Here is a 260,904-nt window from a genome sequence, read left to right on the forward strand (position 1 = left end):
GTCCGGCTGCTCTGAGCACCTCTGCAGCCACCCTCCCGGAGAGGGACTGCCTCTTGTGGAGTGCAGGAAGCCAAGCCAACATCAGATCTCTCTAATCTGAGTAAATCTGCTCGCTCCTTTGAAGCCAAAGTGCTTTGTGAGGCTGTTCTTGGAAGTTAAGGTGATCATTCAGCCTCCCAGACTTTGCCTACACCTAAATGTGTCAGTATTAAAAAAGGCGGTGAGGGGTGACCCGTAAAAAATGGGTTCCAGAAATGAGGCCTTGGTTTTTTCCCGGAGATGTGAAGGATCTGCTTTGCTTTTGTGGGGAAAAGTAAGCAATAGTTTGAGCATTGTAAAAACTGGTACTCTTAGGTCAAGACATGCCATACCTATGGATTATTTCATTAAACTAATAGTTTCTAACTTTATCTTTAGGGTTTATTAAAGCTTGGGTGGACCGTTACCAGCAGTAAACTTCCATTGAGCAACTTCTACACGTAAGACAGGGCTGGGAATTAAGTACAGTCCTCCTTCACTATCCGCAGGAGAGTGCTTCCGGGATGCCCCACAGATACCAAACATCTGTGATGCTCAAGTCCCTTAATAAAATGGCATGGTATTTGCATATAACTTCCCAAATACATTGTCATCTCTAGATTACATATAATACCTGATACAATGTAAATTATATAAATAGTTATATATACAATGTAAATGGTAATGTAAATAGTTGCTGGTGTGAGGCAAATTCAAATTTTGCTTTTTGGAACCTTGTGGAATATTTTGACCCCCCAGATATTTTTGATCTGTGGTTGGTTGAATCTGCGAATGTGGGATACAGAGGGCTGACTGGATAACAAAGTTTGTGGAGATACTTGCTCCACACACAAGCTCATTACACCACACGTGATGAGAGGTGTCAAGGCAAAGTCTGCTCTGGGACTTCCCTGGTGGCGCAGTGGTTAAGAATCTGCCTGCCAATGCAGGGGACACGGGTTCGACCCCTTGTCCAGAAATATCGCACACACCGTGGAGCAGCTAAGCCCGTGTGCTACAACTACTGAAGCCTGTGCACCCAGAGCCCGTGCCTGGCAACAAGAGGAGCAGCCACGATGAGAAGCCCACGCACAGCAGAGTAGCCCCCGCTTGCCACAACTAGAGAAAGCGCGCATGCAGCATGAAGACCCGGTGCAGCCAATAAACAGATTTTTCTTTTTTTTAAAAAAGGCAAAGTCTGCTCTAAATAATGACAGGAAAGAGAAAGACCATAACCACCAGCTTGGTCCCAGTTTCCTTGTGAATGCAAGATGACATCAAAGATGACGAGTTGGACTACAGCAACTTCAAATGGCTGCAGTGCCGTGAATGACAGAGTTCAAAGTCCAAGCTAGACCCGTGTCTGGAAATGAATGCGGATATAAGATTGAGATCCCGTGGGAAGAACCATTATCCACTGATAAGACTCCAAGCCCCTAATCTCAAGCAGCACCTGCAGACTTCTTCATCTCAACTTTAAAGAAAGTTAAGATAGTGTTTGCTAAGATAACTCGCTTTTATGATGGGTGTAAATTAGCTGAATGTGTTCGTTAGGGGACATGGTAAGTATCTTGAGTACAGTTCAGTTTAGGAAACCTAGGGTTTGGCCACGGCCCCCCTGCACTCCCGAAAACGAAGGTCAGGAGAATAATTCCACTTGAAAATAGCAGTTGGTCAATCTCTGGTGCATAAAGGTTTTCAGTTTATTTCCCTCTGGATCTTGGAATTGATGTTTTCATCTCTACTCATCTCTCTGAAATATGCCTCTTTCTACAAAAGTTATTGGTTGTCCTACTTTCGCTTGAAATCTCATACTAAACAGGTGGTAACACTGGGATGAAGCTGCAGGCCGAGCTTTGGATCTCTATGTGGAATAACTGTTGCAAGATTGTTTCATAAAACTGAACATGATCCAGTGACCTGCCTGGTGATCACTGGGCAAACGGCAGGTCACAAGGTTTATGGACCCGATAAGTTTTTACCGTTCCCTTTTCAAATTCTAAAAATGGCAATAATTTTTTATGCAGATACCAAAATGTGGCATCCCAGATGAGGCGGGGATATGGGCTGCTGGGATTTAACTCTGTCCATGCCAAAGTCTCTCAGAATCCCCACCACTCCTCCCTCCAGTCAATAACCACGGTCTTCCAAGGCACAGGCCAGCTGTGGTGACCCTACCTCCATTTGTGTTCGTTTTCACGTCATTTGATCCTCACTATAATAAAGTGTGTATATCACTGTTTTACATATGAGAAAACTGAGGCTCTAGAGAGGTTAAGCCTGTTTATAACCAGAGCTGGGACAAGAATCCAGGTGTTCTGGCCCCTGGCCCAGGTTTCTGAAATAATCAATAGCCTGGCTTGAGGCAATAGTGTTATTTTACATATTAATTTAAAGTCCACTTCACAGTGCCTCTTTAACAGATTAAATCAAACACACACACACACACACACACACACACACACACACACACACACGCCTACCTGCATTTTAAACACTTGGAACATAACTGCTAGGAATAAAACAGCATGTTAGATTTTTACTTTAGTTTTAATGGACATTTTGCTCAAAAGCACAGAACAGTAAACATTTCGGTGGCTCAATGTTAGGGTTACAAACAATATCCTTAAGTCAGTTACAGTATCCCATGTCAGTACTTCACATTAAGTGCGGGTTGTTAATAACAACAAAATCAGTGCTGTGCTTGAATGGAGCACAAACAAGCATTTTAATTTAATTACACTTTAAACCTAGCACCCTTAAAATAAATACTGTAAGTATGAGGGTATCATGGGGGATCCAGTTCACCATCCAGTTCACCAACAGTGCAAACGAACAGCAGCATTTTCAAAGCTGAAATTAAATTGTGTAAACACATACCCACCCGCTACAGTGAACACACACTTCTGTTGTGCCCTCCCCACCCAGGGCGGAAAAGAGCCCCTGCTGAGTCTCTTTCACATTCCGAGTTGCAAAAGCTGCCCTGACTTCTAGGCCACAGGCTGGGAAGACTTCAGTGCAGGACAAGGAGATCAACGTGTTTGACCAGAAGGACCAGTTCTTTTTCAGACGGGCCAACTGCTAACACTTCCAGCCACCTCCAGAGCTTCTCTGCCCAAGGGTGCCCGTGGTCACAGGCCTACCCCTGACTTCAGTGGGGGCATCTGAGAGCAGAGCTCCTCGCAGCACGAGGACTGGCAGCCTACACTGCCCACAGCTGACACTGCTTTGCAAACGAGCGTCTAGGCCAACTCAGGATAATTAAAAACATCTGTGATTCTTAACCAGTTGTGACCAAATGGTTGTTAAGTAGGGAATGTCTACATGTTAAGTCTTCCTCTTCCTAATATTTTCAAACATTAATGATTATTCCTTTCCAGTTTGGTTTTTACATCGTTCACAAAGTCATGTTTTCTTTCTCGTGAGCACTCCATCTTGACACTGAACCTTGGAGCTTCAGGTCTGTCTTTTAACAAGTACAGCCAGATATAAAAAGAAACACCGAGAAGCAGACTCAGTGGCCACATACTTGCTTATAGTGTTAAGATAATGGCTAGATATTTGTTTCTAAATCATTCAGCATTTACCAACTGTCCAGACCAAAGACCATTTCCAAGCAGGAAAGTTGTGGTTCCAACTTCTCCCCTGACCCACGTGCAACAAGACTTCCTCTGCTCCCACATGCTTGCGGAGGGACTCGCTGGCTCGGCCATCACCGGCGCCGAATGGGCTTGTAGACGCAAAATGCCATAAGGATCATGGTCACCAGCAGGATGCTTAAAATGGTTCCCATCAACACTGCAAAAGGAAAACAGGTTATCGCCAAACGGCAGCTTCAGGTTCTGTAAGTCATCCATGGACAGTGATCTGCCAAATGCCCCCCGGTGCTGGGCGCTGTGCCAGGTGTGGGGGGGCAGCCGCAACAGACCCTCTCTGGGGAGGTCCCCCTGCACGTGGGGAAAGTAAGTGCGGGCGTGACACACAGCTTTTAAGTGCCACAGGGAAGACGGTTATGTGAGAGTCGTGGGGGAGGGGCAATGGAGGAAGCAAGTGAGGAGGGGACACACAACTGGGACCTTAACGGGAGGAAGGAGCCGGCAGCGTGGAGATGTGCAGGCCCGAGGATCGGCAAATGAAAGCCCCTGAAGCCAGAACAAGCCAGAAAGCCAATGAACAGGAAGGAGGCAAGTGTGGCTGGGAGGAAGGAGTGAAGGAAGACAGGTGGAGAGTGAAGCCAGAAGAAGGCCGGAGCCAGTTCATGCAGGGCCTTGTAGACCATGCAGGAAACATGGATTTTATTCTAAGTTTAAGAGAGGGTTGCCGGCAGAGTGACATGATCTGATTTAGTTGGAAAAAAAGATCCCTCTGGCTGCTGTGTGGAGAACCATCCCATCAGAGGGGGACAAGAGTACAAGCAGGGAGCCCAACTATGTGTTTAAAAAGTTCACAAAGACTGGAGATTCAATAAGAACAACTTATTTCAGTCTCCTGAGGAGCCTTGACAAGGGCCTTCTGATCAAAGCAGCAATTAAACAACTGCTCAAATCTATTATGTTGTTGAGAGTAAATTTCACATCAGAAATTTCCAAGTTGCTTAGGTGAGAAATGGGACCTACAGCTGATAGATAACTCAAACTGACCCCCTGCTATAAGCCCAGATATAAGGACCTGCGATTTAAACCAGCATACCCAGCAACCTGCCAGAAACCATCTGCAACCCCGTTTGTGTGACTATCTCAGAAATCGTGGCGGGGGGGGGCTTCAACATGAAGTTACCTTAACAAGCGAATGTACATGTATGTGCTGGTAAGTATATGGGCCCATCTAGGGTTCCAGCTGGGGCCTAACCATGGTTCTTCTCCAGTCTGGTCACTGTTCCTCTTAAAAAAAAAAAACCCCAAGATCTGACCATGATTTTATTTAAATCAGTAATTTGAGGGTATTTGTGACTCCCTTATCTACTCCCCACCTCCCACTTAACCCAGTTATTATTTAAAAACTGAGGATACAGAAAGATCACCTTTTTCTGGTGAGGGAGGGGGAGGAAGGATAAAGAAGGTGGCAAAGACAGTGGGTCATAACTCTAAGAGGCCAGAGGGAATTTTAAAGGTCTCTGTTAAACAAAACCTATGACTTACAAGAGCTGGATGTCGTTATCTCAAAATAGCCCTTGTTAGCAAAATACCTGCGCTAATTTTTTTAAGATTTTTTTGATGTGAACCATTTTAAAAGTCTTTACTAAATTCGTTACAATATTTCTTCTGTTTTATGTTTTGGTTTTTTGGCCTCCAGGCATGCAGGATCTTGGCTCCCTGACCAGGATTTAAACCTGCAACCCCTCCATTGGAAGGCAAAGTCTTAACCACTGGACCCCCAAGAAAGTCCCTGCCCCTAATTTTTAAGGTTCTGAAGTCCATGAGTTTCTAAGGCTCTGACTACAAATGGACCTAAAGTTGTCTTCTTCCACTTAAACAATTTGGGGGGGGGGGGGGTTCGGAAAGGCTCTAAAAAAACAAAACCAAAACCTTCCAAAGCAGGAATGCAGGGGACTAGAATTGGAGAATGGAAATCTTCCTAAAATTTTTTTAAAAAGAGCTTAAAACCATGAGCTGTTAGGTTTACGATACCCATTGGAAGAGCCACACTTTGGGGCCTTGATGAATCTTCCCCTCTTTCCTCCCTCCCCTGAGCTGCCTGAATGGCAGGTCCTGGCAAAACCTTAAGACTACTTCGGTCCTTCCTTAGGATCACTTCCCCTCTTGGAGCCTCATTTTCTACCCTGTAACATGGGTAGAAATGAAACCCATTTCACAAGTCAGTTTCTCAAGGCCTAAATACGAATGTCATTTGAATGGCGAATTTCAAGTGAAATGTTTTTGTAGTGTTTTGGAACTATTGTGATACTGCTTTTTTTTTTTTTAGCTTGAGTTAACTCTTGTCACATGAAATCTATTGTTTTATATATAATAATTAAAGTGGCCAGCATATTCTAAAAGAATCTGAAAACCTTAGCACTGGAAGCGTTCCAAAAGACATTTGATCCAGCTTCCCACTGAATGTGAACATTTTTTCTACAATATTCCTGGCAGTTCCAACTCTTATTTGGAATACTTCTGTGCATTTGTTTGTCAACCAACCAAAATACTGGAAAATTAGAATAACATATCCACATCATTATTGTTTTTACTGTCAACTGTATCTTATTCAAATAAATCTCATTTTACATCTCAAAAGATTTTTCATATTTTATATGAAAAGCGCTCAGCACAGTGCCAGACAGATAATAAGCACATGATAAATGAAAGCTGTTATCACCAAATGCAGCACAGCACAGTGGTCAAGAACGCAGGGTTTGGGGTTAGACTGTCTGGGTTCCCATCTACACTTACAGGCTATGAAACCTTACAGAAGTTACACAATCTCTCTGTGTCTGTTTCCTCTTCTATAAAAATGGAGATAAAAATACCCACTGTACATAACTGTCTAGGGCAGTGTTTCTCAAACACAGCTGTGGTAAGGACTAGTTTTTGTAACTTTTAGCCTGTCCCAGGCCACTACCCAGCCCTACTATGCATGACTAATTAGCAGCTCACTCTACCTAGAAAGCATTCCATTTAGGGACCTAGAGGTGGTTTCCACTTGCTTGGATGTTGCAACAATGTCAAACTTAAATTTCTAAATAATCTCAAGTGCTGTAAGACATCTCTTTGCAGATAACAAAGTTTGCAGACTTCACTGCTCTGCCACCACACTTTGAATAGTACTGTTCTACAGCGGGGGTGGGGGGGCGCGGATTTTGTCCCCCGTGGACATCTGGCAAGTGTCAGGAGACATTCTGATTTATCTGCACGCACTGCAAGTGGGGTGTGCTACTAGCTTCTAGTGGGTGAAGCTGGGGACGCTGCTCAGCATCTTACAGTGCTCAGAATAGTGTGTACTCAGAACACTATGTTCCCCACCCCCAACCAAGAATTATCTGGTCCAACATCAGCAGTACCCAGGGTTGAGAAATCCTATTCTAAAGGATTAAGCTGGATAATGTATGGAAACCACTCAGCAGAGGGCTAGGTAAGTGGTAAGTAGTCAATACATGACAGACAATGAGTTCACAGAGAATCAAGGTAATCCAGAAACAATACTATGTGGCAGCTCTGCAGATACACAGAGGTACCAATGAAGTCCAGCGCAAAGAAGGATTTTGGCAAAGCAAGAGGCAGAGTTACCTTGAAGTTTGCCAAGCTTTAAGCTCCAGGGCCCCTTCCAAAGCCATGTTCTCCCATACGTACGTATGTATATGTGTATATATGTGTGCATGTTGATGACATCCTCCCAAAAAGTATGTTTCAAGCCCTACGAAACCCAGGTCCTCCTACTGGCCTCCACCACTTCCTAGCTGTGTAACCTTGGACAACTACCTTCACCTCTCTGAGTTTCATTTTCTTATCTGTAAACAGGGCTGAAAACCGTATCTTCTCATTAAGTAACAGTGAGGCTCAAATAAAATCATGTATACAAAGTGCACAGTACAACACGGTATACAAGAAGTGCTATAACAAGTATCAGTTATCACTATGACTATTAGTTCCACTAGGAAAGAAGGGGTGGGGTATATATCATGCGCCGTGTTGCCTAGCTTGGGCCCACACAGCCACAGAGGAGGGGATCCAGATTGTGACCGGGGCCTCCGGACTCCCGGGTCATTCATGCGACCAGCCCCTATCAAGCCCACTGTGGACCAGGCCTTCCGCTGAGCCGCAAGGCTTCGGAGAGAGGGTCGCACCTGCACCCCCTAGCCTCACACGGCCCCCGCCGTCCGCCCCGCGCGCGCCAGGCTCCTGCCGCCCGGAGCGACGAAAGCGCAGATCCGACCCCGCCGCCCGCTAGTCCGCGGCTGCTCACCCAGGTTCTGCCCACGCAGCACCGCATACGGCCGGCTCCGCTCCGGCGGCTCCACGGGGCTCGGGGCCTCCGCCAGTCCCAGCAAGAGGCTGCACAGTCCGAAGCAAAGCCACCGCCACACTGGACGCCGCATCTTCCCCGGCCAGCAGTGGAGGACAATTCGCTTCCGCCGGAAGCCCCGTCCCAGTTACCTCCCACGCACCGCCTTCTGTCGTACCGGGCGCGCGTTGTTGCCAAGGTAACTGTACGCCCGGGCCAGAGTTCGGGCCCTCACCAAGTTTCCTCCGGGATCCTCGTTCCTCCAGGACCAACGTTTCCGCCCGGACCAATTTTCAGGGAGATCACCGTTCCGTTGTGGCAACGTCCACTTCGATCACAGTTCCGCCCTGACCAACGTTCCTCATCCTTTGAGTTGCTGGTTGGCCTCTTTCCAGAGCGGTTTCTTAGGTCCGTTTTGGACGTATCGAAGGTATTTTACAAATGCGTGTATTTTCTTAGTAAATCTTCACCACAGGCCTGAGAAATAGAGACTATATTCCTGTTTTACAAATGCCACCTTCACAGGGATTCTTTACCTGGACATATTTTTCTGAAATTGCAGCCCTTCCTCTCCCTCAGTATACACACTCCCTACTCATTTGCTTCTTTCATCCCCTCTTAACGTCTCCCCATTTACCCTATACATTTAACCTACATTTTGCTATTTTGTGGTGTTGACTGAAAAAAAAAAAAAAGCACAGTGTGAGAGCTGTGACTTAAGTTTTATTTGGGGCAAAATGAGGACGATAGCTCAGGAGACAGCACCTCAGATAGCTCTAGGGAACTGCTCTGGAAGCGGGGGGGAGGGGATGGGCAGGTTGCTATATATGTAATTTTAGTGACAGGGACACGTGCAATAAAGCACACATTTTTGGCAGAAGGTTGCTGCTAGTCACAAGAAGCAGATGTCTCCATCAATGATTTTAATGCTTTTCTAGATTTGAGAAAATGCAAGAAATTGAGCTCATAAAGTCTTGTCCTGAAAAATATCTAACTACCTGAAGGCCTGTTCTGCCAGTTTTTCCCAGAGCACAGAGTGCCTCATTCCTGATCTCTTCCCTGAACTCCTTTCAGGGTGTGTTGAAGGTCAGTGACTGCAGTGGCACCAGACTTCATCCTTGTAGAGGCAGATGGCAAGTGACAATTTTTAGTTGGCACTGAGTACCTGCTATCCTCCTAGAATGTAAGATCCATGGGAGCAGAGACTTGTTCCTGCTCACTGTTGTTCCAAAGCCTGGAAGAATAGCATATTATATTCCATGAATGTTGGCTGAATAAATGAGGAAATAGCTTAGTTAAGTGTTTGAGCCAATGCTGCACAGAAGGAGTGTCAGAGCTAGACCTTGACCCAGGTAGTGTTCTGAATCTTTTACCATTTGGTGAGATGATGAAACCAACAGAAGAAAGGAGGTCTGAGGCAATTGCAGAGATAGAAATGAAGTCTGATGACACTGAGCATTTAACCTCAGACACCTGGTCTAGACTTTGCAGTTACTTAAGCCAATAACTTCCTTCCTTCCTCCCTTCCTTCCTTCCTCCCTTCCTTCTTTCCTTCCTTCCTTCCTTCCTTTTCTTCTCCTTCTCTTTCTCCTTCTTCTTTTTTTTTGCTTTAGCTTATTTGTTGAGTCAGGTGACTGTGATTTTTCACCCAAAAGGATCCTGACATGGTAGACCTGCAGAAACCTGAGCTGAACAAGAAGTATCCCAACTATTTGAGCAGAGTGACTGTCTCAATTGTCGGCCTGTCCTTTCAGCTGAAGTAGGACCCAGCCATCTTCACTCTCACCTCCTCCCTCTCATGTCCTTAGTTCATTTCAGGGCATGTTGACATGAAACAAGAATCCACATATGACTTCTATGTCCTTTTAGACCATTTTTCTTACTTGAGCACTTGAGATTACATTTTCAAAATGTTAAAATCCAAGCAGAAATAGAGTGTCAAATAATGACAAGAGGCTAACTTCCAAGAAAGTTATATATTTAAAATACAGCTACAAAATGTATATTTTCACCTATATTTAGATCAGGGAAGCAGCTGTCCAAATGGTACAGCTGTACCATTTGTCCTTTTTTTCTTTTTTGGCTGTGTTGGGTCTTCATTGCTGCACAGGGGCCTTCTCTAGGGGCCCCTTACATGCAGGGGCTACTCTTCGTTTCGGTGCGCGGGTTTCTCATTGCAGTGGCTTCTCTTGTTGCAGAGCATGGGCTCTAGGCAGGCGGGCTTCAGTAGTTGTGGCTCACGGGCTCTAGAGCGCAAGCTCAGTAGTGTCGCATGGGCGTAATTGCTGTGGGGCATGTGGGATCTTCCCAGACCAGGGATCGAAACTTTGTCCCCTGCATTGGCAGGTGGTTTCTTAACCACTGCACTACCAGGGAAGTCCCATATTTGTCCTTTTTGTTCTTTTTTTTTTTTTTTTAGATCTATAGGAAATTAAAATAACATAATTGCATAATTAAAAAATTCAATATGAGGGCCAAATGATAAATTTGAGAAAACTTCTTAGAATGAAGATCAGCAAAAACAAGTGAGGGGAAGTAAAAGGGAAAGGCTAAGAGAGATGGGTGATCATGGCTAGGAAATTGATGACATTCCTAAGAAAGGGAGCAGAGAACACTCAGAGAGGCAGACAAATCCAGAGAAAAAGATGACAATTTCCCAGATCTGAAGAAAGTCACAAGTCTTGAAATTGGCAGGACCTACCAGAAAAGGTCAGAGCCTGAAAACAGCCTGGAGAATTTCAGATCACCAAGTAGGGACAAAGAGAGGGCCGCCAAACTTTAGACTGAAAAAAACATCAGATTATTTACTAAGAGAGTCAGATTGACCTCAGCACTATTAGCAGCAATGCTAAAGGCTAGAGCATTGCCTCTTAACTCCATGGCACCCGCACACCTCTGGGGATCTTGTTCACATTCAGATTCTGGGATGGGTTCACATTTCCACTTTCTAGCAAGCTCCTTGGTGATGTTGATGTCACTGCTCTGCGAACCATACATTTTTTTGTTTGTTTTTGTTTTAGCCGGACTGTGGACCACAATTTGAGTGGTCAGGGTCTTGATGGGATGTCTAGCATCTAAAAGAGGTAACAATGTCCTTAGTGGAGGATTATGTCCAATCGGCCTTTCCTTCCACCTCATTCCCTGGGTGACACCTGAGCTGCCCTCAGTTACCTCGAGTTGCCAGATGTAGATGTAATAAAAACACAGAACATGCAGTTACGTCTGTGTCTGCCCATCCTCCTGGGACCCTGAGAGTCTGTCCTTTTTGTTCTTAATCAAGGTTACCTTTTTCCTTTTCCTCAAACAGAACCATGTTTATGCTCTTGTGTCCTGAGACGGGGTGAAATTTGCCTTCATCAACATTCTAATTTTAAAACCAACTTGGCAACTTTTGCCCTCCATCAATTTGAGTACATCTACTTTGAGCACTTTGAAAGTCGCATCTTTTGTTTGTTTGTTTGTTTGATGACACCAAGTCACCATTCTATTCCAGAGAACTGTGTCACTGGTCAGGGGGTTTTCTGTGTAAAGGAACCTTTTCTTTTGCATAAATGACCTATCAAAGTTTGTGTTAAGACTCGGGAACTAACTCCTACAACCAGTAAACCATTTAGAATTTGTCACTAAACAATTACTTTCCATCAACAGGGAACAAACATTCTCCTCTCCCCCTAGCTCCAGACAACCACTAATCTATGTTCTGTGTCTATGGATTTGCCTAATCTGAACATTCATGTAAATGGAATCATATGATATGTTATTTTTTTTAAACTGGCTTCTCTCCCTTAGACACATGAAGGAGACATGCTTACATCTGCCGGGATCAACTCGGCGACTCGAGGTGAGTGACGGGTGCCGCAAGCTTGAAGAACACACAGACACAGACTGAAGAGAAAAGTGGGACCGGGGGACTCAAGACCTCTAGGATCAAGAGCCCTGCTGACTCATCCCAGGTTGCTTTTATTGAGTTCGTGGGCTAACATTCTCAGGTTACACTCATAAACAATCAAAGGCCTCACATGACTGGGGCAATGATCCTTGTTTGCCTCCTGGGTCCGAGCTGAGCAGGTGTGGATTTGAGCTGGGCCTGGAGAGCAAAACAGCCCTGGGGGCAGGAGACCTCTCTCAGATATTGGGGGTCTGTGCCCCACCCCTGTTGGCCCCTCTGCGACTGTGCCTGTCTTAGGTTGTTCCTCCCTTGAGGAATCTTACCCGTCTCTGGCTAACCAGTCATCCTCCAGGGCCAAACACGGTGATATAAGGAAGGTTCTATGCACCACCCCTGTTGGCCCCTCTGCGGCTGTGCCTGTCTTAGGTTGTTCCTCCTCTGAGGAATCTTACCCGTCTTTGGCTAACCAGCCATCCCTCAGGACCAAACAGGGTGATATTAGTCTCCACGCCCCGCACCCTCAGCTCCTCCACTGCTCAAGAATCCCATCGCTCGGCCCACATCAAAAAGGTTCCCGAATGTCTTCCCACATACATCCACCCAGAGGCCTGTACAGAATTATTCATCACAGCATCACTCTGAGTAACCACCATGGGGAAATGACACAGGGTACATAAGACACAAAGGAAATATAAACTTATTGTGCTTATATGTACCATGTTATATACTGAGACATCAATTCAAAATAAACTCTTGCTTCTCCTAATGACATTGATAAATTCAAATACTATTCAGACATAATATTCAGCCAGACACAAAAGAGTTCATATTTGTGCTTCCTTTTATTTGATGTTGAAAGCAGAGAGATCTAAAATATAATGGTCACAGTCAGAATGGTGGGTTCCTATTGGGGGTTGCTGATTGGGAAATAGCAAAAAAACAGTGCTGTCTAGGTGTTTCAGAAATTCTATGTATTGATTCGAATGTCGACAATACACACATTTATACTTATGAGAAGTCATCAAGCTGTATACTTAATATCTGTGCACCATATGATATGTAAAGCAGTCATCAAATGAGAAAAAATACCAAGAATATTTTTCTCACAAAGCAAACTTCTGGCCCTGGTGTCTTCCTGTGAACTCTTCCAAATATTTAAGATAGAAATAATGACAATCTTGAACACACTGTTACCATACCCACACTGTTTTTATCAGATGAGGAGAATTTTGATACCATCTTAGCAATAGACATTACAGGAAAGGGAAATTATAGCCCAAACTCTTCTTTTTTTACATATATAAATTTATTTATTTATTTCATTTATATATTGGCTGCATTGAGTCTTCATTGCTGCACACGGGCTTTCTCTAGTTGCTGCTAGCAGGGGGTACTCTTCATTGTGGTGCAAGGGCTCCTTGTAGTGGCTTCTCTTGTGGAGCACGGGCTTTAGACGTGTGGGCGTCAGTAGTTGCGGCACACGGGCTCAGTAGTTGTGGCTCACAGGCTCTAGGGCACACGGGCTTAGTTGCTCCACGGCATGTGGAATCTTCCCAGAGCAGGGCTCGAACCTGTGTCCCCTGCATTGGCAGGCGGATTCTTAACCACTGCGCCACCTAGGAAGTCCAGCCCAAACTCTTCTGGATGGCGATGCCAAAATCCAGTACCAGTCTCTAGCAGTCTAGATTCAGAGATTTTTAGAAAGGAAAGAAACTGGGACTTCACGACAGGATTTCCATCAGGATCACTGGCTATTTGGGTGCTGCACAGGAGAGTGGAGAGAAGGGACAATGCCATTGGGTTAGTGGAATGAACATTTGGTGACCAAGTTAGGAGGGCCTGGGGCATCCTCAGCGATGGTCCTGGGTGGGGTCTCTAGGGCGGGGCTATGGAGGGGTCACTCTAGGAGAGTCTAGGGACTCTGTCCTCTGCTACTGCAGTGTCTAGGAACATATGAGAAGCTTGTAGGACCTAGATTCTGGTGAGGAAGGAGAAGCAGAAAAGGTGTGCACTCAGAACCAATGCAGCCAGGGGCCCTCTCCAGCCAGGCTGTAGTCCAGGCTACTCAGACAGTTGCTCACAACAGCAGTCAGTGAGACACTGAGGGTCACAGACATAATTCATTAAATTACCAATGCACCAGCCTGGCCTCCTCCTTCCCCAGTTAATTTGCATGAACTGCTCATCCAGGAATGGTCTGTTGAAGGAGAGTTACCTCTTGGTGGAGACATCATGTGACAGTTGGTTTGGAATGTCCTGAGTTCTGAGCCAGCTTGAGGGCCAAACAGACCACTGGTCATTCAGGGTGGTCAACTGGTCATCAGGAAGGCTCAGTGTGAGACAGCTGACAGTGTGAAGATACTGGGGGAGGATGGACACATGGTTGTACGTCCCCTTGTCTTTCAGAGGGGCTTCTTTTGGAGAAATCTGTCATGTTTGGGGTCAGGGATTGAAACCTAGAGGTGGGAGGCTAGGTCAGGGTTTGAGCCCTTCTTTTGCCTCAGAATCTCCTCCAGGGCATCTACTCTCTCCCGCAGAAACCCTGGGGCAGGGTATTTTGATAAAGAGAGGGAGAGGAGCCCTTGGTTTGTGTATAGGGCCTGATCTAGAAGCCTTAGGGGCTCAGGGATCTCTGTCCTCAAAGAACCAGCTACCCTCCCACCCTAATTCCATCGTGCATTGTGTGACTCTGGATAAGACACTTAAAATCTCTAAATTTCAGTGCTGTGAACTACAGAATGTGGGTTTTTCAACCCCTGCACTGCCCTTTCCACAGGACTGACCTGGGAATCACAGGAGATGATAACAGATACTCTCTGTGAGCTATAAAGTGCCCTTCCCACGTAAGGGATGAAAAGTAAACATCCACCCTTCCCTGTCCTATATCCATCCAAGTCCTCATTCTGGAAGCAACCCTACCTAGTTTCTAACTTATTCTTCCAGACATTTAATGATGAAACACTTATAGAGGATTTTCTGAAGTACTCTTTCTTTTTTAAGAAAAAAAAATATTTATTTATTTTATCTGCGCCAGGTCTTAGTTGCGGCATGCAGGCGGGATCTCGTTCCCTGACCAGGGATCGAACCCAGGCGCCCTGCATTGGGAGTGCGGAGTCTTACCCACTGGATCACCAGGGAAGTCCCCAAAGTACTCTTTCTTAATTCTTCCTTGTATTTAATCATTTTAAGCCTCATACCATGATACTATAGGCTCTATTTAAGGACAGTGCATAGAGCAGAGGCACAGAGGAGTACATCACCTTCCTCAGTTCATGCAGCTCTAGTGGGATTTGAACCCAGGTGATCCAGGCACCAGCACCCATGCTCCCAGTCTATACCGTGCTGTCTTCCTCCACTGCCTCATCTAAATAAAGGTATCTCTTGGGTGTTGTTTTTTTTTTTTTAAATGAAATCTTTTTTTTTTTTCTTCCCACTTAATGTAACTTTGTTTATTTATTTATTTTTTGTGGCACATGGGCTTAGTTGCTCCGCGGCATGTGGGATCTTCCTGGAGCAGGGATTGAACCCGTGTCCCCTGCATTGGTAGGCGGATTCTCAACCACTGCGCCACCTAGGAAGCCCTCTCTTGGGTGTTTTAAGTGCACACCAAACTGTAAGATCTTCCTAAAGCCCAACTTTGATTCAGGAGGCTCTGCTAGGCAGCTGGTGAATAATGGGATCAAAGGCTTGAACTGTGAATAAGTTATCACTAATTTTCCTGTGCTCTTCTGCTAGCAAGATGTCAGCAGCTGTCTTTGTTGTGAATGCATTTCCCAGAATCTGGCCTGATGGATACAAAAAGAAAATTTGATCCTCATTTAAGAAGACATGCACCTCACCCCCAGCAGTGGGTCAGAAAAGTGGGCATCCTGCCACACCCCAAAGTGTACCCTACAAATGAGCCAGTTGAAGGTACTTTGGAAATTAAATCATTAAGTAGATTGAAAAATAATGATTGAAGTTTATTCAGTGTACTACATGTAAGAGAATACTATAGAAATGCTAAGCCACAGTCTTCTTTTTTCCATGTGTGAAAATTTAAATATACTAAGTCAGTCATTTGTGCTATGACTAGAGAACTAAAGATGTATTTACAACTCAGGGTTTTTTGACATTTGGGGGGCGGCTGTATTGGGTCTTTGTTGCTACATATGGGCTTTTTCTCTAGTTGTGGAGAACAGGGGCTACTCTTCATTGCAGTGTGCAGGCTTCTCATTGCTGTGGCTTCTCTTGTTGCCAAGCACAGGCTCTAGGCCCATGGGTTTCAGTAGTTGCAGCACGTGGGCTCAGTAGTTGTGGCATGCAGGCTCAGTAGTTGTGGCTTGTGGGCTCTAGAGCACAGGCTCAGTAGTTGTGGCACACGAGCTTAGTTGCTTCGCAGCATGTGAGATCTTCCCAGACCAGGGATCAAACCTGTGTTCCCTGAAGTGGCAGGTGGATTCTTAACCAGTGCATCACTAGGGAAGTCCCTGGTTTACATTTAATAGTAAACAAAGTCTTAGCTAATGTTTGCGTATTAGCTAATTGCTGAACACTAGCAGAAGTAGGTCTCTCCATAAAACAGTGCAGCCAGATTATTTTTTTTAATTAATAGATTTTAGTATTTAGGACAGTTTTATATTAACATAGAAAATGAGCAGATAATAAAGAAGGTTCTCACATATTCCCTTCCCCCACCCCAGTTTCTCCTGTTATCAACATCTTATATTAGTGTGGTATATTTGTTACTATTAATGAACCAATATTGATATATTATTATTAACTGAAGTCTGTGGTTTACATGAAGGTTTACTCTTTGGCTTATATGTTTCTCTAGGTTTTGACAAATATATAATGTCTTGTATTCACCATTACAGTGTCGTACAGAATAGTTTCACTGCCCCTGTGCTTCACCTGTTAATCCCTCTCCCCTTTCCCCGGAAAACCTGGCAATCACTTATCTTTTTACTATCTTTAAATTTTTGCCTTTTCCAGAATAGTTGGAATCACAGAGCATGTGGATTTCTCAGTCTGACTTCTTTCACTTTGTAATAGACATTTAAGTTTCTTCCATGTTTTTCCATGGCTTGATAGCTCTTTTTTTTTAATCATTGGATAATAATTCATTCCGTGTTTGTACCAAAATTTTTTAAAAATGAAAAACGTATTCACCTATTGAAGGATATCTTGTCTCCTTCCATTTTTTAGCAATCATGGATAAAGCTGCCATAAAATTTCCTGTGCAGGTTTTTGTGTGCATATAAGTTTTCACCTTAACTGGATAAGTACCTAAGAGCATGATTTATGGAGTATGTGGTAAAAGCATGTTTTGCTTTATAAGAATTTGGTAGACTTCACCAATGAAATCATCAGGGTTAGGGTTAGGGTTAGGGTTTTCCTGACGTTTTCTTATTTGGGGAGATAACTCATTATTAATTTAATTTATTTGGTAGATATAGGTTTATTCAGATTGTCTATTTCTCCTTGTGTGACTTTTGGTAGTTTGTGTCTTTCAAGGAGTTAGTGCAGTCCTTTTAAGCTATCAAATTTGTGGGCATAGAGTTGTTCAAAATATTCCTTTGTTAACCTTTAAATGTTTGTAGGATCAGTAGTGATGACTCCCTTTCATTTCTTTTTATTATTATTATTATTATTTATTTTGTCTTCATTTATTTTTGGCTGCGCTGGGTCTTCATTGCTGCATGCAGGCTTTCTCTAGTTGTGGTGAACAGGGGCTACTCTTTGCTGCAGTGTGAGGATTTCTCATTGTGGTGGCTTCTCTTGTTGCAGATCATGGGCTCTAGGCATGTGGGCTTCAGTAGTTGCAGCACGTGGTCTCAGTAGTTGCGGCCTGCAGGCTCTAGAGCACAGGCTCAGTAGTTGTGGTGCACAGGCTTAGTTGCTCCTAGGCATGTGGGATCTTCCCAGCCCAGGGCTCAAACCCATGTCCCCTGCATTGGCAGGCAGATTCTTAACCACTGTGCCAACCAGGGAAGCCCTTTCATTTCTGATATTAGTAATTTGTGTCTTCTTTTTTCTTTTTTCTTTTTCACGGGTAGCCTGGCTAGAGGTTCATCAATTTTATCGTTCTTTGCAAAGAGACAGCTTTGGTTTCGTTGATTTTCTTTTTTGATTTTTTGTTTCCAATTTCAGTGATTTCTGCAATAATTTTTATTATTTATTTTCTCTTGCTTACTCTATAGTACATTTCTTTGTCTTGCTTTCTAAGATGGAAGCTTAATGATTAGTTTTATATCTTTTTTTCCAATATGTTGCATTTAATTCTATAAATTTCCCTCTTAGCAGTCTTTCCATAGTTTTTGACAAACTGTATTTATATTTCATTTGGTTCAAAATATTTTAAAATTTTCTCTTGAGACTTTTTTTTTTGACCGATGTTTTATTTAGAAGTGTATTGTTCAATCTGAAAGTACTTTCCTACTGTATTTTTTGCTGTGATGTCTAGTTTAATTCCATAATCAATTTCCTGACTTTGCACATGTCTCCCTTCAGCTTTTTGAACATCTCAAGACCGTGTGTAGTAAGTCTGCCATATTGTATTCCCTGAGGATGGTTTTTGTCAAGTTCTTTTTTTTTTTTTTTTTTGACAAATACTTTGTTTCTTTTAATGCCTTATAATTTTTTTGTTGAATACTGGACATTTGAACCTTATAATGTGCTATCTATGGAAAGCTGATTCTTCCTCTTCCACAGTGTTTGCTGTTTTGTGTGTGTGTGTGTGTGTGTGTGTTTAAATTGTTATAGGGTGTTTCTGTGCTGGAAGCACTCTGCAGTATAAGCTTAAGGTTTTCTCAGGTCTTTTCTGAGGCTGTGTCTTTCTCTGGGCATGTGCAGTCACTTTCCAAATCCCCCCATACATGTGATGACTTCTGAATATCCTAATCTTTAAATATCTGACTCCCCCAAAGAGGGATAAGAAAAAATGAAAGAGAAAAAAAAAGATGGTTTCCCTTTAAATACCCTGGAAGCCACTCAGCTGATGGAGTTTGAAACAATAATGGCCTGCCTTTATGTCTGCGCCTCCCTTACAGAAAGCAGTAATCCACAGTCAGAACACAGGTCCTCAACATTTAGAGTGCGAGGTTCTTATTGCCCATTGCAGCTCCCACAAGCTGATCTAGGAATGCTGGTACGGCTGCCTGCCATGGGGGTCATGTTAGAGGATGAATTCCTTAGAAAACTCTTCCACAGCTGTCTGACTAGTATGAGGATGAATATACGTGAATGGTACAGAGTAGGAAGACTGGAAGCAAAAATATCATCTGTTAATTGTGGGGTTTTTTAAATAAATAAATTTATTTATTTATTTATTTATTTATTTATTTATTGGCTGCGTTGGGTCTTCGTTGCTGCACATGGTCTTTCTCTAGTTGCGGCAAGCGGGGCCACTCTTCATTGTGGTTCGCGGGCTCCTCATTGCTGTGGCTTCTCTTGTTGCGGAGCACGGGCTCTAGGCGCGGAGCACGGGCTCTAGGCGCAGAGCACGGGCTCTAGCACGAGCTCAGTAGTTGCGGCACATGGGCTCAACAGTTGTGGCTCACGGGCTTTAGAGCACAGGCTCAGTAGTTGTGGCGCACGGGCTTAGTTTCTCCGTGGCATGTGGGATCTTCCTGGACCAGGGCTTGAACCCATGTCGCCTGCATTGACAGGTGGATTCTTCACCACCGCACCACCTAGGAAGTCCCAATTGTGGTTATTTTTAAATAGTAGGATATCAGTATTTTCAAAAGTTCTATAACTGATTGTATTTATGACAAAATATTAATGAATGAATATAATAGAATATTTTGTCTGGAGTTAAATCCAGTCCCCCAATACAAGTTTGCTTTCCATCACTTGCAAAATTCCACACAACAGATAATAAATGTGGTAGCAGCATTTGTGAATCCATGGAGGCTGAAATGGTTTTTGGAAGATGTTAAAAATATAGCAGCGATTTCACTGGACTTCAAAATGGGCAGGTTGGATGATGGGACTCTGCCATTGAATCATAGCATGAAGTTCACTACTATTTGTAGACTGAATATTTCACAATGATACAGGTTGCCTTCAGCTGAAAAGCCAAGGGCTCTGTCTCTCATTTCTTTTCTGTTCCTCTCCTTTGCCTTCCTTTGTCCACTGTGGCAGATGGCCCCGCAGCTGCTCAGTCCATGCTTGTTTTACCAACCACATCCATGCAGCCTATCTCCTTGCCCAAGTCAACCAAGCCTCCCTGAGTACTTCCTGAGCAACACCACCAATGACTGACAGTTACTCTGTGTCCCTGCCCAGATCCCCCTGAGGGCCTATTGGAAGAGCTCCCTCAAGACGGAGCAGAGGAAGAAACCCCATCTAATGCCAAGGTAAGATCGCTTGTCTTTGAGATCAATATGTTGCTTTGTTCGTTTATTTCATGTTCCGTCGAATTCATGTGAAAATCTGACGGTGAAGATGATATATGGTGTATAACAATTTCCATGCTGGGGAGAGTGTCACTTGGGAGTCTTTTACCAACTGACACGTGATTCAAGAGGGCATTCAAAAATGGTGGCGTCAATTACAAAATCCTACAGTAGCATGCATTTCTACCAGCAGCAATTTCTCCTCCTTGGACAAGAATTATGTAATTGCCAACTAAAATGGACTTTAGCGTCACATTTTCCAGGAAAAGCCAGTGCCTTTTGGCATGGGTAGGTTTAGTCTATTTTGCTTTGGGGTTCCTTTGACTCAAACTGCTGTTTCCCATTTGGTTTCCTAAACTCACCAAGAGAACAGAAGACCTATGCAGGCAGTATACAACATGATCTGACCCTCATAGCATCTTTTCTGTATTTGCAGGTGGCTTCAAGAACCAGTGAAAAGGGTACGTGTTTTAGAATCACTCGCTGAGGAAAAATCTAGAAGAAAAGGGATGTGGGGCTTTCTTGCTGGTTTTGGTCTGGAAAGTCACCCTATTTCCAGCTTCCTGCCAGGGGTGAGGATGAAGGGTGTGGGGTAAGGACCAATCTTCCAGGTAAAGAACTATGGCCACGGCCTGCAGCCCCTGGAAGCAGCTGTGTTCCCTTTAGGTGGTGTGTTTATGTGCCCGTGGGGCTTTAGGGGTGTCTGTGTGGGTCTGCGTGATGTGGTTGTGAATGTGTGGGCAATGCGTATGGTTGAAAATACATGTTTCCTATTTATGGAATCTAGAAAAATGGCACTGATGAACCTAGTGGCATGGTAGGAACAAAGATGCAGATGTAGAGAATGGACTTGAGGATGCCGGGGGGAGGGGAAGCTGGGACGTAGTGAGAGACATATACACACTACCAAATGTAAAATAGATGCCTAGTGGGAAACTAATACAGAGCACAGGGAGATCAGCTTGATGCTTTGTGAAGACTTAAAAGGGTGGGATAGGGAGGTTGGGAGGGAGGCTCAAGAGGGAGGGGATACGGGGATATAGGTATACATGTGGCTCTTTCACTTTGTTGTACAGCAGAAACTGGCACAATAGTGTAAAGCAATTATACTCCAATAAAGATGAAAAGAAACCAAACAAACATGTTTTCCCAGTAGATAACGTCCCACTTGCACATCACAACTGCCAGCGTCACCTTCCTCAAAGAAAGTCCCATCGCCACTGCTTTACGTACTTTACGTACATTATCTTGTACCACGCACCCCCTGCTCCCCACAGCTGTGCCTGGGCAGTGATTTACCATCCCCATGCCTCTGGGAGAGAAACTGAGATGACTGACCCAAGCTCAGGACGACCTACGTGGAAGAGCCAATCTGTGAACCCAGGCTCATGGCTGATGCTCTAGACCACTGACCTGCACCTGTCACTCAGCCACGGGGTCATTCATCTCAGGGCAAGAGCTTCCCAGCATCCGTGTACATCTACAGAGGTCCCAGACACTGCACAGCATTAGGAGGTGGCCTCAGTGGTCACAGAACCCAGGGCAGCTATAGGTGCATTTAAAGCCAACTTTGGCACAGTCATGAGTGTGAGCGCACGTCGGGAGCCATGTGCTCCTGGTCAGCTCACAGATTCTGAGGTGTGAGACTCCATGTGCACAGTGCAGGTTGGGGCTTCCCTGGTAGCGCAGTGGTTAAGAATCCGCCTGCCAAGGCAGGGGACACGGGTTCTATCCCTGGTTCAGGAAGATCCCACATGCCGCAGAGCAACTAAGCCTGCGCGCCACAACTGCTGAGCCTGCGCTCTAGAGCCTGTGAGCCACAACTACTGAAGCCCTAGAGCCCATGCTCCACAACAAGAGGCACGAACACCGCAAGGAAGAGTAGCCCTCGCTCTCCCCAACTAGAGAAGAGCCCACGCACAGCAACAAAGGCCCAATGCAGCCAAAAAGAAATCAAGAAATAACATTTTAAAAACCGGGAAAAAAAAGACAATGCACGTTGATAGCTGTCAGTGCCAGGGTCACCCCTCAGCCTCTGGCCCAAGGTATATGAGAACCAGGGAGCGTGTGTTCAGTGTGTTCAGTGATATGATCACCACAAGCCGTGTAACTGTCAGCTTGTGTGAGCCGCATCCTTCCGAACAGTGACACAGAAGAACTCAACATGTGGCTTTGTTATTAGCTTGGACCCTGCTTCTCGTTTCTTTCCTGCTCCTCTTCCTTTGCCTTCCTTCATCCACCAAGGAGGGGGGCCCCTCGTGCTCAGTTCTTGCTTGTTGTATATGTATACATGTGGCTCTCTCACTTTGTTGTACAGCAGAAACTGGCACAAGAGCGTAATGGTCACTGCCGTCGACTCTGGCCCCGGGGTCACATCAAGCACACCTCCCTGAGTGATCCCTGAGCAGCATCACCAGTGACTGACAGCCACCCTGTGTCCTTCCAGGTCCCCCCGAATGCCTGATGGAGGAGCTGCCCAGGGACAGTGCAGAGGAAGAGAGTCCATCTAATGCCAAGGTACGCTCACCTGTCTTCGTCTGAGATAGACGCGCTGCTTTCTTGGTTTCTTTCTTTCTTTTTTAATTCACTTGAATTCACGTATGAAAATCTGAGCATGTGCATTGGAGGTGGGATTTATAGTTTCCTGGTCCGAGAGCACTGAGTCTCTCCCCACTGACGCCTGATTCAAGCGGTCATTCACAAATGCAGCATCAGCTTACAGATCGCACGGGGACCTTTCCTCATCAGAAATGTTTCCTCAGTGGACTCAGAGTTTTGCAACAGGCGACCAGTATGGACTTGAAAGATTCATGGTGCGGGAAAAGCTGGTGCCTTTTTCACCAGTGTCTTCTGCACTATCTTTTGGGACCTTTGACTGGACAGGTTCCCATCTGTTTTTCTAAAGTCACCGATGGGACAAAAGACCCATGTCAACAATACACAGCGTGATCTGATACTCACAAGTGTTTTCTTTTCTGTAATTGCAGGGGGCCTCAGGAGTCACTGAAAATGGTAGGTACTCTGGAATCACTCATTTGCTTGGGGTGGAGGCGGTTATGCAGATGATAAGAAAGCTGGGCTTTGTTTGCTGGCTTTCATCTGGGGAGCCACCCTGATTCTGAATTCCTGCTGGGAATGAGGGCTGAGGATGTGATGAAAGAAGCTGATTTCCCAGGCAAAGAACCGTGGCCATTTTTCAACAAGCGGTTTCATTGCCTTTAAGTGGTGAGAGATTATGTGCATGGCAGTGGGCTGTTGTCTGTGTGATCTAGGTGGTGTGATTCTGAGTGTGCGTGTGTGCATGTGTGTGTCTGTGTGTTTCCCTAGATGGATGTCCCTGCCAACAAGGCAAGGGCCAGTGTCAACTTCTAAATGAAAAATCCCATCACTACTGTTTCATGTGATTATATGTGTTTCAAAATGTATCAAATTGTACGTTTAAAATGTGTGCCATTTATTGTGTAGAAGGTACACCTCAATAAGCTCAGGGATAAAAATCCCATCACCAACCAGGAAAAGGTCCAGAGTTCCAAGCAGACAAAAGTGTTTCAGAATCACTATCATTGGGTCAATAACAACTTCTATTAATAATTTTCGGGACTTCCCTGATATCCCAGTGGTTAAGAATCTACCTGCCACGGGCTTCCTAGGTGGTGCAGTGGTTGGGAATCTGCCTGCCAATGGAGAGGACATGAGTTCGATCCCTGCTCCAGGAAGATCCCACATGCCGCGGAACAACTAAGCCCGTGTGCCAAAAAAAAAAAAAAAGAATCTACCTGCCAGTGGCGGGAACATGGGTTCAATCCCTGGTCTGGGCAGATCCCACATGCCATGGAGCAACTAAGCCCTCGGGCCACAATTACTGAGCCTGCGAACCATAACTACTGAGCCCATGTGCTGCAACTACTGAAGCCCGTGCGCCTAGAGTCCATGCTCCACAACAAGAGAAGCCACCACACTGAGAAGCCCATGCACTGCAACAAAGAGTAGCCCCTGCTTGCCACAACTAGAGAGAAAGCCCGTGTGCAGCAACAAAGACCCAATGCAGGCAAAAAAAAAAAAAAAATTTCACCTCCATCAACCCCTTTATATTCAGTTTGACCAGGTGATGAATGAAAAGCAGGCATCATTGTCCTTATTTCACATAAGAGAAAACGGAGGCTGGAGAAGGTGGATGAATTACAAGGAGTCGCAGAGCCTGCGGGTTGGGAACTGGGTGAGGCAGTCTGGATCCTTTGATCCAGAGCCTATGCACTTTCTCCCATATGTCTACTGCCTGGGAGAGACTGAACTTCGCCGCTGAGTTTGGCATCAGTTATGATTTGAATCCTTGTTCCTGAGCCTCCTTGTGTGAGATGCTTACTGGAGCTGAGATGCAGTAACCCCAGCCCTGGCACCCTCAGATACTTCAGCATTAAAGGGATATTTTCCCCAATGATGCTTCATTCCTGCTCCTTCCCTCCTTCCCCAAACCTTTGGATTACAGGAAGGCTCAGCATTAAACCTCCCCCATCTCGACTAGGGTGCTGGGGCAGGGTTCCTTCCTTTTGCAGGAGCCCCGGGGAGAACCCACATGTCACTTCAGATTCTGGAGGAATCTGAGAAAGGAGGAGCCTCCAGGAATAGATTCAGCCCAACATTTGCCAATTAAGGTCTCATATTTTGCTGCAGAAAATGTTGCCAAGGATAGGAAATGCCATTCTGATGTGGAAAATCAGTCTTGCATCGCTTATGCCAGCCCTGGTTTCTGTGTGCTGGGCACAAAACACTGTAGAGCTCTCCTTCAGGGACTGAGCATCAGGGTGGCCGCTGGGCTCCCTTCCTGGGAGGATGATGGGGAGGTTATGCGTTACAAGGTAGGGAAAGGGGAACGCAGCAGTGGGACAGGAACATCACTACTCACGTCCCTGTCAATCCTGCCAGAGGAAACAGGGTCTGGGTTTCTTCTGCAGCCTTAGCAAGTAACAAGTCAAGTGAGTTGTTTCAAGTCAATATAAATAGAAAACAAGACAAAGTAGGGTTTGAATTTCCTTTTAGATCATGAATCTTGTGTGGAATAGATTATACTTTAATAGAATCTGATAGGTCCTGTAGGTGTCAATATTTTCCCCTACAAAACAAAAAGATGAAACTGCTAGACCGAAAAATGTTGCTGGTCAGATCAGCAGTGGAAAGACTAGTAAACTACTCTTCAAGGAACAAGCAGGGGACCGGTGGTCACATCTTCCTCATCTTTGGATTCTAGAGCTGCATCGCCCAGTGTGGTAGCCACCAGCCAGATGTGCCTGTTCATATTTAAATTAATTAAAATAAATAAAATTAAGCATTTGTTACTTCATCACACTAGACACATTTCAAGTGCCCAGGAGCCCTATGTTTCCTTATACAAATGAACTTATTTACAAAACAGAAACAGACTCACAGACTTAGAGAACAAATCTATGGTTAACAGCGGGGAAGGGTAAAGGGAAGGAGTAAATTGGGAGTTTGTGATTGACATGTACCCACCACTATATTGAAAACGGATAACCAACAAGGACCTACTGTATAGCACAGGGAACTCTGCTCAATATTATGTGGCAGCCTGGCTGGTAGGGGAGTTTGGGGAAGAATGCTTACCTGTATATATATATGGATGAGTTGCTTTGCTGTGCATCTGAAACTATCACAACATTGTTAATCAGCTGTACTCCAATATAAAATAAAAAGTTTTAAAAAATTTTAAAAACTAGGACTCCCCTGGTGGCGCAGTGGTTAAGAATCCACCTGCCAATGCAGGGGACAGTGGTTCGATCCCTGGTCCGGGAAGATCCCACATGCCCCAGGGCAGCTAAGCCCGTGCTCCACAACCACTGAGCCCATGTGCCTAGAGCCAATGCTCCGCAGCACAAGAAGCCACCGCAATGAGAAGCCCGTGAACTGCAATGAAGAGTAACCCCCACTGGCCACAGCTAGGGAAAGCCCGTGTGCAGCAATGAAGACCCAATGCAGCGAAATAAATCAATAAATAAATTTTTAAAATAAGAAAAAGAGAAAAAAAAAAACGCTATAGACTTGGAAGGAAAAAAAAAAAGAGCCCTATGTTTCCAACATAGAATATTTCCATCTTCACAGAATGTTCTCTTAGCCAGCTCTGAGCCTGGCTCACGGTCTGTTCACTGAAGTCATTTAATCCAAATTGCATCTACAACAGTTGGAATTTGAGGGTTATCCCTTTGCAGGCTGGAGCTAGAAGGATCCGGTGGGAATGGGGAAGTGAGACGTTGAAGGGGGATCCTCTCTCTCATTTCAAGGTTTGCAACTGTGATCAATGTCTTGGTGAAGGGCTTTAGCTCCAGGGAGCCCAGGGAAGGTCTGAGAACCCAGAGGAAAGAGCTGGGTGATGCTGAGTGAGCCGGCATGGCCTCCACTGGGGGAGAAGGAGTGAGTGAGCCACTATCTCTTATAAGCCTATTGCTCACGTTTGTGTCTCTAAAGATTGGATTGTTGACCGAAGATATGATTCAAGTAGTGAGGATGAAGACTTCCCAGGTAGGGAACCACTCAGGTAGGATTCAAGGGGAGAAGGATCTGGGGAGAAGCTGCTAGGTTATACCTGCTGCTTTGGAGACTGAGGGGGAAGGGTGTAAAATCAGAGAGAAAAAGGAAATGTGTGTTCTTCTCATGTTTTCATGACATAAGAATAAGAGCTCTCTTGCTTTGGGGGCTTTGGGGGTACTGTTTGCAGTTATCTTTGCTTGCTCTGATATGTAAAGCTTATCCTTCCCCCAAGACCTGCTGTCTTCTGCTTCGGCCGCTGCCAAACATCAAAGCCTTTGGTTGTGTTGGGTTGGCATCTCTTGGGAATTGAGCACTAGCGTTCTGGGGTTGGGTTTTGGTGTTGACTTACAACGCAGGCTATCTGGTGGGACACGAGTCTCTTACGAACACTTGAACCTGGACACAGAGTCCTTCATGTGTGACCCAGGTGCCGGGTGAGAAGCAGACGGCCTCCCTCTACCTGTTCAGGTCCTGTGGCAGCATCTTCATGTCCTGTCCTCAGGTTTACTCCTGGTTTCAGGGCGCTCCCAGGGGTGGGGAAGTTAGAGGGGGCAGCGGGGGCCCAAGTTCTCACCTGTGCTTTCTTTCCCCAAGGCCACTCCATCACCATCACTGCCCTTGTGCATACAGAAGCCTGTGTTACAGATTCTGAAGATTAAGCTACAGAGAGCAGCAATCTGCATGTAATTTATTTCCCACTTACGTCTCTCTCTTTTTTTTATTCTGTTTATTTCCTACCCATAGACTCCTCTTTGTAGCTCTTCCCCATTCCCTCTTTGTATGATTCTTATCCTGAAGGACCTGGTCTCATCCAGGCAGTTGAGGTCCCGGGACCTTCAATGGCTATACAATCTCTCTCCAGCCCTCCTCCCCCACTTTCTTAGCATCGTCCTGGCTCCTGACACCCTGTCTGCCCCACTGAGCTGTGTTGAGCACCCCTGAGTGGCCTGGCATAGAGGTGGGCTGGGCGTCAGAAGAGCTGGGTACCCCTCCTACGGGGGGTTCTCCTGCACTGGATGGCTCTGGACACGCACAGTTGTTTTCTGCCTTTCAGCTATCAAGATTACACAGTTTAAAAAAAATGGTTATTCCATCAGGAATCTGATTCCAAAAATCCTCTTGTCCTGGATTCAAGAGAACGAATCAAGAAAGTAAAAAGAGATGAAAAAGAACAAGAAGAGGAAATGTGAGTGTAGAGAGGGTATGAGGAAGCACCGAAGGCAAATAAGTGCACTTCAGGAAAACCAGAAACCAGAGGAGTGCTCTGGGGTGGCCGCTGCTGCACGTGATAATGCAGAGGAGATAAGTGATGGTTCATATCAGTGCCAGCGAGTGAAGGAGGAACCGACAACAAATCCCAGGGAATGGAATCCCAATCCTTACAAGGCCCTAAAGAGAGGGCTCTAGGTGCCTATAGGGCCACCATATGCATGACTCCGGGAGGTGCAGGTCACTTTGTGTTCTTTGTGGAAAGCATCCCTGGAGTGGTTCAACGTCTTAGGTCCCACAGGATCCAATCCTGCCCTCCCAACCCTCTCAAGGTGAACGAAGAGCACCTCAGCTGATCAGTGTGATGAGACTGTGGGATGCCCTTGACCTCCCCCATTCCAGGCCTCCTGGGAAAAGGACAAGGAGGACAGAGGCACAAGGGCTTCTTCTCATGCAAGCAGACAGCTCACCTGGCCCAGCACTGCTGCATCCCTGTGGGCACGAGGTAGCCCTGGCACCAAGAAGGGGACACTGCAGGATCAAGCCCAGTTGGGAGTCTCCCATCGCCTGCAGACCCCTCAGCCTCTGTGGGGCCCTGTGGAGGGCCTGGGTCCACTCATGGCACTGTTTCTCGGGCTGAGCTTCTGTCGATTTTTCATGTGCAAATAAAAATTAAACAAAACACCAAAATGTCAAGGCAATTCAATGCAATGCTACCTTGGGGGTATGTTAAGGAGTTAGGATTCTGAGTTACTTACATTTCTTTTATTTTCCAATTTTGTCAATAAAGAAAACTATAATTTGTGTTCTATTTTCAAAGGCAGTATCTTCTGTGACCTTTTCTTACTGGAGTAGACTGAGGCTTTAACATTTATGGTTTTATTATTAAAGCATAATAATTTTCTCTTAATTGAGAGGTAAAGTTTGGCTGGGGTTATTCAGGAAAAATGCTTATTAGGGAAGAAGGTGCATTCCAGGTCTCTGCCCATTTCTACGGTGTGGGTCTCATGATGGGTCATATTGAGTGTGGTCTGGGAGAAGCAGATTCACACTCCCACCTGTGTCATCAGACCTCCTGCTCCTCACAGGACACAGGAGGGTGGGACTCGGCCTTTTGATCCTGGAGTTACTTAGAATATTTTTCCCAGTTGGAGCTTTGCACAGAGAGAATGTTGCCCACCTTCCCCTGGGTCAGTGGTAAAGCTTTCCTTGCCCTCTATCATTGGTACCTCCGGACGTTAAAAGTCTGCTATGTTTCATTGGACCCCGTGTTTCAAGATCTCACTCAGTGGGGGTCAAATTCCCACCTCCTGTCCCTGAACGTGTGTCCTGGGACCCAAGACTGAGGTGTGGAGCTGGTCAGCTCCAACCCCCAGGCTCTGCTCAAGGTTGTGCCAATAGCACTTGATAATTAACACTCCACATTTAGCTCTTGCACGTATCTGGGTCCTGGTATCTCCCCAACTTGACTGAAAGTGCATCTTTTAGTAATTTAGCCATAGATCATGTGTCTCCAGTATTCATGTGTCTCTGGGAAATACGAGCTCCTCAATGTCACTGGAAATAGGAAATAGGGATCTCAAATCTCTTCTTAAACAATAGCTGAGTATTGCATTTGAAAGTTCTTGGTTAGGGCTTCCCTGGAGGCGCAGTGGTTAAGAATCTGCCTGCCAATGCAGGGGACACGGGTTCTAGCCCTGATCCGGGAAGACCCCACATGCCATGGAGCAACTAAGCCCGTGCACCACAACTACTGGGCCTGTGCCCTAGAGCCCGAGAGCCGGAACTACTGAGCCTCCTTGCTACAACTACTGAAGCCTGAGTGCCTAGAGCCCGTGCTCCACAGCAAGAGAAGCCACTACAATGAGAAGCTCTCACACCACAAAGAAGAGTAGCCCCTGCTTGCTGCAACTAGAGGAAGCCTGCACATAGCAATGAAGACCCAACACAGCCAAAAATAAATAAATAAATAAGTTAAAGTTATTTTTAAAAAGTTCTTTGTTATACTTTTTGCATTTGAAAGTTCTTAGAGTTTTGAAATTCTAAATAATATCTGCAGACCTGAAGGAAAACTTTTTTCACTCTGTGGTGGAAGCTCACAATTTTGGAAATGAGTATCAAAAAATGACCCCCCCAAATTTTATCTTTCAATTGACCAGTGGTGCAGTAAGGAAAGTATAGGAGGGCACAGCAATGGGGAAGCCAATGGCAGGAAGGTAGAGGGAGAAGGAGTGATAATTACATCCAACTTGACAACAGTAGCCTTTATTTTTATTTTTTATTTATTTATTTTTTTGCCACACTGTACAGCTTGTGGGATCATAGTTCCCCGACCAGGGATTGAACCTGGGCCCTTGGCAGTGAGAGTGCAGAGTCCTAACCACTGGACCGCCAGGGAATTTCCAACAGTAGCCTTTAGACAACAGCACTCGATGTCTATAGCACCTAAGGGTCATTGTTAACCTGGAGACGCTCAGGTGCAGTGAAATGTTAGAAAAAAACCTCCATGACTTCATAATGGTGAAAATGTTTGTTTAAGAATATAAATTGTAGGACTTCCCTGGTGGAGCAGTGGTTAAGAATCCGCCTGCCAATGCAGGGGACATGGGTGTGATCCCTGGTCTGGGAAGATTCCACACGCCTCGGAGCAACTAAGCCCATGCACCACAACTACTGAGCCTGAGCTCTAGAGCCCACAAACCACAATTATTGAGCCCACGTGCCAAAACTACTGAAGCCTGTGAGCCGAGAGCTGGTGGTCTGCAACAAAGAGAAGCCACTGCAATGAGAAGCCTGCAAACTGCAAAGAGTAGCCCCACTTGCCACAAGTAGAGAAAGCCCACGCGCAACGAAGATCCAGCAGCCAAATAAATAAATAAATAAATAAATAATTTTTTAAAAGAATGTAAATTGTAGAGACTTCCTATAAGAAGCCTGGAGAGGCTTTAGTTCTTGAGTGTTAGCTGAAGCATATTTAACATGTTTCGTTAATGAAGTGATCATAAAGGGCTCTAGCCATTTCCCAGCTGCCCGCTAGGTGGCGCGATGTCAAAGTCTATAAAAGGATCCCCATCTTCCCTGTTCCCATCCAGGCTTCCTGCCTCCTAGGTTCTATTTTCTGAAATGCCCACTAGAAAGCAGGGACCCATCCAGTCCTGTGACTGCTCAGTGTTGTAAACATCTCTGTCTCTTGATAACTAGGATATCCTATCTGCTCCTCACAAGATGATTAAACATCACAGCAGTTTAAATTCACAGGCAACTGCTCCACCTTCCTTCTTCCTGGAGACCTTGAACCCTGAATGAGATGGCCAAACTCCTCTGCACCCAATGCCCAGATCAGCTGTTCCTTCCTCTAGGAACCGTTCCTTTCGTCCCAAGACAAAACATTGCTTTACGTTGCTCTCGCAGGACAATTTATAAACATTTCTAATAGGTCTTAAAAATGCTTTAATGAGACCCACGGAGACAGGCTGGGACCTGGGACCCTTTGCCGCAGCGCTGCAATGCTTGCACCTGGACACACCTCTCCTTCAGCAACAAAATACAAAGAAACTGTACGGGACTAAAAATAACTGCGTGCATGCTGCAGTTGGGGCAAATTCTGGACCCAGAAGATACAAAGAGACCAAAAAACTCAACTGCTACTTCTGCAGAGCCCGGAGCAAAAGCAAAAGCCAGGGGGTTGGCAGCAAAAACGGGGTACTGCTGCGCATGACCCCTGCACACACCACCACCTAAGGGGTGGGCAAAACACCTAAGCCACCCCTCGGGCCCCACCCCTGGACACACCCCTACCCTCACCCCACATAAGGAACATGCTTGCCCCCTCCCTCGGGGAGTGAGCCAGCGAGGGAAACTGTTGTTTGTTCTTGATCCCCCCCCCCCCCCCGCTGCAGCAGGGACCCCAGTGACGCCTGGCCTGAATTTCTTGTCTGGTCTCTAGTCAATTTCTATTGCTTGGGGAAAGCCAAGGTCCCTGGTCGTAGCAAAACTTAGTAGATAGCTGAGGCTGTGGCCTTGATTTTGGATATGAAATACAAAGATATCCAGCAGAAAGTAGACAGCAGACAATTACTGTTGGATTGAGAAACAACTTTATTTAATACTTTGAAATCAGTCTGACCTCCTTTATATGTTCTCCTGATTTTCATTCTCCCTACATTTTCTCTAGGTTCTCTAGGTATTGTGTAAAAGAGAATAAGAACTCAGCCAGCCTCATACCTCCAGACCCTGAGTAAAGAACCCAGGTTAGCTGGAACGGACTTCTGACTTACAAAACTGTGTGATAATAAATGGCTATTGCTTTAAGCTGAAAAAAAAAATTATGCTTTAATAGTGTACGTTTATTCATTGACTAAGAGTGTGGTATTTATCCACTCATGTTTATTTTATAACCCAGACAGATGTACTGTTTCTTACCTTGTCCATAATTTAATTCATTGAAGACGCCCAGAGAAGTCAAGGCTTGTTTTCAAAGCTTGACCATGGTGTAAAAATTTAATAAACGGAAACCTCAATTAAATAGAATTGGGAGATCAGAGGGGGAGCTCTCGTGCCCTGTAACCTTAGTCAAGCCCAATAGGAAGAAGAAAGACTCTTCTTCTTTCCTGTCAAGGACTCAGCCAATGAAAAGCCGTGAACTCTACTAGAGCCTTCCCAACTTCCTTTTCCCGTCTATAAAAGCATTCTCCTTCCCTTGACGTTTGCAGACTTACTTATATGAAGCTCACCATGGCAGCCGACCCTGAATTGTAATTCTCTGCTGATCCCAAATAAACCCATCTTTGCTGGAGAAATACCTGGTGGTCTATTTGTTTTGTCAGCAGTTTTAGAATACATAAATGCCAAGGTTTTTCTGGTGTAGAAAGTATGCGTTTTGGCCAATTAGTTTCTATTTATTGTCTTCTCTGATGCTTATTTTATTTTATTTTTTAATTGTATTTATTTATTTGGTTGTGCCGGGTCTTACTATTGGCAGCCTGGCTCCTTAATTGGGGCATGCGTGTGGGATCTAGTTCCCTGACCAGGGGTGGAACCCAGGTCCCCTGCATTGGGAGCACCGAGGCTTAACCACTGCGCCATTAGGGAAGTCCCTGATGCTCATTTTTTAAAATCTGATTTTTTTTCTAAAGATGAGTTTATCTTTAAAACACATGTGGGGTTTTGTTGTACCTAGAGATTTGACTGTGGGATGAACTTTTAAAAACGGAAATAATAAGTGCACCATTTTAAAAATCATGAAACTGTAGCAAGCAAACTTGACTGTACATCAAACGAAGAAAAAGGAAACTCATGAGTTGTGGTACAAAAATAAGAAGGGGAAATATTAATATTCTATGTGAATTATTTGTGATTTTCTGAAAAGTAAAGACCACAACTATCCTTCTTGTATATTTTCACACATTTCCAAACTTGAAATGAATAAAAGAAAGCAAATACAAAACACATCAAATGCCAACATTGAGAAATAGTGGTTACATTTGACTTTTAGGTTCATTCTTCCAATAGACTAGAAATGCTCAGGGTTCACACTTTTTTTAAATTAATTAATTTATTGGCTGCTTTGGGTCTTCATTGCTGCATGTGGGCTTTCTCTAGTTGTGGTCAACTGGGGCTACTCTTTGTTGCAGTGCTCTGGCTTCTCACTGTGGTGGCTTCTCTTATTGCAGGGCACGGGCTCTAGGCGCACGGGCTTCAGTATGTGTGGCGCACGGGCTTAGTTGTTCCTCAGCATGTGGGATCTTCCAGGACCAGGGATTGAACCCATGTCCCCTGCGTTGGCAGGCAGATTCCTAACCACTGCGCCACCAGGGAAGTCCCACGTTCACACTTTTGTTAGCCACCAACAGATTCAAAATTCACACACTCTACTAGGATTGACAAGGGGTGGACAACTGCCGAGACCAGCTCGGCGACTCGAGGTGAGTGACGAGTGCCGCAAGCTTGAAGAAGACACAGACACAGACTGAAGAGAAAAGTGGGACCCGGGGGCTCAAGACCTCTCGGATCAAGAGCCCTGCTGATTCATCCCAGGTTGCTTTTATTGAGTTCGTGGGCTAACATTCTCAGGTTACACCCATAAACAATCAAAGGCCTCACATGACTGAGGCAATTATCTTTGTTTGCTTCCTGGGTCCGAGTTGAGCAGGTGTGGATTTGAGCTGGGCCTGGAGAGCAAAACAGCCCTGGGGGCAGGAGACCTCTCTCAGATATTGGGGGTCTGTGCCCCACCCCTGTTGGCCCCTCTGCGACTGTGCCTGTCTTAGGTTGTTCCTCCCTTGAGGAATCTTACCCGTCTCTGGCTAACCAGTCATCCTCCAGGGCTAAACAGGGTGATATAAGGAAGGCTCTATACACCACCCCTGTTGGCCCCTCTGCGGCTGTGCCTGTCTTAGGTTGTTCCTCCTCTGAGGAATCTTACCTGTCTTTGGCTAACCATCCGTCCTTCAGGGCCAAACAGGGTGATATTAGTCTCCACGCCCCGCACCCTCAGCTCCTCCACTGCTCAAGCAGGACATTCTGAATCCCATCGCTCGGCCCACATACGTTAACATTTTCAAGGTTTCAGAAAGGTTCCCGAATGTCTTCCCACAGACAACTGTGTGAAATAGTTGATCAATAATAATTTTTATGTGAGTGTGAATGATAGTCTTGGGTGAAACACACAGGATATGATTTATTGCAACTTTAGAGGTCTTATTTCTATGACACTCTCTAGCAAAAGTGTTTGAAAGGAAAGGCTATTGTCCAGTTTCAGGTGGTCTTAGGACACTGTCTGGTTTGTTTAACAAATTTTTGAAAATACATCTTTGAAATCATGGAGAAAAATGTTTTGGGAGAAATGATCATGTCCACAGAGTGAGTTATTAGAAAACACTTCTCAAAACACATTACCTTTTTGATCTAAATATAAGAAGAGGTTTGTTCCTTTTGCAACAATGGAGTCTGTGACTAATTCCATATGGTATAGATATCAGTTCTTTAATATTTAGTTAAAAGAGACCAAAAGGAATCCCCATTTTTCCTAAAGAGACCCCATAGACATGGTTTTAAGAGTGAATTTTTTCAACCTCAGCAGTATTGACATTTGGGGCAAGATAATTCTTGTTGTGAGGAGCTATAGGGTATCTTGCAGAATGTTTGGCAACATCCCTGGTCTTTACTCATCAAATGCCAGTAGCACCCTTCCCCAGTGTTGACAGCCTTAAATGTATCCAGACAGTCCCAAATGTCCCCTGGGGACCAAATCCTCTCTGGTTGAGAACCACTGGAAGACAGCATAATCTGTGTTCCAGAGAACTAGGAAGTACTCTCTATAGAGGTACAATATTCTATTCTATGCCTTATAATTGAAGAAAAATATGGGATTAAAAAGGCATGACAGGGCTTCCCTGGTGGTGCATTGGTTAAGAATCCACCTGCCAATACAGGGGACACAGGTTCAATCCCTGCTCCAGGAAGATCCCACATGCCGCGGAACAGCTAAGTCCGCATGTCACAACCATTGAGCCTGTGCTTTAGAGCCCGTGAGCCACAACTATTGAGCCCATGTGCTGCAACTACTGAAGCCCACGCACCTAGAGCCTCTGCTCCGCAACAAGAGAAGCCATGGCAATGAGAAGCCCGCGCACCACAACAAAGAGTAGTCCCCCACTCACCGCAACCAAAGAAAGCCCGTTCACAGCAAAAAAGACCCAACACAGCCAATAAAATAAACAAATAAATAAATTTATATAAAAAAAAAGAATCCGCCTGCCAGTGCAGGGGACACGGGTTCAATCTCTGGTCCAGGAAGATCCCATATGCCGTGGAGCAACTAAGCCTATGCACCACAACCACTGAGCCCATGTGCTGCAATTACTGAAGCCCGGGTGCCTAGAGCCCAAGCTCTGCAACAAGGGAAGCCACCACAATGAGAAGAACCGCTCCCCACAACTAGAGAAAGCCCTCACACGCAGCAACGAAGACCCAATGCAGCCAAAAAAGAAAAAAATAAAATAAATAAAAAGGCATGACAGGGTGTGAATAAGGTAGGAAGAAAGAAACTCCAATAAAAGACCCAGCACCAGAGCTGAACTCACTGTGTAAACACCTGGAGGCCAGGATTTAAGGGGAGGTGATGTGAGCCCTAAATAAATTGATTTGATTTTTTTCACATTCGAAAGAGGGTGGCTAGCAAACAGCAAGATGGAAACTCTCTGCAGTGATAATGAAACCATCACTGACTGAGTACCAGCTCTGTGCCTGAAATATGCATGCAAACGTTGTCAGACATTAACTGTGTTTAGGAGACCTGGGCCTACACGTGATTTTCGATACCCCGCCTGAAGAAGTGCATTATTTCATTATTTTCATAAATGAAAGTATAGCCTGGGATATGTACCCGGAACAGACTGTCCCATATACATGTCTGTGATGGAAATGACATATGTCTGTGCTGCCCGATATGGAGGCAGTGAGTCCCATGTGGCTCTTGAGTGCTTGAAATACGACCACATTTCTCGTGCCACCTGTAGAAAATCGAATATTTTGCATATATTGAAGTAAAAATCTATTATTTACATTTCCTTTACCATTTTCATTTTCCTGATGTGTTTATTAGAAAATTCAAAATTACATGTGTGCCTGGCATGATATATTTTTAATGGGTGCCAATCTAGAACATGGAAAATGATGCCTCCTTCAACTTAAACTTAACCCTACTCTGGGGCAATGTCCCAGCCAGGCAGGACCTGCAGGTGGAGCTGGAGACCCTGATAACGTTCCGCTATACTTCTTCCAGCTCAGCCCAAAGCCCAGAGAGGATTCTAGACTTTCATTCTGACTCCCACGTTTCAGATCTTCCTAGGTTGGACCCTGTGCCCTTTCTTTTGTGTGCTCACTGCTTAACACTAGAACTGACATTGAATTAGGACACATTAACTATTTCCACATTAAGAATGAAGGGCTTTCGGGAACCAGTGACATTTAAATTGCAGAAGATCCCACAAACCTGTTCAGCGGCTCTCCCTCCAGGAAGCTGTCAAGGAAGAGCTTCAAGAAGCAAGCACAAGCCCTGTCTGCCTAGCCTTTCTTGAGAAACCCTTTGTGGTATAATGAAAAATACATTCATCCTTTGTCCCTGGTTCCTGGCACAGGGTTCCTAAAGCCCTTGGGATTTCCTGAACGCCTTTGGACCACACCTGTGTTGATACTAATGAGGTGATGGGAGTGGGGTGTCCTTACAAAGCATCAGGATGGAGCTGGTCGCCAGAAAGACCAAAGAGACGATTCAAGGACCTGGAACTTTGGCCACCTGCTGGCCATCTTGGGAGGGGGCGCTGAAGATTGGGTTATAAAACCTCTTGAAAGAGATTCAGGGAGCTTCCAGGTTGATGAGTACATTGATGTTCTGAGGTGACTTGCCCGCAGAAGGCACAGAAGCTCTCCACCATCCCCTTACCTACCTTGTCCCATGTGTCTCTTCCATTTGGCTTTTCCTGACTTGTAGCCTTTAGCATAAACTGGTACATGAAGGTAAAGTGCTTTCCTGAGTCCTGTGAGTCATTCTAGTGAATGACCAAACCCGAGGAGGGGGTCGTGGGAACACCTGAATTTGTGGTCACCCAGGCAGAAGTGTGAGGAGCTTGAATATCTCATTTGTGACTGGCATCTGAAGTGGGGGCCGTCTTGTGGGACTGAGCCCTTAAATCTATGGCGTCTGACACTAGCTCGAGGTAATTAGTATAGAATTGAAAGGAACCGTGTGTACCTGGTTGGAGAATTTGGAGAATTAGTCGTGGTTGATGTCAGAAAATACCACGTACCCGTGTCCTTGAAACATGGACACATCTGCATTCTTCACTACACCAATTTACTGCAAAAGGACCCTGATGGGGAGGTCCTCTATACTCTGTGATTTCTAGGAAGAATGGCACAAGGCTCAGTTGGCAGTGGGAGAAGTTGGTTTCCGAGATTACGGATTTGAAACCGTAGCTGAGAGCTATTCTCCTAGATGACCCCAAGGATGCTGAAATTCCCAGGTAAGACCCTGTTCCCACTGCCCCCTTGCTCACTGAGGACTCCAAGATAATTGACATCACCATTGGTTCTCCATTAAAGGTGGGAATGCTTTGAATTTTGGCATTTTCCTATGTCTATACTCCTCAGTCCTGCGTGCAGAGTAGAATCACCTGGTGATCTGTGATAAAGCCTGATGGGTGAGTCCTGCCCTAGGCGTGAGCCACAAGGCAGGGTTGGTCATGAGTATAGATTGGTTTCCTCTGAGTCAACCATTATTTGAAGGAGTGACCCAATCATAAAGTTTTCTCTACGCAATGCTGCTGTTACCAAACCAAACTTGGGTCTGCTCACCTGTGCACAGTAAAGTCAATCTACTGACACTGGGTTGTGTTGAAGGAAAGTGCAATGTTTACTGCAGGATGTGCAGCAAGGGATTCAGGTAGCTAGTGCTCAAGAGACCCAAATTCCCTGATGGCTTTCAGGGAAGGGTTTTTAAAGACAAGGTAAGCGGGGGAGGTCGTGGAGGGTATGATCAGCTCGTGGACATTCTTCTGATTGGTTGGTGGTGAGTTCATTGGGAGTCAACATCACCAACCTTCTGGTTCCAATCAGGCTGGGGTCTACGTGTTTGTAGGCAGCATACACTTAACTCCTTCCACCTGGTGGGGGTTTCAGCACCTGCAAAACAGTTCAAAGGCTATGGCTCGGAATATTGTCTATAGCCCTTAAAGAGGAGCTAAAGGTCCGTGACTTTGTTTAATGGCTAAACTAGTATGATTTTGTCTTGCTTGACTGTTTTTCTCTGCTTCTGCATTTTTTTTTAATGCAAAAATTCAGGTTTTATTTTTACTTATTCTTACATTGGTGGGAGCTGATGTCAGGAACTGAAAGCAGGCAATTTTTGTTTTCTACCTCTTAGCTGAACAATAATACACACAGTGTGGCATTTTCATTAGGCGAGGCTTGCTTCTTTACATTTCACACTAGAATACAACATTACTGTTTTCTTGAATAAAATGACCCGGTTGCTGAGGAAACCATCTTTGGAAGAAGTGTTTAAGCATATTTTATTTAAATAAATACTCCAGTAGGAAATGGAGAATTCACTGCCTTTACTTAGAAGAACGCTGAGTAAGTAGTTATATGTCAAGTTTATCTGCATAGTTCATCAACATTTCCTTATTGGAAACATCAATATTTCCACATCACAGTTCCTAAAAAGATGTTAAAGTCTCAGAATTCTGTATCTCCTTTGGCTTGCCTCTCTCTTGATTCTACCCAGGCTTTATTAATGGTTCGCTTCATGCCATCATCTCCATCTTCATAAATTTTCTGTAATCATTAATCCCTCACTAGGATCTGTTTCAGTGTCACAGGAGGGCTTCTCTTTCTCTTTGCATTCTTTCTCAACCTGAGTCAGGTAGTCCCACCGTGTGTTTTCTTTCTTCCTACATAAGATAAGAATTGTATCAATATTGATCTTTTTTTGAATTGCCTTCCCCAGAGATGGGTTTCAAGAGATTGTTCACAATCATGGAGTAACTCTTCCCATTTAGATTCTTCACCAAAAGATCAAATGACCTCTCTGTGAAATGTACCTGCACATTCTCAGTGGGGACTTGATGAATTCCAGTTAAGGTTATGTAGATTTTAACAAACTTATCTGACTGATCCCATCCATAATTACTGATTTTTACTGTATATCCTGTTGTAATAGGAGCAACCACAGCAGCTGGCTTTTCATTTTCCAGAAGTTCTGCTTTCCTCTGTGATTTCTGCTGCATCTTATTCTTGATTTCTGTCTCAATCTTGGATTTTTCAGCTGTCAGGGCATCACGTACTCTTTCTAGTTACTTTTTCCAGCAGCACCTTTATCTCTTCTAGATCTTTCTGTAGCTCTTCCACAGCTGAAGCCATGGTCATGCTGCATCAGGAAACGCCTCAGTTGCAGAGGTGCAGGGGCGAGGACAGGAAACGCCCCACCGAGCGCGCTTACCCTGTGCGCAGAACGCACCAGCACCTCTGCTTCTGCATTTTATTAGTTTTCTGATTAAATGTATTCTTTGAAACTCGGGTAAGGCCTGGGAGGCCAAAATGTTTTTACAAACAAGAGGCAGGTGGAGGATATGGTGGGTGCGGGGAGTGGTCTGTCCTGGGACGGCCCCACAGGGTCCTCTTCCATCACACTTCCCCACCTCCTCTTAATTTCTGCCTTAGTTCAAGGTCTTCCTGCCATGGTCAAGCCTCAAGTTGAATCTCTTTCATAGAGGGAAACCGCCTATTTCTATTCTTGAATTCCTCACAAAATATGTAACATAATATCGTCATTTTCCTTAGATTTGTGGGGGAAAAAATATACTACTAATGTGTGTCGAACTGATTTGAGATAGGATGTGGGCACATAATATTTCAATATTATATTGTCCCATATATCTTCTTTTGCTTATTTTCCCCATTCAAAAATGTTTACTGATTAACAAGTTAACTACCATGAGACAAGGTATGTGTTAATAGGGGTCATTAATTGGGTCATATGTTGGGAGTTCAGGAAAGATTTCTGCAGAAAATTTTATTGAGTGTGGAAAGAGCAAAAATAAACCCACTTACATGCAAAAGGGAAGACTTCCCTGGTGGCGCAGTGGTTAAGAATCCGTCTGCCAAACAGGGGACATGGGTTCAAGCCCTGGTCCAGGAAGAGCCCAGATGCCGCAGAGTAACTAAGCCCATGGGCCACAACTACTGAGCACGTGCTCTAGAGCCTGCAAGCCACAACTACTGAACCTATGTGCCACAACTACTGAAGCCTGCATACCTATAGTCCATGCTCCACAACAAAAGAAGCCACCTCAATGAGAAACCCATGCACTACAACGAAGAGTAGCCCCAACTCGCCACAACTAGAGAAAGACCTTGGAGTCAATGAAGACCCTACACAGACAAAAATCAATCAATCAATCAATCAATTAATCAATCTTTAAATACAACAACCAAAAAACCGCACCAGATGTGGCCAAACACTTGCAATTCTAGAACACTGAATGCAGGCTCACAACTCCATGACTTTGAGTCAACTGTCCTTCTCCCCCATGTTGTCAACTTTCAATGCTCAAATCTCTACATATCCATTCTCAGAAGTATGAACCCCAGACCAGCAGAATCGGCATCATCTGGGAACTTCTTTGAAATAAAAATTCTGAGCAACTACCCCAGACTTACCTGAGTCTGGTCCTCTGGTGGTGGGACTCAGCAGTCTGTGTCTCAATAAACCTGCCAACATAACTCTGAGCAAATATGGAAGTTCTGGGGAGTTAACACCCCAGGGGGCAAGACTTGACCCATGGAAAGACAGGAACCAGTGAGGGCATACTCCTCTCCCCTCTTCACCTCTCAGGTGGATAATTTTGAGGCACAGTTCTACATTGCTCCTCAGAGGGTCCCCAGTGGGATTAAACCTTAGCTGCCCACAGTGGTGATCAATTTCATGATTTCTTGGTTTGGTTTTCTCTCCTTCTCAATCCCCCACACCTATCCCTTGGGATCATTTCCTAAAACAAGTCTCACGCAAATCCTTGTCTCAGGCTCTGCATTTGGAGGAACACAAATGAAGAGAAATCCCATCTTTATGTATCTTCCTCCTTCCTTAAACCTAGCCCACACCCTTCCTAACCACTAGCTCTTCCCCCAAACCCACAGAAACATGCTTGACTGGGTGGCATTTTGAGAAACCATAAAACCAACACACAGTTAACTCCAAGTTCCATTTTTAAATCCTTTTATTTTGTTCTTTCTTTTTTTGGCCAAGTTGCATGGCTTGCCGGAGCCTAATTACCTGACCAGGGATCGAAACTGGGTCCTCAGCAGTTAAAGTCCAGAGTCCCAACCACTGGACCCCCAGGGAATTCCCTTGTTTTAAATCTTGAAAGCTGCTGAACTCCCCTAAATTTCATGCAAATGAATAATGAAAATGAATAAAAACTAATATGTAAGGTTTATGGAGCAAAGTGGTGGCTACCAGTGGGGAGAAGGAAGGAGGGAGGGGTGAGATAGGAGTAGGGGATTAAGAGATACAAACTACTGTGTATAAAATAAATAAGCTACAAGGATATATTGTACAGCACAGGGAATAGAGCCAGTATTTTATAATAACTTTAAATGGAGTATAACCTGTAAAAATATTGCAAGACTATGTTGCATACCTGAAACTGACACAGTATTATAAATCAATTATACTTCGAAAAATCTGTAAACTAAGATGTAAGATCTGATTGTTTATTGTTTGAATAACTTTTGTATTGCCTCGAAGCTCATTATCTGTCATTATAAACATAGGGCAAATATTTGGAATCTTTTATTGTTGACTTCACTTTGTGCAATTGCCACTGCTCTTTAAACTGTTATAGGACTATTTAAGGACCAGGCACTACCAAACTGAAAATATGGAGATTTTTAGAGTTTAAGTAATTTAAAATGTGATTCTTTGCCAGTTGGAAAGTTTAAATTGAAATGTATCACGATTGAGGTTTTTTTTTCCCCCACCCCAAATGGTATTTAAGGCATTAAACACCCTTCACCCCACTACTTCCTCCAGCTAGCAGCCTGTCTTTCTCTTCCTTTTCATGACAAGGTTCTTGAAAGGGTTATCTACACTCCTGGTCTCCATCCTCCTCACCCAACTTACTCCTGAATCCCTGCCCCTAAAATCTGGCTTCTCTCCCCTACATTTCACCCGCCATGATCACCAGTAGCCTCTTGTGTGCTCCTCAGACCTATATTCCTGAACTTATCAGAAGCATTAGGCAACATGGACAACTTTTCTAAGCTCTGTGGCTTAAACAGCTACCCTTCTAGACCTCCTCCCTTCCCATTCCTTTTTGTATCTTCCTCCCTTTATTAATAGTACCCTCCATCTGTTACCCAGGTACCCAGGCCATCCTCATAGCCATCCTGTCTTCTCCCTCACCTCCTACCTGTAGTCACCAAGCCCTGTCCACCCTTCCTCCAAAGTAGACCTAGAATCCCACCCTTTCTCCTACCTCCACTGCTTCCAGCCAAGTCCAGGTCACCTTCCCTCTCACCTGGACCACAGTCCTGACGCGTTTCCCTATATCTACCCTTGCTCCCTTCGATAGATCCTCCCCACAGAAGCAGCCAGACCAATCTTTCCAGTATGGTAACTTCACCTCTGGTTGCTCCTCTGATTTGCCACTCCCCTCAGGACAAGGTTAGCATGGATTCACCTGACATTTGACCCAGTGTATCACTGTCTCTTTTCTAGAACAATGTTTCCATTTGTGCATGGAAACATACTCCCGATTTTTCTTCTACCTCCCTGACTGCTCCTCCTCATTCTTGTTTGCTGGATGCTTGCATCTCGCCAATCACTTAACACTATTAAATGTTTCAGGGCTCAGTTGTTTGTCCTTTTCTCATCTTGCTCTATACTCCCTCCCTTGGTGATCTCATCCAGCCTCATGGCTTTAAATAGGTCTATGCTTATAATACCCAGATACCCAGACTTCCTCCCTGAAATCCAGACTCACATATGCAACTCCCTACCCCACTTGGATCTCTAATAGATACTCAAGTTTGCTTACAAATCTCTAATAGATACTCAAGTTTGCTTCCAAAATCGAGCTCCTGATCTTCACACCTACACCAAGAGCTTCCCCAGTCTTTCCCTTCTCAGTTAAGGACAATTCCATCCTTCCAGTTGCTAAGCCTTAGAGTGGTCCTTGACTCTAATCTTTCTCTCACATCACACTCTATCCATTAGCAAGACTTGTTTATATTCAAAATATAGCCAGTGAAATTATATGATGTCTGGAACTCACCTTCAAATAATACAGGAGGGGAGAGGTGGATGGGGATATCACTGAAACAAGATTGTCTATAGCTTGGGACTTCCCTGGCAGTCCAGTGGTTAGGACTCTGCACTTCCATTGCAGGGAAGCATGGGTTCAATCCCTGGTTGGGGAACTAAGATCCTGCATGCCTCTCTGTCAACAAAAATAAAAATGGTCAGAAGACCTGAATAAAAGTTTAAAAAAATTGTCTATAGGTTGATAATTGTTGAAGATAGAGGATGGTACATGGAGGTTCACTATATTATTCTATTTTTTGTTCATGTTTGAAATTTTCCATAGTAAGAAAATGAAATCATACTTTCACTGCTACCATTCCTATCCAAGCTGCCACATCACTTGCTTGCACTGTTGCAGGAGCTTTTTTTTTAATTTTGTAAGAATTTTTATTGAGATATAATTGACATACAATAAACTGCATATATTTAAAGTGTACAATTTGATTTTTTTTCTTATTAGTAATGTATATATGGCAATCCCAATCTCCCAATTCATCCCACTGCAGCAGCTTCTTAACAGAATTCCTGCTTCTGCTCTCACCTCCACTCCTACCTTCTGCTTTTAGTCTAATCTTCCCACCAGCAGCCAATGTGATCCTGTTAAAATGAAAGTCCAACCATGCCCCTCTTCTGCCTGGAACTCCCCAGTGGCTCCCCATTTCAATCAGAATAAAAGCCAAAGTCTTAGTAATCTTCAAGATCCTACACAATTTGCCCCCCACCCTGTACTCAAACCTCATCTCCTCCCCCCTTGATCATTCTACTCCTGTCACACTGCTATTCCTCAATCCCACCAGGCACACTACCACCACAGGGCCTTTGCACTTGCTGTTCCTTCTCCCACTCTTTTTTTTTAAATATTTATTTATTTATTTTTGGCTGAGCTGGGTCTTAGCTGCGCCACATGGGATCTTTCATTGTGGCACGTGGACATCTTAGTTGCAGCATGCAGACTCTTAGTTGCAGCATGCATGCAGTATCTAGTTCCCTGACCAGGGATCGAACTCAGGCCCTCTGCACTGGGAACGTGGAGTCTTACACACTGGACCACCAGGGAAGTCCCACCTTCTCCCAATCTCCCCTCCGACTTACATACAGCTCACTCTTCCCCTCCTTTATGTCTTTGCTCAAATGTTTCCTTTTCAGACCTTCCCTAACCACCTTATTTGAGACTGAACTCCTAAACATGGTCACCTCTCACCCCCTACACGTAGTCAGTACCTTTTAACCTCTTTCCCTGCTTTATTTTTCTGATTAGCACTTATCACATCTTAATTACTATAATTTTACTTATCTATCCTGTTTATTATCTGTCTCTACCATTACAGTGTAAGCCCTCTGCAGTCTGAGAATTTTGCCTATTCATTGCTGTATTCCCAGGACACCTGACTGACACATAGTAGGCACTCAACCAATGTTTGTGAATGAATGAATGAATGAATGAATGAATGGCATTCCGAGATTCAACCCCTTCCCCCCTGTCCAAGCACAGCTCTCTCCTCTTCCCTCCCTGCCCTCCATGCCAAGGCAGATCTGACAGCTGAGTCCTGACACAACCAGGATAATTCACAATTCTCAGCCTCATTCCATGTTGTGTCCTCTGTCTCCTGGCCAAATCCTCAGTCTTTTAAGACTCATCTCAAGCAGGTGTCCACTGATGCCACAGGGGACCCCAAAGAAACTCTTCCACCTGAATTTCCACCAGGTTTCTGTGCCCTCTTTTCTTCATAGCACACATGACACTGGACTCTCCTGTCCCCTCTGTCTTCCCCACTGCTCTGGGAGCCCCTGGGACAAGAATCACACCTTGTTTTTTCTTAGCACAATGTCTGGCATCCAGTGGGAACTCACTAGATATACAGTGAACAAATAATAATACTTGCATTTACTTAATGCTTTCTCTGCTAAACGTTCTCATGCTTAATCCACACAACCTATGGTGTAGGTATTATTCTTAAATTCATTTTAAGGATTATTTATGTGCAGGTCAGAGAGGTTAAGAGTCTGGCAAAGGGCAGACTGCAATTCCAGAGTTTGCTCTGTGGGACCCTAGAATTCCCACTGTGCAGCGCAACCTCGAGCGAGTCCCTGCTCTTTGTGAGCCTGTTTGGATGACAAGGTGGGGGGATGGGATTGGTGGGTACCATCCAACTCCCATTCCCTGGGGGAGTTGCCTCTCCCAGTGCCATTTTCAAGCCAATTTCAGTTTCCAAGTTGTAAAATGGAAACTAAGAGTTGAGAAACAGAAACCAAAGCTGAAAGGGTGATGAAAGCCACACCTGTTAAGGTAGCCCCAGACCTTCCAGGCTTAACTCAGTGTCCCTTGGTGCCCCAGCCACAGTGAATGGCCTCCAAGAAGAGGAGCCCCAGGTCAGCCAGACATCCCTGGTTTCCTCTCCACTCTGGTCCTTTATCCAACTGGGTGCTGCAGGTCAGCTGAGGAGGAGTCCCCTTAAAGAAGGGTGTGTGTGCCAAGAGCTGGGTAGATGTGTGGCTATATATGTTGCCACCAGGGGTACTCTCAAGACAGAGATGGCAATGCCCAGGGAGCTGTTTAACACCCGTGCTTCTAAGCTGAACTCCTTCGTAGATCATTGTCTGCATCCCAACCGGCAGTGGAAAAAAGAGGTGCTGAAGACTGTGCAGACCGTGGAGCAGTTCCTGAGGGAGCAGCGCTTCCAGGTGGAGCATGGGCTGGCCCAGGAGGTGCGGGTGCAGAAGGTGGTCAAGGTGAGACTGGTCCTCTCCATCCCTAGGCCAGGGCTGGGCAAAACGCAGCTTGTGGGTCTGCGACCCTGAGGACGCTGGAGACCTCTGGCCTCGTTATCCCTTAATAAGTATTATCTCTAATTTATGTACTCTTTGAGGTGTGTACTATTCTTTTCCCATTTTACAGAAGAGCAGAGTGGAAACTCAGTGACTTAAGATCCATAACCACCAAATGCAATGCAAGGTCTCTGCTTGGATCTCTGATGGACCATCTGTAAAATATAATTTGGGAACAATTAGGGAAATTTCAACATGGCCAGAATATTAGATAATATATATAAGGAAATTTTTTTAGGATTTTTGTTGTTATGGTTAGCTTTTGGTGGGTTTGTTTGTTTGTTTGTTTTGGCCTCGCCGCATGGCATGTGGGATCTTAGTTCCCAACCAGGGATGGAACCCATGCTCCCTGCGTTGAAAGTGCAGAGTCTTAATCACTGGACCACCAGGGAAGTCCCAGGAATTGTTTTTTTCAGGTGTAATAGTTTTGTGGTTATGCAGGAAAATGTTTGCTTTTGCTGGACGCAAATGCTAAAGTATTTAGGGCCAATGATCCTTAGCGTCTGTAATTTACTTTAAAGTGGATTAGTTGAAGCAAATATGGCAAAGAGTTTAGACTTGTTGAATCTGACCAGGTGGATGTATAAGTGTTCGCTATATCCTCTTTCTATTTTTCTGTTTAAAATTTTTGATAATGGAAAGTTTTTTTAATGGAAGCTCAGAGAGATAAGGCCACTTGCCCAAGGTCACACAGCTAGTGGTGAAGGTGGAATTTCAGCCAGGATCTAGCTTACTTCAGTCCGGGCTGCCCCTACCGAGTTTCTTTCCTCCCCGTGAAGCCCTTCCTGCGGCTGCCTCATGACGTTTCCTGTCCTAGCTAGGAGAAAAATTCAAGAGGCTCAACACTCGAAAGGTGTGACGAGAAAAACAGCTTTTGAGGAAAACAATGTTGTTTTTCTGAGTTGCTGCCTAGGCATTTTACAGTATGATGACCCTACTAACACCAAAAGTTCAGAGTCTGGACTTTATTTATTTCTTAAAATATTTATTTATTTGCCTGCGCTGGGTCTTAGTGAACTCTTAGTTGTGGCATGTATATGGTATCTAGTTCCCTGACCAGGGATTGAACCCGGGCCCCCTGCATTGGGAGCGTGGAGTCTTACCCACTGGGCCACCAGGGAACTTCCTGTGCTCCCCTTTCTAATGTCATGAAATTATTCAGATCCCCCACCATTCTCCAACCACCACCCTGGAGAAGATGACTGTTCTCTTGGTCTTAGCCACTGGACCACCAGGAAAGTTTCAAGAGTCTGGGCTTTTGGATAAGTTTAGGGTACCCCCACAAGTTCCTGCTTTGCCTTTCCTGGTGGAACCTTTTAAAATAAACACTTAGTGGCCTTCCCTGGTGGTCCAGTGGTTAAGACTCTGAGCTTCCACTGCAGGGAGCATTGAGTAGAGTTCTCTGCGCTATACAGCAGGTTCTCATTAGTTATCTATTTTTGTAAGTAATAAATCTTATGTATTACTTCCTTTGTATGGGTGTACTGAAACTGCACCTTTCCTCCGAATGACCCCGTGGGTTTCGTTTCCCTACAGAGGGAGCTTGGATGCTGAGGGAGCTACCTGCCCACCCCGTGCAGGTGGCTTGTGCTCCCTCATCCATCAAGTCAAAATCTACATATTCCTTTTTTTTTAATGTAGTTTATTCTTTTATTTATTTATTTATTGGCTGTGTTGTGTCTTTGTCGCTGCGCACGGGCTTCCTTTAATTGCAGAGGGCGGGGGCTACTCTTCGTTGCAGTGCCCTTTTCAGTGCGGTTGCTTCCCTTGTTGCGGAGCATGGGCTTTAGGCCCGCAGATTTCAGTAGTTGAGGCTCCCGGGCTCTAGAGCGCAGGCTCAGTAGTTGTGGCGCACGGGCATAGTTGCTCCACGGTTTGCGGGATCTCCCTGGACCAGCAATCAAACCCGTGTTCCCTGCATTGGAAGGCGGATTCTTAACCACTGTGCCACCAGGGAAGTCCCAAAATCTACATACTCTTAATTCAATACACCAGCTCCAGCTTCCCAACACGGAAGGCCGTGGAGGAGACTCTTGGCTTCTTCCCTTACCAGCTGTGTGACCTTAGATTTACCATCGTCTCTCTCAAACCCTCAGTCTTCCCATCTGTAATCGGGATGACATCACCATCGCCACCATCATCATCATCTGTCCCTCTTCGAGCAAATGGGGTGATGTAGCTAAATGACTAATCAATGCTCAAAAACAAAAGCGTCATTATCAAATCTTTCCCAAGCGTGGGGCAAGTCCGGGCAACAGAAGGATGCCTCAAAGATGAGTTTTGATGGCAGGAAGTGGTATTAACACAGCCCTCAAATCCTGTCTGCACACTATAGCCCCTTCTCCAAACTTGAAACCAATAAATAATAGAGATACCCAAAGACCAGTGGCCAAGAAGAAATGAACATTTTATTTGCACGTTAAACCCTCCCCCAACCCCTGAAAATCCGGTGAGCTGTGGCTGGTCCATATGAGTGAATGCTTGTCCTTGGGTTTGAATAGGTTTGGACTGAAGCAAGTCATGAAGCCTGTTCGAAAATGCTCTTCCGTCTCTGCCTGTATCTTACCGCTGGGAAAGGTAGAAGGGCAGCGCAGGCACAGGCTTCAGGAGCATGTGCCCCTCACCCGCACACAGGGTGCCATCCTCAACCCTCTCACGTGGGGCGGAAACGCTGAGTCTAAATGCAGGTGGAAAAAAAATGGAAAAGGAAAAGGAAAAAAAAGATGGTGGACTCCTGGACAGAAGCAGGGTCTGGCACGTAGACTTGGGTCACGGGGAATAAAGAGGTAGAAGAACCACACCTTGTGTTCTGACCCTCTATCTGACTGTGACTATCACTCCTGGCTATGAATCCATGGCAAGTTGATTAACCCCCAACCGCCTCCCTTTTCTCATCTGTACAGTGGGGATAATTATACTAGTCTCTCCATTCAATTAGTGGGAGTGAGGATTAAAAGATACTGTGTGTATAAAGGGCTTTCAGTGGTGCCAGGCACGGCAAGGCCTCAGTTGGTGGCTGCTGGGTCATAATCAATGTTCAATGACTCCACTCCCCAGCAGACGTAGCCGGCCTGAGGTCTGATGCACCCCTGGCAATTCCACCTCCTGACCTGGAGTGAGAAAGACAGAAGGCCAGAGAGTTGGGAGGCTTTATATGGCAGAGGCAACAGGGCTGGAGAGCAAGTCTAGAATCTCAGAACATCAAAAAGACCCCTTCAAAATCATCCAGCTCAGGCTCCTTCAATTCAGATGGGGAAGCTGAACCCCAGGCAACAGAAGAAATGATCTAAGTCAACTAGAGAAAGAAAAGGAAGGGAGTTACATTGCTGACTTCCTGTGTACCCAGCACCACGGCAAGCCCTTGGCACACATTATTTTATCGAATCCTCCCAATCGCCCAGTGACTCACGTGCTGTCATTATTCTGAGATTACAGATGAGGGACAGGGTTCAGAGGGAACACACAGCTGAGAAACAGGGGCGAGAGGTGAGGTCAAGATCAGGCTGCCCCATTCCCCAGCCAGTGGCTCTTATCCACCAGGCAATCCTGTGCCCCCCTTTTAATTTTTATTTTATTTTATTTTAAAAAATTTTATTTATGTGTTTAGGCTGTACCGGGTCTTAGTTGTGGCATGTGGAATGTTTATTGCGGCATACATGCAGTCTCTAGCTCCCCAGCCAAGGATGGAACCCGGGCCCCCTGCATTGGGAGCGTGGAGTCTTACCCACTGGACAACCAGGCAATCCTGTGCCCCCCTTTTTAATGTCATGAAATTATTCAGACCTCCCCCCGCACCCCCCCGAATCCTCCAATCATGACCCTGTGGTGGATGACAGTTCTCTTGGGGTGGGATCACTCTGCAGATAAGTCTGGGTCTTGGAAGTGAGGCAGTGAAGTAAATAAGAAACGAGGGCTGTACAGCCAGGCTCCCTGGGTTCAGAGGGCCCACTGTGTGACCCTGGGTGCGCGGCTTGCCTCCCGACATCTCCGCTTTCTCCCCTGTAAAGAAGGGATGTAAAACACTCCCCACCCATCCGTGATGGGGGTGGTGAGCATTGCACAGGATCATCCATGGAAAGAGCCTCAGGGATTGCCTGGTCCGGGCAGTGGCGTCGGGGTCACAGGACTCTGTGTTCCGTAGGTGGGCTCCTTCGGGAATGGCACGGTGCTCAGTAACTACGCAGAGGTGGAGATGGTGATGTTCTTGAGGCATTTCTGCAGCTTCCAGGAGGAGGCCAGGTACCACCACTACATTCTGAGTCTGCTCCTCAACAACTGTCAGGACCTGCTGGACCTCCAGCTCCAGGACCTGAGGCTGGTCCAGGGAGTCCCCTCTGCTGTCACCTTCACCATCCAGACCTGGGAGACTGCAGAGCCTGTCACTGTCACCATCATGCTGGCCTACAGCTCCCCGGGTAAGAGGAAGCCCATCCGACTCACACGCCCCTGTGGCACTCGCAGCTCCCTCACCTCTCCTTCGTGGCCACATGCAGACCCGTGCCTTCACCCACTCAACCCACATCCTGTGCTGGGTGCTGGGTGGCCGCAGTGCCTGGGACTGACTCAACTCTGTCCTGTGGTTCAACTTGGGAAACAGATTTATCAAAGAATCAGGCAGATAAATATATGATTGGAGAGGAAGTGAGAGCCGTGGAAGGGAAGGAGTTAGAGCAACCCAGGGGGATTCTGGAACACTTACCAGGAGGCAGTGGCCTGTCATTGTCTGGGCTTTCCCGGAAGCAGACCCTGAGACAGAGGGCTAAGGATAAACAGTCCCAGAAATGCTGGTAGGGAAGCAGGGGAGTGAGACGGAAGGGGAGGAGCATATTGAACTAGTCACCATGGTGAGCAGCTGGGCTTGTGCCCCTGGAGAGCTCTGGTAAAAGGGCAGAGCACATCTCCCAAGTGGGTTGTCGAGTGTTTCATCCACCAGCTTCCCATCAGCCATTGGCTGAGACCTGCTTCCCAGGAGCACGGACTGGTACTAGTAACAGCATCAGCTACAAGCCCAGATGATACAGCTTTCATCTGGTGAGCCAGCTCCTCTTAACTAGGGTGGCTGCTGGGAATTGCTCTGCAGAGAAAGTGTCAGACATGGGATCCCATCTGAGCCAGAAAGAGACAACGGAAGGCGTTAGTGGTGGCGATGCATGCCCCACCCTTCAGCAAGGAACGGGTCCTCCCCTACGGTGATGGACGCTTCAGATAAATCTCTGAGAGAGATCCAAAACAGACATTAAGGGAAACTGAGGGTGTCTGGCACATCAGGAGAAGACAATAGTCCTTGAGTGGCCTGAGGAATAGAAAACCCACTTTTTTGGGGAGAAGATCTTAGTTCCCTGACCAGGGATCTTAGTTCCCTCACTAGGGGTAGAACCCGTGCCCCTGCAGTGAAAGTATGGAGTCTTAACAACTGGACAGCCTGGGAAGTCCTGAAAATCCACTTTTTAAAAAACTTAATTAATTTATTTATGTATTGGCTATGTTGGGTCTTCATTGCTGCACACAGGCTTTCTGTAGTTGCGGTGAGTGGGGGCTACTCTACGTTGTGGTATGCAGGCTCCTTATTGCAGTGGCTTCTCTTGTTATGGAGCACAGGTTCTAGACGTGCAGGCTTCAGTAGTTGTGGTACACAGGCTCAATAATTGTGGCTCGCGGGCTCTAGAGCGCAGGCTCAGTAGTTGTGGTACACAGGCTTAGTTGTTCCATGGCATGTGGGATCTTCCTGCACCAGGGATAGAACCTGTGTCCACAGCATTGGCAGGCAGATTCTTAACCACGGCGCCACCTAGGAAGTCCCCCGTAAACCCATTTTTTAAAAAAAATTTATTGTATTGAAGCATAGTTGATTTACAATGTTGTGTTGATTTCTGCTGTATAGCAAAGTGATTCAGTTATACATATATATGCATTATTTTTCATATTTTTTTCATTATGGTTTATTACAGCATAATGAATATAGTCCCCTGTGCCATACCGTAGGACCTTGTTGTTTCTCCATCCTAGTATAATAGTTTGCATCTGCTAATCCCAAACTCCCAATCCACCCCTCCCTCACCCCTCTCCCTCCTTTGGCAACCACAAGTCTGTTTTTGGAAAACTCACTTTTGATTCTCCAGAAGGACAATCAAGAAGGAAAACCTTTGGTTTCTTAAGGTATGTGGCCCCGGGTTTCCCTGGAGACCCAGGAGATACTCCAATGAATTACCAGTCTGTCTCCCACGGACTAGTCAGCCACCTGCTTCCTAAACCCTTGCTCTCTCCCCTTTGCCTCCTCTCTCCTCAGAGCTTTCTGTGTTCCCAGAGGTCTATGTGAATCTGATTAAGGCCAACGTTTCCCCTGGACATTTCTCCCCATCTTTCAGCAAGCTGCAGACAGACTTCGTGAAATACCAGCCAGCCCAGCTGAAGAGGCTCCTGCGGCTGGTGAAACACTGGTACCTGAAGGTGAGAAGCCTGCCAGGGTGAGGGCAGGAGGGGAAGATGGAGGAGGAAGGGGAAGAAAAGGGCAGGAACCAGATTTGCCATCTCGGGGAAACCTGCACCCAGGGGCAATGGAGGTGGGGTGGGAGAGATGGATCATCTTTTAAAATGTAAAGTGAAAGCTGGAAGAAGATGCTAAAGAAGAAGGAGGAGGGAGAGGAGAAAGAAACAGAGGAGGAAGGAGAAAAGTAAGGAATGTACTGTATTTCAAAGAACAAGTGCTTGTAATGGTCCAGCTACAGACCAGTGCTGGCTAAGGTGCTGGGCTCTCTGGAGGTTAATCTCAGCTGATTAAGAACTAACAAGAGGAAAGATTCGTTTCATTCCACGCTGCGCCAACTCCCCCTCCAAATGATTGCGTTCCTACGTATTGTGATCCTTGCTGAATGAATACATCCACAGCAGCTACTTTTTAGATTTCACATATGAAATCCCGGCATACGGGATCTCAGTTCCCCGACCAGAGATCGGACCCGTGCCCCCTGCAGTGAAAGCAGGGAGTCCTACCCACTGGACCACCAGGGAATTCCCCGTGTCTGATTCTTAATTGTGGGATTATCATACCTAATTTAATGAGATTTCTGAGACGAATACAAGTTTGCTTATAAATTTGATTTATTCTTTTTTTTTTCATCTTTATTGAGTATAATTGCTCTACAGTATTGTGTTAGTTTCTTGATTTATCTAATTCTATCCTGGCAGGAAGGAGGACAGATTTTTTTTAATGTATGTAAACACTACATATTCCTGAAAAGGAACTTAAAGACACATTGTGAATATTGAGCCATCATTCTGAATAGTTTTATAAGCAAGGCCAATTTATATATGCTATTATTTTATAGAATAATTATCTTTGTTTTCCTGAGGATTTGTTAGTTCATAATCTATAGTAGGAATTTTTATAGGGATTTTTTTATTCTGAGGTTTCAGAATAATATATCATTTATAGACCATATCTTATTTTTATTTTTTTTATTTTTTTATTTTTTGGGGGGTACACCAGTTTCAATTATCTGTTTTTATACACATATCCCCGTATTCCCTCCCTTCCTTGACTCCCCCTCCTCGAGTCCCCCCCACCCTCCCTGCCCCAGTCCTCTAAGGCATCTTCCATCCTCGATTTGGACTCCCTTTGTTATACAACAACTTCCCACTGACTATTTTACAGTTGGTAGTATATATATGTCTGTGCTACTCTCTCGCTTCATCTCAGTTTCCCCTTCACCCCCCGCCCCCTCCCATACCTCGAGTTCTCCAGTCCATTCTCTGTATCTGCATCCTTGTTCTTGTCACTGAGTTCATCAGTACCATTTTTAGATTCCGTATATGTGAGTTAGCATACAATACTTGTCCTTCTCTTTCTGACTTACTTCACTCTGTATGACAGACTGTAGTTCTATCCACCTCATTACATATAGCTCCATCTCATCCCTTTTTATAGCTGAGTAATATTCCATTGTATATATATGCCACATCTTCTGTATCCATTCATTTGTTGATGGGCATTTAGGTTGCTTCCATGTCCTGGCTATTGTAAATAGTGCTGCAATAAACATTATGGTACAAGTTTCTTTTGGGATTATGGTTTTCTTTGGGTATATGCCCAGGAGTGGGATTACTGGATCATATGGTAGTTCTATTTGTAGTTTTTGAAGGAACCTCCAAATTGTTTTCCATAGTGGCTGTACCAACTTCCATTCCCACCAACAGTGCAGGAGAGTTCCCTTTTCTCCACACCCTCTCCAACACTTGTGGTTTCCAGACTTTGTGATGATGGCCATTCTGATTGGTGTGAGGTGATACCTCATTGTGGCTTTGACTTGCATTTCTCTGATGAGGAGTGATGTTGAGCATCTTTTCATGTGTTTGTTGGCCATCTGTATGTCTTCTTTGGAGAAATGTCTACTTAGGTCTTCTGCCCACCTGTGGATTGGGTTATTTGCTTTTTTGGTATCAAGCTTCATGAGCTGCTTGTATATTTTGGAAGCCAATCCTTTGTCCGTTGTTTCATAGGCAATTATTTTTTCCCATTCTGAGGGTTGCCTTTTAGTCTTGTTTATGGTTTCTTTTGCTGTGCAAAAGCTCTTAAGTTTCATGAGGTCCCATTCATTTATTCTTGATTTTATTTCCCTGATTCTAGGAGGTGGGTCAAAAAGGATGTTGCTTTGATGTATGTCATAGAGTGTTCTGCCTATGTTTTCCTCTAGGAGCCCTACAGTGTCTGGCCTTACATGTAGGTCCCCAATCCATTTGGAGTTTATTTTTGTGTATGGTGTTAGGAAGTGTTCTAATCTCATTCTTTTACATGTTGCTGTCCAATTTTCCCAGCACCACTTATTGAAGAGGCTGTCTTTTTTCCATTGTATACTCGTGCCTCCTTTGTCAAAGATAAGGTGCCCATATGTGTTTGGGCTTACTTCTCAGTTCTCTATTCCATTCCATTGATCGTCCCTTCTATTTTTGTGCCAGTACCATACTGTCTTGATCACTATGGCCTTGTAGTATAGTTTGAAGTCAGGAAGCCTGATTCCACCAACTCCATTTTTCCTTCTCAAGATTGCTTTGGCTATTCGGGGTCTTTTGCGTTTCCATACAAATCGTAAGATTTCTTGCTCTAGTTCTGCGAAAAATGCCATTGGTAATTTGATCGGGATTGCATTGAATCTGTAAATTGCTTTGGGTAGTACAGACATTTTCACGATGTTGATTCTTCCAATCCAGGAACATGGTATGTCCCTCCATCTGTTTGTGTCGTCCTTGATTTCCTTCATCAATGTATAGACCATATCTTAGTGTGCCCATGTATAGCCATATATTAAAGATAGGAGATTAAGAAAGATATGTTTTTTTTCTCATATAGTCATCAAAAATAGAACATTCACCTGGGTTATTAATTCTCATTTTGTTAAGTAATCTCCTCTTACGAAGTTGTCTACTTCTGAACTAAAAGATTCTGGTGAAATTCTGACTCAGTCTCCTTTGGTGGCCATATGAGTCTTTATCCATGAACTTTATACTCTGTAGATTTCCCATAGTGGAGTTGGGAGGAAGAGATTTGCTGGCAGATAGATTATATTGTAATCAGACCATTCTTTTATGAAATGCTTTTTTTTGTCATTTACATACACTTGTGAAAACAAAAAGAATTGGCAGCTGTGGTCTTACTATTTTAATTATGGGTCCAAAATAAACACAGCATAAAATCTAACAGTCCCTCAGCTCCTAATTTTACAGGGCTGTTTTCTGGGAATCAGATGTGTATGTGTGGACACACCGCACCCCCCCCCCCAATTTTTGAGTGATTTAAATTCATAATGGCATACAAGACAACAATAACAGGGCTCCCAGGAGATATCTGAATTCTCAAGACAGACCAAAAAAGAGAGAGAGAGAAACACAAAATACAATTAAATTCTCATCAACTGCTGCCTAGCAGAGAATAAATTACTATCATCTTTCTCCCAGTAGAGACCAACAAATGGTCAAACCATAAAAGCAGAGCCATATGTTATAGTCATTAGTGGGGACATAGGTAGCCCCATGCAAATATGTACAAGGACCAGAATCAGACTTGGCCAAGAATCAGACAATCTAGAATCAGAAATAAAAACAGAGTAGAGGTGGGGAGGGAGGAGAGAAATATCAGAAGAGTAAAAGTTATTGTCATACAAGATTCACACTCGGGCAGGTCTGAGTATAAACAGCCCATGGGGTGCATTTCTCAGGCAACAGAGTTTACTCAGCTTTGGAACCATCTCAGTGAAACCTCCAACTGCAAACAGAAACAAGAGATAAAAATCATCAATTAAATAAGAACTTGCAGAGAAGTTGCAAGGGAATCAGACTGCAGAGGAAAGGCTTAATCCAATAAAAAATATATAATAGGTGTTTAAAGAAAAAACGATTACCAAGATTACTAGGTTTATAGTTCATCTCTGTTGATGGTGGAAAAATAGCAAATTTCTCACATGCTTATCAGATCTAGAAAGGTCATGACATATTGTAACTTCGCAAAAGTCAGAGAAATCCAAAATAAGAAATCAGAGCATTGCTAACATAATTGAGCACTGGAAGGGAACATAAATCTTTTCTTCTCATTTTTTTTTTAATGTATCATTAAATAGTCTATCAAAGATCCTAAAACAAATGAATGGCTCATTTAATCTTATGACTACAGGCATTCTGCATTTTCTTTATCGTCTAAGTTTTAAGAATCTCGCTATTAAAATCTCACTGGTGGGGCTTCCTAGGTGGCGCAGTGGTTAAGAATCTGCCTGACAATGCAGAGGTCACAGGTTTGATCCCAGCTCCAGGAAGATCCCACATGCCACGGAGCAAGTAAGCCCGTGGGCCAAAAAAAAAAAAAAAAAAAAAAAAAAAAATCTCACTGGTATTGGAGAAAATAAATTGTATTGTCATGAGTTTACATTCTTAACAAAATTATAATTTTATTAAGATTTACAGCTTTGTAAGATGTGAATTCACAAAATGTTACAAAAACAAATTCATTAATTTATAAATAAGTTTGAATTCAATTAAAAACATTTTAAAGTCAAGGATAAAGTTGTTTTTGTTAGTGAGTCAATAACTTATAGGAAAAGCACAAAGTTTCATTTATTTTGGGGACTAGAACTAGACCAGATGGCTTTGTTTCTATTTGTTTCAAGGTCAAAGTGGGTTTTTGTCCCTTTGTGGGATGTGATATAAAACTTATTTATAATGGCCACAGGACAAGATGTCAATTTTGCTTCCACAAACCAAATAGCTGGATGTTTGACAGAAGTTTTCATTTCCTAGATCAGCGTTAGAGAGGTTCTTTAGACAGGAGGTGACTGGTATCAGTTAAGATGTTTTCTTTTGCAAGTAACAGAAAAATAGAAAAACTAACTCAAACTGGCTTAACCAATAAAGAGAATTATCAGCTCATGTGTGAAAACCCACAGTGGTGGAGAGGGATCTTCAGGCACTATTTGGTGAAGGCTCCAGCTCTGTTTCTCTATGTTAGTCTAAGCATCTCTCAATTCTATATGTCAACTTAGTCCTCAGGCTGGTTTCCCTCATAGTGTCAAAATGGCCACTTCTGTTCCTGCCCTCACAACCACGTACAAGAGAGGACTTCCCTTCTTTCAACCACTGAAGAAAAGAACTATGCTTGACTCAAATTGAACCAACTTAGGTTACAAAGCTTCTCTTTTTTTTTTTTTTTTGCCTGAAAACACATTCTTTTTTATTTATTTATTTATTTATTTATTTATTTATTTATTTATTATTTGGGGGGGGTACACCAAGTTCAATCATCTGTTTTTATACACATATCCCCGTATTCCCTCCCTTCCTTGACTCCCCCCTCCTCGAGTCCCCCCCACCCTCCCCACCCCAGTCCTCTAAGGCATCTTCCATCCTCGAGTTGAACTCCCTTTGTTATACAACAACTTCCCACAAAGCTTCTCTTGAACCAATCACTTGGCAAGGGGAATAGGTTTATACTGGTGACCCTGTCCAGTCAGGGCCAACCCTGGAGATGAGGATTGGGTCAATCCCATCTAAACAGCATGGCTACTATACAATGGGGAAGGAAGAAACACCTGTTAGAGAGGCAACCCCGATGTTAACCACAGATTCTGAGCTATTACCTAGTCCTATGGTTCCCCAACACACACACACTATTTTTTTTCTCTTTAGCTAAGAAGATTTTTCTTTAAAAGAAATCTTTCAGAAGCCCAAATCGATTAAAATGGAGCTACTTAGGCTGGGGTGCTGGTGACAGAGCCCAACCTGCTCACTCCTAGGGACACCCCTTCATCATTCCATTTCTGGGAGTTATGTCAAGCACAGCTTGAAACCAACTGGACTAAACCAGCTGTTTAGTTCTGAAACGGGTAAACCCATTTAGGGCCAGAGAGGGAAAGAGAGTTGGCCAAGACGACACAGCCAGTAGGTAGTGGAGCTGGGACAAGAACTTGAATTTTTCCAGTTTCTGGTCCAATGTCATCCTCATGAGGAATCTTGGGGTCTCTCTCTTCCCATGTCTTTCAACAGTACGTGAAAGCCTGGTGCCCTAGGGCCGAGCTACCCCCACTCTATGCCCTTGAGCTACTGACTGTCTACGCCTGGGAAGTGGGTACCCAGAAAAAGGAACGTTTCAGGTTGGACAGAGGCCTGGTCACCGTGATGACCCTGCTCCAGGAGTATGAGTCCCTCTGTATCTACTGGACCAAGTACTACACATTCCAGGACCCAATCATTGAGGACTTTGTCAGAAAACAGCTCAAAAAAGAGAGGTACTGGGCCACCGCATGCCAATCACATCTCAAAGGAAAAAGAGAATTGAGAGAAAAGTGTCGAGGTATCAAGTTTTCTAGGTGGGCTTTATTAAGTAGGAAAGTTGGTATCTCACCCTGACACAGCTGACATCTCAAGTTGACTGCCTTTCAAGATCACCAGGACCTTAGGGGCTTTAAGACTTTTCCTTGTTCCTCGAGCTACCACTCCACCCTACCTTATCCCTCTTGCCCTCAGAAGACCATTTCAATGCTTTTTAGTGACAGCATGGGAAACTGGAAAGAACCATAGAGACCCAAGTGTAATCCCAGCTCCGCCATTTTCTCATCTCTGTGAGTCACTGTACCTCATCTCTGTAAAACAGGAGTAATTGGCACCAACCATGCAGGACTGTTGGGAGAATCAGAAAAAATATACATAAAGGGCCTACATTATCTAGGCTGTGGTATATGCTGGATAAATGTTCAGTATTGTAGCACATGCTGCCTGTACCCATTCGTAACCCCTGGGCCTTTACCATTTCAGGGAAGACTGGTTCAACCTCCAACTGTCAGCACCTGAGTCCCTTTGCCTGTGGGTTTTCAGCTTCCCCCAGTGACTGGCGGAAGTTGGTGTATAAATACCCCAGCTCCCTCCCATCTCAGATGGAAGGACTCTCTCTGGGTCACGTGTTCTATACTAGTTCCCAGAGTCCATCCTGTGGAACTAACCCCCATTTGCTCACAGCGGTAATCACCTTGGTACATACCCTTTATTGGCATCCTTCCCTTCCCTGCCTCACTTCCCCACTCACTCACTGGTGCTTCCTGGCATCTCCTTCCAAATAAATGCCTTGCACTCAAATCCTCATTTTAGGATCTGTTTCTGGAGGAACCCAGCCTGAAACAACTCTTTATATTAGAAGCTTTAGGTCAATGTAAGCAATAGCACAAGAATACTTATTGTTCCCTTATGTGAGTGTCATGTCTTTTTTAACAAGGAAGAAAAACCAGGCCACTTGTGAAAAGATGATTTATTGTAAGGATGCCCAGAAAATTGACCTTGGAAAACCATCGGGACCTGACGGAAATGTATAGACTCCCCCTCTCTCTGTCACTCACCCTCATTGCCCATGTGCTCCCTTTCCTCTCACGGCTTCTGTCTCCACACCTGCTCTGCTCCCCTCTTACTCCTAGTTGATGAGGAAGCTCCATCATTCCTGGTCCAAACTCCAGAGGCAGTCAGTCTTATCAGTGGGCACAGGCCCTGCATATCAGGTCACATGGTGGGTCACTTTGGGTCATCACCATAGGATGGCATGGCACTGCTCCCTGACTCCTTTAGGCAGGACCATTTCAGGGAGCCAGGGATATTGGAAGTTAAGAGCATGGAGCCTAATGTGTCCAGTTCATGTCAATAGCCTGCTATCACATTCTGTCACTTAGAGAAAATCTCAGCTCCCACCTAAGTCAAAAGCTCCTGGAGTACAAGGGCCAGGTCTTGATCATGGGCTTGGCATCCAGCACATGTGGTCACCCCAAGCAACCCAAGTAGGCTATTAGACCTCTTTTGAGCCAATATTCCTTAATTTTTTAAATTAACTAATTATTAATTCATCAACTTTTGGCTGCCTTGGGTCTTTGTTGCTGCACACGGGGTTTCTCTAGTTGCAGAGAGTGGAGGCTACTCTTTGTTGTGCTCTGCGGGCTTCTCATTGTGATGCCTTGTTTTATTGCAGAGCGCAGGCTCTAAGGCACGCAGACTTCAGTAGTTGTGGCTCGTGGGCTTAGTTGCTCCACAGCATGTGGGATCTTCCCGGACAAGGGCTTGAACCCACGTCCCCTGCATTGGCAGACGGATTCTTAACCACTGCACCACAAGGGAAATCCCAAGCCAATATTCTTTAAAATATTTATTCAACATTTACCTAGAAGAAAGATGCTTGGAGACAGCCCAACCTCTCTTCTGTTGAGGCAGAGGAGGTGGGTAAGAATCCCATCTTCAGGTTGGGAGAACCTAGGAATGTAGGTGCCTCAGTTTCCTCATCTATAAAATGGGGGGAAATCATCAACATCACCACCACCACCACCACCATCATCATAGCCCCTACCTTACAGAATTGTGGAGGGATTAAAATAGGTTAATTCACATAGGGTTTGACCCTGTGCCTCAATAAACATCAGTAAATGGTGGTGGTGGTGGTGTTACTATCATCCAAAGCAATTCAGTCGTTCTAGCTTCGAACTCACTTATGTAGCCTGTTCAGTGAAATGAAAGCTCTGAACTTAAGAGGCCCACCTGCCTGAGTGGGCCGCAGGTATTGTTCCAGCATGCCTTCGGGACTCACCCTCTGTACACCTCGAAAATTCCTTGCAGGGACTTCCCTCGTGCTCCAGTGGTTAAGAATCTGTCTTGCAATGCAGGAGACGTGGGTTCGATCCCTGGTTGGGGAAACTAAGATCCCACATGCCACGAGGCAACTCAGCCCCTGAGCCACAACTACTGAGCCCGCGTGCTCTGGAGCCCGTGCACTGCAACGAAAGATCCCGCGTGTCACAACTAAGACCTGACACAACTAAAAAAACAAAAAACAAACAAAAAAATTCCTTGCAAACACCTAAAGTACTCTCCCCAAGAGGAATGCTTGGAAAGAGAATCCTCTCCATTCTGTTAGTCTCCAGCAACGTTTCCGGGATCTCCTAGACTGATGGCCCTGGGCTCTGGACATACAAGTTCCTCAGGTGATTGCCAAGAAGGTTTCCTTCTGGTTTGTGGGCCTCCAAACCAGGAAGAACTGGGGTGCCTTCTTTCTGTGTTGCAGGCCCATCATCCTGGATCCGGCTGACCCCACCCACAACGTGGCAGAAGGCTACAGATGGGACATAGTCTCTCAGAAGGCCTGCCAGTGCCTGAAAAAGGACTGTTGCTATGACAACAATGAGAATCTAGTCTGCAGCTGGAATGTGATGGTAATGGCTCCTCTCTGGGCTGCCAGGCGCTTGAAGCTCAGAATGAGATAACTGCATAATATTTACTTATTTACTTCTATGACGATGGTGTCAATAGAGCTTTAGTGTCAGTTTGAGGCCTGGCTGTACCACCCACCAGCTCTGTGAACTTGGGGAAATTATTCAACTCTCTGAGCTGCAGATTCCTTATCTTCAAATTCTTGTTTTCCTGTTTTTCCTTCTTCCCATAACCTACCAAAGAATCACTGGGGGGCTTCCTAGGTGGTGCAGTGGTTAAGAATCCGCCTGCCAATGCAGGGGACACGGGTTCGATCCCTGCTCCAGGAAGATCCCACATGCCGAGGAGCAACTAAGCCTGTGCACCACAACTATTGAGCCCATGTGCTGCAACTACTGAAGCCCACGTGCCTAGAGCCCGTGCTCTGCAGCAAGAGAAGCCACGGCAATGAGGAGCCCACGCACCACAACAAAGAGTAGCCCCCACTCACCGCAACTAAAAGAAAGCCCGCACACAGCAAAAAAGACCCAACACAGCCACTAAAATAAATTAAAAAAACATAATTGGGATTCTTTGCTCTCAGTCATTCTTTGCAAAAGCTGAGCCCTGGCAAGTCCATTCAATCAGCTGTTTTGTGCCAGAACCAGGCTTGGGCTGATGGAGGGTGACCAAGGGGGCAACACTGGTACAGAAATAAGACATTGCCCCTACCCTTAAGAAACTCACCAGATTTTGTTAGGAAGCAAGTCCATGAAACAAACTTGCACAAAACTGCTAAATAGAATTACCAGAGAAGATACGCAGAAAACAAAAAATGCCATATAATATTATAATGGGATCCCAAACCCACAGTGCAGGTAAAGAGTATAACAACCTATTTTTTTTTATAAATTTATTTTATTTATTTATTGGCTGCATTGGGTCTTGGTTGCTGCACACAGGCTTTCTCTAGTTGCTGCGAGCGGGGGCTACTCTTCATTGTGGTGCGCAGGCTCCTCACTGTAGTGGCTTCTTTTGTTGTGGAGCACGGGCCCTAGGCGCGTGGGCTTCAATAGTTGCAGCACATGGGCTCAGTAGTTGTGGCTCACGGGCTCTAGAGCACAGGCTCAGTAGTTGTGGCGCATGCGCTTAGTTGCTCCGTGGCATGTGGAATCTTCCCAGAGCAGGGCTCGAACCCGTGTCCCCTGCATTGACAGGCAGATTCTTAACCACTGTGCCACCTAGGAAGTCCCTATAATAACCTATTCTATTTTTTTAAGCTCTTTATTGGAATATAATTGCTTTACACAGTTGTGCCAGTTTTTGCTGTACAGCAAAGTGAATCAGCTGTATTTATACATATATCCCCAAAATATAATAATCTATTTTATTCACATTGTGCTTTACAACTTGCAAAGCACTTGTTCAGGGACAAGTTTGTAAAATAGAAAGATCAATGTTATTATTATCACCATCTTTATCATTATTATCCCCATTTATAGATGAGGAAACAGGCTCAGAGGGGCAAAGTGACTTCACCAAGGTCACACTGCTAAGAAGCAGCAGAGTCAGAATTCATATCCAGGTCTTTGGGGGGCTATGGAATCAGAAAATAAATGTCATCATCATAAATCACCAAGGAAGATTCCTTGAAAAAGTTAGGGCTTGAGGTGGGCCCTACAAGCCAGGAGGGATGTAGACACTCAGAACAAAGGGCATTCCATCCAGGTAGAGGATCAGGATAAAGGATGAGGGGCAAAGGACTGAAGTTGTGTGCAAAAGACTGAGGTGCTTGGAGCAGAAGGCAGAAGCAGAATCAGAGGCTCCCTAATAAGGAGCAGAGATTACAGACTGGGGGCCCACCAGCCATATGAGGCCCACAGATGGGCTGAAAAGTATATGCCTTTGGATTTTTCCCGAATATAAAAACCATCATGTAAAGATTTTTATCTTGACAAATCAGAACACTTGGCAATGCTGGGCCTGTATTCCTTCTTGAAAGGATCAGCTAGAGGTCTGCCTGCCATTCCCCTCCCCCAGTACCTTCCAGATGTTGCTCTTCAGCCATCTGGGGCTCTCTGGCCCTTGAGTGCAGCCTCCAATGGTGAAGAACAGACCTTGGAGTCTGGCTGACCTCAGTTCAAATATCTGCTCTGCTCCTCACTACTTTCGTGATGGTCAATAAATGATGCAACCCTGCTCAACCACAATTTCCTCATCTGTAAAATGGGCTATTAGCAGAACCAACCTCATAGGGCTGCTGTAAGATTAAAATGCACTAAGAAGAGTATGAACGGCGCCCAGCCCAGGGTCTGGAAGGTGGCTGGCACCCCCTAAATGTTTGCAGCTGCTGCTGTTGTTGTAAAGATTAGGAGAGGTAAAGGGCACTTTTGTACTCAGAGGAATATGGACTTATCCCCTCTCTGTCCTCTTCCTTCCAGGCAGCAAGAGACATCCAAGTGACAGTGGAGCAGTGGGATTCCTTGGATTTCACCATCACGGTGAACCCTTATGATTCCATAAAGGAGGTTAAAAAGAAGATCAAGCTGTACCTGAACTCCACAGCTCTACAGCGTCTGTCCTTCCAGGAGCCTGGTGGGGAGTGACAGCTCCTCAGTAGCCACTGCTCCTTGGCTGATTACCATGTCTTCTCCAACACTCGCATCTATCTGCTGCAGACCAGCCCTCACGAGATCCAGGTCTTTGTGCAGAATCCCAGTGGTGGGAGCCACGCCTATGCCATTCACCTCGATAGCTTCGTCCTGGACCTGAAGCTGCAGATTGAAGCCAAGGAGGGGCTGCTCAGAAAGGAGCAACAACTAGAGTTCCAAGGCCAAGTCCTACAGGATAATTGGAGTTTGAAGGAGTGTCGTGTCCAAGACAGCACCACCCTCATGCTGAATAAAGAAAGAAGAACGCTGGAGAGGCTCCATTTCCACTCAGCTGGTTTCCTCTGAAAGACCTCTCTGTATTTCCGCCATTTAATCCGGGTCCCATCAGTTTCACCTAACCTCACCAGTGGACAGATGACGAGGGATATGAGAGACTAGATACACAAACAAACAATGGCCAGACCATATTCGACAGTAGAATTCTGACCCACCAACTCTGCAGCCACCAGCCAGAAGCCAAACCACAATTCCTACATCAGTCAACCCCAAACCATCAGGATTTGGTCAATAACTGGCAGCTTCCCCCATCCCTTCCAATTTAGGGCCAATGAAAGAAAGCCAAATAAGTTCCCTAACTAATCATATAGGACGCCCTGCTTCTGCTTAGCCCACCTCCAGCTTCCCCATATAAACAACCTCAATTGTGCTATACCTGAAGCCTTCTCTTTTTCCCACCATAACGCTGTCCCACCGCCCTGCTTGCCTTGGAGTCTCTGCCAGAGGCCAGGGATGGTGGCTGACTCCCTAGCTATAGCAAGTTGGCAATAAATAATCTTTGTTCATTCTCTCTTGGGTGAGCTTCATTTTTTTCCCACAGGTGCTAAGGCTGTCCTGGACACCTTAGACTTATAATAAAAAATAAACGTTTATTGCTTAAACATTTGAGCCTCTCAGCTCTGGAAAGTGAGGACTGTAGGGAAACTGAAATGACGAAAACCAAAGTCTAGGAGAGGGAGGATGATGCAGTGTTAAAATCCCCTCAACGTATATTACAAAACGGAAGTATAGTCACGGAAGTAGAAAACAAACTTATGGTTACTGGGGCGGGGGCGGGGAGGGATAAACTGGGAGATTGGAACTGACATATACACACTACTACACATGAAATTGATGAAAATAAGAACCTGCTGTGTAGCACAGGGAACTCTACTCAATTCCCTGTAATGGCCTATATGGGAAATTAATCTAAAAAAAAAAAGGTGGATATATATATACCTGATTCACTTTGCTGTGCACCTAAAACTAACACAATATTGTAAATCAACTATTCTCCAATTAAGAAAAAAAATTCCCTCAACTCCTGCAACACACACACAAACAGTATCTATCTAATGGTCCAAGGACTTAAAGAAAGTAATAGCATCTTTATTCACCATAGGGGGGAAAATGTACTTTGTAATTGGTTCTCAATAGTCTCTGGGCAATTTATCAATAGCAGCCTATTTCCCACCTGTTTTTGCCCTCAGGGGCAGAAAGTGTGCCTCCTTTCCATGGAGTAGGTGAGTCCACCCCACACCCTTTGTATCTTTTCTATTGCCCAATATAGCCCACATTGTAGGTAGTGCACCAATTCTTGTTTAATTAAATGATGACTAAGTCACCTTCCTCTCTCTTGTAATAGGAAAGCTGAGGCCAAAGAGTTTATTTAAAAAAATTTTTTGACACACTCAGCTTCAAAGATAAAACACAAAAGCATTCCAAAGACAAAGGTGATTTTGTTCATCTTTCATAGTTGGAGTATCTTAACTGTGGAGATTCTAAGGGGTTGGTCTTGGGTGGATCTTAGAAGTCAGTATTTTAAAATTTCCCAAATGTTTCCCATGTGCAGGCTGAGTGATGTTCTGAGCTAGAAAACTGCAGAATGTTTCTCAAATCATATTGTGAATCGGAATCACCTAGGATAGTGCCTCTCAAACTTTAACGTGCACACGAATCATCTGGAGATCCTGTTTAAATTGCGGGTTCTGATTCAGGAGGTCTGGGCTGAAGCCAGGATTCTGCATTTTCTAACAAGCTCTGGAGTTTGCCAGCGCTGCTGGTTCATGAACTCTACCCAGGGTAGAAGCAAGGCCCTAGGATATTGGAAGAAATACAGATTCCTGAGTCCCACCTCTCGGAGACTCTGATTCGCCTAGTTTTTAGTGAGACTCGGCAATCTGCATTTCTAAAATTTCCCCGGGGTGCTTCTGATGCCCAGATGGATTTTGGAATTACTGGAATAAATGGATAATACTGAAAGTGCGTTGGACCAAAAGCTGGGAGCCAATCCTGGCTCATTAATCCTTTGTGTCACCTTAAGCAATTCCTTCCTCTCTATAGGTCTCACTCTCCTCATCAAGGATAGATTAGTTGATCTCTTACGCCATTCGAGCTCTCACGTTTAAGGAAACCCCATGACAGTTTAGGACCAATGGCGGTCTGAGCCTGAGAACTACAATCCCCACAATGCCCTGCGCTTCTCCGCTCCCTTGTGGGATCTTGGAAGGGAATCGCTCCTGGAGGCGTTCCCCACAATCCTTTGCGGTGGTTCAAGGTGGCGGCGCCCAGTGGCGCCATGAGCGATTTAGCGAGTAGTAGCAGCAGCAGCGATGCGGAGGAGCTGGAGCGGTGCCGCGAGGCGGCGATGCCGGCCTGGGGCTTGGAGCGGCACCCGAGGGGCCCGGAGAAGCCAAGAGTCGGTAGGGAACTATGTTCGGGAAGTCTGGCCGAAGGGCGTAGGATCTTCCCCTGCGGCCTGAGAGGATGGATGGTGAGGAGGGAGTCACGGGGATTCGACTTTTTTCCCTGAGGAGGCTCCAGGGTCGGTGTGGGAGTTCAGAGTCAAAGAGCGGACAGGTGCACCAGGGAGGGTCGTTCCATTATCCCAGTCAGGGAAACCAACGCGCCAGAATGTCTCTTGACTGTTTCCTTGGGTCCTTCCTTACTGTTGCACCCTGGGCAGCCCGCCAGCTCTCCGAGGTGATTGCAACAGCCCCTTTACTGGTTTCTCGCTCCCAGCCTTTCCCCGCCTCCAGCACTTTCTCACACCCTGGGGCTGCCAGCGAGCGGTGTCCTACACGTCTCTTTGACAGTGACTCCCTAATGCCCTGGGAAGACATCCAAAGTCCCTTAACATAAGGGTACCCAGTCGTGGGCAGAATCCAGAGGGTCGGTGAATCTGAATGGGAAAAATATTTCATCTTTACTTTCATTAATCTCTATTTGAAGTTTAGCATCTCTTCCCATCACGCATGTGAACAAGCCACAGTAGTTTTGTCAATACCTGTTACTCTGTCTTAACAAAAGTCGCAGATTTTCAAATCCGATTACAGTCTTTGCAGATGTATCAAAAATATTTTTCACAGTAAAATGTTGGGAAAAAATCATTTCCACTCATCCCTGCTTTAAAACTACAGTAATTTTTAGACCCATCAGTAGATCTTATTTAATTACATTAGTGAAGAAGCATATATATTAACAGTATTCCAAATTTGGCTTTTTACTATCAGTGATAACTGAATTTCAGTATCATTGGTTTTCTTTGTAATCCTATCTGTTATATTTTTTGCATCGAAAACATTATTCTGAGAAGGGATCCAGGCTTTATGAGACTGCCAGAGCAGACCATGGCTAAACAAGGTTAAGAACCCCTGCTTGGTTTTTTGTTGTTGTTGTTGTTGTTGTTTTTTGGTTCTGTTTTGGCTGTGTTGGGTCTTAGTTGCAGCACTTGGGCTCTTCGTTGCAGAGCGGGCTTCTGTCTAGTTGTGGCTCATGGGGCTCCAGGGCGTGCGTGGGCTCAGTGGTTGTGGCCTGTGGGCTTAGTTGCCCCACCAGGGATTGAACCCACATCCCCTGCATTGGAAGGCAGATTCTTAACGACTGGACCATCAGGGAAGTCCGAGAACCCCTGCTTTTGTTTAAAAGGACTTACAAGCCCTTTGGTAATCCATTCTCTGTCCGCCTGTCCCCTTTTGCCTTCCTGCTACATTGCACACTACCCGTAGGTAGGCTCCAGACCATACTATGCCCTCTCATCTGTGGGCACCATAATTCTGCAGTTTTCTCCTCATTTTCTATATACAGAAATGCCTTTCCACCTCCATCACTCACTAGCAGTGAGAAATGTGGGCAAGGTACTTAAACCTCACTGTACTTAAATTTCATCATCCGTAAAGTGGGAGTAATGGTCTCAACCCTGTAAGGCTGAGAAGGAACCGAGATGATATATCTGCAGTGCTTGGCCCATATTAAAGGCCCAATAAATAGCAGCAGTTATGTGGTTGGACTCTCTTCATGGACAGCTTTCCCCCTCCTGTCCAACTCCCACTCATCCTTTAATACTACAGCTTAGACACCATCTCTTTGGGAAAGCTGGGTCACATGCCTTCTTTCCACCATCATCATACTTTGTGTGATTCCCTTCATATATAATGCTTTCATTTCTTCTACAATTGCCTCTTTACTTATCCTGTCTTTTTTTCTTTCATCCCTGCATCCCCAGCAACTAGAGTCAGCTCTGGCCCGTACTTGCTTCACAAGTGAGCGAGAGGTTATGTGATGTGAATAGCTGGTGTCCCTTCACCATGGTTTCCCGAGGACCTACACAGCGCTCAGGAAAAAGAGTCCATTTATTAATTAATTTATTTATTTTTGGCTGTGTCGGGCCTTTGTTGCGGCATGAGGGATCTTCGCTGCAGTGCGTGGGCTCCTCTCTAGTTCTGGCGTATGGGTTTTTCTCTTCTCTAATGTTGAGGTGTGCAGGCTCAGTAGTTGCGGCACACAGGCTTATTTGCCCCCCAACACGTGGGATCTTAGTTCCCTGACCAGGAATCAAACCCGTGTCCCCTGCATTGCGGGATGGATTCTTTACCACTGGACCACCAGGGAAGTCCCAGGAAAATAGTGCTTAAGTGAATGAACGTGCATGTCTAATGAGTGAGGAGGCTGAGACCCCCAGCTAAACTCCTAGTCCAGTGATCAACATAACTGAGCCCCCTTCTCTCCTCCACGGCACTTAGCACACAGCCAAGCACACGGTAGGCACTCAGTAAATGCTGGAATCAAATTACACTTACACTTGCTTGTTCAGCATGATGGTTAAGGGTGGGGGGCTCTGGAGCCAGACAGCCTGGGTCCTCATCCCAACTCTGTCGCTTAGTAGCTGTTTGACTCTGGCTGAGATATTTTTATATCTCCTTGCCTCAGTTTCCTCTTCTATAAAATGAGGATACTGGTCACCCCCACCCCCACCCCATGGAGTTGTTGGAAAGAGTCAATGAGTTATATGTGTAAATCACATAAAATAGTGCCCGGCACACAACTGATGCTGTAGTCATTTCCTCTATAAATGCCTCGGTGTTTGTTATTTCCACAGGTGCTGCAAATACTCAGTTGCCAAGCACCCAGCCGAGCCTCAGGTACTGTGCACTGGGTTCACGTTTCACGCGTGCATTCATTGATATCGCTCCCCTGCTGTGTGCCAGAGGCTGTTCGACCCTGAGGTGTCAGGGTGAACCAGACACACGTCTTCCCTGCCCTCGTGGGACAGCTTCTGAGCTGGCAGGAAGTGAGGTCCTTTCACGTGTGTTGTAGGCACAAGGTGGGTGAGCATGAACAAGACGGCAACGAGCTTCAGACCACCCCCGAATTCCGAGCCCACGTAGCTAAGAAGCTGGGAGCCCTGCTGGACAGGTAATCAAAAGCTTACATTCTCTTCTCCTGCCCTCATTCATTAATTTGAAGAGTAATGGCTCCCGTGGCCCGGGAGCTCAGCATGTGCAAGTCGCCACTGAGGCAAGCACGTGGCATCCGTCACCTCATCGTTTTCATAATCACCCCACCATGTAGGTCCTGTCGCTGTCCTTATTCTCTAGATGTGGCAATAGGCTCCCCTCTGTGAGAAGCATTTGCTTGAAGTCACAGGGAAGAGGGAGCAGAGTGGCTTTGACTCCAAAGGCCCTGCTCTTAACCAGTGTGCTATCCTGCTACCATGAGAGGAAGGGGGAACCCTAGATGCAAGAGCTCATTCCCACCATAAGAGGCCAAGGGAGCGACGGAATTCCTAATTCTTGGGTGCTTTCTGTATGCTAGGCACTGAGAGAATACAATCTGTAAAGATCCAGGTCGGCGTTCCCAAAGTAGGTGCCCAGGAACGTGAGTCCAGAGTGTGGCTCTCGACAAAAGGGGTCCAACAGCAAAGAGGTGGAGAAATGCTGCACTCCACATACGCCCTGTGCCCTGGGAGATTTAGATTCCTAATAGTGTATTCAAGGCTCTGAGAAGCCCTGCAGTAAAGAGGCCTGTGTAACTTTGTTTAGCCCAGCATCTCACGCACTCATTTGGCCACGATGCCTCTGTTCCATGCGTGACTGGTGGCGTGGGGTGGGACGCATTCCGGGACAGCCTGGTCTACATCCCGCCCTGCTTGACAGAGCCCTGGCAGGTTTTGAATGGGAGACTGAGCAAGTTCAAGCCACAGTCCTTCCCTTTGAAGTAGCCATCGAAAAGGACAAATGAGCCCTCCCAGAGTGCCCAGCAGGTGCTCTTCCCAGACAGAACATTGGACCAGGCCTCAGCAGCCTGCACCCCCACAGCGTTAGTGCCAGTCCCCTGACCCAGGAATGTGGTAAATGTGTTTAGGAAGGTCACTCAACCCGCGGGAGTGGTTTTTCTCTGTGACTGTTGGGCTTCAGGGTGGCCAGGGCCCGCCTGGCATGGCAGTGATCCACAGCAGATGTTCCCCAGGCGGAAATCCAGCAGGACGCTGGTTACACACGGTCAGGCTATTCCCTGCAGTGTCTCATATTTCTCTCCAGAGAGATGGTACTCCAGTTGGTTCCTTGTGTTAGGGCGGGGTTTCTCATCTTGGCACCATGGACATTTTGGGGTGGATCATTCATAGTTGTGCGGGGCTGTCCTGTGCACTGTAGGATGGTTAGCAATGTCCCTGGCCTCCACCCATGAGATCATAGTAGCGTCTCTCCACCTGTTGTGACAACCAACTATGTCTCCAGACATTGCAGGATGCCCCCCGAGGACTGACATTGAACCTCAGATGCTGCCCAGGTCCAGGTCGGCACCCAGTTGGCATCGTCTCCGCTCCCTCTCCTCAGACCGCATCCCACACAGGACCTGGGGGAGGCCTCTGGCACCTGCGAAGGGCAGTTAGGAGAAGCGCCCAGTGCATCACCGTGTTCACTGCATGGGTGTTGCTGATGGCGTTGGTCTCTGCGGTGCTCGGCAGGGCTGCCCAGCATTCACCCAAGTCCTGCTTCCAGGTCTTGGTAGTTCTCCCGTCTCTGTTTGTGCTTCTAGAGAAAGGGGGTTCTGTGAAGCTCATTGCTTATCTTGACGACATTAATCGTCTTCAGCATCATCGTAGCTGCTGTTTACCGAGCACCGGCTTGCAGCCAGGCTCTGTGCTCAGGGCTTGGTGTCTGCTTTCTCATTTAATCCTCGTGGCAGCGTTCAGAGGCAGGGACTCTTACCACTCCCAGTGTACAGACAGGTAACAGGCTCAGAGAGATGAAGTCCCTTGTCAGTAAGTGACAAAATCAGCATTCAAAACCCAGGTCTGAAGTCGTAGCAAAGTCAGTTTACCAGTTGTGATAATGGACCCTAGTTACACACAGTGTTACCAGAGGGAGAAGCCGGGTGGAGAGTACGTGGGATCTCCCCATGTTATTCCTTGGCACTGCTTTGCATGTCAGTCTACAGTTAGCTCTTAAAAAATTTTAAAAAATTTTAAGCTTTTAAAAAATTTTAAAAATTTTTAAAAGAGAGAAAAAACCATGTCTGCTCTAGGAGCTGACCTCTGAACTGTTTTTTCTTTTTTCTAGACTGGTCATATTTTCCTTTTCATGCTTGCTGCCGGGAAGTTCAGAACAAAATGTGTGCCCTGTGTCTAGCACATGTGTAGGGCTTCCTGACCACACTTCTGGCTCTTTCTGTCCTTCCCGCTCTTGTTTTCTCTTTGCCTTATTTTGCCTCATTTTGTTGTACTGTATCTTCAAAACTTCTTCAGCACTTTCTGGAATAAAGTAGGGTTTAAACCAGTGAGGCACCGCAGTTTGAGCTGGCAGGGGCCGTTCGCCACGTTGCAGCTGTAAGCATCAGCGTCCCCATCAGGCCAGGTGCTCTCTGCCTTTGCGCTTAGTATCGCATAACCCTGACCCCTCCACTTAAAAAAAATTAGAACATTTAAAAAGAGAATTTTAATTGAAAAGAATTTTTGTCATTACCCCAAATCTCATCTTAAATCCACCATCTCTTCCCTTAGCTCCATTACCATCTCAGAAGTAGTGAAGGAGCCAAGAAAGGCTGAGGTACGGAGAGGCGCCCCGGAGGACGACGGTGAGCAGTTACACTGTTGATAACCAGCTTTCCTTCATTAAGCAGCCCTTCTGAGTAAGGAGCTGGGAAGTACAGTTGTGGCCTATTATCTTCTTTCATCCCTGCAGCCCCTGCCGAGGCGGGTATTATGGTGATCCTGTTCACAGGAGGATCGTGAGGGGACTGGGGCTCTGAGGAATGCAGGCACTGGCCCAAGGTGACCCAGAGCAGGAGGGCCTGGCCACTGCTCCCCTCAGCCTCTCCCACGGGCATCTCTGTCCCCTGCCCAACTCACTAGCCACTCTGCGAGCTGCCTGAGGCCGGAGGCTCAGCCGCTGACTCCAGGAAGCCCCTGAGGGCTTGCTCTTGATTTGATGGCTGGCATCCCCTCAAGCACCCCATCCTCTCGCTGCAGCAGGGAGCAAGCATGCCTCTCATCCTAAGAGGCACTGTTTTGTAGTTAGGAGCGATGTCCTCTGGACTAGGAGCTCCTTGAGGGGCCTGGGGGGCCCCTGTTGGTGCTGACTCCACCCCTGTGGGTTGCAGGCTTCCGCCTTTTCTTCACATCTGTCCCTGGAGGCCCCCAGAAGGAAGCTGCTCCCCGGCCCTGCCAGAAACGGTCGCCTTCCAGCTCCAGGTGAGATGGCACAGCCACTTCTCAGGTTCCCTCGTCGTTGCCTGTGCTCTGTCTTGGCCAGTGCCCTCCGCCCCCCAAATAGCCAAGCTGACTCCAGTCGGGTCCAGGCCCAGAAGGAGCCCTGTCAGGTACCTGGAGAAGTAGTACCTCAGTGGGAGGGGGAGGTGTTTCCACTGGGAATGGCTTTAGATATTTACTGCATTTTGAGCACCCATCCTGTGCCAGACACCACACTCCTCGGAGGCCTGGACTCTGTTAAGATCCCCATTTTATAGATGAAGACACTGAGGGTCAGAGAGGTTAAGTCACAAAATGAGATCATACAGCAGGGAAGCCAGTGTTGGAACCGAGCTCTGCCTCACTGCCAAGCCTGAGCTCTCGAACTGCCACCCTGTGGCTTCTTTCTGGTGGCTTGGACCAAGGCAGCAAGAGACGGCTTTGGGGCCCCTTCTCGACTCCAGCTGACTCTGCCTGCCCTCCCATTGCAGCAGCGAGGACAGCGATGAGGAGTTGCAGCGCTGCCGAGAGGCGGCTGTGTCAGCCTCTGACATCCTCCAGGAGTCCGCCATCCACGGCCCTGTCAACGTGGAGAAAAAGGCAAAGAAGAAGAAAAGGAAGTTGAAAAAGAAAGCCAAGGAGGACAGCGCCGATGTGGCTGTGGCTGCCGCCGCCACTACCATAAGCAAGGCCGCAGTCGGGAAGCAGGAAAAGGAGTCCGCTGAGCTCAGTGGAGACCAGGTGCCACTTGGGACCAAAAAGAAGAAAAGGAAGAAAGAGGCAAAGAGGGCCAGCGAGGCCTCCCTGTCCCCACCAGCAAAGAGCGCAGCAACCGTTCCTGCAAACTGAGCCCAACCTGCAGGCACGGGGCCCAACTAGGGGCGCCCACGGGGGACAAGATATGTCCAAGCCCTGCCTCCCTCTCTCAGTGCAAGGACTTGGCTGGCAAGTCCAGACTCCACCCATGACTGGCGCTGGCGCAAGCGTCAGGCAAAGAAGCGGTTGTAAGGTGAGCAAGGCCTGGTCTTCTGTGCTCCCACTGGGGCTGGGGCAGAGCTGTGATACCAGAACATTCTGTGGCCTCAGGAAAAAGGAGGAGCCTCCCAGTTATTCAAGGCTAATGGCTAAGTGGTCGCGCTTCCACCTCCTCTGCCTGGTGTAGAAGATGATCTGAAGAAAACGAGGGAAGGGGTCCCCGAGATGCCAAGGCCCAGGAGGAGTTTTGTGCATCTCCCTCCAAGCCACACAGACTTGTGTGGAAAAGGAGAGAGAGTTCCTCTCCTGGTTTTCCAGAATTTTCATTCTCCACATTGTGAATATGCCATACATGATCGTGTCTCTGAGCCAAACAGATTATGGAAAATAAGGTGTCGAGGGGCCCAGAACTTAACAGAAGTATTTGGGTGCTGCCCCCATGTCAGTGCTGAATCTTGATGAGGCATTACACAGGTCGGTCCTCCTGCCTGCACCATAAGAAGTGTTCCTGCACCCCAGCTCCAAGACTTCAGAAAGTGTCCCAGCACTCATGACTTGGGGTTCATGGACCCATGTATCCTGCATGAAGGAGCAGAAGTTCAAGGTGAAGGCAAAGTTCTGGCCAGAACTTTGCCAGAAGAGATTCAGCAGAGCAAGGAGATTCAGCCTTAGAGATTGAGCAGAGCACGGAAGACAGAGGTGGGGTGTGAGAGCGTGTGTGCCAGCCCCGTCCCTCCTCGAGCCCCTGGCCCCCTTCCACCCCCATCTGCCTGCCTAACCCCTCCTGGGCAATGTGTGGACAAGCAAGACGTTTCGACATGTTCCTCGTTTACTAAAGTTAAATAAATGTACAGGCTCGCCCCTAGCTGGCTGCAAGCTGCAGGGATGCCAGTTCTCCCCAGCCCCTTCCTCATTCCAGGATGGAGGTGGTCCACAAGGGCTGGGTTATCTGCAGCAGCCTGGGGAGATGAGCTCTGGGTTGGCACAGCTGCCTTGTCCCTCAGGACCTCAGGCTCCGGGGGCCCGGGCCGGGGGCGGGGAGGGGGGTAACCCCTCCCCTCAGCTAGCCGGGCTCCAAGCTTCCAGGCGGCAACCTTTCCGCTGGTCTCGCCTCTCTTCTCCCTCAGGACCCCTCAGCTCTGCCAGCTGCTGGGGCCTTCCTGCTTTCTGGGCTCAGCAGCTTCTCCCCCAAAGCAGGGAAGTGTCTGCTGCCGCACGACCTTCACCTGGCACGAGGCGCAGAGTCACGAGGCTCCCACAGGAGCAAGGACAACCCCTAGGCCTGTGGGGGTGGGGGGGGGGAAGGGCTTTCCAGTAGAGGCGAGATGCCAGGCTCAGAAGGTGTGATGCTCAGGGGGACAAATGTCCGAGGAAACGGGAGGTCATGGCGGCCAGAGAGAGGGATGGCTCAGGATGAGGGAAGCTGGAGAGGCCTGTCTGCCCCGGACCCTGGCACAGAGGAGCCACTCAGGCGATGCTCATGTGAGGCAGGACAGGTGGGTCCCAGTAGGTGTGCAGGTTGATGGCAGGAAGGGAGGCTGGTTGGAGTGGCCTGATGGGGCACGGGGGACAGAATGGGGCCACGTTGACCTATGACCTCTCTCTCAGCTACACAGGCTGGTATCCTGAGAAGTGGCCGTTCCCTGCAGGGTGTCAGGGCTGTCCATGGGCCCAGCCTGGGGGTACTAGAGTCCAAGGCTGCCCCCTTCTGTTCCAAGTGACAGGATGTACCCTGGGCAGCAGAGACAGTCCCTCCCGAGTCCCACCAGGAACAGGCTCTGCTTCCAAGCTCTGCACGGTCCCGTCTTGTGCACTGAAGCAGCCCTCCTCGAGTTGGGGCCCCTCAGAACCTCTCCTTTCTGAAGCTGGCAGAACAGGGTGGGGGCCAAGGCACAGTTTCCCAGGGAAGAGCAGCAGTCTGGGGGTAGGGAAAGTTGTGCAGGCTCAGATGTCCTGGTCACCCCTCCAGCAGGCTGTGTGGGCTCCAGGGCCCAGCCCCCTGGAGGCCATGGCCACGGTTACTGGGAGGAAGAGGCCATCTGCGTGGAGATGAAGGTCTCGATGACGCTGTGGTTGGATGGCAGCAGGTGGCCGTGACCGTTGGTGGAGTCGGAGCTCTGGTACAACACCAGGCTGCTAGAGGACACTGCAGAGGCAGAGGAGACGTCTGACTGCCCGCCACGCCCATCCCGACCCCTCCCCGCCCACCATCCCTAAGGGTACTTGAGATGGGAAAGTGGCGCCTCGCCACCTACCGACTCTCAGCAGGTTAACTGGACACCAGGGTCAAACCTCTGTCCTCAGGCCTTAATAACCCCCAGCCAGGCTCCAGCGCCGCCAGGGAGTGGCCTCCCCAGCACATTTTAGTGGGGACATCAGGGAAGCCCTGGTGAGCCGGCGTCATGGTTAGTTTTATGCGTCCGTTTGGCTGCCTTTTAGTGCCCAGTCGTTGAGCCAAACCCCAATCCAGGCATTGCTGTGAAGGTGTCTTGTAAGTGTGGTTAACATCTATGTCAGTTGTTGAGTAAAGGAGATTTCCCTTGATAATGTGGATGGCCCGCATCCAGTCAGTTGAAGGCCTTAGGAGCAAAAGCTGAGCTTTCCCGGAGAAGCCAGAGACTGCAGCATTGCCTCCTGCCCTGCAGCTTTCAGACGTGCCAGCCCCACAGTCATATGAGCCAGTTCCTTAAGAGTGTGTGTGTGTGTATGTGTGTGTGTTATTCCTATTGGTTCTGCATCTCAGGAGAAAGCTAACTGATTCAGATGGTTAAGAGAATGAATGGGCTTTGAGTTTGGACCCGGGTTCAAGTCCTGGCCTCACTACCAAGTGGCTGTTGGAAGCACCGCCAAGTCCCTCTCCTCTTGAGTGCTTTCTCATCTGTAAAACGGGGATGCTGACACACACCTCATGGGTAGAGCACAGAGCCTGGACCATGGAGCCCTCAGTGACTGTCCCTGCAGCCACCAGGGCTGGATGGAGGATGCAGGGGCTCACTTAGCAAGTGGCCGCCCTGGGTCTCCAAGCCCAGCAACCTGACTCCAAAGTGCCTGCTCTTCACCCTGACGTGGGCTGCAGACTCAGGTCGTCGGGAAATGGAAATGCGTGGGTCAAGTGGGATGTGGTGGGCTGGAGGGCCCACGCTCTGTGGTTGCTACGGGGCAACATGAGTCCTTCCGACTTTCTAAGAGAAGCCAGAAATATGTGAAAGCTCTTAATTTTTAGCTGTTGTCAATGAATTTGAAAAATGCTAAGCCCTGAGTCAAAGCAGCACATCTGTGAGTCACGTCTGGTCCCCAGCAAGCCCAGTTCTCGCCGTCTCATCACCCTCTACTGCCTCTTCCGGTTATCTTTCTCCTCAGCTGAGCTAATAGATGTTTCCGTGAGAAAGGCCTATTTCCTGTGGTTTCACAGCCCTCTTGGCTCACTTCAGGGGAGCACAGGTGCCCCCTCACATTTACCCGCCGTCTGCTGCCCACACCTTCCTCCCCAGCTATGGGGACAGCAAGCGGGGGTGGGGCAGGGCAAGGCCGCTCACCAGTAGGGCTGGCGCTGAGCCGATGGGTGGGCTGCAGGTGCTGGATGCTGGCAGGGTCCTGGCTGGGGATGTGGATGGTGGTGGCCTGAGACACTGGTGTGTGAAGCCCGGACTCGCTGGAGGCCTCAGCATCTGAGGTGAAGACCTGGTGGAAGGGCAGCTCCTGAGCCCCCAGGGCGTGCGCTGGGGCAGGGCCCGGAGAGGGGCCGGGGCAGGCCTGGGCCTTACCTGCTTGGTGGGTGTGAGGCTGGCCAGGGCGCTCAGGTTGGCAGTGTCGGCGATGAGCATGGTCTGCGGGAGCAGGCCCGTGTGGGTGTACTGGGCCACCTCGGGCTTGTGGCTGTACAGGGCTGGCAGGAGGGAGGAGAGGGGGCTACACACATGCTACCGGGGCCGGGCTGGACCCCTCCCAGGAGGACCTCAAGGGGCCTGGGCTTGGTGAGCAGCCTGGGCTTGGTGAGCAGCCCAGTGGGGCAGTGGCTGGGGACTCAGGGCTGATTTCCCAAACTGGGAGCTCCAGATAGAGGGGTTGGACACTCTCCCCAACCGCAGGGGCCTGCTCCGCCTGTCTCGGTGGAGAGGAGCCTGGGGGAGGCCGGGAACCCAAACCCAGCTCCTGCCATCACCTGGAGAGGACAGGTGTGAAAAGAAATGGGAAGCACAGGCGCTGATAGGGTACTAAGTACCGGCCTCGGAGGGAAAGGCCGGCACCCCTGTTAGGGGGTGAGGAGGGGGCAGCATATAGCCACCTCCAGGACCCCTCTCCACAGTGTAACCCAGCATGTCACCTGCAGTCCCCAGCCCCACAAAAACACACAGATGCCAGCACAAAAACAACATAAATCACGTATTCTCACGTGGTGGACTCATGAAAAACACGACCCCCCGCGTACACACATAAATGGTGCCCTCAACCAAATGCACAGGTGTTCGGGTCCACAGTCCCTCATCCAAGAGCCCCAGTTTCAGAAAGGTCTGAAAGCCAACAGGTTTTTGTCCGGTTGGCACTAGAGCTCTTTTGGTGGCGAAATCTGACCTGAACCTGATGTGAGGCTGAGTCTTTATTAACCTGCTTCGTGGTATTTGACGAGAGGGTGTTGCCCCAAGCCCTGCGGGGAGTGTTATGTCATTCATGGTGCAGGTACCGTGTTACCCTTCTAAAAGCTGAGAAATACACACGGCCCCACGCGCACACGGGGGTGTGCGCACACGGATACGCACTCACAGAAACCCACGTGCGTGCACACAGCACACGGGTTCGCACGCCGAGACGTATTCCAGCCCACGCGTGTGCACCTGAGCACCGGCACAGCCCCCGTCCCAGAAGCACTCACACTTGTATCAAGACACACACACGGGCCGCAATAGCTGCTAAGCCGCCCCCTTCGCCTGGGCTTACCGACAGCCAGCCTCTCCCACCCCCTCCCCCAGCGGGGGGCCGAGGGGCACTCACCGTGGGGGCTCTGCAGCTGGGCCATGGTGGCCATGAAGGGGCTCTGGGCCACGTGGCTCTGCACGGAGGGCATGAGCGGCTGCTGGTAGGAGGGGTGCAGCGGCTGCGAGAACTGGACGGGCTGCAGGGTGGTCAGGCTGCTGCCCATGCTGTTGATGACCGGCACGCTCTGTGCCTGCGTGGAGGCCAGGCCTGGAGCGGGGGGGGGGGGGGGGGGGGGGGCAGGAGTCCCTCTGTGGCCTCCCCAGGCCCAGCCCAGAGCCCCAGGAGCACCATCCCTCCCTCCTAGAGCCAGTGGGTTGGAGGAGGGAACGAGGTAATCAGGAAACAGCCTTGTAGTAGGAACTGTCACTAAGTTAGAGCCCCGGCAAGGGATTCCCCCTCTGAGCCACTAGCTCATGATAAGGGCAGGGGTTGTGTCAAACTAGGTTCCCTGGAGCCCTGGGGTCCCATAGCAATGCAAAGGCCCTGGGACTTAACGCTCTGTACCCCTCTCCCAGCAGCTCCCTATCTGTCTTATATACTGAGCTTCTGCATAACAGTTCTGAATAAAGACTTTAAAAAAATTTTTTTAAAAAGCCTAAAAAAATAAAAAATAAATAAATAAATAAATAAAAAGCCTAAAACCCAGAAAACTTCAGTCTCCCTTACTCTGCTGTTTTCCCATAGCGGTTTTACCTTCTGAGGTACTATATAACTTATGTATTGGGTTGGCCAAAAAGTTCATTCAGGGTTTTTCTGTAAGATGTGAGGAAAAACCTGAACGAACTTTTCGGCCAACCCAACGTCACGCTTGTCTGCTTCCCTCCTTGGGTGGCTGAGATTTGGGGCTGTGTGGTTCACCTGTGTTCCCCTGGGGGAGCATGGAGCAGGCACTCAATAAATACACGAATGAATGAGTCCCAGCGGCTCTTCCTGCTCCTGGGTGCTGTGGGAGCCCCATGAGCCCCTTACCCAGAGGCCCCCCCCACCCCCACCAGCTTACCAATGACCAAGGTGGAGGCGCCCGTGTTGGTGAATGTGGGGCCCAGGGAGGCAGGCTCACCAGGCCCAATGGCCATGACCCCAGGAAGCGAGGCCATGATGAGGTTCTGGGGCTGCTGGTTGAGGCCCGGGGATGTCTGCTCCAAGCTGTGCAGTGCTGTCAGGGTGCTGACAGGGGGCAGGGGGCCCCCAGTGGCCGAGACCTTGGAGGGGAAGCCACACTGAGTCAAGGTGGGACCCCATCCTGCTTCCTTGGGAACTGCTCCAGAATCTCCCAGCCAAGGGGAGACTGGGGGCGGGGAGGGGCGGGACACTCACCAGCTTGGCTTCTGTGCTCAGCAGACTGTGACTGGGCTCCAGGCCGGTGGGGGACACTTGATGCAGGGGTGCAGACACTGTCACCAAAGGACCGCCACTGCTTGAGGTCACTTCGGCCCCCTCGCTGGTTTCAGGCTGTCCATAGCGCACGCCTGGAGCGGGAGCAGTGCCCAGCCTCAGCACCCCACTGCCCTGCCCGCCTCTGTGGCCCCCATCACTCCAGACTGCATTGGTTTGCTCGGGCCCCTCATCCCATCTTTCTTTATGCAGCCAGCAGACTTTGCTGGAGTGTCCACTTCCTGCCAGGCCCTGGGCTGGCAGCTCCCGACTTCTTGAACACAAGGGCTGCATTTTATTAGCTCTGTGGCCCCCACTGCCCCGGGCTATAGTCGACATGCAGTAGGTGCTCAATAAAAGACAACTGAGCCAGGGACTTCCCTGGCGGTCCAATTGTTACGTCTCTGCGCTCCCACTGCAGGGCAGTCCCTGGTCGGGCCAAAAAAAGACAACTGAGCCAAACTGAATTGAGGTTAATGAAGTTAAACCGCAGCACACTGAGTTAAATAGAATGAACTGGAATTAGCTGAATGAAACTGAATCTAGTTGAATCAAACCCGAAATTATTTGAGATTGAGTCAAATTGAATCAAAACGAATTGGATTGAAATTGAACTGAGCAATACAACTGAATTTCCTTGAAATACATTTAGTTAAACTGAATTAACTGGAAATTGGATTCGATCAAACTGTACCAAATTTAAATGAACTAAATTGGATTATAATGAGTTGAATTGAATGGAATGGAATGGAACTGAATTGAATTGAATTGAATTGAATTGAATTGAACTGCTGAAATGAATTGAGTTGTTTTGATCGGGAATGGGTTGGAGTCACCGAAATCAAGTGAGGTTGGAGTCAATGGAGTCGATGGAATGGAGTGCAGAGGAGGGGGTTGAGCGGTCAGTGGAAGGGAGGGGGTGGAGTAGGTAGAGCAGTGCAGACAGATGAACTTGGAGCCATAATGAAGTGCTAAGAGGTTTGTGCGGCTGCTGCCACAGGGGCGGTGCTCCCCAGCCCTCCAACCTACCCCCATACTCCCTCTACCCAGCGTCCCAATCCCCCTGCCCACATGACACTCACTGTGGACCTTACTGGGGGAGAGGGCGGGTGGGGGCAGGCCAGGGGAGCTGTGGGCAGGCAGCGCAGGGCCCGGGCCTGGCCCCGGTGGCGGCCCACTGTACGTGTCCATGGCCAGCTTGTGCCGAAACGCTTCTTCCTTGCGCCGATTGGCAAACCAGTTGTAGACACGCACCTCCGTGACGAGGTTGGAGCCCAGCCCCTGCGCCTGCGATGGGGACACCCCCCTCTGGATGCACTCCGCCCTGCAGAAATGGCCACTCGTGAGTCTCCAGGTCAGGCCCAGGAGAACCCTCCCCTGGGGCTGGGGGGAGGGCTCTGAGAGACAGGGCTCTACCTGAGTGCTGAGGCTGGCAGATCTGGGTTCCGAACCTAGTCTGCTATGTGACCTTGAGCAAGTGACTTAGCCTCTCTTAGTCTCTTTGGTCATAGAGTGAGCACAGTAAGTAGAGGGTTGTACTGAGGATGAGTGAGACGAGGAGCCTCTCAAGGGTTTCTCTCAAGGGGGTGGGTGCCAGGAATGGAGCTAGGCGTCAGACGCCGAGCGGGAGCTGAGAACTTCTGGGCTGACAGCAGGAGCTCTCAAAACCTGGGGAGCCTCCCTCAGGACCCAGAGCTCCCCCTCGCCTTCCCAAGCATTCCCCCAGCCCAGACCAAACCAGCCCTGCTGACCGCCAGCCATTCTACCTGTTGCACTCCTCCACCAGCGCCTCCCGCTCCTCCTTGCTGGGGTTCTTCTGCCTCTCGTAGGCCTGGAACAGGATCTGCTGGGATGCTGGGCCCCATTTGAAACGGTTTCTCCTCCCCTTCTTGGTTGGTAGCTCATCGCCCGTGGGCTCTTCAATCAGCCCACCCTGCCCCGCGTGGGTGAATTCTGTGGGCACAGAGAGCCATTAGCAGGACACTGACCCATCCTACCTTCCAGCGTTGGTTCACCTGACCATGCCCCTGATTCTTTCTCATTCCTAGGGTGCTGAGCCAGAGGAGCTTACAGCTAGAACTTAGAAATCATCTAATCCACTGATGACAGACACACAGCACACACACCACCCCTTTCCTAGCCTGTGTCCAAGGCAGACATCACTAGTCAACCCCTGCATACTTCTACTGGGCCCAGATACGGTCTCACAATCCTTCTCAGTACAAGGCTCCAGGTAAGCATCAGCAATTGTTCACATTTGATACCATGCCATCCCATCTTACAGATGAGGTGGCTGAGGGTCAGGGAGTTTAAACATTTTTCCAGGGTCGCACAGTAGAGCAGAAATTTGAATCATATCTGCTGAGTAGATTCAGAGCTATTTTCAACATTCCAGACTTGGAAATGAAGCTTAAAGTACAAGTATTGGCCAGGAGAGAAGAGACCCAGCCACTTTCTCAGTTGGTCCTTTGTAGGGGGCCAGTTATTGGCACCACCAAATAACAGAACAGCTAGCAGCCTTGCAAAGAGCAGGGGAAATATATATGCTATAGACAGCGAGTATATGCATACAACATCTCTGGGAGGGTTCATGTGAGACTGGGAATACCAGTGGCTGTTTAGGAGAAGGACACCTAATTTTTATTGTAAAATCTTTATTTTCTTCTACTTTTTAAGACTAAGTGTGGGACTTCCCTGATGGTCTGGGGGTTAAGACTCCAGACTTCCAGTGCAGGGGACATGGGTTCGATCCCTGGTCAGGAAACTAAGATCCCACGTGTCGCATAGTGTGGCAAAAACAAACAAAAAAACACAACTAAATGTATATTCCCTTTTAAAAAAAAAAAAAAACTGGATAGTTAGTAAAGGAAACACCAAAAACATTTTTTACACTTAGATGGGCTCAAAAGTGTAGAAGTGTACATGGGGTTTTGTGGGGTGTGAGGCCCAGGTAGTGAAACCAGCCATTCCCTGCACGATAAGGTACCTGGGTCTTCCCAGGTTTGCAGTGAGGGATTCCTGAGCATACACCTTGCCTCGGAGCCTTTACTCCATCTCTTCCTTCTACCTGAAACACCCTTCCCTGCATCTTCGTGGGTCAAAATTCAACTCACACTTTAAGACTTAGTCAAGAGATCATACCTCTAGTGTGATCCGTCCTGATGCCCCTGCCTACCTGAGGAAGAAGAGATTAATTCTCTGCTCCTCCACCAGCTCAGCTCATGGAAACACTTTCTGTCGTGCCCTGCACGGCCCCTGCACGTGGTGAGTGCTCCATCAGTACTAGCTTTTGTTGCTGTTGTCACGTTGTAATTCTTGTCTTACCGAATCATAACGATTTGTTCTCCTGCTTCCCTTGTACACAGGGAGCTCTTAGAAGTCAGGAGCCCAGTTCATCCATCTTTGGATGTCCAAGACCTACCCTCTTCCTCTGCCCTAGAGTGCCTTGCGCAGAACCGAGACATGCTGGTTGAATCCCCTCCCCCCGACTTCCTCTCCATCTGCCTGTCTGAGGAATGGGGTGGCGAGGCTTCCATCCCCCACCCTCGAGCTGCCAGGAGCCCCAGGCCCTGCCGGGAAGACGGGGCTGCGGTTGGTCATTACTTACGCTGGGCCACCTCTCGCTGCTTGCGGACGTACCAGGTGTACAGGGCGGCTCGCTTCTGCGTCTTCATGGGGGTGCCCTTGTTGAGGTGCTGGGACAGGTGGGACTGGTTGAGGCCAGTGGTGTCGACCACCTCCCGCTGCGGGATGTTGTGCTGCTGCAGGTAGGACTTGACCATCTTGGCCACGCGCCACGGGTCCTCCCTGGGGAGAGGGCGAGGAGGGGCTACTCAGCCCGGGGTGGGTGCTGGGAGCCCTGATCAGCTGGGAGGCGGGGATGGTGGATGGAAGCAGGTGTGGAGCCCAGGAGCCTCCACGCTGACCCAGGGACAGGAGGTGTGGGCACTCATGCCAGGACCCAAGGACACAGGGACAGAGACTTGCAGACACATTCACGTGGCAGACATGTGGACACAGGCCCCGACAAGTCCTGCACAGGCACAGGAACAGTTAAAGGTTTCGAAACACGGACACACAGAGACGTGGACAGATGTAGACATAAACAGAATCCCCCTGGAAGCCGCACAGCCGGGTGGGGAGGGTCCTCACCTTTGTGCCTCCTTTAATGATTCCACCCACCCACCCTATCCCCCATTCTACCTAGAAATGTTATTTGTGGCTGTGTCTTATCCACTGTGAGAGACAGTAAACACCTGGAAGGCAGGAACTGTTTGGTTCTCAGCACTCAAAATTGGCCTGACATAGAGTATGCCCTTGGTGAATGCATGAATTAATGAATGGCTGTATGGGTGGATGGATGGATGGATGGATGGGTAATGGGATGGTCAGTGGGTTGATGGTGGATGGTGGGGGGGGGGAAGGAAAGATGGATGGATGGATGGATAGATGGGTGGATGGGTGGGTGGGTAGATGGATGGATAGATGAGAGAGATCTACTGGAAAAAAATTGAGTCTGAAAACAAGAAGAGAAACATGATTCTCCTACTTTACATCCAGGGCCACTGAGGCTAAGAGCACTGTGTCACTTGTATCTCTTGCCCAAGGTTACAGAGTCAGCCCAGCAGCGTTCCACTCCAGCTGAAGGGATTTGGTTCTAAATCAGTCTAAACTTTATTTTATCAGATAAAAATCACATAGCATCAAAACGCCTCCTGAAAATCTGCACTAAACCCTAGGTGGTGGCACGGCCAGTCTCCCCACAGCACGGAGGCGGTTGGCTAAGTTCTCTACGGAGGCCCAGGTGAAAGGGTTAGGGGCTAGCGTCCCAAGGCCTTGTTGTAAGAAGAAAATGTGCGTATCTGAGCACGGAATCCCACTCTGTGGGCTCCGTTCTCCCACTGCAGGGATTCAAGGGGACCTCAGGCCACCTGTGGCTCAATCTCCTGTCTTCTGCTCACTGTGGGGAATGGAAGGGGTCAGGTTGCCCGTACGATATAAATTCTTCTCTCTCCCTCTCCCGTTCTGTCTCAACCCTTCTCTCTTCCCTTCATCCTCTCCTGAGCTCCTATTACAACCACCTGTCAGATACAACAGTGCTGAAACAGGCAGAACTGGGATTTGAACCCAGGTCTGCATGATCCCAAGGCTGTGTTCCCACCACCTTGACGCAGCGATTTGCTTCTAGAATTGGGGCACGTGTGACAAATGGCGTGTGTAGGAGGTGATTCATCTCCGTGTCGCTTGCCACAGCCAAAAATTGGAAACAACCTAAGCATCCAGCAGAAGGATGCGGATTAACCGAAATGCGGTGCCTCCATACAGCGCAGCCTTAAAAGCCCAGAGAAAGCGCTGTACAAGCCCAGATGGAACAGTGTGTGTGGTAGGTCTACTGTGCTATGTGTGTAAAATTTTAAGTGGGATAAAAGAAGATTTCTACATACTTGCTTGTGTTCACATGAAATACCAGAAGGATACAGAATGAACTGGAGACACCGATAGGATGCTGGGGACAGGGTGAGAGGGAGGGTTTTCTCTGTTACTCTTCTGTACTTTGTAAATTATGTATCAGTAATATAATATCATATGATATACTACATATGCACATATAATGTTTAAAAAAAAAACAAAGCGAATAACCTCCGCAGCGCTCTGACGCCCACCCCGCACTGCCTTCTCCCCTGGCCCTTCTCTTTTCCTTCAAAGACCCAGCCTCGCCTGCCCCCTTAACAGTACCCTTCTGAGACGTGAGGGCGCAGAGCCTTTCATGCACTTTGGCCTTCCGACTTCCTCCTTTTTTTAAATCAGCAGTTCCCATACAGGCAAGGAGGAATGGGAGGTGGGGACGGATAAGAGTTAATCAGTGGTTGGTCCAGCAAAGTCCCATTTGTGTAAAACTGAGAATTCATGTTTCTTGAGTATTTATGGTGAGCCAGGCACCGTGCTAAGGGCTGGTCATTTAAATCTGACAGTAACCCGAGGAAGTACGCCCATTTCACAGTTGAGAAGACTGAGGCTCAGAAAGGTGAACGCTTGTCCAAGGTGACCTCGCTGGGACTCAAGAATATTTCACTTTGCCTGGACCCCCCAACCTCTCCCAGAGCCCTGTCTCCCTGCTTTCCTGGGAGCCTCTCCTCCCCACCTCCCCCGTTCCCTGGGTGCCAGTCAGAGCTGGGAGGGAAGGGCAGGACAAAGTCCAGCCTTGTGCTCCACTCCGTGGCAAACATGTTTATCTGATTCTGGGGCTGGGCTGCCTGATGGCCTCCCTCCTCCCCCCAGGTGCAGTCATCACCCTCCTGAGAGATCCTCCCTCCTTCCATCCCTCCTCCAGAGAGAAGAAGCCCAGTCTTCCTTCAACAGGGAACTAAAAGGTTTACTATCTGTCCCTGTCCTTCTGACCCCATGTGTCTCTCTGTCTTTGTTTCTCTCACTCTCTCTCCTTCTGTCTCTGTGTCTCTCTGTTCTCTGCTCTCTTTCTCCCCTCCCCCCCCCCCCCCCCCACACACACACACACACACAGAGTCGCCAAAAACATGGCTCTTTTCAGGACATTTTCCCCACTGCAGAAGACTAAGAGGCCAGGTCTCCAGGCATCTCCTGCTTTCACTCTAATGGGTTTGAGAGTCGAACCAACCTGGGTACAAATGTGCACACGCCCCGCATCTTCCCTGTAACATGGCAGCAAATCCACACCTGCCTCCCAGTTCTCTTTTGGGAGAACAGAATGAGTTTCTAATGGGAGTGAAATGCTGAGGTCAGGGCCAGACACACAGTAAGTGCTCAGTAAGCAGAACAATACTGTTACCACCATCATCATAGTCCTGGCACCTCCAGCCCCACAACAGAGGGAAGAGGGCCCAGGAAAGGTGAAGATCTGCCCACATCTCCCTTCTCCTGCCTCCTGCCAGTTCTGGGGTCAATCGAAGGTTCGAGGCTTTGGGCCTCTTGCTCCCTGGCCCGTGGGCTTTCAGTGGGTCCCAGGTTGCAGAGCTGGGAGACCAGCCTGAAGGGCCACGCATCCAGAGGGGGAGCTGCCTCCTCTGTGTGAATCCCAGCTCTGCCACTCACTCTCCGGGGGGCCCTGGGGAGTTCCTTAACCTCTGCGTGCCTCGGCTTCCTCAACTGTGATAGGGAGCTAATAATATTTCATAGGTTGTCAGGAAGAGAGAACCAGTGTAATGCATTTGTAAGCCCTTCGTGGGCCCTAGAGCACTGCGTGAAAGTGAGGCGATGGTGACATTAACAGCGAGAACGACCGGGGAGGGTAAAGAGGGGGATGAGCGCATCCAGGACAGGCATGCGACCTCAGGGTGCTGCGCACAGTGCAGGGTGAGGAGGACCCGGGGCAAGTCCTGGCCTCACTGCTTTGTAAGAGTTACTTTGGGCAGGTCACTTGGCCTCTCTGAGCTTTACTTTGGTAAAACAGGACCACTGATAACAGCAATCGTTTGCTGCATTTACATGCTATTTAACCCTGTGGGTAAGTGTTATAAATCAGCTCCACCTTGCAGAGAACACAGGGGCTCAGAAAAGTGGAATTGCCTGCCCGAGTTAGAAGAGGGCAGAGCTGGGATTCGAGCCCCGGCAAGCTGGCCGTAGTCAGGGATGTCAGATTGTCCCACCTTGGCCACTGTCTTCCTGGGCCTCAGTGCCTTGGTGCTGCCCAGTGGAGAGGACCAGAGACCCTTAAGATGTGAGCTGCTCAGGGACAGGAGGACCTAGGAGGACACTCAGGAAGGAGCCCTGGCAACAGGTTCTTCCCTTGGCCATAGCAGCAGACACCCCAGAGCTCAGAGAAGCTGAGTCCCTCATTCATTCATGCTGTGTGTCAGCTACTGGGCTGGATATCAGGGGTTTCAGTAGTGAATAAGGCTCTGGAAGAGCTTCTGTTGTCATGGCAGGAGACAGAAAACAGACAAGATAATCATAAATAACGATGAGTTTCAAGGGAAACTCACTTAAAATAGTAGAAGAGGGAGTGACTGGGGTGGGGCCTACCTTTAGATGGGGTGGTCAGGGAGGGCCTCCCTGAGGAGGTGATATTTGAACAAAAAGAGGAAAAGGAATTGGCTTGGGAAGATCTAGAAAGAGGGTTCCAGGGAGAAGGTACAGTACACGCAAAGGCCCTGAGGTGGGAATGAGCAAAATCAGTGTAGTGTAACTGGAGGAAAGTGAGGGAGGGAGAAAGGTCCCTCAGGAAGAGGTCAGGGAACCAGCGCAGGGAGTTTGAATTTTACTGATTGTCCAGGTAGGGAAACCAAGGCAGGAAGAGAAGAGACTTGCCCAAGGACACACTTGGTCACACTTGGCTTCCACAGGAAGTCCTACCTCTTCACCATCCTTTCCAGCCTCAATCTCCCCCACTGACCAGGCCTTCATGGGGGTCCCCCACCCCTCTCCAGCCTGTACCCTGAAGCTCGAGGCCCCACTTTTTCCCCTCAGGGCGTTTTCAGATCCCTTTTGTTACCTGAACAATAAGTAACCCAGGTAGTTAGTTATCAACTCCGCAGGAACAAGGAGCTGGTTGATAATTTATAGCAACATCTCAAATTTAAATGGAAAGTAAATAGCATGCTGTTAGCATTAAAGAAAACCCAATCGGGGCGGGAAGCAAGCACTCCAGCCTCCTCGCAGCTTGGGGTGCCTCGCTCTCTCCCCAGCCCCTTCTCCCAGCTGCGTGTCAGCCCCTCTCCCCTCTAGGCGCCTCCGTTCCACTCTGCTTCTCCAGGCCTCTCTCTCCATCTCGCCCGACGCCCCATCTCTTCCTCCATGTCTCCCCTCTCTCCCTCAGCTTCCAGGTCTCTGCTGGTCCTCAGGGAGCACTTTGACCCCTGCTTCCTGCTCGCGTGCTGTGGATCAAGCCTTCCCCTCCACCCATCGTCCCACCAAAGGGGCTGCTGATCGAGAGGCCCCACCCAGCCAGGTAAGGCCTTTGGCACCCCCTGCCCCCACTCCCCACTGAAAGCCCCCAATCCCATCGTGGGCCCTGAGCAGGTCTGGCCCTGCCCCACCCTCGTCCAGGTTGCCCTCTCCCTGGGTCTGGCGATGCCTGACTCTTTGCCCCTCCCCTGAAGCCCGGCAGGGCCCTTTGCCCTCCTCTTCCTGCCAAGTCAGGGGGCCCTGGCTGTTCCCCTGCCCCCTGGCTAGGCCCTCACAAGGCCTGGCCGGCCCTGAGGGCTCCCTGAAGCAGGGATCCAGCCCTCCCCCACCCCCAGCTGGGATCAGGACCTTGACAGAAAAGAGATGGTCTTTGGGACTCTTCCTCAGACCCCCCAGCCACCCCCAGCTGGCCCCTGGCCCCGGTCAGGGTGATTGAGGGCACCAAAGAGAGTGCGTGGGGGGCCCCAGGTGGGTGGCCTTAGTCCAGATCCTTCCCTCGCTGAGCCTCAGTTCCCTCATCTGTGAAGCAGTTGTCCACAGCTTCCTCCAGAGTTCACCTCAACACTGCCCGAAATGATCCCTGTGAAGCCTCACCACGCGCCCACCTGGCTGTTAGGGTGGAGGGTACAGAGCTTAGGGGAGGGGCAGACCCTGCGGCCCCCAGGTTCCCCTGCCCTCCCCTCAACCTCCCCCACCCCCACTCAGTGGGAAGTTGGTTGGCTCAGGCCTCCCCAGGCTACCAGCCCTACAAGTTAATGATCACAGGCCTTATCAGAGCCTTTTGCCATTTATAAATTTATAAAACAAAAGAGAAATAATAACGCCCGTGGGTAATTAGTAACCAGGTCCACTCTGCTGAGGAGAGGGGAGGCATCGGACTCAGACCCACCCAGTTCCCTGAAAGATGGGGAGCCAGCCAGTGGGTGGGGGTACAGAGCAGGGAGGCCTCTAATGGTGCCCGCTGGTGGGAGTAGGGGGTGGCCTGAGGCCGTGCCTGAAAGGGGAGCAGCTCCATCCTGAGGCTCCATTTCCCTCAGGTGAGAAAGACTTGGGTTCTCCTGGCTGAATGCTTGAGTTCTGGGGAGGCCGGGGGGCCCCCAAAACCCCATCCTGGGCTCCCCCTCCCCAGCAGTGCATCCTGGTATTTAGCAGGGAAATAGGGGGGTAGAAATGAGCATGGGAGCTAAAAATTCCCACCACCACCCCCTGCCCGCCCTCCCCCCTCGCCCCTCCTTGTTCGGGCACTTGAATCGTGGACTCTACTGCTTTGTCCCCGTCTTGGGGCTCCCCTGGGGCATGCCTCACTTCCTAAGCACTGGACTGAAAGCCTTGGCTCATGGGGACGGGACCCTGCAGAGGGCCAGGTCCAGGGCTAGAGGCTCCAACCTCCGTGCCAGGACCCCTTCCTCCCCATCACCCCTCCCCCCCGCCACCCTACTTCCAAGCTCTGATGGGCTCTGTCCCCCTTCCCGGCAACCAAGCTAAAGGCTACAGCCCATGGGACTCTGGACTGGGAAGGGCTGGTTGGGGGCCAAGGGTGGGCCCCTCTGGGCTCCTTGGGAGCTGGGAACAAGGGAGGGGTCCTTACTGCAGCAGGGTCTCCACCACAGCTTTCTGGTGGGCTGCCTCCTCGGGGCTGAGGTTCTCCAGCTCTTTGAGGATGGGCGGCGTGAAGTCTTCCCCGTCGTCGTCCGTCTCGTCCTCAGAGCCCCTCGTCTCCCCCAGCCCATTGGGCAGCTCGGCCAGCTCCCCTCGACCGCCACCGCCGCAGGACTCCCCCTTGTCCAGGGGGCCATCTCCGGTCAGCAGGTAGGGCCCCGGCTCACCCAACGCCTGGATCAGCGCCTCTTTGCTCAGGCCTGACTCGAGCAGGGCGGCCAGGAGCTCCGTCTGCAGCTGGCTCAGTTTAGAAACCATGGCTCCAAGAGCTCTGGGCCACGCGGCCTGGGGCCACCGAGCCGGCTGCCTCCCCCACCGCGTGGGCCGGCTCCGTGCTGGCCGGCCAGCAGGCAGGCCCAAACCAGGCTCCTTGCACCCGCGGCCCCCCCAAACCCCACTAGCCAAGCCCTGTGGGCACCCCCAACCCCCAACCCTGGCCCCAGTGGCCAGTGAATCAGGGCCCCTGCCCGCTCTGTTTACATTGGAGCTGGGGAAATTCTCCAAGGTTCATATTTATCCGTGTGCTTAGCGAAGGGAATGAACTTTGGACTTCACCCTGCAAAGTGTGGGCCTCATGGCAGCGTGGAGAGACAGGGAGCCGCGGCCTTCAGCGGGAGTGGGCAGAGTGGAGGCTGGGGGAGGCAGCGGTGGGGGGCCCAGGACAGCCGGGATGGAAGGTGCGGGGAGCCGGGGAGGCCTTCGGGGGAGCAGCATTGGGTCCCACCCCAACAACCTCGTAGGGGGTCAGGCTGAGGCAGGAGAACAAAAACAGTAGGTTTCCCTTGGGGACACGAGCAGCAGAGAGTTCTAGGCTGTTGGGCCAACTCTCCTCAAGGGCGAGGGTAGGGCACATCCATTTGGGGACCCCCCCTCACCGCCAGCCCCAACACCAGGCCTCCCAGGAGGAAAAAGTTGTTGACTTAAGTCTACTGTGGGCTGGGCCTGTGCATCATTACCTCAGTGTAGCCCCCTAAGAGCTGTGAGTAGGTGCAGGGATTATGCCCATTTTACAGAGGAGGAAACTGAGGCTCTGGGAGGGTCAGCAACTCACCCAAAGTCACACAGCTAGCGGGGACAAGATTTGCGGAGTGGGAGAAGGGTGAGGCCAGTCAAGCACGGAGCAGGTGCAGATTTTAAGGGAACGCCGAAAAACTCTGTAAATCAAGATAAAACAGTATTTTTACACAATATAGTAAAAATTCAAAATGAATGCAAAATCTGAAAGACTTGAAAAGAAATGTCCACACAAAAACTTGTATGTGAATGTTCACAGCAGCATGATTCACAGTAGCCAAAAAAGTAGAAAAAACATAAATATCCATCAATGGATGAAGGGATAGAAAAAATGTGGTCTATCTGTGCAACGGCATATTATTTGGCTGTAAAAAAGAATGAAGTCCTGATTCATGCTACAATAGGCATGAATCTCGAAGACATCATGCTAAGTGAAAGAAGCCAGACACAAAAGGCCATCTATTATATGATCCCATGTATAGGAAACATCCGGAATAGGCAAATTGTACAGACAGAAAGGAGATTTGTGGTTGCCAGGGCTGGGGGGTGGGGGTGAGGACAGGGAATGACTGCTTAATGGGTACAAGGTTTCTTTGGGGAGGATGGAAATGTGCTAATATTGATTGGATGATGTTACACAACTCTGAATTTACTAAAAACCACTGCATTTTGCACTTTAGAAGGGCAAATTTTATGATCTATTAATCAATAAAATATGTTTTTAAATTAATGCCAAAGATCTGTGAGGAACCAAAAATACCAAAATATTAAATAAAGGCAGGTTCCAACCCTTACTCACCTCCCGCTAATCCCAGCTCTGGGCAAAAACTCATCCTCACACCCCCACCCACCTCTTCCCTCTTCCTGTAAGAGCCTGGACAGATTCCTGCCGTCTGTCCCCTGGGGTAGCCCTAAGCTCCCAGAACAAGGGGTGCATGTCATTGCCTGGAGTAGGCAGGGTGGTGCTGAGGGGCTACCCTCAGGCTCGGGCATCTCTCAGGGGTCTGCGGAACCAGGGTCATGCTTGGCAACAGTGGAAGGGAGAAGGTGCCATTAGCCAGAAGGCCCTCCCTGCAGCCCAGGCCAGGCCAGCAGAGGGGAGAGGGGGCTGATCAGGTCTTCATTTTTGTACTCACCTGACACACTGGGCAACTGTGAGGCCCTGCAGCCACTGAGCACTTGAAATATGGCTAATGCCTCTGGCTGAAACAATAATATTTTGGATCTATTGGGTGAAAGTTTTTAATTTTAAAACTAAAATTTTAAATTAAAAATTAGAAAAGTTTATTTCACCCATTTCTTTTTTCTTTTTTGGCCACGCTGTGCAGCATGTAGGATCTTAGTTTCCTGACCAGGGATCGAACCCACGCCCCCTGCATTGGAAGGGCAGTGTCAACCACTGGACTGCCAGGGAAGTTCCTCTTTTTACTTTTATAACGGTACAACTGGAAACTTTTGAATTACATTTGTGACTCATGTTATATCTCTATCAGACAGTGCCACTCTGTAATGTACTTATGTACGATGTTTATTATTTATGGTCTCTCTCCCTCTGCTAGAATGTCAGCTGACCCCGAGGGCAGGGATTTTGTCTGTCTTGTTCATTGCTGTATTCCCAGTGCTTAGAATGTTGCCTCATCCATACTTAGTAGGTGCTCAATAAATATATGTGGACTGAATAAATTTCATTGCACACCAACCATGTATACTTAGCTCTGCACCAAGTTTTAGTAAAATGTATGAAATGCTCAGAACCACTCTATGAAGTAGGTTACTGTTATTCCCATTCTCCAGAGGAGGAAACAGAGGCTCAGAGGGGTTGAATGGCTTGCTCAGAGTCCCCCAGAGCAGGGTAATCTGCACAGGATGATGCTGGCAGTTGCCCCTTGGGAAGGTGGGCCCCCATGTTTCTCCCAGTGTCCCCTTTCCTCTAGTGCAAGTAGCTTTGGGGGCAGGCAGCTCACTGCTGGGGGCAGAATTCTCAAATCCAGCTAAAAGACGGGGAGGATGCTGTGTGCTGTCCCTTCGCGGCTTCTGCTTGCTGCCTGCAGCTGCCCCTGGGAGACTTTCATCTAGAAGAGGGAGCCAGATAGGGTGCAGCCTGGGTCCTTGGCACAACTTTTGAATTCATTAACTGCTGGGTCCCTTGGCAGCTGGGAGGCTGAACTGGTAGCTACAGGACTGAAGGTGGATTTAGTTGGGAGGGGGATCCACAGCAGGTGGGAGGGAGATCCTCAGTGTATCTAAGGAGAGAGGCCCCCCAGGGCCCTACTTCAGCTCCCAGTATACACAGAGGCTATTGTCCTGGGCCCCCTGAGTAGAGCGCCCTCTGATAAATGAGAAGGGTGTCAGATATTGATGCTTGGCAAACAGAAAACAGAAAGGGTGGTTCCAGCCCCCAGCCTGCCCTTCCCCACAATCAGGGGGCACATCTGAATGGACTCAGAGGTTGGGAGAGGCATTTTGCCTTTTTGAGAATCACACAGGATCTAGTGTGAATTTCTAGACCCCACACACACCCCAACCCCCTACTGGGTGGCATCAGGCAATAAGTTTGCCTTTCTTGACTTATTTATAAAACAGAGGTGTAGATCTCCCTAGGGTTGCTTAAGACAATCTTTTACACCTAATGCAGAGATTCCAAACTTTCTTGGTCCTTGGCACCCTAGAACCAAGTGTCTCCTAATATTGTTTTCATGACAGCTCCTACCTGCCCTCCAAGCCCCCAGCAAAAAAAAAAAATAACAGTTCTGTTTAGTAAGTACTTAGGTCGAAACAACTAATAAGTATTTATGTCCAAACAACTTAGTAGCCACTTGAAAATGCACATAAATTGAGAGAAAGGACTTCCTAGGTGGCGTGGTGGTTAAGAATCTGCCTGCCAATGAATGGGACACAGGTTCTATCCCTGCTCCAGGAAGATCCCACATGCCACGGAGCAACTAAGCCCATTAGCCACAACTATTGTGTCCATGTGCCACAACTACTGAAGCTCACATGCCTAGAGCCCGTGCTCTGCAACAAGAGAAGCCACCGCAATGAGGAGCCTGTGCACCACAATGAGGAGTAGCCCCCACTTGCTGCAAGTAGAGAAAGCCCATGTGCAGCAATGAAGACCCAACACAGCCAATAAACAAATTAAATAAATAAATAAATAAATTTACTTTAAAAACTTGAGAGAAAAATAATATTTCAATTTCTTCTTAACTAATATGTATGTACTAATAGGGTGAGTGGATTTGTTGGGCTCTGCACAAGTGTTCAAACTTTGGTACTAGACTGGACATGACCCCCTTCATTTCCTGTTCCACAATCATTTTTGCATGACACTTACTTTTTTTTGTCAGAACAACTGCCATAAACCCAGCTTCTCAAATTTATAACATCATCTATCATTCAAACTGCAAACTACCTTGAGCTGGTTTGCAAGGCGGACGACAGATTGTCGCTGTGTTCCTTTCAAAAATCCTCTTAAAAAAAAAAAAAAGAAAAATCCTCTAAAATATTCTGCAGTGCCCAGGGACACCTTGAAGTGCAGCTCAGGAACTGCGGACCTAAGTGAGGGTCTTGGACACAGGGTGTTCAGTAAACCGTAGTTGTGAACTTTATCACCATTCTCTCCTACTGAGTGAGCAAATGTTTGCAAAGCCGAAGTTCTGGCAAGGCAGAAGGCTTCTCCTTGGCTTTAGGAAGCAGCACAAGAGGGGTCCCCTGTCAGCCAATCTCAGGGCTCTCTTGGAATTTAATTACCCACCCTATCACCCCACCACCCCCACCTCAGGGCCCACCTGTATTCATACTTGGACTCTTCTTCCTCCCAGCCCCACTACTTTTTAACCTTTATTGAGCAGTCGCTGGTATATGCAGTTTTTGTGCTTTTTCTCATTTAACATCTCAACAGCCTCATGAGGTAGGTACTTTTATCCCCATTTTACAGATGAGGAAACTGAGGCTGTAGGAGGCAATGTAACCTGCCCAGCTAGTGCTTGGCAGAGCTAGGATCTGAACCCAGATCTCCCTGATGCCAGAATCCAAGCCCTTGACCACTATTCCATGCGACCTCTTTCTGTGAGGCGATTGGCTCTCACTAAATACTTGTTACTGTTATTTTGTTGTTGCCGTTGTTTTGCTTTTCTGGGTAAGTTTAACTCTGCTCATTGGCCTTGTCACCTTTGTGCTGGTTTTACAGATGAAGAGCCTAAAGTGCTGAGGGAAGAAAAGAGTGGTTAAAAGCCAGACTGCCTGGGTTTGAGCCTGGTTCTGCCACTTACCAGCTTTGTGACCTTGGGCAACTTGATTCACCTCTGTGTGCCTCAGTTTGCTCTTCTGAAAAATGGGAATGAAGATACTATCTGCCCTGTGAGTCGTTAGGAGGATTAAGGAAGTAATACACAGAAAGCACTGTGCCTGGTATATTGTAAGCACTGCCCACTGGCTGTTTCACTCCCGTTACCCAGGCTCAGTTTTCTTCATTTGCAAAAGTTCTCCATCTAAGAGCCCCTGCCACCCACTTTATTTGACTCTTAAGCCCTGATTCTGGCAGTCAAGGCCACCAGTACCTTGACCCCACTCTCTATCCAGTCACACTATTTGCCATCTCCAGAGCATACCTGAAACTCTCATATATACCTTTTGCACAAGATGTTTACCTGGAGACCTTCACTTGTCAACCTGTCCTCAAGATCCTCCGGGGTCTCCTCCTGACCCCTTCTGCCCACAGCAGCATGAGCCTTCATTAGCCAGCCTTCCCTAACTCACTGGAGCAGGAACCAGCAGCAACAGACAGCCTTGGGTTGAGGACTAGAAACTCAGATTTCTGACTCCACACTCAAAGGGTTTGATTTAGTAGATTGGGTGTATATACATGTGTCAGGATAAGCCACAGTGAGTCTTCAAAGGTACATTTGCAGTTACCACTAGGTGGTAAGATTTCAGGTGATTTTTATTTTCTTGCTTATCCTTGTCTGTGTTATTTGAACAGTTTAACATGAATACTTATTTTCATAGATATAAAATAGAAAAACAGTAAAGGTATTTTTGTTTGAGTGGTACCTCCCCCCGCCCCCCCCCCCCCCCCCCCCCGCCATGAGCCAGACTCCCCAGGTTATCGTGATGCCCACAGGTCTGTCCCCCATCTCAGGTGTTTGTCCCTGGACCCTCACCTGGGTATAAGCCACAGATGGCAAGAACCATGGTATGTCTATTCCTGGGAGCCCAGGTGGGTCCCACCCACGCTCGTGGAGCTCCAGATACTGCGCATGCTCAGGAAATGCTTGCGGGATGAAGCCCCATCCGCTGTTTCTGAATGCGCTTCTCATGATTTCCTGAAGATGTCTTGTCAATTCAATTAGACTGTAAATTCTGCGAGAGCAGGGAGAACCGTGACCTTCCTTTTACTCCCCTTGCCCCTGCCCAGCTCTGATCTGGGTACATAGTGACCCTGAAGGGTAGAACAAAGACTCGAGGCAGGAAAACCACCTGCAGGAGGAAGGGACCGGACAGCCTCGGAGCGCCTCCGTCCGTTTTTGTCTCATCCTCTTCGTCGACAGCAGAAGGCGCTCAAATTCCACGCAGCAAAGGTTTCCAAACCTGCTTTATCTTCAGAACTCCCGGTCACAGCGGGAAAAACAACAAAACCCCGCCCGCGAAATCCAAGGCCCCGCCCCCATTGTTTCTGAGTCTGACTCGCTGGCAGAAATGCCAGAGAGAATCCTTCTCTTGAACAAACACCTCAGGCAATTTTCTCAGGATCAAACAAGTTGCGGAAACTCTGTCTCACCCAGAGCTTACAGGCCTCCAGGTGTTCACGAGATACCTAACGTGGTTCCGACAAGCAAAAAGCCCAGAGAGATTTATGAGGGTGTAAATCAAAGGGAGCCAACAAATTCTTTAGTCAGGATGTCACACTTCAGCCCCAGGGTTAGGTGATGGTGCTGCCCAGAAGGCAAACTACTACAAGTCTTGCTTTACATTGGCTGGTTGTTGACTGAACAAGTCCCATAATCCCTTTAAACCTGTTTCCTCATTTGTAAAGTAGGGACAGCATGGGCCTGAATGGGTTGTTTTGAGAATTCAGTGAGGTAAACTGCAGTTGTATTTATATAGCAAGTAGGCATTTGGTTAAATGTCAGTTTTCATCCTAGGGAAAATAGCTAGTTTTTGAGCACCTACTACCTACCAAGCCCTGCATAAGTGATTTACATTTATTTGCTCCTTTACTCTTGCAACAACCCTATGAGGTAAGGGTTATCTGTTATTCTCCCCATTTCAGAGATGAGGAAACTGAGGCACAGAGGGAATAAGCAACTTGCCCATCGTCTCCCAGCTAGGAAGTGGCAGAACTGGAATTTGAACCCAGAAAGCCTGGCTCCAAGCCCCAGGATGAACTAGCTCCATGGGAACAAAACTACAACATTTTGGGGGGTTTTTTTGTTTTTTGTTTTTGTTTTGGCCATGCATGTGGGATCTTAGTTCCCTGCCCAGAGATCCAACCTGCGACCCCTGCATTTGAAGAGTGGTGTCTTAACCACTGGACCACCAGGTAAGTCCCAACAACATCTTTTAGGAATCATGAAAATTGCCCTTTGGCTTCTTTGGGGAAAAGTAGTCCACCCAGATGAGCGAGTCCAAAAATTAGCTAAGGGAGCAAGGATTCCTAGTCCTATGAGTTTTCTCAGATTGGCTTACACACACCTGAAGTTGTGGGACCAGGAAGTGTTTGGTCTTGCTAAAGCCAGTTCCCGTTGGCAGACCTCCCCCTCACTCCTGGACTAGTGTCGATTCGTTGTAGTCTCAACACAGGACATGGATAATTCCAGAAAGCTGTGGTTTCTGGACTCCACCCGCTGAAAACAAGGCTTTTGTGAGGATACCAAGGGACAAGAGGGAAATCAAGCTGAACCAGGGTCCTCGGGACCTGGCATTGGGGTCACGTCCACTCACATGCCTGGCTTGACTCACAAATTATTGATAATCCCAAACGAGCCGACAGAAACCAGGCAATCATGTTTCTGGATGGAGAGACGCAAAGGACCCTGGGAACACTGTTTCTGGGGAGGGGAACCCAGAGTCTGGAGGACAGAATGGGATGAAGCCTTCCCTTTTGTACAGCTTCATTTTTACACCCTGAGCGAGTTAGTCAGGTCCTGGCGGGATACAGCTGGCACTCTCTCAAATAAGATGATGCAGCCAGGCTTTCCTGCCGGGGCTCTTTACCAAAGTGGGAGCAGATGTAGGGAGACCCAAGGGATGGAATGTCCAGGTGGGGCTGGGGCCGGTAACAGTGGGGAGCTGTTGGCAGGCCTGGGTTTGGCTGGGTGAAGGCTGGGAATGGCCACCAGTGCCGTGAAAAGGGCTGCCCTGGGAGGACAGCTGACTCAAAGCCCGAAGGCAGGGAAGGGCAATAAACACCTCCACCTCCTCCTTGCTCTGGTCCTGCCCTCCAGTCTCCTGCTGGCCACTCCACTTACTACCAGGCAGGGACGGGGGAGACCCCGCAGGGCACAGAGCAGGGTGGAGATGGGCAGAGAGCACCTCTGCGGAGCAGACCAGACCACTGCACAGCTGGCATGGTTCTGGAGATGTGGTGATGTAATAAGAAATATATATTTGGTCTTCATCCCTGGTTCCTGACACAGAGCTCCTAAACCCTTGTAAAACTGAGTAATGGGGTGACAGGAGCATCTTTTGAAATACTACTTGATCTTAGACCCATTCCTCACAGAGCTCCTAAGACCTTTGAACCTCCAGAGTGATTAAGAGCGTCCTTCCGTCTGTTAAGATGATCGGTGCCTGGGGACTACAGGGAGTCCCCACCAGAACCGGAAAGACCGAGGCATGATTAGAGTGTTAGAAATTTCAGCCCCACCTCCACCCCAACCTCTGGGGAGGGTAGAGGGGCTAGAGAGTGAGTTAATCACCCATTGCCAGTGATTTAATCCATCATGCCTACGTAATGAAATCTCCATGAAAATCCTAAATGAAAGGGTTGGCATTGCTTGTACTTGGGAATATATTCATGAGCCTGGAAGGTGGTACACCCCAACTCCACAGGGATAGAAGCTCCTGCACATGGAACTCTTCTAGAACTCACCTGTGTACCACTTCCTCTGGCTTCTTTTTTGTGTCCTTTATAACATCCTTTATAATAAACAGGTAATTGGGACTTTGCTGGTGGTCCAGAGGTTAAGACTCTGCACTTCTGTTGCAGAGCGAGCGGGTTCCATCCCTGGTCAGGGAACTAAGATCCCATGTGCTGCGTAATGCAGCCAAAAATAACAACAACAATAAACCGGTAATAGTATGTAAAGCGTTTCCCTGAGTTCTGTGAGCTGATCATCCAGTCTGAGGAGGGGTCAGATTGTATTTGTAGCTAAGTCCCACAGAAGTGCGGCTGCCCCAATTCTTGTGAACCCAATGCTTGTGACTGGCACCTGAGGTGGGGGCCCTCTTGTGATATGAAACCCCTAACCTGTTGGGTCTGCATGAACCCCAGGTGGTTAGTGTCAGAACTGAATTAAAAGCTGCGGCTTCTAAAAGTCTCATGCTGGGAATTCCCTGGTGGTCCAATGGTTAGAAATCGGCGCTTTTACTGCCGTGGTCCAGGTTCGATCCCTGGTTGGGGAAATAATATACCACAAGCCACATAACACAGCCAAAAAAAAAAAAAAGTCTCATGCAATACTTCTACCTATGGTTCACTGAACAAAATGCAGTCACATGGCCATGGCTAGGTTTGGGAGAGGCTGGGAAGTGTCTTTATTCTAGGCAAGGAGAGTAGGATTCTGCTACTAAAGAAAAATGGGAAGAATGTATATTAGGAATATAACTAGCTATGAATTATAACAATAGCATCTCATTGAGTACTTACTATGTGGTAGACACAGTGCTGAGCACTTAATAAGTGTGGTCTGGTCAAACAAGATTGCCCTGTTGTAGCCAGGAAAATACACACACACACACACACACACACACACACGCCTTTTGGACATTGCCCCTTCACTGTGAGCCATTGATGTGAGAAGTCTTTCTAATGTGGCCCAGCAGGGAGGGAAGGGTAATGTTCCCTTAGCATAATAAGGTCAGGATTACTGGTTCTTATGAAATTAAATCAAAATCTGTAACCAGGAGGAATATGAATGTTCCATGCAGAAGATAGGGGGGAGGGATGTTTTCAAAAGGAAATTAATCTTTGTGGTTTGAGACATGTTTGATTTTAAATACATCGAGAGAGAACCAGCCACTACCTGGCAGTGGAAACCCCCACTGTTCCAGCCCACTCTATCCTCCCCACTCCTGCCCCCAGAGGAGTCAACAAATGATGAGACCAAAGTCTCTCTGTCCCCCTCTGCATGTCAGCAGAAACTCAGAGAAGAAAGACTCTTGACAGTCAGCAGACTCCGGGAACTGTGTACTTAGCAATTTACAAAAAGGGGCTTCACGGGGACTTTGACATTTTTACAGAGAAGGGTGATGTTTCACGAATTGTGAAAAGGTCGGAGACAGAAGTAGGCGGTTCAGAGAGGATGGGAGCATCACAGGGCTGCCGTTTTGCACAACTCCAGGGTCACGCCCACCCACAGAGAAGAGAGGACAACACTGGTTCTAAAGGCTAATTGAAAGGAGATTCCACAGGACGGAGGGGGTGGGGGTGAGGGGAGGGGGTTGGAAGAACAGTTGGAGGGTTAGAAGCTGAAGCAGAGGGAGATGCCCCAGGACTGGAGACAGGTTTGGGGTTCCTGAGCATCTGGGAAGACTGGATCTGAGACACAAGTAGCTAGTCTGAACAAAGACCCCTGTGCCAACACTTCGCACAGAAATAGCGATGTTGCCACCCTTCAGGGTTTCCACAGGCTTGATCAGAGTAACCAGTGTAGACCAAAGCCCAGAAGGCTTCCCCCAAAACTTTTTGCCTGGATAGGAAGCCTACCATCCCTGTACAAGACAAGAAATAGGAAGCCCTGAGTTACAACGAAGCCTGAATACCACCCCCCTAACACGTGGAAGTCTTGGGTCAGGAATAATTTGATTTCAGAAAACTTAAGTGACGTTCTCAGTTTCCAACCATGATCACCATCATCCCAGACTTGGGTGGGCTTGATGATATCATTAGGGTCCCAGGTTCTCTCCATCTTCCCTCTCAGCAGTCCGCAGCATCAGCTTCCCTGAAGGCTGACTCCCCTGATGGTCACAAAGGGGCTGCCACCACTCACTAAGGCATCTTGATTTTGCAGAGAGTGCGGTGGGGAGCAAGGAGAGGGAGGAGCTGCTCACGCGCATTAGCTCAGACCACGTCCCTCCTTGCATCATCTTGGTCCACATGTTCAGGCTCGACTCTGAATCAGTCACGAGGAAAGCCAGATGGAGTTACTGTGATTAAGTTAGGCCAGCTGTTCTCAGTGTGGTCCCAAGACCAGCGGCACCCGCATCACCTGGGAACCTGTTAGAGATGCAGATCCTGCAACCTCATCTCACACGTGCGGAATCACAAACTCTAGGGGTGGGGCCCGGCGGGCTGGATTTTCACAAGCTCTCCCAGGACTCTGATGCACGAAACCCTGCCTTAGGTAAAGCTCTACTTAAACTGCTCTCAAGGTCTAGGCGTGAGGATGGCTTTGGAGGAAGGTAGGTGAGGTGGTGTGAGGGGAGGGGAGGGGAAGAATACCCTCTTCATTGGGCCCTGCAGCTCCCCCCGGGCAGTTAGTGAGATGACAGGGACGATGTGGACCCAGGAGTCCTCATCTGCAGTAAGGAGACAGCAAGACTAAAGCCTCCTCTTATGACCACCCCCCACGCCCCCACCCCAGAGGAAAGGGATAAGCCCAACGGACAGGAAAAAAACAAAATAAAACAAAAAATATACATCCATATTATGTCGTTTGACCTCACTGCCATCCTCTAGAAGGGATGTTATTACATTCTCATTTCAGTGATGTGGAAATTTAGGTTCAGAGAAGTCGCTGCTACACGGCTACACACAGCCACCCATTCCACGTGAGATGTTCCATCTCTTGTCCACGTGATGTAAAAATGGCGGGGCAGTGGGAGTGGTCCGGCAACAAAGGGGAACATTTTGTGTAGAGAATTTTAAGATGGTAATAAAACAGGCTAAAAGTCCTTTATTGTGAAAGTGTAATGGCAATTTTTATGATCAAAATGCAATAGCGATTCTAATTATTTCCTCAATAAAACTGGGGAAAATAATACAAGCAAAAAAAAAAATGCAATCGCAGAACAATGGCAGTGACAAAACTCTCTCCCCTGAGTTGGTTTGGATTCTAAACAATTTCTGTGGTTACTGTTTTAATGATAGAAATGATGATAGGGAGTTCTCTGGCAATCCAGTAGTTAGGACTCTGTGCTCTCACTGCTGAGGACCTGGGTTCAATTCCTGGTCAGGGAAGTAAGTTTCTGAAAGCTGCAAGGTGCGGCCAAAAAAACCCAAAAACACAAAAAACAAAGATAGGATAATAGAAGTTAAAATGTAACACAAATAATATAAATTAAAAACAAGCAGTTTTTAATAACTCTTCTTTTAATAAACATTGTAGTCTCCATGTAAGAAGTTAATTCAGAGAATTCCCAGCTATACAGCTGGTCCCTGATACAGCTCGTCTCAACTATCTTTTTTTTTTTAATTAAATTAATTAATTAATTTTTTATTTATTGGCTGCATTGCATTTTTGTTGCTGCTCAAGGGCTTTCTGAAGTTGCGGAGAGCAGGGGCTACTCTTCATTGCGTTGCGCAGACTTATTATTGTGGTGGCTTCTCTTGTTGTGGAGTTCGGGCTTCATTAGTTGTGGCTCATGGACTCAGTAGATGTGGCACACGAGCTTAGTTGCTCTGCAGCATGTGGGATCTTCCCGGACCAGGGCTCAAACCTGTTTCCCCTGCATTGGCAGGTGGATTCTTAACCACTGCACCACCAGGGAAGCCCCTAGTCTCAACTCTCTTGATTTCAAAAGTAAGTTTATAATAATACGAAATCACTGGACCTTGGTTTATGACTCCAGCCCTTATGATACTACATATTCCTCATTTAAGCAGTAAGTTAAAAAAAAAATAGTACAGTGATTGTAAAGATGAAGAAACAGAACCTAGCCTGCTTCAATTCTGTCAATCTACATTGACAGTTGGAGTTTTTGTTTGTGTTTAAAATGTAAAACAGTGAAACAGCATGTAAGTGACAAACTGTCATACTTTCAGCTGGTCAATGCTAATTGTAGTTCATGCATGAAATATTTGACTAAATTTCAATAATACCTTTAAAATTGAGATGTATTCTTTCTTCTTAATTGTTAATGGTTTAAAAATGAAGGCATAGGGACTTCCTAGGTGGTGCAGTGGTTAAGAATCTGCCTGCCAATGCAGGGGACACGGGTTCAATCCCTGGTCCAGGAAGATCCCACATGCTGCGGAGCAACAAAGCCCGTGCACCGCAACTATAGAGCGTGTGCTCTAGAGCCTGTGAGCCACAACTATTGAGCCCTTGTGCCACAACTACTGAAGCCTGCGTGCCTAGAGCCCATGCTTCGCAACAAGAGAAGCCACCACAATAAGAAGCCTGTGCACCACAATGAAGAGTAGCCCCCGCTCGCCACAACTAGAGAAAGCCCGTGTGCAGCAACGAAGACTCAACACAACCAATAAAATAAAATAAATAAAACAAAATAAATTTACTTTTAAAGAAATAAAAAATAAAAATGAAAGAATGAATCAAGAAAATGATGATGATGATTGATCCTTACATGATTAATATTGAAAATATTTTTATCATCTAGAGGAGGGGAGTGTTAGAGATGACCTATTCTGGGTCAAGTACAGTTCTTCAAATGTCTGAAGACTTTTATGTCATTGCTGAGAGTTGTCTCTTCCTGGCTAAATGGCCCTAATTCCTTTGTCCACTCAGCTGACACAGTCCACTTGCCCAGTGTTACCCCTGGAGCGTAGGGGAGATCTTCTAAAATTGTGGCATCCAGAACAGAGGATTCTGCAGGAGAGGAGAGTGAGCACAAGTTTTACAATCAGGTGTGACTCAATGCAAATCCAGGATCTGGCCATGTGACCTTGGGCAGGTCATTTTCTCTCTGAGCCTGTTTCTTCATCTCTACAATTTGGTTAAGGATCTTTATAATCTCTTGGGGTTAACATGAAGATTAGATGAGCCAATTTATTTTTATCCAGGTGTGATTATCCATACTCTTTCCCTCACCACCTTGTAAGGGGAGAGGATTCTTGCCAACTCAGCGCCTTTGTTTTGCAGGATCCCAGCCATGGGTTACATCTTGGGAGAAAAGTGATCAGGGAGTTTGAGATCTGAGTATGCATCCAAGGGACTGCCTTCTCCAGGGAGACCTCTGTAAGAGAAGAAGGAGTGTTTTGAAGAACTCTTACTCTGCATTGAAAATGAGCTCCGTCCAGGGGCTTCCCGGGTGGCGCAGTGGTTAAGCATCCTCCTGCCAATGCAGGGGACACAGGTTCGATCCCTGGGCTGGGAAGATCCCACATGCCACGGAGCAACTAAGCCCAAGCAACAAGAGAAGCCACCGCAATGAGAAACCTGAACACCACAACGAAGAGTAGCCCCCTCTCTCCGCAACTAGAGAAAGCCCACACGGCAGGGAAGACCCAATGCAGCCAAAAATAAAATAAAATAAATCTTTAAAAAAAAATGAGCTTCGTCCAAACCACACCTATTAGAATGGCTACACTGGAGAAGACTGACCTAATCAAGCGCTGGTGAGGATGTGGACTAACTGGAGCTCTCATGCCCTGCTGTTAGAAATGTAAAGTGGGGGAATTCCCTGGTGGTCCAGTGGTTAGGACTCCAAGCGTCCACTGCTGGTGACCAGGCATGGCCAAAAAAAGAAAAACAAACCAAAAATCACGCACACACACAAAAGAAATGTAAAGTGGTGCAAATACTTTGGAGTTTGTAATTTGGGGGGTTTTTTTGTTTTTGTTTTTTTGGCCACGGGGCATGCAGGATCTTAGTTCCTGACCAGGGATCATGGCGGGTGGGGGGGAGTGGGGTGGGGAGGGGTGGGGAGGCGGCCCTGCGGTGGGAACACAGAGTCCTTCCTAACCACTGGACCACCAGGGAAATCCCAGGTTGTAGTTTCTTTTTCTTCTTTTTTTTTTAAGCTCTTTATTGGAGTATAATTGCTTTACACTGTTGTGCCAGCTTCTACTGTACAACAAAGTGAATCAGCTGTATTTATACATATACCCCCATATCCCCTCCCTCCCAGGACTCCTTCCCTCCCTCCCTATCCCACCCCTCTAAGTCATCACCCATCATCGAGTTGATCTCCCTGTGTTATGCAGCAGCTTCCCACTAGCCATCTGTTTTACATTTGGTAGTGTATATATGTCAATGCTACTCTCTCACCATGCTAAATATGTACCTATCATATGATCTAGCTTTTCCACTTTTAGGTATGCAGCCTTGAGACATGAAAACATGTCCAGAAGTAAACCTGTACCACAAATGTTCATGGCAGCTTTATTTGTAATAGCCCCCAAATTGGAAGCAACCCAACGGCCATCAACCGGCAAATGGAGAACAAAGTGTGTTCTATCCGTACGACTGAATGTGACTCAGCAACAGAGTGGAAGGAGTTAATCATATACACAGCTACGTGAGTGAATCTCAAAATAATTATGCTGAGTGAAAGCAGCAGGCAAAAATGAGAACATACTGTGTGATTTCACTTAGATAAAAGTCTAGAAAATGCACAGTAATCTGCAGTGATGGAAGGCAATCTAGTGATTATTGGGTACGGAGGGAGGGTGGGAGAAACGGGAGGAAAGGATTACAAAGTGCAAGAAGAAACTTTTGGCGGTTACAGGGATATTCATTATTTTGATTGTGATGATGGTTTCACAGGTGTATACTTATGTCAAAATTTGTCAAATTATACACTTTATGTGCAGTTTATTGTATGTCAGTTATACTGCAACAAAGTTTTTGTTTAAAATGTACTCACCCCTTTGCATTCTTTGAGAGATTGGGAAAAGATTTTAATTACTTCCATTTTGCTGACAAATAAGTCACCATTTGTCACCAGTCATCTGGTGGTAGGGAGACCAAGCCACCAGAAGCCCTGGGTATGTTTGGTTTACATATATTAGACAGACAGCTGGGTGCCTGGCTCAATAAATAACAGTGATTGGGGCAGTGGTTAAGAATCCGGCTGCTAATGCAGGGGACACGGGTTCGATTCCTGATCCAGAAAGATCCCACATGCCACAGAGCAACTAAGCCCATGCGCCACAACTGCTGAATCTGTGTTCTGGAGCCTGTGAGCCACAACTCTTGATCCCATGTGTCACAACTACTGAATCCCGCAAGACTACAGCCCATGCCCTGCAGCAAGAGAAGCCACCACACTGAGAAGCCTGTACACCGAAACGAAGGGTAGCCCCCACTCACTGCAACTAGAGAAAGCCTGTGTGCAGCAGTGAAGACCCAACACGGCCACTAAATAAATAAATACATTTATTAAAAAAATAGCAGTGATTGGAATTATTAATGCAGCATTCCAGGTATAGTCTGACTGGCACAGAATTTTCTATTTAGACCAGAAGTTGCAAACTTTAAGGTCCAGGCCGGTGAAATAAAACAAGAGTGAGCCAAGCATAATAATAGGTAATGGCAGAGACTATGGCGAAAATAATTTATGTCCAGTCCAAATGCATCCAAGTTCTGAGTGTTAAACAACAGACATTGGTGGGCTGAATCAGGCAAGTTGGGATGGGTGGAGTGGAGCAGTCACTGCACCATCCGTGTGACAAGATACCTCAGGTCAGGTAGGTCCATGAAACTTGGTGATTCGTAGCAGCAGCTGACATCTTACAAGATGCTTTTATCAATATGTGGTTCTCCTGACAGCTGCTGTGTGCTTGATGGGGTTATCTCTATTTTCTAGATGAGCAAACTGATGTTCAGAGAAGTCTCCCACCCGGGGCCAGTGAAACTAAGACTCCACCTTGCTGCTTCTCACCCGGACTTGAGTTGTTTTTTCCCCACCCAGCTCTACCTATGATTGTATGAGTTTTGTTTGGAGCGGAAAATATCCCCGCAGTGGAAAATATCCCCACAGTGGAAAATATCCCATGGGGGCCAAAGATATTTTGGAAGGAGAAAGAACTCAAGAAGCCCTCTGGTGGACATTCCAGGAAAAAAAGTGTTGGAAACACGGCCCGTTATGACTTTTTTTTTTTTTTGGTTTGTTTGTTTTGATTAAATTCTCTTTGTAAGGATTTCATCTGTGTCTGAATATCCTAGGATATAATGCAGGTAAGTTCACTTTAAGGAAACTGTTCTATATGGTCAGTAATTCTGTAATATCTTTATATGGTGCCAGATGCTGCCCAGATTTATTTTTGTGATCATTTTTATACAATGTATAGAAACATTGAATCACTGTGCTGTGTAACAGGAACTAACATAGTGTTGTAGATCAATTATGCTTCATAAACTCATAGAAAAAGAGGTCACATTTGTGGCTATCAGAGGTGGGGTAGGGGGAGGAGGAATTGGGTGAAGACAGTCGTAAGATACAAAGGGCAGGGAATTCCCTGGCAGTCCAATGGTTAGGACCCCACACTTTCACTGCTGAGGGCCTGGAACCCCGGTGGGGGAACTAGGATTCCTCAAGTCGAGGGGTGTGGCCAAAAAAAAAAAAAAAGAAGGTATACAAGGGGGGAAAGCCTGGGGGGAGTTGGTGGGGAATGAATCAGGTGAGTGGGATTGCCATATATACATTACTAATAAGAAAAAAAAATCAAATTGTACACTTTAAATATATGCATTTTATTCTATGTCAATTGTATCTCAATAAAAGTTCTTAAAAAAGAGGTATAAAACCTCAGTAATAAGATAAATAAGTACTAGGGATGTAACGTACAACACAAAAAATATGATCACCACTGCTGTATGTTACATATGAAAGTTGTTACGAGACTATGTCCTAAGAGTTCTCATCACAAGGGAAAACAATTTTTTTTTCTATTTCTTTAATGTTATAGCTGTAGGAGATGATGTTCACTGAACTTACTGTGGTCATCATTTCATGATGTATGTAACTCAAATCATTGTTCTGTACACCTTAAACTTGTACAGTGCTGTGTGTCAATTATATCTCAAGAAAACCGGAAGGAAAAAATTAAGGGTACTAATCCCATTCACGAGGGCTCTGCCTCCCAAAGGCCCCATCTCCTAACACCATCCTCTTGGGTGTTAGGATTCCAACATGTGAATTTGGGGAAGAAACAAACATTCAGATTATAGCACCTTTCATCACACCAAAGGATAGGATTCTGCCCCCTCCAAAAAAAAAACCCCCAAACCATTATATAAGAACTTAAACCTGAGAAATGGATTTGTTTATTCATTCCACAAATACTTACATCTGGTGTGTGACAGTCTTAACTGTTGGGGGGCCACCTACACACCAGGCTCAGTTTTACACACTTGACAGGTATTAAAAATTAGTCTTGAACAGTTATTTGGCTGGATTCTGTTATGTCTTTGTCCATTCAGGCTTCCACAACAAAAATATCGACTGAGTGATTTAAACAACAGGAATTTTATTTCTCACAGTTCTGGAGGCTGGGAGTCCAAGATCAAGGTGCCAACAAGGTAGGTTTCATTCTGAGGCCTCTTTTCTTGGCTTGGAGGTGGCTGCCTTCTTACTGGTGCTCATAGGATCTCTTTGTGTGCTGGGAGAGAGAGAAGGGGAGCTCTCCATTGTGTCTCCTTTTAAGGACACTAATCCTATGGGATCAGAGTCCCACCCTCATGACCTCATTTAACCTTAACTACTTCCATAAAGGCCCTATTTTCAAATACCATCCATTGGGGGTTTGGGCTTCAATACGTGAATTTGGTGGTGGGGGGAGGGGGCACAAACATTCGGTCCATAGCAGTTACCACCCCCATTTTACAGATAAAAATAAAGTGACCGGGCTTCCTAGGTGGCACAGTGGTTAAGAGTCTGCCTGCCAATGCAGGGGACACGGGTTCCATCCCTGCTCCAGGAAGATCTCACATGCCGCGGAGCAACTAAGCCCGTGCGCCACAACTATTGAGCCTGAGCTTTAGAGCCCATGAGCCCCAACTATTGAGCTCATGTGCTGCAACTACTGAAGCCCATGCGCCTAGAGCCCATGCTCCGCAACAAGAGAAGCCACGGCAATGAGGAACCCGCGCACCACAACAAAGAGTAGCCCCCCACTCACTGCGACTAAAAGAAAGCCCATGCACAGCAAAAAAGACCCAACACAGCCAATCAAATAAATTAATTAATTACTTAATTTAAAAAAAAAGTGACCCTCCTGAGCTGACAGTCTGGTAAGAGAGACTGGTATCAAATTACAAATTTCTATTATTTCCCTGGAGGAAAAGCGTGGGGAGTTATGCAAGCCTAGGGAAGTGGAACCCAGTCTGGTTTGGGGAGTCAGAGAAAGGGACTTTCCTGAGGAAGTGCTGCCGAGTGGTGAGGTGTGGAGTGGCAGGCCGAGTGGAAAACCCGGAGGCAGACAGGAGCAAGGCACATTCTAGAAACTGAAGAAATGTGGACGTGATGCTGAAAGCCAGTGGAGGATCCAACAGAGGACAGCAGCTGGATTGGGGATGTATTTTGAAGATAGGTGACTTAAGGGGACAGAGAGGAGCAGGGGATGGCCCTGTATGAGTCCCTGCTTCCCTCAAACTGTTACCAGGAGAAAAGCAGAAGCAGGAGCAGCGGCAGCTGTGGAGCCTGTAGCAGAGTCGCTGGCTCCCTGGTGTGAACTGCACGGGGGTGTGAAGAGACCACGCAGCGCTGGGACTCAGATTTTGAGGCCTCCCCTCAATAGCTTATTGGCTGTGTGTCCTTCTGCAAATAGCTTGCCCTCCCTGGGCCTCTGGATGGACTGGGGAAGGTGAGGCAGTGAGGCTCTGAGCTGCCTTCTCAGCGTTTCTCAGCATGTTGTACTCTGAGCCCATCACGACAAGCCCCAAGCTGTGCTGACAATTGCAGGAGTCCCCACGCCACTGCCTGCCTCCTCCGCGTGGCTTCAGAGTCCTCAGGTAAATACCTGACCCTGCCCAGCTAACCCCAGCTCTTAAATGACAGAGTCCTGTGTTAGGAGAGTGTCTCCTCCTCCAGGACCTCACCTTGGTTCTTCTTGAGCCCAGGTTTGTCCCCAGTCTGCCTCCAGGATTACTCCAGGCTCTTGTCTTTGGTGAGTTCACATCCTGCTTCTGCCGGGTCCTAGCTGCTACCAGAGCGAGCTTCGCTAGGGACAGGCTCTCTGAACCCCAGTTTCACCATCTGCATAACAAGGACTTATGAGGATTCAGGGAGCTCTTACAGCAACCCCCAACAGCTGTTTCCATTTTAAAAAGACATTGTATTACATACCATTCAACACGTACCATATAATGTATTTATTCCAAAAACATCTATGACGGACCTGCTGGGTACCAGCCCCTGTTGTAGATGTGGGGGATACAGCAGAGTCTGAGAACTCATTGCTGCTTTTGCAGAGCTTACCTTATAGAAAGGGCAATAGACGATATACAAACAAAAACTAGCATTTCATCTCTCACATGGTAATAAGTGCTCCAGAAAAATATGAAGTAGGGAAGACGTAAAGGAACACAGAGTGGGCAATAGGGGGTATAATTTTAAAGAGCGTGACCTTAAAAAGCTCCACTGAGGAAGTGACTTTTGAGCAAAACCCTGAAATAAGTTATAAAACAATCACAAAATAAACATCATCCGTGAACCCACCTCCTAATTTACGAGCTAGAACATGATCTCTTCTGAAGCTATGATTTTTTTCTTTTTTTGCATTGCTTTCCCCACACCGAATAGACATCACTTTTCAAACTTTAATCACCTGGGAATCTGGTAAAAACGCGGGCCAGGCCTCAGGCTCAGCACTTATGACAACAATGCTATGGCTTTCATATATATATGTTTTTTATTAATTAATTAATTTATTGGCTGCATTGGGTCTTTGTTGCTGCATGTGGGCTTTCTCTAGTTGTGGTGAGCGGGAGCTACTCTTCATTGCAGTGTGCGGGCTTCTCATTGCGATGGTTTCTCTTGTTGCGGAGTACAGGCTCTAGGCATGCAGGCTTCAGTAGCTGTGGCACACGGGCTCAGTAATTGTGACTCAAGGGCTTCGTTGCTCCCCAGCATGTGAGATCTTCCTGGTCCAGGGATGAAACCCGTGTCCCCTGCATTGGCAGGCGGATTCTTAACCACCGTACCACCAGGGAAGTCCCTAGCTTTCATATTATTATTTTCATTTCTTTATTATGGCCTGCCCCAGCTATAGCCATCTTAAGAGGTCCCTTGGACTTCCATGGTGGTCCAGTGGTTAAGACTGCACTTCCACTGCAGGGGGCACAGGTTTGATCTCTGGTCAGGGAACTAAGAGCGCACATGCTGTGAGGTATGGCCTAAAAAAAAAAAAAAAAGAGGTCCCTCCATCTTTCTTCTTTCTCTGTCCTCCTCTTTCAAGAGGGCTTCCTGCCCACCACACCTCACATTTGTCTCCTTTCTCTTGAGTTCTGAAGTGCTTTACAGCTTGGTTAGAAAACCTGAGTCGGGAAGTCTGGGTTCAACATGTGACTTGACCTCAAGTTCTCTCTGTTACCTTGAGCAAGTCATTGGCCTGCTCTGTGCCTCAGTTTCTCCATTCTGAAAATGAAAGTGAAGAGGCTCTGCAAGGCCTCTTCCAGCTTAGACCAGACCATGGATTGAACTTTGCGTGTGTGTGTGTGTATGTGTGTGTGTGTGTGTGTGTGTGTGTGTGTGTGTGTGTGTGTGTGTCTTCGCAGCACCTGAATCTCGTTCCTGTGTTAGGAGGATCCACCTTGTAGATCAAACATCAGATTTTGTGTGGAACAAAAATACCAAATACTTTTTCTCCCCAAGCTGGATCCTTGGATGGAACCCCTCAAAGCACAGGCTGAAGGCTGCAGAGGAGGAGAGGTGGTCCAGACTTCAGGTGGCTGCCCGTGTCCAGTGGAGGCAGCAGACTCTTTGTGGTGAAATCCTTAGCTGTGGTTCCAGCCATCCCACCCCTCAGGGTTTCTGCCAATTTTCAGATGCTGTCTCATCCACCAATTCTCCAAGCTTCCAGATATCCTTTCAACAAACTCCTTTCTTCCTAAGTTACCTAGAATTGGAGTCTGTTGTTGGCAACTATTGGGCTCAGACCTTCAAGTGGTCCTGTGGCATAACCATGTGTCTTTAAAAAAAAATCAATCACTTAAATTAATTAATCAATCAGTTAACTAACATTTATTGGCCACACTGCATGGCTTGCAGGATCTTAATTTCCCAACCAGGTATTGAACCCGGGCCCCGGCAGTGAAAGCGCTGAGTCCTAACCCCATGTGTCTTTTCTTAAGTGTCTTGACTTTTGGGTGTGTATGACTTATGTCTCCCTGCCCCCAGCTTCGCCTCCCCAGATAGAGGGGAATCTTGAAGGCCCCTAAGTAGTGCAAAACTCAAAACTGGGTGATTCATAGACATGGAATCTTCCAAAGATCATGGAGCATCTTCTAGGGGGCCACATTGTTAGCCTGATATAGCCAGCATGTGGATACCCTTCGTTTGGAAATTTCACATGAAAGTTTCAGATTTCCAGATTTTCTTGAAAAACCAAATGATCTGGCCACACAGACCCAGAGTCCCACATGGCAACATTTGATTAGAGCTGAGTACCATCTACCCTCTTTGGATGGAGTGTGGCTTCTCCAGTTATCCACAGTCTCCACTCATCCCTATTGTCTTACACCTGGATGGCTCCACTCATTTAAATGATCTCTTGGGGTCCAGGAGACACTTGAGTTTGCACCCCTTGTTTAGGTGGGTAGAATGCTGTAGTTCATGCCTTGTTTTCCTTGAGCCACACCTGGGGATAGGATGTGGCAAGGTGACATGAGCACAAACTTTGGAGTCATTTACTAGCTGTATAACCCTGAGAAAGTCCCTTAGCCTCTCTGACCTTCAGTCTCTTCAACTCTCAAATGGAAATACTAGTTCACAAGAATGTCGTAAAAAAGATAAGTAATAAGGCTGACACAGAGTAGGTGTTCATTAAAAGTTAATTAAAGAGTAAAGGGATTCTGAGATCTTAAATTTGGAAGAGGCCAGCAGGATGCTTGACTCCTGGGTGCTTTGAAAATGTGCTTTCTCTTCCCCCAGCTTCTTGATTGCTGGGCAGAGTTCCTGGGTAAGGATATTTTGGCTGAGCCAGGCTTGGACAATCAGGCCGTGGTGGCCTCCAGTGGAGCCCTGTGGGCTAAAATAGACCGGTCCCCCAATAGCTTGGGGACATTAGGTGTGCGGTACGGCCAGCCACACCTCCTGATTTGCATGGGACCTGTGGGCTTCTTAGGAAAGAACTGATATCCTGTCCAAGTGTGTGAACCTGGGATTCAGACAGGTTCAAACGAGGCTAACAGGCTTGGAGGGGCAGAAAGAAGGTGGATAGAGGGAGGAATGGGGCCAAAGGGAAAATCGCGGGAGGAAGACAACTGGCAGAGTGGGCTCGACAGAGGGCTGGGCCTGAGATCAGAGAGAACAGGTGTTCGAGAAACAGGCTGAGGCTGTGTGTGTCCTTCTTCATGCCTATGTGGTCCTCGCTTGCTCTGGATGGAGAAGCCTGTGGTAGGGAGGCTAGAAGGGGAGCTCGTGGAGCCCAAATAGCCCTGCCAAGGGACCCCATCCCTGTAGAAGCTCTGCAGGAGACACTGCAGGGGTCAGCAAAGAGCCTCCTCGGTCTTGACAGGCCCAGGGAGGAGGCCAGCAAGGGGGGCAGGGCCTGAGACCCCCTCTCCCCGCCAGACAGCAAACAGCAGCTCCAGCCACACCTGAGGCAACTCCTCCCTTCTGGACCTCGGAAAGAGCCACAGCGCCTGTCAGAACCTGGAGCATCAGTGAGATACCTGGTGAAGGGGACCCATGTCCAGGATAGGACTTCCTGCTGGCCCAGCTCAGGGTGGAGGTGGGGCATGGGGGGTTGAGGGGGGAGCTTGGAGCAGCAAGACTGTAGATGTAGGCGTGGCTGTACCCAAGGTCCTTGTTATACTTGCGGCTCATCTCCACCTATTCATCACCTGCTCTGTGCCAAGCTCCGTCCCAGGTGTACTGTGGGGGCAAAGGTCAAGAGCTCCGAGGCAGCCGGGGAGAGAATAAGCAAGTGGTCAAGTGAGTCAAGAACTCGAAAGTGATGTGTCGTTATGCGTCCAAGTGGCTGAGGTAGGTGGAGCTGAGTGTCCAGAGCAGACTTGATCCTTTGTGTCACCATGGGATGAGCTAGGTAGGGGCAGAGGGGCCACCGCTATTCCCTCCCAGGTCTTGCCTTGTGGGGGCCTCTGTCCCCCCTGAGAAGTCAGGTCCATGGAACGGCCTGCCCAGGAGGGCAGGTCAACCCTGAAGTCCCCTCAGCAAGACAACCCCAGCCATCTCGTCTTAGGAATGAGGCCAAGTGGGTGGGTGTCCTCAGAACCTCTGGTGGGGTTGATGTCGTCCTCCTACCTGCCCAGGTAGGCCCAGGCTCCAGGGCTGGGGTGTCACCTGTGACTCATCTCAGCCAGCCTGAGGAGCTGCCTGCTACAACCCCACCACACACACACACACACACACACACACACACACACGTGCATGCATGCACAAATTGCCCCAGCTTTGGGCTTCTAGGACAGGCTCTGACCAGAGATGCTTATGGCAAGAGGGACTTATGATCGCTGAGGCAGCAGCCATACCCCACCCCCTTGCAGGCCCCATAGTGGCCATGATGAAATTTCAGGTTCATTTCCACCCCTTCCTGTGGGCAGGGGGTGTGGTCCTTGAGGACATGATGCTAGCATTTCTTAGGGGAGTGGCCTGGGAGTGGTTCTTGTAGCATTCAGAACAGTTGTTCTAGGAGGCAGCCAGCCAGCTGTCCCCCATCCCCTCCCCACCACGTTGCTCCTTCTCCTTCAGAAGCACCCCCTTCAAAGTCCGCTCTGTTTCTGCCTTTGCATCCCCATCTCATTCGCTCAAACCCAGACCCCTCACTTTTTACTTTCCAGGTCATCACCTTTCCCTGGATTCAAAGCCTGGCCCCTGCCCATTTATTACCTGTCTGCCCTTCGACCACCTCTTCTTTCCCTCTCTGCATTTGCAGTTTCCTCTTCTGTAAAATAGGAAGAAAGAGTCTAGCCTCACAGGGTAGTTATCAGATTTTTCATCCGGGAAATGTTGTGAGTTAAGAGACACAAAGCACTTTGGACAGTGCCTGGCATGTAATAAGCACTCAATAAATGGTAGCTATTTCACTATGATCATAATTAAATATTTACCGAGTGTCTATTCTGCTAGGCGTTGGGGACTCAGTGATGAGGAGAACAGACAACATTGCAGCAGATGATGTAAGGTAAAGGATGTGCAGCATTTGACACATAGAGGACCCCCAATAAATAGGGGGGCTCCTCCTCCTTTCCTTCCCAGGAGCATTCCCAGCTCTGAGCATGCCTCTGGTCCTCAGTGTTCACTAAAACCTATAGACCTGACTTAGGACAGAGGCTGAGGGATGCTGCTGGCTGGCAGTAGAGTCCCAGGAGTGTCTGGTGCCTTGGGGCGGGCCATGTGCCACTTAGGAAAGGTTTCCCTGGGGAGGAGTCCTAAGGAGAAGTCTGGCGGATGGGGGGCCAGCTTCGATGGTGCTGGTGAGTCCTTTCATATCTCCCAAACTGCCCAGCTGGCTTCTAGAAGTGGAGTGTAAGGAGCTTGCCTTGTGTGGGTCCTTTTTTTGGGGTGGGTGGGGGGGGGGGAGGCACGCTGTGCAGCATGCAGGATCTTAGTTCCGAGACCACGGATTGAACCCATGCCCCCTGCATTGGGAGCACAAGTCTTAACCACAGGATCTCCAGGGAAGTCCCTTCTGTGGGTCCTCTTGGTCGGGTCCAGGTTCCCCTTAGGACACTCTGACTCAGGCCTGACTCTCAGCCACAGAGGTGGTTAGTTGCAACGATTTAAGTCTGGCTTTGTGATTTTCACACCCCATTCTGGTATTCAGAGTTGCCACTCAGGGCTTCACTGAGGGTGTGGCCTAGGAGGTCCCAATCACAGGCAAGAAGGAGCATAAGCTGAGGCTGAGGGCATCTGAGTCACCTCTGAGAAGCTCTTCCAGGCTCTGGGTTCAATTTAAAATGCTTCTTGCTCCAGGGCAGAGGGAGTAGGTGAGGATGGATCAGTGGCAAAGACAGAGGTTGGGTTAACTTTTGGGAGAAGGGGATTTTGAAATACCTGAGAAAACATAGGTGGGGTTTAACCCTGGAAGTTGGATTTCGGAAGGAGACAGACCAGTTCAAGGGGGCAGAAAAGCTGAGGCTGTGTTCGTAATAACAGCTACTCTCTATGGAGTGCTTATGGGTGTCACGTGCTGTGCAAAATTCATCACGCGCATTACGGAATCTTTACAACAGCCCTGTGAGGTTGCTGCTGTTATTACCTCCATTTAAGAGGAAAGAAGGCACAAGGCTCTGAGAAGTCAGGTCACCTGCCCAAGGCCACTTAGCTAACAAGTGATGGAGCCAGGGTGTGGATCTAAGTGGAGTGACTCTAGAACCTTCAGCCTCAACCCCAGCACCGGTATCACTACCTAATTGAAGCACGCTGGAAAAGTGAGAGTCCTGAGCTACAGCAGACAGAGGAATGCTGGTGGGAGGTACTTTGTCTTCAGCAGCGGGATTTTTAACCCTGACTGGGCGTTAGAATCATCAGGAAACAGTATAAAATGTAGATTCCTGGTCCCTCCTGCTGGAGATACTGACCCACTAAATGGGGCCTAGCGTCTCTGTTTTGCATCGTTTTGCATCATTCTGATGACGTGGGTTGAAAACTACTGCCCTAGCCTGAATAGGGGTTTTGAGGGATCTCACCTCTTCCCATCCTTGAATATTTTCCAGTGGGATCTAGGCTGGAATCCAAACCATCTTGAAGATGTTTGGGAATGGCTGTGAAGCGGAGCAAGGATACGGTTATGTCATTTGGTTGGTTTCCAATCGTGGCTCTGCCATGAACTAGGTACATGATCTTGGGCAAATGGCTTCACTTTTCTCAAAGCCTCAGTTTCCCCTGCTTAATAATGGGGGCTAGTTATACTGGCCTTCGGTGGGTACCCTGATGAATAACGGGTTAAAGAATATAAAGGGTGGTAATAGCAGAATTAACCTTCCCTCAACTGATGATAAAATCTGAACAAAATATGTACCAGAAAACCCCAATTACTTGAAGGCGCTGGGACACAATCTTATAGCAGGCAGAAATGAGAGGGAAGTCAAGACTTGAAAGATAAGAGCTGCATTAGATGGGATTTGTGTTTTGTGGCCTTTTACCTCTGCCACTCTCTAATCTGTGTGGGAGGTGGGGATGTGTAGAAAGTTTTGATCTTACTGGATGGAGGTGTCAAGAGTACAGAATTCCAAGCAGGGAATTCCAGGGAAAAAATTAGCTATAGAGGAATCCCAAAATCTATAAATAAACTCTGTCTAAATCCTTGCCTACACACTGAGCTGTAAACATGCACAGGAAGCTTCAGGTATTCCAGTGAAATTAGTGGCTGGAAGCTGAAAGAACTGAGTGGAAATTTCAGCTGCTGCCCTTTACAAGGGCTACAAACTTTGGAGTTTGAGTCCAGCTAAATTAATTGCCTGCTAGAATAAGGTTAACACTCTTGAGAGAAAGACAACAGAATCTAGAGTCTCCACAATGTATCATTTTTCATTGACCAGCAGACAAAAATCAAGTGCTAGACACAGGAAGAAACAGAAAACTGACTCAATGTCAAAGAGAGAAGGTGATTACCCAGATGTTGGAATTAGCTTCAAGAATTTTAAAGCAACTCTTATAAATATTTTCAAGGCCACCCCTCCCCCCAAATAGAGTCATAATGAAGGAACAGATGGGGAACCTCAGCAGAGAAATGAAACTATTAAAAAAAAGTCAAATGGAAATTTTAGAACTAAAAAGTACAATAACTGCAATGAAGAATCACCTTGATAGGGTCAACAGCAGAATGAAGATGACAAAGGAAATAGTGAATTTGAAGACAGATCAATAGAAATTATCCATCCTTAAGACCAGAGAGAAAAAGACATAACTGGAAAAAATTAAACAGAGCTTCATGGACCTGCGGGACAACATTCAAAGATCGACATACCACAGGTAATTCAAATTTTAGAAAAAGAAAGAAAATGGGACATAAAAGTATTCAAAGATAGGGAGTTCCCTGGTGGCCTAGTGGTTAGGATTCCCGGCTTTCACTTCCATGGCCTGGATTCAATCCCTGGTCATGGAATTGAGATCCCGCAAGCCACGCGGCGTGGGCAAAAATATATATATATATATATATATATATATATATTTAAAGATGTATTTCCTGATGATTTCTCAAATTTAATCCAAGATAAATTTACAGATTCAAAAAGCTCCATGAAGTCCAAGCAAGGTAAATGCAAAGAAAACCAGGCCCAGGCATGACACAGTCAAACTACTGAAATCCAAAGATAAAGAGAAGAATCTTGGAAACAGCTAGAGAAAAGAGGCACATTATAAACAGGAGAACTTTGATACAAGTGATAGCCAACTTCTCACTGCAAACAACAGAGGCTAGAGCCTAATCAAGATCTTTAAGGTACTGAAAGGGGGAGAAAAGTCCCTCTCAAACCAGATTTCTACATCCAGTGAAGATATGTTTTAAATATGAAGGCAAACTAGACACATTTGAGAAATGCCAGAGGAAGTTCATCTGGCTGAAGGGAAATGACAGGAGATGAACACTCAGATCTATAGGAAGGAATGAAAAGGACTTGAAATGGTAAATATGTGAGTGAAGATAAAACACTTTATATTTTTTTCTTCTCTTTTTTTTTAATTTTAATTTTTAAAATTGAAGTATAGTTGCTTTACAGTGTGTTAGTTTCAGGTGTACAGCAGTGATTCATATATATATAAATCATATATATGATTCTTTTCCTTTATAGGTTATTACAAGATATTGAATATAGTTCCCTCTGCTATACAGTTGTTCCTTGTTGTTTATCTTCTTTTGTTCTCTTGATTCCTTTAAGAGACATAGGACTGTTTATTTATTTTTAAAATATGTATGTACGTATGTATATATGTATGTATGTATTTGGCTGTGCCAGGTCTCAGTTGCGGCACGTGGGATCTTCATTGCCGCATGCAGGATCTTTACTTGCAGCACGTGGGATCTAGTTCCCTGACCAGGGATTGAACCTGGGTCTCCTGCATTGGGAATGCAGAGTCTTAGCCACTGGACCACCAGGGAAAGTCCCCACAGGAAAATTTCAAAGCTAAAATTATGACTTTGTATTGTAGGGTTTATAACAGAGTGATGTAATTTATATAATAACAGTGGCATACAGGGTGAGAGTGGGGATAAGTGGAGCTATATTGTGATGAAGTTCCTACATTTTATCTGAGGTAGTAAAATATGAATTCTAAGCAGATCGTGATAAGTTAAAGACTCATGTTGTAATCACTAAAGCAACCATCACAAATACAATTCAAAGAAGGTAGAGCTAAAAAAGCCAGTAGAGGAATTAAAATGTAATGCCAGAAAGTATTCAATTAACCCAAAAGAAGGCAGGAAAGGAGGAACAGAGGAACAACAACAAAAAAAGATGGAAGAAGTAACAAGCGAATAGCGAAATGGTAGACCTAAACCTAAACATATCAGTAATTACATCAAAGGTAAGTGGACTAAGCATTCTAATTAAAACAACTGAAATTGTCAGACAAAGCAGAGAAGCAAGATCCGTGAATATGCTGTCCACAAGAGACATACTTTATTTTTAAATTTTATTGAAGTATAGTTGATTTACAAAATTGTGTTAATTTCTGCTATATAGCAAAGTTAGCTATACATACATATATCCTTTTTTATATTCTTTTCCATTATGGTTTATCGCAGGATATGGTTTCCTTGTGCTGTACAGTAGGACCTTGTTGTTTATCCATCGTATATGTAATAGCTTGCTAATCCCAAACTTCTAATCCTTCCCACCCCTAATCCTTCCCACCCCTACCTCCCCTCCCCCTTGGCAACCACAAGTCTGTTCTCTATACCTGTGAGTCTGTTTCTGTTTCATAGATATGTTCATTTGTGCCGTATTTTAGATTCCACATATAAGTGATATCAATATACAGTATTTGTGTTCCTTTTTGTGACTTATTTCCTTAGTATGATAATCGCTTACTATGATAATATCTAGGTCCATCCAAGACACATACTTGAAATACAAAGCCACACTTAGTTTGAAAGTAAAGGAATAGAAAAATAAAACTACAAATTGTAAGAAAGCTGGAATGATTCTATTAACATCAAATAGACTTCAAAATAAAGACTAACAGATATTTTACAACAATAGAAGAGGCGATTCGTCAGGAAGATACAACAATTTTAGGTTTCATATTAACCTAATCATAGAGCTTCATGCATGAAGAAAAACCAGATAGAATTAAAGAAGTAACAAACTCATAATCATGATTAGAGATTTTAATACCTTTCTCTCAATAATTGATACAACTATTAGATAAAAAAATCAATAAGGACATAGGTTTGAACAACATTAGCAACCACCTTGACTTAATTGACATTTATAAACACTACACCCCAAAATAATGGAATACAAATCCTCTTCAGGTATATATAGACTATTCACCAAAATAAGTCACATGCTGGGTCATAAACAAGTTTTAACAAGTTTCAGAAGATTGAAATCTTACACAATACGTTCTATAACCACAGCAGAATTAAATTAGAAATTAATAACAATAAGATAGCTGGGAAAGCCACAAATATTTAGAAATTACCCTCTTCTAAAAATCCCATAGTATTCCAAAGTAAATTGATAGTTACGTCCAGGCAAAAACCCGCACACGAGTATTTATAGCTGTTTTACTCATACCTGCCCAAACCTGGAAGCATCCAAGCTGTCCTTCAATAGGTGAATGGATAAGCAAACTCTGGTACGTTGATACAATGGGATATAATTCAGCCATTATTAAAAAAACAACAAGAAGCTGTCAAGCCAGGAAAAGACAGAGAAGACTTAAAAGCATATTGCTAAATGAAAAAAAAGTCAATCTGAAAATTCTACATACTGTATGATTCCAACTACATGACATTCTAGAAATGGCAAGGCTATGGAGGCAATAAAAAGATTGGTGGTTGCCCGAGGTTTAGCGGGAAGGATGAATAGGAGAGCACAGGGAAATTTCAGGGCAGTGAAACTATTCTGTATGACACTGTAATGCTGGATACCTATCATACAGTTGCCAAAACCCATGGGATGGACAACACCAAGCGTGAACCCTAATGTAAACGATGCACTTTAGTTAATAAGCGTGTACCATTGTTGGCTCATCGATTGTACTGAATGTATGATACTAATGCAAGATGTTAGTAAGAAGGATAAATTTTCTGGGGAAGGGGGAGTATGTGGGGACTCTCTGTACTTTCCCATCAGTTTTTCTGTAAACCTAAAACTTCTCTTAGAAAGTAAAGTATTTTAGGGACTTCCCTGGTGGTGCAGTGGTTAAGAATCCACTTGCCAGTACAGGGGACACGGGTTCGAGCCCTGCTCCAGGAAGATCCCACATGCCGTGGAGCAGCTAAGCCCATGCGCCACAACTACTGAGCCTGCGCTTTAGAGCACTGGAGCCACAACTACTGAAGCCTGCGCGCCTAGAGCCCGTGCTCTGCAACAAGAGAAGCCACTGCAATGAGAAGCCCGTGCACCGCAATGAAGAGTAGCCCCTGAGCAGGGGCTACTGGCCACAACTAGAGAAAAGCCTGCGTGCAGCAATGAAGACCCAACACAGCCAAGAAATAAATTAAAAAACAAACAAAACTAAAGTATTGAAAAAAACCCCCAAACCCTCATGATCAAAGACTGCAAGTGACCTAATACCTAATAAGCTCACCATGTACCTTACCTCCAATTGTCTGTCTTCCTATAATGTTTCTAACAGAGATTTCTCTGCCCTTAACGATTCTCTCAGTTGGGGAGGATGTCGTGGGGGATGGGAAGGGATGCTGAATTTGAGATCATGGATAGAATCATGGGATGATCAGGCAGAACCAGTTGTTCAGAAACCTGGTTTGCTGTCTTGCTCACTCAAGCATTCATTCCACAAACTTTGAGCTTCTCTGAGCTGAGTTCTGCGCTGGGCACTGAAGATGGAACTGGCAACAAGCCACAGTCCCTTGCCACAAGGCATTCGCAATCCAGAGGGAGAGGATGACAAGTAAATAGGCAGTGACAGTTCACTGTGCTAAGGGTTAGGACACCAGGAAATTCAGGGGTCTGTGGGAGCGTGGGGGAGGAGTATCTAACCCAGCCTAGGTTTGGTCAAGTGAGACTTCCTGAAGGAGGGGCATAGAAGCCAAGCCTCATGCTTATGAGTAGCTGCTGAGCAGCAGAGATTTGGAAGCAAAGAAGCACATAGCCCATTGGCAGCTGCAAGCAGTTCACTCTGTGTGTGTTGGGAGGGACTGTTGCATAGAGATGAGAAATGGGCTGGAGAGGCAGGTGGGCACCAGTCAGACCTGAGCCTTTGACCCTCTCAGAAGCAGCGCCTACGCAGCCTAGTCAAACCTCGCAATGCCTGCTCCCTGGAGTCTATGCCTGAGGCAGGTGACACATCCTGGGGAGACTCACCAAGTCTCCTTTGAACACACTTGGTAGAAGGAGCAATCCTATAATTACCGTGATGATAATAAGAGGAACTTCCGTTGCCTCTTTCAACAAACATTTCACAAGCTGGGGCCTTCTCACCTGTGCAGTAGTCGGGGTAGGTGGGAGGAGCCAGGCACCCCTCCTGGGGAGAGCCAGTGCCTGTGTCTCCTGCCAAGCACACCTGACTCCCCGGCTGAGGCCCAGAGGTGCCATAGATACCACCTGGGACTGCTCCAGCTTGGAGCTGAATGCTGCTGGCAGAGGCACTGAAAGTTACTCCCCAAGTGCCTCAGGCTGGGCAGCCTCCAGCTGATGCACAGACTAGAGATTTATTCCAGCCTAGCCTTCTCTGGGGGACTTCAAGCCTGCAGACGTCCTAACCAGGACCTGGAGGTGCCTTCTACATCTGGGCAACCTTAGCCTGAGATACTCAAGCCACCAGTTTCTGGGCTCACACTCCATCTGCCTGGACCATGTACACAGGCTTTCCATGGCCTGGGTACCTCCCAGCCTTGCCAAGTGCTGTTTGGCTTCTTTATATGGTCTGCAGTCACATGTTTTCCCAAGAGACACTTGGAGGGCCTCTGGTTTACACACAGAGAAGAAAACCTTTCTTCTAATTTCTGACCCCATACCTCACCCAGATCCCTCTCCTTTCTTGCATCAGATTTTTCTTTTCTTCTTTTTTTTTTTTTTTTGGCCACACTGCATGGCTTGCGGGATCTCAGTTCCTGGTTAAACCTGGGCCACGAAAGCCCAGAATCCTAACCACTAGGCCACCAGGGAACTCCTTTCACCAGATTTTTTCAGTGCAAAGAATGGTCCCTTTGCTTCTGGGAAGGCCTTGACTTTCTTTCGTCAGCACCTCCTGTACCATCCTTCCAATACCAAGTTTTCATTTGGCTTTGCCTTCTCTGACTCACTGGGAATGAAAGCCAAGGTGAATTGCCCAGGGACTCAGTGTGTCTTTTTGTTTCATTAGCGACATGTCTGGTCTGTTTTGTTCTTAGCTCTCCAGGGAAGGAGCCTCTGCACCTCACAAAGCCATCTGTGCCCATAGCTTCTGGCCTTTCTCATGGGGCCTGAAGCCTCACACATTTGAGACTCAGAATGACTGTGTATCACATTCAAGGGTACAGTTGGCATTCTGTAAGAGCACCTGGAAAAGCTGTAAGAGCTAAATGAACATCAAAAATTTAGGCTCTTTGCTTTCCTGTCTCTCCATGATATCCCCACATCCAGCGCCGTTTAGAGCTGGGCAGATATTTGCAGGCTAGTACCTTCCTGTGAATTTTCAGGGGAGGGGCCCTTGGTGGTCTGGTGTATTCCTGGGGCCCTGCATCCAACCCTGTGGGGGAACCTTGATCTTATCATCTTGCCCTTTCCCAGGGCTCTTCGGTGGAGCTTCAGAAAACACATTGAACCTGACTGAGCCTGGCCCCTGGCAGAGGGGTAGGAGAAAGAAGGAGAGATTGCTTCTGAAGGAAAAGTGTACTTGGCTTTCTCATGAAAGGGTTCCCCTTGGGGAACAGGCAAGCAGCAGATGTATGGGCATCAGCCAACTGATCCATTTGGAGATAGATTCAGGGCGTGGTGTTCCCCGTAAGGCTGGGCAGGTCCTGGGAAACTGGAGCAGTGCTAGATCCTGGCCTGAAATTGGGCCAGCTGCAGAGGATCCTGACTATGCTGGTTTCAGGTGTGCCAGCTCTACTGCCTGTGGAGACCAGGGGTCCAGGAAGTCTAGTGTGTCTGTTGCCCAGGCATGCTTCTAAAACCTAGAGCGGCACTGGTCATTTTCATTCGTGAACACAGTAAGTGGCAGGGAGGCTTAGCTTGGCCATTCAAAGTCTAGCCTCAGAGCACTTTTTCAGTCTCTTCTCTCAACACTCCCCAGCAGGAATCAACCATCCCACTCCTGGATCCAAGCTCACTCCAAGTCTTCACATCTTTGGGCCTTGCCTCATGTCATTCTCTTTTTCTAGAATGTCTTTTCTCCTAGTAAGCCGCTCACTCTTTCAGACTGCCTCATCAGCTCCTGGCAAGGCATACCCCAGCACCCGGGGGGCTCCATTCATCTCTGGCTCCTCTCTCCTCCCAAGCCCCAGATTCACTCTATGGGTCTCTGGTCTAGCTCTGTTAAGTTTACTTCTGTGCCTACCTCCAGTCCTCCAGATGGGCTGTTCCCTGAGCTTTGCTCTTGAGTATTCAGTTCTTTCTCATCCTTAAGGTGTCAGCTGAGATATCACCTCCCCTGCCAGGCCTTCCTTCACCATCCTATCGAAACTAGTCCCCACCTCTACACAATCCCTGTCCCATTACCTTGTGTTATAATCTTCATAAAACTTAGCAGCATCTGAAATTATCTTCACTTATTTGTCGGCTTGGGCTATCTATGTCTTTTCCTCTAGAATGTAAGCTCTCGGAGGGCAGAGACCCAGCAGAATGAACTGATACATAGTTGGCACCCAATAAATGTCTGTTGATTGATTACTTGAAGGCAAGCATGGGGTATTCGACTTGGCTCCCCGAGGAGTTGGCACACAGCCTGGGCGCAACAAAAGCTGGCTGCGTGGAATATTTGCTAAAGGAATGAATGAACCAACGAACATACAAAACGAAGGGATGCAGCCCTGCGCCTGCCGACTGACAGGTTGACTGACAGTTGGGAACCCGCGGCCAGCAGACTCTTGATTGATGGGTGACAGCTGAGTGGCAGCCAACAGACGCGCATCGGGGTTCCTGATTGGCTGACTGCAGCAGCCCCTCGCAAAGGGTCAGGGGAGGGGGCCCGAGGCGACCCCTCTGCGTGGGGAGGGGGCGGCACCAAGCGGCGGGAGGCGGCCCAACCGCCAGAAGCCGAGGGAGCAACATTCGCCTCGAACCAAGGAACCGACGTCTCCGCGCATGGGCCCGACGCGTAGGGGCGGGGCGCGCGAGTCACGTGAGCGTGTTTTGGGCACGTGACCCGCGCAGGGCCAAGGCTCGCCCCCGCCCCCTCCTCACCTCCCCTTCGCGGGTGTGAACCGAGTGGCCTCGCCTCACCGCCTAGCGCCCCCCTCAGCCGCCGCCGCTGCCACCGCCGCCGCCGCCTCTGCCCGCTGGCCATGTCCCCCGGCGGCCGCCGCCGCCGCCGCCGCACGAGCGCGGCGCTCCCGCGGCCCAGAGCGCAGTGAGCGCGGGGCCCTGTTGCTGTTCGCCCGCCCCGGGGCCCCTTGTTCTCAGCGCCGCCGCCGCCGCCATGTTGGGTCTAGAGCCGCAGCGGAGCCGCCGCCGCCGCCGCCGGTGAGGGAGGCCGAGAGCGGAGCCCGCCCCGCCCCGGGGCCCAGGGAGCGGGGCCGCCTCGGAACCCGGCTTCTCCCGGCCAGCCGCCTTCCCGGCCCGCCCGCGCTGTGAGCGGGCGAGCGAGCGAGCGAGCGCCGGGCCGCGGCCGCGCCTTCCGCTCCCGGCCCGAGCGAGCCCGCCGCCCGTTCGTTCCCCCGCCGCCGCCGTCGCCGCCGGGCCCGGCCAGAGCCTGCAGCGGAGCCCTCGAGAGCCAGCGCCATGGCGGAGCAGACCTACTCGTGGTGAGTGCGGGGCTTCGGGAGGCCGGGGCGCGGCGCGGGTGGGGGTCGGGGCGCCGGCGCGGCCAGCTCGGGGGCAAGAGGAGGAGGAACAGGTGCGCGTTGTTGGGGGGGTTGCGGGATAGGGGGTGCACGCCCCCCTAACCCCCACCGGAGGGGGCGGCTGGTGCTTGGGGAAGGCGCTGAGCGGCCGGGGACCCGGTGTCCGAGGAAGGGGTTGGAGGTGGAGGCGGCCGCGGCGGATGTCATTTGGTCATGGGCGGAGCAGGTGATGGAGAAGGGAAGCTTGACCCCGGGGTGGGAAGCCCACGGGAGGGAAGTGCATTACCATGAGCACCCTGGCACTGACCTGAGGGGGTGGCTGCTGGGCAGGAGGAATGGAAAAGGTGGAGAGGGACGGGCCGGGGCAGAGGTGGGCCACGGGCCTGAGAGGCATCTTCTCAGAACAGGTGATAAGAGGCCGAACTTGGAAGTTGTGAGAGAGGAGGAGCCACCCGCACTGGGGCTGCTGCTTAGCCCTGGGCTGGGGAGTGAATGGGAGTTGGTAAGGTGGGCAGAGGCCCAGATATGAGCGGAGGAAAGCAGTGGGAGGAGAGAGCCTTGGGAAGCCCAGAGGGGACACCCTGGTGAAGAGGTTGGAAGGGGAGACTGGATGACTAGATTCTGGAAAGGAAGTCGTTGGTGACAGTGGGGCCTGGGCAGAATCTTTCTAAGGGTTGGTACCCTGTTATGTAGAATATGAAGTGGCCTTGTGCCTTGGGTCAAAAATGGGGGTGGAGGATCTACAAGTTATGTCCGTTTTTGTGGGAATTTGAAAGTTATAGGATAGCTTGTTAAGGACTGAGAAGCGTACTGTGTAGTTTATGGAGTGCGAACATACTTACCCTGAGGAGGGAGTGCCGAGGTTTGGGGAAAGGGGGATGATACATCTCTCTTTAGCAGGCAGAGGTGGAATATTTGCAGGATGGGGTTGAAGGAATGGCGATAGTATCCGTGGGGAGGAAGCAGAAATAGGATGATAGGTGCAAGGATGGAAAACCTGGTTGCAGTCTAGAGGGAGTGTTCGAAGATGGTTTACTTTCTGAAGCAAATGTGTTTGGGATAGAATTGTAGGCTTTCCCTTATCAGAAAAGAGCATAGTAGAGTGGGAAGAGCATGGCGTTTAGCATTGGTTTGGAGGTCAAGTTCACCACTTAACTTGCTCTATAACTAGACAAGATAGTAAGTTCTCCATTCCTTTCTCCTAACCTACAAAATAGGGGAATTAGCTTTTTCATAGGCTGTGAGGAGTAAATGAATAACTTTACAAAGCACAGGGTAAACTGTAAGGTGCTATATTTTACTCCATTATAATTATCTTAGGGAAACAGGAAAGAAATGGATGATACGGGAAAGGAAAGAATGACTGGGTAGAAGGCTTGAACTGAATGGAAGATTTGTGGTGGTGGGGTTATAAGTCAAGAACTTGTGTCTTCACATAGGGAAAGAGGATTGGTGTTTGAAGAAGATAATTCAGAAGAGAACTTCAGTGATGTATATACAGTCTCAAAAAGATAACTGAGAGATGCTAAAGGTAGAATTAAAGTCTTAGTGAACAGTTGCGACGGCATATGTATTTTTAAAAGATGTTTGAACTACTCTGTTTTGAGCAACAGTGGGCTGCTTCTCCGTAGCAGGTGATTTGGAACACAGGATTAGAATTCAAGGTGTCTTGTGGACAGAGTAAGAAAGGAAGTGAAGATGCTCCTGCATGCCTTGTGGTAACTAACTCACCAGACCGTCTTAACACTGTGGCCCAGCTGAGAGTCCTGATGACGGCCCTGCTGTTTGTGTTGTAGCGAGGCTGTAGCTGGTTCAAAGAGTAAGCACAGTGGCCAAGAAGTGGGTTTAATGAGAGTATTTTACTAGGTAAGTTGGCCACACACTGATGTTGGGTGGCTCTGCTGGTTAAGTAGGGGTTGTTTAGTGAAGTTTGATAGTTTATAAGATTTATTCTCCTGAAATACTTCCTTCAATCTCAGGTCCCTTAATTTGCCTTACAGGCAAAAAAAGAAGCTCCTTGAAAATAGAATGCTTAGCTCCTCACCTTTAGTATGTTTTGAGATGGCGAAAGTTTTTACATCATCTTGAGAGAGGGTGGTGTATGAGAGGAGAGGATTGGGAAACCAGGCAGTTTTCTTTCTGACTAGTTCTTCCCAAGTCAACGGGTAATAATATAAAGAACTATCTGTGTGGCATTTAATATATACACTCATTTGATTCTCACAAGTCCTTGAGGTAAGTGATCTTTCCCTATTTTATAGAGGAGGAAACAGGCTCAGGAGCCCAAATGATTTATCCAAGATACTTCACCTGTGGTGCTTTTTGTTTGTTTGACATGAATTCTCTGTCATTTTATTTTCTCTTTGAAATAGAAGTATGGAAAAGGTATTCCCAAAGTACATGTAAACCGTTTTGGATTGTCTGTCATTTTGCAGTATCTTTGTCACTGTTCCCTTGGTTTGTGCAAACAATCAAGAGTTGATTTTTTTTGAAAATAGGTCTAGACTTTAGTTGTATGTGGCCTTTAGGAAACTACTAGTAGTATGTGGAGACTACTGTGATGGTATGGATTTGTCTGAGAATGGAGTCAGTGAAGAATGTTGGAACATGTGAAAATAGGTTCCTTTAGCTTTTTTGTATAGTAAAATATGTAAATTATAAAACAAGATAGGCCATGAGTTGATTATTTTTGAAGCTCAGTGGTGAGCCATTTATTCTGTATACTTTTACATATTAAAATTTTTCATAATAATTAGATTAAAAAAAAAAAGCCCCTACACAGAATTTCATGCTATTCTCAGGTTTCTTGTGCCTGCTTTTTTCCTAGCAAATTCTGTGAACGTTCTATTACCCAGCTGTGAAGCATTTTCTGACCACCCCGACTGAAAGTAAGCTCTTTGTTTTTGACACTCGTTCTGTCTGGCTCACTACTTTCTTTTCATGTGTAAATACCCAGTCTTCTCACTAGATGGTAAGCTTTCTGAGGGTAAGGACGCAATTACGCTAACCTTTGTCCCTCTCTAGTGCCTAGCACATTGTCATGCCTGTAGCTCCTGCTTAGTAAGTACTGACAGATTGAATATGATAGGTTTTCAGCGTTATTCATCCTTTGTTGAAAGAATATTAAGTGTAAGGGGAAGCTACAGATAGATGAGTGTCTGTAATACATAAACTTATAAAAGAGAGCTTTTGGTAACTTAATTTCCTGGTGTCTCAGTGCTGTAAGAGTGAAGGGTACCATCCCTTAATGGTTTTAAATAAAAACGATTGACGGAAGAAAGGAAGATAATTGTTAGTAACACCACCGTATCTATCATGATTAACCACAATATTCTGCTTGTATCCTTTTTATTCATAAACACTGAGGAAATAAAAGAATGCATGTAAAAACACACATTGAAGGTGCAAACTAGACTTTTATTAATTTGAGAAAGACACCTTGCTCAATGTATATTTATGAGCAATTGTTTTAGCGTAAGTTCTCCGTGAGAAACAGTACCTTCTCTCTTGATGGAGTCGGTGCAGTGCTTGTATATTACTGCGCTTGAATCTTGGTAAAAATTACTTATGTTAGGGTTAATGTTGATGTAGGGGGAAAGGAAGTCAGTCCATGTGAACCTCATTTAGATGAATTTCGTTACCAAAGTAGTAACATCTTTATTTATTGTGTGTTTTCTGTGTTCTGGGGCTTTACAAGCATTGCTCATGTAAATAGAAAAATGATTCTAAGTCAAGGACATTGGACACCAAGATTGCAGCACTGAATCTGCCTGCTTCCTTGTCCACAGTAACTACTCTAAGCCAACCCTCTTTTGCTTGAGTTCCTTGTTTGCCTTCTCACTGGTTCCCCCCATTCTCCACACAGTGGCCATCCATTCTCCTGAGTAGTCTTGTGACAGCCTAACTCAAGTCATGTCAGCCCTCTTTTTAAAACTCTTCAGTGGCTTTTGGCCACATTTAGAATAAAATCCAGATTCCTTAGTAGGGCTCTTCATGGTCTCATTTTGTATGTGTTTCTGAAGGATGACAGATATAATTATTTCAGCATTAATAACTTATTTAGTTTTCATCATTCTTACCTGTTTCATCAAACCATCTCATGAAAAATCAGGGATGAAAAAGAAATCAAGGATGTCCTGGGAAGAGAGTGTCTAAGGAAGTGCTGTTTCAGTTGGCTATATTTAGCACCTGAAACTTTATGTGATTGCTGTCCTTGACAATAGAGCCATAAGTATAATTTGATTTTCAAAATTCTGTAATATATTTTCTGGAGTTTAATGGTTCCTTTTTAGGAGTTAAAGGAAAATAGTGGTTTTATTTGTTATGTGTATAAATCAAACATTTGCAACTTGGAGTTTCTATAGCATATTTTCTAATCCTCACTTAAAGAGTTAGAGGCAGAGTGCCCCTCTTCTGGAATTTTAACCTCTTAGGTGTCTAGAGGGGCTCCAGGTGATCAAATTCAATTTTACAGGGAGACTCTACAGTTAGTTCCCATGAGGCTCACAATGAATTACCTGTCAGATTTTGTTAATAGGTCTCATTAGGGCCACAGCTTAAAATAAAACAGACCCACTCATTTACTGTGCTAAGACTAGATTGAGCTCTTATCAGAAAGTTAGGTTTGAAAATACTTTTAAGGCATTAGTCCGATGAATATGCATTAGCCTAATAGAGACCTAATAGAAAAATTCCATTTCTTGGTTTGTCCGGTTCACCCTAATTTGGTGAGAAAACTGAATAATCTCTGTTTTGGAGTTCCAGTTTTAATAATGAAGAACCACGAAAGGGAAAAAATACAAAAAACAAAAAAAAAGCCCCACTAAAGTAGAGGTGTGTCTTACTTGTTTTTTACATGTTTGTGAATTGTACTGACTGTAAGTGATCACTCAGAGTATTCAGTTCTGTCAGTACCACTCACTAAATTTTATTTGCAATCCTAAGATAGGATCTAATTCTGTTCTGGTTTTTTTAAATTGAGAAGTCTTTAGTTTGAGGGTGATTAGCTGTGACCTAGTCTTGTCTTAGTCCTGGTGTTGAATTTTGTACAGTGGTTATGCCTGTCCTGCTCCACAGGGTTGTTGTGAGGATTCAGAGGGATAATGTGAAAATATGAAAATCGCTACATGCAATATAAAAGCAAGTTATTTGTTCTCTACATTTTTAGACCCAGATCGGCCCTAGATAGAATTCCTCACTGCAGGAAAATTTTTTTTTTCTTCTTTTTTTAATATATTTTTAAAATTGAAGTATAGTTGATTTACAGCATTGTTAGTTTCAGCTGTACAACATAGTGATTCCGTATTTTTATAGATTATACTCCATTTAAAGTTGTTATGAAATAGGACTTCCTGGGTGGCGCAGTGGTTAAGAATCCACCTGCCAATGCAGGGGACACGGGTTCGATCCTTGCTCCAGGAAGATCCCACATGCTGTGGAGCAACTAAGCCCGTGCGCCACAGCTATTGAACCGGCGCTTTAGAGCCTGTGAGCCACAACTATTGAACCCATGTGCCTAGAGCCTGTGCTCCACAACAAGAGAAGCCACGGCAATGACGAGCTTGTGCACCGCAATGAAGAGTAGCCCCTGCTTGCTGCAACTAGACAAAGCCCGTGTGCTGCAACTAGACAAAGCCCGTGTGCAGCAACGAAGACCCAACACAGCAATAAATAAATAAATAAAAAATGAAGAAAAAAAAAGTTGTTATAAAATATTGTCTGTCTTTCCTGTGCTGTACAATACATCCTTGTAGCTTATTTATTTTGTACATAGTAGCTTGTATTTATTAATCCCCATCCCTATCTTGTCCCTCCTCCCAAAAAAAGATTTTTCTAGTTTCACAGTTTAACCAGCATTTAAACTTTGAGATTATTCTAGTGAGAATTCTGTGGATATGTTTGACTAATGCTGTGTAAAAAGAAGTATTAGCTTGTAAGTTGTCATTGATTTCCATTGTTGCCTTTGAAAACGTGTTATAAGGTCATCTGCCTTTAATCACAAGTTTCATAGTCCATTGCTAGTTACTGCAAAACAAAAACTGTGACTTGAATAAAGGCTAAATTTTTTCATAAGATAATTTTTTTTTTTTTTTTTTTTTTTTCGGGCACACGGGCTTAGTTGCTCCGTGGCATGTGGGATCTTCCTGGAGCTGGGATCGAACCCGTGACCTCTGCATTGGCAGGCGGATTCTTAACCACTGCGCCACCTAGGAAGCCCTCATAAGATAATTTTATTTTGATCTTTTGAAGGCAGTTTCCCTCTTAATCGTGGATAATCCTAGTCTTTGCCTCTTTTTTGTTTTTGTTTTTGAAATGCACAGGAAATTTTTCTACTTTAAAATGCCTGAGGAGGGGCTGTTAGCGGTGAGTTATCTGTTTTCCTTACTGCATGCCCGAGTCTGCCAGGCACACCCACTTCCCTGTATCTGAAGGCCTCAGGCTTGGGCTTCACTCTTGACCTAAATAGGAGATGTGTGGCAAAGTTTTATTAATTGTTTCTTCAACCTAGTTATACACACATTTTGACCTAAGTACAGTGCTTGACTTTTTGTTATTTCCTTGTCTTAATTTTTGCCCAGAATTGTCTAGCTTCACCTTCCAAACTTGACTAAATCTTCAGGCCTTACCTGACAGCCTTAACTTTTAAACCTTTGAGTGTATGCTATGATTTCATAAACTCCCAGAAATTTACATTTATTTCTCAAAAGTGCTTGCAAAAATACTACTGTTAGAAGTAAAAGCTAGTTTTAGAGAATGAGTTCTCTTACTTATGGCATTGATTAGCACAAGCACTAATACCTTAAAAACATTAAGGTCTAATACCTTAAAAACATTTTCAAACTTAACTTCATAGGGCTCAATCGAGTCTTATTACAGGAATACTTCCTGGGATCAAAGCTAGGCTAGCTAGAGTTAAAGATTTGAGATGAGGTCAGGTAAACCAAGAGGGAGAGTGTACAGAGGACAGAATGGGAGACTAGAGTTGAGGCCTGGGAAACTTACAGTTGAGAAATGGAGGAAGAAGAGGAGTCCAGGGAAACTCCATCAGAGGTAGGATAATTAGGAAACTGCAATGGTGATGAAAGATAAGGCACAGAGAATTTTTAGGGGCAGCTGTGTAAAAAAGCTTCAGGATTCAAAGAGAATGAAGAAAAAAACAGGGTATTGAATTTGCAAAGGAAGTCATTACTGAAAGTGCACTAATAAAGATCAGAGTAGTGAGGGTGAAAGCCAAATTAGGGATGAGTAGTGAAGAAATAAAGGTGTACTGGGGCTTCCTAGGTGGCACAGTAGTTGAGAATCTGCCTGCCAATGCAGGGGACACGGGTTTGAGCCCTGCTCTAGGAAGATCCCACATGCCGTGGAGCATCTAAGCCCGTACGCCACAACTGTTGAGCCCATGTGCTGCAACTACTGAAGCCCCCATGTGCCTAGAGCCCATGCTCCACAACAAGAGAAGCCATGGCAATGAGGAGCGCACGCACCACAATGAAGAGTAGCCCCCACTCACTGCAACTAAAAGAAAGCCCGCGTGCAGCAATGAAGACCCAACACAGCCAATAAAATAAATAAATAAAAAAAAGAAATAAAGGTGTCCTCTGGGTACTGGCCATTTGTTCGAGAGATGAGATGTGAAAGATGTAAGGAAAGAGGATTGTTGATACAGACAGCAGAGTCATAAGGATCTTTTGTTTTTATTTATTTTATATAAGGGAGAGAATTGTGTTTGAAGCCACGGAGGAGAAATTGATCTTGGAAAGAAATTGATTTTTTACTGTAGTTTAAGTTTAGAGATTTCTACTTTTTTTTTTGAAGTCATGGATTTCAGTTAGGAGTTGTGAAGAGAACTTAATAAGGAGTGAATGCTGTGTAGTGTACATTCAGTCTTTGTTTCTTTTGATATTTACATTGTCATTAGTTTGGATTGTGCTGCAGTTAGATTTCTAGGTTTTTTTTTAATTGCCTACAGTATAAAATCCAGTGTTTGGTCTGATTTTCAAAATAAGCTGGCCTTGTAACCCTACTTTCCTATATTTCTTTAAAATTTTGTTTTTTCAGCCAAATTGGATTACTTACTGTTTCCCCTTTCTTTAAGCTGGTTGGTATACCTAGTTAGCCTTTCTCCCAGGTCTTTCAGGGTCCAGCTGAAATGCTGTCCTCTTGTTACAGAGCCTTCTGATTGGCCCAGAGCCTTCTGATGCCTGTAGTTCTTTATCTGATCCTGTCAGATGGCAGTGCTTTTATGATATTCTGAGCTTGTGCTGAATGCATTTATGTGGCCCTCTTCCCACCTTGGCGGTGAACTCTGTAAAGGTAGGATCAAAGTCATTAATTTAATGGTTTAAGGACCTATATACATAATAGATGCTCAATTTTGTTTTGCTTTTTTGTTTAAAGAATGAATACTTTAGAGGTGAAGTTTGTCAGGTGCAGGATTTTAGAATAGAGTATGTCTCCTTAGAAATAAAATGACAGAGCACATAGAAGAGAGAAAATAACGCTTGCCTGATATCTCATTGCTCTTTGAAGAAAATACAGAAATAAAATTGTTACTGTTAGGTTGGGTCATGTGTTGTGGCTAGCTTTGCCTAACTTCCTAATATCCTTACAGCACCTAGAGAATGAAAGTGGCTCAGTCTGGGAACGTAAATCCTAAGGGAGTCATTTACAAAGGACCACAGGCCCTTTAGAGTGGTCATCTTCATTTATCTCCAGTCTTCAACTGCCCACAGAGTGACTGGTAACTATTTATTTATAATTTATCTCCCAAACAGGCACGTGTTAAATATGTGACACATATGACACATACATAAGTGGAGAAGCTCTGCTACTTTGTTTTTGCAATTAGCAAAACAGTTTCAGGAAAATTTTTTTCAAGTGAAAATATTTTGTGGGAAACTTCCTTTGAGGTATGAGGAGAGCTATAAGCTATATGGAAACTAGCTTCTGAACAATTTAACATTTTCTCTCTGTTTTGCTACTGTTTCAGAAATTCATATTTTTTATATTTAAGCTTCTGTTTAAAAAGTTAACATTTTTAAAAATAGAAACATATTTCATCTTTTTCCTGTTTCTAAACGACTGTTTTCTCTTTTAACGCACTTTGTTGTCTCGTTTAATAATCATTATTCAGAAAGGGCAATTAAAACTGTTTTATTGATAATTTTAATTTTTTAATTTAAATTTTTAAATTTTTATTGGAGTATAGTTGCTTTACAATGTTGTGTTAGTTTCTGCTGTACAGCAAAGTGACTTAGCTATACATATAATACTGACTAAACACATCCATGTATATCCACTCTTTACTATGTTCTTTTCCCACATAGGTCATTACAGAGTTTTGAGATGAGTTCCCTGTGCTATATAGTAGGTCCTTATTAGTTATCTATTTTGTGTATAGTAGTGGGTATATGTCAATCCCAATTTCTCAGTTTATCCCTCCACCCTCCTTTACCCCCGGTAATCGTAACTTTTCTACATCTGTGACTATTTCTGTTTTGTAAATAAGTTCATTTGTACCTTTTTTTTACATTCCACATATAAGCGATATCATATGATATTTGTCAGAAAGGGCAATTTAAAAAAATCTCCTGGCTTGGTGTGTACATATTTTAAATTTCTGAGATACAGTAGTGACTCAGTCTTAGGTCAGAATTAAATAACCTAGTCATCTGGAATAAGCATAAACCAGAAGTTTGGGGGATTAGGAGTTTGTTTTTGAAGCTTTGCATGCTATGCAACGGTGAAAATAACCTGTAGGCTTAAGGATGATGTATTAGGCTGCTATTCATGGATAGCAGAAGCTCTAAAAGGCAAACTAAAGATTATCAACCAACCTAGAGAAAAGGGAATAATAAATAGAAGTGGGACAGCAGTGAATAGCAGATGCTATTGGACTGTGGAAGCAAAGGCGAAGGTTAGAGACTCGAGCATCAGGAAGCTTCCAGTAGTGAGACCAAATGGTCTAGAGCCAGCTGCTAGAGGTTAGGAAACTAAACCAGAGTCATAGTGTAGCAAAGGTACAAGTGGCCCCGTGGAACTCTGGAAATCCAGCTTTGTGCTTCAGTTTAGACTTGCCAAGTTGATAATGAGTCAGCATCTTTTAGCCTGTGCCATGGCTATTGAGAACATCTGATTTGGGTGTCTTGGCTGGAGACTTTGAAGACATTCTTGCTTCTCATCAAACAAGTCAGTAAGTCCTGGTAATTGAGATATCTTTATCTATAGCTATAATTATATATTCTATAATAGTTATTAATCATTTTAATTATAATTTTATATATATGTACTTTTAAAAATTTGCCTCCTCTTCATTCTCATCTTTGCTCCTGGATTACCCTTCTTTGTGTTCTCTTACTGCACTGTACTTGCCTCTTTCAGTTGTTTGTTTTCTTGTTTATCTCCCTGTAAAGTTTTGAGGATATGGGTTATATTTTGTTCATGTCTTTATCCTCAGTGGTTTGGTACCTCATTTATTTAAATTAGTATTATTCTGTCTTTAATTTTTTAAATGATAACCCTAAAATAATAAAATTAGGAAGATGGAAGAGTATGTAATATCTTAAATTGCTCTCAACCTTTAGTTTAAGAGCTTAAAGGCACAAGCATTAAATATCATTTGAGATACATTGACCATTCTCTCAAGCTAAATAAATGAAACTGTTTTTATTCAAGCCATTAAGCTGGACCTACCTCGATAATCACTTTCATTCGTGAATACTCTTCAAAATACAGTGGGAGAGTTGGTTACAGTATTGGTTAATTATTGCCACCATAATGCTGCATAACAAGTTGCACCCAAACTCGGTGCTTAAAATAGCAGTTGATCTTCATATTGGCTGGGGCAACTTTCCTTCTTGCTTCAGCTCTGTAAGTCAGCCGGCTGACTGCTGCGTGTGTGTTCATTTTGGAGTCCAGGCTGAATGGGCAGCAGCTATGCAAGGGAAGTTCTCATGACAGTGGCAGAAGCACAAGAGGGCAAGTGGAAACATGCAAGACTTCTTTATTTATTTATGCATTTATGTATGTATGTATGTATGTATGTATTTTTTAATTTAAGCTCTTTCTTGAAATATAATTGCTTTACACTGCTGTGCCAATTTTTGAGGTATAGCAGAATGAATCAGCTGTATTCATACACATAGCCCCACCCTCTGGTGACTCCCTCCCACCGTCCCTATCCTGGCCCTCTAAGTCATCACCCATCATCGAGTTTGTCTCCTTATGTTATCATGCAAGACTTCTTAAAGCTTAGGCTCAGAACTGGCACATCCCCATTTCTGCTTCATTCTTCCCACCAAAGCAAGTTATGTGGTGGAACCCAAAGACAAGGAGCCACAAAATGAAACCTTGCCCTTTTTATGGGAGGAGCTGCAAAATCACAGGGCTAAGGAGTATATTTGGGGAGCAGCCAGTAATGCAGTCAGCCGTAGTTGAAATTCTCTCTTCCCTTTCATATGGCTAGCCCTCACTTGTTTATTCTATTCTAAAATGAAGCATTTCATATAGGTTCCTTTCTGTAGCATTATGGTTTTCATTCTAATGTTTTATATTTTATAAATAGCCCTTTTGAGATATAATTCACATACAATTCACTGATTTAAAATTTACAATCCAGTGGTTTTTTAGTACATTCAGAGTTGTGCAATCACTACAATCAATTTTAAAGCATTTTTTTCATCCCCGAAGAAACTCTGTACCTATTAGCAACTATTTCCTTTTCCCCTGCCCTGGCAGCCACTTATGTGCTTCTGGTTTCTATGGAGTTGTCTATTTCATATAAATGGAATAATTAAATGTGTTTTTTGGTCTAATTATGCTAAGTGTAGCATAATGTCTTCAGGGTCCACCATGCTGCAGCTTGTATTAGTGCTTCATTCCTTTTTATTGGGATACATTTATACAATTACAATATTCAGTTGTATGTATATAAAACATTCTGTTGATACATATTAGTTGATGGTGGTTTGGGTTGTTTTTGCTTTTTGGCTGTTACACATAATGTTGCTATGAACATTCATGTAGAAGTTTTTGTGCGGGTATGTTTACACTTTTCTTGGGTAGATAGCTAGGAGTGAAATTGCCGGCTCTTAGGGTTTCTGTGTTTAACATTTTGAGGAACTGCCAAACTGTTTTCCAAAACGGCTGCACCATTTTGTATTCCCATAGCAATGCATGAGGGTTCTAATCACTCCAGATCCTCTCCAGTTCTTGTCATTGTCCATCTTTTTAATTATAGACATACTAGGGGGTGTGAAGTGGTTTTTGTGTAATATTTATATTTAAGCACTTATAAAAAAGGAAAAGAAAAAAGCAGTGGTTTTAGAATATTAGATCTGTTTGTTCTTAACAGTATAGTACCAAAATTGAACCTCAGTTTTAGTTACCTAAAAGTCTAGCATTGAGGAAAAAGTGTAATCTTTTGGTTCACAGATTTTTCTTCAGACTACTTGTTTCTTTTACATGCTAGAATCATTTAGGAAGAAATTAGCTTCAGGTGATTGTTAAACTGTTTGCTTCCCTTTGGGTGAGTGACCAGATTGGCAACCTGCTGCATCATCAGGTTTAATGACTGAAGTGTTTTTTTGTTTGTTTTTTTGTGTGAGTGTGAGTGGGGCTCCATATCTCTTTTTGCCAGGAAGGTAATCACTAGAGGAACTAATTGTAAAATATGACCTTTTCTGGGGCAGTACTGTCCAGTAGAAATATAAGGTGAGGCACGTACGTGCTGTAAAATTTTTTAGTAGCCACATTTAAAGTAAAAAGCAACAGGTGAAATTAATTTTAATGATATTTATTTAACTCAGTATATCAAAAGTATTTATCATTATTTATTGTATGTAATAGTGAAAAAATTAACAAGATATTTTATGCTCTATTTTTAGTACAAAGTCTTCTCAATTCAGACTAGCCACATATTGTACAGCACAGTCCTGGAGCTCTAAGAATTTATGATCTAGATTTCTCCTTACATGTATGATGATTGTGTATTTTTAGGAAAAATAGATGAGTGCTTGTTCAGCCTGTATTTCTGGTTCTTTAGTTTTATGTTGTTACTGCCTTTTTTTGTTTTGTTTTATTTTTTTAATGTGTGATACAGTCTTTAGAGGGGTATAGAGAGGGAAGCTCCTTACAAGTCAAATTTCTTATTGTGAGTAGAGATTAGGTAGCAGGAAGAAGAAAAAAATTGGTCTCCCTCATCATTAAGGATGTATGAGGTTCCATTGTTCTTAGCAAATGAAAGAAATCTGTTGAATCTGCTGCTGTTTGGTCCTTATTCTAATTGTTCTGTATGTTCAGGGTCTGCTTTGGCCTGTTCTTTTTTTTTTTTTTTTTTGGCCTGTTCTTTATCAGTTATGCACTATTTGTACTGTTTGACTACATAACTCATACAGAAGAAGTTGTAGATTTGATCTCTATAGTTAATGAATGACTTCATGCATGGTAACTAAAGGAGAATAAACAGGATCCTCTCTCTTCCATGAGTTTGCAATGTTGTTAGAGACTGTTAGGCATTTGCTGGGTTAAATGCCAGCAAGTGTAATTAAGACAACTTTGAGAGAAAGGAGATTTCAGAGTGGGCTTTTATATAGACTGTGTGTCCCGATCATTTGATTACTAGAAGGATTGAATCTGGTCAGAGTGTCTTAATATTTGAGTGCCTTTACTCATAATATTTTGTTTTTTTAAAATTTTTTGGCCATGCCTAATGGCATGTGTAATCTTAATTCCCTGACCGGGGATTGAACCTGTGCCCCCTGCATTGGGAGCATTGGTCTTAACCACTGGACTACCAGGAAAGTCCCCTATAGTGTACATTTTCTAATTTGCCTCAGTCCCTGCCACTTTCTGTTCCTGTACACTGAGTCTCTACATCACTAGTTTATATTATTATTTACTAGCCCCTGAAGGCAATCAGGTTGTGGCCCCCTGGTGTCTGTGATCAGTTCATTGCCTCAAGGATGGGCTAGGGATAAGGAGATAGTGATCAGTGCCCCAGTGACACTGGATATGGGCACTTGCATGTTGAAGACACAAAATACATTCACCAAATTTGATGATTGCATTAATTATCGCTGACAATTGGATACCTTAATGTTCTAACAAATGTTCCATCAGCCATTGTTCTCGTTTTCTAAGTGTTGACATGCATTTATTCAAATGGAATTCACATGCGTTTGGATTGGGGCCTGTGAATGGTATCCTGACTAAGAAAACAAAGATCACTACTTAATTTACATGGAATAGCCTACTGCACTCATCTTTGAGCTCCTGGTATTTTTGATAGTGTGGACTCAGGGCCCATTTGTGAGTTAATGGATTTGAATTTGAAGGCCATGTGAAATCCTTGTGTATTGTAGGTCTCCAGTGCACAATTGTGAGATTAAAGAAAACTGTGAGTGGTACTATTTTTTTGGTCGACAGTTTATTTCGTGGCTTTATTGTGTTTTTGATATACAGTATGATTTTGATAATTTCCAAGTAAAGTTCGACTCTTGTTCATTAACTTCATTTTAAAAAAATATGTGTTTATTTTTATTGACTGCGTTGGGTCTTCGTTGCTGCAGGTGGCCATTCACTAGTTGCGGCAAGCAGGGGCTACTCTTTGTTGCTGTGCGCAGACTTCTTCATTGCAGTGGCTTCTCTTGCTGCCGAGCATGGGCTCTAGGCGAGGGGGCTTCAGTAGTTGTGGCGCACAGGCTTAGTTGCTCCATGGCACGTGGTATCTTCCTGGTGCAGGGATTGAACCCGTGTCCCCTGCATTGGCAGGCGGATTCTTAACCACTGTACCACCAGGGAAAGTTCCCATTAACTTCACTTTTTGAAATGGGCTTGAAAGCTTTAGTCTAATAGAGAAGTAAGATTTTTTAGTTGTTGAGTTTTAAATGCTTTGGTTTGCTGGTATGATGCAATATTAATTTAAGGGCTATTTTACCAGTTCTTAGCTGATTGCACAGTCTGCAAGTGGCTAAGCTTCAAATTGGTTGGGCCAGTGAGGACAGAATTGGAAGCCTTACTTCTTCTCTGGTCCTGTAGACTAAATGATTCCACTCCTCTGGTAGTAAAACCTAATTTAGATCTCTTCTGGTAGTAAAAACACAAGACCTTAACTGATGTGAAGTTAATTATATGACCTATTTATCCCACTTGATGTAACTCTTCACTTTGCTGCAGGAATGTTTGTGTGTGTGTGTTGTTTTTGTGTGTTTTTTTGTTTGTTTGTTTTGCCTTGCCATGTGGCTTGCAGGATCTTAGTTCCCCCACCAGGGATTGAACCAGGCCCTGGCAGTGAAAGCCTCTAGTCCTAACCAGTGGACCACCAGGGAATTCCCAGGAATGTTTGTGTTTGATTGTGAAATCCTGTCTGAAACCCTCCTAGCGGTGTTGGGCAGTGCTAATATATGTACTGTGTTGCCTTTCTTAAAGTGAAAAAGTCAGGATTCTGAAACATCTCTAGTTGCAAGAATATCAGGTAGGGAATTATGGAACTGTAATACATATTTTATTGGTACAGTTTTGGAAAATGTGGATAAGCAGAAAGACAAGAATAGTACTCATAAAGCCCAGCAGCCCATGGAAATCCTTCATTAAATTTGTTGCTTGTCTTTTAGTTCTTTAAAAAAATGCATATGCTTGTGACCCCCCCCCCCTTAAAAGATTTACACAGGAGTTCATTGAAAATCAGAAATCCTGAATAAGGAGTAATTTAAAAATTATAGTTACACAGAATTTAAATTACCTAGAAAATTCATGGTAGCATTTCATATTACCCTTTGGGAATAATCTATAGGAACTATAGATCATTTTTTACACAAAAATAACAGGTTCGGGGCTTCCTAGGTGGTGCAGTGGTTAAGAATCTGCCTGCCAATGCAGGGGACACAGGTTTGATCCCTGCTCCAGGAAGATCCCACATGCCGCGGAGCAACTAAGCCTGTGCACCACAACAACTGAGCCTGTGCTCTACAGCCCGTGAGCCACAGCTATTGAGCCCATGTGCTGCAACTACTGAAGCCCACGGGCCTGGAGCCCATGCTCCGCAACAAGAGAAGCCACGGCAATGAGGAGCCCACGCACCACAACGAAGAGTAGCCCCCGCTCAGCGCAACTAAAAGAAAGCCTGCGCACAGCACAAAAGGACCCAACACAGCCAATAAAATAAATAAATAAATTTATATATATAAAAAAAGAACAGGTTCATACTGTGTTTTTATGTTTAGTAGCTACAGAAGAATGTGTTCTGTGTATGTAAGTTTTGTAGCGTAATCAACACTCATGAATATCACCAAATAACTAAATAACTGCAGGATTAGGAATACTCTTGAAGTTCTCTGTGTGCTCCTTGATCCTTCCCCTGCCTCTGTCCCTACCCCTGCAGAGTAACCACTGTTGTGAATTTTGTGTTTACCATTTCTTTGCTTTTTAAAAAACGAGTTTTACCTTTACTATGTTTTTGTTTTACCGTTCAACATAATGTTTAGTTTTGCTCTGTTTTTATAAAGTTGAGTATTATAAAGATGATCTGTATTGTCTTTTACGATTTGCTTTTTTCAGTCCATGTTGTTGCCAAGAGTTCTCTGACTTGTTGCACTCATTTCCACTGCTGTATATTGTTCCATCCCGTGCATGTCCCATACTGTATTTATCTATTCTCCTGTTGATGGATATTTAGGTCTCTAGTTTGGGGCTATTGCAGAGAGTGCTGCTGTTAACATTCTTGTACATATACCTGGTGTTTATGTTTATGGGTTTTCCTAGCGTTTATACTTAGGGCTAGAATGTATCCATCTCTTTTATGGTGAGTGCTTTTGTGTCATAAATCCTTTTCTGGCCTCAGGTCTTAAAGATATTCTCCTATATTTTCCTGTAAATAGGAATGGGTTAGGGTTAGCATTAGGTTTAATACTTTGCCTTTCATAAACTTAGAATTTAGTGTAAATTGAGATGGCTTTAGATAAGATTAAATTAAGACATCTAGAAGAAAGTTTTATTTATCTGTGGGTGAGTTAGGAATCTGGTTGTCCCAGCACCATTTACTGAATAGTCCCTTCTTTCCTTAATGACCTCTAATGTCACCTCTTAGACTCTTTTGGGGGCGGGTGTGTGTGTGTGTGTAAGGTTAAATGGTAAGTAGTATTTTGTTATCTACTTAATATATCATGAACATCTTTTCATACCATTACATAAATATTTTATATGTGTGTTTTAGTGCATACATGGTAGACTGGTATATTCAGCCCCTCTTTATGGTGTTCATTGCTGACCCTAGTCTCCCTCACCAAGAAAATTTATAACATGTTTTTCCCCATCCTTCTAGAAATATATTATTATTGTAAAATATACAAAACATACAATTTTTCATTTTAACCATTTTAAGTGTAATTTCATTGACATGAAATACATTCACATTGTTGTACATCCATCACCACCATCCATCTCCAGAACTTTTTCATCTTCCAAAACTGAAACTCCATACCCATTAAACACTATTTATTCTTCTCTCCCCTGTTCCCTGGCAACCACCATTCTACTTTTTGTCTCAATGGATTTGACTACCCTAGGTAATTCACATAAATGGAATCATATAATATTTATCGTTTTGTAACTGGCTTATTTCACTTAGCATAATGTCTTCAGGGTTCATCCATGTTGTAGCATGTGTCAGAATTTCCTTCCTTTTTAAGGCTGAATAACATCCAGTTGTGTGGATAGACCACACTTTGTTTATCCATTCATCCATTGATGGACATGGATTGCTTCCATCTTTTGGCTGTAGTGAGTAATGCTGCTGTGAACAAGCTGTGCAAATATCTCTTTAAGACTTTGTTTTCAGATCTTTTGGATACATACTGAGAAGTGGGATTGCTAGATCATATGTAATTCTATGTTTAATTTTTTGAGAAGTTATCGTACTATTTTTCATAGTAGTTGTACCATTTTACAGTCCCACCAGCAATGCACAGGGGTTCCAGTTTCTTCACATCTTCTCTAACACTTGTTATTTTCTGATTTTTCATTTGTTTAGTTGGTTTTTTAAAAAATAATAGCTGTCGGATGGGTGTGAAGTGGTATCTATGGTGGTTTTTTTTTTTTAATTTTTTCTATTTTGATTTGCATTTTCCCAATGACTATTGATGTTGAGCATCTTTTTATGTGCTTATTGGCCATTTGTATATGTTTGGAGAAGTGTCTATTCAAGTCCTTTGCCCATTTTTTAATTCAGGTTGTTTAGTTTTGTTGTTGAGTTGTAGGAGTTTTTGACATATTCTGAATAGCAGTCCCTTCTCAGTTGTATGATTTGCAGGTATTTTTTCCCATTGCATACATTGCCTTTTCATTCTGTTAATAGTGTCCATTGGTGCACAAACATTTTGAATTTTGATGAGTTCTCAGTTTTTTTCTTTTGTTACCTGTGCTTTTGGTATCATATCTAAGAAATCATTGCTAAATCCAAAGTCATGAAGTTATTTCCTTTGTTTTCTTCTAAGAGTTTTATTGTTTTAGCTCTTTACACTTTAGGACTTTGATCTGTTTTGAGTCCATTTTTGTAGGTGGTAAGCATTCAACTTCAGTTCTTTTGTGTAATGCCTTTTTTTTAAATTTTTTTTTTATTTTTTTGGGGGTACACCAAGTTCAATCATCTGTTTTTATACACATATCCCCGTATTCCCTCCCTTCCTTGACTCCCCCCCCCTCGAGTCCCCCTCACCCTCCCCGCCCCAGTCCTCTAAGGCATCTTCTATCCTCGAGTTGGACTCCCTTTGTTATACAACAGCTTCCCACTGACTATGTGTGTAATGCCTTTTTAACAGAATGATAGCATACTATACACTATGATGCTATATCTTTTTTTCTTTTCAGTTAATAATGTATCTCAACCCCACTAACTTGTTTCCTTTTGTCCTGTACTCTAGTATTCAGTTGAAAGGTGTGAGTCAATACATAGGAGAGCTTTTGAGTATGACTTTATGAAATTAAAAGAAAATCAAAGAGGACTGTCAAGCCCAGGAATGGCCACTGAAAGGAAAAGACAAAAGCAAGGAAAGAGGGAGTGTATGGGAATAAGTATCATCAGCTTTTGCTCTCAGGGGGACAAATTACAATTTTGTTGAAAATTTATCAGGTACATTCGTTGACACTCTCTGTGTATATAACCTACCCATAAGTCAGTCCTCTGAAGTATAAGTATTGTTTCCCCCGTTTTACAGTTGAAAAAACTGATTACTCACCCAAGATTATATAGTTGATGGGTGGCAGAGCTAGAATTTGAACACAGGTATTTTTAGTTACAAAGCCAGGGCTCTTTGCCATTAATGGTTCTCTGAGAATGAAGGGAACCTTTGATCAAGTAAGCTTGAGAAAGTCTGCATATTAAATCCCTCTTTTGGAAATTCATAGTCTGATTAGTATATTATGAGCTCTGGTAAGTTGGACAGTAAAAAAGAAACCTGTTTAATCTTATTTTAAATGTTAACAGACACTTGCTCAAGGGAAGAGTTTGCTTGGCATCTTTTTTTTTTTTTTTTGCTTGGCATCTTAACAATACCTGAAACAGTTCACCCTTAACACTATTTTGGGAAGTGCCACTCACAATTGTGTTCTCTTTGTTGTATCATATCTCAAAGGCTAATGACAGGAAATTAAGTCCTAACTTGGTGAAGAAAAGGAATAGCCTATAGAATTACCTAACACAGACCAGGCTTATCGCTTTTTGGAGAGTGAGGGTCAGCTAATACCCCAGAGTCTACTGTGAGGTAAGTCAGAAGGACAGATGCTCTTCCAGAGGTGAATTGCACATGACTGCAATTTCCCTTGTCCACTTGATGAGTATTAAGTTCCAGCTTTATTTCAGTGTGTATGATGTGATAAAACTATAATACAGCAAAAGGATTTAAGACATTCATTTAGAGCTCTTAAAGAAAAAATGACATTTGACCTGCAGTACTTCTTACACATGAACTTTGTGTTGAGGATTCTGTCTTGGTCATTAATTGTTTGTTTTAGCTGTACCACAGGTAGCATAAGCTATGATTTAGGAAATGAAAGATTGTGTCTATTATGAGGGTAACATTTAAACACTGAACAGAAGCTAGTGTCAGAGGTGGTCAGCAAAAGAATGAATCAGCCACGTATTTGCATTTATTTTGTAAGAGAAAGTCATTTATCAGTTTGAGTCCCAACCCCTTGATTAGGCATGGCTTTTAGTGTTCCCAAGTGCTAAAATCCTTTTTGTTTTGTTTTGCTCTTTGATTTTTTTTCCCATTTATTTTTCCAGGTACTCAAGTTCTGTAAAGTATCTTGTTAGGGTTGGTTTTTTCATTTTTATTTTTGGCCGCACCATGCTTGTGGGATCTTAGTTCCCTGACCAGGGATTGAACCTGGGCCCTCAGCAGTGAGACTGCAGAGTCCTAACCATTGGACTGCCAGGGAATTCCCTAGTTAGTGTTTTTAATTGAAAGTATATTACATCTATTTTAAGATTTTTTATATATTTATTTATTGAAGTATAGTTGATTTACAGTGTTTCAGGTGTACAGCAGAGTGATTCAGTTATACATATATATATATATTCTTTTTCAGATTCTTTTCCATTATAGGTTATTATAAGATATTGAATTTAGTTCCCTGTGCTGTAGTGGATCGTTGTTGTTTATCTATTTTATATATAGTAGTGTGTATATGTTAATCCCAAATTCCTAATTTAGCCCTCCCCTGCACATCTGTTTTTTAACTTACCGCAAAATTGTCTCCTTCATGATGTTATGGTATATTTCTTCTCTGAAACTAACCAAGTTTTTCTCCCACTAATTTTACATTCACTACACTAATTACCAAGTATTTTATACTTTTTGTTGCTGTTTTAATGGAGATATTTCCTCATTCTTTTTCTAGTGGTTGTTACTGGTGTATGGAAATACAATTGATTTTTGCAGATTTGCTTTATATCCAACAACTATAGTAGACATTGCTTTAATGATTCCCCGTTTACATTTTTTTTCCTGTTTATGTTTTAAAAAAAATATTTATTTATTTGGTTGCTCTGGGTCTTACTTGCAGCACGTGGGCTCCTTAGTTGTGGCATGCAAACTCTTAGTTGTAGCATGCATGTGGGATCTAGTTCCCTGACCAGGGATCGAGCCTGGGCCCCTTGTGTTGGGGGTGCAGAGTCTTAACTGTTGTGCCACCAGGGAAGTCCCTGTTTAAATTTTATATAGAATCAAGTCATTCTGTAGCCATTCTAGTGGTGTGTAATGGCACTTATTATTGGTTTTAATTTGTGTTTCCATGGTGACTGATGATGTTGAGCATCTTTACATGTGTTTAGTTGCCATTTGTGTGTCTTCTTTGTTAATATCCATTGAAATCTTCTACCCATTTTTTTCATTGGTTCTTTGTCTTATTGAGTCATAAGAGTTCTTTATATATTCTGGATAAAAGTTCTTTGCAGATATATGCTTTGCAAGTCTGTAACTTGCCTTTTTATTTTCTGAACAGCATTTTTGAAGAACAGAGGTTTTAAAATTTTCATGTGGTCTAATTATTTTCCCACCTTGCATTTGTATACTTTTTGTGCACTAGGTGAGAAATCTTTGCCTAAACTAAGGTCATAATAATTTTTTTTTCCTGGGGTTTTTTCCAGAAAGTTTGTGTCCTTTGTTCAGGACTTTGATGCATTTTGAGTTAAATTTTGTATATGGTATGAGGTAAGATAATGTTTGTTTTTTATTTCCATGTGAATATCCAATTGATCCAGCACCATTTTCTGAAAAGGCTGTCCTTTTCCCATTGAATTACTCGCACCTTTGTGAAAAACAATTGACTATAAACATGTGGGTTTATTCCTGGATTCTCTCCTATTCTGTCCCTCTGTGTTTTTAACTTTACATCGATATTGTACTGTCTTGAACATTATACCTGTATAGTAAGCCTTAAAATCAGAGAGTGTTTTAAAATTGTTTGACCTATTCTAGGTCCTATTTTAGAGTCGACCTGTCAATTTCTCGTTTAAAAGCCTGCTAGGATTTGGACTGGGATTGTGTTGAATCTGTAGATCAGTTTGGGAGAACTGACATCTTAACAATATTGAGTCTTCTGCTCCACGGATATAGTGTATCTGTTTGCTTAGATCTTCTTTAAATTTGTTAACAGCACTGCTTTGTAGTTTTCAGTATACAGTTCTTCCACATATTTTGTTAAATGTATCCCTTTTCATATTTCCTATTTTTGATGCAATTGCAAATGGTGTTTTTTTAAAATTTCAGTTTCCAATTTTTCATTGGTAATATATAAAAATATAACTGTTCCAGTTGCTCTTATACTTTGCAACCTTGCTGAATTAATGTGTTCTAGTAATTTATTTGTAGATTCTTTAGGATTTTGTACATGCACAACTATCATCTGCAAATAAAGATACTTTTACGTAATCCCTTTTAGTTTGAATGCCTTTTGGTTCTTTTTCTTGCCTCATTGCAGTGGCTAGGACTTCCGTTGTGATGTTGAATAGAAGTAATGAGAGTGGACATCTTGACCTTGTTGTTGATCTTAGGTAGAGATCAAGCCTTTTACCATCATGTGTGATCTAGGTTTTTCTTGGATGCCTTATTTATTTATTAGGCTGCACTGCGTGGCTTGTGAGATTTTAGTTCCCCGACCAGGGATCCAACCCAGGCCCTTGGCAGTGAGAGTGTGAAGTCCTAACCACTAGATTGCCAGGGACTCCCCCTAGGTACCTTTTATAAGTACGAAGAAGTTCCCTTATATTCCTAGTTTGTTATGAGGTTTTATCAGAAACGGATGTTGGATTTTGTCAAATGTTTTTTCTGCATCTTTTGAGATGACCATATATATATATATATTTTATCTTGATATGGTAAATGACACTGATTGATTTTAGAACGTTAAACCAAGCCTGCATTCCTGGGATTATGATGTATTTGTGACAAGATTTGATTTGCTAAAGCTTTGTTATAGACTTTTGTATGTGTATTCATGAGATGTATTAATCTCTTATTTTCCTGTAATGTCTTTGCTTTGGTATTAGGGTAATGCTGGCCTCATAAAATGAGTAAGGAAGTGTTTCCTCCTTTTCTGGTAGAGGTTTGTATAGACTTTGTATTACTGCTTCCTTTAAATGATTGGTAGATCACCAGTGAAGCCATCTGGGCCTGGAGTTTTCTTTATAGAAAGATTTTTAATTATAAATTCAATTTTGTTACCAAAAATAGTGGGGTATTTAGGTTTTCTTTCTTCTGGAGGTTGATTTAGGGTTTATGGTGTATGTCTTTATCAGAATTTATATTGAAATTGGAGTTTGTCTTCTCATTTCTTCTAGGTTGTCTAATTTTTTGGTATAAATTTATAATATTTTCTTAATCTCATAATATTCTTTATTTTCTCATTACCATTTATATTTATGCTATCTGTTGTAATATCCCTTCTTTCATTCCTGATATTGGTAGTTTGTATCCTTTTCCCTGATCAGTCTAACTAGAGGTTTATTAATTTTATTTATCTTGTCAAAGAGTCACCTTTGTTTTTTTCATTGCTGATTCTCCAGTGTGTGGGTTTTGGGGTTTTTCTTGTTCGTTTTTAGGTTTTGTTTGTTTTTGTATTTATGTCTGCTCTTATGTTTATTTCCTTCCTTTTTTATTTTATAATTTTATTTTATTTATTTATTAGCTGCGTTGGGTCTTCATTGCTGCACACGGGCTTTCTCTAGTTGCCACGAGCAGGGGCTACTCTTCATTGTGGTGTGCAGGCTCCTCATTGTAGTGGCTTCTGTTGTGGAGCACGGGCTCTAGGCACATGGGCTTCAATAGTTGTGGCTCATGGGCTCTAGAGCCACAGGCTCAGTAGTTGTGGCGCACGGGCTTAGTTGCTCCATGGCATGTGGAATCTTCCCAGAGCAGGGCTCGAACCTGTGTCCCCTGCATTGGCAGGTGGATTCTTAACCACTGTGCCACCTAGGAAGTCCTCCTTCCTTTTTACTTGGCATTTTATTTGCTTTTCTTTTTCTAATTTCTGAAGGTGGACGTTTAGGTCATTGATTTGAAACCTTTCTTTTCCAAAATGAGCATTTAAAGCTATAAATTTACCCTTCAGCACTTCTTTACCTCTAGCCCATAGACTTTGATTTGTTTCCTTTTTATTCAAATGAAAATATTTTCTAATTTCTCTTACAATCTCCTTGGACCCATGACTTATATAGTTAGAAGTATATCTTTCTATTAATTTCTAGTTTAATTCTTTTAGAGAACATGCTTTTTATCATTTCAGTCCTTTTAAATTTGAGGGGTTTTGTTTTGTTTTTTTCAGTTGTGCAAAATATGGTCCATGTTGGTGAATGTTTTAGGTACACTTAAAAAAATGTGTAGTTTGGTTGTTGTTGGGTGAAATATTATATAAATATCTATTAGGTCAAATTGGTTAATAGTATTCAGATCCTTGGTGATTTTTAAAAATTCTGTCAGTTACTGAAAAAGGTGTGCTGAAGTTTCCAACTTTAATTGCTTCGCCTATTTCTCCCTTCAGTTCTGTGAGTACTGAACCTCTTATTAGGTGTATACATATTTAAGATTATGTCCTATTGATGAATCAACCACTCCTTCATTATGTAATATCTCTACTAATATTTCTTGTTTCAGAGTCTACTTTTGTTGTGTAGATATAGTATAGTCCCCTTTTATCTGTTCTGAGATCCCCAGTGGATGCCTGAAACAGTGGTAGTACCGAAACCTGTATATACAAGGATGAGTCAAAAATTATCTGCACTCTGGCTGTAGAATTTATTTTAATTACCTCTTAGAAAAGACAAATACATCATTTTTCAACATAATCTCCTTGCTTTTCAGTACACTCTGTCCATCTGTCAACAAGCTTTTTGCAAGGCAGAAATAGAGACGCAGATGTAGACAACAAACAAACATACGGACACCAAGTGGGGAAAGCAGGGAGGGTTGGGGGGGATGAATTGGGAGATGGGGATACCAAATAGTACACTCTAAATATATGCAGTTTATTGTCTGTTAACTATATCTCAATAAAAGTTCTTAAAAAAAATTAAAAAAAATAAAAGATCCAATAATTATACTAGACTGGTTCTCAGAGTTGGTCATTAGGGATTGATTCAATCAATCAATTGAATGATTCAATCAAGACTCTTGTGAAATTTCTCTTAAATTATGATTTTTTTTTAAAAGTATTTCTTACTAAAAAATCAGTAGGCAGTTAGCATTGCTTTGGTGGCCCTCCCCCCCCCCCCCCCCCCCCCGCCTTGGGGCGGGCATTGTGACATTATTATGTCATTTTCTTAAATTTTTGGAGCTGATTTTGAAATATAAACTTCTATTCATCTGTTTTAAAGGATTGTTTTAGTATGCTTTCATTGTTTTTAGAAATACTATCTGCAACTCCCCACTCCCATTTTGTTTGTTTTTTGTTTTCCTTATAATGACTTTTAGGTGTGATCACACTGCTTTCCTTTGCTCATTTTAAAGGGAGGTTAATTTTTCTAAACTATTAGAAAAAAGAGGTGAGTCTTGAAAGCTTTTCTAGCTTCATGGTTCTAGAGCTCCCTCTTCTGAGTTTTCTGGTGGGGACCTTGTACTTTCATACATTTGCTGGCCCTTTCTCCTCCCAGTTCCTTATCTGGGCTGCCTTCTTTTACAGCTCTTGTCTCTTTTCTGCTTAATTTGGATTCTGTTCCCAGTAGTTTCTCCTCAGTACAAGACTTTGTTCTGAAAGGAGCTTCAGATGGTTGACTTCGAGTTTATAGGGTTCCCCTTCAGACTGCCAGTCTGCTTGTGCTCACGCATTTTAAGTTGAAATGTGCAAAAACTCCTTTCGTTTTCTACTGCTGTTCTCAGTTTGGCCCACTGCGCTTTCCAGTGAGTATGTGTTGTCTCTTTGGGGTTGTCCTAAGCTCAGATTCATCAAATACCCTGTTGCTTCCCTCTGCTTCCTCTCACACAGAAGGTAGTTCCACATGAGTCTTTAGCAGTCAGTAGCTTGTCCCCACCCACCTGTATTTTGGGTCTCGTGAGGATATCTTATCACTTAGTATTGTAAATGCAGGCTTTCGTTTTTGCTGTCCAGATGGCTCTATGTGTTTTTATGGGAGAATTCAGGAGGATTCAAAAACAGCTGTGTCCTGGCTGCTGCCATCATTCTAGAATCCTGTCCCATAATTAAATTTCTTAAGAAAATTTTTTTAGCAGAAAAGTGGCAAAAATTGAGAACAGTGGTGGTTTGGTTTTGTTTTTTAATTTCAAATGTCCATGTAGTCTGTTTAACACAATATAGTGGACAAGCTCTGGTGTGATACAGTTACTTGATCCATCAGGGGTACCAAACAGATTTGATTTATTTCACTTTGGAAACATAATTTGGTTTGTGTTTATATGATTAGTAAAATTCATAATGTGTTATTGGACTATTATTTGGTTTGAGAACAGTTAGATAAATTTATTTATTTATTTTTTTCGCTGACTGATTTATTTCACTTGACATAATACCCTCAAGGTGCATCCATGTTGTTGCAAATGGCAGGATTCCCTTAGATAAATTTAAATAATGCATATTTTGTAATTGTTTAAAATGGTAGAGAGGGAGGTGAATGGAGAAATTAAGTTCGAAAAATTTTCTGTTTGTATCTACATCTTAATAGTGATAACTTTAAATGCGTCCTTGGATAGTAGTGTACAGGTGGTTAGTTTACAGTTAACCATATTTATTTATTTATGTTCCTTAGTAGTCTGGCCTTAATATTTGCTAACAAATGATTTTTAGCAAAGTACTTATGACCCATTGTTTAGGATATATTTGTTCTAGAATTACTTTCTTTGGAATTGACATCAGTAATCTGATCTTTAAATACTTAGGTGTATTTCACTGCTGCTCCAAGGAAGACAGTTTACTTCATCCACTTTTACTTTGTTTCTCTCCTGAATTAGTATATCTTCAGCTACAGTTAACCCAAAAATCCTGATTTGGATGACTTAGTAAGAATTTTTTTAACTCTTATGGACAGGAATTTTTATCTGTTATGCTTATTGCTATATCTCTGGTCAGTGCTTAGAAAATGTCTGAATAAATGAAAATATCTAAAATATCTTAATAAATAGATGAAAATGTTATCTCTTCAACAGCGGTCAGGGAACTCATTGATAATTTCAAGGTGTCATGTTCTTTCCATTCTTCTGCTCTCTTTGGGATATTTGTCTCATCTGTAGGTTTGCTGCCCTACTATTTGCAAGATGGCTGCAACATTTCCTAGACATTACAGCCTCAAGACCACATCCAGAGGCAGAAAAAAGAAACTTCTCTGCCTTGTGTGTGTCTTTTTTTTTTTTCCTTCAGTACAAGAGAAACTTTTTCCTCCTGTCTTATTGGTCAAAATTTCATCATATGTCTAAGCTGGATTACTGCCAAGGGGACCGGAATCTCCAGGATTTCTTAGATCTCTGCTGTCCAACAAGGTAGCCACTAGCCACACGTCTATTTAAATTTAAATTCATTAAAATAAAATTGCAGATTCAGGTCCTCAGTCACGATCACCACTTTTCAAGTGCTGACTTCCTGGACCATGCAGAGAGAGAGAGTGTTTTCATCATCACAGAAAGTTCTCTCAGACAGTGCCGGCTCACGTTGATCATGAGTCACCCTTTGGGCCTTTCAGAATTACACACACTCTTAAGACTGGAATTCTCTCAGCTGCCTTCCAGGGACATCTGTGTGGTGGATAGGCACAGTATCTGACAATGATGCCATCCTGGCGGGGCTCTTGGGCTCCAGGTACAGTTCCACTCCTTGCAGGAGTGACATATTTCCTCCATGTGTGAAAAAGAGTAAGGTTGTTTTACTGCCAGAAAGAAGACAGTGTATTTCTGGAGCAAGTATTATTTTACTTGAGACCAGTAACTTTTTATGAAAGTTAAGCTTTTAAAGTCATAATGCTAAATATCAGGGATTTATGATTTACTTGATAAAAATTGGTTTATATATGTTTGCCAGTTTCTAATTGGGTAGTTGAAAAACACCATTAATCTGTTATTTCTGTTCATTTATTGTGCTATCTGGAAGCTCTTCTGTGGGGAAAGTCTACTTCTTAAGTTATTAGAATCAGAAGTTGAGAAGTTGTGGAGTACTCCAAAGGTGCTAAGTTACGTTGTTAGGCCATAAATGGTTATTTAGTTTGGACCTAACAGACTGTTAGGCATTAGTTTTGGCCTAGGGTGTGCCATGAGAAAGTGTCCAACATTCTAAGGGAGTAGTAGCCTGAGAAGATTTAAGAGACCTCTGGTGTGGTCTATATTTTTTTGGTAACTTGCAGTTTGGACTTTCAGAATGTTAGAAAGTTGTTCAAGAAAAAAAAAAAAAAAAGAGGGGAGAAAGACCAGGGAATTAAAAACAGCAGTGTGGAGGAGAAGGCAGTATGTGGCTCTGGTTTTGAGTCTTAGTTCTTTGGCTAACTTTATGATGCCTGAGAAATTAACTTTTCTAGACCTACTTGATAGTTAATAAGAAAGTAATGAGGGACTTCCCTGGTGGTCCAATGGCTAAGACTCCATGCTTCCAGTGCAGGGCCTGGGGTTCCATCTCTGGTCAGGGAACTAGATCCCACATGCTGCAACTAAGATCCGGTGCAGCCAAACAAACAAATAAATAATGATAACACCACATAAGGTTTAAATGAGATATTGTAGATAAATATGCTTTATAGAATTTAAAATCTCTATATAGGTGTGTGGTAGGCTGAATAATGGCCCCTCAAAGATGTCCACATCCTGATTCCTGTTACTTATGAATATGGTAAAAGAGACTTTGCAAATGTGATTAAGTTAAGGATCTTGGGATGGGAGAATTAGCCTGGGTTATCCGGATGGGCCCAGTATAATCACAAGGGTCCTTAGAAAAGGGAGGCAGATCAGAGTGCATAGTAGAAGATTTGATGATAGAAGCAAGAGGTTGAAGTGATGTCATGAAGGGTAGGTGACCCAAAGAGTACAGGCAGGCCTCTAGAAGCTGAAAAAGGCAAGGAAACTAATTTTCCCCTCAGAGCCTTCAGAAAGAACCAGCCCTGCCAACATGTTGATTTTTAGCCCCGTAGGGCTCATTGCAGATTTATGACCTCCAGAATAAATTTGTGTTGTTTTAAGTCACTTAATTTGTGGTAATTTGTTACAGGAGTAATAGAAAACCAATATAGGGTATTACTCAAGTTGAAAAGGGGAAATTTTCTTTAAGAAACCATTAGTCCATTATCCGACATTCTTTTTCATAGTGTGAAGTCTGGAATAGCAGTAGTTGGCTTTTTAGACTTCCCTGCACTGTGGCATAAACTTCCATGGTGTGGACATGTTGATGATTTCTTTTGGCTTTAACACTCAGATGGCTGTTGAAACCGAGTATGTAATTAGTTTTGAAAGGGGCGCTGGGGAGGACTCATAAACCTCTGGTACATCCAAGATAAGAGTGTCTCCAGAAGGCTTAATTTAATGGAATGGGTTCTAGGAACCGAGTTCCGTTGGCAGCTTCTGGAGCTGTCGTTTACTGATCGCCCACCATATTTCCAAATCTGGCTTGGTCCAGCAACTCATTTTAGAACAGTTTTTCCAGACTTACTATATTGACTATTTTAAGTTTGCATACCAGAGGGTAGTATTTCAGAACCTCTGTGAGGTGCAAACCTGGGGTTTTCCAGTGATCTGGTGTTTCAGCTGAGGGAAGCATCTGGCCAGTGTCTGCCTGAATGTATCTGCTACACTGTTAGGAATGGTTATTTTTACTGAATCCTTGTCCACATTTTTTCAGCCTTAAATTTTCCAATAAAAATATTTTACGGTAGAGTTCTGGGTTTATGAAGCAGCAGCCATCATAAAGAAATGGTGAGCCTTGAGAACCTGAAAACTGTAGCAGGGGAGGGTATGTATAAGAAGATTGAGCCTGTAACCCAGAGTTGTTTTCAGGAGTCTCAGCTAAATAGGATTTGCCCAGTCCTAAAAGGTGTAGACCACATGTATTACAGCTAACTAGAATGCCTGGGACAAAGCCAGATATTTTCTTGGAGATACTCTCAGATGCCACATGCAAAAATCAGAATATGTTGGTCTCTGTTTTCTAGAGAAGTTTTGATTTTCTAAGTAAAACTCATGATTTTTTAACAGTTGCTGTTGTAAACAGATCACCCATTTCATCTGCCTCTCTGGTGGCCCATTAACCCAATAGTAGCTACTGAAACAATAGCTTAGGAAATGTTCTGCCACTTGGCTACAATTTTGTAGAAGTTGGTACAAGTTACATGAATTTTTTACCTTTAGAAAACTAACTTAGATGGTTTGATATGCAATAAAGCTTTTTAGAGTTGATGATCCCATCTCTGTTAACTTCGTTAGAGGGAAGAAAGGGTATTGGGGGGAGGGGGGTATATGCAAGTTTAGTTTTACTTTCATTAATGTAAAAACATTTACATACACTAATCAAGTTTGCATTGCATCTTGGGCCCCGAAAGATGGTTAAAAAAAAAAAAAAAAAAAAGCAGTTGAATGTCATACAGATCATCTCTAGCGTGCTCATTTTTTGTCATTGGTATTATCACAGAGGTGATAAAGAAAAGTTTATGCACAATTTTTTTTTTGAATTCTTTTCTGTACTGTTTCCTTATCCTCTTCATTATTTCCTTATTTTTTAGATATAATGAGACATGCTACAAGAGCAGTATTTTAAAATACCTGTGAAAAACCTTGCCTTTCCCTTTGTAGCCTTCTGGATTTAAGTTTGACTTTTGGAAATGAAACCATTAGAAAGTAGTTACAAAAATCATACATTTGGCTTCCTTTAATCTTAAATATATAGATTAATTCCACAGTTGATCTGTATGTGAGATATGCAGATGATTAAAGTAGTATGGCAGTTCTAAAATAATACTTGTTAAGCTAGCTCACTTGGGTGGTTGGGTGTGGGGGCAGATAAATTAGTTAAAATAAACTCTTCCCATTCTCCTGATGGCACCACTGTTCTCAGTCATTCAGACTGGAAAAGAAGTAGCAGTGCTCATGTCCCACCTTCCTTGGGCCCCTCCGGTGTTGAGAGATTTAATTTGAGGTCTTAGTTCTGTGAGTATGGCAATAATTCTAGACCCATACACATCCCTGTAGTCCTGCTCCAGGATTTTAGGATCCAGTGGCTATGGTTTGGCCTGTTTTCTGAGACTCTTCTTCAGGTTTATGTCCTGATCCTGGTATATTAGAAAGAAGCCATTGGAGAAAATGAGGTTAGACATTGTAAGTAGAACTTTGCTTACAGTACCAAACTCAAACAGCCTTGAGTTTCTCCTGTCAAGGCAGTGCTAATAATGTTCTTTCCCTCTAATGGATTTTGGCTGTTCTTTTTGTCAGGAGGTGGTATATAATCTAGGTCAGAGTCTACTCTTGTACACATCTGCCGCCTTCTCATCCCACTCCAGTGTTGTTGAACAAGACTAGTTTTGTTTTGTTGCATAACGCCTTACTTCTTCTTTTCTGTCATCAGACATTCAGCTGCTTATAAAAATGACTCTGTTCAGAGATTTTCCCCTTTATCTCAGCACTTAAGGTGAACACAGGTTCATATTCACTGTGGCATTTAGAAAGTAAGGGTACACACCCAAGCTGATTATGGTATGTAGGTACAGAAGAACAGGAAGACTAGTGCTCTGCTGTGGAACATTAATTATGAATATTGGCACTATTTTTAATTAGATTAAAAGCTGGTTCAAATGGCTACTTATAAATAAACCTAATCTGTATTTCCAGCCTCCTCAGAGAGACTAACTAAATTAGGTTTCTTCCCCCCCTCTTCTTTCTTGTTTTCTTTCTTTCTGGTTAGTGTTGTAATGTGTTGCATCTTTTTTTTTTTGGTAGGGGGAAGTCTGCTTTGTTTGAATCTCCTTTTACCTGATGCATATTGAAGCTTGAGTCTGGTGGTGTGGTTATTCAGTGACATAAAACTTCCATTTGTTTGTGTTTATAAGTCAGAATCCTATTTCATTTCTTCCTGAGCCTGAGGGGAAATCTTAGGAAAAGTCCATTGAGATTTAAGTTATAAACACACTACTTAATTACTGCACAAGCTTAACCACAAAGTTTGCTGTCACAATATAAATACCCAGATGAAAGCCTGAGAGAAGCCTCCACACTTCCACCCCCATGAACTCTTTGAGTTTTCTAATCCTGCCCTCTGTCTGGCAAACAAAAATATGAAATCCATTCCAAGAGCTTCTGTGAAACTGGTTTAGAAACCTTATAAATGACTCAACTAAATGCTCAAAACTCTACTACTTCCCTTCTGTTTTGCCAGAAGGGAAGCCTTTTTTTTTTGGCCAGCTTTCTCCAAGCCATTTTTTTTTTAATTAAGAAAAATTGGTTATTTTTCTTGAAAACTTACTGTTTTTTACCTAATTTGCTGCAAGTTTTTAAAACTCCAATTTTAAAACTTATTTCTTTTTCTAGTCTTAAGTAGCATATACTAAATAAGCAAAACATCCCTGACTCACTGTTTACTCTCCAAAGCCTCATAGGATAAAACATGCTCAGGCTTTAGGATTCTCACACAACTATTTTAAAGTGAAATAGCAGCTGTGTGAGTAAAGCAGAAACTGGGATATTTCATCAATTTAAAACAGTAAAATATTAAAAATGTCTTTTGAAGAGCTTAACATATATCTTTGATAAAATTGACACTGTAAGCAAATGTGCCATACTGTGCATGTATTTGAAATTAATTTATGAAATGAGAAATTTTTTTCACTTCAGAGCTTGATTTTTATTAGAGTTTAGTTGATTTACAGTGTTGTGTTAGTTTCTGCTGCGTTACACTTACACATATATCCATTCTTTTTTAGATTCTTTTCCCATATAGGTCATTACAGAGTATTGAGAAGAGTTCCCTGTGCTATACAGTAGATCCTAATTACTTATCTGTTTAATATATAGTAGTGTGTATATGTCAATCCCAGTCTCCCAGTTTACACACCTTGTCCCACTTTCCCCTTGTAAGGATAAGTTTATTTTCTACATCTGTGACTCTGTTTCTGTTCTATAAATAAGTTCATTTGTATCATTTTTTTAGATTCCACGTATAAGCGATATATTTGTCTATGACATACATCACTAGATATGACAATCTCTAGGTCCATCCATGTTGCTCCAAATGGCATTATAATATTAGAAAATTATTTTGTCATTCCCCTTAGTGTGTCCCTACTTTTCAGTTATTCAGTCATGTAAAACTCCGGTTATGTACCAGGCACTGTTGTAGGTGGTAGGGATACAGCAGTGACCAAGGACCAAAGCCCCTGCTCCAGTAGAGCTTATCAGCTCATGGGGAGCAGTAAACAGATAAAGAAGGTATCAAGAAGGAATACTAAGTAGAGAATGAACAGAGAATGATATATAGTGATTGGGATGGCCCTGAAATTGGATGGGCAAGAAATGCCTGTCTGAGAAAGTGACATTTAAGCTGATGTCTAAATAACAAGAGCCAGCCATGCAAAGATCAGAGGCAGCATGTTTTAAGCATAGGGCCTAGTCCTGTGGTGGAAATGAGTTGGGTATTCAAAACAGAAATATGGTCAGTGAGGCTGAATGATAGTGTTTGTGTTGGTATAGCATGGGGTGAGGGAGGGGATGTTTTAGAAAATAAGGGTCAGCTTGAGGTCAGATAGGAGCCAGGATTTTATTGGTACAGTGGGATGGCATTTGAGGAGTTGAACAGAGGCATAAAGAATTGGTTTTGTGTGGGTTGGGAGAAGGAGAATGGAAGTAAGACCAATTTGGAGGCTGTTGCAGTAGTTTAGGGTAGAGATGGTGGTGACTTGAATTAGGATGCTTACGTTGGAGATAGAAACAGAAGGATTTGGAATAGGTTTCGGAGGTTTGGTTGATTTCTTGTGTTGTAGATTTTGACTTGAGTACCAGGATGGCTGGTGCCTTTACTGGAGGAAGAGCAGCTTTGGGGGAGAAATTAGAAAAGAGTTTGTTTTGTCTATTGTAAATTCAAGATACCTTTTATTAGATAGCCAACTGGAGATTTCAAATTAGCAATTGAATATATGACTCTGGAGTTCCCAGGAGAGGCCAGGTCTGTGGGTATAGATTTAGGATTAAACAGTAGAGAGTAAGTACTATTTAAAACTGTTGGACTTTATAAGATCATTAGGGAAATTGTGTACATTGAGAAGAAGAGAAGACCTAGCACTGCCAACTGAAAAAAAAAAAAAAACACAACAAAAAATGTACAACGTGAGAGTTACGAGTTAAGTTTTATTTGGGGCAAAATGAGGACTATAGCCCAGGACACAGCGTTTCGGGTAGCTCTGAGAAGCTGCTCCAGAGAGGTGGGGGGGAAGGTCAGTATACATGTGATTTTGGTGAAAGGGAGGACATGCAATCAAGCACATATTTTTGGAGAAGGTTACTGATAGTCACTAGGAGCACATGTCACTATGAAGGATTTTAGTGCTTTTCTGGATATGAGGAGATGCAAGAATTGGGCTCATAAAAACATTTCTTGAAAATATCTATCTGAAGACCTAGTCTGCCAGTTTTTTCCAGAGCACAGAGGGCCTTATTTCTGATCTCCACCCTGAACTCCTTTCAGGGGGTGTTGAAAGTCAGCAGCTGCAGCAGCTCATACTTTAATCCTTGTAGAGGTAAATGGCAGGTGCCAGTTTGTAGGTGACAGTACCCTGGGGACTCCAGAAGAAAGAGCCAGTAAAGGTGACTGAGGAGGAATGACCATTGAGGTGGGAGGAAGCCAGTGGATTGTGGCATCAGAGAAACCAAGAGTTGAAAGTTTCAAGGAGCGATAGAAACCAACACGCTACTCAGAGGTCAAGTTAAATAATAATGACAGAGACATTGGTTTTTGGGGGGTTTTTTTATATAAATTTATTTATTTATTTAATTTATTGGCTGCATTGGGTCTTTGTTGCTGCACACGGGCTTTCTCTAGTTGCTTGGAGGGGGCTACTCTTCTTTGTGGTGCGCAGGCTCCTCATTGTAGTGGCCCCTCTTGTTGTGGAGCACAGGCCCTAGGCATGTGGGCTTCAGTAGTTGTGGCACATTGGCTCAGTAGTTGTGGCTCACGGGCTCTAGAGCACACGCTTAATAGTTGTGGCCCACGGGCTTAGTTGCTCCGTGGCGTGTGGAATCTTCCCAGGGCAGGGCTCGAACCCGTGTCCCCTGAATTGGCAGGCGGATTCTTTACCACTGCGCCACCTAGAAAGTCCAGAGACATTGGTTTTGAGAGTCACTTTTGATCTTGACGAGAGCATTCTCAGTGGAGTCAAGGAGAGAATAGAAGTGAGGAAGAAGACAGTGATTATACACAACTCTTGAATCACAAAGGATATTGAGAATAGATATAACAGGTAATTATGTTTTCTAAGAGAGAACAGGAATAGCAAACATGTACTTTGTTCCTAATGCGAATGAACAGAAATATCACTATATAATTTATATATGTGTCTCCACCACCTGGGGACCCAGACATAGATTAGTAGAACTGAGAGCATCATGGTGTGAATGCTGTTGAGTGAAGCACAGGCACAGTGGTCCTTCATGTAGCTGCGTTCCTGGGGATGTGCTAAGGAATGCACTCTACTAGTTTGAGGCTGTAATTTAATATATTTCAAGCTAGAAATAGTGCAGAATGCATGGTTGGAAAGTATGTGTGTGTACGTGTATATGTGTGTGCTGCCTCCTACAGCTTCCAAATCACTGATCAGGTCCTGTTCTTCTGCATTAAAAAAAAAAAATGCCTTGGTGTTTTTTTTCCCCATTAACTGAATGTTTGTTAGAGCGCTGCCTTTAATACTATATTTTTTCCTTTCCACTATTTTTTAAAAAATAAATTTATTTATTTTTATTGGCTATGTTGGGTCTTCATCGCTGCACACAGGCTTTCTCTAGTTGCGACGAGCGGGAACTACTCTTTGTTGTGGTGCGTGGGCTCCTCATTATGGTGGCCTCCCTTGTTGCGGAGCACGGGCTCTAGGCACATGGACTTCAGTAGTTGTGGCACGTAGGCTCAGTAGTTGTGGCTCAGGGGCTCTATAGCGCAAGCTCAATAGTTGTGGTGCACGGGCTTAGTTGCTCTGTGGCATGTGGTATCTTCCTGGGGCAGGGATCGAACCCGTGTCCCCTGCACTGGCAGGCGGATTCTTAACCACTGCGCCACCTAGGAAGTCCCCTTTCCACTATTCTTGACAAATAATTTGTTCAGGAACATTTTTCATAGGAGCATCTTGTAAGCTATTGGTAAGGTTCCCCCCACCCTCTGTAACTTGTTGGGATGTAGTATAATGTTCTGCCACTGTCTTAGGTTGAGGAACACGAGTTTCTGATATTTGTAGATGTCTTTAACTTTGTGGTGCCTGTTGGCATTATTATTTTTATCAATCAAGTAGACCATCAGAGAACTTTTTTTTAAAATTAATTTACTTTTTTATTTATTGGCTGCGTTGGGTCTTCATTGCTGTGCACGGGCTTTCTCTAGTTGCAGCAAATGGGGGCTACTCTTTGCTGCAGTGTGTGGGCTTCTCATTGCGGTGGCTTCTCTTGTTGCGGAACATGTGCTCTAGGTGCGTGGGCTTAAGTAGTTGTGGCTCGCGGGCTCTAGAGCGCAGGCTCAGTAGTTGTGGTGCACGGGCTCAGTTGCTCCTCAGCATGTAGTCTTCCCAGACCAGGGCTCGAACCCATGTCCCCTGCATTGGCAGGTGGGTTCTTAACCAGTGGGCCACCAGGGAAGTCCCCATCAGAGAATTTTTATGACTGTTTTCTCTCTTATTACTCTACCTAAAAAGTATCAACTTCCTGTGAATGCTTCTGACCTATCATTTCAAAAATTGAGCTCTTTTCTTTTTGCCGTCACAGCTTATAGCTGCACTTTATTTTCTATCTGTACTGCAATAGTCCAGCAAAAGGGATACAAGACAGTCTGTGTTGGTGATCAAAATAAATTCAGCCTTCAGATCCTTAGATTTACTGTCCCAGGTAGTAAGCTAGTACTGTGGTGTGATAGAAGCTTAGAATGTAATAGATATGATGTCGTATTTTGCCTTAAATGCCTAATAGTACCGGTGCACATTTATTTTATTTTCTTTTATTTTTTTGGGGGGGTACATCAGATTCAATCATCTGTTTTTATACACATATCCCCGTATTCCCTCCCTTCCTTGACTCCCCCCCCCCCTCGAGTCCCCGCCACCCTCCCTGCCCCAGTCCTCTAAGGCATCTTCCATCCTCGAGTTGGACTCCCTTTGTTATACAACCACCCGGTGCACATTTAAATGTGCCAGCCTGTAGTTCTGTGATTCAGGCTATTGATTGGTAGTAAGAGGAGAAAGATAAGTTATGTTGATGCTTATTTTGCTTTGAAGAAAGATGTTGTAATTGCTAGGTAGTCAGATACTGAGACTCTAACCGAAGGAAAATTCAGTTATCCCTCTATGTCTGACCTTTCACTTTCCAAGCTCAGAAACTGAATAGATTTGGATAACAAGGGGTAGTTGTTTTTGTAACATTGGGCTAATTGTATAAAGCACAGACTGGGACTTGCCCAATTAACACATTTTGTTTCATATTCCAGAACTTCTGACTTATACAGTCAAGTAATTTAACCTAATTCACATGAAGGAACAAACAAACTTTTCAGTCTTTTAAGGAAAATATGCAGCTTGGCCTTTTATTTTTCATCCTCTTAAAACATGAAGGTTTCAGGAATCTATAATAATGAAAAACTGAGTTGCAGGAAGGAGACAACCTAGATGTTTTGCATGTAAGAATTCTTTTAAAAGTGCATAGCAGAGAAAACCAGTGAGTAATAAAGATATGAACAATTCAAAGCTCTTATTGTTTCTTTTTTAAAATAACAGCTTTATTGAGATGTAATTAGCATACCATAAAATTCATCCTTTCACAGTACACAATTCTGCGGTTTTTAGTTGTGCTGCCATCATCATGATCTAATTTTTAATCTCCCCATAAGAAATTCGTATGTACAATCACTCTCCATTCTCCGATCCCCCACCCCCCACCCCAGCCCTAAGCAACCACTAATCTGCTTTCTATCTCTGTTGATTTGCCTCTTCTGACATGTCATGTAGTTGGAGTCATACAATATATGGCCTTATATGTCTGACTTCTTTCACTTACCATAGTGTTTTCAAGATTCATCCAGGTTGTAGCAGCAGCATGTGTCACTTCTTCATTCCTTTTTATGGCCCACATTGTCCATCAGATGGATATGCCACAATTTGTTTATCCATTCCTCAGTGGTGAACTTTGTTGCCACTTTTGAGTGTTTGTGAATTCTATGTACATGTTTTTTTCTGTGTGTGAACACGCCTTTTCAGTTCTCCTGAGTATATACTTAGGAATAGAATTGCTCCGTTTTATAGTCTATCTTATTGTTAAGTGATATAGTTGTTGACTAGTCCATTGAATGGAATTATCAGATGTATCTACATACTGAAAAAATAATTTAGCTATGGACCTAGGGGTATTATTATGCTATTTCCCACCTTTGGTTATTTAAAGAGAAACACTTTTAAGTTAAAGATGAGTTGAAGGTAGCTCATTGGGTTTTTTGAGTCTGCCCACTTCCTTGGAATGATAACTTATGTATAATACTTCGGTCCTGTAATTCTCATTTCACATTTGCTCCTTGGTAACTCTAAAAATTGTATGAGTTGAATGTTTGGAAGCAAATAATAAAATAGAAAGCCCAATGGCTTAAGCAGTAATGAGGCTTTTCTAGAGCAATAACTGAGAAGTCCAGGTAGCCCTGGCTTCGGGCAGAACTTGTTCCTTCACTCTTAGAGTACCCGGGTGGCTTAAATGGAAGGCCCAGCTGAGTCTTATTGGCTCTGTTGACCTGTCTTGGGTTGTGTGCTTATCCTTGGTCAGAATTTGGAATAAGCTAGAGCCGGGAATGGATACAATACATGTCAGCATTCTGTTAGGAAAGGAAGAATGTGTGCTGGAGAAATACTGACAAGGGTCCACTCCAGAGTCACACCTCTCTTTCTGTAGAGCTATAAGGAAAAAGTAAGTACGTATTCACTGCACTTGAGTCTGTATCTGATAACCTACTGGGTTCAGAAAGCCCATCGTTCCTCAAAAGACCAGCCCTTTTCTTTTTCTAGCCTTTCCTGCAAATCCTTTGAAAGTCTTATGCCTTTTTATTCTTTTTTAAAATTTATTTATTTATTTATTTACTGGCTGTGTTGCGTCTTGTTGCTGCACATAGGCTTTCTCTAGTTGTGGTGAGTGGGGGCTACTCTTCATTGTAGTGCACAGGCTCCTCATTGTGGTGGCTTCTCTTGTTGTGGAGCACAGGCTCTAGGCACGAGGGCTACAGTAGCTGTGGCACATGGGCTCAATAGTTGTCACGCATGAGCTTAGTTGCTCCGCAGCATGTGGCATCTTCCCGGACAAGGGCTCAAACCCATGTCCCCTGCATTGGCAGGCGGATTCTTAACCACTGCGCCACCAGGGAAGTCCTGCCTTTGTATTCTTAAGTATTTGTTTTGGTAAAGTATTTTATAGCTTTGTTAAACAAACTGGTTCCTTGTTTTAAGTGATAAGTGTAGGCTGTATTCATAATCACTGTGTCTGAGTTTAATTCTAAAGAGACAGAGAAGAATGTTTTTACTTTTGCTCAATGATAGCCTCGTTTGATTGTAAGGGTTGGGCTTTTAGTGACCAGTGCAACTTGAGTTTTGTCTAAAGCAGCTTCTCTATATGACCCCTCCAGTTAATTCTAATAAGTAACAGGACAAAGAAATGAATAAGGTGGCTTAAACATCCTCCTCTGGACAGTAGTGAGGAGAATGAGCTGAGCATTAAGTGAGTTTCCACATATCATATGAATTGTATCCAATTTAATAACTTTCCTTCTACAGCTCTGTTGGCCTTTTTTACCCCTTGCTGGGTAACAACCTCAAAACCTCAGTGAATTACAACCAACAACATTTTTTTTTTTGTTTATGGGTATTTAGGTTGGTGTGGTTCTGCTGATCAAGGCTTTGCTTATCTAGGCCAGGCTGGGCTTAAACTTCTGGCCAGGTTCCGTTCTCTTTCATGAGTTTGTATTTTGGAGCCCAGGCTGAGAAGCAGTGGCTCCCTGGGCATATGGCTGCACATTCTTCTCATATAGGATTGCAGGAATTTAAGAAGGTGAGTAGAAACATGCATTGTCTCTTAAAGCTTCATCTGGGAACTGGCACACTGATAACTTTCTCCCAGTTTTTAATAGCCAAAGTAAATTGTATGGCCAAGCCCAGTATCAGTGTGGCCAGGAATACAACTGTTCCCACAGTGAGAGATTGCAAAGTCACACAACTACGAACACGGGTGTGTAATTCTAATAAGGATGGAGTAGAGAATTGGGAATGATAATCTACTTAGCTATAGGTGTTATCCTAGGAATGAAGGTGCATAAAACAGTGTGTGACGAAAGCAGATTTCTCTGTAGAGTGAGTAGATTAGGATTATGTAAGAATATACTTCGGTACATCTTAGTAATCGAATTAAAACGATTAGTAATGTTCAAACTAAATTAATAAATGATGTTTTGTTTACTGCTACCTCTGAGAAAGCAACCGTGGTGGTACCATATTCAGTTCCTCACTTCAGTGTCTGAAGACCCTTGCTAAATTGTTTAGCAATTTTTAATTCTAGCCTCTTGTGTCAACTGTAACACGGCCTGAAATCCTTGCCTGTGTAGAGTCTTAAATTATTAAGTAATTCTTATTCCCATTCTTTCTCTAAAACTTAGCACACTACTAATTGGTCAGTTTATACATCAGCTGTTATAAGACTTTCATAACAGCTAGAATATAGAATCAGTGAAAAGGTGGGGCATTTCAAATTATATTTAGAAATATCAAGGTCATCTAAGGAACATTTCAGGAACGTTGTGTGTAGTTCCCATAGAAAGAATTATAACATTGTTTTTGTCTTTTTGAGTTTCCAGTGCTGGCAGAGAAGTGACTTTTGTAGACTTTGAGGAATCTAGGTTTTAATGGCTAGGACAGTATTTTTCCCTACTAATTGCAGTATGGAACTCTTTTCCCACAAGAAAAGGATATTTTGGAAAACTAAGATTCCATTCGGTACATTTTGGATAATACTGTTGTAGGCCATATTTATTTACTAGGATTAGACATAACTATATGTAATAAAAACTCAAGGTTATAGTGGCTTATACAGGAAACAAGTATAAAAAACAAAAGTTTTGTGTTTAAAATGCAGCTAAACAAATATTTGGACTTTAAAAAAGCTCATATTTTAATACAGTGTATTTCAGCTAACCTGAGACTTCTAATTTAAAATGGCTTATTTTGTGACACTAAAAAAGAAAAAAAAATACCGTCAATTGTACAACACACTTCAATTTCAGAGATGTTAAAATGTGGGGAAAGTGTGTCATTGATAGTATTAAACATTTTCATGTCTGGCTTTTGTCTCCTCCCATTTTTTTCTCTCTAGCCAGTTGGAGGTATTTTTATTGTGTGTGATTGAGAACTGTTTGGTCAAATGCAAATAAACTAGACACCATACTACTACTGATAGCACTTATTAACATTAGTTATATATCCAGTAAGTCTCCTCTTATAAAGCTGAGCTGTTAGTTACATTAAAGTATTACTACTCTGTGTCACTTATCCAGTACTGTGTAACAGCTTGCCTCAAAATCACATAGCTTAAAATAACCATTTTTAATTGGCATTAAATTTAATTGAGGCACAGAGAATCTGCTCAGTGTTATGTGGTAGCCTGAATTGGAGTGGAGTCTGAGGGAGAATGGATACATGCATATATATGGCTGAGTTGCTTTGCTGTGCACCGGAAACTGTCACAGCATTGTTAATCGGCTATACTCCAATATAAAATGTTTGTTTTTTTTAAAGAAGGATCCCTATATTGCAATAAATAAATAAATAAGTTCAATTGATATAATTGTAGATTCATGTGCAGTTGTTAAGCAAAAAAAAAAAAAAAAGGTAATGTGGAGAGATCCTGTGTATCCTTTGCCTAGTTTTTCGCAATGGTAATTTTTGCAAAAATGTAGTGTAATATCACAGTTGGGATATTGGCATTGACACAATCAGATTTCACCAGTTTTACTTGCACAAGTGTGTATGCCCATGTGTATGTGTTAAGGTCTGTACAGTTTTATGACCTGTGTGTGTTTTTATAGCCACCACCAAGTCAAGGTAGTGACCAAGACTAACACTAAAAGTACCCCTGGTATTGCCCTTTTATGAACATACCCCACACCCACCTCCCTCTCCATGCTAAGCTGCCACCCTCACTCCCATTCCTAACCACTGGAAGCCACTGTCTGCCATTTCTAAATTCTGACCTTTCAGAAATAGTGTATTTGCTCATGTGTATTTGTCTGTGGATCTGCAGTTGGGGTGGGGCTCAGTTGGGAGAGTTTGTCTTTGCTCCACGTGGTACCTGCTGGACTCTACTGGGACTGGAGAATTCAAGGCGGTCTCAGTCACATGCCTGGAGCCTTGGTGCTGGCTTTCTGTTAGGGAGGGTGTCTGAGTGCTCCTCCCCATGGCTTCTTGTGTAGTCTCTTATCCTCCAAGGCCTCTCTCTCCACGTGGCCTCTTGCTTCTAGCAGTAGAGCCTGGACTTCTTGTTTTCACATGCCAGCTCAGGGCTCCGAGAAAGCAAAAATGAAAGCTGTGAAGTCTCTGTTGACCTGGGCCCAGAACTGGCGCAGCCTCACTTCTGTAGTAGTCTGTTGGTTGGAGCAATCACAGGGGTAACCAAGATTCAAGGGGGAGGGGGAACAGACTGCCTCCTCATGGGGGGAGCAGCAGGTGTGTGCAGGGATGGGGGGCGTTGTTGGTGGCCAGCTTTGCAGACAGTCTGCACACTCCAAACAAGATAGTTGGGTTATAGAAATGACGGTGCATGTGTCTGCTTGGATCTGCTGTCAGTGTTATCTTCATTTTGAATTGTGAATTCATTCGAATTCCATAAAAAGTACAAAGAATATGGTAAGATTACATAATTTTCTTCCATTAATCCCTGTTTCAAATAGAACAGTTCCTTTGCAGGGCAAGTTGCTGAGTTCAAGTTACCAACCAGATCTAAGGATTCCCAGGGGACCTGTGGTATTTGCAGAACAAGTGGTTGCTTGAAGCAGCTGTTAAGATGTTAGGAATGGTTCACCCCTCTTATTTTCCCAGGCTAGCTGTTTTCTTGTGATCTTACAATAGCAGGGGCTTTGTATACATAGTTCCAAGCTTTCTATATTACTAACTTTAAGAGACCATACAGATTGTCTTCTTTTCATTAAGCTTTTTAGGTGGGGTGTAAGGATATTGTTTTTCAAGATATTTTCAACTTCATAGAATAGATCTTTTAAGAGGGAATACGATTGTAGGAGGAAGGAGAGTCATTTCAGCTAAGGATTTGAAACCAAAAGAGCATTTTCTTTTAAGATTTTTTTGACTATCAAATGTTACATTTGCTTTGTTTTGTTGTGAGAGTGGCAGTAGAGTGCATTAAAGGTTTAGAGATTCTGGACTTCGCTGGAAGAATTCTTGGTCATCTGTTACGTTGTAAGGAATGAGCTTTCATATAATTTGTGAAATGAGATAATTCAAGAGCTGTTGCTCAGTGAGGGCTACATGCTTAGAGAGCTTGTAGTAAACCATGAGGATGACTAAGTACAGTGTGGTTGCCAATATAGAAGTGAACTTTTCACTCTGAGCTTTAGAACAATATGTTATTTGGCTGAGAATTTCCTTCCTTCCTTCCTTTCTGAGTGATAGCTGATTTCACAGGCATTTACTGTACACTCTCTGTGCATGGGACACTGTTAGACATCATTAAAAGAAAGTTAGAACAGGGTCCCTATTTTTGCAGGAGATTGTGGTCCAACAGGGCGAATAAGATATTGACAAATAACTGGTATGTAATACCAAGGTGGTAACATAGAAGTTCAGCACACGGAGAGAATGTTACAGACAGCAAATTGAGTAAGCTGCCCGAACCTCATTTTTCACCCCTGTAAAATAAACGTGGACTGGTTCTCTTCCATCTCTAAAGTATTGTGATTCTGAAATGTATGTTTCAATTATTAGAGGCTTATACTTTTTTAGAAGATGCATCAGATTCCGTGTGATGATGTGGAAGATTTATTGCTGCATATTTTGGGCACTTTTACCCATGGTGTACCCAGATGAAGACTTGCTTTATTATTCGTTAATGAAACACAGAATTACAGAAAGGGAAACACAGAAGGTTGTTTTTAGTCTTTGGTTAAGCCAGAGTAGTTCAAGACCTTCATTTAGTGCTTTTCATACCATTCATAATGGTGAGAAAAGCGCAGCTGATCCCTATTCACTGGGATAGGAAAAGGAGAATGAATTTAAAATTGCAGGGACTTCCTAGGTGGCGCAGTGGTTAAGAATCTACCTGCCAATGCAGGGGACATGGGGTCGATCCCTGCTCCAGGAAGATCTCATATGCCGCAGAGCAACCAAGCCCGTGCCACAATTATTGAGCCTGCGGTCTAGAGCCTGTGAGCCACGATGATTGAGCCCATGTGCTGCAACTACTGAAGCCTGCGCACCTAGAGCCCATGCTTCACAAGAAGATGCCACTGCAATGAGGAGCCCACCCACCACAATGAAGAGTAGCCCTGCTTGCCACAACTAGAGAAAGCCCATGTGCAGCAATGAAGACCCAACGCAGCCAGTAAATAAATAAATAAATTTTAAAAAATAAAATAAAATTACAGAAAGAGATATCACATAGACAATGGGAGGAAATGTCTTCCCTTGTTTTAGTAGACATTTCTAACTACTTCTTCGGCGACATCCATGGTCCTCTTTTGCTTCCCACCTCCTGACTGTTAGGTATCCAGGTGGAAGCTGTCGTGGCCTATCCGTCTTTTCGGCAATCTCTCAAAGGGTACTTCAGAGGGCAGAATCCCCACCCACCACCCCACTCACAACCCCTGTTGGAGATAACTGAGCAGACTTCTGGACCATTGAGCCCGTCTCACTACCCTGTGGCCCCCTTATTAACCGTGGCACAGCTGGCTTGAAATTGGTTAGCACAGGTGATTGTGCTGAGGAGATCAGGGAGCTACAAGGAATAAAAATGAACTGAAAGATTCTCATACTAGCTTGGTTACCTGTTATGATCTGAAGACTTAAAACTCAGTCTGGTGAGATTTCCTTTGTTTCTGCATTCCAGATTGTGATTAACATGAACTAGTACTAACTGTGAACTCGTTGGCTAGGAAGAATTCATAGGCCAAATATTAAAATTTCAGGAAACAGTGATAAGTAATCTTGTGAGATAAGTATTATCTAATTAGGCTTAAAGGAGAATATAAGTGAAGGTGTCTAATCCTTGACACGTGTTTATTCTGAGTCTGTGAAGGTCTGTGAAGATCAGTGCTGTGCACATTTGCAATCACATTTCCTATATGTGTATATTAAAATGAAATCTCAATCCTGAGCTCTAGCTCTACGTTTGCAACCCACTACTTCGTTGTATAAAAGAAAGGTGGATCTCACCACTTACATATCTCTCAGTCACTTGAAGCTCAGTATTTGAGGGGGCATATCTCTATTTTTTGCTTCTTTTTTCTTTTTAATGTTAAAGCCAGGAAATAGTAGTATAAGGCAGAAACCAATCTCTCGTGATCCTTTGGGGATTAGTTAAATCCCATACCACTTAGTATAATGCCTAAATATTGGACATTCAGACCAAATTTTAGGTACTTGGTGCTTGCTTATTTTATTGCTAAGGTTGACATAATACCTCCCGTTTTTATGAATGTTATCTTGAATGCTAACTCTGCATGTGTAAAATAGGAATAACAGTAATGATCCTTTGTCACAGGATTATTTGAAGTATTAAATGGGCTGATTTATGTAAAACACATAGCACATCATCCCACACATATGAAATGGTCAATAAAACCAAGCAGCTAAAATTACTATTAGGAATTTACAGTTTGAGACTTAAGATTGTTGGTGACATAAAGACAAGTATACTGCTGGTTTTTATGTATTGAACTGTGCCAAGTAGTTTCCTAGGAATTCGATTAGCCCTGAAACCTTACGTCAGCTGAGAATTTTGGTTTCTAGGTGACAGTGCTACTGTGGGAAACAGGACTGGCACTCCCTTCAGAGAAGACCCCTTTCAGTGGGAATCTGTAGTAGCTTTTTCTTTCTTCTCAGCTCTCAGGTTAAAATGATAGTTAGTGTAAAGGAAAGAAGAGAGAGCCTCTGCAGAAAGGATCAGGAGCTACGGGACTTCGGAGGAACTGCTACGCGATGGGAGAGATGAGAAGCAGTATTTGTTTTGTTTTTTCTGTTAAGCACGCACTTTATTAGTGGAAAGGAAGAACTCCATAAGAGGAAGGAAAAGCTGTATCAGAAATATAAGTGATTCAGACACAAATTCCCAAAGTATACAACCTTTCCTTCACATGAACTAGTGGGATAAACATTGAACAAGAGGGGTGAAATATAGAAATAGTAACATGGAGGAATTTCTTTGAGAGGGGTGTGAGTGGAACCTGATTAAAGGAGCCAGAGATAGTGAACACATTTTTCCCTTTTGTAAGAGAGGAGCATGCTTAACTTAGGGGTGAGAGCTGATAGACCTATCAAGCTGCAGTGAGCAGAACTGTATGATGCCTGGGCTTTCTTCTAGTATCACAACGAAGTCTACGTAGTAGGACTTCCAGCTGAAATGGAGAATGCAGTGATGTTTACAGAAACAGAACAAACTATGAGTTAAGTAGTGGCATTATCTCCATTTTAAAATGGAGATAAGCAGACTAGAACTTAGAACTGAGTTCCTGATCCCCACTCCCCGACCCGCCCATCCCCTGCCCCTGACTTGTTCCATTTGTAGCCTTGCCATCTCCGTTGGTGATAGCTCCATCTTTCTGCTTGATTGGGCTAAAACCATGGTAGTCAGCCGTTGCTCCTCCTGTCTCCTTCTCTGTGTTCAATCTGTCAGGAAATTCTGCAGAGCTTTATCTTCAAAACATAACTAGACTCAGATCACTTCTCACCACTACCATGACTTTTACCCAGTGCCAGCCATTATCTGACATCTTGTGCCTGGATTACCACAGTAGCCTGTTCTCTGTGCTTCTGGCTTACGCCACTATAATCTGTTCTTTTCCCCCCCCAAGGTTGATATTTATTTATGTAGTATAGTTGACGTATAATATTACATAAGCTTTAGGTGTACAACATAGTGATTCACAGTTTTAAAGGTTGTATTCCACTTATAATTACTATAGATTACTGACTATTCCTATATTCCCTGTTGTACTATATATCCCTGTAGCTTATTTTAAACATAGTAGTTGTACATCTTAATCCTCTACTCTCTTCCCCTTCCCTTTCCCCACTGTTAACCACTAGTTTGTTCTTATATCTGTGAGTGTTTCCTTTCTGTTATATCCACTAGTTGTATTTTTTAGATTTCACTTAGCATAATACCCTTCAAGTCCATCCATGTTGTTGCAAATGGCAAAATTTCATTCTTTTATGGCTGAGTAGTAGCTCATTTTATTTATATATATTTTTATATGAAATATATTTTATATATATATTCCACATTTTCTTTATCCATTCATCTGTTGATGAACACTTAGGTTGCCTCTATACTGTTTTTTTAAGATTTTTTTTTGATGTGAACCATTTTTAAAGTCTTTATTGAATTTGTTACAACACTGCATTCTGTTCCATATTTTGAGTTTTTTTTGGCCACAGCCATGTGGAATCTTTGCTCCCTGACCAGGGATCAAACCCACACCCCCTGCATTGGAAGGCAAAGTCTTAACCAGTGGACCACCAGGGAAGTCCCTATGATCTGTTCTTAATACATCAGCCAGTCATCCCTTTTCCCCCAACTTTTCTAAAAGTCAGACTTCTTAAGGTATAATTTATAAACAGTAAAATTCACTCTCTTTAGACATAGAGTTCTATGAATTTTGACAACACACAGTCTTGGACCAACCATCATAGTCAAGAAATAGAACATTCCATTGCCCCCAGAAGTTCCCTTATGTCCTTTGTAATCATCCCTTCCTTCCATCCCCAGCCCCTGGCAGTTAGTCTCTTTTCTCTCCCTTTAGTTTCATGTTTTCTAGAATGTCATATAAATGGGATATATTTGTAGTGTTTTGAGTCTGCCTTGTTTCACTGAGCATAATGCATTTGAAATTCATCCATAGCGCATTGCCCAGTAGTTTGTATCTTTTTATTGCTGAGTAGTTCTCCATTGTGTAAAGGTACCACAGTTTATCCTTTCACTAGGTGATGGACATTTGGATTGTTTCCAGTTTTTGGCAATTTTGGGTAAAGCTGCTGTAAGCATTCATGTTAAGGATTTTGTGTGGATATATATTTTCATTCTCTTGCGTCATATGCTAACTTGTTTACCTTTATATCAAACTGTCAGACTGATGCTAAAGTGACTGTACCATTTTGCTATAAATTAGGCACAATAGGAGACTATCTTACTGTGGCAGTATCACTACTCTTGCACTTTAGGGACCATTATTTAGTAAAATAAGGGTTACTTGAATACAAATACTGTGACACCATGATAGTCAATCTGATAACTGAGTTGGCTAAGTGACTAATGGGAGGGTAGGTATACAGGGTGGATACGCTGAATGAAGGACTGATTCATGTCCGGGCAGGACGGAGCAGGACGTTGCGTGATTTCATTACGCTATTCAGAACATTGTGCAATTTAAAACTTATTGTTTTATTTATGCAATTTTCCATTTAATATTTTCAGTTGCAGTTGACCATGGGTAGCGAACTATGGAAAGTGAAATCGCTGATAAGGGGGTTGCTACTATATTGTGAAATGGTTTAGAGTGTGACCTCTGGATCTGGAGCCAGACTGCCTGGGTTGGCATGCCAGCTCTGCTTCCTCCTTGGGCAAATTCGTTCATCTCTTTGTGCTTCAATGTCTTCATCTCTAGAACTGATAATAATAGTACCTTTTTCAAAGGAATGTTGTGAAGATAAAATGAATTAGATGTAAACAGCTAGTACATTGTCTAAACACAGAGTGAGAACCCCCCGAGTGTTAGCTATTGCTGGTCCTGTTGCTGGTACTGTGATTATAACAGCAGTTTTATTTCGTGGTCTCATAGGCTTTTCAGATAGGACTTTGGACACTTTTTTCTTTTTGGACACTTTTTAATGAATCTCACCTTTTAAAGGTTGTTCTCATGTTTATTTATGGGAGGCCAGATAACATTTGTTTGAGTGTTTATGGTACCTGTGTGTAGAGAAGAACGGAAAGTTTTGGGGAATCTATATAGTCCAAGCTTTTAAAACACCATAATTTAATCTCTAAACAGGAGTTCAACTTGTACTAAACCAATAGTTTTCTTTGAAAATATTCTTACAAGTGGCAGAAGTCTCCAACTATAGAATACAGTCCAGCATCCTTTATAGCTACTAACCGAAAGTAGTCCTTTCTTAGTGTGACTTGAAAATTTTGACATTTATCTTATGAATGTCTCACTTTTTGTCAAGATTAATTAGAAAATTCATAAGTAAAATCACCCAGGGCTTCTCATTGTTGTTTAAGTTTCTAATAGTATGTTTGTATTGGGGTTTTTCCCCTCCTCTTGGAGTCCTGGACAGTAGTTATTTGATCTGAATCTTTTCAGAGGGGTGATAGTGGATTAATTCCAGCTGACGACCTCAGTCATTGATTCTTTGTGTATATCGCTAGGAAAAAAACAAGAATATTAAGTATTCTTGTTATTGCTAAGGAGGGAAGAGCCCTCTCCAGGCAGCCAAGAGCCTGCTTTTGGGAGATATTTAGCACAGAGTACTTTAGAGCTCTGGGCTCAAACTGTCTGGATTTGAATCCAGACTCTGTCACCTGTTGTGTTGTGAAGCTGGAGCTGGTGTACTGAATAAAGAATGTAGATTTTGACCTGATGGATGAGGGGGCACAAGCCACCCACACGAGGTCCCCAGGTAGTTTCCTCAACATCTGAACTCCCACTTCGGGGAAGTGAAACCCACAGGGTCGTTCTGATGGAAAGTGCAATTTCAGTACCCCACACAAAGGAAATAGAGTCATAAGATTTATTACTTACAGACCCAGAAGCAAGGAAACGAGGTAAGCCAGGGGAAGGGCAGTCCTCCATCCCTGGGCACATGCCAGCAGGAGATAGAGCAGGGTAGCAAGCACCTAGTACTTCTGAGGTGATTGGGGTGGAGGTTTCTAACTTAGGCCAGTTACCCTTTTACAGTAACAATGGTATATAGCAAGGGTTAACATACTGTTTCTGCATAGGGTCAGACAGTAAATGTTTTGAGCTTTGTGAGCCATACAGTCTCCGTCACAACTACAGTTGACCCCTGAACAACATGGGTTTGAACTGTGCGGGTCCACTTACAGGCAGATTTTTTTTCAGTAGTAAGTTCTATGGTATTACACAATTCGTGGTTGGTTGAATCCAGTTATAGATGAACCTCGGATACAGAGGGCCAACCATAAGCTGTCACCCCTAACCCCCATGTTGTTCAAGGGTTAACTGTTTCCAGCTCTGCCAGTGAAGCTCTGGAGCAGCCATAGATAATACCTGAATGAATGAGCTTGGCTCTGTTTATTGGAATAGCAGTAGGTCATGGTTTGTCCACTCCTGGTGTGTGGCAGCCCATAGCGTTATATAGGCTGGTGACTCCCTCCTCAAAGTAATAACAACAGTCTTTTATTGAGTAGTGTGTCGAGCTCTGTATTAAATACTTCACATTATTATCCCCCTTCTACAGGTGAAATTAACTGAAACGAATGAGGTGAATCAATTTTTTTGTTTGTTTGTTTGTTTTTGGCAGTGCTGCGTGGCATACAGGATTTTAATTTCCTGACCAGGGATCAAACCTGAGCCCTGGCAGTGAAAGCGTACAGTCCTAACCACTGGACTGCCAGGGAATTCCCTCAACTTTTTTTTTTTTTTTTACTATAGTTATTGTGTTTTGAATAATTCACTCTGCTATGAAGAAAAAAGAACAGCATGGAAAACTGTTATAGGAAGAAGCAGGCTGAAGACCAATATATCATATCACATAATCCCAGTTTTATTAAAAATGGGGCTCACTATTTCACATTTCTTTATTTGAATTATTTAAATAACACTAATTTTTTTTAAATTGTGTTTAAATCCTGGTGTACACATTAAGAAAGGACAAAGAAGTGTTTGTGATTTCTGATTTGGCTATACTTTTCATTTAATTTTAACCAGATGCTAGAAGCTTATGTTTTACAGTAAAATGTAGTATCCACGAATAGTAGAATTTTATTTCAAAGAGCCAGATTTAAAGATGAAGGTTTTCTAAAACTTTAAAAGCACCAACAACACTGCAATTATATATATATTTTAAGATTTATTTAGTCACATCACATCAGCTGAGAAGTTGTTCAGCACTAAACACTATTGCAGGTAAATATTGCTATTCTGGCTACTGATACTGCTTTTCAAATAGGAAACAGCAGCAAACTTCCATATCTTAATTCATCTGAGAAAGACAGCTAAAAAAATTTAAGCAGCTACTAACCCAGGTCATTTTTGAATTCCAAGTTCCCCAAACCCCATCCCACCCTCATTTGGAAAGCAACCCAACTTCTGCTCCTGAGCCTACAATGGTGTAATCTCTTGTAGGAAGAAATGCAGTGTCTGATTGACAGCTGCCTTGATTATACTGGGGATTTAGTCCATAGATTGTCTTTTCGTTTTATTTATGGTTTCCTTTTCTGTGCAAAAGCTTATAAGTTTGATTAGGTCCCATAGCACTTTGTTTCTCTGTTAAACATTACATTCTGCTGCCTTGTACAGTGTGTCTTTATTAGATTGTAACCTTCTTAAATGACTGTCTTACTTTTTGTATCTTAAACATGAAGATTTAATTTATTAAAATTTTATTTGATAAGATACCTATTCCATTACTATGCTTAGAATACATGCTTGTTTTTTTTCCCTTAAAGTAAGAAAAAATGTGAAAGAGAGTTATTGTGGACATTATGATAGGCAATATTTCAGATAAAAATACAAATTAAACTATTTCAACATATTCCACTGTGAAGAGAGAGATTGTGGCATTTCTTAGGCCTGGAATATAAGTCATTTTCTGCATATTGTATTTGAAGCCAGATATTTTGTAAAGCAAAAAAAAAAAAAAAAAATGTAGCTACCCTTGGTGTTTTGTGATATATTAGAATTACATGTGAGAAAATACTAGCACTTTATATAGCCAGGGCTTGTAGGTAAACTGTAAGGCAGAAGTTCTCAGAGTGTGGCCTGTGGATCACTGGGGTTTACTCTGACCCTTTCAGGGAGTCTACGAGGTCAGACTATTTTTATAATGCTAATAAAGTTATTTGTCTTTTTCAATTTGGCATTGTTTTTCTTATGGTGAAAAGCAGTGGTGAGTTAAAACTGCTGCTGTGCTGTGACATGAATCGAGGCTGTGGCACCAAAGTGAGCTAGTAATTGCTGTATTCTTCACTGCCATGTACACACTGCTTTAAGAAAGAAAAAAAAAAGCAGTTTCACTTAGGGTAAAGCAGTGAAAATTGCTTTTATTAAATCTCAACCCTTGAGCACACTGGTTTTTTTCTAATAAAACGCAAGATTTCCCCTGATTAAAAAATGGGCAGAGGACTTTCTTCTCCAAAGAAGTTATACAGATGGCCAACAGGCACATGGAAAGATGCTCAGTGTCACTAGTCATCAGGAAAATACAAATCAAAACCACAGTGAGATATCACTCACCCTTGTCAGAGTGGCTATCATCAAAAAGGCAAGAAATAAGAGTTGGTGAGGATGTAGAGAAAAAGGAACCCTTGTGTACTATCGGTGGAAATGTAAATTGATGCAGTCACTATGGAAAACAGTATGGAAGTTCCTCAAAAAATTAGAAATAGAACTATTATATGATCCAGCAGTTCTAACTTCTGAGTATTTATCCAAAGAAAACAAAAACACTAATTCAAAAAGGTGATGCACCCTAATGTTCATAGCAGCATTATTTACAATAGCCAAGACATGAAGTAACCTAAGCACCTGTCGACAGGTGAGTGGATAAAGATGTGGGGTCATGTGTATATATACATACACACACACTGTGGAATATTACTCAGCCATAAAAAAAGAATGAAATCTTGCCATTTGTGACAGCAAGGGTGGAGCTACTGGGGGTGTTTTGCATAGTAGAATGTCAGAGAAAGACGGATACTGTATTTGGAATCTAAAAAACCAACCAACCAAACAAATATAACCAAACAGAAACAGATACAGAGAACAAACTAGTGGTTACCACAGCGGAGAAAAGGGCGAAGTAGGTGAAGGGAGTTAAGATGTACAAACCAGCAGTTATAAACAAGTCAGCCATAGAGATGTCATGTACAACACAGGGAATATAGTCAGTGTTTTATAACTTTGTATGGTTTGTAATCTACAAAAAACTGAATCACTGTTGTACATTTGAAACATATAACTGTACTTCAATTTAAAAAGTATAGTATAGTAAATCAACTATAAAAAAAGTATAGTAAATCAATTAAATCAATTAAAAAGAAGAAAAAGTTCCCGTTAAGCACTTCTGCTATATAATAAAGTACCATTGGTTTTCTTTCTATAGTTTTTATTGGCTGTGTTGGGTCTTCATTGCTTCACGCGGGCTGGGCTTCCTCTAGTTGCGGCAAGCGGGGGCTGCTCTTTGTTGTGGTGCGAGGGCTTCTCATTACAGTGGCTTCTTGTTGTGGAGCATGGGCTCTGGGGGCGTGGGCTTCAGTAGTTGTGGCACTCCGACTCAGTAGTGTGGCTTGTGGGCTCTACAGCACAAGCTCAAAAGTTGTGGCGCATGGGCTTAGTTGCTCTGCGGCATGTGGGATCTTCCTGGACCAAGGCTTGAACCCGTGTTCCCTGCATTGCCCGCAGATTCTTAACCACTCGTGCAGTCATTTAAAATGCTAGCTGAACTAGCTACTTTTTTCTTGGACTACCATTTTTACTTGAAGAATGACTAGTGGACAAACTATGGAGTTATTCACACTTGGGTGTGTGGCAGTTTCTCAAAAATGAATGAAGTGAGCCTGTCACTTCAAAGGGAAAGATGGAAAAAAGTTATTTTTTCCAATGATAAAATTTGCATGAAAGTAGGAATTTTGGGAATTTTGGAAATTTTGTATCCATTATCATTAGCCTTAGGAGTGAAATTAACAAATGTGGCTTTTCAGATAGTGTAATGAAATGTGACAGCATCTGGAAGAGCTGCATAACTCAGCAGCCAGTGTCTTTCAGGTGACCAATGCATGAAGCTACAAAATCATCCATGGGAGAAAGATCCGTTCCACTGTAGCATAGTCCATGGAATTTGAATGTAATATAATTTTTTTTAATTCACTGATAATGTTTCAGATTCCACATTGCAAGTAACCTTTAAGAAAGTACCACTTGTTGAATTTTAGTGTCAAAGAAGACTGTCCTCAGTTTTCTGAAAGGTTGTTGCAGTATTCTTCCCTTTTCCAGCTATACATCTGTGTAAGGCCAGATCCCCCCCCCCCCCATAAAGTTCAACTAAAGTAACATATATAGCAGCAGATTGAATGCAGGAGCAGTTATGAGAATCTGCTGTCTTCTATTTAAGCCAGCCATTAAAGAGGCTTGCAAAAATGTAAAAGAATGCCCCTCATCTGAATTTTTTGTTTTGGAAAATAGTTATCTTTTCTTTAAAAATGTAATTTATGTACTCGTGTAATGGTTTTATTATATTTAAATAAATTAGTAAGTAAACATTTTAAGCTTTTCTCACTTTTACATTTCTAGTATCTTAAATATCAGTAGCTATAACCCACAGAAACAAAAGCTCTCAGGGTCCTTGATTTTAAGAGTGTAGATGGTCTCAAGACCAAAAAGTTTGCCAAGCTTTATTCTAGGTCAGTGTGCAGGGTTGGAATAGTAGTTGCTTGATTTGTTGGGTGGACAAGAATGCTTTCATTGTATAGCTGGAAGGCTGACACATAGAACACGTTATAGAACAGTACTCTCTGTGTCTCAGTTTGGCATGATTTTTAGCAGAATATGTGGTGTGTCTAAGCACTTGCTGGTAAAGCAGCTAGAAATAGATGCTTGACTGTAGAGCAGCTACTAAAATCAAACATGGTTCTAAAAATCTTAGGGTGTGGAATATAACCTTATATATGAGAGAACTTTCTGATAGCTCTTTGTCTATTAAGGCTTGGGGGAATGTAGTTAAAGAATTAATGGTTTTCGTTATGACCATATAAAATATTTCAACTCAACAGCTGACCTATACTAACATATCATTTGGCAATATCTTCAAGTCTGTTTTTAGTACGTTTGGCTAACATGATTTCAGTGTGTCTCAAATGCATGTCTTTAGTTTCTTTCTGCATTTCTGTAAGAATTCCTCTACTTCAGAGTGTAGAGTAATTCCTGTATTTAATATGAATCCAGAATCTCTGGAAACAGCCACCTTGATAGGAGGGCCTGAGAGATGATACGTTTTTGTTGATGCTTTGGTACAGTCTGAAGTATAGGATAGAGAGGGGCTGTAAAATAAGATTGCTGGGCTTTGATTTTAATCCATATTCTGTATTTTATAATAAATTCTTTTTGTTAAAAGGCTTTTTGTAAAACTTCCATAATGGTAGTTTGAGTTGAAAATATATGATATTTCAGATAACACTGTGAAGTAAATTATAACTTCTAATTATGTGATATTCGGTACAGTTTGGAAAGTTGTTAGAACTGTTTTAAAAGTTTTATTATGAATTATAAAATACCATGAACTATATTAGGAGTCAGCTTTAACCACATTTTCTTGGTACAGATTTATTTGAAAAATAAAATGGTCCAGTATAGAAGAAACCATTAAATGAAGCATCAGAACACTTTTTATGAAACCATGCATTTAGGTCTGCAGGAGCATGCTTACCACCAGGAAATGGAGGTGAGAACTGGTAGTGCCAGTCAGCCTCTTCCTAAGGTGTTTTGTGCATGGCCAAGGCTTCACCTTGAAAAATAGATTGTGAGGAAAGTCAGTGACTAAGTATGGATAGTCACACAGAGTAGAGCATGGCACAGAGGATCTGTGGAGGAGGAAGAGCTGGTTTAACAAAAATTCAACCCAGACTTAAGTCTAACATGATGTCTCTGGATAGTCTCCATTGATTTGAGAGTTGCAGCAAAAGAAACAGTAGTACCAGACCTTAAGACACTGAGTTTGGGAAGTTTAAACGTTTAATCTACCTTTTAGGGAATGACAATATGCTCCAGAATATGAAGGGTACAAAAAAGCCAAGTCATCCAAGTAAAACAGCAGCAAAAGAAAAGGCCCCCCCGCCCCAACAAAAAAAGTCTCCCTTCATGTTTTATAGATCAGGAATCTGAAAAATTTTTAAGTTGCTTTTTAAAATGCCTGTGGCCCTTAATCTTATGAAGAGCTGCTCAGTCTCACTTTAATTCACTTTAAAATTAATTACATCAGAAAAGTAATTAACGCAGATGAAAACCAACTGCTGGTAAGGGATAGAGCAATTTCAGTTCAGGCACCATCTCATCTGATCCTGCTGCTCTTTGAAAACACTTCATCAGTTACCTTGCTATCCTGGGTTTTCTTCCTCTTTCTCTGTTTCATTTTATTTTCTTTGCAGCTCCTCCTTCTTCCTTATCTTTAAATTTCTGAATTTTCAGGCTTTCATCCTGGGTCCTCTTCTCACCCACACGCGTGGCTTCAATTACCATGTGGAAGGTTAACGAGCTCCCGATATGTATCTTTAACTTAGAGCTGCTTTTGAACTCTAGATCCAGGTAGCCAACTGTTTCCTCAGCACATCCAAAACTTCAAGTCTGCTCCTCCTGTGTTGCCTTTTTTGCTAAATGGTACAGCCATCCACCAGCTACTTAAGCAGAACCCTGAGGATCCTCTCTTAGCTCTCATAAACAATCACCAAATCCTATTTTATTGTCTTGTATCTCTCTCACTCATCTACCTCCTAAGGAAGTCCCCCCCCCACCCTAGTTCTTAGGTAGAATATACCTATTATATGTTCTCAGGGTACCCTGTACTTGTCTTCCTCTCCTTTATAACATCTTCAACAATTATATTCACTTGCTTATGTTAACTTTCTGTTTTCATTCCCTTAGAACAAAATTTAATTTTTAAAATTCCTTTAGAAAAGACACTCGGGGACAAGACCAAGACGGTCTTGTTTTTTATTATGTCCCTGGGGGCTAGCAGGGTGCGGGGCACAGAAGCATCATTAAATATTTACTGAAGGGGGCCTTCCCTGGTGGTGCAGTCATTAAGAATCGCCTGCCAGTGCAGCGGACATGGGTTCTATCCCTGGTCCGGGAAGATCTTACATGCCGAGGAGCAACTAAGCCTGTGTGCCACAACTACTGAGCCTGTGTTCTAGAGCCCGTGAGCCATAACTGTTGAGCCCACGTGCCTAGAGCCCGTGCTCTGCTATAAGAGAAGCCACCACAATAAGCCTGCGCACTGCAACAAAGAGCAGCCCCTGCTCAGTGCAGCTAGAGGAAGCCCACGTGCAGCAACGAAGACCCAACGCGGCCAATAAATAAATACATAAATAAATAAATATTAAAAAAAAGTATTTATTGAAGGAAAAAATGGAGACATTTGTTTTAGGAAAACCCTAACATGAATGGGTAGTGTGAAGGGTGAATTCCTGAAGACAGACTTGCAAACATTGGGAATTCCCTGGTGGTTAGGGACTCCACGCTTCCTCTGCAGGGGGCCCAGGTTTGGTTCCATCCCTGATCAGGAAACTAAGATACTGTAAGCCACGCAGTGTGCCTCCCTACCCCCCAGTAAAAAAGATCTCTGATAGTCAAGCCATAGAAGGGAGCGAAGGAATTGGCAGTAGGATTGAGAGAAGTCTGGTATCTGGGTAAGTGGAAGTTGCGGGACTTGGTGACTGTTGTCACATGTGTGAAGTAAGAAGAGAGGGTGTCAAGAATGCTGAGGGAATCATGAGATCATTCCTTAAGACGGTCGGGTGTGAAGGGAAGAATAATGACTTTAGTTTTGGACCTGTTGACTTTAAAGAACCTTCTGTGGGACACACAGATGGAAAGAACCAATAGGCAGTTATAAAAATGAAACTAGAATCCAGGAGAGAGACACAGGCTTTACTTCATCACTGAGTAAAACCAGTAAAATACTACTGATAATTCAAGTGTACAGAGTTGGTAGATATTTTGGTACTTTTTAACTTGGGAGTGGAAGCACATATTGTATATCACACTGTGATGGGATTTTTTTACGTTGATAGTTAGCACCCTGTGGATGTTAACTAATAATAGTTGTGAATCTATACATTTACTCCTTTTTTTGAATTAATTACTGTATTTTATTTATTTTTGGCTGCGTTGGGCCTCCGTTGCTGCGCGCGGGCTTTCTCTAATTGCCGCAAGCAGGGGCTACTCTTCGTTGCAGTGCGTGGGCTCATTGTGGTGGCTTCTCCGGTTGTGGAGCACAGGCTCTAGGTGCATGGGCTTCAGTAGTTGTGGTGTGTGGGCTCAGTAGTTGTGACGCACGGTCTTAGTTGCTCCACGGCATGTGGGATCTTCCCGGACCGGGGCTCGAACCTGTGTCCCCTGCATCGGCAGGTGGCTTCTTAACCGCTGCGCCACCGGGGAAGTCCCTGTCCATTTACTCTTTATGTTAAACTAGCACATCTGTGTTTTAATTATGTATTTTGTTAATGCTAATTTATACCTGTTTTCCTTCTTAAAGACAAAAATAAAACTTAGTGGGGTTTATAGAACTGCATTAGACTGTAAAACTCTGTGAGGACTTGCTGCCATGTGATTAAATTTTTTTTCCTCTTATTTCTCTAGGGCCTATTCCCTGGTGGATTCCAGTCAAGTGTCTACATTTCTGATTTCCATTCTACTTATAGTCTATGGTAGTTTCAGGTAAGATGCTCTCAAAGTGGAATTGATTGCTGTTGGAGGTGGAAGAAGCATTGCTCTGAAAATGTTGGCACCAAAACTTACTGCTTCTGTGAGGAGAAACATGACTCCGACAGGAACTGAGTTGAACAGGATAATTTTGAAATTTATTCTTTGGTTTGCTTCTGTTAAAACACTTCTTGGTTTTGCTTATGCCTTTGGCATTTTAATGCAAACAAGCAAAAACTAATTACTTAAATTCTGATTCTGAGAAAAATGATTTACACAAGTACACTCGTTGAGAGAGTTAAGGAGAGTCCTTGACAGTGATTCTACAGAGTTTTAAAGGGGACATAACATTTCTCTTAATTTAAAAAAGGCATTGGCCAATGTTGAGCCATATGAAATTGCTGGTAGTCAACTTTTTTGACCTACACAAATAATTTCATATGGTTCAACCTACTTTTATGAGGATTGTGTGCCGTAGCATGTACTAAGTATTCTCTCTGCTGACCTTATTGAAGTTCCCATCCTAGCAAACAGCCATAGAAATACAAAGAAAAATCAGGAAGCTAAATACTCACTCCCTTCTTCTTTTCACTATTCTCACTTGAGAGGAAATTTGGTGGTTGTAGAACTCAAATAGTTTGGTGGCTGATACATTTAAAAGTGAAGGCTGCCTGAGAAATTGTAAATTGAGAACTTGAAAGGGAGCAGCAGTGATAAATGAAATAATCAGGCCTAAGGATTTTGAACTCTCCAGCATTATATCTTGATTTTTCTGGGTATTTGGAAAAATCGTAGACTTCCAGGCTTTATCTCAACTGAGTAGAACAAGTAAAATATTGTTGATAATTCCAGTTGGTAAGTTTTAATCATTGAGACTTCTGCTGAGAGCCCTAGGTTCATAACCACTCTTAGGAAGCATTAGTTAAGCCATAGCAACTTAGAAGCACATCAGCGTCACCCTGATATTTTGTATGTCTATCCTTTGGACAAGTTTCTGGTTTTTTCTTTTTGAGTATATAATGTGTCAACATTTCAAAAGTCTTTATAATTAAAAAAATAAAAACTTTAGACCCCTCCCACTCTAATACTCCTTTCATTAGTTCAAATGACAGTTTATTTGGTATATACTTATATACTGTGTACATTTTTATAGTTTATTTATATTCTGATTATTTTTATCTAACAAAAATATTTTCCATTATCATCCTCATACTGATTTTTAGCAATTTGATATTTCTTAGTATTACTGTCTTATTGCACTCTTTTTGGACATGTGAGCTATCAAAGAACCATCTTTTGATGTACTCTTTTTTTTTTTTTTTTAATTTTTATTGCAATATGGTTGCTTTACGGTACTGTTAGCCTCCACTGCACAACAGGATGAATCAGCCACACACATACAGACATCCCCTCCCTTTACTCTCCTCCTCCTGCTTTTAATTTCTGTTCATCAGTAGTGATAGTCCCTCTTCCGTTTTCTATTTTAGTCATTTATGTCTTCTGTCTTTTTTTTTGTTAGTCTAGCTAAAGGTTTGTCAATTTTGTTGATCTTTTCAAGAAAACAACTTTTGATTTCATGATTTTTTCTTTTTTCTATTTTCGCTCTTCATAGAGTTCCATTCTGATCTTTATCTTTTCCTTCTTTTAGCTTGCTTTAAGTTTTTTTATGCTTCTTTTTCTAAGTCCTTAAGGTAGAAGCTCAAGTTATTGATTTGAAAGCTTTTTTCTTTTTTAACATAGGCATTTAAAGCTGCAAATTCCCCTCTAAACACTGCTTTAACTGCAACCCATAAATTCTGTTATGTTGTATTTTCATTTCGTTCAATTCAGAATATTTTTCCTGGTGACTTTTTCCTTGGCCTATGGGTTCTTTATAAGTGTGTTGCTTACTTTCCTAATAATTGGAATATGTCAGAATTCTCTGTTGCTTGAAAGAATTTCAACAGCCTGATTCAGTTCCGCTGTGCTCAAAGACATACTTTTTATGGCTTCAATCTTGTTAAATATTTGCGACTTATTTTATGGCCTAGCATATGATGTGTCCTGGAGAATGTTCCATGTGCAGTTGGAAAAATCAACCTTCAATGGAGGGTTGAGAGCAGGGAGTGATACTATCTGGTTTGTGTTTTAGAAAGATTGGTCTAGGTTCTGTATGGGAAATAGATTGTTAAGTAAGGCGGAAGAGTGAAATAGGGAAAGCTGGGAGACTGCTGCCCTGGTATAGGCAAAGAATGATGGCACTTTAACTAGGCTGATAGTGGTGGGGTGAGATATCCATGGATTTAGGACAGGATTGCTGGTGGAGTGAATATAGTGTGTGTGAGAGAGAAGAGTCAAGGATGACTCCAAGGTTTATGGCCTGAACAGCTGGAACCAGTGCTGGTGCCATTTTTGAGATGGAAAGGTCTGTAAGAAAAGCAGATTTTTCATGGAAGCTTGATACACAAAGCAGATACAGTTTGTTAAGAGACTGATATTGGTTCTAGTATGGCTCGTCCCACTGTTTAATTTGGGGCAAGTAACTTAACTTCTGTGAATCCGTATCTTGAAAGTTATTTCATTAGTTATGAGTATTATAACTGTAATTTATAACAATAGTGGCATAGTGTTAACTATATTCTGACTTGGAATGCACTCCTCTCTTTAAGCTTTCCAGGGTGATTTGTAAGTGTATTGTTTTAATAGTGATTAACCAAATATAGTTTTACAACAAATTTTCACATCTTTTTGTGTTTAATAAATAAACCATACGGAAATTACTGTTTTGGTAGGTCAGAATTTGTCAAATATTGTAGTTTAACTGATAGGTTCTTTTTTTTTTTTTTAAATATTTATTTATTTATTTAGACTGCACTGGGTCTTAGTTGTGTCACATGGAATCTTTAGTTTTGGCATGTAAACTCTTAGTTGTGGCATGCATGCGGGATCTAGTTCCCTGCCCCAGGATCAGTACCTGCGCCTCCTGCATTGGGAGCTCAGAGTCTTACCCAGTGGATCACTAGGGAAGTCCCTATAGATTCTTTTTACTCATTGACCTGGGATCCCATGGGGGTTTTTAGGAATACCTCTTATCAAAAATATCTCTTTGTGGTAACAGAAATGAAAATTGCAGTAGTCAATGAGGTAAAATTGGTAGCAGAGTAATTTCCTTGATTCTTGCTTTAATGTAAACAACAGATAGCTGGATGAAGAACTGACCTATTATTTGGGTGTGGATTCCTTGATGAAAATACTTACAGGGAGGTCTTCAGTAAGGCACAGCCAGTTGGTTACCCTAGGGTGCTGAGTGATGCTTCCCATTCTATCTTGCTCTCTGACTTCTACCATTTCTACCAGTTTAGATGCTTCTCAATTGTTGTGAGTGACTTCTGTTTCTTACTCTGAGGGGGTTGGGTAGAGATGTATAATTTTTATTGGCTATTATGATTTTTTTTTACTTAGACATTGACTATATTAAAGAAACCTGATGAAGAAAATAGCTAATATTTTACTGAACGTTTATGTGCCAAGTACAGTGCTAAGTGCTTTACATAAAGTCTCATTTAATCCTCAGATCAATTCAACAGTATAGGTATTGTTCTCATTTTATAAATGAGGAAACTAGGGCCCAGAAATGTTAAGTAGCTTACCCAACTAATAAGTGATGGAGCTGGGATTCAAACTCTGGCAGTACTTTACTGCTGCTGGCTATTGAGAACAGTAACAGAATTTCAATTATGAAGCAAATAAATTGATTTGGTAGTAAAGTCAGAAGGAATGAGAAGCTCTCTTAAAAACCCCTTTTTGGTGATTTTTTTTTTTTTTCTTCAGCAGTGGTTCTCAGACCTTACTGTGCATAAAAATCACCTGGGGAAGATTGTTCAGTAGGCTAAGGATGGAGGCCCAGCACCTCATTCAGGTGACCTACACCACACACTTCGATCAACTCTTTTCTAACACTAAGTTGTTGCTTCTTCATTGCTGGTAGCATTTTACGGACCCATTCACTGGTATGTTATTTACCATTTACAACTCTATTGAAGCCCTCCTGAAGTTCTCAAGAGTTTCCCTTTTTGCTAAATCAAAAAAGTTTCCCCTCGGTCTTCATCCTTGATAAGCCTTGATGGTTTACCACCAGTATTGCAGATTTCTCCTCCCTTGGCGTCCATGATTCACTTTCATGCTCCCTTCCATACAGGACATGCACAAAAAATGCTTCTTGAATTTGATTAGCTCTCTCCCTATTGCCCCTCCAAATGTCCAGCCAGATATGTTTTTATCTCCTCTGATTTGGAACCATAAAAATATATTATTTGATCATTTAAGTGATTACATTTTATTTATTTAGAGCTGTGACAACGTGGAGAAAATCATAAAATACAGAATAAAAGATTTGTGAATTGCACTGGTTAGTTCCCCCCACGCTTTCACATTTCTAAGTACCAAGGGGATACCTGCCAAATGAAACTAGATTCTAAAGCCCAGAACAAATCCTTGATTTAGGACCCCTTACGTTTGCCATCCCTTGGCTGAGCTTTGCTAGCTGGACCTCCTATATTACTTGAAGATGACACCTGTCTCTCCTTAATCTTTCCAGCTGCTCAGAAAAAAAAAAATAGCATAATTACTCATCTAATATATATGTACCCAAGCCTTTGACAAATCAACAAGAGAACATTAATGGAGGGGAAAAGGACTATTCTGATGGGCATATAGACCCAAGAATCACAATGTGAGGATGGTTTAGAATTTCTCAGGCAGCTTATTACTGTTAAGACACTTAAGTTCTGTCCCATCAGGAATCATATACAAAAAAATAACAGGTTTGAAGTAGATCTAAAAGGAAATCAAAAGGAAGATGCACTTTATAATCAATAGATAAATAGATAATATATAATTATAATATATATCTCTATATATGTGAAGTTGCTATATAAAGGAATAATGAAACTTTTATAGAGAAACTACTATGTTTTTTTAAGTCAAGCACCTACCTGTGCTTTCTCTAATGGTGAGGGTAGTTCATTTGCTTATGTTCATACGTACTGTAGGAAGACAATGTCATCAGGTTAATAAGACTGCAGAGATGATAAGAAATGCACTTTATATGATTGTGTTGCCCTTCATAACTAAATGCATATAATTGTCAAGTTAGACTAGGTTAACCAAAATAAGTCCAATTATGGTTCACAAATGTCATGATGTGTTTATTAGATAATGTAGGGAGTAGTTATGTACATTGTAATTTATGTGGACAAGTTCCTTGATATATTTAACAGTTTTATCTGTTCCTTTTTCAATGTTCCATTTATAAAAACTGCTGTAACTTTTCTAGAAACACACATTTAGCTTAAAGCCAAGTTCAACCATATAGTGTTTACCTTGACCAAGTGAATTCTCCCCTTCATTATGCTTGCTTTCAATATTGAAATGATCAAAAAACATGGTATTTTTAAAATAAAATACTAAAATAAAAAATTTCAATTTGCTTTTCTCCTTCAGTGTTCAGAATTGTATTCTGTTATCAGAATTCAAGCAGATGAACAAGTATAACTTTCAGTAAATGTGTCCTCAGCTCCATTTTGCTTCCTGCAATTGTTTATTTTTGCTCTGCCCTGTCCAGAAGGATTTCAGACCATTCATTAAGTTTTACGAGTTGTGACGAGATAAGGTAAATTAAAACAGGGCCAAAGAAAGGAAAAAGTATGGGTGGAGACAAAGTAGAGCCAAAAATAAGTCTAAAAATGCATACATACCATATTGGCCAACACCCTTACTACTGGTGGTCCACAGATACCATAGTAAGCTTTCTAGCAGCCAGCTTTCAGAAGAAAGAAAGAAATTTAGCACTTCACAGTGTCCTTGAATGAAAAGAACCCAGTTGTTCAGAGGAATTGTGATTATTCTTGGCCTTAAGATCAGACAGACCTTTATCCCAAAGACCCTCAGAGGATGCAACATTGAATTTCATAGCAGTTCATGCAACAAACAGTGAATGCTGGTATTTCATAAGAGACATTCATTGTTTGTTGAATGAATTATAGTACCTTCAGTATAAGCTGGTAGCATTTCGTGAGAATAGATTTCAACAAAAGCAATTTTGCCAAAATTGGGGAGACACAGCCAGCAGCAGAAAGTTGTGGTCTAGGTTGCTAGCTTACTGTGGTCTAATGTTACATTTTATAATATCTGGAGAAATTAATGGCTTATTAGTTCTTCAACTGATTATTCCTGAATATTGATTTCTTGATAAGTGTGGGCAGTGGTCCAGACGTGTACTCTGTGGCCGGCTGAATACAGACCTCTTTGTCTTAATATTTTTTACAGCACATTTACATTTTTGTCACAACCAAGGAACATAAAGTGGCCTAACTATAAGCCCATATTTCCCCTTGTCCTTATCAAGCAATAGAAGTTCTCATGGGCCTAGGACTTTCTCAGAAAATCCTCTATAATCCAGTCTAGTACCTAAAGATACTAATAGTTGATTTCCTAAAATTCTATTCCTTACAACTGAATTAGTTTTAGGCTGAAAAAAATTTAGAGCAAATATAACCAGATATTTACCTCATCCACAATAAAACCTCTGTAAAGCACTCAGAAAATGTTAAACTACTTCCTGATGTGTAGTGTCTGTGATAAACTACTTGTTAAATGTGCATCAGAGTGACCAAAAAATGCACACTGGAATTTATACTTACACATCAACTTAAATTTGAACAATGTTGATCAGTTGTCATTCTTTCTGACATAATTATCTGGCAGGCTCAGTTGTCGGTTATACCCCACCCATCAAGATCAAACCATATCATCTGTCTGTAAAAGGTTGCTTTTCTTACTATTTCTCTCTAATAAGGCAGGATGTGTGCAATTCATCCAAAAATAATATCAGATCAAGTCAACCCAAGGGGAAGTATTCTTAGCTTTTTTTTTTTTTTTTTTAAATGAAAAGGAGTTGTATGTATTGATGTGGAAAGATATTCTTGGCATGAATGAAAATTAACTTAGGAGATGACATTAATCCTCATTTTTTAAAAAGGCAAATATATACCAAACATTTTTTTTCTGGATTTTTTTGTACCATTCTCTATTGTTTGAGTTTTTAAATAACCATATATATTACTTTTTCAAGAAAAAAATGGAGAAGTTGGGTTGTTTTGTAAGAGGAGATGATACAGCCAAGGCAGGGTGGTATAGTAAGAACCTCGGTTTCCTTACTACAGGGATAATAATAGAGCATCTCTGTGTAGTTTGCTAGGGCTGCCATAACAAAGTACCACAGACTGGGTGACTTAAACAACAGAAGTTTGTTTTCTCACAGTTCTGGAGGCTAGAAGTCCAAGATTGAGGTGTTGGCAGAGTTGGTTTCATTCTGAAACGGCTTATAGATGACCGTCTTCATATGTAGATGGTGCCCTTCGCGTGGTCTTTTCTCTGTGTGTTCATGTGTCTAGTGTGTCTGTCTCTCTCTCTCTCAATCTCCTCTTCTTATAAGGACAGCAGTCATACTTTGATTTAGTTACTTCTATGAAGGCTCTGTCTCCAAATACAGTCATATTTTAAATTATAGTTATTCCATTAACCAAAAGAAATATTGACTGTAAAGCTCCCAGCATAGTGCCTAAGAGTATAAGCTCAATAAAGGTTAACTGTTATAAATATTTTAATCCACAGCTGTTTACTCAGAAGACCATCTCTTCTACCCGGATTCTTAGTAGTAGGCTTTTTTTTTTTTTTTGGTGGAGGATGCGGGCAGTAGTAGGCTTTTAATGTAGCTTCTATATGAGCATCAATAATTGGAAGTTTGTCTGCCTCCTACAGCTTGATAGCCATAACTATTTCCTGTTTAGTCATAGTTGGCGAAAAGACAAATGAAAATAGCAAATAATAGGCTATAATTTAGATGGCTTTTTCTGTAATGGTAAATGGTTGTTTTTGATGGAATAGCCAGAGCTCAAGTCTTTCTGTTAGTATTTAAACACTGATTTCAGTAAGTTAGACTTGCTGTTTGTTAAGCAGATAGCCAGGATACAATTTGGATGGAATGTCCAGTAATAACATTATGATGTATAAATGTCATATTGGGGGCTTCCCTGGTGGTGCAGTGGTTAAGAATCCACCTGCCAATGCAGGGAACGCAGGTTCGTGCCCTGGTCCAGGAAGATGTCACATGCTGTGGAGCAGCTAAGCCCGTGCGCCACAGCTAATGAGCCCACGCTCCACAACTATTGAAGCCCGTGCACCTAGAGCCCGTGCTCCACAGCAAGAGAAGCCACCGCAGTGAGAAGCCTGTGCGTTGCAATGAAGAGTAGCCACCGCTCACTGCAACTAGAGAAAGCCCGTATGCAGCAACAAAGACCCAACACAGCCAATTAATTAATTAATTTAAAAAATCATATTGTATATTATTGCATAGTAGTAACAATAGGGTTGTGATGGCAGGGTTGGGGGGATTGAAGGATAGTCGTCTATGAAGATGGAACAAACTATTCTAGGTTCAGCCAAGCAATTTCATATTTGCAGAGTTGGGATAAAGGCCCATAATTCACAGTAGTCCCTGGATAGCTCAGAAGGCAGGGTCTTCTACAAAGGCTTTACTTAAACAGCTTAAGTTTGCTGTCAGCTATGCAATGTGGGTAACCATTACTGGACCTCAGTCACAGAAGCCTGGGATCTGCTAAACTTAGGTCCATAGATCTTGTTTTATAAAACTGGAATGCATGTATCTTACATGTTTGAGCAAATATATGGGGCCTCACAACCTCATTTGGCCAGATTTGTGTTTTGTGTACTAGTGACCCATGGTAATGCATCCCAGTATGTACAAGAAGTTAAGTAGGGACATCAAAGATATTTTTAAATACCCAAATCAAACTTCTAGAGATGAAAACGATAATGTCTGAGATCAAAAATACATTGGATGGGATTAACAACAATTAGACATTACCAAAGAAAAGATTAGTGAACTTGAAGGCACAGCAGTAAAAGCTATGCAGAATGAATTAGAGAAGGAAAAAATGATTTTTTAAAATAAAAAGTGTCATCGAACTGTCACTGGACATCAGAGTGAACTCCAGTGGCCTAATATGGTCGCTGGAGTCCCTGAAAGGAAGGAGAAGAAAGAGAGGGACTGAAAAATGCTTGAAGAATGAATGGCCAAAATTTTTCCAAACTTGAAGAAAACTGTAACCCACAGATTCAAGAAGCTCAGTAAACCCATAGCACAAGAATCATGAAGCAAACTATACCAAGGCACATCATAGTCAAATTGCTCAAAACCAGTGATTAAAAAATGCAAAAAAGCAGCCGAGGGGTAAGGGGATGGGGGGCGGGAGGGAATCCAGTTTCTCATTGAAAACAACACAAGTGAGAAGACAGTGGAACAACAGCTTTAATGTACAGAAAGAAAAAACTGTTAACATAGAATTCTATGGCAAATGTATCTTCCAAAAATAAAGGAAAGGTAAAGATGTTTTAAGACACACACAACCTGAAAGAATTCTCCTCCAACCAACTTGCACTGCAGGTGTTCAAGGAAGTACTTCAAGCAGATTAAAAGTGGTACCATTTGGAAGTCTGGGTCTACACAAAGAAATGAAGATCATCAAAAATGGTGCCTATATGGGAACTCCCTGGCAGTCCAGTGTTTAGGACTCAGTGCTTTCACTGCAGTGGCGTGGGTTCAGTCCCTTGTCAGGGAACTAAGATCCTGCAAGCCACGTGGGGCGTTGCCAAAAAAGAAAAAAAAAAAAGAGAGAGAGAAAGAAATGGTGACTACAATGATAAATATAAAAGGATTTTTCCCCTTATTAATTAAAACTCTTTAAAAGATAATTGACTGTATAAACAAAAATAATAATATAGTATGTATGGAGTTCATAACATAATGTGTAAAAATAAAATGCATGATTATAGTAGAACAAAGGTTGAGAGAAGAATAAATGTAAACTATTGTCAGGTTTTAATACTGTATATGAAGTACTGCCATATAACTTGAAGGTAGACTGTTGATTAAAGATGTATACCATGAACTTTACAACAGCCACTAAAATAAAAGAACAAAGAGTTATAGCTGTTAAGACGACAAAGGAAATAAAACAGAATCATAAAAAAAATACCGTATTAATCCAAAAGAAGGCAGGTAAAGGGGAGCAACAACAAAAAAGATAGGACAAACACGATCGTCTCAGACCAAATCATAACAATAATCATGTTAAATGAAATTGGCCTAAAAACTCCAATTAGAAGACAGCAGTTATCAGATTGAATTAAAAAGCAAAATCCAATTACATGATGCTTACAAAAAGCACACTATAGATATAAAGCCAGAAAAAACTTAAAGTAAAAGGTTGGGAAAAGATATCCCTTATACTCATCAAAAGAAAGCTGGAGTGGCTATACTGATGTCAGACAAAGCAACTTTCAGAGCAAGGAATATTATCACAGACCAGAAACCTTATTTCATAGTGATAAAAGGGTCAGTTAAGCAACAAGACATAATATTAATGTTTGTGCATTTAATAGGAGATTTTTCAAAATATGTGAAGCAAAAACTGATATAACTTCAAGGAAAAATAAATCCACAAGTGTAGCTGAAGATTTTTAGTACCTCTATGAATAATCGATAGAACAGAGTAGTCAGAAAGTCAGTAAAGATAACAGTGGCTTAAACAGTATTCTCAACCAGCTTGACCTGATTGACATCTGTAGAACACTCCATTCAACAATGGAATACACATTCTTCTCAAGTGCATGTGGAACATTTACCAAGATAGAATGTATTCTGGGACATTAGAAAAACAGTCTCAATAAATGGATTCAAGGCATATAAAGTATGATCTCTGATCTCTGTTAGTCAGCTGGGGGCTGCCATAACAAAATGCCACAGACTGGGTGCCTTAAACAACAGAAATTTGGTTTCTCACACTTCTGGAGGCTGGAAATCCAAGATCAGGGTGCCAGCAGGGTTGGGTTCTGGTGAGCAGTCTGTTCCTGGCTTGCAGGTGGCCCCCTTCTTACTCACATACGTGTTCTTTGGTGTGTGCACACTTCAGGAGAGAGCGAGAGAGCGCGCACGCAAACTGTGCTTTCTCTTCTTAGAAGGATACCAATCCCATCGTGAGAGCCTCACCCTCAGGACCTCAGCAGAATTACCTCCCAGAGGCCTCGTCACCAAATACCATCCATCACTTTGAGGGTTAGGGCTTCAACAAGTGAACTTTGTGGGGGACACATACATTCAGTTCCTAACAAATCATGATTGAATTGAACAGAAAGAGCTCTGGAAAATCCCCCGATGTTTGGAAACAAAAATAACACGCTTCCATGTATCAAACAAGAGATCGAGAAGGAAATTGGAAAATCTTTTGCATTAAAAGAAAGTGAAAACACAACACACCAAATTTATGGAATGCTGCAAAAGCAATACTTAGGAAACTGTAGCTCCAAATGCCTGTATTAGAATAGAGAAAAAAGTATCAATGATCTAAGGTTTTAGTTTTCTTAATAAACTAGGGGGGAAAAGGAGCAAATTAAACCCAATTCAGTAGACGAAAGGAAAGAATAAAGATCAGAGCCAAAGTAAATCAAATAGATTTTCTCTGCTGGAGAAGAGTCAGTGAGACTAAAGGCTGATTTTTTTTAAAGAATCAATAAAATTGGTAATTCTCTAGCCAGACTAATCTGGGGAAAAAAAGAGAATACATAAACCTAATATCAGGGATAAGAGATGTAACAGTATTACTAGAGCCTACAGATATTAGAAGGATAATAAGGGACTACTATAAACAACTTTATGCCAATACATTTGATGACTTAGATGAAATGAACAAATTTTTTGAATGGCACAATCTACCAAAGCTCACGCAAGAAAAAATAGGTAACCTGAATAGCCTTATACTTATTAAAGGAATTGAAAATTGCCAGACTTTTCCAAAGTGACTGCACCAGTTTACATTCTCACCAGCAGTTTGTGATGGTTCCAGTTTTCAGGCCTTGCTAACACTAGGTTATTATCTGACTTTTTGGTTACAGCCATCCTCATGGGTATGAAGTGGTACCTCATTGTGGTTTTGATTTGTATTTCCCTGATGACTAGTGTTGTTAAGAACTTTTCATATACTCGTTGGCCATTCGCTTATCTTTTTTGGAGAAATATTTATTCAGAGTCTGCCCACATTTTAATTGGGTTGTCTTTTTATTATTGAATTGGAGGAGTTCTTTCTATATTCTAAATGTAAGGGCCTTATCCGAGACATAATAGCATGTATTTTCTCCCATCCTTTGGGGTTGTGTTTTCATTTTCCCGAAAGTATTCTTTGCAGCACACAAGGTTTTAATTTTGACAAAGCCCAATTTATCAATTTTTCACTTGTGTTTTTGGTGTCATATGTAAGAATCCACTGCCAAATCCAAGGTCACAAAGATTTTGTCCAAAGTTTTATAGTTTTAGCTCACAAATTATTTAAATTAATTCAAGTGAAATAAAATGTAGAGTTCAGGTCCTCAGTTGTGCTTCCACATTTCAAGTGTTCATGTGGCCAACGTCTACCAAATAGGTCAGTGCAGGTACAGAACATTTCCACCATCACAGGAAGTTCTTTTGGACACACACTTTATAGGAACACAGTAGTAGAAAATGAGGTAAGGACTTGAACAGTTCACAAAACAGAAAGAGATGGGCAAGCTCAGGTACATAAAATTTTCTGATAGTTCAAGAATTCTAAATAAGGAGAGAAATAGCATTTTTAGTCCCCCAGATTGACTGTGTCTACTTCCTTCAGGTCTTGACTCAGAAATCACATCAGTGAGGCCTTCTCTTGCCCACCTTGTTTAAAATTTCAAATCTACCCTCTCCATTTCCTGCATTTTCTCCTTAGCTCTTCCCATTAACATACCATATATTTAACTTACTTTTCTTGTTTATTGTCATTCTCCCCTCCTCTTTGAATGTAAAAATCCACGAGAGTCTGTTTTATTCACCATTTATTGTCTCTCTAGTACCTAGAACATTCCCAGATATAGCAGAAGCTCAAATACATGTTGTTGAATGAGAGCTGGCAAGGTGTAGAGAAACAAGTGCTCTCGTACGCTGCTTTCAGAGAGTAAATTGGTCCACTCTTTTTGGAAGCAGTTGTATGGTATGTAAAAGTCTTAAAATTGTGCTTGCCTTTTGACCCAATACTTCTCCTTCTAGGTGTTTAGCATAAGAAAGTAATTAAAGATGTGCTCAGAGTTATGGCTGGAATATTCAGCTTTTATCTGCAGTCAGGAAAACTCTTGAATTGACATTGGAAGGAATGTAGATTGTTTTTTTAAATGTGGCATCGAGAACTGTTTTGCAGAGTTGTTCAAAAGAGATCTTCCTTTCTTTCCTAATGCTCTAGCATTTAAAAATATGTCTCAGGGAATACGGGGATATGTGTATAAAAACAGATGATTGAACCTGGTGTACCCCCAAAAAATAAAAAATAAAAATAAATAAATAAAAATATGTCTCATTAGTGACTTTTCTGGTCTATTTCTTAAGCAAAACTAAAACTTACCTATACAATTTTTCCCCACAGGTCCCTTAATATGGACTTTGAAAATCAAGATAAGGAGAAAGACAATAACAGTTCTTCTGGGTCTTTCAATGGCAGCAGCACCAATAATAGTAAGGCATTTTATGACAATTAACTTTCTACATGTAGTTGTCTTAATTTGATTCTGTAACCCCAGTAGATAATTAATTTATTGGGTTCAAGGATTCTGTTTGGTATAATAATAAAATTGAATCTGTATGGTGTAATTTGTTAAAGTCTTTATGTTCTGAATCTGAACTACAGATTTCTTGTGCACTGCTTTTTTTTTTTTAAGGGATATAAAACTATTGACCACTGTTCACCAGTATTTACAATAAAGTAAACAATATACAGTTGAATAACATTCTGATCACTACAGAGTTATTGTTTTTCCTGGCTTCTGCTGAACCAGTAACCCAAAATACTGAGAAGACTGAGCGTACATGTAAGAAATGGTTTGGGGTGAAGGTTGAAAAAAACATGCAGATCAAGTTTAGATTAGAAAAGTTTATTTACTCATTTATTCCTGCAGATCCTATGTTGTCAACATCTCTAACCATCTGATTAGATTTCCATGAACAAGTCTGAGACATTACATGTAACACAGCCTTTCAGCAAATATAGTACAGAGATTTCAACTTCTTGTAAAAGAATGGTTTGCCAAAAGGAACTTTTAAACGTCCGTTTAACTAAGTCTTGCTTGGCTAATTAAAACATGCCAGAATTTTTCTAGTTTTTTCATTTGGGTGGGGAGGTTGTTGACAGTGATAAAGTTTTCCTTTCAGGGGTTTTGCATGTAAAAGTCCATTTATATGACTGTAAACATGGATGCAGATTCTGATAGGACTGCTGTAAAAAATTATCCAATTTAAATTGTTTACATTAATTTGTCTACTTAATTACAAAATTATTTAATTTGAAAGGTTGAGACTTAAATTTTCAATTTAAGTTGAAGTGATTTCTTATACTGCTCAAAATGATGGAATCCCAGAAACATGGGCTTTATTCATGGTTGTGAGAGGCTGTTTTTGTTTTGGTAAATGTATTTAAACAACAACAACAAAAAACCCCAAACCATTTACATATATATTTTATGTATACACATACAAAAAACCCAGAATGGTCCTTAGGCATATTATGACTTAAATGCAAATTCTGAATTCTGATTGAGTAATGACTATGGAGATTTCCTCCAACATTTAGAAAAGCTGTTCTCTAATGCAGAGGAAATAACATACCATGGTCTCAAATGTTCTTTTCTGCTAAAGAAAGTAACTACAGAAAGCTTTTATTTGTTCTAAGTAACCAGTGCTACAGATGCAAAAACAAAACCAAAACCCAACAACTTCCCCAATACTACTTCAAAAGAACATATCAAGCTTGATTTTCATTAAAATGTAGTTATTTCTTCACATTAATAAATCAAAAAGCAAGACACAGATTTTATACATATATATAAATATATATATGAAAAGCAGTATAAACAATTACTGAGCTTCATCTTCTGGACAAGAATGCCAAGTTAGTCTCTCTTCATAAAAAACAATTACAGTTTGAGGACACTTCATATTTGCCTCTTTTGCCAGCACCAAGTCCGCCTCATCTGAATCCTTCCATTTCATGAGAAACATTAATTCTCCACTGCTGTCTGTGGCACCAATGATTCGTTCTGGATCAAGACCTCTGGCAGAACCTCTTGGTTTATCAGCAGCATCTCTTTTCTTCTTTGATTTGCTATCATCAGGTTCACTGTCAGATAAAGATTTCTTTTTGTTCCATCTTTTTCTTTATCAGCTTTTTGAAAATTAAGAAATGCTTCAATTAACTCTGGACAATCTAAATGTTCTTCAGGTTCCCAAGTGTTGTCTGCATCTGTAAATCCCTTCCACTTCAGGAAATACTCCACCTTCCCATTCACTACACGTTGGTCCGGTACTTTTTCTACTACAAATTCTTCAGGTTCTGCCTCTTTGACTTTTTTACTCTTTCCATTCTGTTTCTTTCCCATTTTTTGCAATGTAGTTTTATTGGAGGCCACTTTTTATTGCAGACTTGAAGAGCTATTACGTTTGTGGCGTGGCGCCTGGTGGTCCCCCGAGGGGAGAGAGAGGGAAGGGGGGGGGGGGCAGTGAGGGCCGTGGCCAAAGGCTCCTCTCTTGTGCACTGCTTTTAATTCATGCCTAAAAGCTTGCTACCAAGATTCTTTATTTTCTTAAAGACAAGCAGGATAGATGGGTATCTGCCTGCTTATAACTTCATTTAAATCCTTTGGTGAAGTTGATAATTTTGTAGGTGTTGATCATAAATTCATTTAGTGACTCTTAAAGATAGCTACTTGAAGTACTTGTAAAACTGTTGTATCTCTTCTGATACTTAAGATTTTAAAGAATATTTGCTTTGAAAAAACAGAAGTGTGCTATATGGCAGGTGTTCAGCAGCATTATTCATAATAGCCAAAAAGTAGAAGCAACTCAAAGATCAATAAATTAGTTAATGGATAAACAAAATATGGTACGTCCATACAATGGAATGCTATTCAGCATTAAAAAGAGTGAATTACTGAAATATGCTCTAACATAGATGAACCTCAAAACACTGTTAAGTAAAAAAAGCCAGATAGCAAAACTACATATTGCATGAGTCCATTTATATGACATTTCCGAAAAGGCAAATATATAGAAAAAGTAGATTAGTGATTGCCTAAGGCAAGGGATGGGAAGGAGAATTAACAGTAAACTGGCATGAGGGATCTTCTTGAGGTGATAAAGATATTCTGAAACTAGATTATAGTGATGGTTTTGGTAAGCTTATTTTTTAAAAAGTATTGAATTACACACTTAAAATGTGTAGATTTTATGGTATGTAAATTGTACTGGAAAACTGTTAATGCTTACTATAGAAAGAGGACTGAATTGGAAGTAAGGAGACTTAATTTGATAATATTGAGAGATTGATATCGGGTATCTACCATGTACTTGGCATTTATTAGCTATTTTGAAAGATGCAAAAGTACAAGAGCTGGTACTCAAGCTGTCACATAGGCAGTGTGGCCAAAATACTTTCCAAGGTGTTAATACAGTGCTAAGACAGAGTAAATACCACTTTCCACTCTGCACCTGGAGCAGGTACTTTTTCTCATGGACCATAGCCTCAGAATCCTTCTGAACAAGCATCTACTATCAGTAGATCAGAGTAAACACCAGAGATGAAGTCATTTTGACATCCATGTACAAAGAGAATAAAGGGAAAGGCAAGCCAAAATGAGCAACAGTGGGTCAAGTCAGTAAGGGACTCTCCTGGAGAAAGTGAATTTGACATGAAACAGTGAACTTGAATTGCTGGAGGAGAAGCTCCTCCAGGTGAGAAGAGCACATAATATAGGCACAGAGGAGGAGAATACGCATGACTTGTAGGACAAATCAAAGTCACCACCTAAGAGGAAGGAAAGACTGGAGATCTAATATAAAGTTGAATAGAATATTGACGGAGGATCTTAGACATTAAGTTGAAAAGAGATTGCTTAATGTCTATTTCATTTTCTCTAGTTATTGAATATCCCATCAACTAAATTATACTTGCCCAGTTTTCATCTAGTTAAATGTGTTTCATTGTCCCTAGCAAAGTGAAGTGCATATGATAAAGTAAGTAGAATCATTTTAGTATAATGAGCCTTTTCTTAAACTGATGACACACACACACACACACAAAACTTATGACACAGATTAAGTAAGTAAAATACCGTACTGGTACCTTACCAGGAACCTGGTACAACCCAGTGTCAGTATCCAATTTTCGGGTTAAATTATTACATAGCAGCTTACCTTCTATCAGTAGTTTAAACCAAATCACCTCATACACTTGAAACTTCTTTAAATTCCTGTGTTATAATAGCATATATACAAATGATATACTTAAAACAGATTACGAATCTGTTGTGCATTGCATCACAGAAACCTAAAAGAAATCAATAGTATGTATCTAAGTACCGTTTTTATCCTCAAATAAATAAATGGTTAGGTCAGTCCATGCAAAGGAAGGAATTTACCTGGTAACATCAGTTTTGTATTTCTCGTTGTTGAACAGAATCTAAAGTAGTAGGTGGTTGTTTAATGGTTATTTCCTTAAAAATACCTCCTGTGTTGTGCTAAAATTACCCTCAACAAATGTATTTCTTTAGTGCCTAATCTGGGCCATGGCTACCAAAGAGGATAAGCACAGACCAGGACAGAATGCAGTCCACTTCCACATAATCAGGAAAAACATGACAGAAACAGCCATTGCAGAGAAGGCCAGTACTTGATTATAGAATATGATATCATTCCAGTTTTGAAGGGGTGGCGTGGAAAATGGGATGCAGTCATCAAAAGTCAAAGGATAATAGCCCGAAAAATGAACAGAAACGTGAGATGGTGTAGGTACTGGGGAGATTGAAATTCAGCTGAATTGGTCAACAATGTATTGGGTTGGCCAAAAGTTCATTCGGGTTTTTCCGTAAAATGTTACAGGAAACCCTGAACAAACTTTTGCCAACCCAATAGAAGGGGAGTTCTAAGAAAAGGACGATATGATTTTAGTGTTAAGATTTGGCAAGTGTTACGGACTAATTAACGAAGGAGAAAGAGTAGAAGTTTTTTTAAAAGTTGCAGTTGCCTACTCCCAAAATAAGAATCAAGGAATTGGTGAAAAAGACATGAAAATGAGCGATCTACAGCTGCATAGAACAGTGTGGATGTTTCTCACGATGTTGAGCCAAAGAAGCCAGACGTGAAAAAGTACATACGACATAATTCGGTGTATATAAGTTATTCAGAAAACAGGCAAAACAAATATTAGCATTTTAGGATGCATACTTGGGTAGAAAACATAAAGTAAAACAAATAAAAAGTGCTGTAAAAGCCAGGATACAATAGTAGTTCCCTTTGGGGGAAAGAGAAAGAGCAGTGATTGGGAGGAGCACAACAAAGACTCTGGCCTTGGCAGGGTTCTGTTTCTTGACCTGGATGATACTAGCCATGTGATGATTCACTGAACTCTACATTTTTGTTTCATGTACTTTTCTGTATGTGTGTTAATGTTTTACAGTAAAAAGGGTTAGAAAGTGGGGAGGAGGGAGTTCCCTCCAGGTCCTCTCTAATCTTCCATAACCTTGTTCTAACTCCTGTCTTATCCCTAAATCTGCCCCAGGAAACCTATGTAGAGAAGTTCCCCTTCTGGTACACCAGTCCTTCATCTAATTAGCATTAAGTGGGTTTAAAAAAAAAAAAAAAAAAAGCGCCCCGGCCCCCCTCAATAATCTGATACCTTGAAGTTCTTTACTAGGCTTCCCCTGTAATTTATTTGAATTGTGATGATTGATGGAGATGTACAGTTGGAATTCTCTTCATTAATAGAGAAACACATCCTAATCTCCCCACCTAGACTGCAGACCTGATAAGCTCTGAAAATGAGTTGGGGGGAAAAAAAATATATATATATATCTCCCTTGCTTCTCTCCTGGAGGTGCAAAATCAGTAACTTTCATAACAATTATCAATACTATATTGGTATATTGCTCCACATCTCTTTCATGACCAGACATATATTTAGTCTGCAGCCTTGTTCACTAGATACAAAAAGAATGTCTCTGTACATAATTTTTAATTCTGTCATCCTGCCTATTTCTTACGTTGATTTTGCCTTTAAAGATAATGCAGCTGCAGTTGAGTAAGCCCGTCCAAATACAGCTGCTCTGTTTTGCTTTGCTCTGTTTGTTTTGTCACTGGATTTTTGGCTAAAATTTCTAATTAATTCGCTCATTCCCTTTCAGGACCATTATTTCCAGACCTGTAGAAAGTGCAGTATTAAAGCTGTGTACCTTATTTTTAGTAGCATATTGTCAGCAACTAAAGGTGCTTGCCCTGTGACGTTGCTATTTGATAAACTCTCTTGGGCATCCTTCCATAAAACTGATGGAAACAATGTCTTAATACCTACTGGTTCAGAATCTTTTTTTAAAAAAATATTTATTTGGCTGCATCAGGTCTTAGTTCTGGCACACTGGATCTTCATTGCGGCATGCAAGATCAGTAGTTGCAGCACACAGGCTCTCTAGTTGTGGCACACAAGCTCAGTAGTTGCCCCACAGCATGTGGGATCTTAGTTCCCTGACCAGGGATCAGACCTGTGTCCCCTTTATTGGAAGGTGAATTCTTAATTGCTGGACCACCAGGGAAGTCCCTAAAATCTGTGCTTTCAAAAAATACAGATCTTCACATTCTCTCTAATATTCTAGAAGGTTGCTTTGTATTCTGTTTCTCATTTTAATTGCAGACTGAACTTCTAAAATTTAGATTGATTATAAACAAATTCTTCCCATGTACCTGACTTAGTAAACACTCTTTATTCTAGCCAGTCATTTGATTTTTTCTGCTCATATTTTAAACCAGTATGATTAATCTGTAGACTATGTGATGCTTTGTTGTGCAGAAGGAGAGGTGTGTGGGTGTGTGTTTTAAGAGTTATAGTTTTTTTAAAGATTTGTTTCTTATATAACAAATAATCATTTATTTGAGAAACGGTTATTTTCTGTTGTGAAAGTCACCTGAAATCTAGTTTCCTCAAGTAGTTCTTTGAACTACTGTAGGGCATTCAAATAAAAAAACTATTTAGGTGAAATTTAGTTAGAGATTTCATAGAGTTTTGCCTTATAAATGCCCATAAGACACTTTAAGATACGTTCGCCACCCCCCCAAACAAAACAAAACAAAACAATCCATGGGCCAAGATGAATGGGTTTGGCTGCAGTTCAAGTCAGACTTCTGCAGATCATTTCTGTTTGTCTTGACACATAGCTCAGTCTTATGAAATTGAATTGCCCTGTTCCTTAGTGAATTATTTGATTCATTTACATAGCCAATAAGAAGCAATTTTGTTTTGTAGAAATATTTAATATGCATTTCACAAAAATCCCTAAATAGCTTTCTTGAGGACATGTAAATTTAAATACCGAAGAGCAGTTTTTATATGTTGGTTGATTATTTCACCCTTTGTGTCTAGTTATGTTCATCTTGGTTGCATAATATTTTTTTATAGCCCTAATTTAATGAAGAGAGGCTTTTACTTCTGTTCTTTATAGTAGGTTGTGTGAAACAACTACTTTGGTTCCTTTCATGAACTGTATAATATTTCAGCAGGGTTAATTTGGAAGTAGATAGCACGTAAGATAAAATTGGTAATTTTTTCTTTTCATTCAGTGGTTACCAGATTTTACCATGTATTCCTTCCCTACGAAATCATCTGTTAATGTTTCTTAACCCTGGATGCAAAATGAAATCTTGTGGGGAGTTTTTACTGGACCTACTGCCCCCAGAGATTTCAGTTGAGTTGGATCTGGGGTTGGACTTGGGCACTGTGATTTTTTAAAAGCTCTCCAGGTGATTCTCTTGAGCAGCCAAGACTTGAGAACCACTGTGCTAAACCCTGCTCTATCCCAAGAGCTTCTGTTTCCCCCATTAATCTATTTATTCCTTAAAATGTTCCCACAAAATAATTTTGTTGATTTAATGTTTCCAGATATATCTTGGTCCCCTCCCCATCCCCTGCTTAGCAACAGTGGAGAAGAATGAACATGAGTACATTAAATCCACAGATGACGAGAAATTATTTTAGTCAGGGGGTTTAAGCCTCCTCTTTTACCAAACCTATATATACAGGACCACAGATGTACTCAAACTGACTAATATAATTTTTAGTTATAATTGGCTTATAATTTTTACTACCTCTTAATGTTCTTGTTTGTCGTTTGTTTGTTTTGGTACCCTGTCATCCAGATGGTTAGCACCAGGAGGTAGTGATTCAGTTCAGCGAGTATTTCTTGAGCACTTACTATAATGAAGGCTCTATGAGGACAGCAAGGAGCTCATAGTCTCATTGGGAAGGAAAAAATCTGAAGGCCTAGATAATGTATATTTTATATACTAATCCCTAGAACTGTCTGTATTTGAATGAGTTAATGTATTTAAAGTACATGGGTACAGTGTCTGTTACGTAAATGGTTGATGTGTCCGTTTTTCTCTTTCAGGTATCCAAACTATTGACTCTACCCAGGCCCTGTTCCTTCCAATTGGAGCATCTGTCTCTCTCCTAGTAATGTTCTTCTTCTTTGACTCAGTTCAAGTAGTTTTTACAATATGTACAGCAGGTAAGTGAGTTCCTCTATCTAGTCTTGACAAAAGCTAAAAGGAAAATTTTTAAACCTTTTTTAAAATCATCATTCAAAAATTAAGATTTATGCAGCACACCATGCAAGTTTTTCTTCACAAGTCTGGCTTTTTCTCCCCCCACCCCTCCTTGAACCATTTGATACCTGTATCATCAGTTCAGACCTGCCAACCCAGTCTGAATGAAAGGCTCAGGGTTGAAAACTCATGAGCTTTGTGGCACCAGAGCAGAATTGCTTTGGCTGTGGCTCCTTGTCTGCTAGGTTAACAGAAGGTCCAGTTTGGCAGAGAAGTCACTGGCAACCCTTACCCATGTTTCTGCAGATAGAAACACTTGATAGCTAATCACAGTAATTTGACCGTTAGCTATCTGATCAGTTTTCAAGCTGAGCGATGATGGACATCTATAAAACATCAAGATGCTAGACTTGTTAGATCATACCCTGGCCTGCCGTTTATCATTTCTTGTTGAGATAGACAAGAAAGAGAGAATCTACCAATGCTACCCCTACTTCACATCAGGTGATTTTTTTTTTTTAAGAGGTTATCTGTGTGGTGCTAAGGAAAGGTACTTTTCTTCTCTAGTTAATTGATATTGTATGCGCTTGTCGAGCGAAGTATTCTGGGCAATGATTGTTTCCATAAGTCATGTCATTTTTTTATGATTAGTAAAATAATAAACAACCAAAAAATTAACCATATGTTATCTTTCTCTAGTTCTTGCAACGATAGCTTTTGCTTTTCTTCTTCTCCCGATGTGCCAGTATTTAACAAGACCCTGTTCGCCTCAGAACAAGTAAGGACTTGGGATTTTCCTCTGAATTGTAAACTTTTATATGTATGTTTTTCTCTCATACTTGATAGCAGTATTCGGAGTCTAAATTTCTGGTATTGACTGAAGCACGCAAATACCAGAAGACTGGAAAGTGAGATGTTTGGTCTTTTAAAACTGGAAGATAGTACTTCTTTTTGCACCTTTTCATAGCAGAGGAAATATAACAAATCTTAGGAAGTCAGAGTCACTGTTATACTCTCGGTTGCTTAGATTATTGAAAGACGAGCAGTTTTCTTTTGAAGCAACGTTTTCATTCCTTTACTAGTTAATGGAATATGAAAATAGTGCTTGACTCAAACATTCTTTGCCTTTAGCCTTTGATGACCTAGAATATATACTAGCTACTTAGATTTAATCCCAGTGTTCACCCTGTAACTCCTGAAGCCATCGCTCCATGGAAACAAAATGCTGTGCTAATGGAGATGCTGTATGCACTTCTATAGAAATCAGTCACTTGGGGCGGCTGGTTTTCCCAGGAGTTGGTGATAACCACGTAGATGTGCCATCTTAACTTTATTCATCTTTGCTTAATGGATTGAATTGTTGACTTTCTTCATTTTGTTTTCCTCATAAGAATTAGATTTTCCCCTACATGTAGGTTTTCCAGAGATGTTATCACTTTAAACTTCTCAATTCCCATGTTGATAATTTGGGATAAAAAGTATACCAGCTAATAATGGATGCAAAAGTATAACTTCTCTGAACTTTCTGTAGTTTCTTCCAAAGAGATTTGGGTATGTTGGATCTCTGGGTATCTAGGTATTGCCTACTCTTTTAATGTGGCCATCACAGATTCTGATCATGGAGAACCAAAGAAAAGTTTGGTTGTTTGAATATAATTTATTATCCATTAGTCCAGTAAATGTTGTGTGTTTTCCAGGATTTCCTTTGGTTGCTGTGGGCGTTTCACCGCTGCTGAGTTACTGTCATTCTCTCTGTCTGTCATGCTGGTCCTCATTTGGGTTCTCACTGGCCATTGGCTTCTCATGGACGGTAGGTAACTACTATGTGACGAGTTGAAATTTTAATATCATTTATGGTTATTAAATTTGTCCTCTCTCCCTCGACTTTCTGTTTTAGTAATGTTACCTCTGATTACCATGAAAATTTGCAGAGTTGTGCAGCCAACACTACAATCAGTTTTTGAGCATTTTCACACCCACCCTCCAAAACCCAAACCCATTAGCAGTCACCTCCCCCTTCCCCCACCCCAGTCCTGGGCGTCCACTAATTCTACTTTCTGTCTCTGTGAATTTGCCTCTGTGGACATTTCACATAAATGAAGTCATATATGACCTTTGGTGTCTTCCCTTCTTTCACTTAGCATAGTATTTTCAAGGTTCATCCATGTTGTAACTTGTATCAGTACTCCATTCCTTTTTATGGCCAAGTACTGTTTAATTGTATAGGCGCATCAGTTTTATTTATCCATTCATCAGTTGTTTCCATTGTTTTGGCTGTTGTGAATAATGCTGCTGTGAAAACTGGAATACAAATTTTTGTGTAGACTGTAGTTAATGTAAATGGGATTATACTGTAATACAGTATCTATACTGTAATACAGTATCCGTACTGTATATAAATATGTGTGGAATATATAATAATGTGTATCTTATATGATATAGAGTTCTTTTGTGTAATGGTATAAATACGTCTGTATCATTTTATAAAGGTAATAATAGCTGACGTTTATTGAATGCTTTTAAGACCCTGTAACTTATTTTTAATTTTTAAAAATAAGGTCTCCACCTTATTTTTCCTTCAGTCCTTCCTTCTCTCATTTTCATAGTTCGCTTTACTGATCTCATGAAATTTTATCTAACTGCTCTACCCCACAAAGTCTGTTTGCCTTTTCCTTTCTTTTGGTGTTTCAGAAGGGAAGGAAGTTGAAACACAGAAGTCAGTTTCACACTGTCTGTAACGCTACCTAAAGAGTTTTTTTAAGGGAGGAAATTGGAAAGCAGAGATTGTGGGCATGGATCACACTTGTTCCTGTTACCCATTCCAGGCAGCCGCGAGGCTCATCCAGACCTGGGAACAGAACTCTTTGGAGGTAGTGCCAGGTCTGAGGTGCTCCTCTCTCATTTCCAGGCACTGTGTCCCTGCAGTGCTGAGGATGGCTCAGCTGCAGCGGAGCTGTCACCTAGTGTTGTCTCAGCACAGAGCAGGGTGTGAGGTGGTAACACTGTTCTGTGCTGAGTGTGGTGGTGGCTGTACAGATCTGTGCATGTGTTAAAACTGTCAATTTTCAGTTTGGTAATTTTAAAATGTGAAACATGCACTTATAATTTTATAAATGTGTAATTTGTTGGTATATATTTGGTCATAGTTGGTTTTTTGAGTGCCTGCCATAGACCAAATATTGAAACTCAAAAGCAGCTCCTCAAGGTTGCAGATCAAGTTACCCTTTAGACTTACATACAGACCTTTAAATGACTCAGAACAGAAAGGCAGAGTCAGAATCACCAAGGCCCAGTCCGTGCAGTAATACCCCTTTGCCGATCTCTGACGGGCTTGGTGTCTTGGTTTAGCACCGTATATTGCCTGATAAAAAATGTTTACCGTGATCGTTTGCTTCAGTACTTGAGTACCCACTGTGCATATCTGCATCCTGAAGTGCAGCGTTTAGAATTTTTAGGTGGTTATCAGAACTGCTACATTTCCCAGATTGAGTGTCTGTGCTTTCAGTATTCTGGTGGATTGGTGTTTGGTAACGTAAGCGCTTCTGAAGGTTGATGAAGAAGAGATTACATCCAGAGTCACAGCAGGCACTCGCCCAGATTATAGCAGAGGGGCTAGTGTCTGTTTGTATCCGTATCAGGTGTTAAGAATAATAATGTGGCCATTATGTGCATTTGACTTTTCCTGAGATTAACCAGTTTCTGCTAAGGGATGATTGTTAACCAGAAGCAGTTTTGAAATTGAGCATGTAGGTGATTGTGAGAGACTTTGATAGAACCTAGCCTCTCTTTAAAATATGTATTGATACTATAGAAAATTAAGGAGTATTGGTCATGTTAATGATTGGAGTAAATAATAGTCCAGATCAGCCTCACAGCTGCTTTTATGATTATATCCCTTTAATCTCATCTAGTCCAGTGCTTCCTGATGAGGAAGCAGACAGTACAGACAGTCCTCCTCTACTACTTCTGAACAAAAACTAGAAATACTGGTTAGTTGGTTAAAAGCTAAGCCAGATTATTTTGGTCTGTATAAATTGGCAGTGTGGATGACTGTTAGCTACATAGGAAGAGAAACTGTTTTATGATGATGTCCTTAAATGACAGAGCGCACTCCCATAAATGATACACCTAACTCCACCTACACAGATGAGAGATGAGATGAGATGAGGTGAGGAAAGCTCCAGTTGCTACTGTTTTAACTAGAGCATTAGAAGCCATAATCACCAAGTAGGGACTGATTAGTCTTCATCCTGGCAAAGTCCATATGGTGATAGTGATACTTAAACTACCTTGAAGCCTCTAGCCCACCAGGTAGTCTGAGGTTCTCTATAATCCCACTCCTGACTTTCAGTGGCTCTGCTTTCGTGGAACTCTTTAGTCCTGTGTCCAGACACACAGAATACCATTTACAGGTTTTACTGAGGATTTTAAGTTTAATAAGCTGCTGATGCAATTTTTATCAGATTAGATACCTCTAAAAACAGCAAGCAGTGTGTTCTGTATACTCTTCTCTCCTCTCCCTGAGCATTACACAGAACAGGAAAATACCAAAGTAGTGTGTCACTAAAAAATAAAAAGTTGACATAAGGGAAGATGACATTCTTTTCAAGACAAATTGATTTACACAACCATCTGAAACTCAATTTTGAGAGCAAGTCAGCAGAATTTCCTTCACTGTACTGCTGCAGACAGGGGTGGGGAGAGGCTTATTAGACTCACTAAAGGAGGTGTGGGAGGGGCAGCTGTCCACACGCTGTACTGCAGGGGCCATCTCACCACAGGATTCTTTTCCTTTAGACTGTGGAGTCAGTGAAAAATGGCCATAAAGGGTAAACTTTATTTTACCAGTGACCAAGATCAAAAACAAATTTCCATTGTGAAATTCAGCCAATAGTTGAAATTTTTTGAGTGTTCAGGGAGGCTCCCCAAACCCTTACTGGCCCTAACTTGTAAACTTTTGTATCATTTTCTTTCATTTTTGCTACTTTCCAATATCTGCTTGTCCAAGGATCTCTTACTGGTTTACACTGGTTAAACTGCCCTAGTGACCAAGCTTACAGTTTTCCGTTAAAAAAGGGCGTGGGGGGGGGGAGAACCTTTGAGTTTTTAGCTGTTTCTCAGATTACTGTTTGATGTGTGTTTGACTTGTTTTCTGCTATTACAGAAAAAATAGCTTTCTAGCCACGCAGCTATAACATTCTGAAATATGTTCTTCTCTGACACGGAAATTGTCTTTCCAGACTTCTCTGCAGAATCAGAAATCATTTTGTAGGTAGCAATAATGTGATTGTGGAGTTTTTTTAAATGAGCGTTTTCTAATTAAAGCTTGTTCTTTGAAGTTAATTTACAGTGAAAACAGAATGATAAATGTGGTTATTTTAAAGGGTGAGGCATGAAGTATGTTTTCAGAGTTCTACCTAGAAGCATTAATATTAAGAAGGTCCTTTAGAGTTTTCTTAAACTAAATCTATAGCTTTTTTAATCTACTCAGTTTCATCTTACAAATTAATCTTTTAATTTGGGAAGACTTGAAAGAATTTGACTCGTACATGGTGTGGTATGTTTGCAAAAGCTGATGAATGAAGAAAAAGAGAAGCAACTGGATGACTAGTTGAGAGTATGTTTCTGGGGTATGACACTGCTGGTGGCCCAGTTCCATTGGGTGTGGGAGTGCTCCTCATTCAACATGCTTGTATTAAGAACCTTCTCTGAAGTAGTCAGTTGGAATGCATGCTGCCTCTTCAAACATAGCACTGGGAGTATGGTGGGGAGACTTGGTTGGCATGATTGGAAAGAGGTTATCACTCAGCTTAGACAGAGAGAAGTAGGTGGAGGAATAGGGACAAAAAAAGAAGCTTGAGGCCAAGCCCATGTGGCACAGCGCCATCCTGTGAGAGTTACGCCTTTACAGTCAGACTTGACCCATCACAGAGTGGGGGACCTCATGATGTGAACTGATTTTTTTTTTTGGGGGGGGGGTACACCAGGTTCAGTCATCTGTTTTTATACACATATCCCCGTATTCCCTCCCTTCCTTGACCCCCCCCCCGAGTCCCCCTGAACTGATTTTTGACAATGGCAGTGAAGAGTAAGTGCAGGAGAGAGAGAGAAAATGAGAAAGGATACACACATCACACTAGGAAGTGTGGGGAATCCTGAGCGAGGTGTGCAGCAGCAGTGAAGAGCACCCCAGAATGGTTGCAGCCTGAGTGTGCATGATGAAGGTTTTGATCAGTTGAGAAGGATCCCAGTTTCTTGTTTGGAAGATTAGAGATAGAATGACATTGTGTGGAGTCATAGAAAATCCTGTCATAGAGCACTTCTGTCTTGTTGTGTTTAGTTTAGCCCCAGGTGGGGAGGACGAGCATAAGATGCATGGCTGGAACAGTGTCCTTAAGTAAGTGAAGAGGACAGGGTCTAGGGTGTGCATTGGCTTTAAAGGAGCAAGAGCGATGCATCCGAAGTAATGGGGTTGGCGGGGGAGGAGATGAGAGCTGGGAGGGCTTGGCTTAGAGCTTTATCTTTCAGAACAGTCCCCTGGGTCTTAGAGCGTTGAGCACCATCTATAGCTTGAGAAAAGGGATTTCCCCAAATACCAGCAGGTCGGAATGGGCTAAGGGTGGGCACTTTGCACTAGTAGGGTATAAACATCTTAGATGGAAGCGTAGGGCTGCCTGCTTCTTTGAGAGACTTACAAACTGTTCGGTTTATGAGCTGAACGGCTTGTGGAGAGCGGCCGAGCCTGTGCGCAACACTGACTGCTGTCCCCTCCCCAGCTCTGGCCATGGGTCTCTGTGTTGCCATGATCGCCTTCGTCCGCCTGCCCAGCCTCAAGGTGTCCTGCCTGCTTCTCTCAGGGCTTTTAATCTACGATGTCTTTTGGGTAAGTGTCCTTTTCCCCAAAGTTGCTGCTCTCCTTTGGGTTCAGTTGGAAAATTCACTTCTGAAAATTGTTACCTCTAACTCTGCAAAGTCTGCTGGCTAGAGTACCTGCTCACTAAGGCCACTCCTTCGGGCCTGTACTGTTCCTTTTAAAAGGTGAGCAGGCAGCTGTCCGTGCCTGTGTCTGTCGAAACTTCTTACAGTAGAGAGCATGTGTGTGGCTCTCAGGGTAGAAGATGGAGCAGGCTGGCAAGGTTCTCTGCCCTGGAACACTGGCAGCTCTGCTGTAAGGGGGCAGCTCTCTGGCTGCTCTCCGGGTATGGAGAGGAGAAATCTGCACGTACACACAGGAGCAAAGATTTTCTTTCTTCTCAAAGTGTGCAGTCTAAAAAGCTTGCTGATGCAGTACTGAGACTCCGCTCTTAAGCGCAAAGAGGGCTGGGGCTGAGAACAGGGTGCTTCCAGCTCCCTCTGGTACAGGTGACTCTCCTCTTGGCAGGTGTTTTTTTCTGCATACATCTTTAATAGCAATGTCATGGTGAAGGTGGCCACGCAGCCGGCTGACAATCCCCTTGACGTTCTATCCCGGAAGCTCCACTTGGGGCCCAGTGTTGGGCGCGATGTTCCTCGCCTGTCTCTGCCTGGAAAACTGGTCTTCCCCAGGTAGGACTGGCGTGTCGGCCTCATCTTGTGATGGTGAGGACACCGCCCTCCTCTCTTCCCCAGCCTGTCTGTCTTTGTCATCAGCATTCTGATGCTGGACTGGAAAAGGGTTGTGCGTCATCTCCATTTTCCACATGAGGACAAGAATACTGACTTAACTTGCAAAGATTGATCATTAAGTGATACAGGTGCTTTTTAATATTGAATAATGTTATCAAACAACCATATGTTACTGCTGTTACCATGGTTTAAAGTTGGCTAGAGGGAATTAATTGGAGAATCTGGATCTTTTTTTTTACTTCTAAGACATTTGTAAAAATATCTTAATGCTAAAATTATACAGTTCCTGGAACTATAATCTTGGAAAAATTAATGTGCTGCTTTAATCTCCCATGTCTGGTAGTAGTAGGTGCTATTTGAAGTCTTAGCAGTGAATGTGTGACACGTAGTGAGCAGCTTGACATTTGTAGAGGCACAGTGCTTAAGCAGATGGCTTCAGCAGTCACTTATGCGGTGCCCTCCCGAAGCGCCGAGGGGCAGGGCTGAAGACCTCTATTGCCAGTACTCTTTTGGCTTTTAATCTGTAAACTCTTAAAAACTAATCTTGTTAAGCCAGTGGAGGTGGCCACCTACCATTCAAATTAGTTCTTTGACTACTTAGAAAGTGAACAGACCTTGCGCAGGAGGAGAAATGGGGTTGTAGAGGGCAGCACTCCTGACGTGTGACACTATGTTCCAGCTCCACTGGCAGTCACTTCTCTATGTTGGGCATTGGAGACATCGTGATGCCTGGTCTCCTGTTGTGCTTTGTCCTTCGTTATGACAACTACAAAAAGCAAGCCAATGGTGACTCCTGCGGTGCCTCTGGATCCGCCAATATCTCTGGACGCATGCAGAAGGTTTCCTACTTTCACTGCACCCTCATTGGATACTTCGTAGGTAAGAGTACCAGAGAGACTGCATGTGGTCCCCTCTCTGGCTGTCCTCCAAGCCATGGAATTAAATCAGGTCTTCTGGCTGCAGATGCTAGATGGAAGGAGAGCAGTGACTCTGGTTGCTATTGTAAACAACCACAAAGGAAGGAAAAAAAAAAAAACTACTGACCCATGAGATGAAAGATGCTTTCTGCGTTGGCCAACAGCCTCGTTCCCTATCCAGTAGTATGTTTGAAGAACAGTGTAAGAAAAGTGTGGTCAGGCCTCAAAGTTGAGAACACCTACCACACAATGATTGTGGAGCAGTTTGTGTGCGTAATTAAATCTTCAACTTGAGTTTAATAAACACCATGTTTATTTCCTACTTCATCAGATACTTCCCTTCATCTGCTCTAACATTTCCATCACCTCTGACCTCGGACTCTCCCTTGGCTAGTTTTTCTCTAGCCAGCTCCATTTCGGGCAGACAGGAAGAGATGGTTGTAATTGGGCTAGTAACCTGTCTGCACTCCAACAGCTACGACAGTGAGTGGAAAGGAGCACCTTTCTTGCCTCTGTGCCTCCTACTGAAGGAGCACTTCGCAGTTCCATGGCGCTTTCATAGGCCTGGGTTGATTTCTACTCCACTAGCTCTGAGTGGGGCAGGGCAGCTGGTGTTATCCCCATTAGACAGATGAGGAGGCCGAGGCTCAGAGATGTGAAAGGCCTTAGCCAAGGTTACACAGCTGTCATAAGCAGCAGAGTTGGAACTTGGAGGCAGAAGACCTGGGTTCAAGTCTGTCATCATATACCACAGGAGACAGAGGGAGACCAGGCACACTCAGGGCTGAAGTGAGGCCTGGAAGCAGAGACGTGGGCATGGAGTGGGACTTGGGCCACTCACGGGTCCTTGGAATTCTAGGTTTTTAAAAGCTGTGCTGCTCCCTGTTTCTTTACCTGCTCAAGCTGGGCATTTCACTCTCTACCATTGGATGGAATGTGTCACATTAGAGCTATATAATCTCAGGACTGTGCCAAGAAGCAGCCAGGTAACGGAGGCTCTCCTGTCTTGGGGCTGCCCCTGGGAGTTACTCACAAATGTTTCTCCCTCCCCACAGGTCTGCTCACTGCTACTGTGGCATCTCGAATTCACCGAGCAGCCCAGCCTGCCCTTCTTTATTTGGTGCCATTTACCTTATTGCCACTCCTCACGATGGCCTATTTAAAGGTGAGAGAGGCAGTTATAAACCAGTGAAAGCAATAACATGGCATTGACCCTGGACTTGGGTATGTATTCTCCTTGCTGGAGGTGGTTCTGCTTAAGACCCTAGGCTCTGGATCTTTTTGTTTTTGTTGTTTGTTTTGGGGGGATTTTGTTTGTTTGCCTGCCTGTTTTTGCTAACCTAGCATAAGCAACCTCTTCCAGATTCTTACAGCCACTGGCCAAAAATACTAATGAGTAGACCCTATTACCACCTGGTCATGGATTAATTAACTGAAATCCCTAAAGCCCCACTGCAGAGACTTCTGTTTCTCTTAAAAGAAGCACCCTATTGCCACCTAATAGCTCTTTTAATACTCTGCATTAAAGTTTGGAAATAATTAAGAAATGCATTGTAAAAACTAAGGGCATTATCTGATTTACAAGATTTATATTATATTATTTATATATCCACATTTTACAGATGAGGAAACAGGCACAGAGGTTAATTATCTTGCCTAGATCATCTGAATCATAAATGATAAAACTGCCACCAGGACAGAGTTGGTAAAAGCCCTTCCCCGCTCAAGGGGCCTAAGAGCCCTTCTAGTGAATTCTTCAAAGAATGATGGGTTACTTTCCAATGAGTGAAATTTGAATGTTCATTGATTCTCCACAGAAGAAATCTGATCTGAGATCAAGAGTCAGAAAGGACTTGTAGATATGTGTGCCTCAAGTTTAAATCTGTGACTTAGTGAAGTTCTTTCTTTCCCAGGGTGACCTACGGCGGATGTGGTCTGAGCCATTCCACTCCAAGTCCAGCAGCTCCCGATTCCTGGAAGTATGATGGATCATGGAGAGCGACCAGAATGGCCTCTTAGTCCTTTTCTGTCAATGCGTGGTTTTGTTTCCTCTTAGAGCTGGCCTGGTACTCGGAGATGTCCCTGTCTAAGGACTGCCGTGTGACCGGATTTTGCATTTGCAGGAGCGAGGTTCCTTCTCTTCCTGCCCGGGGGAGAGGCGGAGCCCTCCTAAGTGACAGGCCTCCCCAGCGCCTCCCTCCCCCGTTCTTATGGGTCTGCACCAGACTGTTAACCTTTGGGGGACGGAGATGTGGCTGTTCAAACTGACAACGGCAAGGAGTCGTTCTATATACCTTTGAACACTAAAAGGAGGAAAAACATTAGCAAACTGGTTTCTTCAGTGAACCCTCAAGAACTTTGGGACCAGTTTCCTATGGGGGACTCGGTTGCAGAGAGCTGAGACAGAAGCTCTGCGGCCGTTATATTCTTCTTTCCTTTTTTTTGGATTTATTAAATATTTTCTGTGGTGTGAAGTGACTTATTAAATCCACAGACATTGAGTGACTTCTTACAACATACACTTAAGAATTTGTTGTAATGAGTTCATGTCCACCCAGATGTTGTGCTGGCAGTGAACGAGGGCACGGTTTTATACATACATACACACACATGCACATAGATATATATGAATAAACAAAAATTAAAACCTGCTAAGGTCATGCTGTGTAGCAGACAGGGGCTTGCTGTAATTTTTAGCATGTAGAGCAGTTCACGCTGGCTTCCTTGTGTATGGATAAGCTGCTGTCTTTCCCTCCACAGCTGAACGTGCAGTTAAAAACCAGTATAGTATTTGTACTGATATACTCATGGACTTTAGGGGATGCTCATTTGGTTTTGATCAGTGTAGCAAATTAGGGATGAAAAGTTAAAACTTTTGGCCCTTTCTTCATTTTTACAGGCTTCTCCCTTGCAGGGTTTTTGGTGGTTTCTTCTTGAACCAATGCATGTATTATAGCAGCAGGTGTCTTTGTGCTTTCTGATCATAGTAATGTACTACTTGTAAATACATTTTTCTATTTTCTATTTTTTTGTATTTTTTTTTTGTTTTTTTTTTGGGCATTTTGTTTCATTGGTGTGCTGTATTTTCCATGCCCTCACTCCTTTAAGAAAAAAAAAAGGAAAAAAGCAACACAATCCTGTCCTTGCTGTTGTATTATAGTCTTGGTTTACCTGTGGTGACAACTGGGTATTGGGGACAAATGTCAAACGCCCTTGGAGACGGGCCCTACATTCCAGGAATTATGGTGAGAGCGAGCTGCTGTGACCCTTAGAACTCGCCATGTGCCATGGCCTTGGCTGGAGAGCCAGCGTCCCGGCAGTGAGTAGTGTGAGTGGTGTCCACAGCCCGCTGTTTGGAGGCAGAGAGAAGCCTGGGATTGGCCTGCACACCTGAGAGCAGGGGTTGGAGAAGGGCTCACGTGTCCTGGGCTCTTCCTTAAGCTGGTGACCTGTGTATAAACTGGGGTGCCATGGGCCCCGTGGCTGGAGGTCGTGGTGGGTGGCGCTCACAGGCGGTGCACGTGGCGGTCAGGACGGTGCGCTTCTCCGTCATGTCTTCAGATCCTGCTGAAGGCTCTGTTTTTTGTTGTTTTGTTGGTGGTTTTTGTTTTTTGTTTTTTTAAATAAATGATTCTTTTCTAGCCTTTGTTACCTCATCTTCACTTTTGCTTGTTGGTACCAAACGGAGCTCCTGTCACCTCCTACCTGCTCTGCCTGTTCAGGAGACTGACAGGAAGCCTCTGTCTGTCTCCAGACGGGGTCCCCTGCAGCTCTGGTTCATGCTGTAGACGTCAGAGGATGGAGGCTTCTGCTGTCCACAGAACTCAAAACAGCCTCTGGATTTAGTGAAGCCCAGAAGTATACACCTCGTGTGCTCCCTGCTGAGCAGCTGTACTTCTTTCTTAGCCCTCAAGGATGCTAATGGCTGATTAAACAGGAGCAGAGCAGGAGGTGGGGGGAATCTTCCAGAATGACTCTGATTAAGGGAAAGTGCCAATAATAGTTAAAAAAAATAATATTCTGGCAGTTTGTTGTTTTAATTTTTTTTAACTTTTCATTACAAAACTAAATTCCAGACAGAAGGAATGGAAATTTTTGTCGTCGCTTCTGTGCAGGTCTGGGTGAGGAGAATACCCAGACAGGACTCCTGAGTGTAATTTGGATTCCAGTTGTAGTCTTCAGAGCCCTTAGAACTTTGGCAGAGTAACCACCAATGTTCCTTTTGTTTTAAATTAAACACAGGAGACATGCTAGAATGTGCCCCGTTCTGGAGGTATCCTGCTCTTCTGATGGGGAAAGGTTTGGGGCAGGGGGGTGCAGTTACAGCACACGCTCTCATTTTCTCCTTATAGCCTCCCTATCTCACCTGCTTGGTATACTTTATGTCCTGGTCATATTTTTCCTGGTTTCTCAGATACTCTGAGTTCTGGGGTTTTCTGTATAAGAAGTCTCTTGCATTAGGCATGTTGACAAAGTTCCAGCATGGATCCCCTTCCTCCCTCCCTCCCTCCCTGGTCTGGGGATCTTCTCCCCGCAAAGTCTGCATGTTGGAACTCTCACTTATTCATAGTAACTTTCTTCCCTCTCATTTGAGCTAATGGAGATGTGGCAGCAAAGTTTATCCAAAGCCCAGCACGTTCCATTACTATTATTACCACTTATGCCTTTTCTGAGTGAGACAGCTACCCAGCTCCCTGTGTAGGAACAGTTCAAACTGGGACTGGGGGGAGTGGGGGACATGGTCGGTTACTATCTGAATTGCCTCTGTAGCATGCCAGCACAGGCCTTGGTTGAGCAGGTAAGTTATGTTACCCACAAGAAGAACAAAAGGACAAGTTCTGTGTAAGGATGGAGGGAAGGGAGTTCTGTTTTGCCAATAAAGTGTTAAAAATAGAATCTGCCGCGTCTGCGTAGCAGCTCTCGTTACTGCCGACCAGATCCATTGTTGTATGTAGACATTTGTGTTTTGTAAAGCCTAACATTTATGTCAGAGCCTCGGAATGTAGCAGTTTTGTACATATGTGAATGTCAACTATGCAATTCTCCTTCTCCACAGAGGCAGGTCAGTGAGCACAGGCTCAGAAGGAAACCAGCCCATTGTGCCTCTGGCCTTCCAGTGCATACTGGCCTAGACAACCTCCTTCCTTCACTCAATTCCATTTCTTTGGCAATTTCCATCAATGAAGTCACTTCGAGAACAAGGGCTCCTAACATAGGTGTCGGCCTTGCTATGGTGAAGAGCTGCAGATCTAGTAATAAAACTCGGGCCCTCCCCTCTTCTCGGAGGGATAAGCCAGGTAAGAGGCTTTTGTTTTTGTTTCATTTTTTTAATCCAGAAATTATTTCTATTCCTATGCAATTTACAGCCTGCTTTCTACTTGCAAGGCTCTTAACTTCTTCAGGTTCGGAATCCAGCTTCTCGTGTGGAGCCTCTCCCGGGACAGAACTTTTCCTACTCCTCCTTCTGATTGTGTCAAGCCATAGTTTGTTTCCTCCCCACCCTTGTCCTTTGGAATTCAAAGCCCTTTGCCATCCATTTGAGGTAATTCAGTCATGTTTCACCTTAAGCTGTCTTAGTCACTGGGTGCTCTTTGAGCAGAACCAAACGTCCTGATCCCTGCCCTCATGGTCTAATACAGGCCATGCTTCAACTTGCTTGACGTGTGGGGAAAGGGGGGTGGCGGGCATCCCCCCACGAGGTTACTCAGCAGCGCGGCACAGAACTGCAGCCACAGCTTTCCGAGCCCGGCTCTGGGCCCAGCTGTGAATGGCAAAGGCAGGGCTGGCAATACTGTTTCACAGCACTGGGTGTGCCCTGCCAAGAGAAGGTTGAAAGCAGGGCTATAAGTGCTCCTGTTTCCCGGACCATTAGTGCATGTGAAGCCCGGTGCTCCTGGTGGACGCAGGCCAGCACTGGGCCAAACGTGTCCCTGCCAGCTGAAAGCAGCGCCAGGCACGGTTCGGAATTCTCACTACTTAGAGCCGGCGGTCAGCAGGCACTTTATCTCAGTGTCCTACGGGCCGTTGTGGAAATTATAACTTCACGAGGTGCTCTTTAGCTGTGTAGAGCTCTCTTAGGTATTTGAGTTATTGCAGCTTCACTTGGAAGACTCAGGCTTAGTTGCGCTTCCTTTCATTTGGATTCTGCCTAGTCAGTTTCTTAAGTTCCAAAAAGTCTGTCCCCTGTTGGGTAGAACCTGTAAAACCTGCCACTGGTTTGCAGGCAGACAGAAGCTCTGAGGGGTCCTGAAATAGGGGATCCCCTGGGCTTCCTCTAGCACCCACTGAGTGCTGGGATTCTCGCTAGACCCCAGGAAGACAGAGGAGTGGGAAGCCTGTTAGGGAGAGGAAACATGGCTTGAGACTGAGAGTCGGGAGGTCTGCCAGGCAGTGGGCAGCAGACTTCTGCCTTGTGAGGAATGAGACAGGAAGTGGGTGTCCAGAGCACAAAGGCAGAGGGCAGCAAGGTGGTCCCTGCCAGCATTCCAGCCTCGGGATTCTGGGGGCCAGTCCTCTGCCTTGCCACAGACTTGCTCCAGGCAGGTTACACATGGGCTTTCTCACAAGAGTTCACTCAGCCTACCGGGCCTTCCCGGGTGTGGCAAGCTCGTGCACCTAACTTCTAGGAGCTGAAGTTTTTCCATTGGCGATAGTGGATTTCTTCACACTTTTGGTCAGTGTTGTGGCTTGATTGTTTTAGGTTTTTTCCCCTGGGTATATAGCAGCTGTGCCCAGCTGTGCAGGCTTACTGGGGAGGGCAGAAACCTGGCTTCAAAGAGGAGATTGAGGACTCGATAGCACAGGGAGGAGCAGCCCTGGCCCCTGAGATGCTGAAGCGTTCTGCAGATGAGTCATGGTCTTGCCAGCTGGACCATGGTGGAAACAGTGCTGCCTCCCCAGCGCTGTCAGCAGGTTGGGCCAGGGGCCCCGGCCCTGCCCAGAGGTGTGTGAGTGGAGAAACACTGTTACCCATCCCCACCCCACCCCCCCACTGCCCCAGCGCATTCAACAGCCACCAGTGTGTTTGGGGCCTGCGCCATTGCACATCACCTACTGGGTCTCCCTGCCTCCATCTGGCTTTCACCGTGGCCTTCACCAAACTGTTTTGCCAACAGATCTTTCCGTAAGAGCTGGTCTGGGCTGGTGGGGTGGGAAGAAAAGACAGAACTTGGTGACACATTGTATGTAGAGGGTGGGGACTAGAATATGCCTCTGGCTTCTGACCTGAACAATGAACTGCCAAAACTGAGATAAGGAAAAGAGAGGGAGTCCTGTTCTAGCCAGTAGAGTAACTAATGCTGAAAAACTGGGATAAAAGCATAGAAGTGGTATTTTAAGCCTTGGAGAATATAGAGGTTGTTCTCTACAGCAAGAGGTAGGAGAATCACCCCCACAAGGTTCTGTGCGTCAAGGCACCTGCCAGCACACATCCCTCACAGCCACACGGGACCTTGCCTTAGTGACAGAGCCTTAGTTTCTCAATCTGGAATGGGAATAAAGGTGCCTCATTTAACATATTAAATGAGTATTGGGTACTGTTCAGGTTTATTGAGTTTTTGTGTACTCCACAATTTGCCAGTCTTCATGGAGTTAAAACAATTAAAATCATTAGATTTAAACAGATACACACACTTTCGTTATTCAGATGACCGCAGCTTCTGTAATACTTTCAGTTCATCACTGAGGAAACTGGTTATCCTTCCATTCTTGAGGGGTGAAGGCTGTTCAGTCCTAGTCTAGGCTTTCAAAACCGAGTGGCTGCTGGGTAGATAATAGGGTCTCTACCATAAGGCTAGGGCAGTCCAGGGTCTTGACATCTTCCTGGACACACTAAAGGACCTGGTGCAAGGAGGGGGTGACAAGTGAGCCTGAGTAGAGCTGCCCCACGTCTGCGTTTCCTGGGATGTCTGGGCTGTCCCTCCGCTGCCACAGCTCCTCTGGGGAAGGGCCTGGCCAGTCACCCTGGTCAGGTTTTAGGAGTGGCCTTTAGGGCCTTCCTTGAGGCCATTCCTTAGAGGTCAGCTTAGGCCTTAATCGTTTTGCAGCCCAGTCTGAGCATAACTGTCACAACAGAAGCATGAAGTGTCCTCACTGCAGAACACAGAGGGGTCATGTAGCGGGTCCTGGACGTGTTGCAGGAACGCAGCTGGGACAGCTTCTGCCTAACAGATCCTTAACATTTTGGCTGCTTAAAGCCAAGAGAATCAACCTCTAACCAGATTGTGCACACAAAACAGTGTTGAACTTTCTTTGGTCCAGTGTTGACATTTTCTTCTTGTTTATTTATTTGGCTCTGCTGGGTCTTCGTTGTGGCATGCAGGTTCTAGTTCCCTGACCAGGGATCGAACCCGGGCCCCCTGCACTGGGAGTACAGAGCCTTAGCCACGGGGCCACCAGGGAAGTCCCGACATTTTTATTTTTCTATATTTTTTATTTTCTTTTTCATAATAAATGCTACCTATGCCCTCTTTTACTTTATTGTACTTTACAGCCCTGCTGCTTGTTTTGAGGGAAAAGGTAACTGCTCTACTGTAAAGCTACCCAGTGGGCCTGTATTCTCAAGTCTTAAGGCTTGTATTGAACACCCTTGGAACAAAGGACTCAGTGGGCCAAACTCCCAGCCTGTTTTCAAATAAAGAGCAGTGTCTTTCAGAGCCTCTTGGCTCAAGTCAGTCCACAAGATAGGAGAGGAACAGGAGCCAGACTAGGTAGAGGTTGAAGTCTACTCTTCTTTTTAAATTTTTCTTGGAGTATGGTTGCTTTACAATGTTGTGTTACTTTCTGCTGTATAGCAAAGTGAATCAGTTTTACATACGTATATCCACTTGTTTTTAGATTTCCTTCCCATTTAAGTCACCACAGAGCATTGAGTAGTTTCCTGAGCTATACAGTAGGTTCTCATTAGTTATCTATTTTATATATAGTAGTGTATATATATCAATCCCAATCTCCCAGTTCATCTCATGTCCCCCTTCCTCCCTTAGTGTCTGTTAAGTTTTTCTACAGTCTGACTCTGTTTCTACTTTGCAGATGAGTTCATCTGTACCATTTTTCTTGATTGTGCATATAAGCAGAATTATACAATATTTGTCTTCTCTTTCTGACTTCACTCTATGACAATCTCTAGGTCCATCCATGTTACTGCAAATGGCATTATTTCATTCTTTTTTATGTCTGAGTAATATTCCATTTATATAGGTGCCATGTCTTTCTCCGTTCCTCCATCGATGGGCATGTAGGCTGCTCACACGCACTGGCTGTTGTAGATAGCGCTGCCGTGGGCATCCAGGTGCACGCATCCTTTCTAATTGCGGTTTTCCCCGGAGTTGTGTCTAGGAGTGGGATTGTTGTGACATATGGTAACTATTTTTAGTTTTTTATGGAACCTCCATACTGTTCTCCACACCCTATCCAGCATTTATTGTTTGTAGATTTTTTAATGATGGCCACTCTTACTGGTGTGAGGTGATACCTCCTTGTGGTTTTGATTTCCATTTTGCTAATAATTAGTGACATTGAGCCATCTTTTCATGTGTTTATTGGCCCATCTGTATGTCTCCTCTGGAGAAATGTCTGTTTAGGTCTTCTGCCCATTTTTTTATTGAGTTGTTTTTTTGATATTGAGTTGCATGAGCTGTTTGTATATGTCAGAGATTAAATCCCTTGTCAGTTGCTTCGTTTGCAAATATTTTCTCCCATCCTGAGGCTTGTCTTTTCATTGATGGTTTCCTTTGCTGTGCAAGAGCTTTTAAGTTTAATTAGGCCCCATTTTTTGTTGTTGTTATTTTCATTACTCTAGGCAGTAGATTGACAGATCTTGCTATGATTTATGTCAGAGTGTTCTGCCTATATTTTCCTCTAAGAGTTTTATAGTATCCAGCCTTTCATTTAGGTCTTTAATCCAGTTTGAGTTTATTTTTGTGTATGGTGTTAGGGAGTGTTCTCATTTCATTCTTTTACATGTAGATGTCCAGTTTTCCCAGCACCACTTATTGAAGAGACTGTCTTTTCTCCTGAAGTCTACTCTTGAAAGACTTTAGCAAAGCACTTGGAAGGTTCTCTGGGTCAAGGTGGGGAAATTGGGACATCAAAGTATCATTGATGAAGTAGATGAATAACTAGTTGAATAACCCTGTTATCCCGAAGGCCCTCACCTTTGTCCTCAGCCCCACCCTACCCAACATCTCTCTTGATAGTTTGGCTGAGGACACAGCTGCCAGGCTTAGCAAATTTGAGGAGAATGTGAAACAAGGAGAAGGAACATAACCACGATCCACAGAGAGCCCTGAGGCCTCGGGCAGGGTCTCAAGCCAGACGTGGGCAAGTTTGATGGAGAGAGCCACACACTGGACGTCAGTGACGGCCTGCAGGAGTCCCCTGAGGTGCTACTACTCTCATCAGTTTTACAGAGAAACTCACCAAGCCCCCGAGGTCACCACCTGGTAAGTGGCAGAATAAGCTCTAAACACAGAATTACCGATAGCCCCCATCCTCAGAAAATACAGGTAAGTCATTAAACACTGTGCTGGCTCAGTGGTCTGCGCCTCGCTCCAAAACATTTTCAGTCCAGCCACTGCCCATGGGAAGCAAGGACTGTTACAGTCATCTCTGCCCTGGTCTTCCCACATCTAATATATATATTCCACACTGTGGGCCAGAATGGTGGTCATTCATCTCAGACTTGTAGTCAAATCTCCGGACACAATAGAGGCAGGGCAGATTTTATTATCCATGTTATAGACTGAGAGTTTCAAGGGCAGCTAATTTGCCCGAGGTCTTCCTTCCCCCAGAGCCTGGGTTCATGATCAGAAGGTAGTTACACCTGCATCTTTGGCTTAAAGAAAAGCAGGGAAGGACTGTGTGAATAACTTCCTAATGGAAATGGGAGGGCCACTGACCCTATTAGGAGGCAGGGAAGAGCTGGAGTTTGGTTGCCTGAGCCTCAGGGGACCCAGCTGCTGCCCACAGGGGCGTGCAGACCTCCCAGTCACGCTGGAGCAACATGGACTATTACTCACTGAGATAGGGCACTGCCTCACACAGGGACCAGGATGCACACCTCCTAGAAAGCCACAGCCAGACTTCAGTGTTGAAATGATGAGTCCCGCACTGCTGTCATTCAAACAAAACAACAAACCGTAAAAAACAAATGAAAACTACTGTCAGCTGCTGTTCTGATCTCCACTAATGGTGGGCTGTAATTCAAACCAATCCTCCTGCCAAAAATAACTTTAAAATAGAGATGAAATACAGAAAATATCTTTTGAAAAGCAGTGGAGAAGTTTCTGCTTCTGGTAATGATGGAAGAACTCCTGTTTGATCCAACCCTCCTATAAATTCCCAGCAAAATACAGAAAGCAACCTTAAGGCAGTGTAGAGCAACCAAATTCAGGAGAAACTGGAGGGGAGCTGACAGTTGGAAATGAATGGCACTGGGGAAGTTCCCACTTTTATGGCTTTTTGCCTGAAGACAGGCCCCACCTGGCACTATGTGGGGGTACTTAAAACTCATGTAGAAACCTGGCTTCAATAACCAAAGGAAAGGGTTCGAAACGATCCCAGCACAGTGAGGGAGTAAATCTCAGAAATGAGAGAGGGAGCCTCACATTCTGTGTATAAGCTCTGCCCAACTCTGTGATCCCTAAATATAGGTATACTCACAGAGCCGGCTCCGAGTGGAGTGGCCAGCTAAAAGAACTAAAGAGAAATATCAACTGCTGCCCCCCTCAGAGGAACCACAGTTTTAAGTTTGAGTTCAGCCAAGTTAACTGCCTACTTCAAAAATATTCGTCAGCTGAATTTCTGCAGTGTATTATTAACAATATCCAGGATGTAATTCAAAATTACTCTACATGTGAAAAAGCAAGAGAGTGATCCACACCCAGGAGAAAAGCCGGTTAATGGAAACTGACTTTGAGGTGACCCCGATGTTAACATTAACTTACGATTTTTTTATACACCTTTATTGGAGTATAATTGCTTTCAATATTATTTCTGCTGTACAGCAAAGTGAATCAGCTGTATGTATACATATATCCCCATATCCCCTCCCTCCCACCCTCCCTATCCCACCCCTCTCGGTCATCACCAAGCACCAAGCTGATCTCCCTGTGCTCTGCAGCAGCTTCCCGCTAGCTATCTGTTTTACATTTGGTAGTGTATATATATCAATGCTACTCTCTCACTACGTCCCAGCCTCCCCTTTCCCTCCGTGTCCTCAAGTCCATTCTCTACGTCTGCGTCTTTATTCCGGCCCTGCCACTAGGTTCATCAGTACCATTTTCCTAGATTCCATATGTATGCATTAGCAGATAGTATTTGTTTTTCTCAGACTTACTTCACTCTGTATGACAGACTATCTACGACCATCCACCTCACTACAAATAACTCAGTTTCGTTCCTTTTTATGGCTAATATTCCATTGTACATATGTGCCACATCTTTACCCGTTCGTCTGTCAGTGGACATTTAGGTTGTTTCCAAGTCCTGGCTATTGTAAATAACACTAGATTTTTAAATCAGCTTTTATACATTTGCAGCGACATGGACTGTTGCTAGAGATTGTCATAATGAGTGAAGTAAGTCAGAGAAAGAGAACTATCATGATATTGCTTTTATGTGGAATCTAAAAAATGGTACAAATGAACCTATTTACAAAACAGAAATAGAGTCACAGATGTAGAGAACAAACTCATGGTTACCAGGGGGGAAAGGTGGGGAGGGATATTTGGGAGATTGGGATTGACATACATACTCTACTATCTATAAAATAGCTAACTAATAAGAACCTACTATATAGCACAGGGAACTCTAGTCAGTACTCTAATGGGAAAAGAATCTAAAGAGTTGATATATGTATGTGTATAACTGATCACTTTGCTGTACAGCAGAAATTAACACGTAAATCAACTATGCCCCAATAAAAATTAATTTAAAATTTAAAAAAAAATAAATCAACTATTGTAAACATGCCCGAGAATTATAAATGCACGAATAGAAATTGTCTTCAGGGAAATAGTAATAAAATAAAATAAAAATTATAGAACTGAAAAACACCCGAAGTAAATTTAATAGATGGGATTAATAGCACATTGAAGGTGACAGATTAAAGAATCATTAAGTTTGAAAAAGAGCAGGGATTAGTAAAGCTTTTCTGTAAAGGATCAACAGTAAATACTTTGGGCTTTAAAGGTCAAGGGTCTCCATTACAAATACCCATCTCTGCCATTCTAGTGTGAAAGCACTTGTAGTAAATGAATGAGGATAAACAGGTGTGACCTGGGATGGTCCATAATTTCCCGAGCCCTGAGACAGAGCAAATAGACATCCAAGATGAGGAAGAGTGAATAAACAAATGGGACCCAATTAAACTTAAAAGCTTTTGCACAGCAAAGGAAACCATAAACAAAATGAAAAGACAACCTACAGAATGGGAGAAAATATTTGCAAATGAAGCGACTCATAAGGGATTTAATCTCTGAAATATACAAACAGCTCATGCAGCTCAATGTCCAAAAAAAGCTCCCCCCCCCCCAAAAAAAAACCCAAGCAAAAAATGGGCAGAAGGTCTAAATAGGTATTTCTCCAGTGAAGACATACAGATGGCCAAGAGGCACATGAAAAGAAGCTCAACATCACTAATTACTAGAGAAATGCAAATCAAAACCACAATGAGGTATCACCTCACACTGGTCAGAATGGCCATCATCAAAAAACCTACAAACAGTAAATGCTGGAGAGGGTTTAGAGGAAAGGAAACCCTCCTGCACTGTTAGTGGGAATGTAAATTCGTACAGCCACTATGAAGAACAGTATGGAGGTTCCTTAAAAAACTAAAAATAGAGCTACCATGTGATCTCACGTGGGTAGCATAACTTACCTGCTTAACCAAGGCCTGTGCTGGCATGCTGCAAAGGCAATTCAGATAGTAACCTACTGTGTACTCTACCCCCTCGGCCCCCCCTCCCCCCCCTGCTGCAGTCCCCCCAGTCCCAGTTTGAACTGTTCCTACACAGGGAGCTGGGTAGCTGTCTTACTCAGAAAAGGCATAAGTGGTAATACTAATGGAACATGCTAGGCTTTGGATAAACTTTGATGGTACATCTCCATTAGCTCAAATGAGAAAGAAGAAAGTTACTGTGAATAAGTGAGAGTTTCAACATGCAGACTCTTTGTGGGGAGAAGATCCCCAGACCAGGGAGGAAGGGGATCCATGCTGGAACTTTGTCAACATGCCTAATGCAAGAGACTTCTTCTATAGAAAACTCCAGAACTCAGAGTATCTGAGAAATCAGGAAAAATAAGACCAGGACATAAAGTATATCTGGAGAAAAGCATAATTCGAAAAGATACATATACCCTAGTGTTCACTGCAGCACTATTTACAATAGCCAAGACATGGAAGCAACCTAAACGTCCATTGACAGAGGAATGGATAAAGATGTGGTACATATATACAATGGAATATTACTCAGCCATAAAAAGGAATGAAATAATGCCATTTGCAGTGACATGGATGGACCTAGAGATTGTCATACTGAGTGAAGTAAGACAGAGAAAGACAAATATATCACTTATATGTGGAATCCAAAAAAATGGTACAAAGGAACCTATTTACAAAACAGAGCCACAGATGTAGAGAACAACTTTAGTTACCAAGGGGGAAAGGGGGAGGGATAAATTGGGAGATTGGGATTGACATACACACACTGCTATATATGAAATAGACAACTAATAAGAACCTATTATAGGGGCTTCCTAGGTGGCGCAGTGGTTAAGAATCCGCCTGCCAATGCAGAGGTCACGGGTTCGATCCCAGCTCCAGGAAGATCCCACATGCCGCGGAGCAACTAAGCCCGTGTGCCCAAAAAAAAAAAAAAAACCTATTGTATAGCACAGGGAATGCTACTCAGTACTCTGTAATGACCTATATGGGAATAGGATCTAAAAAAGTGGATATAGGTATAACTGATTCACTTTGCTGTGCAGCAGAAAGTAACAACATTGTAATCAAATATGCTCCAATAAAAATTAATTTTAAACAAGTTTGAATGTGGCAAAAAAAGAGAAAAAAGATTGAAAAGATACAATCAGTGTTGTTGATCTGTGGGACAGCATCAGTCTAACATACACACAACTGCAGTCCCAGAATGAGAGAAAATTAGGGCAGAAAAAAATTCTTTGAAAAAACGAATGGCTGAATTTTTCCAAATTGGGGATTCAAGAATCGAAACCACAAGTAGAATAAATATAGAGAAACCCATACCCAGGGACTTCATAATCGAACCGCTGGAAACTAAAAATTTTAAATCTTGAAAGCAGGAAGATAGAAATGGCACATTATATAGGGAAGCAACATTTCAATTATATGAAATATCCCACAACTTTGTGAGTGTATTTTAAAAAACTACTGAACTGTATACTTTTAAAAGGGTGAATTTCATGGTATGAGAATTATATCTAAACTTACCCAAAAAAGGCCACTCCATCTTACTCTCCTGGATCACACACACTGGAGGAGTCAGGTGCCATGTCACGAGGACACTCACGCAGCTACATGAAGAGGTCCACGTGGTAAGAAACTAAGCTAGGTCTCTTGCCAATAACCAGTATCAATGGCTGTGGTGTGCCGTTCTGGAAGCAGATCCTCCAGCCTGAGTCAAGCCTTCAAACTACTGCAGCCATGGTGGATATTTTGACTGTAATCTCACAAGAAACTGCAACCCAGGGTCACCCAGCCAAGCCAGTTCTGAATTCCTGACTCACAGAAACCGGCAGATAATAAACATTTACTGTGCTGAGTCACTAAGTTATGGGGCAATTTGTTATGCAGCAATAGATAACTAATAAAGCTGACAATGGTAGATATGTGGATTAAATATAAAAAGCTTTTCTCTGAATTTCTTTAATATAACTGAGCAAAAAAATTTAACATTGTATGGTACACATTGTAGGGGTTGTATAGTGTATAAAGATGAAATACCTGTAACAGCTATTGCATAAAATGTGTGTCCTTCCCCCATACCTGGCCCTGTGCATCTCTTCCATCTGGCTGCTCCTGAGTTAATCTACTTATAACAATCTGTGTCCATCAGTGGGTGAAGGAATTAAAAAATGTGATACAGGACTTCCTAGGTGGCGCAGTGGTGGAGAGTCTGCCTGCCAATTCAGGGGACATGGGTTCGAGCACTGCCCTGGGAAGATTCCACATACCGTGGAGCAACTAAGCCCGTGAGCCACAACTACTGAGCCCATGTGCTGCAACTGTTGAAGTCCACGCGCCTAGGGCCTGTGCTCCACAGCAGGAGAAGCCACTACAATGAGGCGTCTGCGCACTACAATGAAGAGTAGCCCCTGCTCTCAGAAATTAGAGAAAGCCTGTGTGCAGCAACGAAGACCCAGCATAGCCAACAAATAAATTATTTTAAAAAATGTGATACACACACACACAATGGAATGCTACTCAGCTATAAAAAAGAATGACACTCTGCCATCTGTAACAAGATGGATAGACCTTGAAGGGAATACACAGTACAGTTACCTATAAACACTAGACCAAATCTCCCCGGACTTTTGGTATTTATTAGGAGGACAGCTCCCTGTGGTGCTAGCAAACCTGGAGTCTGAGGCACACGGGTAATGCACAGGCCGAGGGACAGCATCATCACAAGTTTGCACGTTCACAGCTTTTGTCCGACCATCACATTAGTCTTTGTGGATGAGCATTTCTTCCCAATGCTGGTAGTGAAACGGAGCCGGACCCTGCGGTCCTTGCGCTGCCATGTCCTCTGCCTGCCTTTTGTCTGTGGAAAAACTTTAACCAAAGAATACCTTCAATCAGAGAAGTGAGAAAATGCAGAAACAAAGGAAGACAGTCAACAGAGACCAAATAATAATAGTTCAGTCAGTAAGCAAAGTCAAGGACCTTTAGTTCCTCCTCAAGGGCTGCAGGTAATATTCTGAGCCATGTCCTGTGAGCTGTCTTATAGATACTGAAACCTCCACTAGGTGGAAGAAGTTAACTACGTGATGACCATACTGCAGCCAAGACATAAGCTGCCACAATTCCAAGAATTGGCCTCAAGAAAATGGGAACAAACCAACCCTGGAACTGAAGGTTAACTGTACCTAAAACAATCAAGACAACGCTGCTCAGACCACCGATGACCAATGTCAAGATGACTGTCAGAGCTGACTGTTATTTCTGCATGTAGCCCCCTCCCTCTGTCTCTAAAAGCTCTTGCCCCCTGATTGCCCCGGGTGGCGGGGCGGGGGGGAGTCAGCCTTTGGATGTGCATCTGCCCTCCTCCCCACCCCCATTTGCTGGCATCCAAAATAAAGCAAACTTTCCACCAATCTGGCCTCTTTATTGACTTATGAGCAGCAAGCAGACAGACCCCACTTTTGGTTACAGTGGGTCACACTGACCTTATGAAGCATAATATTAAATGAGAGTGCTAGAGAAACTAGCCTTTAAAAATCTTGAAATGCTCCCCTTCCTTATCATCTTCCCCATTAACTTATTTCCCTCTGTCCTAACTACTTAAGTAGAAATACTGTTATTTTTATGAAAGATAGATGATAATTGCTTCACGCAAAAGTAAGAAGATGTGCTGTGAGGTTCATAATGTACAGAAGTGAAATGTGCAACAGCCATCACACAAAGGTTGGAAGAGAGGAAATGGAAACATACTGTTTTAACATTCTTGTGTTACATACGAAGTGGTATAATATTATTTGAAAACAAACTGTGATAAGTTAGAGGTATACTGTAAATCCTAGAGTAACCAACAAAATAAGTAAATAAGCCAATAAAGGAGATAAAATGGAATCATAAAAATAATCCGAAAGGAGGAAGGAAAAAGATGAGGTGAACAGAAAAGAAATTGCAAGATGCTAGATACGAAAACAAACATCAGTATTCGCTGGAATGTAAATGGTCTAAACACCCCAATTAAAAGGCAGAAATTCTCAGATGGGATTTTAAAAGCAAGGTCCAATTATATGCTACCTGTGAGAAGCCAATTTAAGCATAAAGACACATATAGATTAAAAGGATGGAAAAAATATATCATGCTAACACCAATCATTAGAAAGATGGAGTGGCTATATTAATACCAAAATGGATTTCAGGACAAGGAATATTACTGAGAATAAAGCAGATCATTCCATAATAATAAAGTGGTTAATTTATCTGAAGTACATAACAATCCTAAATGTTTATGCAGCTAGTAGTATAACTTCAAAATACATGAAGCAAAAACTAATAGAAATAAGAGGAAAAATAGCCTAATCCACAAGTATAGTTGAGGTTTCAGTATCCCTCCATCACTAATTTATAGACCAAGTAAACAGAAAATGAGAAAGGACATAGAAGATTTAACACAAACTCCTTGACCTAATTAACATTTATAGAACAATTCACACAACAATAACAGAACACATATTCCTTCCAAGTGCACAAAGAACATTTACCAAGATAGACCATATTCTGAGCTGTAAGATAATAAATGAAAAAGGACTGAAATAATACAAAGTATGTCCTCCATCACAACAAAACTAAAAATCAATAATACAAAAACTAGAAAATTCTCAAATATTTGGAAGCTAAATAATGTACTTCTAAATAACCCATGCATCAAGGAGGTTGGGGCAGGTCACAGGAAAAATTAGAGAAAAAAAAAAAACACTTCGAATGGAAAGAAATGAAAACGTGACATGTCAAACTTGTGGGATACTGTGAAAGCAATGCTTAGAATTTGTGTGTGTGTGTGTATAAAACTTTTTTTTTTTTTTTTTTGGCCACGCAGCTTGTGGGAATCTTAGTTCCCCGACAAGGGATCATACCTGGGCCCCAGCAGTGAACATAACCACTGACTGCCAGGAAATTCCCAAGAATTTATATTTTAAATGCTCATATTTAAATGAAGGAAAGTCTCAAATTACCTAAACTTCCATCTTAAACTAAAATATGAAGACCAAAGTAAGCACAAGAGAAAATAATAAAGGCATAAAAATCAGTGAAATCAAGTACAGAGAAATAACAGAAATCAGCTAACCCAAAAGCTGATTCTTTGAAAAGATCAATCAAATTCATAAACATTTAATGAAACAGATGGGGTGGGGGAGACACAAATTACCAATATCAGGAATGAGACTGGGAACATCCCCAAAGATCCTATAGACATTAAAAGGATATTAATAGAATGTTATGAATAACTTTATGGCAATAAATTTGAGCATTTCGTTGAAATAGACAAATTTTTCCTCTTCCTTTGGTCCCATCCTGAAATGGACAAATTTCTTGAAAGATAAAAACTACCAAAGCTCAATGAAGAGGTAATAGATAATCTGAATAGCCCTATATCTATTAAATTGAATTTATAGTTAAAAACCTCCCCACAGAGGAAACTCCAGGCCCATATCTTTAATGGTGAATTCTACCAAATATTTAAGAAAGAAAGAGTAGCAGTTCTACACAAATTCTTCCAGAAAGCTGAAGAGAAGGAAATACTTCCTCAATTGGGGGAGCATTTCCCTGATACCAAAACCAGAAAGACATTGCAAGATAAGAAAACAACAGACCAGGGACTTCCCTGGTGGTCCAGGGCTAAGACTCTGTGCTCCCAAAGCAGGTGGCCAGGGTTCAATCCCTGGTCAGGCAATTAGATTTCACATGCTGCAACTAAACAAGCCGCAGCAAAGATCCCACGTGCTGCAATGAAAACCCGGCACAGCCAAAATAAATATTTTAAAAAAGAAAACTACAGACCAGTACCCCTCATGAACCCAGACATAAAACTTCTTAACAAAGTTTTAGCAAATTGAATCCAACAGCCTATAAAAAGGATAATATATCAATATGTCATGACCAAGTGGAGTTTATTCCATGAATGCAAGTTTGGTTTAACATTCAAAGATCAATCAATGCTTGGTGATGACCTAGAGGAGTGGGATAGTGCGGGGGGCGGGGGGTCAAGAGGGAGGGGATATGGGAATATATGTATAAACACAGCTGATTCACCCTGTTGTACGGTGGAAACTGGCACAAATTGTAAAGCAATTATACGCCAGTAAAGATCTGAGGGAAAAAAAAAGATCAGTCATTCATAGCAACAGACTAAAGAAAAAAGCAGATGCACAAAAGGCATTTAACAAAATTCAATATCCATTCATTATAAAAACTTCCAGCAAACTATCAATAGAAAGGAATGTCCTCTGATAAAGGGCACCTACAAAAAATAAAACAAGCACCATACTTAATGTTGAAAGAAATCATCAGAAAATAGGAATCGGAGGGGGGCGGTGGAATGGTTACTCAGAAATTCACGTTTTGGGATGTGTGGGGATAAATTGTGCTCAGGATTTCCCTAAGCATTGCTTTAACCAACTATATAACTGACATCATCAGATTTTTTATTTTGTATATATGTTTGTGCTTATAATTATCCTTAAAATCTCTTAGATATAAAAATAAACTTATAGGACTTCCCTGGTGGTGTAGTGGATAAGACCCTACGCTCCCAGTGCAGGGGGCTTGGGTTCGATCCCTGGTCAGGGAACTAGATCCCACATGCCGCAGCTAAGACCCAGCACAACCAACCAATCAACCAATGAAATAAGTAAGTAAATAAATAATAGTTTAAAAAAAAATAAACTTACAAGGGGACTTCCCTGGCAGTCCAGTGGTTAAGACTCCACGCTTCCACTGAAGGGGGCAAGGGTTCAGTCCCTGGTCTGGGAAGTAAGATCCCGAATGCTGCATGGCAAGGCCAAGAATAAATAAACTCACAAATTCTAAAACAACCACAAAAGAAGAATTTAATAAATGGACTGAATAAATGGAGACAGAATTACTAAAGCTGAAGATGGCTGAGGGAATTGCCCAGAATGTAGCACAAAGAGAGACAAATATGAAAAAGGTGAAAAAACGTAGAAGATAGAGTGAGGTGGTCTGAATGGCATGTTAGGAATTCCAGATGGAAGTAACAGTGCCTGCTGCCCAGGTTTGTTCTGAGAATTAGAAGAGAAAGACGACTATAAAAGATAGCACGTGTAACATTTACTTGTGCCAAGGATGTTCCATGCAGTCATCACTGGAGGAAAGAAAAACTAATGAAAACGTCCTCTCATCAGTGGATTTACATCATGTACCTCCATGAAAGTGGATACTGTGGAGCTATTAAAGAAGCATAAGGCAGATCTGCAGGTACTAATATCAAGGTGATCTTCAAGATACACTGTTAACTGGAAAAAGGAAGGTGCGGAACAATACGTAGTGTGGCCAGTTCATATCTGTCCAGGCACAGACCACTCTGGGAAGTTACAAGGAAGTACTCAGAAGGTAACAATCACTGCTCCGCTGGGAGGGGGACAGGAAGAAGGCTGCCTTCACTCTAGGCACTTTTGTACTGCTTGAGTTTTTTAGCTCGTGCCTGTGTCAAGTAATAATACAAATTTTATTAAAAGAAAATTGGGGGGAGTTCCTTGGTGGCCTAGTGGTTAGGATTCCAGGCTTTCACTGGCGTGACCCAGGTTCAATCCGTGGTTGGGGAACTGAGATCCTGCAAGCCACGTTGTGCAGCCAGGAAAAAACAATTTTTTTTTTTTTTTTTTTGCCAGGTGGTGGGAACAGTCAGAGCAAGGCCTGGAGGCAGGAAAGAGCCAGTGGTCACAGAGTGTACGCTAACTGGGGTCTGTGTCCCCAGGAAAGCGCTGTTCTTGGCCACAGGCCAGGCTGTTGGCCTGTATTTCCCAGGACTGGACGAGGCTGCCCAAGCTGTCCTTGTCCCAGACCCCCTGCCATCCAAGCAAAGTCAGGTCAGTCCCATTCTCAGTAGTTGAGACAAGCAAAACAGAGCCTTCTCCTCCTCCTCATCACAGAACGGAATTCGTCATAAAATGATGTCACTTGCCACCATTTTCAAAGTAGAAGATACATGATGCAGTGATAAAAAGTGCAGAAAGGCACTAACAAAACTGTGAGGTGAAAGGCAGAGAAGAAAGTAGACATGCATGGTGATTTCCTGTGTCCGGGAGAACTCAGCATTGTGGGGGGGGTTGTAAACTGGGACTTCGGGATGAACATATACACACTACTGTGTATGAAATAAACAAGGACCTGTGTACAGCACAGAGAATTATGTTCAATATCTGGTAATAACCTATATGGAAAAAGAATCTGAAGACTGTATATACACGTATATATGTAAAAATGAATCACTTTGCTGTACCTTGGAAACACTGTAAATCAACTATAGTTCAATTAAAAACAATTAGTTAAAAAAATAAAGACAGCAACAAGAAAAACTAAAAATGCCTTTTAATTTCCCAAATTACCCAGGGGAAGGCATTACAGCAAAAGATGAAAAGCAAAGAAAGCAATAAGGGGACTTCCCTGGTGGCACAATGATTAAGAATGCACCTGCTAATGCAGGGGACACGGGTTCTATCCCTGGGCCAGGAAGATCCCACACACTGTGGAGCAACTAAGCCTAGCTGTGGGCCGCAGCTACTGAAGCCCACCAGCCTAGAGCCTGTGTTCTGCAATGAGAGGCCACTGCAATGAGACGCCCATGCGCAGCAACAAAGACCAAATGCAGTTAAATAAATTAAATACATAAATAAAAGCAATAAAGAAGCCTTAATAGAGGGGATATACGAAAAAGGGGGAAATTAACATCAAGAATCTGCCACTAACGTAGGTGGGATAAAGTCATTTATTAGAAGCAAATGTTCACATTTGACCAAAAAGATAAATCCAGCCACTTGTGAGTCAGTTCCAAAGTAAAGGTTTAAGCAAAGAGATACCAAGCAAATACACAAGAAAACGAGGACGTGATCATCATATCCAGCAAAGCTGAATTTTGGTAAAAAGCAAGAAGCACAACCAACGTTCCGCAAAGGTGAGCACCATCGCCCACACAGTGTTTTCATTATTCGACTCAAGCCGCGAACCAGCATCACCGTCAGAGAGGGGGATGGCGCTGGGGGGTCATAAATACGCACCCGCCGTAATTTCCGCTCTCTAGTGGTAGCATTTTCAGCTATTACTACAATAATTAAAAATAGAGGACTTCCCTGGTGGTGCAGTTGTTGAGAGTCCACTGGCCAGTGCGGGGGACACAGGTTCGAGCCCTGCTCCAGGAAGATGCCATGTGCCGCAGAGCAACTGAGCTTGTGCGCCACAGCTACTGAGCCCACGTGCTGCAGCTGCTGGGGCCCATGCGCCTAGAGCCCATGCTCCACAACAAGAGAGGCCACCACGATGAGAGGCCTGCGCACCACAACTAGAGAGGGCCTGGGAGCCACAACCAAGACCCCAAGAAGCCAAATAAATACGTAAAATAAAATTGGAAATCTTGAAGTCTGGCATTGTTATGAACCTTTACTGTCAAACATATCAAACTATAAGAAAAATGCAAGTCAAGAAGTTGATAGAAATTAAAATGTGGTTGAAGAATACATGGACAATGCAAGTGGGGGGGGGGGGGCGGGGTGTGTATAGAAAGAAAAAAAAGGTCATCCTGCCTAAGCCAGGTCTTGTGTTCTCCCCAGCACCACCTCCGACGGTGGTGTCCCTCTTCTGCACGTGTGACACCACCATCCGTGCAGCTGGACAAGCCCCTCTACCTCTCCATGACCAGTCAATCCATCACTGACTCCTGTGCATTTAACCTCCTGAATGCTCTTGGGATCTGTCCATTTCTCTCCATCACCTCTGTCTCCACCCTGATCCAAGAGATTAGCATTGTGCCCCTAGGTTGTGACAGGAGCCTCCTGACTCACTCTAACCTTCCGTTCCACCTCCCATCACCTGCTCTGCACACCATAGCCAGAGGGATCTTCTCAAAGTGGAAACATTCTTGTACCACTCCTCTGGTTCCATGAGCCAAGGGTTTCCCGTTGCTCTAAGGATAAGGCAGAAATCCATGGCGTGACCCTCAGGGCCGTGCCCACCATGGCCCTTCCTGCCTCTCCAGCTCCTCTCACACCAAGCTCCATCACTGTGTCCTCCAGACATCCTTTCATGCGTTAAAGACCGTGTTCCTCTCCCACCGCAGGGCATTTATCTGCACAAGCCATCTAGATGTGGACTGCTCCCCTCCCACCTCTTTGTCTCACTGAGGCCAATTCATCCTTCAGATCTCAGCTCAACTATCACGTTGTCAGGCAAGCCTTCCATGACCCACCATTCTAGCTCAGGTGCCTCTACTTTATGCTTTCAGAGAACTCTGTCCCTTTCCTGCATAGTACTTATCCCATTTAGCCTATTACTTGATTACCATCTGCCCCTACCACCACCACCACCACTAGCCTATAATGGACTCTGAGAAGAGTAATCCTGTCTTTGCTCGCTCACTCTTTTCCCCCAGTGGCTTGTACTGTGTCTCAGATAGAACAGGTGCTGCAGTAAACATAAGAACCATGAATGAATCTGAAAGCATCAGTATTTATTAGACCAATCTTATTAATCCCTATTTACTGCCATAGAAAACATAACCTTTTTAGTTTCTCATGGAATATCAATGGAAACTGACCATAAACTAGAACCTCACAAGCTCTCATATTCTGAAAAGTGGGAACAGCTGGCTGCTTTCTCTGACCAAAGCACAATATGACTAGAAATATATATGAAAACTTGAAACGAAAAACAGCAAGGGCGTTCATTGTCTTACTGTTGTGTCCCCAGCACCTAAAATAGGCGTTTGATACATATTTGTCAAAGGAACAAATAAAAACAGATGAGATTGGTGACCCCCTCCCTCCCCCCAAAGAACAGGATGGAACGACAGGAAGAAAAATAGGGGCAAAAAATTAGAGGTTCAGTCAAGGAGGAACAATAGGGACTTCCCGGGTGGCGCAGTGGTTAAGAATCCACCTGCCAATGCAGGGGACACAGGTTCGAGCCCTGGGCCGGGAAGATCCCACATGCCACGGAGGAACTAAGCCCGTGCATCACAACTACTAAGCCTGCGCTCTAGAGCTTGTGAGCCACAACTATTGAGCCTGTGCGCTGCAACTACTCAAGCCCGCATGCCTAGAGCCCATGCTCTGCAACAAGAGAAGCCACCGCAATGAGAAGCCTGCACACCATAACAGAGTAGCCCCTGTTCACCACAACTAGTGAAGCCTATGTACAGTAACAAAGACCCAACGTTGCTGCAACCAAAAAAAACTTAAGTAGCCATAGAAGATTTAAAAAAAAAAAAAAGGAACAATAATAGAAATTTTAGAAAGGAAACAGAATAAAATGATCAAAGAAATAATGTAATTTTCCAGGAAGTTGAGAACATGGATCTCCAGCTTGAGAGAGCCTGCCAAGCACCCAGCTAAGTGGATGAAAAAGATGAGATATACACACACACAATCGAATACTGTGCAGCCACTAAAAAGAGAATAAAATAATGCTATTTACAGCAACATCAGTGGACCTAGAGATTATCATACTAAGTCAGAAAAATATCATATGGTATCACTTATATGTGGAATCTAAAATATGACTAATGAACTTATTTACAAAACAAACAGGCCCACAGACATAGAACCCAAATTCATGGTTACCAAAGGGGAAGAGAGGCAGATAAATTAGGAGTTTGGGATTAGCAGACACACACTACCATATATAAAACATAACAAGGGCCTACTGTACAGCACAGGGAACTATATTCAATATCTTGTAATAACCAATAATGGAAAAGAATCCGAAAAAGAATATATATACACATACGTATAACTGAATCACTTTGCTGTACACCAGAAACTAACACCACATTGTAAATCAAATATATGTCAATTAAAAAAAAAACACCCACACCCAAAATGACCGCACATCGCCTTAACATTTCAGAACACCAGAAACAAAGAAAAGATGCTACAAGCTTTCATAGAGAAAATACAGGTCGCCTACAAAGACTCAAGAATCAAAACGGCTCTGGACTTTCGGGGGTTTTTTGTTTTTCTGTTTTTGGCCACGCCACACAGTTTGTGGAATCTTAGTTTCCTGACGAGGGATCAAACCTGGGCCTCCTGCAGTGAGAGCACGGACACCTAACCACTGGATCACCAGTGAATATCTGGAAGGTCTCCCCCCGCCCTTCTGGCCCCTCCAACGTGGCATGCAGGATCTTATTTCCCGACCAGGGATTGAACCCATGCCACCTGCAGTGGAAGCGTGAGTCAACCACTAGGATACCAGGGAAGTCCCATCTGCAAGGTCTTTTAAAAAATGCCTGTCATTCCCCTTTTCTCAGGAAACTATTGGAGGAAATAGTCTGCCAAAACTAGGTAATAAAGTAAAAGAACCAGGATCTAAGAAACAAGGAATCCACCCCAGGAAAGGTGTAAAGTTCCAGAATGTCACTGTGGGGAATGAGCACAGATCAACATGAAGGTGGAGGTGTGGAGCCCTGAAAACACATCTCTCAGCCCCCACGCCCAGGAACATGACCGACCAAGGCCTCAGCAGCTCTCCCTTTTGATTAATTCAATATAAACTGATTTGGGATGGTAATTACATCTGCAGAACCCCTGCACCTTCATCCACCTAACTGTGGAGAGCCATCCCACAATTATTCACAGGTCCTGCTCATACTCAAGGGGGCTATACAGAGTTTATGCCCTGCGGGCAGGAAACTTGGGGACCATTTCAGAATTATGCCTCCCCCCGCAACCAGAGAACTAGCGGGCATGCACCAGCAGGAGCCAGGGGAGGGGTCCTGGATAGACTTTGAAGGCACTTGATCAGGAGACTGGAAGGTAAGGTTGGATGTGCATTAATTCACTGACGTGGGCCCCTTCCTGGGACATGGGATTTAACACCAAAGCAGGAGACGGAAATGGAGCAAACAGGTTGCTTGGTGGCTCTCAAAATCCTGGAAAAGACTAGAAGTGATTGAATATAGAAGACCACAAAGGCTAAGTGAAGCGGGCATGCTGGAAGGGGTATTTCATGCCGGCCAGTAGACCCACCAGAGGATCACATTCTTCCGGGGACCTAGAGGATACACCACTCTCCAAGGCCATCGGGAATCACTCACGAGAGAGGCAAGGGCTACAGAGTAGGTCACTGGTGGCGCTCCTCTATGGGCTGGTGTTGGCGGGCAGAAGTGGCCACAGAGCTGGACTTGTTACCTGTCCTGTAATCCAGGCCCCTGTCTGCACAAAGCTGGGAGAGCACAATTGCTGTAAGACCAGCAAGGTCAGAGAGGTGGTCAGGGGAGCTTGGAGGTGTGAGGTGGTTAAGGGAATATGATGCCTCTGTTATTTTTCTATTTCTGTTGCAACAAACTTAGTGGCTTAAGACAGTACGCATGTATCATCTCATAGTTCTGAAGGTCAGAAGTGTGACACCAGTCTCACTGGGCTAAAATCATGGCATCACAAGCTGTGTTCTGTACTGGAGGCTCTAGGCGACAGTCCATTTCCTGGTCTTTTCTAACTTCTAGAGGCCGTCCACGTTCCCCGGCTCCTGGCCCCCTTCCTCCATCTTCAAAGCTGGGGATGCTGCAACTCTGGCTGTTCTTTCATAGTCATATCTCCCTCCCTCTGCCTGCAGCCCGGGAAGGTACTCTGCCTTTAAGGATTTATGGAGTTATATTTGGTCCACCTGGAAAAGGGGAGATATGGACTCTCCCCTTCTCAAGGTCCATACCCTTAATCACACCTGCAAAATCCCTTTTTCCAGGTAAGGTACCACCCGTACAGGTTCCAGGAATTAGGATGTGGGTATCTTTGAGGGGCCATTATCCTGCCTGCCACAGCCATCCCTCTGGCCCCAAAGATTCACATCCATCCACATGCAAAATCCATCCATTCCATCCAAAGGTCCCCAAGAGTTTCAACCCATTATAGCACAAAAGAGCCAGCTCAAGCAGTCAGTGATTAGGATGACAGAGTCACAGAACCTTTAGTTCTTCCCTGAAGGACATAGATAACAATGTCTGCTGTACATTCCTGAGTGGTCTAGGAGATACTAAAACTGCCACCAGAAGGAAAAAGCTAACTGCATGATGATCAGACTGTAGCCAAGACATAAATTGCTCCATCTTGCACAATTCCAGGAACTGATCTCAAGGAACAAACACCCTGGAGTTGAAGATTAAGTGCACTTAAAACAATCAAGATAGCAACCTAAATGCCCATCAACAAATGAATGGATAAAGATGTGGCATATATATACAATGGAATATTACTCAGCTATAAAAAGGGGTGAGACGGAGCTATATGTTATGAGGTGGATAGACCTAGAGTCTGTCATACAGAGTGAAGTAAGTCAGAAAGAGAAAGACAAATATTGTATGCTAACTCACATATACGGAATCTAAAAATGGTACTGATGAACTCTGACAAGAACAAGGACGCAGATGCAGAGAATGGACTGGAGAACTCGAGGTTTGGGAGGGGGCGGGGGGTGAAGGGGAAGCTGAGACGAAGCGAGAGAGTAGCACAGACGTATATATACTACCAACTGTGAAATAGATAGTGGGAAGTTGTTGTATAACAAAGGGAGTCCAACTCGAGGATGGAAGATGCCTTAGAGGACTGGGACGGGGAGGGTGGGGGGGAGTCGAGGGAGGGAATATGGGGATATGTGTATAAAAACAGATGATTGAACTTGGTGTACCCCCAAAAAAATAATAAAAAATAAATAAATAAACAATCAAGATGGCCCTGACCGGACCTCCACATGACCACTTTCAAGATGATCGTCAGAGCTGACCGTGCTGTTGTGCACGCAGTCCCCACCCTCACACCCTGGAAACTTTCCTTTAAAAGCTCTTGCTTTTAAAGCAAGATCAGCAATGGGGAGATTGTCTGGGGGACACTAGTCTGTCATCTCCCCAGGTTGCCAGCTTCCTGAGTAAAGCATCTTTTCCCGCAAGCCTTGTCTCTCCAACATTGACTTTTGAGCAACAAGCAGCCGAACCTGAGTTGAGTTCTGGCTCCAGCCGGTAATATGCCTGGAGTCCTGCACAGCGCAGCACATGGCCGTGAAGGAGGAACATTGTGGCAGGGCAGCCAAGCTCATGGGAGCCACTGGCTGTGTCACGTCCTATGCCATCCAGAGGCAGCCTGGTGGATGCTGGAATGGCCTTCTAAAGGCACAGATGAAATGAGAGCTGAAGAAACGCTCTCAAAGGTCGGGTGCTATCCATCAGGACGCTGTGTTTTTATTAAATCAGAAATTTCTATCTGAGTCCCCATAGGAAGGATACATGGCCCTTGATTGAAACAAAGAGTGGCCACAGAGGTGGCCCCACTTGCCATTTTGGGGGAACTAGCTTCCCCCAAACCATCTCCCCATTGCCGATCAGGGGCAAGAGCTTTTAAAGGAAAGCTTCAAGGGCGTGTAGGTGGGGACTGCGTGCAGAACAGCACAGTCAGCACTGGCAATGATCTTGAAAGGATGATGAGGTCCCTGTCACCAATACAAGAATCCTAGGGACTTCACTGGTGGCAGAGTGGTTAAGAATCTGCCTTCTAATGCAGGGGACACAGGTTTGACCCCTGGTCTGGGAAGAGCCACACACCTCAGAGCAACTAAACCCGTGCACCAGAACTACTGAAGCCCAAGCGCCTAGAGCCCATGCTTTGCAACAAGGGAAGCCACCACACTGAGAAGCCCGCCCACCACAACGAAGAGTAGCCCCACTTGTCACAACTAGAGAAAGCTCTCGCAGCCACAAAGAGCCAACACAGCTAAAGATAAATTAATTTTTAAAAAATGAATCCTATTTCACTGCATGTTGCAGCTGCTACCAGGACATTGTGGGCTCCTCCTGCCCAAGGACCAGCAGGAGAGAAGGGGAACTACTGTATGAGTGGAGGTGACCGATCAGCAGGTGGGGACAGGAAACAACGTGGATGGACCTCAGGTGATCCACCTGGACGCGGCTGGTATCCCCTCACCCCACTGCAACTGTGAACAGACGTGACATGCAGAACCCTAGCCTGAGACACACAGGAAGTGTTCAGATCCCTCAGAAACGAAGATCTGGGCCGTTCCTCCAGGCAGGACCCCCACACACACCTGCTCAGGTGATGGCCAGGGAGAGGGGAATTTGGAATGGATGGGGGAGGAGGATGAGGAGCAGTCTGCAACATCAAGGTCAGCCACAGGGAGGGGAGCTACAGTCCACCTCACTGCCTTTCTCCTCCAGAGTTTCCCCTGAGGAAGGAGGGCCCACGGGAACCACAGGACTGCTGCTCCCCAAACTGTGGAGAAACAGAACTGAACATGTGCCTCACAGCCCTCCAATTTCCCGGAGGACCGTTGACCAAGAGCCCCAGCGGCTGAGCTTTGAAATCCACCCTCCAGTCTGTGTCCAGGCCACGCCTCCCATGGGCCTCACCCAGCCAAGGACACAGGACAACAGGGACACGGAGGCAGGCCAGTTGCTGGGGGACCCTGAATAGCTTTGGGCCAACTCTGGCTTGAGGACTCCCTGACAGCTTTGCAGAAACTTCCTCGGGCTGCACAGCAGTCTAGGAAGCTCCCATCCACCCTTCCCTGCTGCTCGTCCTCACTGGAGTTGCTGCAGCTCAGCCTGGACTGGTTCCCTCACTGTCTCTCACATGGATGTTCCCCCAGATAAACCTCTGCACATTGAATCCCATTTTGGCATCCCTCCTTGAAGGTCCAGGACCAACACAGGAGGCCTTCCAAAGGGATGGCACCAAGGAAAACTTAGAACCTATGGTCCAAGTGATGTGTGTGAACATGTAGAAAACATAATCAGGAGAGTTGTTTCCTTCTGTTAGAGAGATTGGAAAGATTAGGGATAGATACACAGAACTAATAAATAGAAAAATTACACAATTACTTACTCCAGGAAAAAATACCATTGCTTAAAAAAAAAAAGGAAATCACTACTTGGTTCAGCTGTGACCACAGTGACATGATCATAGTAAGGGCGACACCGAGTACTGATTAAGCCAAGAATGGTGACATTAAACTAGACTGAGAATGTGGAGGGAGGGGGTTGGGAGGATGGCTTGGGGAAAGAGTGCCACAATTTCAACCTTTACAACTGGGACATGAAGATAGAGAATCCAAACATCATAAATCAAGGAACAGACGAAATGGCATAAATATGTAAACATCAGCATTCACTTATCTTTAAAAAGCATACACATATCAGTACCAGATGAATCTGGGGGAGTAAGAAGGGTGAGGTAGGACACAGAGGGTTTTGTTTTGTTACTTGCCTTGCAATATGATTTAATCTTTGCACAATGAACTTTGATAAAACATTAATAGAAAATGAAAACATTATATGTCAAAACCTATAACAGTTATGCCAATGAAATTTTAAATCTATATAAGTGGTCTGTTTTCTAGGAAAACATAAATGAACAGAGTTGATCCTAGAGGGGCTTCCCTGGTGGCCCAGTGGTTAAGAATCCGTCTGCCAATGCAGGGGTCATGGGTTCAATTCCTAGTCCAGGGAGATTCCACATGCCGTGGAGCAACTAAGCCTGTAAGCCACAACTATTGAAGCCTGTGTGCCACAACTACTGAAGCCTGTGCACCTATAGCCCATGCTCCACAAGAGAAACCACCGCAATGAGAAGCCCACGCACTGCAACAAAGAGTAGCCCCCGCTTGCCACAACTAGAGAAAGCCAGCACACAGCAACAAAGACCCAACACAGCCAAAAACAGTAAATAGATAGATAGGTAGATGATAGATAGATAGATGAAAGAAAGAATGAAAGAAAGAAAGAATTGATCCTAGAGGAGGCAGGGGGAGAAAAAAAGGAATAGACCAGTTAGTCTAGAACAACTTGAAAAGGCAGTTAAAAATCTCCTCTCTGGGTGAAAACACTCTGTATGATACTATAAAGGTGGATACACGTCATTATACATTTGTGCAAAAGCACAGAACGTACAACACCAGGGGTGAACTGTAATGTAAACTATGGGCTCTGGGTGATGATGTGTCAGTGTAGAGCCCTGCCGTGTAACAAATGTCTCCCTCTAGTGGGCATGTTGATGATGGAGGAGGCTGTGCATTTGGTTGGGGGCGGGGGGCGGGTATGGGAAATCTCTGTATTTTCCTCCCCATTTTGCTGTGAATCTAAAACTGCTCTTAAAGTCTTAGGTTTGGGGTTTTTTGAGCACAAACTAGTTGTTCTCCTTTGTGTGGCCCTGCAATTAACCTTTCTCATCTCCAAAATAATAATAATAATAATCTTAAAACTGTGTTTTAATAAGAATCTGGAGAATTTCCTGGTGCTCTAATGGTTAGGATTCCGGGCCTTCCTTGATGAGGCCCAGGTTCAATCTCTGGTCAGGGAACTGAGATCTTGCAAGCTGCAGCACAGCCAAAAAACAAACAAAAATCTGTCCCCTGCCCTTAAAAAGGCACCTCATAACAAGTGTCAGTGGGAACGTAGAGCCACTGGAACTCTCTCGTGAGCGGGAGGGTAAGTAGGTATAACCACTGTGGAGAAATGCTGAACAGTAGCCCCTAAACGCATAGGTACCCCATGACCAGCAACCCCACCCCTGGGCGTACCTCCAGCACAACCAAGTGCATTGTCCCAAAAGTCTCGGGCAAGAATGCTCATATCTGCATGATCTGTAATGGGCAAAAACTGGAGGAAACAACCTAACAGTCCATCAACAGTAGAATGCGTGAGTAAATGGTGGCATATTCATGCCATCAATACACAGCTTGGAAAAAAGAATGTACTGCTGACCATATCATGAATCCCACAGACACTGTGAAGTGGTAAATGACTCCAAAGAGTTCACACTGGGCCATAATAATTCTATGACGTTCCAATGCGGCAGCACTAATCTATGGGATAGAAATTAGATTTTGGTGGTGGAGGTGGTGTTTAGATGAAATCGTTTTCATTTTTAGACCAATCAAACATATTTAACATAGAAATCCTTTGATACACAAACGGTAATCATGACAGCATCCACACGGTGGCAGTAAGGAGATGGGGCACAGCCAGGACAGGGGAGGGAAGGTTTTCACTGTCCCCACTGCTCCCCTTGGCCACACTCTGTGGCCTGTGAGAGCACAAGGTCTCAGCAGAGGGCAGATCAAGGCAGTCAGAAGCCCAGGAGTCCCCTGGCGGTCCAGTGGTTAGGACTCGGTGCTTTCACTGCCATGCCCTGGGTTCAATCCTTGGTTAGGGAACTAAGATCCCACAAGCCAAGCAGCACGGCAAAAAAAAAAAAAAAAAAAATGGCAGAAGCAGAGGGGTCCTGATTGTGACACTGAGACAGACTGAGCACAGCAGGCCCCTCCAACATGCCATGTCCCCGCCGTGGCAGCCTCCAGGTGGAGCCAGATGCAGTTGGGAGGTAACAGGAAGGTGATTGGAAAGGGAGTCAGCGGTCGTTTCTCAGCAGCCTGCTCATCACACCTTCCGGGGCCTCCGTGGTTGGTTCCCTTCATCAACCACAGAGATGTGAGCTATCTGCCCCAGGAAAGCCACTCAGGTCTTGGACCAGAGCTCATATGAGATGGTCACAAGAAAAAGAAAAAAAAAAAGATGATCACACAGGCTTGCTCCTGCTATATGACCAGCCACCATAACCAAAATGTAGGGCTCCAAAACAGATACCAGATGCACATCCTAAACCTTAATGTTTATAAATTCTGACATCTGGGGACTTCCCTGGTGGTGCAGTGGTTAAGAATCCACCTGCCAGTGCAGGGGACACGGGTATGAGCTCTGGTTCGGGAAGATCCCTCCCACATGCTGTGGAGCAACTAAGCCCACAACTACTGAGGCTGCGCTCTACAGCATGCAAGCCACGACTAGTGAGCCCACGCACCGCAACTGCTGAAGTCCACGTGCCTAGAGCCCGTTTTCTACAGTGAGAGAAGCCACCGCACTGAGAAGCCCATGCACCACAATGAAGAGTAGCCCCTGCTTGCCAAAACCAGAGAGAAAGGCCCTTGTGAAGCAACATAGCCAAAAAAATAAGATAAAAATAAAAAACAATTTTAAAAATAAATATTCTGACATCTGATAATCTGCTCCATCACACCCCCACTACAGAGTAACATCATTAATCAGTAACTATATGACCATTTCTAGAGTTTAGTTCTCATAGCTTGTCCAAGGGTGGTTAGTACCAGGGCTCAGGTACCACTGGAGATCAGTAAAGACTGAGTAAAGCAGGTGGGCGGCTTTAACTCTTTGCTTGCAACAGAAACACAGACTGAGGGAAAGCCCTGGGCTTTGTACTTACCCGTCTGCCGCGTTGCTCTAGCCTCTTCACCACTGAAGGACAGAGAATGAGCAGAGGTAGCCCAGCCCCAAGCCAACACTATGAAAGAATGACTGTGTGAAGAGTGGATAAGAACAAGTATAGAAGGAGGGTGCCCAGGCCGCTCCATGGGGAAAAGGCAGTCTTTTCAACCATGGTGCTGGGAAAACTAAATACCCAAAGGCGAAAGGATGAAGCTGGACACTTCCTTTACACCAGATACAAAAATTCACCCAAAATGGGTCCAAGTCCTAAGAGTCAACACCATAAAACTCTTTGAAGAAAACACAGGGGAAAAGCTTCATGACATTGGATTTGGCAACAACTCCATGGATATGACGCCAAAAGCACAGGCAACAAAGGGAAAGAACAGATAAACTGGACTTCATCAAAATTAAAAATTTTGTACATCAAAGGATGTTATCAACAGAGTAAGAAGGCAACCCACAGAAAGGGAGAAAATATTTGCATGTCACATATCTGATAAGAGATTAACATAAAGAACTACAATTCAACTACAAACAATCCAGTTGAAAAATAGGCAGAGGAATTGAAATAGACATTTCTCTGAAGAAGAGATATAAATGAACAATAAGTACATGAAAAGATGATCAACATTCTTAGTCATTAAGGAAATGCAAATCAAAACCACAGTGAGAGGGACTTCCTAGGTGGCACAGTGGTTAAGAATCTGCCTGCCAATCCAGGGGACACGGGTTCGAGCCCTGATCCAGGAAAATCCCACACGCCATGGAGCAACTAAGCCTGTGCACCACAACTATTGAGCCCACACACCTATAGCCTATGCTCCGCAACAAGAGAAGCAACTGCCGTGAGAAGCCTGCGCACCACAATGAAGAGTAGCCCCCGCTCTCTGCAATGAGAGAAAGCCTGCACGCAGCAACAAAGACCCTACACAGCCAATTAAAAAAAAAAAAAAACCCACAGTGAGAGACAACTTTACACCCATTATCAAACAAATGAACAAAAAATAGAAAATACCAAGTGTTGACAAGGATGTAGAGAAATTGGAACCCTTATACATTGCTGGTAGGAATGTAAGATGGTGTAGTCACTATGGAAAACAGCATTCCTCAAAAAAGGAAAAATAGAATTACTATATGATCCAGCAATTCCAGTTCTGAGTATACAACCAAAAGAATTAAAAGCAGGGAGTCAAACAGATACTTGTACAATGCATGTTCACAGCAGTATCATTCGCAGTAGCCAAAAGGTAGAAACCATCCAGGAGTCCATCAATGAATGAACGGAAAAACAAAACATGGTCCATCCATACAATGGAATATTATTTAGCCCTAAGCAGGAAGGCAGTTCTGATACAGATGACAACATGAATGAAACTTGAGGACATTATGTTGAGTGAAATAAGCCAGTCACGAAAGGACGAATATTGTATATGATCTCATTACATGAGGCCCCCAAAGAAGTCAAATTCATAGGGACAGAGATTAGAATGGTGGTTGCCAGGGGCTGGAAGAGGGAAGAATGGGAAGTTATTGTTGAACGGGTACAAAGTTTCAGCTTGGGAAGAAGAGAAAGTTCTGGAGATGGATAGCGGTGATAGTTGCCCAAGAACGTGAATAATGAAACCACTCAACTCAGATGGAACTCGAACCCATTGTTTTTTAATTAAGATCACCTGGTCTCAGGACTGAATGACGCTCAGGTTCTTTATGTCTCAGTGTAGAAGGAATTCAGTGAGAAGGCAAAGTGATAGGTAAGAAATGGATTTATTTAGAGAGGTACACATTTTATGGACAGAATGCAGTGCATCTCAAAAGGCAAGAGCAGCCCTGGGAGAAACACACTGCAGAGTGTGGGCCATCTCAGAAGGCGAGAGGCCCGGAAATATGGGGTGGTTCATTTTTTGGGGTGGTTCATTTTTATGGGCTGCGTAATGAGTGGGAGGATTATACCAACTATTTTGGAGAAGGGACGGAGATTTCCAGAAACTGGACTACCACCCACTTTTTGGCCTTTTATGGTCAGCCTCAGAACTGACATGGTGCCGGTAGGTGTGTCCTTCAGCATATGCTAATGTATTACAATGAGCATATAAAGAGGCTTGAGGTCCACCAGAAGTCAGATTTTCTGCCACTTGGACCTAGTCAGTTCTGACCAGTGTATGTCATATCAAGGGCTCTGTCATTCTTTTAAATGTTGTGCCTTTGCCCCCTCCCCTCCTGTTTCAAATATACTGAATGCCACTGAACTGTACGCTTAAAAACGGTTAAAACAGAAAATTTCGTGGTACGCATATTTTACCATAACTTTTTTAAAAGGTAATATGTGTAGACAAGCTTGTTGGTCCAAGCATCTCTCCTCTCTCTGGTGCTGGGAAACCCTTGGGGGGGGGGGGTGTCTATCTGTGTAGGCGTAGGGGGGAAATCTTTCTGCTAAGGAGAGGTACAGAGAGGTCACCTGGTGTAAAGGCCACAGAACACATAGAGCATTCATCCCATTGTTAGCGAGTCCAAGCTGGCTCTGCTCGCCGCACGGCAGGCCAATGAATCGGAGACGAGGTGTTGAGGCAAGGAACACAGCTTTATTCGGAGAGCCGGCAAACCGCAAAGATGGCAGACTAGTGTCTTTAAAAAACTATCTTCCCGGGGTCTGGATGCCAGTTTGTTTTATAGAATCAGAGAGGGAGAGGCTGTGAGCAAGTAAAGTTAAAGGGCAGAATAGAGGAGAGGCTGTGAGGAAGTAGAGTTGAAGGGCCATCAGTCTCGCAAAAGATCTCGGGAATGCCCAGCCTCAGTGAGGGGATGTGTTAATTTCAGCCATTCACACAGGTGGGCAGGGCAGACTGCCAGTGAGCTGAACGCTTTAGTTCAACACTCAGGCAGAGGGGCAGTGTTCCCTGAGGCAGGCCATGATGTGTGATTATAATAACAAAAGCAACAAAAAGCAAAGGCCAATGTCAAAGAAACAGATCCAACATGGAGTCTGATTTAGCTCTATGCGGTTTGCAGATGCAAAGGAAAAAGGTCTGGAAAGATGCACCAAACTACCTTCCAGAAGGGAACTGTCACTTTTTACCATGAAATGTGTATTTGAAATGTTTGCAGAGTATAGATAAAACTTCGGAAAGGTATAAAACTCCTAGAGGAAAACATAGGCAGGACACTCTATGACATACAACAAAGCAAGATCCTTTTGGACCCACCTCCTAGAATCATGGAAATAAAATCAAGAATAAACAAATGGGACCTCATGAAACTTAAAAGCTTTTGCACAGCGAAAGAAACCATAAACAAGACTAAAAGGCAACCCTCAGAATGGGAAAAAATAGTTGCCTATGAAACAACAAAGGATTAACCTCCAAAATATACAAGCAGCTCATGAAGCTTAATACCAAAAAAGCAAATAACCCAATCCACAAATGGGCGGAAGACCTAAATAGACACTTCTCCAAAGAAGACATACAGATGGCCAACAAACACATGAAAAGATGCTCAACATCACTCCTCATCAGAGAAATGCAAGTCAAAGCCACAGTGAGGTATCACCTCACACGGATCAGAATGGCCATCATCACAAAATCTGGAAACAACAAATGTTGGAGAGGGTGTGGAGAAAAGGGAACTCTCCTGCACTGTTGGTGGGACTGTAAGTTGGTACAGCCACTATGGAAAACAATTTGGAGGTTCCTTAGAAAACTACAAATAGAACTACCATATGATCCAGTAATCCCACTACTGGGCATATACCCAAAGAAAACCATAATCCGAAAAGAAACATGTACCATAATGTTTATTGCAGCACTGTTTACAATAGCCAGGACATGGAAGCAACCTAAATGCCCATCAACAAACGAATGGATAAAGAAGATGTGGCATATATATACAATGGAATATTACTCAGCTATAAAAAGGGATGAGATGGAGCTATACGTAATGAGGTGGATAAACCTACAGTCTGTCATACAGAGTGAAGTAAGTCAGAAAGAGAAAGACAAATATTGTATGCTAACTCACATATACGGAATCTAAAAATGGTACTGATGAACTCAGTGACAAGAACAAGGACGCAGATGCAGAGAATGGACTGGAGAACTCGAGGTTTGGGAGGGGGCGGGGGGTGAAGGGGAAGCTGAGATGAAGCGAGAGAGTAGCACAGACATATATATACTACCAACTGTGAAATAGATGGCCGGTGGGAAGTTGTTGTATAACAAAGGGAGTTCAACTCAGGATGGAAGATGCCTTAGAGGACGGGGAGGGTGGGGGGGACTCGAGGGAGGGTGGGGGGGGAGTCAAGGGAGGGAGGGAATACGGGGATTTGTGTATAAAAACAGATGATTGAACTTGGTGTACCCCCCAAAAAATATTAAATAAATAAAATTTAAAGATAAAACAAAAACAAAAAAAAACTTCGGAAAGGTTTTTTGGGGGGTTGCTTTTGTTTTTGCTTTTTAGTTTCAAAATGGACATTAAAATGTAAAACCACTTTAAAAAGTGAAAGTCACACACTGTATGGGACTTTTTGCAACTCTACAGCTGGCAAGTGATTAGCATCCGAAATATGTACGTGGGATGATTACCAATCAATAAGGAAAAGATAACCCACAGAAGGAATTCCCTGGAGGTCCGGTGGTTAGGACTGCGCTTTCACTGCCGGCCCGGGTCCAACCCCTGGGCAGGGAACTAAGATCCTGCAAGCCTCACAGGACGCAGCCAAAAGAAAAGAAAAGAAAAAAGATAACCTATAGGAAAAACAAACAAAGCACATAAATGGTCGTTCACAGAGGGAACCAGAACGGCCAATAACCTGTGAAAAGATGGGCAACTTCTCTAGCAACCAGGGAAATGCAAGTTAAAATCATAATCGGGTTGAAGAACAATTGTCAAGTCTGACGATACCAGGGGATTGACACTCCTCCTGTTAGGAGGCTTTGTGCTGATGGACCACGGTGGAGGGCAGTTTGGCAAACATCTGTGCAGCGCATGCAACAAACAGCCTGAGGCCAGCAAGCCCACTTCTATTTATATGCTCAGATCTCACACGTGAACAAGGAGATGCACTCCAGAATGTATGTGGCACCACGGTTTATAACAGAGAAAGACTGGAAACTACCTGTTAGTATATTTACACTGTGGGACACCAAACAGCAATCAAAATAAATGAACTAGACCTACGTGCATCAACGTGGAAAAAAGTATCTCTTAAAAAATGTTCTGTTTTTATAGAAAATGATGTGGAGCCATGATGCAAATCTCAACAAACTGCAAAGAATTTAAATCATGCAGAAAATATTCTGAGACCACAATTCAATTAAGAAAATGTTGCAGAACTTGATCCCACGAGAAACCAAGCACCACACTCAGAGAGTTGGAGAACTCAGGTTTATTGAGCTGGCAGACCCAGATGAGCTAACATTCCAAAAATCCTGGGCCCCGTTTCCGGCCAGTTTTCTCCTTTTATAGATTAAGACATATAGCTACAGTTGGTACTAACTGATTGGTTACACAGTTTCTATAAATTACAGGTGGTTACAGAACGCAGGGGTTGCTAAGGGCTACAGGATGCGCCAGAGTTGCTAGGGGTTACAGGACGCAGGAGTTCAGACAAAGGCGAGCACAGGCAGGAACAGTACATTTTATACTTATATCAATCATTCCTATGCAATTATTAACAGGCAGGGTTCACATAGCAGGCCTCAAACTATAGATTTCAAATCTTCCTCATCAGTAAAAATCAGTAGCGATGGGAATTATATTTTTTTAAAGAAAAATGGTTAAAATAAATTTTGTGCGTTTTACAATTTAAAAAAATCATTAACAAAAAATACTGAGGAAAGCCCGTGTTAATAATACTATCCGAAATAACTAAGTCAAAGGAGAAATCATAATGGAACGCAGAAAACAGTGATGATGAGAATACAATCTGTTGAAATTTACAAAATGAAGCTAAAACCATGCTTAGAAAGAAACATAACTGTAGATTTGTTCCTTAGAAAAAAGACTGAGGAGGCTTCCCTGGTGGCACAGGGGTTAAGAATCCACCTGCCAATGCGGGGACATGGGTTCAAGCCCTGGTCCCGGAAGATCCCACATGCCCCGGAGCAACTAAGCCCACGTGCCACAACTACTGAGCCTGTGCTCCGCTCTCCGTAACCAGAGAAAGCCTGAGAAAGCCCGCATGCAGCAACAAAGACTCAATGCAGCCAATAAATAAGTAAATAAATATATATTTATTTAAAAAAAAAAGAAAACAAAACAAAACAAAGAAACAGTGAACATTCATTCCCAGGAAGCTGGGTGGAAATAAACAGCAAATTAAATCCAAAAAAAGTAGAAGGAAAAAATAAAACTATCAAATTAATTAAAAAACCACAATACCGAGTGTCATTAAAATCCAAAATTGGTACTTTAGAAAGATGAAAATAATTGATAAACCTCAGCTTAATTAAGAAAAAGATAAAACACTAATAGTCAAAGTCAGGTATAAAACAGGGACTTCACTACACGATCACTACCCAAAAATACACACCACGCATCTTATGACGGAGAAACCATCAGACGAATCTGGACTGAGATACAGTCTACAAAATTAACCAACCTGGACACTTCAAAAATGCCAGTGTCACAAAAAACAAATTCAGTCGGAGAAACTGTCCTAGAATGAAAGAAACAAGAGACCCCTCAGCTAAATGCAACGTGTGATCCTGGATGCCAGGAAGGACACTGAAAGGACTGGCAAATTGTGAGTGAGGACTGCAACCGGTGGTTAAGCTTCCCAACTATCCCCTTGATGTGTAACAAGTGACTGTCCTTGTTCTTAGGAAACACATGCTGGGCACAAAGCCACAGCCCCTTGAATAGTTCAGGTTCAAGGGGACCAGGGGCAGACAGAGTTCGGCATTCAGTTCTGAGCTGGAGAAGCTTCAATTAAGGAAGGCCTGTTGCCCATCAAAGGCAAGGGTTGGTGGTTGACTCTTCCCACCTACCTACCACCACCGGAGAGGAAGACCCCAGACCCATGGGAGCTTCTGGAAGCCCTGGAGCTCACAGACTGGACCTTGACCGGAAATGGAGGTCAGTTTGGCCCTATGTGGCCCTGAGGCTGGGGTTCTTCCCAGCCCCACCCGAGAAGCAGACACCCAGCTGGGGCGGCCACTGGAAAAACAGGCTGACGCCGCCGGCCCTTTGCCCTGGAGGAGCGCTCTGGCTGTAGCTGGCTGCCAGGCCCTTGAAGGCCTAGAGGCTTCTCAGCAGGTAGGGCAGGCGGGCCTCACACCAAGTCAGGAGGGGCCAGAGTCCCGAGCAGGAGAGCTGGGTGCCCAGCTTGGCGTCCCCGCCTGGGACTCGGGCTCAGGTCGGGCTCCTCGGTTCCCCTCTGAACCTCGAAGCTCCTCCCCGCCCCCGCCCTCCCTATCACCACCCTGCCTCCCCACCCCCAGCCCACCTCCACCGCTGCCTAGAGGAAAGGCCCAGAGACAACTTCAACCACATGCCCGTCCCCTCACCCGAGCCAGGAGCCAGGGCTACCTCCCTGGAGGCGTCCTGGAGCCTCTCAACGCCGGTGCCCCTGTTCGTGGGAGAAACCACGCTTCACCTGCCTCCCAGCCCCTTCAAGGCTGCTCTGGGGGAGGAGCCTTGAATCCCAGCCCGCTCCCCGCACCCTCGGCCTGCACCCGAGCGCAGGGCCCCCGCAGAGGTGTGAGCTGGCTGCTTACCTGCAGCGGGAGGAGCCGCAGATCACCAGACCCCAGGGCAGCAGGGCAACGGTCTCTGCGTCCTGTTAGCGTCTCGTTAGCGGGATGCCTCACCTGTTGCCCCTCACGCCCCGCCCGCCTGCGCAGTGGGGAAAACCTCTCCGCCGGGCGGGGCCTGGCTCCTCCACCCCGCACACCTGGGCCAGGTGCCCAGGCCCCCCGAGCCCCGCCCCGCCTCACAGCAGCCCGCGGAGGCACGTGCGCCCGAGCTGCTCGCGCGGGGTCCTCTGCTCCGACACCGGCACCCGGGCGCTGCCTGAGGGCCAAGGGCAAGGCCGGCCCTGGCGCCGGGGGACGGCAGGCTGGAGGGGGCTCCCTCGGTCATGCGGCGCCCCCGCCCCCACCTGCAGGTTAACCCGCCCGCGTGGTTGGGGGCCCACTTGATGGTGGCTCCAAACGGGTCAGGTTCCCGTCCCCTCTTCCCTCCAGAGACCTCTCAGCAATGACAGGTCGGTTTCCAAGCCCTTTCCACTCTGCGGAAGGCTGTCCGCACCTCTACACTGTCTTTGCCGGCTCCCGCACCCCCACCCCTCTTTTCCGTTTTCTCCTCCAGCAGCTCCACTCTCTACACTGGGCCACAGTGCTTCACAGCCTGGGCTCCCGCCACAGAGGCACCTGGGCCCAAAGCCAGCCCCACAGCACCAGGACTGAAACCAAGTGCTCCTAAAACCCAGTTCTCTTGCTGAGTTTATGATTAATCTCTATCCAAAACTTTATCCCCTTTCTTGTTCCCTCTGGCCTCAGTCCTGTGCTAACTGCACACGAACTGACCAGCGTCAGAGGACTACAATCGCTGTTGTGATAACATCGTTAATGTGCTACAATCGCTATTAGAGACACAACTACCGTACAAACTCAGGTTTTCTCCAGGGCAAGATGAGCTCACAGACCCCTGAGCCATGAACCACCTGGCCAGAGAATCATAAACCCCTGAAACTACCATTAAGAAATGTCACAGAAATGATTAATCCCAGCCTCTTTGTTCTTCCCCTTAAAAAACCCCCAACTCAACAACCATGCTGGAGTGGATCTGAGGCTTGTCTCCACTCCCTCACTTGGTGCCTGCAATAAACGCTGTACTTTCCTTCAGCACAGCCTGGTGTCAGCAGGTTGGCTTTGCTGAACGTCGGGTGAATGGACCTGACTTTGGTTTGGTAACAGGACCCTCTCACTACAGGCTCAGTGCTGGCCCTCGGTGAACAGATAGTAAGCAAAACGGATGCTTTCAAAGTCTCCATTTCTTCAGCTTTGCTCCTGCCCCTCTCCCCTCCCCCAGCCCCTCTGGCATCCTCCTTCCTCCAGCCCTGAGGCTGGCCCCATCAGGCACTCCCCTGCCTGCCTGCCTGCCTGCCCATGGCCCTGGCCTGCCCTCCCTACTCAGCGGTCAGTCTCCTA

The 260,904-nt window shown here is 44.0% G+C and overlaps 5 protein-coding genes, 1 long non-coding RNA gene and 2 pseudogenes across 10 annotated transcripts; 4 read left to right on the forward strand and 4 right to left on the reverse strand.

Annotated features, from left to right (window-relative positions):
- Positions 1-2,561: 2,561 nt before the first annotated feature.
- C8H12orf76 (chromosome 8 C12orf76 homolog) lies at positions 2,562-8,075 on the reverse strand. Its single transcript, XM_057743770.1, has 2 exons — positions 7,918-8,075; positions 2,562-3,816 (listed from the first exon to the last, which is right to left on the reverse strand). The coding sequence occupies exons 1-2, from the start codon at positions 8,048-8,050 to the stop codon at positions 3,731-3,733; spliced, it is 219 nt and encodes a 72-aa protein (XP_057599753.1). The 5' UTR covers positions 8,051-8,075; the 3' UTR covers positions 2,562-3,730.
- Positions 8,076-39,094: 31,019 nt separating this feature from the next.
- On the reverse strand, positions 39,095-39,897 carry LOC130859305 (calcyclin-binding protein-like; annotated as a pseudogene).
- A 6,475-nt stretch (positions 39,898-46,372) lies between these two features.
- OASL (2'-5'-oligoadenylate synthetase like) lies at positions 46,373-65,790 on the forward strand. The gene is given in 7 exon segments (XM_057746352.1): positions 46,373-46,570; positions 50,808-51,081; positions 52,953-53,113; positions 59,189-59,430; positions 62,232-62,379; positions 64,798-65,268; positions 65,271-65,790. Coding segments are annotated over 7 exon segments (1,590 nt in total). The 3' UTR covers positions 65,367-65,790.
- Positions 65,791-67,550: 1,760 nt separating this feature from the next.
- On the forward strand, positions 67,551-80,150 carry C8H12orf43 (chromosome 8 C12orf43 homolog). Of its 3 annotated transcripts, none has more exons than XM_057746019.1 (6): positions 67,551-67,706; positions 70,382-70,424; positions 70,600-70,698; positions 73,286-73,359; positions 73,885-73,975; positions 74,464-80,150. In XM_057746019.1, the coding sequence occupies exons 1-6, from the start codon at positions 67,583-67,585 to the stop codon at positions 74,819-74,821; spliced, it is 789 nt and encodes a 262-aa protein (XP_057602002.1). In that variant the 5' UTR covers positions 67,551-67,582; the 3' UTR covers positions 74,822-80,150. The 3 variants fall into 3 exon arrangements, with proteins under 3 accessions (XP_057602002.1, XP_057602003.1, XP_057602004.1); XM_057746020.1 differs by having other exon boundaries at positions 67,562-67,706; positions 74,467-80,150; XM_057746021.1 differs by having other exon boundaries at positions 67,696-67,777.
- Positions 76,966-92,092, reverse strand: HNF1A (HNF1 homeobox A). Its single transcript, XM_057746017.1, is given in 10 exon segments — positions 76,966-77,093; positions 78,484-78,684; positions 78,687-78,833; positions 79,937-80,128; positions 80,922-81,123; positions 81,239-81,390; positions 82,378-82,619; positions 83,062-83,248; positions 84,903-85,102; positions 91,764-92,092. Coding segments are annotated over 10 exon segments (1,980 nt in total).
- Positions 90,564-96,897, forward strand: LOC130858901 (uncharacterized). Its single transcript, XR_009055137.1, has 3 exons — positions 90,564-91,212; positions 91,786-91,984; positions 94,177-96,897. It is a non-coding gene; the product is annotated as an uncharacterized LOC130858901 (long non-coding RNA).
- Positions 96,898-127,612: 30,715 nt separating this feature from the next.
- On the forward strand, positions 127,613-220,010 carry SPPL3 (signal peptide peptidase like 3). Of its 3 annotated transcripts, none has more exons than XM_057744823.1 (11): positions 127,613-128,174; positions 187,191-187,268; positions 200,798-200,886; positions 208,854-208,973; positions 209,710-209,788; positions 210,708-210,820; positions 215,787-215,893; positions 216,392-216,555; positions 217,295-217,494; positions 218,588-218,697; positions 219,446-220,010. In XM_057744823.1, the coding sequence occupies exons 1-11, from the start codon at positions 128,152-128,154 to the stop codon at positions 219,515-219,517; spliced, it is 1,155 nt and encodes a 384-aa protein (XP_057600806.1). In that variant the 5' UTR covers positions 127,613-128,151; the 3' UTR covers positions 219,518-220,010. The 3 variants fall into 3 exon arrangements, with proteins under 3 accessions (XP_057600806.1, XP_057600807.1, XP_057600808.1); XM_057744824.1 differs by lacking the exon at positions 127,613-128,174 and adding an exon at positions 136,508-136,526 and having other exon boundaries at positions 219,446-219,727; XM_057744825.1 differs by lacking the exon at positions 127,613-128,174 and adding an exon at positions 191,064-191,151 and having other exon boundaries at positions 187,215-187,268; positions 219,446-219,727.
- On the reverse strand, positions 202,282-202,802 carry LOC130858424 (chromobox protein homolog 3-like; annotated as a pseudogene).
- Positions 220,011-260,904: the final 40,894 nt, after the last annotated feature.

Source organism: Hippopotamus amphibius, chromosome 8 (assembly GCF_030028045.1).
Source record: "Hippopotamus amphibius kiboko isolate mHipAmp2 chromosome 8, mHipAmp2.hap2, whole genome shotgun sequence".
Lineage (NCBI taxonomy): Eukaryota > Metazoa > Chordata > Mammalia > Artiodactyla > Hippopotamidae > Hippopotamus > Hippopotamus amphibius.

Coding starts and splice junctions, on each gene's coding strand:
- C8H12orf76 (XM_057743770.1), bottom strand. CDS start 8,050: ATGCGGCGTCCAGTGTGGCGGTGGCTTTGCTTCGGACTGTGCAGCCTC. Junction 3,817..7,917: donor GCTGCGTGGGCAGAACCTGG/GTGAGCAGCCGC, acceptor TTCCTTTTGCAG/TGTTGATGGGAACCATTTTA.
- C8H12orf43 (XM_057746019.1), top strand. CDS start 67,583: ATGAGCGATTTAGCGAGTAGTAGCAGCAGCAGCGATGCGGAGGAGCTG. Junction 67,707..70,381: donor CCCGGAGAAGCCAAGAGTCG/GTAGGGAACTAT, acceptor TTATTTCCACAG/GTGCTGCAAATACTCAGTTG. Junction 70,425..70,599: donor AGCACCCAGCCGAGCCTCAG/GTACTGTGCACT, acceptor CGTGTGTTGTAG/GCACAAGGTGGGTGAGCATG.
- SPPL3 (XM_057744823.1), top strand. CDS start 128,152: ATGGCGGAGCAGACCTACTCGTG. Junction 208,974..209,709: donor TTTTACAATATGTACAGCAG/GTAAGTGAGTTC, acceptor ATCTTTCTCTAG/TTCTTGCAACGATAGCTTTT. Junction 216,556..217,294: donor GGAAAACTGGTCTTCCCCAG/GTAGGACTGGCG, acceptor ACTATGTTCCAG/CTCCACTGGCAGTCACTTCT.